General features: G+C 37.7%; 1 protein-coding gene and 2 pseudogenes across 4 annotated transcripts; all 3 read left to right on the top strand.

Moving 5' to 3' along the window:
• The first annotated feature begins 66,105 nt into the window (after window positions 1-66,105).
• SLC24A2 (solute carrier family 24 member 2) lies at window positions 66,106-285,529 on the top strand. 4 transcript variants are annotated; one of them, XM_016160425.2, is made up of 11 exons: window positions 66,109-66,418; window positions 68,195-69,282; window positions 195,778-195,816; window positions 198,440-198,548; window positions 224,331-224,381; window positions 243,329-243,427; window positions 246,867-246,985; window positions 263,675-263,818; window positions 270,360-270,449; window positions 271,979-272,145; window positions 276,416-285,529. In XM_016160425.2, the coding sequence occupies exons 2-11, from the start codon at window positions 68,350-68,352 to the stop codon at window positions 276,663-276,665; spliced, it is 2,001 nt and encodes a 666-aa protein (XP_016015911.2). In that variant the 5' UTR covers window positions 66,109-66,418; window positions 68,195-68,349; the 3' UTR covers window positions 276,666-285,529. The 4 variants fall into 4 exon arrangements, with proteins under 4 accessions (XP_016015912.2, XP_016015911.2, XP_016015913.2 ...); XM_036238610.1 differs by lacking the exon at window positions 66,109-66,418 and adding an exon at window positions 66,733-67,075; XM_016160426.2 differs by lacking the exon at window positions 195,778-195,816 and having other exon boundaries at window positions 66,106-66,418.
• Window positions 248,026-248,144, top strand: LOC118601534 (annotated as a pseudogene).
• A 2,695-nt stretch (window positions 285,530-288,224) lies between the features above and the next one.
• Window positions 288,225-288,344, top strand: LOC118600654 (annotated as a pseudogene).
• The last annotated feature ends 14 nt before the right edge of the window (window positions 288,345-288,358 follow it).

Raw genomic sequence — 288,358 nt, 5'->3', positions numbered from 1 at the left:
GCCCTTGTGCAATCTCCTCCCCTTGATCATGAACTGGATTTACTCACTTGCTTCTAAAAGAATACAACAGAAATGATTCAATGTCACTCTGAGATTGAGTTAGAAAAAGACTGTGGCTTCCATCTTGCTATCTCTCTCTCTCCAGCATTTGGCTCGCATGCTGACATAGTGGAAATAAATAGTTAGATTTAAATTGGGTTGAGATTTTTCAAGGCAATTATGAAAGAAAAAGAGGGGGATGTAGGACTTAAAGGGGTTTATAATGGAGTAGTCATACTGATGGTCCCTAGACTCTAAGCTGAGTAAGAAGAGAAATGAAGACATGATATGTATGAGGGAAAGAGAAAAACTAATAGAATAAAAGATTAGAAACTCAATGAGTTGAAGAGTTGGGGGAATACCGGAATAACTGAAGGGAAGAATAGACATAATGGGTAGAGAGAGAATGCTTCAAATAGAGATTTCAAAACTTGTATTGGTGAATGTAATATCTACAGTACAACCTCAAGAGTAAGTGGCTACAACAGAGTGGAAGAAAATATAAAAAGGAACTAAAGGTGTAGAATGAATCATTGAAGTAGGTGTAGAAATCTTCCAAGATTTAGAAAGACATATGGTAAAGTGACAGTAAGATAGATGCCAGTATTATCAATATATAATTAGATGTGACCAGCAAGTTGGTAGAGGTCGAATGAAGGGGCCGTAAGTCAATAACATACATTAAGAAGCTGAGGTTGAAGGAAGGAGGAGGAAAAATGGTTTGGAAGCAGCAGTGGGACCCTATCTTTAACTCCAGAAAGGGATGTAGGGGAAGGAGTGTCCTCAAGGGTAGCCTTGGTGATTGATAAGCATGAATGGAGGCAATAGACGTTGTGGAACTACTAAGGAACAGAGTTGTATTTTCTGTCAAGAGATGACTGAATGTTGAAGTAAATCAATCTTAATGTGCTGCATTGGTATAATAACACTGATGATTATTTATGGAACATCAACTAAATTGCAGGGACTGTGTCAGGGACTTGACTTTAAAACAAATATTTTAATTCTTATAATAACCTTGAATTATAGGTGAGGAAACTGAAACTCAGATGGATTAAGTGACATTCCAAGTGTAGTGGCTTTATACCATATCAATTCAGCTAAATTGAAAACTATATTTCCCATAATTCTCTAACTTGTATGAATCCAGGTTAGGGTTGTTCATAAGATAAGTTTGTACAGGACTCGGAAGGCAGATGTGAACTGGCAACCACTGTGCTCTGAAGGTTGGTGCAGCGTACCAAGCACCAGCTTATTCACAATGTCCCTGCTCTGCTGGCTCACCCTGATGGCCTGGGGCTACCGCTGGTCTTGCAGCATCTCCAGCCATCCCTGAATCCCCTCCTTCAGCTTCCCTGCGCCAGGGTGTGTGAAACTCCTGTGGGTCTTCCACAGAAGGCCATCAGAGTTTTTGGCAGAGCACTTGTATCACAGGATTAGATACGATGAGAAAAATATCAGGTTCCAACTGTGTTTGTGCATTCCAGATTGTGCTAATGGGTTCCAGTTGTCTTTGCTTCTCTGTTCAACCTCTTTCACATCAAGCTTTTCTTCCCAACTGTCCTGTTAGATAACATACAGGAACTTCAGGCCACCACCAGATACAGAGGTGTCAGGCTCTGAACCAGAGTCTCTTATTCCATATCGTGCATGGTGAATCTGCTTCCCCAACACCCAAATGAGAACCCTAGGCTGTCTAAATACAAATCTTTCTTATTTCTACTCTTCCAGGCACACAAATAAATGATATTTTTAATGAAGCACCACTGGTGTCAGGTGTTTAAATCAAAATTTAAAAGCTCACAGATAATATTGGTGGTGCCAAGATTTAATCACTCTAGACAGAAACAGTCACACTAAAAACTTGAGGCTAGAGGTATTGAACAAAAGAAAAGAAAAATTGAGCTGGTTGATGCGTGCTGCTCAGTCACTTTAGGTTTTGTCAATGCAGCAAGAAAGATCAGGAAATTAGGAGAATGTAGAAGGAAAAATAGCAAATGTTGGCAAAGGGAATGAAAAGAAGCCTATGAGTAACTCTTTTAAGTTATTTGCATTTGCAAATGAATAAACCTAAAAGAAGCACTGTTATAGTTTATAAATATTTTTTCAGGAATATTAAATTATAATGGAGCCACATTTGTTTATAGAGTGACAATGTAAAAAGCTCACTTAAAGTTTGGAAAGATACTTCTTAATTACCTTAAATTTTAATTAAATACTTAGTTACCACTACAGAACATGCTTGCTATAGAATTCTGAGCTTGTTTCCTCACCTGTAAAATTAGGATAATAGTCAAATTTCATAGAGTTTTTGTGAGCACCAACAGACATGGTGTATATGAAAGTGTTTTGGTAGTTGTAATGTCCTCTATACATAAAAAGTCTTCATCATCATCCACATGAAATAGGCATGATCATCATGTGAACATCCATTGTTTCTGTCTACCTAGACCCCTGCCCACCATCTTTTAGTAATAGTATAGCTCCCCTTCCCTTGAAGAAAAGTTTTTTTTTCTACTGTAGAGGGAGCACCCCCTCCCCCCCCCCCCCGCCCATATCCCTACCACCATCCTAAGCAATCCAGCATATCCCAAGCACCTGGCCACAGTGAAGGTCAGGAACGAGCATGTCATTTAAGCCAGTTCAATTAGATTTGTCTTGGGGGTCTTTTTTCTTTTCTTTTCCAAGAGTGATGAGGATATGTCCTCAGAGACACTGCTGGCCATATTCCTTGCCATATGGAGGCACTCATAAGGATAAAGCTGACATGCAGAAAGAAGGAAAACTGAAAAACAGAATCCCGAAAGAATTTCCATCATCCTATATGGCCAGCCCCAACTCTGTCTATTTCATCATTTTCTTATGTGAACTTTATATGTATATTTACATGTATGTGTGTGTGTGGGTATATATATACACATGTATGTAAGCATTTGAGTTGCATTTTAGTTTCTTCCATCCAAGAGTCTGATTAATAAAATTTCACAATGAAAATATTTCAAATCTTAAAATATAAACAGAGGAGAACTTGCTCACTGCTTCCTTTCCAAACCATAGAATAGTGGCCAGAATAGTGAAAATGCAGAATCCAGGTATAGTCCAGGATGGTGTACACAGAATGAGAAGCCATCTATCCTCCAATCATCATCAAGTAGCAATAATATTAATTAGCAGGCATTTGTAGAATGTGGTGGAGGAAATAAAACTCTTTAGGAACGTTGTTCATAAACATTGAATTCCTTAAAAGAAAATTCACAGTTTTGGTCCAGCTACTCTGAACTAACACATATTGTTGTTGCCATAAAGTCTTAAGTAAAAAAAAAAAAAAAAAAAAAGACCATTATAGATGAATTTCTAGACTGTGTGTATTGACACTCCTGACTTTTCCCAGCATGAGTAGTGCCCTTTACAGCATGATTTTAACAAAAGCAGTTTCTGTCAATGGGTGCTACATACTTTGAAGTTCTAGAGTGAGAGTAGCCTTAGATATAACATCTAAAACGAGGAAAAATACATCATTTTGCAGATGAGGGAACTGAGGCCCCAAAATGTGAAGTAACTTAAACGAGTTCACACAGTTTGAAGGTAAATTAGTTGAAGATTCTTTGCTTATAAAATGACTTTTGCTTTACAAATTAATGTGCTGTATTGTTCATTTTAATTGATGCTTACAATGTAAATTTCCTAACCTGTGAAAATGTTAAAAAAAACTATTAAATTTGTAAAACTTTGATTTATAACTATTCAGGAAAGCATTTATTGCACCTGTATATAAAACCAGTTTGGGAATTTGGAGAAACATAGCAGGGTAAGAGATGTCCCCAGATCTCTCCCCTTAAAACAACAATAAACTGAACACCTGAAACTCAACAAAAAACACTGAAACTGCACGCCAGCACATTGGAGCATGGGATTTGCTCAAAGAGCTACCTATCACAAGCCCAATCCGGGTGTCCAGTGGTAGACTGGGAGAAATAAAGAAGCTGCCTCTCGCAGGCACTGAAGCTACCTGTAGAAGGAGGAGGAGGGGGAAAGGTGTGGTGAGCTCCCTGAACAGCCCTGCTTGAGAGTGCTTTGAGCTCCATGTGGCGGGCGGCAGGGCCAAATCATCAGAGCAGAAAGCAGAGAAGCGGAATGGCAGAGAAACAAGTTGATTTTTACCAGCCACAATTGCAAAACCGAGGCTGAGCTGCAGACCCCATCCCCCAACACCGAGGGACACTCCCCTCATAACCTTCAAGACCTATCACAGCATAGCCCCAGAGGAATCTGAGCAAATATTACCTAAACTATCACTAACACTGACAGGAACTGAGACTGAGAGTAGTGAGTGTGATTAAATTTCTACAAGAAATTTTTTTTAGAAAAAACATTTTTAGGCTTTATATAAAGCAGAGTTCCAAGAGGCTTAGATGCCGCTTACTGGAAACCAAAAGAAAAGTGCCTGCTTTGTAGCAGGCTAAAGAGATGATTATTTAATCTTCTTTCCAGGAAAAAAAGGCAGAATAGACTTCTATTAATTCCCAAGTGGAGAAATAGTGCACTAAATACCATGAACAACCAAGGTGACAAGGCATCTCAGAAAGAAAGAGAAAAATCTCCAGAAAACAAGCTTACAAACATAGAAATATGCAACTTAAATGACAGAGAATTCAGGATGGTACTTCTGAAAAAAGTAAGTTATGAAATGAGTCATATTAACAATTTTAGGAATTGAAAAAACAACTAGATGAACAGAGCAAGGAGATTGAAACCCTCAAAAAGAACAGAATAGATTTTCGGGAGATAAAAAACACACTGCAAGAGTTAAAAAATGAAATAGCAAGCTTGGGAAATAGAGTCAACCAAAAGGAGAAAAGGATCAGTGATATCAAAGACAGAAATCTAGAAATAAATCAGAAGAAAGAGAGAAACCAAAGAATAAAAAATAATGAAAGAGGAATTCAAGAACTAGCTGATACCATCAGGAGAGGAAACATTAGAATAATGGACATTCTCGAAGGCAAGGAAAAGGAGCAGGGACTAGAAAGCATTTTCAGACAAATAGTGGACGAGGATTTCTCAAATTTAAGGAATGAGCTGGAGTTTGGAATTCAGGATGTCCACAGAACACCCAATTATTGCAACCCTAAAAGGCCTTCACCAAGACACATTGTATTAAAATTGCCAAAAATCAACAACAAAGACAGAATTCTCAGGGCAGCCAGGGAGAAGAAAATGGTAACTGATAAAGGAAAATCCATTAGATTATCATTGGACTTCTCGGTGTAAACCTTACGAGCCAGAAAAAATGTAATCAAATATTTAAACTACAAATGAAAAGAACTACCAGCCTAGAATAATGTATCCAGCCAAGCTCTCATTTAGATATAAAGGAGAAATTAAGCCCTTTCCAGACATACAAAAATTGAGAGAATTCTCCACTATGAGGCCTGCATTACAGGAAATACTGAAGGAGTCAGCTCAACTAAAACAAAATGACAAAAAAAATTACATAATTAGGAGTAGGATGACTATCAGACAAATAGAAGCAGAGGAGTGCAAACTTTATTAAGAACAGGGCATTATAAGATTAAACAATAAGAAGAGAATTGCTATATAACAAGATAGTAATGAATGTTCAGCTTACATAGGGATGAACTGAGACAAAAATGACTGAAAGGGGAAGATTCAAAGACTCAAATTTGCAAAGGGAAATGGAGAAAAGACACGCACAGAAGAAAATGGATGATGGTACATATATAACTATTCTTTTCATATTCATAATGACATCCATACACTGAACATTCAGAACTGAAGTATATAACATAAAACAAGAAGGACCAGAGGGGAAAACCACAAAAGCCAACCAAAATAAACACAACAGAAACATAAGGACAAGGAAGCAGTGGAAACACCAGACTACCAGAAAGCAAAAGATAAAATGGCTATAAGATGAACTCATATTTCAATAATCACCCTAAATGTAAATGGACTGAACTCACTGATAAAGAGGCATAGAGTTGCAGAATGGATCAGAAAACAAAACACAACCTTACGCCACCTCCAGGAGACACATCTCAGCTGCAAAGACAAATATAAACTCAAAGTGAAAGGGTAGAAAATGATATTTCAAGCAAATGGCATTCAGAGAAAAACGAGAATGGTTGTACTAATATCAGATGAAATAGACTCCAAAATAAAAAAAGTAAAGGAAGATCCTGAGGAACACTTCATAAGGATAAAGGGAATCATGCACCTAGAAAATAGAACACTTATTAATATCTATGCTCCCAATTAAGGAGCCCTGAAATATGTAAAGCAATTACTAACACAACTAAAGAGAGAAGCAGACCAAAACACTATCATACTAGGGGACCTAAATTCGCTACTGTTGTATATGGACAGATCATCCAAACAGAAAAATCAATAAGGAAATAACATCCTTAAATGGCACATTAGATCGACTGGACACAATTGACGTATACAGAGCCTTTCATCCCAAAACAGCTGCTTATACATTCTTCTCTAGTGCACATAGTACACTCGTAAGGATTGACCACACATACTGGACACAGAGATAGCCTCAACAAATATAAGAAGGTTGAAATCATACCAACCATATTCTCTGATCATAATGCTTTGAAACTAGAGATTAACTGCAGAGAAAAACCAGGAAGAACCACAAATACATGGAGATTAAACAACATGCTACTGAAGAATAACTGGGTCACAGAAGAAATAAAAAGAGAGATCAAGAGATACAAAGGAACAAATGATAATGATAGTACAACATATCAAAACCTTTAGGGCACAGAAAAGGCAGTAATAAGAGGAAAGTTCATATCATTACAGGCCTATCTCCAAAAACAAGAACAAGCCCAAATAAACAACCCAACGCTTTAATTAAAAACAACAACAACAAAAAACTAGCAAAAGGAAGATCAAATGAAGTCTAAAGTCAGCAGAAGGAAAGAAATAATCAAAATTAAAGCAGAAATAAATGAAACTGAAAACAAATAAAAATGATAAAAAAAAGTAAATACGACAAAGAGCTGGTTATTTGAGAAGGTTAATAAAATTGACATACCCCTGGCCAGATTCAATAAAGAAAAAAGAGAAAGGGCAAAAATAAAAATAAACAAAATAATGAATAAAAGAGGGGAAATTATGACTGATATCACAGAAATACAAAGGATCATACAAGAATACTGTGAAAAAGTATGCAACGCCAAATTTAATAACCTAGAAGAAATGGACCAGTATTTAGGAAAATACTACTTTCCTTGACTGAATCAAGAAGAACAGGAAAATTTAAATTGACCAATCAGCAGTATGGAAATTGAAACAATCATCAAAAACCTACCGAAATGTAAAAGTCCAGGACCAGATGGCTTCACCAGAGAATTCTACCAAACATTCAAAGATTTAATACCTATCCTCCTCAAACTCTTTCAAAAAACCAAAGAGGAGGCAATACTTCCCAACTCATTTTATGAGGCCAATATTACCCTGATACCAAAACCTGGTAAAGATAACACAAAAAAGGAAACTACAGACCAATATCTCTCATGAACACAGATACAAAAATCCTAAATAAGATACTAGCGAACCGAATACAGCAACATATTAAAAAGCTTATACACTATGATCAAGTGGGCTTCATCCCACAGGCACAGGGATGGTTCAACATACGCAAATCAATTAATGTGATACACGACATAAATAAATTAAAAAATAAAAATCATATGATCATATCGATAGATGCAGAAAAAGCCTACAACGAGATATGGCATCCATTTATGATTAAAACACTTAACAAAACTGGTATAGAAGAAAAATACCTTAACATAATAAAGGCCATCTATGACAAACCCTCAGCCAACATTATTCTTAATGGGGAAAAACTAAAAACCTTCCCTCTAAGATCAGGAACAATGCAAGGCTGTCCGCTATCACCGCTGTTATTCAATATAACATTGGAGGGCCTAGTGAGTGCAATCAGGCAAGAGAAAGATATAAAAGGCATCCAAATAGGAAACGAGGAAGTCAAACTGTCACTATTTGTGGATGACACGATTCTCTATATAGAAAACCCTAAAGACTCTGCAAGAACACTACTAGAAATAATAAGCAAATACAGTAAAGTCTCCGGATATAAAATCAAGGTTCAAAAATCCATAGCATTCCTATACTCAAATAATGAAGCATCAGAAAAAGAAGTGGAAGAAATAATTCCCTTTACAATTGCAACCAAAAGAATAAAATATCTAGGAATAAATCTACCAAAACATGTAAAGGACCTATACAATGAAAACTGTAAGATTCTATTAAAAGAAATCAAAGAAGATAAAAAGAAATGGACAGATATTTTGTGTTCTTGGGTTGGAAGAATCAACGTAGTTAAAATGAACATATTACTTAAAGCATTATACAAATTTAAAGCAATCCCCATCAAAATCCCATTGGTATTTAAAAAAATAAAATAAAACAAGAAATCATCAGATTTGTACAGAAAGAAAAAGATCTTGAATTGCCAAAACCATCCTGAGAGAAAAGAATGAGGCTGGAGGCATCACTCCGCCCGACTTCAAATTATAGTACAAAGCGACAGTAATCAAAATGACATGGTATTGGCAGTAAAACAGACACATGGACCAGTGGAACATAATTGAGAGTCCAGAAGGAAACCCATATTTATATGGGTAAATAATTTTCTACAAAAAAGCCAAAACATACAGTGGAGAAAGAAAAGCCTTTTCAATAAATGGTGCTGGGAAAACAGGAAAGCCACCTGCAAAAGAATGCTATTAAACTATTGTCTATCATCACACACCACAATTAACTCAAAATGGATTAAGGACCTAAACAATAAAATGCATAGAAGAAAACATAGGAACTAAACTCAGGAACCTTGGACTTAAACAGGATTTTATGAATTTGACCTGAAAGGCAAGGGAAGTAAAAGCAAAAATAAACGAATGGGACCACATCAAACTAAAAAGTTGCTCATCAAAAGAAATTATCAACAAGGTAAAGAGAAAATCCATCTGAATGGGAAAAGATATCTGCAAACAATTCCTCCAATAAAGGACTAATATCCAAAATATAAAAAGAACTTATATAACTCAAAACAACAACAACAACAAAAGATCCAATCAAAAAATGGGCAGAGGATCTGAACAGACAGACACTTCTCAGAGGACATACAAATGGCCAACAAATACTTGAAAAGATGCTCAACATCGCTAGCTATTAGGGAAATGCAAATCAAAACCACAGTGAGATACCATCTCGCACCTGTTAGAATAGCTATAATCAAGAGGACAAGTAATAAAAACTGTTGGAGAGGATGTGGAGAAATAGGAACCCTCATACGGCGTCGGTGGAACTGCGGATTGGTACAGCCACTATGGAAAACAGTATGGAGGTTATTCAAAAAACTAAGAATTGAGCTGCCATATGACCCAGCAATCCCTTTACTGGGTATTTGCCCCGAAGACTTGAAAACCCATATCCAAAAAGATATTTTCATACCGATATTCATAGCAGCATTATTCACATTGACCAAGACATGGAAGCAAAAGAAGTGTCTTACGATAGATGATTGGCCAAGGAAGCTGTGGTGCATATATGTAGTGGAATATTACTCAGCCATAAGAAGAGATGAATTATTGCCATTTGCGACGACATGGATGGACCGCGAGAAAATCATGCTAAGTGAAATAAGCCAGACAGAAAAAATTGAAAATCCCATAATATAATTTATCTGTGTGATATGCACCTAAAAGCAACAAATGAATAGGACAAACAAACAGAGACTCGTGGACATGGACTAGTGGTTACCAGAGGACTATAGATTAGTGGTTGCTAGTGGGGTAGGGGAGGAGCGGGGAGGTAGATGGGGTAAAGGGTGTCAAATATAAGGTTTAGGGGGATGGTCAAGTAGGTAAAGGGAATCAAATATATTGTAGCTGAAAGAAACTGGACTTTGGGTGCTAAACACACAATAGAATATACAAATGTCAAATGATAATGTACACCTGAAATTTATGTAATTGTAGTAACCAATGTTACCCCAATAAACTTAATTAAAAATTTAAAAAATAATAAAAAATAAATAAAAATAAAAATAAAAATGTGTGTGTATGTGCACGCAAGTTCATAGAACTCTTAGAAGCTCTCTATAAGAGCTATGAACTTCAGGTCAAGAGCCTCTGGTTCAATTTTTTTTTAAAAAAAATACACCTCTGGATTAAGTCAGATCAACAGCAGTCTAATGCTCTTGATTCTCTTTAAATTGGCTCTCCACAGAATTGCTTCTAATGAATGATGACACCCTGAACTGAGAGTAAGAAACAGCCTCATAAAGCTTATTGTTATGTTAACTATGGACATTACGAAAGATGTTTTCATCACATTACACAGCGCTCTCTCTCTCTCTCTCTCTCTCTCTCTCTCTCTCTCTCTCTCTCTCTCTCTCATAGCCACAGAGAAAGTTTATTTTTATCTTATGGACACTTGAAACACAAAGTGAATCATATTTCTCTCTACAGAGGTTTTGAGAAGATTTAGAACTATATTTGTGGCCCACCAAAAATATTGAGTCAATATTTTTGAAATCTTGATGGCTCTGTCAGTTCAAGTTGCTATTTTAATGCTGCCAGCTGTTTTCTGGTTCACTTTCGAGAAGGGCTATTTTCTACGTTGGGAAAAATATTTATCTTTGGCAAAGGTAAAGCCAAAAATTTTATTTCAGAGTGGAGTTTAGGCAATATGGGAGCTAAATTTCTCTGAATACTAATGTGAAATTGCCTTTCTTTAGGGTTCTTATATCTGGCCAGATTATTATGCTATTTCCTAGAGGAAGGACCTAGATTGAGGATGAGGAAAAAATGATTGCTACTATCAGATCACAGTGAAGATTGGGGTCCTGGATTTTCCACAGGGAAATCAGAGTAATAAATCCCTGTGTGTGAAGTAAACATGGAGCTTGCCACTAGACTCTAGCCATGTAAAAAGAGAGAGAGCTGGTAATGGAGGAACTGTACTGGGTTTCATCTGTGGATTCTAGAGGCAGTAATTGTTTTAATACCCAATTTAAAAATTTCTTTTTGTGTATAGAAATTCACTTGTGGTATTTCCTTTACTTTTAGTAAAGTCTTACATATTCTAGAAATTGACTTCAGGTATTGAATCACCCAATGTTTGGAGTGAAGAAGCATGGGGAAAGCAGTAGAGGTCAAGATGAGGCTGGTTCTGTCATGTTTGCTTGAAGGATTCAAGCATTTGTATAAATGACTGAATTTTTAAAATAATAGTAGTAAGTAAAGAATAATTTGCTTCATTATTACCTCGATCTCCTCTTTTTTTGAATATGAAAATGCCCTCTTCACAATCCCTCTTATATCCTGTTCTTAATCCCCCCCTTTATTATTAAAACAAGATATCATCTGAAAAGTAGAGTAAAAAAACAAACAAAAACCCATATGAAGAGTGTCTGTAATAAAACACTAATTACGTTTTGATGTATTTTCTCTCACTTTTTTCCTGCGCATCTTACCACGAACATTTTAATGGACCCTCTGCAGTACATTTGTCTTGTGCTCTAATTTCTCCACGGCGTTAAATCGTGAGCATTTCTCTGTTATTAAAATTTTCAGAAACATCATTTTTAATAAGTATTTAATAATTCAACCTGTGACTGTTCCATAATTCATTTAACTATTCTTCTTTTGCGTATTGACAGTGTTTATAATTTTTAATTTTTATGAACAACACCAATATAATCTGTCATACATTAATCTTTGCCCTTATCTTCACTCCCTTGGGGACGGTCTCAAAAGTAGGATAAAGTGTAATATTTTAAAGACTCTTGATGTGTGCTGTTAAATAGTTTTTCAGAAATATTAAACTGATATGAGATAACTCCAACAGAAATAGAGTGCCCATCTCACCACACTCTGGTCAGTGTTAAACATACAAGTATAAGTCATTGCTGTTTTTATTAGTGAACAAAGATATCTCTCACTGCTGTTTTAATTTTCAGTCCAAAGGTCAACATTCAGTTTTTCTTCTGAGACTTTTATGTTCCTGTTCTTTTCTACTCTTCTGATTTTTAGTATGGGGGAAAGGCACTCTGGGTTGGGGGATGGGGTCTGCGGCTCAGCCTTGGTTTTGCAATTGCAGCTGGTTAAAATCAGCTGTTGTTCCTCTGTGGGCCCGTCCCACTTCTCTGCTTTCTGCCGGCTGCGTGGAGCTCACAGCACTGCCAGGTAAGGCTGTTCAGGGAGCTCACCGCACCTTCTCCCCTCCACTTCCTCCTGCAGGGAGCCCCAGAGGCTGAGAGAGGTAGCTTCAGTCTGCAGCATTTTCTCAGATTCCCCTGGGACTCCGCGGTGTTCAGTCTCACAAGATATGGGAGAGGGGCCTTCTGGGTTGGGGATTGGGGGCTGCAGTTCGGCCTCATTTTTGCAACTGGGTCTGGTAAAAATCAACTGTTATTTCTCTGTGGACACATCTGGCTTCTTTGCTTTCTGCGCTAATGACTAGCCCCTGCTGCTGGTTGCGTAGAAGTCCCAGCACTTCCAGGCAGAGTAGTTCAGAGAAGTGGCTGCATCTTCACCCCATCCCTCCTCCTGCAAGGAGCTCAGGCGGCTGCAAGAGGCAGCTTCTTTATTTTTCCCATTCCACCACCTCACGCTCAGGTTTCTGACTTGTGGTAATTCTTATGCACAGATTCCACGCTCAGACATGCTGGTGTGCAGTTTGGGTGTTTTTTGTTCAGTTTTAGATATTCAGCTTCTTGTTGTTTTAAGGGGATTGATCTGAGGACATCTCTCACTCCGCCATGTTTCAGTGGATCTAGCTGTGCTGGATTTTGATATTCATTAGTTCATTAGATTTTCACCATGACACTGTGAGATAGATATTAGTAGCTGCATTTTACAAACCAGGAAGCTGACTCTTAGAAAAAGTTAAATAACTTGTCTCAAATCACACAGCTAAGAATTGGGCCCATAATCATCCGTTTGAAAACTCAACCCCCAACTATATTAGGACCTCTCAGAATGGAATGAAATGAACTAGCCCTCCCAGGAGTTTACTGTTTGGGGGACTATTGCGGCCCCACAAGAGTCATCTGAGCAGCTCTGCACTGCGATGGTGATCAAGACCCATTGGACTTTAGACTCCTTCCCTTCCCTAACTGGACAATACAAGGACCCTGGAGATTTGGGTATTGACCTATGAGCCAAAAAGCCAAGTAGAAGACATTGAATGGTTGGCGTATGCCTAACTGTATGAATTCTGGTCACAAGCTACATCAAGTACATTTATATATTTTGGTCTGGTTGCGCAAGAAGAGGACCATTTAAGGACCCCTTGTCATAGCTCTCACTGAGAAGTCTGAGTGAAAAATCAAATCCATTGATTTTTATGCCTCTTTTAAAATTCCTCTACCACTCACTCACTGTTTCTTCCATCCGAACTACTTCCTCTCTGCTAGACCATAAAACAGAGGCACTTATAAGCTATGTTGAAACTTGAAGAAAAACACAGCATGCATTTTTAAAGCATGTCCCCAAATGAATTTGAAATCAAATCACTCTGAACAATTGTAGTGCTACAAATGTCATTGGATTCTCAATTGCTTTTGATTCGTAAGCTTTTTATTTCCCCAACTGAATTCTAAAAATGATTTTTAATTAGAAAGATACAATGTCTTAAAATTTATTCAGTGATTTATAAAACTAAGAAAAAAAAGAGACAAATACTTCTGGTAGTGAGAAAAAAATCTCAAACTATCAACATGCCAAATATTTATTTTTCTTCTGAAACAATGTTATTGATTTTTAAATAAAGAAACCATTTAGGGCCAAGTTAGGCCATTCAAATTATTATTGCTCTTCCTTGCTAAACTCAGAATAGAAGAATGTATGCATTACAAGTGTTAGCAATTCTAGAAGCAAATGCTTTGCCAATGATACACATCAAATTAAAAATACTCTAGCATAATGGAAAAGGCAGCATTGCTAATTCTGTATCAGTTGCATATTTGGTTATTGTTTGTTTCTTTGTGTTGACCCTTTTTTTAAAAAAATGATGAGATAGATTTAGATCATACTTATCCCCGTCTGCACTGTCTTACTCATCAGTCCCACAGCTTGCTGATGAAATGTGCAAGCAGGGTCAGGGATACTGGTTTCAGAACAGGCAGAATCCAGTTGGGACAGAAAGAGAGGAAATTTCACATTTTGGTTTCACGAACAGAGTATTCTACCTGTAACCCAAAACATCTGTGTCACTTAAATGTTAAAGAGGGAGCCTGTGACCTATGTCTTCAGAATTATTTGGCTCAGGTTAAACTATAAACTATCCCAATTTATATTAGAGGAAAGTAATCATTCAAGATACAAACTTTTTTAAACCTTGTTATAAGCTAGCTATGAGTTAAAGAAGGATTTAATAACTATTCTGTCAAGATGATTGACCAAGTCATGTTGTATAGACTAGAAATTTCCAAAATGAGTTCAGAACAACACAAATTCATTACAATGTTAAAAGATGATACTTAAAAAAATGAGATCTGTGACTCTCTAACTTTGAGAAATGCAGTGTTAAATTCAAGTAAATGAGGTTTTTAGTTAGGATGTCTACACTGGTACAGATATAGACTAAGTAATGACCAAGCCTGTATCTAATCAATCTTTCCTTCATGTTTGAAAGAAAAATTTGTGAGAGCCTCTGTTCAGATACCATTATTGTCTTATGCCAAAAATATAGTATAAACAGGTATAGATTTATTACTAATTTCAAGGGTCTGATCTGTTTGCTCTATTATCAGTTACCTGAGGTCCATTTTAATTTTCCATCTCCTTTTCACTATTTCTGTTTTGTTTTGTTTTGTTTTTAGCAACTTGACATAGTCTATTGTGTAGTGGATTGATCATGCAATTCAAGAGAGAGGAACAGTGAATCACAATTGTTTTTAAAAAGGGTCAAAGTCTAGAGCGATGGAAACTGATGGAGAAGGACCAGGCAACTTAGGAACTTACTACAGTTGGTGAATGTTCTTTCATTAGGCTCTAAAACACTGCTGAATTCCAGTAGTAATTCCGACAAATTATAGTATGTCATTTTCAAATAACATAAAATTATAGGAACTTAAAGTAGTATTAAAGGTGTGTAGAGAGGCTAACTGGAGTCATCTAGACTCTTATAAGAGTCCTCATCCATACAGCATTTTCTATAAAAGTGATGGAGGGATACTTTACCATTTTTGTCACTCATTTACAATCTTATAACTGTGACTCTTCTAAAATCAAACAGGTACCCAGTCTCGAATTGCAGCAGCCGTCATGAGAAACAACAGGATTGGAAGAGCCATACTAAAAAAAGAAAGAGTAACTCTAGGTCTCTTAGTTTTTAATGATTCGAGGAAACTTAGTTAGACTTCCCATCTCCCTGTTTGGCTACAAATGAGTTTAACCTGATTCCTCAGGCACTTTCTCTTTTGTGACTTGACTTCTGGAGAATGAACTCAAATCTTGCCTTCCATAAAGTCAAAACTTATGTTTTTGCTTTAGTCTTTTTGATGAATGAGTAAGTCATGAATCTTTGTCCTGTTTTAATGAACAGATAGATTATCAACAAATGGTGATTTCAGATTGTTTTTTGTGCCTTTATTTTGAATCGAAATTATAACTGACATGTCATTGAGGTAAAATTTATATAGGATGAAATGTACTCATTTTAAGTGTATTATTTGATGAGTTTTGATAAGTGTATCTTCCTGTATAACCTTTGCCCTGGTTGAGATATAGAACATTTCTATACCCCAGAAAGTATCTTTGTACTCTTTCCCCTTCTCCCCTGGCAGATACTATTCTTATTTCTATTATCGTAGATTAGTTTTACCAGTTGTACTTTCATATAGTATGTACATTTTGCAACTTACTTCTTTTGCTCAATATGTTTTTGAGTTATAGATGTTGTTGTATCAGTAGTTAATTCATTTTTTATTGATGAGTAATATTCCATTGTAAGAATATACAGCAATTCTCTTGTTGATAGAAAGGTAGATGGTTTACAGTTTTTTTCCTATTATGAATAAAACATACTTATACAAGTCTTTTCATGGGTGTATGTTTTAATTTTTTGATCCATATTTTAAAATTATTCTTGACTTAATTATATACAATTTAAAAAACATTAAAAAATTTTAAAGTCTTATTTATCACTCTGAGACAGGCACTGTTTTAAGTGCTAAGGATGTAACAGTGAACAAAACAAACTGAATTCTGTTCTTGTGGGGGTCTTTTTCTAGAGAGGAGACTAAAACCAAGCAAGATAAATAAGTAATATATATATAGTCAGTAAGTGTCGTACAGTAAAATAAGGCATAGGGTTAGGGCTTTGGGGGAGCTGGGGACACCATCACGGAGAGGATGGCATTTGAACAAAGACCTGAAAAGAAACAAGAGACAGGCATCCAGATACTGGAGGGAAGAGCATTTCAGGTAGAAAAGAGCGAAGCAAAGCTTTTGAGGTAGGAGTGTACCTGGTGTGTTCAATGTGCATAGGCAAAAGGGGAGGGCTTATATGTAGGATGATATGTCAGTTATCAATTTATTGCCTCTTAGCTCTGAATTCATCCTTTTTGCCAGCTTCGTGAAATTGGATCTGCATCCTTTAAATTTTTTTCCCTTAACAGCTCATACTGAAGCTTTATCAACAGAGGGCACTGAACAGGATTGGAATACTGGTGACAGAGAAATCTGGGGACGAGACATGTGGTTGCAGTTAGCAGTCTGCAGCAAATAGGAGGGGAAAAAGGGATTATGGAGCCCAGTTTTTGAAAAGTAAATATATTGAAGTTCGAGGACTGGTCTTTATTTTGAAGTTATGCCCTTCGTACTTTCTTTGTATCTATGTGCTCCTTTTTTTTTTTTTTTTGAAATTACAGTAATAATAGATAGTAGGGTTTTATAAATCTCTTTTTGGTAAAATTGAAAAATCAGAAGGTATATTTATCTCCCCAAAAGTGAGAGATTATAATCCTCTATAAACCCCAAAGTCTAAAAAATAATGCACACTGTGGCCATTAGTGAAATGCCTTTTGGAGAACTGTAGTTTAAGATGTATTCATTAATTTTGGACTTCACTAATCACTGAGTCCTTGTCCTTGAAGAGTTGATAAAATCCTAAATTCTCCTTGTTCAGAACTTTCCAATTGTATTAAATATTGGAACAGAAGTGCAAATCTGGCTTGGGTTTGTTCATATGATTTGGAGATAATTCAGTAGGAAGAAAAATATCTTTCCTAATTATTCGACATAATATTAGATAATTTGGGGAGGGTGGGAGTGAATGCTACACAGTTGCAAATAAATATGTGAGAAAATAGAGAATGATTCAGAAGGTAAGAAACAGCGTAAGTTTTTGGATCTTTTACAAAACTGCTATTCATCTGTTGATTTAATATTGTTTATTACTTATATATCCTTAGAAGAAGGTTCTCTTAGGATATAACGTTAGGAAAATTTTTACATGTTCCAAAGAACAAACGGCATTCTTTTATCAGATAAAGTGAACTACATAATTTATAATGTTTCTCTTTTAGCCTTAGTTGCCAAGAAGTTCAGTGCTACATGTAACTCTCTGTTGCATTAAATTATCTTCTCAGTGGTTGCTAATAGAAATCTCTCCCTCCTTTTTCTGGTTCTTTGTCTCTCCTTCAGATTTTTAAAAATCGACCTTACATATATGTGTTCTTAAGGTAACCTGTCTCAGTTACTCATAGAGAGTAGGCAAGGTGAAATTATAAACACATCACCGATATATTGAATAGTCCACGTTGTTCATGAAACTCGGTGTTTACACTAAAGGCAAGCACAACACATATTTTGGTACTCCGTGTCAGCATTTGCACACCATCTTAATCCCCATGAGTTTATTTTGAGTAATTCCTTTTTTCTTCACACCAGTAAACAAGTGGCTTAATTTGCTCAGAACAAATAGGTGGTGAGTTCATTGGGTCTCTACTAATCATGTTATGTTTGGATGGAAGAAGCTGGCAACCTGGATGACTGCAGAGTTTGATCCTGGTTTTCAGTGCAATTGTCAGAGGACTTTTCTTTTTCAATGGGAAGCTGTGGTTCAAATTTTACAACTATCAGCAACTCCCTTGCGACTGTGATTCTTGTGTGGGATCAGACTGTTATATTTCCTGCTTTGTTATTTAAATTATTCGGAACAAATGGATTTTTCTGAATTTAGATGTAATATAACTTGATAACATTAAACTTTTTGGGCGTACCAAAGAAAATTTGCTGAAAATTTTGTGGTAAAACTCAGGGGAGAAAACAAGCAGGTTAAAATTTTGACTATCATGTTCTATGTTAAATGACTTGTGCAAGTTATTTAATCTCTCCCTGCTTCTGTTTCCTCATCTATAAAATGGCAAAATAAGAATATTTGTGTGGAGAATAAATGATATATAGTAGTGTAGATAAAGTATTATATGTAAATGACATATATATTCAGTACTCTTCCCCATCCGTGGTCTCATTTTCTGTGTTTTATTTATATATGATCAACTGTGTTCTGAAAATATTAAGTGGAAAACTTCAGAAATAAACAATTTATAAGTTTTAAATTGCACACTATTTTGAGTAGCGTAATGAAATCTCCTGCCACCTTGCTCCATCCTACCCACGGATACATCACCCTTTTGGCATATCCATGCTGTATATGCTCCCTGCCCATTAGTCACTGTCTCGATGATTAGGTAAGTTACCAGAGAGAGAAAGAGAGGTAGAAAGAGAGAGAGAAAGAGAGAGACCATATTCACATAATTTTTTATTAGAGTATATTGTTATAATTTTTCTACTTTATTATTAGTTATTGTTGTTAAATGCTTACTGTGCCTAATTTACAAATTAAACTTTATCATAGGCATGTATAGGAAAAAACAAAGTGTGTGATGTATAGATATGTATAGCTATGTATGGTTTGGTACTACGTCCAGTTTCAGGCATCCACTGGGTCTTGGAATGTATCCTTCATGGACAAGAGGAGACTACTGTGTGTGTGTGTGTGTACACACACACACACACACACACACACACACACATATATAAAGAATATATATACAAATATATGAAAGATAGTAACATATGTAAAATATGATGTATAAAAGATGTATAATATTGTATGTAAAGCACTTATGATGGTCTCTTGAAAGAGTTAGCTATTATTAATATTTTAGAACTATAGAAGCAGAATTATATAAATTATATATAAAAAGCATTATAAACAGATATTTCAAAAAATTACTTTCCAAATATGTTACACACAATTTCATTTAAAGGGCAGTAGTTATGATTTAAAAAAGGTGTAAAAATCTTCTAATCACAAATGATTACTTCTTATTATTTAAATTGTGACACACTTCAAGTTCCTTGCAGTCAGTTGAAGTGGAGTCTTGGGGTGGCCTGGGCCTTTTGCTGAGCTGCCCCAGGCCTGGTGCTGGTGGCAGCTGGTCTTGGTATGCAACATGACCTCTCCCACGTGCTTTCATGTTCAGTATAGACAGCAACCAACCACAGATAGTTTTGTAGCTCCTACCAGTTAGTCCTGGACCTGTCACAGGTAGTAGCTGACCTTCACTTGCATGGGAGCTCCAGAACCAACATACCCAGTGGCTGGCATTAGACCTCAACAGAGCACCACATAATTAACCCCACTAGTGGTACACCAAAAAGATGGTCTCAACAGGCACATGAGCTCACTGCATATAATCTCACCTCCATGGGTTCAGCCCCCACAGAGCAGCTCCTATGCTATGGGCATGGCCAATCCTCACAGCCAGTCAGCCTAGGAATCAATCCCACCTGCTGATGTGCCAACAGCAATCAAGGCTCAACTATAACAAAAAGATGCACATAACCCCCACAGGGGACACTCCTGGAACACCTGGCAATGGTGATCAGGGAGATTGCATCACTGAGCTACATAGGGTACCTTCTATATAAGACTGGAAGACATAGCAGATCTACTTAATACATAGAAATGAACACAGACAGGCAGCTAAAATGAGAAAATGAAAAATGTGTCCCAAATGAGAGAACAGGAGAAAACTTCAGAAAAAGAACTAAATGAAGTGGAGGCAAGCATCCTATAAGATAGAGTTCAAAACACTGGTTATAAGGATGTTTGATGAACTTAGGGGAAGAATAGATGATTTCAGCGAGGACTTCAACAAAGAATAAGAATAACAAAAGCATAGAAACCATAAAAACAGAACTATTTAGAAATAAAGAATATGAAAACTGAAATAAAGAATACACTAGAAGGAATCGATAAAATATTAGATAAAGCAGAAGATCGAATTAACAATTTGGAAGACAAGGTAGCAGAATATACTCAATCAAAAAAGCAAAAAGAAAAGAAAAAAATGAGAATAGTCTAAGGGACCTCGGAGAGAACATCAAGCATAACAATATTTGCATCATATGGGTACCAGAAGGATAACAGAAAAAGCAAGGGATTGAGAACCTCTTTGAGGAAATAATGATCCAAAACTTCCCTAACCTGGTGAAGGAAATAGACACACAAGTCCAGGAAGTGCAGAGATTCCCAAATAAACTGAATCCAAACATACCTACACCAAGACACATCATAATTAAAATGGCAAAGGTTAGAGACAAAGGGAGAGTTCTAAAAGCAGCAAGAGAAAGTCAGCTAGTTGGTTATAAGGGTACTCCCATAATAATGTTAGCTGATTTCTCAACAGAAGCTTTGCAGGCCAGAAGGGATTGGCACAAAATATTCAAAGTAATAAAATATTCAAAGCAAGGACCTACAACCAAGACTACTCTACCCAGAAAGGCTATCAATTAAAATTGAAGATGAAATAAAGAGCTTCCCAGACAGGAAAAAGCTAAAGGAAGTCACCATCACCAAGCCAGTATTACAAGAAATGTTGAAGAGACTTCTTTAAGAAGAAGAAAGGGGAGAAAAAAAACACGTAAATATGAATAATAAAATGACTATAACTCTGTACCTATCAATAATCACTTTACATGTAAATGAATTAAATACTCCAATCAAAAGACATAAGGCAGCCTAATGGATCAGAAAACGAGACCCATACGTATGCTCTCTACAAGAGACCCACTTCAGATTGAAAGACACACACAGACTGAAAGTAAAAAGATAGAAAAAGATATTTTATGTAAATGGAATGAAAAAAAAAAGCGAGGGTAGCAATACTTACATCAGACAAAATAAACTTAAAACAAAAGCTATAATAAGAGAATAGAAAAAATTACATAGAAATAAAGAGATCAATCCAACAAAAGGACATAACCCTAGTTAATATTCATGCACCAAACATAAAAGCAACTAAATATGTAAAGGAAATATCGACCATCATAAAGGAAGAGAACAACGGTAATACAGTAATAAAGTAGTAGGAGAGTTTAACACTCACTGACACCAATGGGCAGATCTTCCAAAAAGAAAATCAAAAAGGAAATAGTGGTCTTAAATAGCACAATAGACCAGATAGACTTAATTGATGTTTTTGAGCATATCACCCCAGCAGAATATACATTCTTTTCAAGTGCACATAGAACATTTTCCAAGATAGACCACATGTTAGTCCACAAAACAAGTCAAAGTAAATTTAAGAATATAGAAATCATATCAAATGTCTTCTCCAATCACAATAATATGAAACTAGAACTCAGCAGAGGGAACATAATAAAAGCCATATCTGACAAACCCACAGCTAACATCATACTCAGTGAAGAAAAGCTAAAAGCCTTTTCCTTAAGATCAGGAACAAGACAAGGATATCCACTTTTGCCACTTTTCAACATAGTATTGGAAGTCTTAGGAACAGAAATCAGATAAGAAAAAGAAATAAAAGTCATCCAAATTTTTTAAAAAAGAAGTAAAATTGTCCTTATTTGCAGATGACATATACTATATGTAGATGACATAATACTAGATTCCACCAAAGAACTGTTAGAACTAATAAATAAATTCAGTAAAGTAGCAGGATACACAATTAATATTCAGAAATTGGTGCATTCTTATAGACCAAAAATGAACTATCAAAAAGAAAAGAAAAGAAAAGCCTATTTATAATTACATCAATAACAATAAAATACCTAGGAATAAATGCGATCAAGGAAGTAAAAAACCTGTATTCAGAATTTTGTAAGTTGTTGAAGATAGAAATTGAAGAACATACAAATAAATGGAAGCATATACCATACTCATGAGTAGGAAGAATTAACATTATTCAAATGTCCATACTACACAAAGCAATCTACAGATTGAACGCAATTTCTATCAAAACACCAATGTCATTTTTCACAGAACTAGAACAAATAATCCTGAAATTTATATGGAACCATGAAAAACCATGATTAGCCACAGCAATCTCGAGAAAGAAGAACAAAGTTGGAGGAATCACACTACTAATTCAAATTATACTACAAGTCTATAGTAATCAAAACAGCATGGTGCTGGCATAAAAACAGAGACATAGATCAATGGAACAGAATAGAGAGCTCAGAAATAAACCTAAACTTATATGGTCATTTAATCTATGACAAAGGGTGCAAGAATATACAATGGGGTGAAGACAGCTTATTTAATGAGTGGTATTGGGAAACTGTACAGATACATGCAAAAAAAAATGATACTGGACACCTTCTTATACCATATACAAGAATAAACTCAAAATAGATTAAAGATTGAAACTTAAGATCCAAAACCATAAAACTTTTAGAAAAAAACATAGGCTGTAAACTCTCTGACATTGTTCTTAGTAATATTTTTTTCCTGTTATATTTTCTTGGGCAAGGAAAACAAAAGAAAAAATAAACAAATGGGATATATCAAACTAAAATGCTTTTGCACAGCAAAGGAAACTATCAACAAAATGGAAAGACTTACCTACTGAATTGGACAAGATACTTGCCAATGATACATCAGATAAGGGGGTTAATATCCAAAATTTATAAAGAACTCATACACGTTAATACCAAAAAAATAAACAATCCAATTAAAAAATGGGCTAAGGACCTGAACAGGCATCTCTCCAAAGAGTACATACAGGTGGCCGATTGACATATGAAAAGTTGTCAAGGTAAGTAATGATCAGAGAAATGCAAATTAAAACCACAATGAGATGTCACCTCATTGTGGCTATCATCAATAAATCAAAAAACAACAAGTGTTTGTAAGAATGTGAAGAAGAGGAAATCCTCATGTGCAATTGGTGTGATTGCATATTGGTGCAGCCACTATGGAATGCAGTCTGGACATTCCTCCAAAAATTAAAAATAGAACTACCTTATGACCCAGCAATTGCATTTCTGGGTATTTACCCAAAGAAAACCAAAACATTAATTCAAAAATATATATGCATCCCTGTGTTCACTGCAGCACTTATTTACATTTACAATAGCCAAGATATGGAAGCAACTGATGTGCCCATCAATAAATGATTGGATAAAGAAGGGGTGATACATATATACAATGGACTACTAGCCTGTCATAAAATAATGAAATCTTAACATTTGCAATGACATAGATGAACCTAGAGTATTATGTTAAGTGAAATAAGCCAGAGAGAGACAAATACCATATGATTTCACTTATATGTGGAATCTAAGGAACAAAATAAATGAACAAACAAAATGAAAACAGACTCATAGATACAGAGAACACACTGGTGATTGCTGGATGGGAGAAAAGTTTGGGTGGCTGGGTAAAAATGGTAAAGCCATTAAGAAGCACAATTAGTAGTTACAAAGTAGTCAAAGAGATGCAAAGTAGGGAATATAGCCAATAATATTGTGATAACTATGTAGAGTGCCAGATGGGTACTAGATTAATTGGGGTAACCACTTTGAAAATTATATAAATGTCTAACCATTATGCTGTACACCTGAAACCAGTGTACAATAATATTGAATGTCAACTTTAATTGCAAAATAATAAATAAATAAATAAATAAATAAATAGAAGTGCATTCATTCATTTTTGTGTTCTCTACTTGACTGGAGCATTTATTGAACATCAGATGTTCAGTAAATTATGACCCCAAATAACCTGAATTCTTACTAGCTGCTATTCAAAGGCTATATTTACTAAGTACCATGATGTTCCAGGCACTGGGAATACAAAGATAAATAAAACATGGATTCTGCATGAAAAAGAAGCACACCCTATTCAAGGAGGCAGACATGTAAAGACACAACAGCATCCTCAGGGAGGTAGTTTGTGTGAGAAATGTGCAGGGGCCTGGGAGCACCTAGCGGGCACTGAGACAACTGGGGAAGGGGTATCAGAGGTTGTTTTCCTGGTAGTGTGATCTTGCATCTGCACCTTCCCTTTGCTCTGTGTTTTAGATTTATGATCTAAAGTCATTGAACGAGGCAAGGAAAAAACCAAGTATTTGTAGGGCCAAATTATTCTTTAAAAATCTCTTATTTGTCCATTAAGTCTATGCAGAATAAATCCTATACAGATACACATCTGTGCACATGTAAAATATCTTTGGTAATGTACGGCATATTATAATTAGTACATAAGTAATATTTTACAGTATTTTTGTTTTAAAATTAGTATTATTGCTGAGATTATATCATTTAATTCAGGTAACCTACATGTACAAACGATGAGACTCTGCTGATATTGGCTAATGAAAGATATTGTCCTGTCATGACATTTGTGACCCTAGTTTGAGAATGTTTCAATAAATAAAGCAACAATGGGAAAAATATACTTATTCTTAAAAATGGAAGGCATTTTCATAAAATAGTGTGAATATGAGAGACAATAAAATTCACTCACCAATGTGTGGGCTATAGCATAGATAAGTGTCTATTTTTATGTGATAGATTTTCTGTCAAGTAACCAAGATACATCATTATCTTTCTATGTCTGTGATATTATGAGTCTAAGAAGACATAAATATAGCAGGCACATATCTAAGCTGTGAACACCAAAACACTGAGATGATATTTCATCAACAATAAAGAATATTTAAAATGAATGTTTCTATAGTGGATTTAGAAAGTTCTTAAAGTGTTGTCATGAGAAAAAAGAAAGAGCTAATATATGTGAAAAAATTCAAAAGTTAACACCTTCCCAGCAGGTTATTTTTCCAGAGAGGAGGCCCAAAGTCTAAATTGTAAGAATAAAACCTGCTTTTCTTATACGATCAATGTTATAATATAGAACTATGATTCTGAGTAAGGGCCTGGTTCTCAATTGTTTATAAAAATGCTCCCCCAAGATTATACAAATGCCTGTACAAATCAATAATTTTAAGCCATTTATAAAATTGTCCAGCTATCACAAAAATTCAGTTTTAGAGCATAGCCATCATCCTTCCCCCAATTCCTTCAAGCTATTTTCAGTATATTCTAGGATCTTTGAATTTCCATGTAAATTCAGCTCACCAGTTTCTAAAATGTTATCTTGGGATTTTGTAACATCTAGAAATCAATTAGGGAAGAATTGCCATTTTAACAATAATATTTTCCCTTTGCTCCTGTAGCACATCACTGCGAACTTAGTGGTTTAAAACAACACAAACATATTACCTGATAGTTCTGGGACTGAGCAGTCCAAAGTCAGTTTTACTGGGCTAATGTCAAGGTGGTGGCGGATGTGGTCCCCTGGGAGTCAGGCCTAGTTGTAGAACCTGGTGGCTTGGAAAATGTGGTCACCAAGGACACTAGAGAGCTGCATTATTTGGTAACAGGAAGGCAAATCATAACCCTGGGAATATAAGAAGAGCAACAATTTGAGGAGCCAAGCAGGTACAGCTTTGGAAACATGTGGAACTTCACTCCATAGCCTGCTGTACAGAGGGAGAAGATCCCTCTGAGGAATGACTCAGAGGTCTAAAAGAAATGAGGGATTTGTAGTAGCAAGCATAATCATTAAAAACCAAATTATTTGAAATCAGAAAGCCTCAAGAAGTAGTATGGCCTTAGTGGGAAAGGTTTGGGGGTGGAATCAGATAGCTGTGGGTTTATTCATTAAAAAGTGTGTGCTAATGAAATAATATAGCTTTCAGCACCAAGTAGGTCACATAAGCCCTATACTTTATTATTTTTCCATTTGCACCATCAGGCTCATCTAGCACCTGGATATTATGCAAAGTGAACCTGAGTTCACTGTAGAAAAGTCAACCCTTCCCTGAATTTCACTTTCCTTCCTTTGAAATTGACCACAGTTCTACTTCCCAGGGTTAAATCTTCCAAGTGTTAACTTTCAACGTAAACAAACTCAACATGCCATAGAGAACTGACTTTTTCTCCAATTCCGAAGTTCCCAAACTTTCTGATTCAGTATCTGTGATATGAGAGAGATTTACTCTTTTTTTTAAAAAAAAAAAAAAAAAAAAAAAAGGAAAATCACAAAAATTTTTTTCCAGGTGACATTATCCCATTCTATGATGCGGAACTTTGGGGCTGGCTTCAAGTATCCATTTGTCTTGGCAGTTAGCTAATCCAAATTACATTGAGAAGAAAATCTTCACTTGATAGGAAGAGAGATCATCTTCTATTAAGTACAAATTCTTAGAGGCAATTCAGTTCTATTATGAGGATTTTAATTCTACTCTACTAATGCAGAGGGGTAAAACATATGGCACAGCACTCTAACTATGAAATGATCTGACTGTACTACTCCATGTATTTGCCTAATACCCCAAATCACTACCTCCTAATATTCATCAAAGTCCCACAGACAATAAGTAGTGTAATTGTTTCTCTAGGTCAGCAGTTCTAAAACTTTCTGGAGTCATGGACTGTTTCAAACTTTTGCCTAAAGCTACAGATTTCTACACCAGGAAAAATTTCTATAAACTAGTATATATAATATTTTTCAATCAATATAAGTTGTTACACTAGAATTTGATTTCCTTCACATGGACAGAATAGAAAAATTTTGCCCAGAAAGAATTAAATCTCTCATTCTCATGTTTCATATAGATATCATTGAATATTTGTTGAAAAGTGTCCAAAAATACAAACAAAATTAGAAGTAGAATTTAATTCTGAAGGTTTATGTTAGAATCAATGAGGTTGTTAATTGACCTGTATTGAGAAGTTGAAAATGGTAGAATGGTCTTGAATATATATGACTTTGACCCAAAAACTTTGCAATTTTTCATTTTAAAAGCTGAACATTTTTAGAAATGTATATGGCATCAAGAGTTCCCTTTGCTAGACAAGAACAAACTTATGTTGGGCCCTTGATTTCCCTCATGGTTCTTCCAGTTGAACTCACAGTACATCATTTTCTTTGTCTTGAGTCACTGAGGTCAGCTTTGTTTGTGTCTGCATTATTGAAGTTGTCTATCTCATCAAGGAAAGGATATCTTCTGAATCTGTATTTTAAAATTTTAAGAAAATCTGAGCAGAAGTATTTTTCTGTGGTGTTTGATAGTGTCTTCAGATTTCTGCCTATACCTAACTCTCTAAGGCTTTATCTAAATCTCTCTGTTTACAGAAGTACCTCCTCTAGCTTTAAAAAGTTAGCTTAGTCTTCAATGTCTAATTTTATCTTCCAGAGTGGCAAAAAATAATAATAGCTTAATAATAACAAACAGTTTTGTTTTCTTCATTTGTTTTTACCAGCATCCATAAGGGGAACTGTAAAGTCTCAGGTGGAAAGATTTCACTCTTGCCTATGGCCAAAAATATTGCTAAGAAAATAAAATCATGAATGAATCATGAATGAATACTTTCCTGTCAGATTATACTAAGCAGGCTTTCGTTTTCTCTTGCAAGAGGCTAAAATTTCCCTCTGATGCTTCAATCAACCCTTTCAAGACTTGCCCTAGAGAAAACCAGTGAACTTCTGTCTAGTAGAAAGTATTTCTCTTTTGCTCTTATTTCTTAACAAAATCATTTTGAAAATGAGGTGAACAAAGGCCCTGGGTTTGATGAAACTGAGCACTTACTTTAGGTAGATGATGACAGAACTTTCAGGTTCATTGGCAGAGTCTCTGAGAGAAATGTAGACTGATGAGGACAGCGATGAGTCATGATGACATATGGAGTCTCTTTGTTCATCAAAGCAGCAAACCAGATGTGTTACCAAGTCCTGCAAGGGCTCCATCTGTGCCCAGAATATCAAGAATATTCTCATGGGGAAGTTTTTTGGCAAGAAACGTCATCATTTTGAAGACAGTGAGGACCTTTGAAGTTTCAAAACAAGGCTCAGGAAGGGATAATTCCTCTTTGAAGTATAGGCAGCATCTAGAGGCTAAAAATAAATTGTGGAATGCAGTGGTTTCACCAGTTGCATGTTGAAAGGAAAGAATGAATAGTTGCCAATTCTTCTATGATGCACTTAAAAATATGAGAAGAATTTGGAGGTAGATGATGTCACTTGAATTGCATACTGCTTCAGTTTTCTTTCTCTGTTACAAGTCACACAGCAAGCACAACTGTTTCCAAGGCACATGGATTAACCAAGGCTCCTCCAGTTGTGCTTGGTAATGTGATAAGCAACTGTATTCAATACTTCAAAACAGATTTTGTGATGCTTCAAAGCAAGGTTTTGTGTTTGGAAAACTTTCAAGATTTATTATATTCCTAAGCCTTTTTCTTAAAAAAAAAAAAAAATCCTCACCGTTGGGCTAATAAACGTTCTCCTTTGGCATTGTTAGCTACAGCAAATTTGGTTGTGAACACCAAATCAGATCATATTGGTATTATCGTAACTCCTTTTCTTGAATCTTTTCCAATTTAATCCAGAGCTCACATAAACATAGAAAGGTGTCCATAACCATAGATATCAGGGCATGTGCAATAGAAATCATGAGAAATCATTACATGCTTTAAGATTCTGAGCATATACAATAATAGCCCATGCCAACTCACATTTATTTAGAATGAAACAATACATCAAGTAATAAACCAACATTAAAATGTACATTTTGAACAAAGATCATTGTAAAATAGTAATACATTGAAATGAAAAAAAAATGTGTTAATGGCAACAACACACTAAACATTCAGAACCATTGTATATAACATAAACCAAAAAGAACCAGAGGGAAAACCCACAAAAGCCAACTGAAATAAAGAAAACAGAAGTACAAGGCTAAGGAAGCAATGGAAACACTGAGCTACGAGAAAGCAAAATATAAAGTAGCTATAAAAAGACTCAGATTTCAATAATCTCCCTAAATGTAAATGGATTGAACTCACCAATAAAAAGGCATGGAGTTTCAGAATGAATCAAAAACCAAAAACCAACCATATGCCACCTCCAGGAGACACATCTCAGCTGCAAAGACAAATATAGACTCAAAGTGAAAGGGTGGAAAATGATATTTCAAGCAAATGGCATTCAGAAAAAAGCAGGAGTGGTGGTACTAATATCAGACGAAATAGACTTCAAAATAAAAAAAAAATAAAGGAAGATACTGAGGGACACTTCATAAGGATAAAGGGAATCATGCACCTAGAAAATAGAACACTTATTAATATCTATGCTCCCAATTAAGGAGCCCTGAAATATGTAAAGCAATTACTAACACAACTAAAGAGAGAAACAGACCAAAACACTATCATACTAGGAGACCTAAATATGCCACTGTTGGATATGGACAGATCATCCAAACAGAAAATTAATAAGGAAATAACATACTTAAATGGCACATTAGACCAACTGGACATAATTGACATATATAGAGCCTTTCATCCCAAAACATCTGCTTATACATTCTTCTCTAGTGCACATGGAACACTGGTAAGGATTGACCACATACTAGGACACAGATAGCCTCAACAAATATAAGAATGTTGAAATCATACCGACCATATTCTCTGATCATAATGCTTTGAAACTAGAGATCGACTGCAGAGAGAAACCAGGAAGAACCACAAATACATGGAGATTAAACAGCATGTTACTGAAAAATAACTGGGTCACAGAAAAAATAAAAAGAGAGATTGAGAGATACAAAGAAATGAATGATAATGTTAGTACAACATATCAAAACCTTTGGAACACAGCAAAGGCAGTAATAAGAGGAAAGTTCATATCATTACAGGCCTATCTCCGAAAGCAAGAACAAGCCCAAATAAACAACCTAATTCTTTATTTAAAAAAAAAAAAAACTAGAAAAGGAAGAACGAATGAGGCCTAACGTCAGCAAAAGAAAAGAAACCATTAAAATTAGAGCAGAAATCAATGAAATTGAAAACAAAACAAAATAAGTAAATAAATACAACAAAGAGCTGGTTCTTTGAGAAGGTTAATAAAATTGACAAACCCCTAGCCAGACTCAGTAAAGAAAAAAGACAAAGGACACAACTAAACAAAATCAGGGATGAAAGAGGGGAAATTACGACTGATGTCGCAGAAATACAAAGGATCATGCAAGAATACTATGAAAAAGTATACAATACCAAATTTAATAACCTAGAAGAAAAATACAACCTTCCTAGACTGAATCAAGAAGAACAGGAAAATCTAAATTGACCAATCAGCAGTATGGAAATTGAAACAATCATCAAAACCTACCAAAATGTAAAAGTCCAGGACCAAATGGTTTCACCAAAGAATTCTACCAAACATTCCAAGAAGATTTAATACCTATTCTCCTCAACTCTTCCAAAAAATCAAAGAGGAGGCAATACTTCCCAACTCATTTTATGAGACCAATATTACTCTGATACAAAAATCTGGTAAAGATAACACAAAAAAGGAAAACTACAGACCAATATCTCTCATGAATACAGATGTGAAAATCCTAAATAAGATACTAGTGAACCAAATACAGCAACATATTAAAAAGATTATACACCACATTAAAAAGATTATACACCATGATTAAGTAGATTTCATCCTGGAGGCACAGGGATGGTTCAACATATGCAAATCAATTAATGTGATACACCACATAAACAAATTAAAAAATAAAAATCATATGATCATATCGATAGATGCAGAAAAAGCCTACAACGAGATATGGCATCCATTTATGATTAAAACTCTTAACAAAATTGGTATAGAAGAAAAGTACCTTAACATAATAAAGGCCGTCTATGACAAATCCTCAGCCAACATTATTCTTAATGGGGAAAACCTAAAAACCTTCCCTCTAAGATCAGGAACAATGCAAGGCTGTCCACTATCACCACTGTTATTCAATATAACATTGGAGGGCCTAGTGAGTGCAATCAGGCAAGAGAAAGATATAAAAGGCATCCAAATAGGAAACGAGGAAGTCAAACTGTCACTATTTGTGGATGACATGATTCTCTATACAGAAAATCCTAAAGACAATAATCAAATACAGTAAAGTCTCTGGATATAAAATCAAGGTTCAAAAATCCATAGCGTTCCTATACTCTAATAGTGAAACATCAGAAAAAGAAGTGGAAAAAATAATTCCTTTTGCAGTTACAACCAAAAGAACAAAATACCTAGGAATAAATCTATCAAAATATGTGAAGGAGCTATATAATGAAAACTACAAGACCCGATTAAAAAAAAGAAAGAAAGAAGATACAAAGAAATGGAAAGATATTGCATGTTCTTAGATTGGAAGAATCAACATAGTTAAAATGAACATATTACCTAAAGTATTATACAGATTTAATGTAATCCCAATCGAAATCCCATCAACATTTTTTAAAGAAATTGAACAAAAAATCATCAGATTTGTATGGAAGCACAGAAGACCCCAAATTGTCAAAGCTATTCTGAGAGGAAAGAATGAGGCTGGAGGCATCACTCTGCCCGACTTCAAATTATAGTACAAAGCGACAGTAATCGAAATGACACGGTATTGCCTGCAAAACAGACACATTAACCAGTGGAACAGAATTGAGAGTCCAGAAGTAAACCCATATTTATATGGGTAAATAATTTTCTACAAAAAAGCCAAAACATACAGTGGAGAAAGAAAAGCCTTTTCAATAAATGGTGCTGGGAAAACAGGAAAGCCACCTGCAAAAGAATGAAATTAGACTGTTGTCTATCATCACATACCACAATTAACTCAAAATGGATTAAGGACATAAACAATAAAATGCATAGAAGAAAACATAGGAACGAAACTCAAGAACCTTGGACTTAAATAGGATTTTATGAATTTGACCTCAAAGACAAAGGAAGTAAAAGCAAAAATAAATGAGTGGGACTACATCAAACCAAAAATCTTCTGCTCAGCAAAAGAAACCATGAACAAGGTAAAGAAACAACCATCCGATTGGGAAAATATATTTGTAAGCAACATCTCCAATAAGGGAATAATATCCAAAATATACAAAGAACTCATATGACTTAATAACAACAACAACAACAACAAAAACCAAACAGACACTTCTCCCTAGAGAACATACAAAGAGCCAACAAATATTCGAAAAGATGTTCAACATCGCCATTAGGGAAATGCAAATCAAAACCACAATGAGATACTATCTCACACCTGTTAGAATAGCTATAATCAACAAGACAAATAATAACAAATGTTGAAGAAGATGTGGAGAAAAAGGAACCCTCATACGCAGTTTGTGAGACTACACATTGGTACAGGCACCATGGAAAACAGTATAAAGCTTCCTCAAGAAACTAGGAATTGATCTACCATATGATCCAGCAATCCCTCTACTGGGTATTTACCCCAAAGACTTGAAAACCCATATCTGAAAAGATTTTTGCAACAGAAGTATCCTATGATAGATGATTGACTAAAGAACTATGGTACATATATACAATAGAATATTACTCAGCCATAAGAAGAGATGAAATATTTCCATTTGCAACAACATGGATGGACCTCGAGTTAATCATGCTAAGTGAAATAAGCCAGATAGAAAAAGTTGAAAATCATAATATCACTTATCTGTGTGATATAAACCTAACAGCAACAAATGAACAAGACAAACAGAGACTCAGGGACATGGACAATGGACTAGTGGTTACCTGAGGGGGGCAGGCAGAGAGGGAGAGGTAGACAGGGTAAAAGGAGTCTAATATAGGGTATAGGGGGAGGGTGAAGTGGGTAAAGGGGATCAAATATATGTTGGCTGAAGGAAACTGGACTTTGGGTGGTAATCACACAATAGAATATATAGATGTCAAATTATAATGTACACCTGAAAATTATATAATTGTATTAACCAATGTTACCCCAATAAACAATAAAAAAAAAATTTAAGTTAAAAATCCAGCACAATGCCTCATGACAAGTAAACACATAAAAAGTGTTATTGTAAAAAAGTTTATTAATTAATTTAGACCTCAGATTCCTGAGGGAGTCTCAAAAAGAACTTACTTTTTTTCTAGAGCAAAGATGTCTTGGCTCCTGAGGCAAATTACAGTGACTAGCAGATTTATTTTAGCCATAAAACCCAATATCTAAGATAGATCATATTACTGGGTTCTGCTGACAGCAGCCTCGAGGCCTCCACAGCAGTCTTAGAGTGGTGAGTTGGCGCTCTGTTGGAAAAATGGGACAGACTCCATCATAGACCCACTTCTTTATCACCCATCTGCTCTGTCCCCTGGATCGCCAAGGAAGCCAATTAGGCCAATATTATCCTGAGTTGTGTTTATTTTCTCTCCTTAGATCAAATTAACATATAATGTATTGAGGCTATGGAAAATCCAGATACAATAGAACTCCAAACTTTAAGTAATAAAAGTCAAAGGAAAAGAATAGTTATACCAGAAAAAAATAAAGTAATAAATAAGTAATAATAATTTTAGGAGAGAGGGGAAGAAAGGAGGGCAGGAGGACAAGAAGACAAATCCTAAGTTTTCTAACAGCCAAGGCAATGTGGGGAAAAGTGAAGGTTTAAGTTCCATTCTCTGTTTAAAAGACATTGACCAAATCATCAGAGGAGACAAACATTTTTCTGGACTCATGCTCCGAGATTCATTTATCAGGTAAATGTCAAAACAAGAAATATTGTACAATATATGGGTCTTTAATAGCAAGTTTGGAGTTATTTTTTCAATCAAATAATATTCTATATTGTATAGCTGGCTCTTCTTTGTCCCTACTGAGTTTTAATTAAAAGCGAAAGACGTCATAACTGTTACTCTATAAATCTTAGTGTTGTGGAGAGGTGGTTCAGGTTCACATGAAGATAGTCAAAGAAAGAGCTGGAATTCACGGTCTTGTAGGGGATGAAGCTGTTCAAGATGAAGGGATTAAAATAGAGGATAATAAAGAATTGCAAAGCCAAAAAATTGGAAGCGTCATCATTTTAGAAGTTGAAATACCTTGCCAATTCATAAGCCAGATAATAAAAGCATCTAATTCTAAAAGATTTTCTAGGAATTGTGCATATGATAGAATCAAGGATAGGAATGGGAGAGAGGAGTAAGAGAACACAAACTGAAGAAATATAATGAGTGCTTGTGACAGGCGAGGCCTTCTGCTGGATGCTTTTCAACAGTGAATTATTTAAGCTTCACAACCGTCCAGCATAGTCTTATAGTCTCTGAGCAGTGGAGCCCAGTGTCAAACACGTTTGTGCTCCAACCCGGGCTCTCTGCACTTCTTCAAGTGAAAGTGACTCTACAGGCTGCCCAGGAGGTGAGTCATGAGAGAAAGAGGGTAGAGCTAGAAAGAAAGTGGTATAGAGGGAAAAGAACGCTATAAACCCTTATATCCTGTAAGTTTCAGGTACACAAAGAATGCGTGGTCTCTAACATGAGAGTTTTACGGGGAAAGTCAGATTTCAGTTTCTGCATAGAAACCAAAAAAAGTGGGAAAAGAATGGAAGATGAAAAGAGAGGGTAAATAAAAGAGAAGAGTAGACAGTGTGGGGATTAGCTGACAGGAGGAGAGCACTGGAGGTCCAATAGTGATTCAGAAGGAAAATCATTGAATGTGTTAAAATAACCCCGCCCAGACTGCCAATAGAATGTTGTTGTAGCGCCAAGGCTTCTCGAGTCTAGAGTTTCTTGCGAGTCTCTGGAGTCCTAGTCCCTGGCCGCAGATCCTCTCCTCTGTTTAATCTTTTCCTGCCCCACCGACCTTCAGCAAAGCAGTGGTTCTGGGTTAGCTGCCAGCATCCCCTTCCTTCCATACACTCAGTCCCTCAGGCAATGTGGTTATTTCATGACACATGCTCACTTTTTAAAAATTTTTTGCATCTGTCCAATCTGTACACTTCAACTAGATTTTATCCAGTTTTTAAAATTTGTGAGGCAAAACTGAAGGCAGGGATAAGATATGATTTGCCCAACTTTCATGTAAATCTAGATACGAGCCCCTCTCATTCATTAATTCACATTTAGAATTCTAGGAAAACAACCCAATTTCCTGTTTTTTAAAAGCTTAATTCATATTCTGCTTTTAGGGGATAAGTAAAGCCATTTACCAAAGTGCCTCTATTTCTACTTGTAATTGAATCATCCTAGGACCATTTGTGCATTAAAAAAATAATAATGATCATTATAAAGCAGGCTGGGGTTGTTAAAAATTAATCCCTTGCTGCTTTCTGTCATGAAAGACATTGAGGAGACTTGTATAGAAAAAGGACATGCACATGTAGGAATTGTTCAGATGAAACTTGGTTTGTAGAGGAAAGGGCGTAGGCCGACAGAAATAGTCTAAACATAGGTGATTCCAGGGTTCATAGAGTCTTCTGGAGAAGGGTGCTTAACTTTCGATAGAAAATTCTAAGTATGTAACTTCTCACCTAACTAATGAGCAAAAGAGGTATCTTAGGGGACAAGAGTGAGGAACTAGAAAATATTCCATTCTCTTAATCATAAGACAGAGATTTAAGAGCTTTTTGAAGTTTGTTTGATTTGGGGAAGAGGGAGGAGGAAAGTAGAAGGGTAAGAAAACAAAATGATTCCACATTAAATGTGTATGCTGAATGTAAACCATACTCCCATTTCAGAAATGTCAAGACATGAATATCTGTATCTTAGAATCAAGGAAATATCTTAGAATGAAAGTAATAAAGCTAATCATCTTTTTAAAAATAGTACTGGTAGGTATTTGCTCTTCCTTCATGGTCATTTGAATGTTTTGAATGTCTCTAACTATATATAACTTTTCAGAGCAACGTTAGTTTGGCATTCTCAGGAAGAAAGCACTCCTGTGGACTCAGAGAATTTCCAACATGTTCATCCAAGTTATCTTAGATCTAGAACAGTGACACACTTGAGGTGGAGTCAAACAGCTAATTTGACTAAAATATTGGACCTGATTAGAGCCACATATATTAACCTTGCCAAGGTGCATTGTTGAGATTAGGCAGAGAACCATTCCTCAGATGACCTGTAGGACCCATTTACTGCAGTAGTACATGAGTGTCCCTCATGTTGGTGGTTTGGTGACAACTTAGAAATAAGAAAAAGTTTGTCCTTGTACTTTAACAAAGTGGAATAGAGTTGAGTTTGTGGGAAGTGAGAGCAGAGGGAAGTCTTTGTCCAACTTGGCAAAGTTGAATAGGTCTCTTGATCCCAAGAGAAAAGAGCTTGTAAAAGAGGTGTACAGGGAAGAGGGGAACCTGAGAGGTGGGGCAAGGTGGGGGGACTGCCCTCAGAACTCATACATGGAAAACTTCATGGGGCCCATGCTCCAAATTGCTCCACAATCGGTCCCAAATTATGTCCTCATTCTACTTCTCACTATTCTCCCATGAGTGCTTCAAGGCCCAGATCCTGCCAAGTGGAGGTCCCCACTCAGGTACACTTAAGTACCCGATTCTCTCTAATGCTTTGCTGTTTCTATTCCTTAACTATGCTGATACACCCCTATAGAATGTAAGTCCCCAGCTAGGACTAGAAAACTTCTTTCCTTCTTTTAAAGACCATGTTAAATGCTACCTTTCCCATGAAAGCTTTCTTGAGCCTACCATCTTGCAACCCATCTTTCTTCTTAAACCACTTTTCTCATATTTTGTGTTATGGTCATTCGTATCATTGTCTTATTTTTTTCCCTGGTATAAGTTCATTCGGGGCAGAGATTTTTTCTTAATTTTCCATCTTTTGAGCACATAGAACAGTCATTCAAAGTCACATTATATGAGTATTTAATAGAAACTATTTTAATAAAGAGAATGAGAGAGAAATGATTTTTTAAATGATGGTAATTCAGAGCTCAGTGGGCATCTTCCTAAAGGAATCTTGAGTCACTACATCCACCAGAACCACCTTCAGGGGGTTTCTGTTTTTCCATGTGCCTCTCACAGGTGAGCCTTATACCAAGATAAGTTTAATTCTAGTATTTAAAAATACTTTTTTTCTGACAACATGGTCACTATAAACAAAATATTTTATCTGCTGCTTAATCAGAGAGATGATCTATTCGAATGCAGAAGACAAAATCCAGCTGCTCTGGATTTATTATAAGGCAGACTGTGAGACTGCAGCTGGGAAATTTCCCCTTCTGTTCTGCATTTAGACCCTATATCTCATATTAGATAAGTCCCCACTGAATCTCTCCACATACCGCACTATGAACCTCACTCATATCCTAGTTACTGGTGTATCTAGAGTTTCTTAGACATAGAGACCCCTTACCCAACTGAGTCTTGTCAGTTCCAGCCTGGCCCTTAGTAGGCACTTAGTAGTTATTCATAAAATTATATTTCAGGCAAAGCAAAAGGGAAGACTCTAAAGCCTGACCTATGATCTTCTACTTCTATGAAAGATATTATTGAGACAATGAGCAAGATCTATTAGATAAAATAATCCTGTTATCTAATAAAATCGAATCAATGTTAATTTTCTAATTGAAAATTATACTCTATATAAGAAAATTCTTTATTTTTAGGAAAAACACACTGAAGTGTTTCAGGGTAAAGAAACATCACGGCTGCAATTTTATCTTAAAAGGATTCAGGTGGGAAAATGTGGGTGTGTGTGTTTTACACACACATACAAATATGACTGTGTGTGTAAAACACACAAATGTTAACATTTGGAGAATCTGGATGAAGGTATTCAGACATTCTTTGTACTATTCTTGAAACTTTTATGTAAGTCCGAAGTTAAGTAAAAAGAAAAAAATGGTATGGAAGAGAAGATTTTTTTTGGACTGGCAGAGAAGTCTCTGAAGTGCCTAGCCCACCCTTGCCTTAGCCTCAGTAGGTCTAAGAGGTTTTCAATGGCTCCTACCCAAGTACAAAGGGCACAAAAGCCCAACAGCAAGGGAAATGCCACTACAGGCAGCTACACCAAACTTCGATTATGATCAACCTGGGATTCTATAAGATTTCTTTTCCAACTATTTTGGGTATTTAGGGCTCCTTCAAGTAAAGACAACCCTCGACTTTCTCAGCTTCTTCCTAAGCAGAGAATTCCAGAAAGCACTGATGGATGGTAATAAAAATAATGACAATTATTATTCATTGAAAACTTGCCATGTGCTGGGCCCTGTACTTAAAATTTTTCATCCACTCTCAAAATTCCTCCTCAGAGAAACCCTAGGACTTAAAAACTATTATTTTACCTATGTTACTACTAGGATAGCCCACACTTAAAAGGATTAATCCAAGCTAATAAGTGGTATGTTAATTCAGATCTTCCAAGAAGCAGATGCCAAGAGGAGATAAAATGTGGAAAAGAGATTAATGGAGGAATAGAATATTTATTCTTTCCCATAAAAGATAAAGGGAAAAGGAGCAGGAGTGGTCAGACAGCAATACTGAGGTCTAACTCCTAAAAAGCAAAGATAGGAAACAGGCCTCCCCATGTAAGGCTCCTTAGGCCCTCTTTTCCCCTCATTCTTGGATTAAGGCTTTGAGGTTTTTGCATGAATCGAAGTAAGCTTATCATTTTAATGTGTTAGGAAACTAGAATATGTTGGTACCTTTCCTTTGGCTGGTGAGCATTTTATTCTATTTGCAATGTAATTCTTATAAATTTCAGTCTCACTTATATATTCCGAGTTTGTGTACTTATTTTCCATAAGCATATGCAATTATATAATTTCAGAGATACTGCAAAGTTGTATAGTTCAGCAGATTATTTAATTAATGAATCAGGCTTAATATCTTTCCTAGCCAATTCTTTGGTGCTCTATAACACCAATCTTTAAAAACAGCCTCATGGAGAAGAGTGTCATTTAAGCAATGAAAAAGCTTTAGAAACACGGAATTACCAGAGATAACACTGGCATCAGAAGAAGATCAGGCATCGTGGTGAGGTGGAGGAAGTCCAGCTTTTGGCATGAACCCTAAAACAAACAAATTTTATCCTGAAAGAAATAAATTCTTGGGCCTTTGTCAAGAATGAAATTTCATAAAAACTCAAAAAGATATCCATCATCAATTGTATATTTGTATTCCAAGCCAGTATTATCTGGTCTGGTCTTATGGCCCTTGAAGCATCTACAAGTTTATATGAAGGCCAAGCATCAGTGGTATAAATAACATGTCTCTCATACACAGGTCTTATATTTTACAAGAGCATGCTGATGTTATGATGCTTAATCACATGGAAATATATCTTAAAGTATTGTTAAGCTGAAGAATAGGTTATTATCATTAGGTTATTTCTCAGTTCATAGGTACTAAAAGTACAACTTCCAGCATACAACAGTTTGTGATGTTTCTCTGAGCTTCAAAAGAAGCTTATTTCAAAAATATTGGGAATCACTGCTGTAGAAATGATTCCCTATACCATTAAATATATTGGATACTATATAAAGTCCCCCAGTGTCCTTGGGCTGAGCCTTCCTTAAAAGCAATATCACATTCTCGACAGATTCTTTTGGGAATTTCCAAATCCACTTTAAAAAGGCAAAAAATAAATCCACTTATAATCTATAAGATAAATAGCAATATGGAATATCATTACCAGTATGTTAATTAATGAAACAAAATGGAAGAAATGTGTATTTGTTTGTGTATCCTAGAAGCAGAATCTAGATTACAAACTCTATGAGAGCGGATTTCATTTGGGGGATCAAATTTTATTTAGTACCAGTTCATTATACCTGTTTATGAATCCTCACAATGCAGTACACATTGGGAGCACTCTAAGGGATACAGAAGTGTGGACAGTTAAATTGGTCTTTTTTGCACATATACTTAAGCTCATCTATATAGCAATCATTCAGAAACCATCCAGTATCAAAAAAAAATATTTTCAAAATAAGCCAAATCTTATTCAGAGAGCATTGAAAATTTTAAAATAACTAAAAGTACTTTCCCCAAAATATAACATCTTAGAAAAATTATTTTTGGTTATTCAGTAGAGGCTTCTTTATATATTCAGGAGACTGGGATCTAAAATGTACCCACATATACACCATAATGAATCTGCTATTTCTCCAAACTTTTTACGCCAGATGTGAAATTGTTATATTGCTTCACTTCGCAAACTACTTCGAACAATTGTATTCATTCTACAAGTATTTGTTGAGTGCCTACTATAGGTTTGTCATTATACTAAATGCCAGTGGTACACTGTGATGTGGCAGAGATAGGTAGATGTCACCAAAAATTCATGCCCCTCATCCAGTGTTGAGGTGTGCTTAGGATGTGGCTGCCAGCTAGGCATTACACTTGCCAAACTATGTGAGTAGTTCTTATCATCAGAATATGTTTGCAAGTGATGTATATCACTTCTGGATCAAGATGATTATAAGTATGTATCTTCTCTATCCTCTTTTTTCCCCTATAAGAAGCAGAGGACTTTGAGATCCTAGAGGACAGCAGAGCCATAAGATGGAAAAAAGCTTGGATCCCTGAAGAACCATGTGGAGAGCAGCAACTCACTCTTTATGTTTTTATCCAGTATATTTTTATCCCATATGATCTTATGAACTTGAGATGTCAGAATGTAAAATGATCAAAAGTAAAAATACGAAAGAGCTTGATTATTTACAAAATGTTCAAAATCTAACAAATATATATTAGAAAAAAATTTAAATGTGTTACAGCTCCTTTAATTTAGAAGTTATAAAATTGGTCCTAATCTAAAATTAGGTATAAAATAATGGGCTCCAAGGAATCTATAAATCTCCTGAAATTGCAGACAAGTCTGTGGATTTGTGCATAGATGCATTTCTCTAAGGATAGATTCCACAGCAAAAATCTGATTCTACAAGATTAAGAACTAAATGGATTAGTGTCTAAAAATTCAAAAGTGGGAGAAAAAAAGGAAAAATAGGATCAAACACTCCAAATAATGCAAAAATAATCAACCATTAATAAAATGGTAACTTTTAAGTGAGCCAGTAATTAGGCAAGAATAGTTTTTAGGGAAATCAGCCCAGAGACCATCCAATGAATTCAGGAATCTTCCAGTTATTACTTCATTAGTACAAACAATATAATCTCAGAGGGAAGATTTTATTTTCCATAACAGATTAGAAAAGAAAGAAATCATTTAGAATTCATAGGAAAATCCCAATGACTTCTCTGGTTACTTTTTTTCTCTTAATTGTCTGATTATTCCCATGAAATTGAAATGGCTGCCAAGAGAGCTCTTATTCTCAGAATTTATATCCTTTCCATGTATTAGAGCCCGATATTTGCAGTGATTAACTTAGTAGGGAAGTTCTTCTGCACTAGCCAAAATCTACATCCTACTCTACATTGAAAAGGAACAAACATTCTTTATAACCCCCAAATTACAGACCAATCAGTTTGAAGGATAAATGTTTTAGAATTCTCTGTGATATCCTTTTCACCAAACTTCAGGACCACATTTTCCAATTGCATATCAGACATAAGCAGAAAATAGTTTTCAGACATGACCTTTCCAGTGTTCATCACTGTTATATTTCATCTCTTTATTGGGAACTTACGTGTCATTTGCAAGATCTTTGTAAACAGAAGATTCATATTTTTTTCCACACACAGGAATCTCCTGCTAAATTTAGAAATGTTTACGGTACTTAATCAAATTTTCTGTTAGGTCAAGAAACTAGATTTTGTCATTTTATCCAAGGCAAAGTGGGCTCAAGAAGACTGGTTCATCATTCAGGTCATGGCATTGTCTTTTTATTATTTACCTTGAGAAATATAACTGCCAAGTGATTAGCAGAAAGCCAAATCACTACCTCTAGGTCCTTTGGTGAGCACGGATCCAAACATAGGGAGCCGAATGATTTTGATACTGGTGTCAATGAAGTTCTCTGGTTATTTTATGAGCTTACCTAAATTCACAGGTGTTTTGGCAACCCACAGCCCTGGTTTATGGGGAGGTCATTTCTCATCTCACTCTGGAACTATAACTGGCTTCCACCTCCCACTTTGTAAGAGTTTTAATTCCTTACTCCAACACTCATTCTTCCCATTCTCCTAGAAACAGAATCCTAACTTTTAGTTGGGCATGTTGTCAGTCAGAATTTTTAAAATTACCTTTCATTGTGTGTGATGTGACCATCTGACTAACTCTGAATAATGAGATATTGATAGGTATGTCGAAATGGCCTAGAGAAGACCAATATTCCCATTGAGAATAATTAGCAAAGCCGAGTAAAAATACAAAATAAGCAAACAACGAGTATGTTTAAAGCCATTAAAGGGTTGCAAAGCAACTGAAATTAGAGGGACCAAGATTTTGGGGAGTGAGAAACAATGGACAGGTGAGTTGATCATTTACAACTGCTTTTTCTCTATGCATATTTGTCCATTCTGAGTTGGGGCAAGAGGCTGAGTGCCCAGGCTTTGTACACACAGAGGGTTGCTGAAGGCTGACACAGCAACCAAAAGAAATTTTGGTGGTTTCAAGGGACCAGACAATCAAAATTAGAGACATGATAGGCCAAGGCAGAGCGGGGTAGGGAAACTAACCATTCTCCAAATTCTGAAACTACACAAACTGCAGGTTGAAATCTCTATGACAACCTCTGAAAAAATGATGTAAAAATGTAAAAATAAAAGTTGATAGAGGGGAAAATGGAATGATAAAAATTGTTCAATTAATCCAAAAGAAGTCAAGAAAAGATAGAAAAAGATAAATAGGTACGTCAAATAGAACCCTGATATATATTAAAACCAAATATGACAGTAATCATAGCATATGTAAATGAATCCATGGCAAATTTAAGTCCAATAATGTAAATGAAATAAATAATTCAAATATTTGGAAAGATACACAGCAAACTGCTAACTCTGACGCCTCTGGGGAGTGAAAAGTCTTTGGGTGAAAATAAAGAGAAGGATTCTATTTTCCAAAATTTTGGTCATTAGAAATGTTCCCAATATTCCACTTTTGAATTTAAAAGAAGTAAAAGATGACACAGGATTTTATATACCCATTTATCCAGCCAAACTTTCTACAAGTTTTATCCATTTCTTCTTATGTACCCCACACATTTCCTGTTAAGTTTATAATATGGTTTTAAAAATTATTATTGTGATAAGATTTCATTGTCCATTTTTTTTTCTAACAGGTTACTGTTTGTATGCAACAGAGCTATCAATTTTGTCCTGATTTTTTTTATATGCATAACTAGCTACTTCACTGAACTCATTAACTGAATTAGTACTCCTCTTTCAGACATTAGGATACTTCATTGTCTTGGGTACAACGGTGCTCCCTCTTTCTACTTGTTTATGAATGTGTGTAATCCTGATGAACTGTTGGAACCCGTTTCCACCTGTGACTGTTAGAACTGATCAGTTCTTCATGTTCTTGATACAGTTCCTATTTTTTCTGGGACTGCATGGCTTAATCATAGTTCCCTGTGTTCTTTTCTTTTTACACAGATTTTTTTTAAATCTAGTCTTTATAATATAAATAGACAGCTTATTAATATGTTAAGTAAAATGCCCACATATACAAACTTCATCTGCTCTACATCCTGCTCTGGATATCCTAACTCCCTGTGGTTGGTACCTGCTCTTTTAACACTGTTCTTTGCCTGGCTACAAGGACTCCTGGATGAGATGCTGGTTGGGGGTGGCCTTGACAACTTCACCTAGTACCTGGAACCGCCTCTCCCCATTCAGGCCCTCATTAGGATGTGTCACTCACTCAAGGGTAAATTTCTCCTTGCTGCTTCCTAGGGTTCCAGCCAACAATCTGGTTTCCATGCCCCAGGAACTAGATCAGAGTTTCCCAAAGTAAAAAATATTCTGGAGACTCTCGATTGGTGTACTGAGAAAATAACCTTCTGTCAAGTACTTAAGTTGTTAAAATACTTACACATTTAAAGTTTTTATTTATTTTTATTCTATTTCATCTCAGATCATTTAATCTGTTTCTGTGTGATACAGGAAAATCCAGTGGGGTTTGGTGTTTTTTAAAAAATACATTGTCGATTGATTTTTAAAAACATATATAGATAGGTTTAAAGAAGGGAACTGAAAACTAGCCTAGCATTCATTTTAACCCCACATAATTCCTTTGGACACTTTTTAAAATTAAAGTAATATGTGTACATAATTAGAAAGTAAATTATATAACAAAACAAAAGGTGAAGTTATATTCACCTTTATTTGCAAATATGTAACTAGTGGTGACTAGACCAGAAGTAAAACCCTGATGCTGTAGTCTTTCGCAGTTGGAATCCCTCCTCAGTAAGTTCTCACCGTGGTTCGGATGTATCAGAAAACTCTTATTCTTAGACCTGTTAATCATTATTCTGAAGACAAAGAGTTCTATGATCAAATACTCTTTATGCAAATGTCATCCATTTCTTTTATGGGATATAAAGTGAGCTCCAATTTCATTAGTTACATGCCTTTTAAAAAACAAAATGCATTTATGTCCTTTAAACTTAGCAGAGATGAGAAAGAATACTGCCTTAGATACAAGAACATCTGTGTAATCTGGTGATGCTGACACTGTCACGGTGGTTTTATTTCAAGCACCTTCCAGCATAATCTATATTTAACTGCAAGGAATGGTGGCTATTTCTTTTAGGAGCCTGAAACGAGATCTGGAAAGAACCTAAAAAGATTAATCAGTATAACTCCCCATCTATAGAGAGCCCTTGGGGAGCAGAACCCAAATTTATCTACCTGAGTTTCCCCCACAGTGCCTTGCATTTAGAATTTGCTCTATATTGTTCTCTGAATTGACTGAAAGCCATACGTATTCAGAAAGGATGACTTATACCGTAAAGATTTTTCAGGTGGATCATCATGTTCTTCATCACAAAAAAAAGGGTCCTGAGGCTCTAACTCAACAAATGAAGAATCAGAGTCACAATGTTGGAACTGGTGTAAAGTAACGCTTCCACAAGGGAACTCAAAGCATTTTGCAATGTCATAGGGCAATAGTTTTGTTTAAAGGAGATTCTATTCAAAAGCCATAAACAGGCTTCTGGATAGAATCCTCTAAGAGGAGGCGGGAAGAATGTCTGAAGTTTGAAATGGCAGATATCCTCCAATGGCAATGAGCATTTAAAAGACTTCTACATCCATTTTTACTCAAATATACAACCTTTGCAGTCATAGTAACTTTTATATTTAGATTTAGTTGCAGCTACAATTCTACTTGAGCCATTCATTTTATTCTCCCACTCAAATGTACCAAGTTTCTTTCCCCTTTGTTCTTTCTAATAGAATCTACTGTTACACTTTTTTTTTCTTCTAACATATTGGTGCCCCCTACAGGATGTTAGAAAAACTAAATAAAATATATGAACAACAAAATTAAGAAAGGCAAGGTGATGCTGCTACAGTTCACATATATGGCAAGCATCAAGTTCTTACATAAATTTTAAACTTATTGCCTTCCTTTTGTTCCTTGTTACTATAAAGATATATCACTTTACTGACTTAAATCCCTGGAATGGTCCCATTTGAGTTATAAAATTCAAGAATTGGGCCAGCAAGATTGTTTCCAAAAGAAAACAGAATCCAAATGCTGATGAGACTTGAAGTCCTTTTTCTTTTTTCTTTTTTTATAAACGAAAATCTCAAATAAGATATAAGGCATTATGTAAAATTAGCATTTTCCCTTATATTTTCTCTTTTAAGATCTGTTTTGACATGATTTTGTGATTACAGAAATGGATTTTTAAATTTGTTCTATTTAAAAATAGGCATCAAAATTCAGAGCAGAAAGAAACCTCAGAGTTTGTGCAGTCCAGAGCCTATGTTTTGCAGGTGAGAAACTAAGGCTGCAAAAAAATGAGGCGCCTACTGAAGGTGGCACAACTAGTTAATAGTTCAAGTCAAGCCCCCTGATTTTGCCCAATCTTCATACTATGCTGATTCCACTAAATTTCTTAAAACCTTAAACCTCAGGATTTGCATTTTTGTTATGATTTTTCCAGACAATTCAATTTGAGAAATTAAATTAAATAATATTCTTTAGTCTGAATTATCCTAATACTAGACAAATAGCACATCCTTTCTAATTTCATCTGGTTCAGCATCCAAAGCCAGAGTGAAATAAAAAAATAAAGTTTAATTTAATTTTTAGGAGGAATTCTTCGTTCATTCATTAGACTAGCATCAATTTATAGTTACATTTTAGAAAAGACACTTTACTGAGAAGCTAATAAAGCTAAAGCCTCTGGGAACCACAGTTGACAAGGTCCCTTCCAAGGCCCTATAACTAAGGTGGTTTTTGGTGGGAGGGGCGGGAGCTAAGTCCATGAAAATGAGCTTCTGGCCATACAAAACTTGGATCTAACAAGGGGAAAATATTGTTGAGGTTATAATTTAAAAGCATTTGAAGGCATGGGTTCTCTTAAAGCTAATCATGGTAACCTAATTTTTTTTTTTTTTTTGGTTGCTTGCTAAGTTAGTACACCAAGAGGCTGAATTCATTCATTCATGTTAAGAGCCTTCTATGTGTCAGGCACAGTTCAGGGGTTTGGGAATAACACAATAACACTGTCCCTGTCCTTACAGAGCATAACACAATGGTATTCACTATGTATATATCTTCATTTAGAGTAAAGGTGTATTTTGAAAAATATAAAGTGACATGCTCTCCCTGATAGCATTGTTGAGTGGATTTCTTGTTAGAGGAATGGCTGAACATTAAATTATTCTTTAATGGATTCATGTAAACTTGACTGCAGTCTTCAGAAGAATGGCACAGGGAATGTCAGTCTATGGCATTGTTTTCTTCAATTCTTTTACTAACAACCTGAATGTAAAACACAGGCATCCTTATTAAATGTATAGATGAGAAAGGTAAGTCAATATTATGAAGGACAAAGTAAAGACTTGTCAATATTTCCATGAAACAGAGGTGGGCTTTCATGCAAGACTATTCCATTATTAACACCACTATACCCCTTTGTCATATTGTGTTGACAGGTATCAAGAATAATATGATAGTATGTGTTCAATCACTGTGATAGTTTATCAAATTAATATGTTGGCTTTAATAATTAAAGCACTTCTTTCTTATAAAGTTCTAACATCTCTGTTAGAATATCCTTTGTTAAAATCAAATATCCAAACATCTGGAAATCATTATTGTAATATGCCATAGCAATAGAAAAAAAGAACAAAAACCACATGATCATTTTAATATATGCAGAAAAAGCATTTGACAAAATCCAACACCTCTTCATGATAAAAACACTCAATAAACTAGGAATAGAAGGGAACTTGATCAACCTTCTAAGGGCCATCTATGAAAAACCCAAAGCCAGCATCACACTTAATAATGAAAGATTGAATGCTTTCCCCTTGAGATCAGGAACACAACAGTTCTTGCCACTTATATTCAACATAATACAGTATTGAAGATTCTAACCAGGGCTATTAGGGGTAAAAATGAAATAAAAGATGTCCTGATTGGAAAAGGAGGAAGTAAATCTCTCTACTTAGAAGTGACATGATTTTGTATATACAATAGTCTAAGGAATCCACTAACAAACTATTAGAATTAATATGCCCAGCAAGTTTGCAGGCTATATGATAATATACAAAACTTAATTGTATATTATATATACACTAGCAATGGACAACCCCAAAATGAAATTTAAAAAATAATTCCATTTACAATAGCTTTGAAAAAATAAAGTACTCAGGATTAAATTTAACAAAGGAGTTATAAAACACATACTCTGAAAAGCTATAAAACAAAACGTTATTGAAAGAAATGAAAAAAGATCTAAATAAATAAAGAATTCCCATGTTCACATATCACAAGACTTAATATTGTTAAGATAGCATTACTCTACACATTTAACACAATTCCAATCAAAATCCCAGAGGCCTTCCTTGCAGAAATCTACAAGTGGTCCTACAATTCCCATGAAAGTGGCAAGGGACCCAGAGTAATCAATACAATACTGAAAAAGAACAACATTCTAAGACTCATACTTCTCTATTATTCCATATTAGAAGATATTCCGAATCATGGTCCATTGTTAATATCATTTCTTAGTCACTAAATATTACTTTTCTTCATTAAAAACAATTGAACTGTACATTTATTAAAAATTAGCTTAATGGTATATGAATTATATATCTCAATAAAGATTTTTTCAAAACCTCAATTCTCCAATTTATTTCAAAAATGAAATTTTAAAAAACTTTCTCAAGTATTTAACTACCCCCTTTCACAATTTCTAATAATGGCATAATTTCCAATCTACTTTCAGCTCCAGCACTATAAACTGCCAATGGAGGTGCAAATATTTTTCTAATTTTCATTATTTCATTTCCTATCACTTCCAAAATATTGTGAATGTGTGTGTAAAACATAAATAGTAGTAAATATAAAATTACCAAGAAAACCTAAATAGTAGTAAATATAAAGTCATCAAGAAAACAGTTATTTTATATCTTTAAATGCATCATTCTGAAATGATTAAATGTAGTAGCTTAGTATCAAATTAAAATATCCAGAAATTTTTTTTAATTATCATTAAAATTCCTGCCTTTTCCCCAAACATTACACTGGCACATCTGTATAAAGTCCAGTAAAGTTTTTGTCAATATATTTTACTGAAATCATTTTCTCTGGTACTACCAACATAAATTTTTATAGCATTTCAGATCTTATTTATGTCAGCTCCCCAATATTAAGAAAAATGTTTTCAACTCTCTTCAGAGTATTGAATTTTTCATTTAAAGGAAAGTATGGCACTATACTTAAATAAAGTTTTATTAATAATGATTGAAATTTTACTGTCCTGATTTATGTTTTCCAAAAAGTGTTCTCATTCCAGGAGATATTTGTTTTTTTTTTTTAACAAGCCAGGACTATAAATATGGATTACAATTATGTATCTACTTTAATATTATTCTTTTTTTGAAGTCCTATTAAATATTTATGACTAAAAATGTCCATTATTGTTAAGAATTTTCAAGTAACTTCATTTAGTTTTCCAAGAATTTGATGTTTTGAATTTTTTTCTTCAATGATGATTATAAATTTCCTTTGTTTAAATCATTAGATTTGGCAGAACAGGATTCCTAATCTAATAAAATATTTGTGTTTAACATTTTTACCTTTAATAAAATAATTTTTACATCATTTCTACTTTATACTCCCATGGATCAAATTACTCCTGTTAATTATATTGAACAGAAATTTTGAAAAACATACAAACTTTGTTGTCCCTTCATTCTAGGTGTTTGCATCCAATCTTTTGTTATAAATCCTTACATTTCAAAACATTGAAATGTACATTTACACAAGAAATACAATGCAGTAACTGTAAAAGAAAAGAAAAAAACTATTTAGATAGCAATAGCAACTATAATTCCAGGATGAAAATAAACTGATGATCCTCCCAAAGCATGGCATGTTTTACAAAAAATACACAATCTCTCTGCACTGTTTACTGGACATTGGCCAACTGGCTGTAGAGCTACTACTATTTTTCAAATGCTGTTGTGACAGGAGGCCATTTATCAAAGGTTATTGAGATATCCTACAATATTTTACTAGAACTTGTGAATTTATATTATAGATTATGTTATAAATCAACTTTACTGCTTATCACTATTACTATAACAAAGTAGAGGAGAGGATACAGAGACACACAGAGAGGAAGGCTATGTGAATAAAGAGGTAGAGGGTGGAGTGATGCAGCTATGAACCAAGGAATGCCAGGTGTTGCTGGGATCCAACAGAAGCTAAAAAAGGATAAGAATGTACCCTCCCCTGCAGTCCTCAGAGGGAGCATGACCCTGCCAACACCATGATTTTAGACTTCTAGCCTCCAGAACTATGTGAAAATAAATTTCTGTTGTTATAAGCTACCAAGTTTGTGATAATTTGTTTTGGCAAATGGAGGAAACTAATATACCACATAAATTAACTGGAGTGTGATAAAGGAGAAAGGGGGGAGTATTCAGCAGATTTGCAGTGCTGATCAAAGTGGACTGAAAAAATATAAATACCAAATGATTAAACACAAAATTTTACCCTTCGTTATGAGCCTCTACAAGAGATTGAACCCTGCCCCCAGTTGACAGCCAGAAAGGAAACAGACACCTGTCCTATAACCACATGGAACTGAATTCTTCCAACACCGGAATGGGCAGGAAATGGATTCTCCCCTGGAGCCTTCAGAAAAGGAGCCTTGCTGACACTTTGATTTTAGCCGGGTAAGACTATATTGGACTTCTGACCTATAGAACTGTAGACAATAAATATATGTTGTTTTAAGATACTAAGTTTGTACTGATGTGTTATAGCAGCAATAGAAAACTAATAGAGCAGGAGTATAAGATGGGTCTGAAAACAGGAGATTTGGTTGAAAGTCTTAAAGAAGTAATTAGATCTCCAAACATCCGTACTCATCCTGTGTTGCCAGGAGATGGTAGAAGACTGGAGGTTGACCCTTTGAAGAAGTTTAACCAGAGTTGCCTGGACATTGGGTAAAGCTGTGTTCAAGTGTGAGCAACCTTAAATTCTACAAACTGAATAATGAAACTCCACTAACCTCTTTCCTTGCTCAATCCCCATAATATTGGCAGCCAGTAATAAATATCTCTGACAGGAGCTTGGATAACTCCCTCATAGGGAAACTGATCAGCCCAAGAGAAGTATAGAGATACTGGCACTTGTGTTTCCTGCAATGGAATGGTTGATTCTCCACTTGATTACCTTAAAGTTCTCTTCTTGAAAAATCCCACGCAAGCAGGAGCTTTGAATTAGCACTTTAGCGCTTCACTCTTAATTATTAATAAAAACCCAAGTACACTAGACATTTTAGAAAGGCTCTGAGATATGAAAACTAGGCTAAAACAAACAGCAAAATTAACTTGTAGGAAACCAAAACTTTAGAGAGAAGAAAATGTGCAATAAGCTATAAATAATACTCTCATTAATTCAAAGATATTTATTGAATGTCTAATATACTAGGCACTCATTGTTCTAAAAAGTAATAAAGTAATAAAGAAAGCAGAAAAAGTCCTTGGTCTCATGAAGCTCACATTATCTCAGAGGGAAAAGAGAAGCTACTAGACCTAAGTTATAAAAAACAGAAAACTCTATATGAACACAATATGTGAAGAACAAGATAGAGCTTCTTAAATTAAAAATATGATAAACTGAAATTTAACACGAGAAGCATTAAATGATAAAGTTGAAAATCTTCCAAGAGATGGAAAATAGAGAAAAAAAGTCTTAATTAGAGTATCAGGCATTGAAGGTAAAAAACCAAAACAATGAGATTCCAGAAAATATGGAGGTAATGAACAGAAGAAAACTATTTTTTGAATATACACAAAAATAATCTTCCCAGATGTATATGAGTTCCTAGAGCAAAAAATAATTAAGGAGAAAAGATCCACTTTAAAGCACATTATCCTTAAGTTTTAGAGCACTATAAGGGACATTTCTAAAATCTTCTCAAAACGTAAACCAGATCCCATCGGAAAGGGCCAGGAATGGCATTAGGCTTCTCTACAGCAACAATCGAACAGCAAAGATAGGAAAGAGATGCCTTAAAAATTCTCAGGGAAGACAATTTCTAACCTAGAAATGTACACAGTGCCAAACTTTGAACAGAGTGCGGGAATAGGTTAAAGAAACTATGAACACACAAGCATTCAAAAATTCTCCTCCCACTCCCCCTTCTGAGGAAGGTACTAGAGGCTGTGCCCCAATAAATAAGGGAGTAAATAAAAAAGAAAATTTAGGAAATGGGACTTTAAGCAAAAAGCAAGAGGCAAAAGGAATCCCTAAGATGCCAACCATGGCAAGCCTAGAAAGCTGTCAGTCCATATGACAGCAGGAGGGCACCAGGCTTCAGGACTGATGTCTCCTGAGGAGGAAAACATGAAACTGATAGATCAACTGATATGTTTGAAAATGCTGAGAGAAAATATACAGTTTTATCAGAGAGTTTAGGGTGATTTAGTATACTATGTGGCTCAACTGATGATTATATTTGCATAACTAAAAGGACATATTAATTATAAGATGTTAATAGTAATTTATTAAAAATGGTGAAATGACTATATGGTGAGGGTTTTGTTGAGATGAAGACTTCAGGGAGTGAATGAGTAGGGGAACATTGTAAGAGGAAGAAACTCTTTTCTTCCATGACAGAAATTTAACAGCTACATCCAAATCAGAAAAATCAGGAAATAACAAAATGAGCTCACTACTTCAAAAGATAGTGATAAGCACTAGAATAAAAAAATTGCTAAAACCTTTTAAAATGATTGCTTCTGGGGACCAGGAAGCAGGAATTGTAGAGAGAAAAAATTGGTTTTTCAAAGTAAGCCTTGTACCAATATTTGGAGTACTTGAGGGGCTCAAAATATATCACCTATCTTCCATCTTGATTCCAAACAAATTGAGAAGTAAAGAAAAACGTGTGGCAGATAGAAGAGAAACCATCACTATTATTATCAATAAAAGCTAATTTGAGGAGATGGTGAGCACGAGCACCCAAACAGACTTGCTGACTGAACTCCAATGTTGGGCCAGGGGACGCCAGTTGCTGTGGTACTAAGAAAGACCCCACCACCACCACTACATATGTATATATCGTTGGAGGGGGAGGGAGTATTACTGAACTAAACGGCTTGAGACCTCTGAGCAGGAAAAATGACTAGTGATGCATTCATTTCACTTTTATGAGTTGAAGAGAAATAATTGATTCTAGCGCTCGAAACCAAAGATGCTGTAGCACATTCCTATAAACTTATCCCACAGTTGAGGTTCAAGGCACACATACCTTCTTTCTCAATATTTTAAATTTTATTTATATTGAAATTCTGACCCAGAGATAGGTAAGAGAAAATGTAGTTTAGGAAGGAAAGCAGAGGAGCACAATTTTTTGAGCTGCTAGAAAGCGGTGTTCTTGCTTGCCCTCCAAAAGGGCTATTCAGATTCTATGCCTTTTCCCAGCCTGTCTCCTTTACCAGTATTATTTAATCTTTATTTCCTTGCTGATGTGGCTCTGGGAGACAGAGGGGCAACCTGGAGGTCACTCAAGAAGTCTCTGAAGAATCAGGAAAATAGCCAGGGTTTTAGACTCCAGGTCCCTTGATGAAATCGATAAATTGAGCTACCTCCCCCCCTCCTCCAGCCCTGCCTCAGCACTGCGCCTACCTTGGTACTCAGAAGCTCTGAGCTGGTGTTACAAAGATAAACTCAATTTTTGTGCTTCCTGAGCATTTATGCCCGGAAAAATTCCTATCCGTAATGTAAAAATCACAGGCATTCATCATTTCTCATCTCCTAAATAGATAAAAAGAAGAAGAAGAAGAAGAAGAAGAAGAGCAATAATCTGGGTGTGTTGCTTAAATGCTGCTGCAGAAACCACTATCAAAAGCAAAGAAGTCTGTACTTGCGACCCTCAATGCCACAGATTTTTATTCCTGCTTTTATTTCTCATTGAACTGGAATGGGAATCCTTCCCCCCCCCCTCAAAAAACATGAGCTAAATGCAAAGTAAAACAGAGTCAACCCAGGGTTTGGGACCTGAGAAGAACATTTTTTAGCAAACACCAGGATTTTAATTTGATATTTACACCTGTGATTTTTAAATAAGCCAAGAAACAAATGATCCTCTTTGGAAGTACATAATTATCTTAGATTATAGGCCAGCTGGTGGTAGAAAAAGCCCACAGGAATCACCTAAGCATGTAATCCCGACAGGAAAAAAATACAGCTAATTCTTAGTTAGGCAAGGACTAAAAATTTCAGTTATATGCAATGAGGATCAGTAGGAAGAACTATGGAGCCAATAGTGGGTCCAAATGAGAGCTGCTTGATACTGAGCAACCTACTTGACCTAACTGAGCTTCAGTTTATTCATGTGTAAAATAGGAATAATAAAAGTGATAAAAGTCACGAGATTGAAGAAGTAAGAATAAAACGTATAGTTCATGGTAGGTACATAACATGTTAGTTCCTTTTTTTTTGCTCCTATGGTCCATTGTGGTAGTCATTATTACTGGCTACAAAACTTTTCATTCTTACCCTAAACACACAGTGCCAATTGTACTTTCTTGCTCTTTGAAGATAAATATGGCTGCACGATTTGCTTTAAGCAAGTGAAACTTGAGCAGTAGTAATGCATCACTTCCAACCTGAAGCTTTAAAAGCAAAGACAAGATTTTCCATACCTCTTTTCTCTTTAGACAGCAACTGGCAATGTTCCTGACAGTGACAAGCTTGGGGTCGAAGTGAGGATGACATAGCAAAATTCACAAATAAGAGGTAGTATGAGTGAGAAACAAAAATCCTTGTTGTTTTAAGCCATTGTGATTTTTGAGTTCTTTGTTACTGCAGCATAACCTGTTCCCTTCTATTGACTCACTATCCTTTAAGTAACTGCATTTGCCAGCGACTCATTAATTTTATTCCACAGATATTTGTTGAACAAATCCCAAGCACTGTGCTAGATGCTGGGCAATACATGATACTGATTCTTTCCCTTAAGGAGCCCATGGTAAGAGAAAAAGAAGAGGATCATTGTCAGGAATCTTTAAAAATATCTTCCATTGATTCTATTATTTAATGAGAGTCAGGGTTGGGAACTACAGGTTTTGTGTACATTGAATCCTTCATATCTGTCCTGATTGCCAGCAGAAATTGATAACAGAGAAGCTAGAAGCTGTAATAAAAAAAAAAGTAAAAAACAGGTAGTGTGTGTCAGGGGGGAATAAAAAACAAAGTGGTTAAACAGATAAAGTAAAAACTGAATACTTCATCTTGGCCCATGGTTGTCTATAATGTCCTGGCTCAGCTGTCTTTCTTCTACTTTTCCCTCATGAAAATTTACTAGAATTTTGGTTTCCTTTACATTGAAAGTCAAATAGAAAACAATGTAGAGCTTCTGGTCAAGATGGCAGAGTAGGTAAATGCTGTTGCTCTCCTCTTCTCACAACCATCAAAATTACAATGCAACTATAGAACAGCCATCATTGGAAGTCACCTGAAGTCTAACTGAACAGAAGTCCTACAACTGGGGACAAATAGAAGAGGCCACCTCGAGATAGGTAGGATGGGTGAATATGTGAAACAGACTGGTCCCACACATGCATGTGGTGATTGAGAACTGGTAGAAATATCTTGGCTGCAGAGGTCCCCTTGGAAGAGTGGTGGTCCTGGCTCTACATTGGGCTCCCCAGCCCAGGATTATAGTGCTGGGACGAGAAGTCTCTACAACTTCTGGCTATGAAAACCAGCAAAGAGTGTGGCAGAGTGAGACAGTGGGCTGAGAGAGTCGCAGATGTTTCTCTTAAGGGGCCCACACAAGAATTTACAACCCGCTCACTCACTCTGAGCTCCAGCTCTGGGGCAGCAGCTTAAAAGGTGCCAGGGACATATGGGGAGAAACAGTTATCTGGCTTCATGGCAAGGGGTAGAGGGACAGGTTTCTCCCAGACAGAAGTTCTGGCAGAGGGCATTGTTTCTTTGTTCGGCCTTCCCCCATCTGGCTTGCAGACACAGGCGGGTGCCATATCTGAGTCTCCATCAACATAGCTAACACAGGTTACCTCACCCAGGTGATTTCCCTGAGACCCTGCCCATCCAACTTATGGGCTTATTTAAGCCACTTCCAGTGGGCTTTCCATATAAATGTCATGTCTTGGCTCATGCTATGGACTTTCTGAAAATCTCTCAAAGTTTCACAAAATCTAAACAACCAGCGTCTGACCTCAGCATGCCCTGTACCTCTTGCTGAGCAGCAGGCCTTGGTTTGAAGCTTGGCCTCTCAAGGCACTTCCAAGCCCAGTGTGTGTGGCAGCCATCTGTGGATTGCTTGGTGGCTCATGCCAGGTGGCCTTGGAGAGGGTACAAGTTACAGCTGAACTTGGCCTGTGGCAGGGCCCCTCCCAGAAGGCTGTGGTCTGTCACCTGGTGACTGGCTTCAGTTTGAGCCAGAGTACCACCCAAGGTCACAGCTGATGATGACACACTCAAAGGGCAGACAGAGCAGGCACCAGAGCCCTGCAAAAGTGAATCTATTGTGTAGGCTACACAACACCTCCTCCACTGGTCACAGACACTCAGTGTCACAACCATTCAATCCACAGGTCAGTCCCTCCCACTGATGAGCAAACAGCAACCAAGGCTCATCTACAACAGGCAGGCACATACTACCCATACAAGGGACATACCTGTAATACATAGAAACAAATGCAAGTAGGCAGTCAAAAGGGGAAAACAAAGAAACTTGTCCCAAATAAAAGAACAAAACAAAGCTCCAGGAAAATAACTAAACAAATGAAGATAAGCAATCTACCAGGTGCAGAGTTCAAAACAATTGTTATAAGGATGCTCCATGAACTTAAGGGAAGAGTAGATAAACTCAGCGAGAACTTTAAGAAAGAGATAGAAAACATAAAAGTGGAGATAGAAAAAAAAAGAACCAATCAGAAATTAAGAATACAATAACTTAAATAAAGAATACCTTAGGAGGAATTAATAGTAGATTGGATGAAGCAGAGGATTGAATCAGCAATTTAGAAGATAGGGTAGCAGAAAACACCCATCAGAACAAGAAACACCCAGCAACAAGGAAAAAGAACAATGAGGATAGTTTAAGGGGCCTCTGGGACAACATCAAATGTACCAACATTCATATCATAGGGATGCTGGAAGGAGAAGAGAGAAAGCAAGGAATTAAAAACTTGTTTCAAAACAAAGACTCATAAACATGGACAATAGACTAGTGGTTACTAAAGGGGTAAAGGGAAAGGGAAAGGGGTAAGGGGGAGGGGGGAAGTAGATGGGGTAAAAAAGTAGATGGGGTCAAATATATGGTGACAGAAAGAAATCTAACTATGGGAGGTGAACACACAGTGTGTGTGTGTGTGTGTGTGTGTGTGTGTGTGTATATATATGCGCCTTACTGTTAAAATGTACAACTGAAATTTATCAGATTTTGTTAACCAATGTCACCATAAAAAAATAGATAGATAGATAGATAGATAACTTATTTCAAGAAATAATGACTGAAAACTTCCCTAACTTGGTGAAGGAAATAGACTTATAAGCCTAGGAAGTGCAGAGAGTCCCAAACAAGAGGAACCCAAAGAGGCCCACACAAAGATATATCATAATTAAAATACCAAAGGTTAAAGACAAAAAGAATCTTAAAAGCAATAAGATAAAAGCAGTTAGTTACCTACAAGGGAGCTCCCATAAGACCATCAGTTGATTTCTCAAGAGAAACTGCAAGCCAGAAGGGATTGGCATGAAATATTCGAAGTGATGGAAAGCAAGGGCCTACAACCAAGGTTACTCTACCCAGCAAAGATATCCTTTAGAATCAAAGGACAAATAAAGAGCTTCCCAGACAAGAAAAAGCTAAAGGAGTTCATCATCACCAAGCCAGTATTATAGGAAATGTTAGAGGAACTTCTTTAAGACAAAGAAGAATAAAGAAAAAAATTAAAATATGAATAATAAAATGGCAATAACTACATATCTAGCAACAATTACTTTAAATGTAAATGGATTAAATGCTCCAATCAAAAGATAGGGTGGCTGAATAAATTAAAAAACAAAACTGTTATACATGCTGCCTGCAAGAGACTCACTTTCGATCAGAAGACTAAAAGTAAAAGGATAAAAAAAAGATGTTTTGTGAAATGGAAACAAAATAAAAGCTGGGGTAGCAATACTTATACCAGACAAATCAGACTTTAAAACAAAGGCTATAACAAGAGACAAAGAAGAACCTAGTTATCCTACTTCTCGGTATTTATCTGAAGAAACCCAAAACACTACTTTGAAGGGACATGTGAATCTGTATGTTCAGTGCAGTATTATTTACAGTAGCCAAGATATGGAGGCATTCTGGGATGTTCATCAATGGATGAATGGATAGAGAGGTGGTATGTGTGTATACACACACACGAATACATACATGCACACACACACACACAATGGAATATTACTCAGTCATAAAAAAAAGAATGAAATCTTGCCATCTGCAACAACATGGATGGACAAAGGGTACTGTGCTCAGTGGAATAAGTCAGACAGAGAAAGACAAATGTTATATGTGGAATCTAGAGAACAGGATAAACAAGCACATAACAGAAACAAGCTCATAGATACAGAGAGCATTTTGATGGTTGTCAGATCGAGGGGTGAGGAGATGGGTGAAGGGGGAAGGGAATTAAGAGGTACAAATCGGTAGTCACAAAATAGTCATGGAAATATAGAATATAGCATGAGTACTATAGTGAATAGAATTGTAATAATTATGTATGGTGTCAGATGGACACTGAATTTATTGGGATGATTACATCATAAGTTAGATAAATGTCTAATCACTGCATTATACACCTGAAACTAATATAATGTATGTCAACTATAATTGAAAAAAGTAAAAATATAAAAATAGATTTAAAAAACATTAGTTTGCACAGGTGATGTATCCTACAGATACATCACTAGATGCAGAACTTAATCGTCATGTCAAAGAGTATGTGCATTTGTAACTTTGATTTAAAAAACAAATTCCTTATTACTATCAAAACTCTAGAGCCATTTACTTTTTTAAAAAGCCCTAATATGTAAAATAAAAGCCAAAGCAATAGATGTCTAATAGTGGAATTATAAGACAGTACCAACTGAGGGTGTCATTTTGGATGAGGGCAAGAGAAACTTCCTAACCCTACCTTAATCATATGTTTCTATGTGAAAATGATAATGGATGCTTAGTAAATTATTAACTAGTATCTCTTTGTTTTTTATTAGGATTTTTTTTCCCTGAGGTTAAATTTTATGTTTATTTATTTTGATTAATTATTATTATTATTTTGGTTTGAGACATATTTCTTTGTTTCTTCATTTTCCTTTACTCTCTGTGTTGGTTTCAATGCAGCCACCTCTCTTAGTCTCGAAGGTGTGGCCTCACGTAGGAGATGAATCTTATCATTTAACCCTGCTCTAGCTCTTGGCTGTCTCTCAAATCTTTGAGATTGTCTAAACAGCCTATTTTATTGTTAATGGCTCCTAATTGTTGAGGATGTACCATGTTGGTGTCCCAAAAAAGAGGATCTCAGCCAGCACCTGGATTCAGGCTAACTGGAAGCCAGACCCTCAGGCAGCAGCATTTAAGGTATGCAAATATATACTGTCTTAGGGGACTGCAAATATTAGCCCTATTTGGCCATAGGGCCACTCAATCTAGTGGACAGCAGTCCCCAAAATCAAGGCTCCAGAGGAGTGTATAAACTCCTGTCTGAGAGATACTGAGGAGCTGCAACGGGGCACAGGGAGAGCACACAGATGGTATACACTGGCCAGTGTTCCCTGAGAACACATCCTCCAACTTTTGACCCCTAGATGTGTGCCAAACCTGAAGCCTGTTCCTCAGGCCCAAGCTCCAGGACAAGTAAATAGGCGTCTACCACAAAAAGCCTGGGGTGTGCAGTGCCCTCTGGGGTGGCAGCCTGCCAAGAACTATCTTTCTGATCGTTTAAGTGCCATGGGTCTTAAGAATGCAAGACCCTGGCCACCAGAGCCAGGCCATCAAGGGGCATCCCCCAAGCAGCAGCTGAAAAGAATAGGGCACAAGAGGCATGTAAAAGTTCCCCTATAAGAAATATTGGTGCTCTAGAGTGTGAAGAAGGAGAGCAGAAAGATGGTGCCCACCAGCTGGAGCAAGGTAGAGGGGAAGCATAGAGATGGTGCCTGCCAGAAAGATAAAAAAAAAAAAAAAAAAGAAAAGAAAAAATAGATAAGGAAGGGAACTGGGCAAAATGGCATAGATAATAGAAGCTTCGTTTATTCCCTTTTGTGACTACATTGAGGTTGAGATGGAGGTGTGAAGCAGGGAGTGAGCAAGCAGAGTCACCTGGGGGTCTGGATGAGCAGAGACCCTGTGGCTGGGGAGAGAGATAGACGATCACCCTGCAGTAGTTGGAGGTAAGAGGGGGCAAAGACATGAGGCTGCCCGGTCCCCAGTGGCTGGGTGGGACAAAGGCTGCAGTGACTGTGGATACCTTTTAGGGGGCCGTGTTAAGACCAGACTTTTGCAGTGTCGGATTGCTCTGAGCACCCAGTGCCCAGTAGGCTGCAGGTAGGGGGAAGGGTCCGGGCAGTAGGGACTTACTCCAGGATGCTGAGTTGTTGGATCGAGGGCTACAGGTGGAGCTTTCTACCAGGAAGAGGTGCCGGTGGTATCCATCATTCTTCTGCTGAGCCCTGCCCCCTCCTGGTTGCTGACCCAGCGCTGCCATTGCTGAGTCATCATCAAACTGGATAAGAGAGGTGGCTGTGCCCAGAGGATTCCCTGGCATTCCTACTCCCCCAACACACAGCTCTCCCTGCCCCCCAAGCTACATTCAGCAAGTCCTGTGCCACTTGCTGAGCAGTGCCAACACTCACACTAGTAGCAGCTGATCTCTGTTTCCGGCATGGCCTCTTCGGGCAACTATAAGCACAGCATTTGTGGTGTTTGCTGAATCTGAACAGGTGGCCCTGGAGGTACATACGCTGGAGCTAAACTTGACCTGTTGCTGAACCCCTCTCAGGACTGTGCCGCTGGACACCCACTATACAAAGCCACACTAATAAGACCAGGAGACTTAGAAGCTTTGATTAATACATAGAAACAGTCACAGAAAGGCAGACAAAATGGGAAGACAAAGAAGCAAAAACTATATGAGAGAACAGAACATAGATCAATGAAAAACGGAGGCAAGCAATCTCACAGATTCAGAGTTCAAAACACTGGTTATAAAGAAGCTCAATGAAATTAAGGAAAATGTAGATGAACTCAGTGTAGATGAACTCAGTGAGAATTTTAACAAAGAGATAAAAAAACAAAAATTGAAATGGAAATTATAAAATGGAACCAGTCAGAAATGAAGAATACATTATCTGAGATGAAGAGTATGTAAGAGGCAATCAACAGAAGAGGATTGAAACACCGATATAGAGGATGGGGAAGCCAAGGACACCAATCAGAATAGCAAGAAAAAAGTAACCAAGATATAATAATAATTTAAGGAGCCTATGGGACAAAATTAAGGGTAACAACATCTGTGTCATAGGGGTACCTGAAGAGGGAGAACAAGAAGCTGAAGAGCTATTCGAAGAAATAATGATAGAAAACATCCCTTCCCTGGTGAAGGAAATAGACATACAATCCCAGGAAGCTCACAGAGTCCCAAGAAAGAAGAACCCAAAGAGGTCCACACCAAGACATATCATAATTAAAATGCCAAAGGTTAAATACAAAGAGAGAATCTTAAAAGCAGCAAGAAAAAACAATTATTTATCAACAAACGAGTTCCCATAAGACTGGCAGCCAATCTCTCAAAAGAAACTTTGCAGGACAGAAGGGCTTGGCACAAAATATTCAAAGTGTTGAAAACCCAGGATCTACAACCAACAATACTTCATACAGCAAAGCTATCATTTAGAGTCGAAGGACAGATAAAGAGCTTCCCAGACAAAAATAAGCTAAAGGAATTTATCACCACCAAGCCAGTATTTCAGGGATTGTTGGAGGGACTTCTTTAAGAAAAAAAAAAACATGTATCACAAACACGAATAAAGAATGGTAACAACTACATATTTATCAACAAGTACCTCAAATGTAAAAGAATTAAATGCTTCAACCAAAAGAGAGGAAAGCCGAATAGATAAGAAAACAAGACACCTACATATACTGACTATAGGAGACTCACTTCAGATTAAAAGACACACACAGACTAAAAGGAAGAGGTGGAAAATGATATTTCCTTGATAGACCTAGAGGGTATTGTGCTGAATGAAATCAGATAGGGAAAGACAAATATCACATGATCTCATATACATGTGGAATCTAAAGAACAAAATAAACAACAAAAACAAAAACAAACTCATAGATACAGAGACTATTTTGAGAGTTACTAGATAAGAGATGGTTCAGGGGGACGGTGAAAAAGGGCAAAGGGATTAAGAAGTACAAATGGATAATTAAAAAATAGTAATGGAGTTATAAAGTATAGCATAAGGAAAATAGTCAATAATGTTGTAAAAAATATGTGAGGAGGAAAAAGGGTACATGATTTAGTGGGGAAACCACTTTGTAAGTTATATAGATCTCTAATCACTATGTTGTACAATTGAAACTAATATATTATTGTATGCTAACTACAAATGAAAAAAACTCATTGATTTTTTCAATGTAAATATGAGAAGCCAATTGTTTATTATACTTCAATAAAGTTGGGGGGGAAAGAGTAAAAAAATACTGAAAGAAAATAATATATATACAGGAGCTCTCAAAAAAAGAAGGAAAAAAAGAAAGAGAACATTAAAAATCCTAGTATTAAAAAAAAAAAAAGGATGGCACCCATAGGCTAGAGCACGGCAGAGAGAGAGCCCAACATGGCACCCACCAGTCTCTGTCCCTGGCAGTATCCCAACAGGCCCCCAAAACTGTGTTAATCAGATGCCTGGCCCTCGGGGCAAAACTCTAAGACAAGCAAATGAGTTTTTCCCACACAAACTCCAAAAGCGTCTCTATTTGTCACTTCTGCTCTGGGCCCTGAGAGGGGTGAGTCTGAGAGCAATCCCTTTAAGAGCTGTTTCTCAGATCGTTACAGCTGTGGGTCTCATGGATACAGGCCCTGCTCATTTTCAGAGCTAAGTGTTTTGGGGGCTTCTCTCTCAGGTATAGGTCTTTAAAGTTAGAGGCGCCCAATGTGGGGTTCAAACCCTTAGCTTCTCAGGGAGAAGCTTTGGGTTTTTAGTTACCTGGTGACTATGGGTCACTGGACCAAAGGTAGGGCTTAGGCAAGATATTGTCGCAGCCTCTTCTACCTAACCTAGGTGCTGCTCAGCCAGTGTTTTCATGTTTTTCAGAGGAAGTTGTTTCCTCTACAGCTGTAAATGCAGTATTTTCTTGGAACAGGTAAGTTCAGATTTCTTACCTCACCATCTTAAATGGGAACCTGGTTCATTTTTCCCTTTGTTTTATATTCAAAATCTTTCTTAGCTTGAGTATGACCCCATACTTTTTAAAATTCATTATTATTTTTAAACGTTAGTTTTTTAAATGCTCCTCTCCAAAATTACAAAAAGAGCCTGACAATCTTAATCAGTAATTATCAACAACTCCTATAAACTCTATGTTCAAATGAATTATCCAGTTACTAGAAGGGTAAATGTGATTTTAACTACTTTTTATACATATGCAGGTATCTGAAAATAAATAAATACGTAGTTGGCTCTTTACTAATAATTTATACAGAAAAACCCATTGATTACTTAAATGTCTTAGCAAAGTCTACTATTTGATAACTTATCATTTAGTGATAGTAAATTTTCTCAGGAAGCTCCCTTTGTCTTCATGACCAGGCAGTAAACACTGTGAATCTAGGAGACCTACAGGCGATGTTCAACTCTATTGCTTTCATGTTGTGTCACTTAGACAAATGATAGGCCATGTTTTTCTTCATTACTATGATGATGGTATTTTTAGCCTTCTCAACTGTCATGGCCATTGAGTGCCAAGTTCAGCTGCCAAGACTTCAGTGTAATGTGCATCTTATTGAGATGGTATAGAACTGCGTGTCAAATACTATTAGTTACACTTCTAACACTTGTCTCCCCTTCTACGTCACCAAGAGAACCCTGATTTTCTAAATGGTGATAAATAGCACAGTTAAAATATTCTTTATACTCCCTTGCAGCTAAGTTTGACTATGTAACCAAGTTGCGGCCAATGAAATGTAAAGGAAGTTTTGACAGTGTCCCTTCTTAAATAAAAATGCAAAGCCTAGCAAGGAGCCCTTCTTCCTTTCATCCTTCATTCTTTCCCTTCTTTCTGACTGGAAGAGAGACGTGATGCCTGAAAGAGGCAACCATTTTCTGGCTATGAGAATAACCATATATTCAGGAAGACAGATCAAAGGATCTGGGTTCCTTGATGACATCATGGAGCTACTGCACAAAACCTGGACAGTCTGCATTCAGACTTCTTTTTACATGAGAAAAATAAACTCTTACTTGGTTAAATCATCAAGGATGAGTTTCTATTATATGCAACCAAGTACAAACCCCAACGAATACAAACTGCAGACTGATAAGGTCTTCATCTGGGCCTCATTCCCCTTTCCATCAAGTAGAGACTCCAGGTAATCTCTGGGTTTTAGGGGAAGTTAGCTAGATAGCATTTATAAAGATCTTAGGAGAAGTGTGACATAGCTATACAAATATATATTTTTTAAATATGTTACAATCTTCTTCTTTTCAGTAGAACCTTGTATACAAGATCTTCTCCCCCCATTTAGCTAAAGACATCTATTGCATCAGGGAAGATTAGGATGGTTAGACCAGAAAAGCAAAGGGAAACGCAAGGTAAAACTAAGCCTAATTGGTTACCCTGAAGTCCAGTTTGTATAGAAAAGGCACAATAGTGCATGATTGTTTTGTTTTGTTAAAAAGTTTCAAAATAAGCTCATTCCCTCTTACGCACCTACAGCGGCCAATCAGGTTGCTTTAGAATCATTAAGAACTTGTGGATATAATCACATTTATGTGTTTGAAACAATTGCAATGATCAATTTTTGATGCTAAAATTAACCAATTCTTGTCTAGTGGGAGCCTATTTGAATTGGTTGTTTAGTCTTTTTGACACAAGCCTCATCGTGGTTGATATCTTCCTTGCTTTCTGTTAATACTTAAAGATAAAATGATGTGATGTCTGGGAATTGGTTTAAAATGATGGCCCAGGAAAACGGGGTATTAAATGAAACACAATTGGCTATGAGTTTATAATTGTTCAAGCTGGTGATGACCCCATAGAGATTCATTATACTTTTCTCTTACATTTGTATATGTCTGAAATTTTACACAAGTAAAGATAAAGATTTAAAAAAAAAAGTTCAGCCTATGATTCCAAAAGAGGACCCTGAAATTTGTAGCAAGACAATAGTCTTAAATGGCTGGCTCTGATGGGAGGAAAAGAAATTTCCACGTTCCCAGGGCTTCTCTTGACACATCAAGAGTAAGTGTAGAGTTCTGAATACAGAGGTTTACCCAAAGTCAAAGGTAATGAGCTTCCCAAATATGATCTACGTTCCCCCAAGTCCCAGGAAGGCATGAAAAAAACCCTCTAAATGGAAAACGGGAAAAGGGTGGAGGGTCAGGAGAGTGGAAAACCTATACTCAAAGTCCCAAAGGGTTCTCAGGGTGGATACCTCTTGGAAGTTTTGGTGGTGGTTGCACAAAGCTGGCCAAAAGGGGCTTCGTTCAAGAATCAGTTTGTCTTGTCTTCTCCCACTCTTTGGCCAAATTTCTTGTTTCTAATCCCCAATAAGCCTGACTCACTTTCCGTGGTCAAGAGCCCTTTCTCTGAAGAAAGGGTAGGACACAGCACTGGGCTGGGAGTCCGGAAGCCATCATATGAACTCCGTTTGTGACTCAAAATGAAACTCTCTTGGGTCTCATTTTCATCACTCATGAAATGAAAGGTTAGCCTGCGAGACTAAAGATCCTTCGGTGTCCCAAACATCCAACTTGAGACTCTGGGAAGAGACAGTCCTGCAGGCCTTCATGTCTCTTCACTGATCATCTTCTCCACCTTTAAACATTACATCACCTCCTACAGAAATATGTGACTGTTGTCACTTTTGCAGATAATTGGAGAGGAGGTGCCCAGCATAGATGAAAACCTAAATTGGCAGCGCCCTCAGGCGCGTCACCGACCTGTACGATTTCTCCTCTCTGTCCTTGCTCGCCTGCAAATCCTGACCCCGGTCCCCACTGCGGAGAAATCTCCTAAGAGACGACTGCCAGCGTCGCCCCTGCGCCCAAGAGGCGTGGAGCAGAGGGAGCGGGAGCTGAGCGCGCTGTGGCCACGCTCCCGGCGCAGAGTCGAGAGGGAGGGGCCGGGCAGTACGAGAGGCGGCGCGCGGAGCTCGCCGCGGCTCAGTCTCCTCCGGAACCCAGCCCTGGCGGGCGAGAGCCGCGGCGAGCGCGAGCCGGAGCCGGAGCCGGAGTCCGGGCCTCGGAGCGGGGAGGCGGAGGGCCAGAGAAGGCTGTGGACCGAAGCGCGTACCGCGCTCGGACCCCCGCCGTGTCCGTGTCCTCCAGGCGGATTCCAGTAAGTACTGGCGGCCGAGGCTCTGCCAGCCGCCAGGCTTGGTGGCTGCATTGGTCGTTGTCTCCAGATCCTGGTTGCGCGCATCCCGCTGCTCCGTCGCAGGCTCACAGGTGGCTCCGTGGTGGACGTGGGTGCCCCAGGCCCCGCCAGGAGTTAGCCAACTCCGATCCTGGGCGCGGTTTCTGAGCCCCAGCTTCTCCCTCCCCAGCTGCCCTTGCTTCCGGCTTTGGGTGGAGGGCGCGCAGAGGGGTTTCCAACCCACCCACAAAGGATTCGGGGAAATGCGGGCCAGGAGCCTCCCCAAGCTACACCCCACACCCTGGCTCACTAATGGGATGTCTGTCCTTTAGTTTTATTTTCCTATTAACCCACCAGCGAAAGTTTGGGACTGTACAAAGCAAAGTTGGGGCGCAGCTGGGGGTACACTTCCCCAGCGGAGGCGGCGCTCACGGAGAGGAGTGATGGGTTCATAGGTTGAGCCCGGCTCGGGCTGGAGCTGACAGTGCACCCTGAGAGTTGAGTTCGTTTCTCTCGTTTGCCCCGGCCCAGCACTGTGAAAATCCCCGGAGAGCTGTGAGTCGCGTAATCGTTCGTGCTCAGTGTAGACAAATGCCAGCCATCCTGGAATCTCTTTGACGGGTTCAGTTTACCTCGGGAGTAAGCACCATCTCAACCTGCTTTGACTTATGCTCTTGCTCTGCAAACCTGAGCTCCAGCTAATCTCAGTGTTTAACCGGCGTGTATTTAATTCGCTTATTTTACACCTGAGGTGATCTCAGCGAATGTCTCTAAAATGAAATCATTAATATAGAAAAAAAAAAGTGTTTTTAAAGAAAGTTAAAAAAGAAGATCCTTCATAATATTAGCTATGGTGTCTATGTATTTTACTTATCTCCTCTGTGGAATAAAAAATGAAAACTGCTTGGCTATCTAACCTACTATAGAGTAAGTGTTGGGGCTATTTTGGGCAGAGTTTGTGGACAGAGGTATTGCTGCAATTTGCCTATTGTTTATGAAGTATGCATTTGGTCTCTTGAAATAGCCTATTTGTTAAGAGTTGTTTGATTTACTAAATTTACTACTTTAAATGACTAAAAGTTGTTTCGTAAAAGTGAGCTTTAGCTGAAAACAATATTCAGATGTTCAGGGAAGACAATTTGTTCATGTCACTACGACGTTCTTTTGTAAACTTAAATTTTTCAAGGGCTACTCTATAGGAGAAGCTTTGCATGAAAAATAAGATCCTGAGATCTTTAAGTGTTCAGGAAAAGAGTGCTACTTCCTCCAACCTTCAACTCTTTCCAAATGATAAGATTAAATCGGAAAAGTGTGCCTGCATTTGGAATTACCTAATTGGACTAAAAGAAAACATAGTGAATAATTGTTGGTTGTCAAGTACATTCTAAAAGAAGTGGCATCTTTTTAACATTGGGAGATTATCTGTTACATGATTTAAGGTGGAATAAACTCATAGACTTTCATCTGTAAAATCTTAATACTTATACACATCTAACCTAGTATTGGATTTATCAAAATGTTTGCGTTTGTACGTTTGTATAATAGTAAGTGCCTGTGATGCGCCATATTCCACTCTTAGAGCTTCATGTGTTTTAACTCATCCTCAAAGCGTTCCTTGCTATAAATGCAGAGGAGTTAAGTAATTTACCTAAAGTCACACAGGTACAGGATAGGACTTAATCATAGCTACAAAGTTCTTTTTGTGAAAAAGACATATGATTTTATGATTTACTTACCCTTGTTTTTATTTTTTTTAAGCATAAATGTTGAAAATATTTCCTGTGAAGTATAAGAATCCTTGATTGTCGAAGTGCCTCACAAGCATCATTAACCATCAAGCAAGGCAAAGTATGAAAGAACCATCTGGTTGAATTTACAATTAGAAGACCACTACATCCACCAGAAGACCCAGGATGGATCTGCACCAAGGCAGCACCATCACTTTCCTTGAGAAATGGTGTTCAGATAAGTCACCATCTGGCTGCAGAAGACATTATAATGTCAGGAAAAAACTGAAGTTAATTAGAATCTTAGGCCTTTTCATGGGCCTGGTAGCCATTAGCACTGTTCCATTTTCAATCAGTGCCTTTTCTGAGACAGAGGCATCGAGCACAGGGGAGGCCAGTGGTGCAAGCGACTCTAGGGTAGCACATGGTCACCTTCAGAGGACTCTCCTAGATTTAAATGACAAGGTTTGGGATTACACTCCACAGCCACCTCTTCCTCAGGAAGACAAATCTGAGAATAGTACAGATCAACGAGCCCATGGAGACTACCCAAAAGACATTTTTTCCCTAGAGGAGCGAAGAAAAGGCGCCATCATTCTCCATGTCATTGGAATGATCTACATGTTCATAGCCTTAGCCATTGTCTGTGATGAATTCTTTGTTCCTTCTTTGACTGTCATCACTGAAAAACTGGGCATTTCTGATGATGTGGCTGGAGCCACCTTTATGGCTGCGGGGGGCTCGGCCCCAGAACTTTTCACATCTCTCATAGGAGTATTTATTGCTCACAGCAACGTTGGCATAGGCACAATTGTGGGCTCAGCAGTGTTCAATATCCTTTTTGTTATTGGCATGTGTGCTCTGTTTTCTAGAGAAATCTTGAACTTGACATGGTGGCCGCTCTTTCGGGATGTGTCCTTCTACATTGTTGACTTGATCATGCTGATTATATTTTTCCTGGATAATGTCATCATGTGGTGGGAAAGCTTGCTTCTCTTAACAGCTTATTTTGCCTATGTGGTTTTCATGAAATTCAACGTCCAAGTAGAAAGATGGGTGAAGCAAATGATAAATCGCAATAAAGTCGTCAAGGTGACAGCACCAGAAGCCCAAGCAAAGGTTGGTGGTGATAGTTGTTTATTTAATGTTCTTCTTGACCATAGTTTTAAATTATTATGTTTTTGAGATATGCCATTTCTTTAATGTGATGGTGGTTGGGGTTGTAGTGAATAGCAGGTTGCTTTCTTGTATAATTCTCTTATAGTCAGGCTAACATGAAAAATAATTTGGGAATATTCTTGTGAATGTCTTCTATGTTCTCAAGCTATTTGCTTCAGACTAAAATGTTTATAAATATAGGTTACATAAGCATCCCAGAGCAGACTCAGCAAGCAAAATAATTTGTCTCTTATTTTCTGAAAGTAGGCATGATGATTTTGTGAGCGATTTAATTTTCATGGGAAAGTGTGTGCCTAGCAGGTTGTTTTTTCTTTTTAAACGGGCACATGACAATTATAGTGAACTGTTTCTTTAAAGATGTTAAGGGAAGAAAGTTTGTGTGTATCATCAAACTATGCCTTTAAGTCAGCAGCCTAAGGCCTAGCAGGACCGGTCATTAGAATGGGTCATGGCTATTCTTCTTGATCCATTCAGTAGTGCTCCGGAGCACTCAGCCAGGAACTGATGGGGACCCAATAAAGACAGTCACTGGCAAGCTTTTCTTTCTGCTTCTGTAGCTCGATGGCTCATTTTGCATGCTGTGATAAACCCGACTCAAAATATTTTTACAGTAGCACTTGAGGGAATTTTAATGACAACACTGGCCATCCTGCCACTTAGATGGTGGTGAGCAAATTGGTAAAGAGCTTAGAAGAAATTGATCTGCAAAAATGTAAATTTTTTTTGAATATTGGATAAGCAACATCAATAATTTTATCTTTAGTATAGTGATGCAGTTCTGATTTATATCCTAACATTGAAATGTTATCTCTGCATGTGATTTTAAACAGAAAACCAAAATACATATGCAAACTTCATACTAGCACCTGGGAAAATTCTTGTGTATGCAAAAAACAGATGTTGAATGAAAGGTGAATTATTTTGTCCAGAACGAAAAGAAAAAAATTATATTAATTTAGTATAATTTCTTTATGGTCAAGTTTGATGACCAGCCATCATTTTTATAGTAGCCATGAAATGGAAGCAAAGTGCAAAAAAAAAAAAAAAAAAAGCCCACCAGCAGCATTTCTATTTATGACATGCAAAAGAGAACTATTTTGTTTTGTATTTTTCTAACATTTCACTCAGCACATGGTTGTTAGAAATTATAATACAAAAAAAAAAATCACTTAGTAATATACATGCAAATAGGTATTCAGATGTGAAAACTGACTATATATTCTTGAAAATGACAAGGTCATCACTGAAGCCCTGCCTAATTTTATAGTTAAAAGGATGACTCTTCAAGCTCTCTCCTCAAGCTTGACTGCTAGTTTGAGTGGTTTGCATTAATAGTCTATGTGTTTATTCCAATTAGAGTACTGAACAATTGCCAATGGAAAGGCATATTTTTAGAGGCAAGGAAATGATTTGGTGTCTTACAAATATCCTGGGCATATCAAGGATAAAAGTTCTTTTTGAGAACTCAGCACTTTTGCTTTGTTACCCCACAGCAAAACTTTATTCACGTAGACACAGAGTCAGCTAAAGGTTATATTGGCAACGTTTATGAAAAAGGAATTCTCAGAGCAATCCAATGGTGTATTTAAGATTGCAGGGGGATTTTGTATTCTGATTTGGGGTAGAGGGTCCAGGGAGCTGGTTTTATGCATTTGGGGATAACTTTTTAAATACAATTTACAGACAGTATTTAATCGATCATAAGCCATTCATTAAAGTAGCTCTAGCAGGATTTTTACATACTATATTAAGTGATTGTCATGTCATTTTTATGATAAATTAAAAGTCAGCAACTTAGGCTGACATTCCTTAATAGTTGTTATTTAAACCCATAATTTTGTGCTATACTTAATACTGTACATGTTTTAATTTGAAAATTCTAGATTTACTTAATTAAAAAGGGAAGATTATATTCATGACTATTTCTCCTATTTCTGATTTTTCCCCAAAATGTATTTATTATTTATTTTCCTTTTAGCACCAAATAGGTTTAATTTATCCCTTTTAATTATTATTATTTTTTGGTATTCAATAACTAGATTGAACTATAAATATCATGAGAATAGAATTTTTAATATAGTTATGTCTTGTTTGGTATTCCTCAAAAATGCTAGAACACAGTTATACATTTTTAGGTGAAAATGATGTGTGCTGCATAATGATGTGGTTTCCTTCAGGAAATTTCACCTTGTCAATTGTACTTTTGAATTATTGCTGCAAAAAATTCCAACACTTAGTCTTTATCATATGCCTAATTTCAGAATCCTATGGAAGTTTTGCTCCCCAAGCACTGAACCAAAGAGGGATGAGTACTTGAGTGCGGCCATCTAATTCTCTGATTTGAAAAGTTGATTTCTGCCTGTGTGCCCCACCTTTCTTATAGAAGTCAGTGCTTCTGACATCTTCAGAATATGCAGAAAAAAAAAAGACCCTAAGCCAAAACACAGCCTTCAGCAAAGTCTTCATAGAGGGGAATGTGCTATTCATAAATTTAGGAAGCGAAATACTAAGTATGTTTTCTTACCGGCTTAATGCAAAGCCTTCTCATTGTCTTATTTGCACAATTATGGGGCATAGGAGTTTGGGAAAGTGGAGGGAAAATATTGTAGATATTCTACAAATCATCAGAGGTTCTTGTGAAAAAAAAATCATCAACTCTGGTGGACTCTATGCAATAAAATGTCTTTGAAACTACTTGCTTCATAGACAAGTTGAAAATCTTAATTTGGTTCTGTTATTGATGATGTTTGTTGTGGGGCAACTACAAAGCATGTAAAAATGTGAACTGGGATTTTTTTTACCTTTAGTTAAAGTAATAGTTTTCTCATCTCATTTCATTGCTCCACCTCGTGTGTATTTTTTATTTATTATTATTATTATTTTTATTCTTTTTAAAAAGTTGTGTAGTGTCGTGACATGGTAAATGTCTTGGGCTTTGACTCAGTGAAAATAGGGTATTATCGTCAAGTGAGTAATAAGCCCTATGACCTCAGAGAAGTCACATAAAACCTCTGAGCCTGTTTCCTAATGAGTAATAGTAGTATCTACTTCATAAAGTTTGGAAAATTATTAAAGAAGTGAATGTTAAACAGCTAACATAGTCCTTGACAAATGTGGGTTGCTTAATAAATGTTAGTCTTTTTTTTTTCTGTTCTTAAATGAAAAGAGAGTAAGAATAAATTTGAGAGTTTCAAAACATTTCTTAAAGACTGGGATTCATCCTAGCAAATCATTGAGTAAAGCAGGCCATTTTCTCCCTTAGAGGCATATAATATTTGCCATATTATAATATTTATAAGCCCTGGTTCACATACAGTGAATATATGGAGGCCAGATATTATCGTAAACTCCAAGGAAACCTCCAAGTGCCTTTGTTGTTCTAAAATTTTACTGTGTAGAATTTTGCTTGAAATAAGTAGGCCATTAACTGAGGTTTAGAAAGATCTATGCTATGCAGAGATTTTTGTTTTTTAAAGTATTTTTATTTATAAACGATTAGGATTCTCATCTAAAAACATCTCCAAAGCTTGTTAGGAATAAATTTTTATCCCGCAGGATGTGAAGCAGTGGAGTTTCAGGGCATCCACACATTTTGCTATGTGCCTGGCTGACTGAGGTCTGTGGATCTCTTATGGTGCTAGGCTGTCATTGGCCTAGAAAGCAGCTGTCCATGGTATTTAACTTCTTCTTAGACTTGGCACTGTAATCTGACAGCAAGTCAGCCTAGTTCTAATGAAGGGAATGGTCTAAATAAAGATGCTTAAAGCTGGATAGTTGAAGAAGAGCAGGCTACTTAGTAATTCAGGCATGCCTTGCTTTATTTAGTTTGTGTGTTCCTGAAAAGTTGTTTGTGAACAGAATGTTTTTCAATTCCAATTGTTATTAATGTTCATGAGAAAATCAGAATTGAAATAATATTATAAACATTCTTCATATGGCGAAGTATTTCTTATGAGGTACTAAACTACAAATAATTTTGTTAACACTAATGTACAGTCCCAAGTATACTTAAGTCACAGAATATAAAACCGAACTTTTGTTCCCCCTCCAAACCTAGAAAATAAATTAGTAAAATAATTGTACAAACTTCAAGGAAGGTACAGTAAAATCATCCTTGTAATAAATAAAAGGAAATTAATAAAAGGATAGTATTATTTAATAGACTTGAAAATTCTCTGTCCTTCTCAAAAGAAAATTTAGGCATTAAAATTCTTAACAAACTAGATACCTGTGAATGTCGTGTGTTTATTTATTTAGGGATACAACACGGCACTATTTTTCTTGTTTTGTTTCCCTCTTATATTAAAAACAAACCTTCAGTTACTTATTGTATGTGATTCAGAGAGTGAACAAGGTGTTTTGAGGGACCCAGAAAGCCTACTGGATTTTAACATACAGAGTTCAGATTCCCTTGCATGTTCCCTTGTTACTCTGGTTTCTCCAGCAAGAGATGACCTAAATGATGTGAATCTTTCTGACAATGTTGAGAGGAGAGGTTACCCCTATATACTTTCCTTCTTCCTCTTTTCCTCTGTCCTTTTTCCCCCTCCCCTCCCTTTATTTAATGGTAAAACCAGATAATTTATATTTTAACTTTAACAATAAATGAGATTGTTATGTTAAGCTGCTCTCTGGCCATTGAGGAGACAAGTAATCTACAGTGTGAATTTGACTAGATTAATTTTTACATACTTTGACTTTCAACCTTTTCTTGTTTTACGAAAGTCTCTGGTAAACAGAATACAGTGGCATTTTCTTTAATTCAGTTTGACAGTCATTATTTTTAACTGGAAAGTTTAGTTTATTTACATTGATTGTGATTACTGTTACATTTGGATTCTTTTCTTTCATGCTATTTTATACTTTGTTTCTTCTGATCTTTCTGTTTCTTTTTATAATTTTTCCTTGCCTTTTTTTGGATTGACTTTTTACTAAATCTGTTATTGCCATTAATAGCTTGGAATTTATATAACCAAGTTCTATACTTTTAGTGTTTACCCTAAAAATTTAATGTGTATATTTAACTCAACATAGTATAAAGTTAATATCTTTACACTCCTGCTAAACAACCTAAGACATTAGGACATTTTAATTCAATCACCTCTCCCCAATTATATAAGATTTGAAGTCCATGATTTCAGTTCTACCTTCATATTTTATAACAGCTTTATTGAAGTATGATCTTTACTTTTTAATCCTACAAACTAGACATTGTCATTATGCCATCAATTTTTTAGATTTAGCCACATTTTTAATCACTTTTTTCCTTCTCATTCCTTTCCTAATATCAGACTTGTTTTACTATGTTTTTTTTTTCTTTGCTAATTTACATTCTTTATAAGTTCCTTTAGCAAGAATCCATTAATGGTAAATACTCCTGATTTTTATTTGCTTAGAGATGTATTTTACTTTTGTTCTTGGAAGATAGTTTTGGTGGGTAAAAAATTATTTTTTATCCCTCTCTGAAAATAATACTTTACTGTCTCTGACTTCTGTTTTTGCACTTGAAAAGACCACTATCAGTGTAAATGTTGCTTCCTTGTAAGAAATCTGCCTTTTCTCTTTGACTGCTTTTAAAGTTTTTCCTTTGTTTTTCCTTATGCTAGGTCAAGTGTGGTTTTCTCACTTATTTATCCCCTATTTGTGATTTATTAGGCTTTCTGAATTTGGGCATTAGTATTTCCCACCAATTTTGCCTCTACCTCACTCTTCCTATAATCTTCTAGAGTTTTGATTAGATATATGTTGTACCATCTCAACCTATTCTTCATGTCTTTTAAATACTCATCTTTTTTGTGTGTGTTCCTCATTGTGGTCATTTCTTTATAACTGCCTTTTAGTTTCTAATTTTCTCTCCAATTTTTGTCTAATCTTCTAAAACTCATTGTTTAGTTTCTAATTTTAATTATTATATTTTTCATTTCTAAAAGTCTTTGTAACTCACATCTTTCTGGTTGATTTTTATTATTTCTTATTCCTTTATCATTTAATGTCTTTTATTTCTCTAAACATGTTAAATGTATTTATACTTTATAATTGGTATTTCTAATGTCATTATCTAGTTGCAGGTCTAGTTTTGTTCTTTTATTGATACTCAAATGTGTAAGGCTACTTCCTCATTTAGTTATTTTTTTAAAACTTTGAACTCATATTCCTTAGAACTTTACCTGTGAGAAGTCATTGAAGCCTGGGTTTTAAGTGTATTCTTCCAGAGAGGACTATGTTTTTCTTTCATCAAGTGCCTGGGAGCACAACAAACCTGGGACCATTCTAACCTAAATGTTTGACTTTTTTCTACCCAGATAGAGTGAATTCAGACTCTAAACCCCTATATTAGTGAGTCTGTGGTTAGATATTGTTAAGGAAGACTTTTTTTCTTTCCTTTTTTTTCCTTCCTTTTCTTTTCTTTTCTTTTCTTTTCTTTTCTTTTCTTTTCCTTTTCTTTTCTTCTCTTCTCTTCTCTTCTCTTCTCTTTCTTTATTTATTTGTTTTTGCAGTGCCACTCAAAAACAAGAACAAGCTAGGCATATCTTTTTCTCCTTATTCATCCTTTAAGACTGTCAATCCTTTAGGATTTTCAGCTTATTGGAAAGGAAGGTCCTGGAACTGTCTCCTTTGTATCAGGCCTTATGTTTGTGGCTTCTAAAACCCTAGTCTCTGGGCAATTGAAAAAATGGCAGATACCCTAAAGGTAAAGCAATATTTGTGCTTAGTTGGTGTTCCGGGTTCTAAGAAGTTTTTAATTTTTCATTAACATAGTTGAGTAATTTTAAAATAAATTTAAAAATATAATAATATCCAACATGTTCAGGTATAATATATTGAGAAATGTTTCTCTGAATGTTTAATCCCTTCATATTACCAAAATATGTTTCAGATTATAGATTTATGAAAAGGTAATGCATATAACAAGGACAAGGAACATTTAAAATAGTCTATAATAGTTCCATTGTACCATCTAAAAATAACTATACATATTTTTCTTCTTGTATTCTTCCAGACTTCTTTTTCTTCTCCTCCTCCTTCTCTTCTCCCACCTGCCTCTGCTTGCTCACTAGTGTACGAACACAATTTTTACATACATAGATACATACATATTCACATATATACCTATATATCTAAATAAATTGTGACGATATTAGATATATACAACTTTAAACTTATATTGAGTGTATATATCATTTTAATCATTTTTTAATTGGCTGCTTATGAGCAATTCCTCATGTCATTAAACATTCTTCTAAAACGTTATTCATTGTTTAGCATTATCATAGAATAGAGTCATTTTTATATTATAAATTACTGCAATATATCACTACTATAAAAATGTTACAACAAATAGCCTTACATGTAAATTACTGATTTTATGGAAGCAAAAATTCTGGATCAGAGTTTATGAGTTTTTAAAATTTTCTGCTACATTGTAACATAGTTAGTAGTGTTGACTACTATAATTTTTAATATTTTCCAATTTTATACACAGAACATCAGTTCATTCTTTTAATTTGCATTTCCTTGATTAATTGGGAAGTTGAGTACTGAAAAATATGTTTTTTGAGAATTAAATTTTTCTTTTATAGATTGAAACTTTCCTGTTTCCTTTGTGTCACTTAAAAAGTTTGCTGTGATGTCTCTAAGGTCTCTCGCAAATATATACTGAGAATCACTAACTTTAGTTCTCATCCCTCCCCACATTTCCATACATAGCTAAAGCCAGGAGGATTTTGAAGTTTTTGTTTTAAAGGATGAATTATTCTGAAGGAAGAGGCCTTGTGACCCAGGAGTTGGGAAATGAGGTTCCAGGGATGGAGATGTTCCCTGACCATATGACCTTGGAAGATCCTCTACCTACTAGGACACCTATTTCCTCATCCAGAAAATGTGAGATTTGACCTACATGGCCTGAAAGATTGCTTTCAGCTTGTCATTTCTATTCTGAGAAGCTCTAATACTTACTATGGAGAGTACTCTAACCATGTCCAAGTAATAACCTAATACATTTACTTAAAACAGAAAACCAGGTTCTAACCATACTCATATCACCACACTCTTTTCCTAAACTAGCTTCCATGTAGTATTTTCATGCAAATGATTTATTGCTTGGCTAAGCAATAATTCCCACTTAAGCATGCTGTGGGAGGTAGCTCTTCCAGATAGACAGGAGAACAACTTGCATGGGAGGAAGTCATTTAAAATTTACTGCAGGACTCTAGGCCTCCTTAGCATTTGTGGCTTTTGGCAGTGAAAACCCTACTTAGTAGCTGCATATACACCCCTGGACTGCTGATCTTCCCAGAGTTGAGAAAAGAGAGAGACCTGAACTGGGCATGTGCTTATTACCAGGTCCTTACTACACCAACACTCTGAAATAGGAATCATCTTCACCTGCAGATCAGGAATCTGAGTGTCAGAAAACAATTGCCTAAGATCCAAATTTAGCAGTATTAAACTCCATTTGAACTTGGGTCCGTCTGACTCCTAAATGCATGCTAGTTCTCTTAGTGCTTCTCCCTGAACAATTGGGAATAAAGACAAAATAAACCTTCAAATTAGACTAGCATTTCATATTAGTAACTTTCAAATAATTTTTACCATGACCCCCACTAAGAAATATATTTTACATCCCAACGCAGTATAGTACGCATGCACATTCATACACATACATACATATATGTACATGTTTACATATACATATAAAAATACTATCTGACTCTGTGGCACTTCCATAAGCCTTATATTTTTTATTCTATTAAGAATACTCGTTTTGACCTTCTAAAATAGGTTCATGATCCACCAGTGGGCTGTAACCTGAGTTTTTTAAATATCACATTGAGATTTTTTTTTCTCTTCTTAGCATAGCTGCCCTGCAAAGCTGTGCTAGTTTACTGCACCAGAGCATCTGTCCGATCAATGTGATGAATAGGGTGAGAAATCTAGATCCCATTCTGCTGGACAAGCCATGTGCTTTGGTGTGGGATTGTGACTGCCCAGAGGAAGGGGTGCCCTTTCTTCATTCAACAAAGAAGCCCTTTGGGCTGGAGATAGCCTGGCTTCTTATCCTTGAACTTCTTTTTTTATTGACTATTTAGACCAGAGATCCCCAACCCCTAGGCCGTAGGCCCGTGGCCTGTTAGGAACCTGGCCACATAGTAGGAAGTGAGCAGCAGGTGAGCAAATGAAGCTTCATCTGTATTTGCAGCCACTCCTCAGCCCAAGCATCATTACCTCAGCTCCATTTCTGATCATTATTCACTAGATTCTCATAGGAGCACTGGTTCCTGGTGCCAAAAACATTGGGGACTGCTGATTTAGACTTTAAATGCCATTTATCCATAGAGATCATTTAAGTATACATAAATCCATGCTAATTTTCATGGTTGGGGCTAATTTAGCCACATAGAGCTCAATCCACGAGTTGTCGCAGCTTTCTCTGAAAATGCACACTGTCTATGTCCAGTTGGGTAGTTTTGGCCCTCAGGCCAGTGAGATTTCTGTGGAGTCCAGAGGTGCCAGCACCTACCAAGCAGTGTCTTGCACTCTAGCTATGACACAGATTGATTGCAGGGTAAGGAAGATGCAGATTGACGCATGATGTGTTCCTGAGCCTTGACTCATCCTTGGTTTCCAGCTTGTCATCAGGTGGAAAAGAAATGTAGATGAAACAGTGAGGTATGAAATCAGAAGCAGAACCTTGACAAGAAGACCGTAGCTGCATTTCAATTAGATTGGTTTCCTTTTTATGATGGATTGAATTTGTAAACCAAATAATGCAGAGACAGTTCTTGTGCTAGAAAAGCTGGTGGGTTTGGAAAAGGTCTGAGCACCAGCCATGTTAATGCCATGTTTACAACTTTGAAGGACATGCTTTAATACTGAATCCTGTATTGGCAGGGACCAAGTCTGGAGAGATAGAGTCCCTTTCATCCCACACACTGGCTGCCTAATGCTGGACCAGGCCCTTTGCCCCAAGTGTCCTCTCTTTGAAAATGAAGGGGCTGGTTTATCTCTTGGGTCCCTGCCAGATCTGATAACTCTGTGCTTATCTGTAATGGGAAAGAAACAAGTATATGCCTATAATTTTGGACTGGGAAAAAGAAGAGGTGGTCAAGTAACGAAGCCCTGAACATGCCACCTTCATAGTTCTTTTCCAATTAAGAAACCCAATTAGAGGGGACTAGTTTTCTTGGAGAGGTTATGAGGGCTTCTTCACCCATCTGTAGGACCTTCTTACAAAGGACCAAGTGAGCTTCTGGTGCTTTATAAGTGACTTTCTCTTTGACTATTTAATGGACATGAGCTGGACAAGCAGGTTGCAGGTAGAAATACAAGTTTTACCCTGAGCAACCCTATTCCTCCCACTTAAATCTGTCATCTGTTGGCCTAACCACTCAAGTAGGCTGAGTCAGTTTCATTTTTTCTTGCTACCTGGTAGAAATCAAATATATATTGAACCATTTCTGTTATTTTAGGCCTGTGGTAGGCACTGAGCATTGGTGCGTTCCAAGAACCTGTGACTTAGTTTTCTGAGAGGGTGTTTGATGGTTAAGGTTTAACACAATGAAATTATTATTTAAGCCTAGGATAGAGAGTGACCCTCCTAGCTGTGTGATCTTAAGCAGGTTACCTTACCTCTCTGGGCTTACATTTGCTTTTCTATAAATTAAACAAATAATGGAAATTCCCTCAGAGAGAGGCTGTGAACTCTGATTAAATGGCACAGGAAAAGTGCTCAGCAGAATATAGCCCCACCCACCCACCTAAAGATACTACCTCTGGCCTCTGGTCCACTAGGTCTCTTCTTCCCTGTGCTACTAGCCTGCACTCCCTGAGTCCTGTGTCTCCCCCAGTGTGTTCTCCTTCTGCCTCACTTCCTGGGCCCTCTTCTCTGTGCCTCCCAGGCAGGCTTATGAAGGTGCAGTTCCCCCACTAATCTCTAACTAACAGTCAAATCCTCGGTGTTCTGACTTGAACTTGCTCTCCTGCTGTTCTTGCACAGGATTAAGAGAGAAGCAGTTTCTCTCTCCGTGAAACTGAATCTCACTCAACCATGAAATTCTCTTGAGCCTTCCTGTCACTGCCCCATAATTGTACTTACTCTTTTCTTACATAAATCATCAATATTTAATCTTAGCTTGTCACACTTCCATTCAATCGTGGCTATACCTTATGTTGGTTTGCCAGCATGTGTTTTCCAACTTGGATTGAATCGTTCCCCTTGACTCAGGGACTAACCAATTCCATTTGCAGTGTTTGGTGCCTGGCTCATGGGTAAAAAGACAAAGGACCTTCAAGATGTTGATAATAGTGGTGATGAATGGTTTATGTATTAAAGTGGCAAACAACAAATTCTGATTTAAGAAATAGGAGTCATTAGAAATTCTCTAATTTCCTCAGGTTGTAAGTGTGGGTGTTAGGGTAGGTAAGGGCTCTTAATTGTAAAAATCAGATCACTCTAGCTATGGCTTCTAAATAGTTCTCCTTGTTTTCTAGCATTATATAGTGTTTTTCTACTGACTTTTTAATACCAGTCTTTTTGAGATTTAATTCACTTACCATAGAATTCCCCCTAAGTGTACAATTCAGTGGTTATAGTATAGTTACAGAGTTTTAAAATCATCACCACTGTCTAATTTTAGAACATTTTCATCATCCCAGACAGAAACCCTATACCTGTTACTTGCCACTCCCCTTTCCTCTCTCCCCCTAGTCCCCGATAACCCCTATCTACTTTCTATTGCTTTAGAGTTGCCTTTTCTGGACATTTTATATAAATGGAATCATATAATGTGGCCTTTTGTGTCTGACTTCTTTCACTTAGCATGATGTTTTCAAGGTTCATCGACGTTGTAGCCCTTTTATGGCCAAATATTCCATCACATGGATATACCATATTTTGGTTATTCATGCATTAATTTAAGGACATTTGGGTTATTTGTACTTTGGGGCTATTATGAATAATGCTACTATGGATATTTGCTTACAAGTTTTCATGTGGATATATGTTTTTAATTCTCTTGAGTATAACTGAAGAATGGAATTGCTGGTTCGTATGCTTACTCTATATTTAATATTTTTGGAAACTGCTAAACTGTTTTCCAAAATGACTGAACCATTTTGCATCCCTATCAGCTGCATTTTCTCTGTCTTTGCCAACATTTTAATGATATGCCTTTTTGATTATACCCATCCTAGTGGATGTAAAGTAGTATCTCCTTGTGATTTTGATTCATATATCCTTGAAGATGATGATATAGAACATCTTTTCAGGAGCTTATTGACCATTGGTATATCTTTAAAGAAATGTCTATTCAGATTCTTTGCCCCTTTTAAAATTGGGTTATGTGCCTTACTATTGAGTTTAAGAGTTCTTTGTATATTCTGGATACAAGTCCCTTGCCATATATATGATTCGCACATATTTTCTGTTATTCTGTGGATTTGTTAAGTAATGTGCTCCATAGAAGGGACAACTCCTGGACTGGCAACCCCTGCATTCCCGAGCGACTCCATATTGTTCTCTAGGCACACTTACATCTAGGATGATTTGGGACCCGTGGATCAACCCTAAAGCTGCCTCTTCCCTTGAGTTGATTTTCAGAAAAACTTGATCTTTTTGAAGCTAAGGACTAGAAGAAGATCTAGGGTTTGTTTGGGGTCCAGGACTTCCTAATTATGGAGACCTAGAGAACATGAATCTACTTGAAAATTGGGCCCAGGATGTTTGTCATCTGGTTGCTGTATCACCCTTCTTTACCTACTCCTGACTCTTCTCTGTATTAAATTAGAGAGTTTCTCGTCATCAGATCCCTTTCCTGTGTCTTACCCAGAAGTCCTGTCAGGAAAGCAGTTGGGCCACAGTCCTTCACTTCCAGATATGAACTTTGCCCATTTTGCTGTCTGGACCTTGGCACTTAGCTTTATACACCTTGATTGTGGGCCAGTCCTGCTCTTGCACCCCCTTTCCTTCAATATAGCCTCTTCAACTCCAGGGCCCCAAAACACTTGCATCCATTTTGAACAAAGCTTCATGTTTGGAGCTACATACTGTAAATAATAATACCAGTAATAATCTACTTCATCATTGTCTAGCATGAACAGTAATCACACAAACCTGGTTAACGAGCACACTCTGAGGATAAAGAGAACTTATCTAAGCAGTCATGCTTTGTACAAAGATGCACAATTGGTTCAGAGCCCCCCCTGGTTTCCAAGGTGCTCAGGAACCATTCTGTCTCTCGCTTCTAGCTCACTTCAGCTGCATGGCAACTGGTAACATGGTGGAGGCAGTTTTGTGGCCCTGAACAAAAGGCTGATTTATTTAAATAGGTTCAGATGTGCCAGGCTGCTCTTTTGATGCTCACTTTGAAGGGCCATGACAAATCTGCTGTTTTCTGCTGCCTTTTATTTTAAGACCAATTAAGTGGATAGCCACAAATAGCTCTGACCTTGAAAGTCTAAAGCGAAGGTGAAATGTGAGAACAGACGTAGGAAACATATGTTTTGGCATGTTAATACTCTGCAAGTCACACACACTTAAGGAAAACAAATAGAACAGGACAAGATAGTGTTGTGCGTTAGGAGGGGGAATTCGAATGCCCTGGAAAATAGCTCCACGTGTTTCACTGGTGGATAATCATAAACTGTGGAAAAATTAATCCAACTCTCTCACTTCACTGTGGCTCTCTGAAAGACCAGTCCCAAATGAGTGGTATTGCTAGTGACATTCAGTGCATAATCACTCCAGATCAGCATCTCTGCTGCATGCCACTACTAAGCAATGCTTCCTTCCTCTCAGCAGCCCCAATACATGCTTTTAGTTATTTATTTTTAGCAAAACAGTGCTTAGAGTACCATACCATGATTTCAGTTCCATTTCTTGAAAATGTGGATCACAGGAAGAACTTTCTGTAGTTGAATAGCTTGTTTTAAAAATATTAACAGCATGGGAATTCTTAAAAGCCTTAAAGTTGAGTTACAGGGGTTTAAAGAGTTTTTTAAAACCATTTAAAAAAATATTAAGTATTTTGTGATGTCCTATAAGTAAGTTGCTCTTTTTAACCTTAACCTAACCAGTCCAGAGGAGGAAAATGCTTGTCCAAGAATCTTATCGAGTCTCTGAATCATCATTATTGTTTTAGTTTTTATATACCTATTTTAAAACATTCTTATGCTCCTACTAGATCATTAAATGCTCCAATATCTCATGAGTTCTATATGTGTTTATCTGTCCCCAATTTTTTCCATCAAGAAATGGGAACAGATGGCTTTTCCCTCGTCTCGTGGGATAGTGTGATAATTAATGAGGTGATAGGAATGGATCACTATCTGAGCCCACGTTCGAATGAAACTGCAGACACAAAGAGTGGCAAATGCTGAATGAGAATATTAGGAAATAGGATTAAAATGATTTCAAACACAAAATTATTTCAAACACAATTTATTTGTAGGGTTCAAATAAATCGATTTTATAGAAAGGATTGCTCTAATATAAATATCTTAAAATATATTCATATAATCATCTTGAGAGATTAATAAAGCAGTTTTCAACAATCTGTATTTGTGTATGATTGTAATCCTCTAAACTTACATTTATCTGGAAGCCCTATGTTCAGATGTCTAGAAAAGAATCAAAATTCAAAGCCAAGAGGACTTTTGAGAAGCCAAATAGATACCAGAAGATTAGTGCTCCGAATTTCAGGCATTTACTAATACAACAACTTTTTAAGACTCTGTTTACTTTTATCGTATACATAATTCAAATAAGTTGGATTGCCTGGTTTCTCAGCCCATAAAGAAATTAGAAGCAGCCAACATAGTCCCTATGGGGCGGGGAGATGGGTGTAGTTCTGAGTCAGGGCAGACTTCTCTGTGCACACTGTTAGCCAGGCCCGCATCTGGCCTATTCACTGCCTTTAAGCAGATTTTAAAAGGCTCTCTGTTCTAAGCAAACCAATTAGAAGAGGCACACATACCCAAAGTATAGACCGCCCTATGGGTGCAGGACGTGATAAGCAGAAGACATCTTTGTACAAAAAGAAATGTGCCATCTCTTCTTGGTAGGCAAATAGAGTGCCCACCAGGACTCATGGCTTGGCATGGAACACAGGCTCTACTCACCCCTAAGTCATACATCTTTGGGCAGTGCAGACATGCTGCTGTCCTGTAGATTACATCAGTAAGACAGCAGAAGGCAATGAGAATCAGAAGAACTATAAAACCACTCAAAAATATATCTGGGATAACTGTGGGTTCAAAACAGAGTATTTTACCTTCTCATGACACCTGTGAGCATCAAAGTGGTAAAGTAATGAATGTTGATGTTACCCACAGAAACATTGAAAGAGTCCGAATTATGTTTAGTGTGCCTTATGCTAGAGCCAATGAAACTGTTGAGATAAGCTATAGAATGGAGCAGGAGTGACCTACATGTCCACGTAACTGGTGCCATGATCCAAGTGGGTGATGGTGGTGGCTTGGCCAGGATGGCAACAATAGAGGCAGTAAGAAACCACCAAATTCTAGACATATGTTAAAAGTAGAGCTAAAAGCATTTACTGATGCATTAGATGCAGGCTGCAATAAAAATAAATCAAGGATGGTACCAAGATTTTTGACTTGAGTAACTGAAAGAGTGGAATTGCTAATTGAGATGGGGAAGACTTCAGGAGGAGCAGGTTTCAAGTGGCAGGAGTTCAATTTTGGACTTCAGTTTGAGATCTAAAGGGCTACAAACATCTAAATGCGGATGTTGAGTAAGCAGTTGGAGATGAGTCTGGAATTCAGACTACAAATCACGGGATTTGGAAATCATAAGACTCTAGTTAGTATGTAAAGCCGTGGGACTGAATAAAATCACCCAAGAGCAAGAATACATAGAGAAGAGGTTGAAAGCCTTAGTCTAAAGGTTTATAGCATTGAAACCTCAGGAAAATAAGGAGGAGCCTGCAGAAGAGTCTGAGAAGTGACCGCTACTGAGGAAACAAAGAAACCTGGAGAACGAGGAAGACAGGTGAAGAAAGTATCTAAAGAAAAGAGAGTGATTGTGTCAAGTGGTGCCCAAGTAGGATGAGGACAAAGAATTGGACATCAGATATATCGAGGAGGTCATTGGTGATTTGACAAGACCAGTTGTCGCAGAGTGGGTGGGGTAAAAATCTGGGTTAAGTGGGTTCAGGAAATGGGAGAATGGGAATTAGAGATATATGTAAAGGAACAAACAAAGGGATGCAAGCCAACAGGAAATATAGAATCAAGAGATCTGTACTAAGTGGAGAAAATCATAGCACATTTGTACAGTAATGAGAATGACACAGCAAAGTTGGAAGATTCGATGATGCAAATAGGGGAGAATTGTCCTTGAGTAAATGGGTAACATAAGGGAGATCTTGGCACAAATGGAAGGGTTGGCTTGAATGAGTGCCACTTAGTAAAGGGTGAAACTGGTAACCACACGGCTGCAGGTAATGGGTGGATTATTGGAGGAACTTTTGGAAATTCTCTTTTTGTTTTTGTTTTCTCAGTAAAATAGGAAGCAACAGATTTCCAAAATTCGACTGAAAAATTCTTTGATGAGTAATAAAATCATCTATCGATCACACCAACATTCAAAGAAATAAAGTTATGTGGCTCAGATTGAATTCCAAAAATCTGTAGTGCTTGGAAAGCCAAAAAGCTGAGTAATAAACATTAGCCCATGTTATTTTAAAAGATCACAGTATTTTTTTTGACATCAGCATGTAACAGGGCATTTACCTGCAGGTCAGTGAGTCTAAAAGTTGGCTTTCTCACTCCTTGAGGATCCCCAGTTATACCACTTCGTAATTTATGGTAGAAACATATAAGTCCATGAAATATAAGCTTCAGTAGGGCAGGAATTTATTTTGTTCACACATGAATCTCTGATTCTTAGAAGAATGCCTGGCAAATAATAGGTGCTCAGTAAACAATTATCAAATGAAAAATTGATGCCAAACCAAGGGCAACCAGAGTATTTTTCACTGAAAAGTATAGTTACCTATTATTTTAGTGATTTGTTTCTATATCCTCAATTTTCATCATTCAGGTGAAAGTGTCCATATGGCTACATCACTGATTTTTTTTCCTCTAAACACTTTATTTTTCAAACCTAACTGAAGAATATTGCTTATAACTCCATTTTTATGGGATAATTTCAGAGACTCTTAATCCATAAAGTCAGTTCTCACTTTGAAAAGCCGACAGAATCTCTGTACAGAATGAAAATCTGTTCCCTGATCTTATCTGGTCCAATCTCATTATTAAATGGTTATGGAGATTATAGAGTTTAATGGGTAAAATGTTGGGCACCATCTGTTGGTGAGTTGGACACTTACGCTGAGAAACCAGATATGGTGGGATTTCAAAACAAGGTCCTCTGGTATTGAAGTTATGCCAATTTACTACCATATGGTAGGCATAGGAAGAATCAGAAGCTAAAGAGAAGTGTTATGCTTTGTATCCTAGGTCCAGGTACCTATTTGTAGTTGTCTTTTGTTTGATCTTTGTAAACAGTAGGATCTTGAGGTAAGATCATTGTTCTTTATTTCCCTTTGCTTGGCAAGATGAGTATCTTCACAAAAATCAATAAGCTACATACTGATTGCTGTGCAGTCTTGACACAAAATAGCTGTGCAAGCAGTCTATCCCAGCAACCTCAAAGGAAAGGTGCACTGCAGTATGGGGTCAAGGAGATCCCAAGCTATTGAGTCAAGGAGAATAGATCACTTTACCTTAGTAGAGCAAGAGGATGTTTTTTAGCTCTGACTTGTCTGGTTAGCAGGAATTATTGATGGACACTAGTGATTAGTAGAGTTTAAAATAACTTTCTTGAGATATTGAAATGTCACACCTTTAAGGAGAATTGTCTTATTTTTTAAGAACAAACCACACCTGTCTTTTTCTCAAACTGTTTTTAATTATCAAAGGGATATTTCTGTTTCGTACCTCTTTGCTAACCAAGAGAAAAAAATAGCCTTCTAGAATTTTAGGTGACCATTATGTAGAGCAAGAAGAAGAGGAGAAAGAGGAGGAGGAAGAGAAGTTGCATTAGATTTTTTTCATTATTCTTTGCAACTAACTTTATGAATCAGTAAAATTTCCTAAGTATTTTTTAATGCAGCCATGTGTTTTGCTACCATGTTTAGTTTCATCAGAAACTCTCAGGACAATTTACAATAGCCAAGATATGGGAACAACCTAAATGCCCATCAACAGATGATTGGATAAAGAAATTAAGGTTCATAGATACAATGGAATATTACTCACCCTTAAAAAAATGGAATCCTACCACTTGCAACAATATGGATGGACCTAGAGGTTATTATGCTGAGTGAAATAAGTCAGACAGAGATAGATACCATATGATTTCACTTATATGCAGTATCTAAGGAACAAAAAGAACAAACTAATCAAAAACAGACTCACAAATATAGTGGACAATTTGGTGATGGACAGAAGGGAGGAGCTTCGGGAGGCTGGGAGAATGGGGTGAAGGGTTAAAGAAGTACAAATTAGTAGTTGATAATTGGGGACAGCGAGCATGGAAGAAGGAATGTAGTTAGCATTAATATGATGGCTAAGTGGAGGGCCAGGGGAGGAAGGGAGCAATTGGGAGGATCATTTTATGAACGTGATAGATGTCTAACCAATGTACTGTATACTTGAAACTAATTTAAATAAATAAATTTATTTTTTAAAATACTCTCAGGTTTATCGAACATGCAGTGTTGCTACATGTGGGACAGACCCCATGCTTGTCTCTTGGGGTACAGAGATAAACGAGACAGATCCTTGCCTTGAAGGAATTTATAATCTATCATCATTTGGCCAGTCAGTTGTTTCAGTCTTGAGTTGGAAAATTGAACAGGTTGAATTCAGAATTTCAAGGTTAGCATTTCTGTTTTAAAGAGGCTTCAGTAGAAGCCTGGGGTATAGATTTCAAGCTTTATATTTCTGATACTATCTCTCACTCCCCTCAAAGTCTTCTAGAAGCATCAGTATTTGCTAGAAGGGTTACAGAAAATGGTCTTTTTCTGAGTGAAATAAACAGACATAAGACCCCTTTCAAAGAGCCTAGTCTGAAATGGAGCCAGATCAAATTTGGTTTTCTAGTTCCAGAATATTCTGGAACTCTACTATAATCTTCAGTGTCTCCCACAGGAGAATTAGATGTCACATCATAACACGATTGTCCAAGCAGAAACCCCCACTGAGCCACGCTGTTCCCAGCCTTCTGACGTACAGACACTTTGGGATTATAGATGTTGTTTTAAGACTCAGAGTTTGTGGTAATTTGGTAGACATCAATAGATGCATACCTGTGATAGGAAAAGTATATAAAAACATTGGAATATCAGTAGCATTTTCAAAGAACCACTATAGAATATTTAATCCCATGATTCTCCTCTTCTTTGAGTCCCTTTGAAATTGTTTTCTTTTTCTCTTTATTTATATAGTTTAAAAAACCTGCAGAAGGACATATATGTTTATTTATGGATTCATAATCAAATATTTATTGCTTATCAACTATGTATATGCCTGGCACTCAGTTGGATATATGGAGGAAAAATCTGACGAAGGCCTGGTCCTTGCACACCAGGAACTCTGAGACATGAAAGCAGATTATGTTGTACAGTTTGGATGCTCAGGTCTGAAAGTTATAGCTGGTTACACAGGGCACTGGAAGCAAGTAGCATTTACCTTGGTGAATTTGCCCCGGTCAGGAGCCTGGCTCTCACAGCCCAGTGGGCTCATTAACCTGATTGGGATGGCCCATTGCAAAAGGATTGTCTCTCAGAGGTGGACTTGAACTGCACAAGCTCATTATTCCTGCTGTCTATTAATACAAATTCAATTAGAGCCTACAAAATTACAATGAGAGCTACATCTCTAAAACCGAATGGAAAGCTCAAATCAACAAATCAGTGACTTATTATCCCCTAGTAGGCAAGTACATGGAAAAGAAAATGATAATAATCAGGGTGACAATCTATTAATTTACAATGAGGAATTAAACTGTCAAGTTGACTGGTCTTAGCAGCACATTGGCTCTGTATAGATAACAAAATGGGAAGCCAGATATGGCATCATGATGGACTTAGAAGTGTTGCTTTATCCAAATGCTTGACAGACTTTCACCACAGTAAGGATGACCTCACACTTGCTTAGGCAAGGTTTCCTCTACCCTTAGAGCTTTTGAACAGACCTGGCCAGCTCTATCTCAGTACTTCTTGCTCTTTGCTATACTTCCACATTTGATCACCTGTTCACACTGCATCTCTGTAACGGAGTACAATATAGACAATTGTTTCCAATCAATTATAATCGCTTTAATTCTCCTTCTTTAAGGTTACTACCGAGTCACTTTGATTAGAATTCAGGATATTCCTATACTATTTATTCCCACACTAAAGACAATCCTCTGGTTTGTGTTCACAGAGGGCTAATCAATACAATATGATAAGTGCTATAACGGAAGTTTACAGAGGGTCCTTTGGGAACCTGGGGCAAAAAGCAACTAACATTTATTGAATTTCTACTAGGGACCCCATCGTACGTGAACTGTAGATTAAGAAACTTTCCCATAATTACAGACTAAGAGGCAGGACCAAAGTTTAAGCCCAGGCCATCTGAGCCCAAGGCTTATGCTCTTAACTGCTGTGTTCAGCTGCCTTCCCTTTAGTCTTTTAGTCCTCTCACCCACTCTGAAGGTTGGAGAGGTATATTGGTCTGAGCTCAGATGCAGAAAATAGAAGCCACTCTATTATTTTAAAGAGAGAGAGGTTTTAATGTAGGAACTAGGTGCTTATAAAATCATTGGGGTTGGAGGGCTGGGGATAATGACTCCCAGAACTACACAGTAAGACTGGCCTGCCCGAAGAGATGCTGCTTCTGCCTCAGTCTGGAAGGTGAGGAATCAAGAAACTGCCATTGGAACTGTTGTATTCTGGAACAGGCGACCAGTGTTCTGCCTCTTTGCACTATGATCCTTGTTACTAAACTCTACAGGATAATAATAATGATAGTAACAATTAATAATGTTAAAAATAATAATATCCTCCTGTGATTGCCAAGAGAAAGAGTAGAAGTAGCAGAAACATAGCCCCTACCTCACTTTCATCTTCTAAATCTAGTTTCAAAGTCTCTGATTGGCTAAACCTAAATGACACCCTATACCATACCTGCAAGGGAGGTTGAAAAATGTCACTGTTAGATTTTCCAACCTGTGCAGTTGAGGAAGGCATGCTGGAAAGAAAGTAGAACAGATACTGAGCACCAGTTCCTCTGTCAGTGGCAAGGACTCCCAAGCTCAGAGGCTGATGAGGTCACACAATGGGAGAGAGGCTGGCCAGGCTCTACTGAATTTGCTAGTCTAAGCTATATGTTTGTGGTCCTCTCCATCACCTACCACCACTGAATTTAGCCTCGTTGGGAAAGGAGTTTTATAGGGATGGCTTCATGGAGAAACTAGATCTTGAAGGAGGAGTGTGCTGTAGTCCTGGGAAGGCAGTAAGTGAGCAGGGCTTGTTGTGGTGGCAGGTGGATCCTTTCTCTTACTCTGTCACTGAGATCATGACCCTTTTTTCAGATTCTCTCAGGAATTAATGAAGTGGCTTATCTTAGTGAAAGCTGTGTAGTGAGCTTTCTCACCTCCATAATGTAGTTTAAATTATTAATGTGGAAAAGGGTAGGTCCAGTTTTTCCCTTATTTAGTTTTTTTAAGTGTGTCTTTCTTGCATGCATGTTCAAATACATGATCTAATTAATTGTTTAAATATCTTTGCTGCTAGAAAATATTGCTTGCTTCTCTCAAAAAAGCTATGGATGGTTGTTGGTGGTAAATACTGGCAGACACTGATTGTTGGAGTCAGAAGAGGCTCATGGGAAGCATCTCCTGTCCCTTCAGTGACAGAGAGAGAGATCTAGGGAGACAGATTCACTCTTCCCATGTAATCTACATTCAGATGCCTTAGGATGCCCATCCTGTCCTCAGCTTGTTTTTTTTCACCACTACCTTTGGTGGAACATGAGTTTTGAAGTAATATCTCATTCTAAAGAAGTGACTGAGTAGGCAAATACTGTGTTTAGTGGGGGAAAAAATAAGAAAATACTAAAGCAAGGAAGTATAAAAAAATACTTGAAACATGGAGGTTCAGATATCACTGTTCACAGATATCTAATTTAATTCATTCTTATCAATGTAAAAAATGTCCAAACCTGTAGAGAATTCTTATGAGTTTATTTGATTGCTTCGTTCTTACTTTGGGCGTTTGCAGATATGGTTCATGTGTATCTTCATCCTTCCTTGCCCAAAGGTTGAGGCTGCTTTTATTATTTGTGACCACTTGTTCATGAGTTTATTTCTCTCCACCAGACTAAAAAAAAAAATGTTTATTTGAGCCAAACTGATGACATATGTCAGGGAGCAAGATCTCAAATGCTCCAGAGAATAACAGTTTTTCAGCTTTTTAAAATACATTTGAAATTAAGGAGGAAACCTCAGGAAAATTGGAGAAAGTAAGGCTAGGATTGTATTTCAGGGTAGTTAACAAGATTATGTGCACTTTTGAGGGTTAATACCCCTTTCAAGGGTAATAATATCTAGTATCTCAAATGTATGTTAACCTAGATGTACAGGAATGATAGATGGGGCAGACTTAAAATCAGTCACCAAAGAAGTTGTAGGCCTGGGGCATGACTACCCACCATGACCTGCCCAGAAAGTAACCTTGTGAGGTTACTTTCCATGGAATCCCTTTTTGTTCATCCACATTCCTTAAAAAATAGTTGCGAACACAACATTATAGGAAGACAGTAGTTTAAAAATAAAGATTGGTTTTCTGCCAATCTGATTGAAACATTCAATTGTATAGGAAATGGACAAACTATTTGGGGATGTTAATAGTTTAGGCACATTTTTTTTTAACGTTTTAAGCTTAGAAACTCTTCAGAATAAAATCTTCCTCTATTTTTAAAAGCTTTATTGTCAACCCAGATAAAATCAAGAGTTTCAAAAATGCTGGGACTTGGGAATCTAAGAAATCAAGTGAGATGCCCTTGGAGTGGAAGGCACCAGTTGAGTTGAGAGACATGGTTAGATGAGAAATGATGGACCTGTATGTTCCTGTCCTCTCTGCCTGCTGAGTCAAGGAGCTGCTGGGGGTCTGGGAATGCCAACATTGGCCTTTTGTGTCTTCATACAGGCTCTTCTCCATCAAGCCAGAGTGTGCAAAGAAAAGGAAGAGATATGATAAAAACTGAGTCTAGGTCAAATCCTACTCCTGGCACCTAATGGATCAGGATACTCCTCCTTTGAATCCTGATATTTTCATTTGTCTTGCATTTGATGTTTGTCTTCATTTGTCTTCTAAACCATCTGGAGACTTTTGAGCTTTGTATAGAAGATTAGAACTTAGACTCTGGTGTCAGATTGCCTTGGTTCAAAATCTGGCTTGGCCATTTATTACCTGTATGACCTTGAGGAAGTCACTTAATTTCTCTGCTCTTCAGTTTTCTCATCTATAAAATGGACATGATAATAGTATGTACTTCTGAAGTCATGAGGATTAAATAAATAGATTACTTACACACATGCACATACCTTCTGTAAGTGTTAGCTTTTATTTTTAATGTGGGTTCTTCATTTATTTCTCTCCACAACCATATGAGGTTGGTCTTTATTAAGACAGTTTTACACATGAGGAAACTAAGGATCTGTGCATTTAAGGACTTTGCCCAGATTGATAGGGCTCATAAAAGACAGAGCCAGGGTCCAACTACCCAAGATTGAATGACTGCACAGCCTGTGCTAAACGGCATCTTCATTCACCATGCTGACCACTTTGACAGGTGTAACCTTCAAGACAAGCATGTTCTTTACACAGCCATAGGGAATCCTTGTCTTTTCTCATTGGAATCTATTGGTAACCCCTCAGTTTCTGGTTCAGATTTGATCTTTCCAACACTTTATGAACTCCCATCATTGTCCCACGTTTAATTCCTGCTGATACTTACAGAATAACTTACCTTTCCAGGTTTTTATATCTGCCAAGAATATTTCCCTGTTTATTCCTATCTTGGATCAAGTCCTCATTCTTTTTGCATGTAATTTTTCTAGTTTCTGTTCTTTATATTCTTTCCCTGGCGAGCAGCTAACACTAATGTCATATAACCAAGTACTTGTCAGGCATTCATCAAATGAACATTTTTAAGGTTGAATTCTGCCTTTTGAGAACATTTTAACTACATAGAAAGTGGTTAGTGCCTTACACATTCTCATTTTGGCAAGGGGATGATTTCTTTGCAGAGAAGCAGCTGGTACACACAGGAACAGGGACAGTTCTGTCCTTGGAGAAGATTAGGTAGAATCACAGGGTATGTGCTCAAAAGTATCTAATTCAGTCAGAGATTCCCTCTTATTGCCTCATAAAGTGCATTCTTAGGTTGGTAAGGAGCTATTTCCACCACCCTTCCTACTCCTAATCTCAGGCCACACATGTGCAAAGGAAATAACTGTGGTCCTATCTGCAATGTTTGTGAAGATGAGCTTGGCACTTTGTTCACCTACATGAGACTAATGCTTGATAGGAAGTATAGGTGCATGGCTGCAGAGTTATGGAACTGTCAGCTGCCAATTTTTCTTCCCAAAATTCTCTGGCTCCTCTCCAGTTCCCTCAACATTGGTTGAAGTTTCTTAGGATAAAGCAAGTAGACAGTGATTCTCAAAGCTGTATGCACAGTAAAATCACCTGGGATATTTTAATAAGATCTTTCGGGTCCCAGTCCTGGTTCTTGAGTGGACCTGAGACTCAGTATTTTTTGAAAGTTTCTCAAATGCATCTACTTTGCAGCTGAATTGAAACCATTAGTATATTAACCATGGTGTTTTGGCCAGCCCTTCAAATCTTTGCTTCAGTTTCTTCTTCTGTCAAATGGAGATAATAATAGTACTGGTCTCATAGGGTTGTTGTCAGGATTAAAATGTTTAAATAAATAAAGCACCTAGAAAATTGACCAGCACTTAAGCATTTGGCCAGTGTTAGCCATAATTGTTACTTCTATAATTATTATAGGCATTGCATGTGCAAAGTCCCTTGATTCAAAAGTACTAAACCAAGTCCCTACTCCCAAGCTTATAATCCTCTGGATAAGACAGACATGCCACAGCTACACTCAGTACAAAGTGGTACATCCCGTAGTGAAGGCAGGTAGAGCATCATATGGGTTAACAGACTAGGGAGCAGCTAAATCTGCAATGGAGAAGGCAGCAGCTTACTAGAAGCAAGCCGACCACTTGAGCAAGGTCTAGAAGAACAAATTTTCCAGATAGAAGCCAAATGTTCCAGGTAAAGAAACAGTCTGTGCAAAGTCATTTTGATGGGAAAGAACATCAGACTGCACCATCTGTTGTTAGGGAAAGTGATAGTTGCTTGAGAGGCTGCAAACAATGACCAATGCCAAACCTTGAAGGACCTGTGTCCCTGCTCAGGGGCAATTTGGATTTTATCCACTAGGTGTGGAAAGCTGCTTAGATTATCAAGAAATGGAAACATGTCCTCAAAATTACATTTTAGAAAGATATCATATAATAATGAGAAAAGACAAAAAGAGGAAATGGCTGGTAGTAGGGGGTAACTCAGTTAAGACCCTCTTCCTGATGTTGAGGTGAGAGATGATGATGACTTGAACTGAGGGAGAGGCAGGGAGTGAGACTTGAGGGGCAGCCTGACAAGGAGGTGGCATATGACTGACTGAGATGTGAGGAAAAAGTGGTTTGAGGATGATGAGAGGCTGCCAGGTTGGGGCTGTTGGAGCCTTTGTGTGCTATCTATAGTTGAGGCAGGATTTATGGGAGGACAAGCAGGTTTAGAGAAGAGAATGCATTAAGTGTGGAGCATGTTCCATGTGAGAGCCTTCTGGGTGTCCAGGTGGTAGATGTTTATGTGGAAGTGTTTGTTAGGCAGCTGGAAAGGAAGAGAGTGGTTATTGTGACCCTAGGCAAGGGGTCCCAATCCTTAGGCCACAGACTGGTACCAATTGATGGTCTGTTAGGGACTGGGCCACACAGCAGGAGGTGAGCAGTGGGTCAGCGAGCAAAGCTTCATCTGTATTTGTGGCCACTCCCCAGTGCTAGCATCACCACCTCAGCTCCACCTCAGATCATCAGGCTTTAGATTATCATCGGAGCACTGGTCCCTGGTGCCAAAAAGGTGGGTACCACTACCCTCAGCCTTTCCTGTCCTCCCAGTCAATCTCTCTGTATTCTGGACGTCTGTGAAAACATTATCCTCCAACCAGCTTCACAAGCTAGAAATCAGAGTCATCTTCATCAGAGTTGTCTTCAAAGACTTGCTTTCCTTGAACCATGCTCTCAACATCTGTCTACACCAGCAACATCCAACAATAGATTCTCCTTGTCCAAGAGGCACTGGTAACTATGATTCCTTATTCTTGGTTTGAGTTCCTAGGTGGTCTAACAGTTGTGCGCATTGCTCCCCAATTTGGTATTTTACACTTGACTTGATCACGAAGGAAGATCCCACATGGACGAATTTGGTTCATGGTGCCTGCAGCAGAATGCACTGCAGTGTAACATTGACTTTACACTGTTATAAAAAGTTTTCCTAAGTCCCAAGTTTGGGCATGTGAACTAATTATTGTTGCATGGCTCCGAACCCTGCAGAGCCTCACTTAATGAAGATTGCTAGATAAAATATAGAATGACTGGTTAAGTTTGAATTTTAGGTAAACAATGAATCATTATTTACTACAAGTATGTTCCAAATGTTGCATGGGACAAAACATACTAAAAAATGATTCCTTGTTATTTGCAATATAAATGTAACTTGGCATCTTAAATTTTTATTTCCTAAATCTATCTACCCTAAACCCAGTCTACCTTGGACATTTCTTGTAATATGTAGAATCCCCCCTAATAACGAATGGCCCCTTTTGCCTTTAGCACAGAGAGACCAGCTGAACTCAATTCTTGAGTGACCTGACTCTGGTTCTCCCTCATTCCACACACAGTAAAATCAGCTTTTTCCCCCTTGTTTTGTTTTTTAATCTCTGGTGATCTTTGTTTTAGTTTATGAACATACCCACCTTAAAAAAATAGACACCCAACCAAACATGAAAATACAGGCAAAAAATATATATATATTCTTGTTGGTTTTATAGAATTCAAACAGAAGACAAGCCAAACAAAAAAAAAAAAAGGAAATATGTGTTCTCTATCTCCCTTAAGCACAGAATACCTGAGTTTTGTTGAGGATTCTGGATTGTGTGACCTTCTGTAATTTATTTTAACCTTTCTCACCTAAGTCACCTAAGCTGAGGGCAAGAAAGACAGGTGACTTGGGTCAGTATTGGTCTTGCTGATTCATGAGACTCTTAGGGGCTCATTGATGGTATCTAAAAATAATTCTGGAGGCTGGTTGTGCTGAGCAGATGTGTCTCATCCTGCACTGTAGGGTCGTTAGAGAGAGGAAGATGTACAGTCTGGTGCAGCAACCTGTTTGAGATAGGAGGAGGTTCTTGTTTCCAATTTAACATTAATCCACTTCCTCTTGCACTCTCACCATTTGAAATGGAAAAGGGTGCTTATAATCCTCCCTGCAATTGGAGGTAATCTTGTGATTTTTCCTTCCTTCTGCACCTATGTGTGCTTTATTCCTTCTGGTTAGGCCAGTGCTATCAGGAAGCTAAGATGTTTTGAGTTGTGTTGTTAAAATAAATTAAAAAAAACAGTCGGGCCTAGCCTACCTAGATAAAGGGCTGATCAATATTGCTGAAAACTTAGGTTAAATTACAAAGATCATACTCCATGAATATTAATCCTATTAGATACATATTAAAACCAGTAAATATTTCATACAACACTGAGAGAAATATATTCACAATAAAAAACTTACAAAGATCATAATTTTGACACTAACCAACCACATCTGTCATCCATCCTGCAAAATCCTTACTGCTCAGCCATGACTATATGGAAGTTTAATTAAACATGCTCACAAAGGTGCCTCAACTTTTTCTACCACTTACCCCACTACATCAACAGAATGCCAGTCTTAAAAATTCCTCTGTCATTTTTTAGTATAACTTCTGAGGGAAGAGAATAATGTTTTGTTGTTTCGTCAGGCATAAAGAAACCAGTGTCTCATGGTAAACAGGGAAATGCGCTTGTTTGTGAGTACTGGTGGGAGCCAGGGCACCGAAACCTTGGATCTGCTCTCTTGCACAACGTATTAATATCTGCTTCTGCTGAGCTCAGTGTGAGCTGCTATCAAATGCTAATGACTGTGGATATTTTTTTAAGTAAATAATTCAAGAAATATGTTGGTATGCACACATGATGCTCCTTGTTGCATATCTCTTTTTTGAACGTGTAGCTTTTGCAAAAGAAAATAGAGAAATCTATATAGGCTAAAATAGAGAACTATATATAGGAACCCCAACCCTAGGGCTGCAGACCAGTACTGGTCTGTGGCCTGGTAGGAACTGGGCTGCACATCAGGAGGTGAGTGGTGGGAGAGGGAAGCTTCATCTATGTTTGCAGCTGCTCCCCAGAGCTAGCATCACTACCTCAGCTCCACCTCAGATCATTAGGCATTAGATTGTCATAAGAGCACCAGTCCCTGGTGCCAAAAGGATTGGAGACCTCTGAGCTAAGAGGTCAAGAAGCAGCTGGAGGTCAGCCTTGAGGACCAGGTGGGGAGCAAGACCACTGCAATTAGCATCCCACTGTGGCACCATTCCCTAGCTTTGTGAACTCTGGCAATTTATTAACCTCTTTGTGCCTAAGTTTCCTCACTTAGTAAATGCCTGGAGTATTTGTGGGTGAAATGTATTAATATAGAGCAGCTACAGTTGGTTTCTGGTACATAGTTAGCCTTTGTGCATATGGCATGTGTCATCATAAGTGTGTTCAAGAGCTCTATGATGCTACAGTCATTTGAGCTGTACTTGGTTCATGTGAAGCAGGTAGAAATATGTGAGTTAATGTAAGACATTCATAGTAAAAGTTAATTTTCAGATAATGTCAGAAGAATTTGCTTTAACTAATCTCATAAAATGCAGAATGGTGTGTCAGGTAATAATTTTTGTAATTAACTTCCATCAAATGCCTATTACATGCTGGCCACTGTGCTAATTAAGCACTCTATCAGAATCAATTAGTCCTCTTGTAGGTATAGTTATTATCCCTGTTTAGCAGATGAGGAAAATGAGACTTAAAGAGGTTAAGTATATGTGTATCAACTTGAATAATATAACACAGGGCAAAAAAGCAAGTTGCATATGTATATTATGAAATCTTTTATAGAAATGTTTTAGAGAGCTATACATGTGTATATATGTAAAATGGAAGAGAAAGTAAAGGTATAAAAAGTGCATGGGAATGGTAAAGAGCAAATCAGGGAGTGAGGAAAGGGAGAGAGGAATGGGATAGGGAAGGAATCCAGAGGGGCTTCAACTTTATCAGTAATATTTTCTTTCAAACAAGTGTCAATATGGGAAAATGTTAAATCTGAATGTCAGGCAGTGGATTCACAGGCAATTATTATATTCTCTGTACCTTTCTGAATGTTTTAAATACCTCATCATTTCAGAAAGAGTTTATATAGTGATCTGGAGAGTGCCAGCATAGTACTGGCACACAGCAGACAATCAACAAATGGGATTGTTCTTGTCAGTAGGCTTTTCCGCCCTATAAACACTGATATGAAATAAAATGGTTGATTTTGTTGTTGGAATTACATTATAAAGTGAAGATCCAGTGGGTTAGGAACTCTCACAAGAAACCCCAAAAGGAACTCAAAACACTTTTGCAAATATTCTTGCTAGTGGTCACATAAACCAACAAGATAAACAAATGTGACTAAAAATAATGTCTACAAGTATACTAAAAAATGTTCTTTGACAGAAATAGCACTTAGTTTGGCCTTGCCATGAATCTCCTTTAGGCTTTTTAGTCTTCACTTTTTAAAAAAGGGAAGAAGGAAATGCTGGATTTTAGAGTAATGCAAGAATCGGAAAAATAATTTTTTGGGTCAATAAAAAATTGAAAGCTTTTCATTGCATGCCTTTGGATTTATTTTATAATTTTTGGCTTATTGCAGAAGTAGTATCAATTTTATTGACACACTAGACTGTTATGGTAATGGAGATTTTGTATTATTGAATTCTGTTACAGTTAGAGTGAGCCTACACACGCTATCTACAGTTGCAGTTGCCTCAGGCACTCCTAATAGCATAAAGATATTGAATATTTTCATATCATAATTAGCAATTTCCCTGTTATGGCTACTAGAAAAATTAGCAATGCTGATTTTATTTCATTTAGGTTTTACATCTCCTTTCAGAGTTACTTATAACTTTGATGGACAAAAAAATAAGTATTGGAAATTTTCATCGATGGTCACTGGAAAGTTGCCAAAGGCTCTGAAAACAAGGGGACTATTTATCTCCAGACAATACTGTGCAATTGAAAAGAGGGTTGCACTTGCACATGTGTGTACTCATGCATTGAAAAAAAAGAGAGAGAGAAAAGACAAAGACAATGCACAATAATGGATGGTGGAATTCTGGCTGCCTTTTACTTTTATAGCCTTTTCTGTACTTTCCAGCTTTTCTGAAACTAATATGGTTGACTCTTACAAGTAGGAAAAAAATGCTATTTCTAAAACACAGAAAGAAAGAAAGAAAGAAAGAAAGAAAGAAAGAAAGAAAGAAAGAAAGAAAGAAAGAAAGAGAGAGAGAGGGGAAGGAAGGAAGGAAGGAAGGAAGGAAGGAAGGAAGGAAGGAAGGAAGAAGGAAGTTCTTCGTTCCTTCCTTCCTTCTCTCCCTGCCTGCCTCCCCCTCCCCCTCCCCTCCCTCCCTCCATAATCCGCTCCCTCCCTCCCTCTCATCCCTCCCTCCCCCCTCCCTCCCTCCTCCCTCCCCTCCCTCCTCCTAATCCTCCCTCCTAAACACAAGTAAATCCAAGAAGAAAAAGGGCTGCAATTTATGTTAGGAAACCAGATTAATATCCTAAACTCTGACGCTTTACTAACCACAATTTTAGGAAAGTCACTTAACTACCAATTGCTAGTTTTCACATAAGATGGCTGGATGGAGATAATAAGCTTGTTTGGCTTGCTTTGCCTAATGTGTAGGATTATTATATAGAGAAATTATGTAAAATGTAAAAACTGTCTAATAAAAAAGTGCTACGTAGATCAAAGGCTTTCCTTGTCATGTAGAAAAGAGAGGTTAAAGTTGTAGGGTAAGATACAGCGAGGTAAATTAATTCCCCTCAGGCAGAATTCCTCCCCCTCATGGACTCATAGGTAGATACATTCTAGGGCAGTGATGTTCAAACTTGCAGGCATCACAATCACCCAGAGTTTCTGATTTGGTAGATGTTGGTGGGAGCGGCGGGGCATGAGAGTCTGCATTTCTAGAAGGTTCCCAGGTGTTTCTGATATTCCTTCTCCTGGGATCACTTTGAGAACCACCATTTAAGGGTATATAATGCTATATACATGCACACAAATATTCTAGGCTGTTTGGTGACTAGAAGCTTCCTGGTGACCTTCAGAATTAAATTATATTGAAGTTGGCTGAGGAAAGAGCCATGGGTATGGAAGAGAAGCCAACAGTTACAGACTAGATGTTTGGGAATTTCGAGAGTGACATAACATTTGAATGGGAAGCAGAATCAAATGAATATTTAAATGAGAGGTGAAATTTATGGTTGGGGCCCATGAAGTATTTGATTGACCAACTCACAGTGTTGATCAATGTTTTAAATTTGTGGCCAACATTGAAAAGTTATCAGATTTCAGAGGAAAATCCAGATTCCTGCTTAGTCTTCAAAAATCAGATGTGGCAACTTGGAGTCTGCATTCCTACATGATAATAGGTGGCTGGAGCCAAGTGATAGCTTTTCCTTTTACATGAGACATATGCAGTTAGATAATTTAGCTAGCAAGTATTTTAGAACATTTTTATATTCTACAACCAAGAACAGGTATTGAATGCAAAATCCCTCTATCTTTGTTGGAAAGAACACAAATTATGCTTCTCAGCAACTGCTTTGGGCTACGTGCCTCTGCCCAGCTCCTACCCACATCCACCCTGTCCTCTGCTCTGGGATAATAGCAAAGTCTTAGAAATACCACTGAAGGAAAATACTTCCTTCTTCCAAATTAAGCTTAATGGTAATATAGTAAGTAACCATTGTTTTAAAAATGTAGAAAATCAATGTCTCCCGTATTTCAAATAAGGTTTTCCTAAAAAGCAGTTGTTTAAAATTCTGTATAATTTATCAGGTGAATCATAAATTAATATATAACCAACTTCCCATGAACAGAAGTGATAAACTGATTGACCCTATGATGCAACCTCGGACTTTATTATTCAACTCAGCTATAACTGCTTTCTTAACCCAATACTTTGAGTTTTTAATTTTTATATGCTGTTATTTTACGAGAGATGTTAAACACAGAATTTCTCTGTTTCTCAAAATAACAGGTTTTTCTCAGACTTTTGAAAAAACTTAGAAACATTTAAATTTTTTAAATTCTTTCATTGACACACTAAAGATTTTAAACTGAAATTCCCATGTCCCATTGGAATTTCCATCTGTTGATAAAGGGTCTCAGTAGTTTCCCTTCCTCCAAATGCAACAAAATGGTTTTACAAAACTGTCATCCATTCCAAAGGTAGTGCTGCTTTCTCACTATTAGAAGTACATTTGTGGCCCATAGAAACCAGCTGACTCAATGTCCTGTGAGGAGACTTTCTTGAGGACTGTATGTGTGTATTAAAGGGGGGTTGGGATTAAGTTCATTGATTCCTTTAAGAGGTCCCTCCTTAGTTTGCCATGTTCTTGAAAGGAGAAACATCTAATGCTAGAGTGGCTTTATGAAAGGGGGACCAGACTGTGAATTAGAAGTCCAGGGTCTAGTCCCTCCATTAGCCACTTGGCAATACTTGAACCAAGGAAAGCTTCCAACATCTTTTATTTAAAAAAAAAAAAAAAATCAGAGAATGTGTCTAGGGGAGGGAGCACAGAGAGAAGTAGTAATAATACCAACTCTATTCTGTAAGACTAATATGAGAATTCAAGGAGTTCGTACTAGTGAAAATGCTTTTGGAGGAGGGATCTTTTACATACAAACAGAATACTAAAGAGGGCTGTATTTAGGGTTATCTCAGAAAATTATTCAGAGATTTTTTACACAAAAATATTGATTGGATATGGCTACCGATGTTCTAACGAAAATAGAAAAAAATTTTAAATTGCTAAATAATTTAGAAAAATATCGATCTGTTGATTTAAGAAGGCTCTGAGGTAATTTCTATACTATTGAGAACTTTATTTCCTGTATTCACACCTTCTGAAAAGAGAAGCAAATAAAAAGCAGACACTAACATGAAGTAGATGAGCTGCCAGTTTTTTGTCCTTTAGTCATAGTTAGTCTAGTCCAGGTGAATTCATTAACATTTACTGGATCTTTTTTTTTTCCTTAGTATAATTCCTGTCTGTCTTTCCACAGCACATTTTGACTAAATTCCCAATAAGTTGCTCTCTGTTTTTGGCAATATCCATTTATATAATATGCAACTTTCTTCTCATCTGCTTTTAAATTAAGCACCTTCCTTATAGCTTTCATATGCTTATAACATCAACACTTTGATAGCAATTGCTTCTGAGATGGAATTTGGCTTTTTTGCCTCTAAATTTCAATATTACCATATCAATTTCATTCATAATAGGAGACTGAGAAATAATGTAAACAAGTAAGAAGCATGTGGCTTATAGCTCAGATATATTTTGTTGAAAATTTTCCTATTATACATTATACTAATCACAGTATTATTAAGAGAAAACTCAATTATTTTAATTTTTCAGTAGTCATTTTTTTTAAATGATAATCGAGATAGCCAAATATTCAAATAGTTGAAATTGCTGTTCTGCTTACCTAGGATGGGAGTAGGATGGAGAAGAGGTTGTTGATATTTTTTTTTTCAAACAAATGCATGCTCAGTGATAGAAAATAATCAGTACTTTTATGTCAAGCACAGAGTCAGCAAGGACAGAGTATAACTCTTGAAGATTGTATCAATTAGGACTTAGTCAGAAGGCAGAAAGCTTACCTGTTATTTGAACAGAACAAGCTTAATATAAAGAATGGTTAACTAGGTAGACAGTTGTGAATTACCTAAAATGTAAGAGAACTTTAAAGTACCAGGCAGGTAGAACTGCAGAAAGCTCCTGCCATTCCTAGGACTGAGGAAACAGGAAAAAGCCTAGAACAATTAAAACTTAAAAACTTGGAAGAGGGGTATTCTCAGTTGATACATCCATCTCTGATCGGAGGGCCATGAGCCTGGTTATGCAAGAAATGGCTTGCTGGATTCAGCTGCTGCAAAGGGAAAGGACTGCCGCCTTTGGCCTGAAACTCAAAGAATCAGGAAACAGACAGGAAGTGCACAAGAAGTGAAAAGGAAAGAACAGGTTCTTTCTTCCTCCTTATTCCTACAGGTTTCCATTCTCTCCCTAGTGCCCCTTTTTGGCAGAACCCAGCTTCGGCTGGCAAACCCAAAACCTAGTTTGGCGAACAAACAAACAGAAACAAATTCATAGATACAAGAAAAAATTGATGGTCGCCACATGGGAGGGAGTTGGGGACATGGGTGAAAAAAGTGAAAGGGATTAAGTACAAATTGCCAGTTAAAAAGTAGTTATGGGGATGTAAAATAAAGCATAGGGATTATAGTCAATAATTTTGTGATAACTGTGTATGGTTTTAGGTACTAGACTTAGTGGGGTGATCATAAGGTATATAAATGTCTTATCGCTATATTGTACACCTGAAACTAATATAATGGATGTCAACTGTAATTGAAAAGAAAGAAAGAAACCTAGTTTGCAGAGCCCCATTCCCAGTTTCAGACAGCCACAATATAGAGCGGGGGCTTGTAGCTGAGACATAATACCTTAATCACTGGAACAAAAGTTTTCAGACAAGGTTAGCTGATGTCAGCAGTAGAAACTGAACCTGTGAGGTCTTATAAAGAGTGAGGCAGCATTCTAGATGCCAAGAAAGGCATACAAAATATACCTCATCTTAATTACTGTCCTTAAATAACATTTAACTTTAACAGTGTTTATTTACCTTCAAATAAATCCATTAAAACTGGGATTCAGTCAGAAAGGGCAATACATCGTAATGAGGATGTCATAGGTCTCTGTAAATAGTTCTTTTTTTATGGGGCCCTTTGTACAATGGAAATTTTAAAATGTCCCTAAAGTAGAAAAAATAGTATAATGAACCCCCATGTACCCATCACCCAACTATAACAATCATAAGCATTTGTTTATTCATGTTCTGTTTCTCCCCCCGCACCTCCCCTCTATTTTCCCAGCTTCATATTAAACTATATAATTTCATTTCTAAACAATTCAGCATGTTTAATTGCAGCTCAGTGAATTTCCACAAATCGAACATGCTCATGTAAATCCTACCCGGATCAGGAAAAAGAATATTACAAACATCCAGAGCCTTTTGTAGTTGTTTCCCAGGTCTCTCCCCAAAGAAGGCCAATAGACCTATGAAAAGATACTCAGCTTCACTAATCATCAGGGAAATGCGAATAAAAACCACAATGAGATATCACCTCACGCCTATCAGAATGTATGTCATCAATAAATCAGCAAACAACAAGTGCTGGTGAGGCTGTGGAGAAAAGGGAACCCTCGTGCACTATTGGTGAGATTGCAAATTGGTACAGCCACTACGGAAAACAGTGGAGGTTCTTTAAAAAATTGAAAATAGAACTGCCTTATGACCCAACAATTCCACTTCTGGAAATTTATCTGAAGAAATCCAAAGCACTAATTCAAAAAGATATATGCACATATGTGTGTGTGTGTGTGTGTGTACACATACACATACATGTTGCAGCATTATTTACAATAGCCAAGATACGGAAGCAACCTAAGTGCCCATCAATAGATGGTTGGATAAAGAAGAGGTGGTGTATGTATATACAGTGGAATATTACTCGGCCATAAAAAAGAAGGAAATCTTACCATTTGTGACAACATGGATTGACCTATAAGATATTTTGCTAAGTGAAATAAGTCAGACATAAAAGGACAATATATGATTTCATTTATCTGTGAAATTTAAAAAACAAATGAACAAACAAAAAGCAGAAACAGACTATAGATGCAGGAAACAGGCTAATGGTTGCCTGATGGGAGGGGAGCTGGGTGACCAGGTAAAAAAGGTGAAGGAATTAAGAAGTACAAATTGGTGGTTATGAAATAGTCATGGAAATGTAAAGTAAAGCATAAGGAATATAGTCAATAATATGGTAATAACTATGGATAGTGCCAAATGGGTAGTGAACTAGCAAGGGAGATCACTTCATAAATTATATAAATGTCTAACCACTATATTGTACACCTGAAATTAATATAAAGTAATATTGACTGTCAACCGTAATTGAAAATTTTTAAAAAGAGGGAAAGGTAAAGTGGACCAAGAAGTTCAAATTTCCAGGTATAAAACAAATAAGACATGGGGATGTAAAGTATACAGCATAGGGAATATAGTCAATAATATTGTGATAGCATCGTATGGTGTCAGATGGTTGCTGGACTTATCATGGTGATCACTTCTTTAGGTATATAAATGTTGAATAACCGTGGTGAACACCTGAAACAAATATAATACTGTATGTTAGCTATATTTTAATAAAAATCTCTTAAAAATTTCTATACCTGGAATGCAATCACATTCTATTTTTTAATCCTTTAAATCATTACTATCGATAGTACCAATTATATAAAATCTTGACTAAAAGATGATAAATTTGCTAAAATATAGGTATAAAAATAATTTTATGGAATAAATATATAATAATTAATAGCTTATTCATGCCTTTGCTTTATGACTTATTCAAACATGGCCAGCTGATCAATAGAACACCTGTACATATATCATAATAATTAAATTTAATCATCATTGATATTTTGCCAATTTTAAGTCATATATAAATATTAATTTTACTTTTTTATTTTGTCATTATAAAGGTGTATTTATCTAAGTAGGAAGATAGAGCATATTTTGACAGTTTCTTAACTTGATTAATGGCCTCCATTTATCTTCTTACCCTTGTCGCTACAATGAGCCCAGGGGAGCCTGAGATGCAGTGCCCTACAGAGGAAAAGAAAATAGTTATTTTTGTTTATCACATTCTGTTCATCACATTTTGTTATCAAATATCACATTTTGTTTATCAAATATTATGTTCAATACCGATTTTTTATCTGTTTTATTAATTGCAGGAAGAAGTACATTAAAAATCTCCCATTAAAAATCTCCCACTATGTTTGTAGATTTATCTATTTCTGTGTTCTGTTAATTTTCACTTTGTATATTTTGAAGCTGTGTTATTAAACAGATTATAAATCAAGAATTGTTATATCATTATGCTAAGATAAACTTTTCATTCTTGATTTCTACTAACTCTTCTGGCTTGAAAGTCTACTTTGTCTTTTTTTAATATTGCTATACAAAGCTCCTTTTGATTAATTTTTGTCTATAATTTTCCACCTTTTACTTTCAATCCTTTCATGCCCTTATACTTAAAATGTGTCTCCTGTAAGCTGCATGTGACTGGCTTTTGTCTGCTATTGTTTGTTTACAATCTTTATGTCTTAATTCAAGTATTTAGTCCATTTACATTTGATGTAATTAGGGATATATGTGTTTTAATCCATCATCATATTTATTTTCCATATGTCTTACCAATTCCTTCCTTTTTCTTTTTCTTTTTTTTCTGTGTTTAAGTGTTACTACATTTTGCTTCTTCCTTCTAATTTATTCTTCTACTAAAACTATAGAGACTACATTATACATCCCTAACTTACTGAAGTCCAATAAAAATGAGTACCTTTACCACTTTCTGGACATAATATGGTAATAAACTTAGAATGTTTTTTTAATTATTAGTTTCAAGTATACAGTACATTGGTTAGAGATTTATATAGTTTATGAAATTATCACCCTGATTGCTCTTTCTCTCCTCCAGCTCTCCACTTAGCCATTACATTAATGCTAACTGCATTCCCTATGCCGTGCTCCCCATTCCTGTGAATATCAATTAATAATTTGTACTTCTTCAACCCTTCGCCCCTTTCTCCCCGTCCCCCAACCATCACCAGATTGTCCTCTATACTTGTGAGTCTGTTTTTGATTAATTTGTTCTTTTTGTTCTTTAGATTCTACATATAAGTGAAATCATGTGGTATTTATCTTTTTCTGTCTGACTTATTTCACTCAGCATAATAACCTCTAGGTCCATCAATGTTCATTGCAAATGGTAGGATTTCATTTTTTTAATGACTGGTATTCCATTGTATAAAATAACCATAACTTATTTATATAATCATCTGTCAACGGGCATTTATGTTGCTTCTATATCTTGGCTACTGTAAATTGTGCTACCATGAACATAGGGGTACATAGATCTTTACAGATTATTGTTTTTGTTTTCTTTGGATAAATACCCAGAAGTGCAAAAGTTGGGTCAAAAGGTATATTCATTTTTAATTTTTTGAGAAACCTCTAGACTGTTTTTCATAGTAGCTGCACCAATTTGCAATCCCACTGACAATCTATGAGGATTCCCTTTTCTCCACATCCTGGCCAACACTTGTTGTTCTCTGATTTATTGATGATAGCCATTCTGACAGGTGTGAGGTGATATCTCATTGTGGTTTTAATCTCCATTTCTCTGATGATTAGTGACCTTGAGCATCTTTTCATGTGTCTATCAGCCATCTGTAGTTCTTCTTTGAAGACATATCTGTTCAGATCTTCTGCCCATTTTTTAATTGGATTGTTTGTTTTTTTGTTTTTAAGTTGTATGAGATCTTTATATATTTTGGATATTACCCTCGTATCAGATGTATTATAAGCAAATATCTTCTCCTATTCAGTCGGTTGTCTTTTTGTTTTGTCGATGGTTTCCTTTGCTGTGCAAAGCTTTTTAGTTTGATGTAGTCCCATTTGTTAATTTTTTCTTTTGTTCTCCTTGCCCGAGGAGAGAGATCTGAAAATAAATTCCTATTGGTAATATCAGAGAGTTTTTGTTTTCTTCTAGAAGTTTTATGGTTTCGGGTCTTACATTTAAGTCTATAATCCATTTTGAGTCTATTCTTGTATACAGTGTAAGAAGATGGTCCAGCTTCTTTTTTCTTTTTCTTTTTCTTTTTTTTTTGCATGTACCTATCCAATTTTCCCAGTACCATTTATTGAAGAGACAGTTTTTACCCCATTGTATATTCTTTCCTCCTTTGTCATATATTAAGTGAGCATATAGGTGTGGATTTATTTATGAGCTCTCTATTCTGTTCCATTGATCAAGGCATCTGTTTGTATGCCAGTAACATGCTGTTTGATTACTATAGCCTTGTAGTATAGTTTGATATCAGGTAGTGTGATACCTCCAACTTTGTTCTTTCTCAAGATTGCCATGACTATTCGGGGTCTTTCATAGTTCTATATAAATTTTAGGATTATTTGTTCTAGCTCTTTGAAAAATGTCATTGGTATTTTGATAGGGATTGCATTGAATCTATAGATTGCTTTGGGTAGTATGGCCATTTTAATGATGTTGATTCTTCCTACCCATGAGCACAGTATATGCTTCTATTTATTTATATCTTCTTCAATTTCTTTTTTCAATGACATAATTTTCTGAGAACAGGTCTTTTACCTGCTTGATTAATTTAATTCCCAGGTATTTTATTGTTTTTGATACAATTGTAAATGACATTATTTTCTTAATTTCTCCAAAAGTTCATTATTGGTGTATAAAAATACCACTGATTTCCGAATATTAATTTTGTATCCTGCTACTTTGCTGAATTCATTGATCCATTCTAACAGTTTTTTGGTGGAATCTTTGGGGTTCTCTATATATAGTATCATGTCATCTGCACATAACAAGAGTTATACTTCTTTTTTTTTTTGGATACATTTCATTTCCCTTTTTTGTCTTATTGCTATGGCTAAGACTTCCAATACAATGTTGAACAGGAGTGGTGAAAGTGGGCATCCTTGTCTTATTCCTAATCTTAGGGAAAATGCTTTTAGCCTTTCCCCATTGAGTATGTTAGCTATAGGTTTGTCATATTTGGCCTTTATTATGTTGAGCTATGTTCCCTCTATTCCCACTTTGCTGAGAGTTTTTACCATGACTGGATGCTGGGTTTTGTTGAATGCTTTTTCTGCAGCAATTTATATGATCGTATCTTTCGATTTGTTAATGTGGTATATCATGTTGATTTGTAGATACTGTACCAACTTTGAATCCCAGAAATAAATCCAACTTGATTATGGTGTATGATATTTTTAATGTATTGCTGAATTCAGTTTGCTAAAATTTTGTTGAGGATTTTTGCATCGATGTTAATAAAAGATATCAGCCTATAGTTTTCTTTTTTTGTAATGTCTGTCTGGTTTTGGAATCAAGGTAACAGTCACCTCATATAAGGATTTAGAGAGCCTACCCTCTTCTTGAATTTTTTGGAATAGTTTAAGAATAGGTATTAATTCTTTGAATGTTTGGTAAAATTCTCCTATGAAGCCATCTGGTCCAGGGCTTTTGCTTTGGGGGAGGTTTTTGATTACTGACTTGATTTTGTTGGTGGTAATTGGTAGGTTCTGATTTTCTGTTTCTTCTTGACTCAGTCTTGGGAGAGTATATGTTTCTAGGAATGTATCGATTTCTTCTAGATTGTCCAATTTGTTGGTGTATAATTGTTCGTTGTATTTTCTTATGATCCTTTGTATTTCTGTGGAGTCCATAATAATTTCTCCTCTTTCATTTCTGATTTTATTTATTTGAGTCCTCTTTCTTTTTTCCTTGATGAATCTTAAGTTTAGAATATTTTAATTTACTTTAACCTCTTCCCACTTTTTATGTTACTGTTGTCATGTATTTTAATTCTAAAGACATCTTTGCATGGCTCAAACTCTTCTGTCCGGTCTGCTCACTTCCTCAGAGAACTTTGATTCTTTAATCCTATTTAAAATAATGTCACCCCACCCCTTTCTTTTCTATTTCTTATTTTCTTTTGTTTTTCTTCATGGATCTTATCACCTGAAATGAGATATTTGTTTTTTTCTGTCTCATTAGAATTTAAGCTTCATAAAAGCAAGAGTTGTCTACCTTCTTCTCTAGGAGTTGGCACAATAATAAATGTAGGTCAGAGTTGCCCAATAGAGACCATAGCCACTAATCTCAGGAATGAGGAAAGAGGGGCCCATACAGCACTGGAGAACTGCTGCAAAGCATGAGTCAGGATTTTTATATCAGGATAACTTGGAAGAGATATTGGGATCACTCCAGAAATAATTAAGTGGGCAGACTTTCTGTAGTCATGTTTTTGTTCATTCAACATTTCCTGAACACCTGTTCTAATCTGGTGGCCAATCTACGTGCTGAGTTCTGTGCTAGACTCCATGTGTGTGTGGTAAGCAGCATTCTCCATAAAATTTTTTCTTAAATCATTATTGGAAACAGGACCTGCCTAAAAGATGTAAGGGAGTGATGGACTAGATGACTGAAGAAAAGGCTGTAACAAAAAGGAATGAGATTGTCTTAGTGAGGCATTCCTGGGCTGAAGAAAATCAAGATCTTTGATTCTTATACCTTTATGTCAGCAATGTTAATACATGATGCAAAAGGACATTCGCACATAAAGGTACTGAGAAAACTGGTCCAAGAAAATTCTAAATCCAGAGCCCCTGGAGTTACAGTGCCATATTTTCCTCATTGCTGAGACTCAAGAACCAAAGGCCACCAGTCCTGGAAACTTAGACTAGGATACCATTCAGAGAGCAGCTCAGATGCCCAGTGTTTGCTTGGAGCCATGTTATTCTTTTTATTTTTATTTTTTAAACATGAATTACATTTTAAGACTTCTAAAATGTTCCATCCTTATGTGAATTCACTGTCAGTATTTTCTTCCCTTGTAGCAGTTGGGCCTGATGTGGTGTAAAGGATACTTCCCTCTGTCTTTTGCCCTTTTCTGAAATTTAAAAAACAGAAAGGTCACAGGTTAATTCCTAGGTTTTACTCACAGAATGGCAACTGAAAAAACATATCAGGGTTTTTTTTTTTATAGTTGGGGCTGTATTATTTTCACATTTTCAGCTCTTGACCTTTTTTCCAGCCTGACAGGCAGATGGGAGGGCAACTGGGCCTGCAATAAAAAACGACCTTAGCAGCCAGTCTTTCTATTTCATGGTCAGCGTGAAATGGAACAGACCTGGGTTCTGCATATGAAAAGCAATTGGCATTTGCAGACAGAGTAACTACAGGGGAAGAACAAGCACGGGTGTGGGGAAGAAGCAGATCTCAGGTTATGACGTTAGGATTACATTCTAATGCATGCCTGACATTGCCGAAGCCTTTCGTTGGAGACTGCCAGCCTTGAAGGAGGTGCGTGGATGGATGTGCTCGTACCCTTTAACAGACAATGTTTCTAGTATTTCTGCAGGTGCTGGTCTCAAGACACCTTCTTGGTTCAAGCCACTAATCAGAGTTTTTTCTGAAAGCTAATTGGACTGTATGGAGACTAACCCCACAACCTCTGCCTCATCAATGCTAGCCAGTGGAGCTAAGCCACATGAAATGTTTGTTTGGACAGTAGACATAACTGAGTGTCCACTGGGGGTCAAGCATTGGGCTGAGTATAACTAAATAAGTATCTTGTACCTGTCCTTTTTTGAGCATATCTAAACATTCATCAGGAAAAGTTCTTTTTTTCTGAAAAGGTTTTGTATTGGGCATCCATATAACATGAGGTAATGGGTATCATTTTCGAGCATCTGTGATGTGCCGACATTATCTCAATGCTTTTCCTCTATGTTCTCAAATCCTCACAACACTGTAAAGTAGATATTTTATGCCCATTTCACAGATCAGTAAGATAATGCTCAAGTGGTAAAGAAATTACTAGCAATGAGTGGTAAAGAAATTACTAGCAATGAACTAGGGTTCATAGCTAGATCAATTTGATAATACTGTATGTGTTTAGAAACTGTATCTGTGACAATTTACATCACGATTTAGTTCCCGTAACTATTAATTTTTGGGTGTTTGAACGTTTCCTCTTTCTCTCCATAAGCAGTTGTACTATCAGGGCTTCCACCTCTAGTTCAGCAACCTGCATAAAGGGATCACACCCCAGTCGGAATTTTATCTTCTTTGTGAGTTATCACTCAGCAATGTTGAGTTGCAGTCAGTTTTCTTCTCTATAATATTCCTCTTCTCTTCAAGGCAAGAAATATAAAATGCTAAGATAATTCAACTAAAAAGTGAATTTTTCACTCCTTTAGTTCCTCACTTTGAATATGCACACGGGCCAGGGATTGTGATATCCACTTATATCAAAGCCAAAAGTGGTTTTATTTGAATGGACTGATAACAACAATCTGCATCTTTTTTTGATGCTTTGTTGTCATTATCATCACCAATTGTCTGATAACAATTTTATTGTTACTAAGACTATGTATTTTATAAATATATTTTAAATATAAATATATGTAATTGCAATAAATGATTACCGTAATAAATATATTAATTATAACTATACAGGCAGCTCTTACTTTTTACATTCCTGGGGTAGCTGCCATACAAAGTGAGGACATGGTTCCAGTATACACGAAGTTCCACTAACAGGTTGCTGTACAAAGCGAGAACTACCAGTAGTCACCATTTATTCAGTGTCAGCTATGCGCTTGGTACTGTACTTGATGTTTTACACATGCTATGCGTATTAGTCAGCTCTAGGTGCTATAACGAAATACAACAGACTGCCTGGCTTAAACAACAGAAATTTATGTTCTCGCAGTTCTGGAGGCTAGAAGTCTAAGATCAAGAATTTCAGCCCGTTCAATTTCTGGTAATGGTTCTTTCCTGGCTTACAGACTACAGCCTTCTTGCTGTGTGCTCACATGGCAGAGAGAGAAAGCGGGCTCTTTGGTGTCTCCTCTATAAGGACACCAATCCTATAAGATCAGAGCCCTGCCTCTATTACTTCATTTAACCTTAATAACTTCCTTAGAGTCCCTATCTCCACATACAACGAATCCTCAAATAACTTTATTTCATTCAGTGTTGTTTTGTTATAACACTGATGAAATGCCCTAAGAACTTAATTTTTGTTTATATCAATTATCTTATGGTAAACTCGGTTGTTATATATGTTGTTTCACTTAAAAGTTGCAGAACCTATTGATGATGATAAGTGAGGACTTATTGGGAGTCACATTTGGAGTTAGGGCTTCAACATATGATGGGGACACAAACATTCAGTCTATAACACCAGAAACACATTTTACACGTGGAGAAACTGAAGCACAGAGAAAGTTAAGTCATACTGGCAGCTCATGGTAGAGACAGTATTCAAATTAAGACCTGATTCTAAAATTCATACATTTTCCACCAGCTGGACCACTTCTTAAACTTTATTTAGTAGCTCAATATTGAGACAATGTATAAATAAGAAGAATAACTACACTTGACTTACTGGTTCCCTTATATACTATGCTAGTTTTGTGCTGCCTTCTTTTAAAAGATGTGCTGCAAGACAAACCAATATCATTTTAGCATTTAAACATATAGATTATTTTTTTAATTTTATTTTATTATTATTAGTTTCAAGTATATACTACATTGGTTCAACATTTATATAGTTTATAAAATGATCCCCCAGTTGCTCTTTCCCTCCTCTGGCCCTCCACCTAGCCATTACATTAATGCTAACTGCATTCCCTATACTGTACTCCCCAGCAAAATGAACTAGAAAGTGTGGCAGATTTTAATTATGGTCAAGTGTTTTGGAAAATGAGTATTTTTTTCCACATTGCCAGAAACTTTTATTACTAAGGGTAAAAATCTACAAGCTATAGGATTTAAATATACAAAAGAGTAGGAGTGATGGTTTAAAACATTATTAAATATGAATTTAAATGCAGTTATATATGGTTAGAAAATGTGGGCACAAAATAATTTTTTAATGTGTATAAAACTTTTATGCAAAATTAATATATCTGTGTTTTAAGCAATTCAAGCAATAGAAAATGTATAAAAACCCACATAAATATCTATATGTGTATTTTAAACAAAAATGACTCACACCAGATATTGCATTATGTAACTTACTTTTTTCATTTAATATATAAGTTGGATATGTTTTCATATTGCTATAGATAAGTTTACTTCATGGTATGAAACAGTAGCCTAGCATGCCATAGTAAGGTTGCAAAATCATTTGTTAAACTATTCCCCTATTGGTGGACATTTGGTTGCTTGCTATAATCATGAATATATAACATTGAACATCTTTGTACTTCTATTTTTATACACATGGGCAGATAAATCAGATAATTTCTCTATAGGATTAATGTAATAACTACGTTAAAAGCATGTACATTCAAGGTATTGCTAGAAATTGCCAAATTATCTTCAAGATAAATTTTCACATTTAACATTTTCCAAAGACTGATTCTATATTTAGTGTGATGAAACATTGTTAGAGTTCTCACTGCATTGTGTATCTCCCTTTTGGTGACATTCGATTGGAGGCTTGAAGGAAGTGAGGAAGACAGCTGTGCCGCTATGAAAGATGCTAGCAAAAACAATAGTCCACTAAGTTTACCTGTGAACTCATGTGAAGTGAACCAACATTTATCGATTGAAATGGTACTTCCTTTCTCCTTCTCATTTTTCCAGTTCATTCAGCCAACGTTTATTGAGTGCCTACTGTGTGGAAGGCAAAATGATGGACACTAAGGCTGTTCTAGAAAATAGTAAGACATATATGGCCAACCCCAGACTCATGTGTTTTATAGTTTTCTTTTCTTTTCTTTTTTTCTTTTTTCTTTGTCTTTTTCTTTTCTTTTTTTTTCTTTTTTTTTTTTTGGCGAGCAATTATTTTATTTTTTTAATTTACATACAAGGAAATTCATTTTTTCGTTTTGTTTTTAATCCAAGCTTCAACTCAAATAAAAGCAACAAATGTTTGCTATTGAATATGCCCTTTGCTATGGTTTGAATGTTTGTGTCTCCTTAAAATTCATATGTTGAAAACTGGGCTAATGCCACAAGGGTGAAGCCCTTATGAATGAGTTTAGTGCTCTTATAAAAGCAACTACACAGAGCTCTCTGGTCCCTTCAGCCATGTGAAGATTCAAGGAGGAATGTGTCACCTGGGAGAGCGTCCTCACCTAACCATGCTGGCACCCTGAGCTCAGACCTCTAGAACTGTGAAAAACCAATTTCTGTTGTTTATAAGCCACCCAGTCCATGGCATTTTGTTAGAGAGCCTCAAATGGACTAAGTAAAACACCCTTTATCCTATTCGTGAATAAAAGTAGCTAGCTTAGAGTTCTCTGGGCCTCTGTACAAAAAATTGAGAAGCCTTCCAATATCTGAAGGTTCTTAAATCAACGGTCTGTGCAGTTAAAGTTATTTTCTAATGTAAAATGTTGATTGCAGTGGTTTCTGTTTTACTTTGGTTTGATTTTGAGTTAAGCAATATGTGGCCTTTGAAAATTGTGCCTGCCTTTTCTGAGTCTTTCTCCCCCTGGAGTTGAGAACCTTCCATAATCATTACATATGACAACCTAAGATTTTTCATTATAACAAAGCGGAATGAATAAAAGAGTTCTATGAAAGGCATAGTCTTCTAAGCTGACACTACATTGCCAACTTGAAGCCCTGGAAAACGGTAATATCCAGTCTATTAAAAGGACAGCCAGCTTAGCCCTCTTAATGCCCATTTGCCTGAATTTATGAGATAGCATTCTTTTCGGTTTGGCATTTCTTAAATTATCCAGCTGGGAATGAGTCAAAAATTTTTTTCTGTTGCTAATTCATTAAAAATGTCAGTCGTACAAAACAACTCAAGTGAGACCATCTGCCTTTCAGAAAACCGTAAATACCCAAAGAAGAAGAAGGTCTTTGGACCTGAGCTGGCACTGATGCCCTTATAGAGGGCACAGCTTCCAAGCCCAGCACACCTGACCCCACTCCAACTCCCCACATTTTTACCCAAGAAGCACCTGAACCTATCTGAGTGTCTGCTATTTCACTTGCAAAGGGCTGATGACATTCACTTCTCAGGGCTGTTTAGGCCCTTAGGGTTAACCTACTTTCTTTTCCTTTTTATGAACTCTAGAGGTGTGCCATAAAGAATGGAAGCAGCCCTTTGACCCACTGACAAAGAACTGGGTAATCAGTTTATGGTTTCTGATTTTTAATAGTAAATGACCATGTTTTCAAATAAAGGTAAAACTGATCTGATCTTTTCTTAGAGGGATAGAGTGTAAATTATAATAGGCTAGTTTTTCAGATAGAGTCTTCTTTTCAATACTCAGGATAAGTGAATTTTTTAAAATTATTTTTTCTAGAAAATGGTTTATATACCAAAATGACTTGAAATTTTAAAATTTTAATAGTTGGAGAAAGAGTGAAAGAGATAGAATTCATTCATCTGACAAATAGGTCCAAGTATCTACTATATGCTAGTCATTGTTCTAAGTGCTTAGGCTTCTGCAGGTGATGAAACTGGCCCAAATCCCTGCCCTCTTGGGTAAAAAATAAATAAATGATGCAGTGTGTGGGAGGATGCAAAGTACAATAAAGATAAATAAATTAGGGAAGAAGTTATAAAGTAAAACTCTAATTTAAAAAAAGTGCTGATTATAAACTAAGCATGTAATGCAAGTCATATAAGGCCACTTTTCAAAATCTGGACTGTATCTGAAGCATTCTTTTTTTCTGTTTCCTGAGAGGATGACAAAAATATCATTCTATAAAGATCTCCCCTTCTTTGAATCTATCCACATAAAAATGTCTAGTATTTATGCCACCGTAAACCAGGACTAGATAGCATTAAATCTCAGCAGATTTACTTGATAAGAAGAACAATTTAGGAGTGGTAAAGCCTGCAGATACAGAATTGCTATTTTTACTTCCCATATAAATAAGGTGGCACAATCTTTGTTTCCTTACTAGTGAAAGAGTTTTACCCCAAAATTATTTAGCTGCCTGAATGAAATGGGAACAAGTAATAAATCTGAGATTGACTTCACAGAGGCATTCAGCAGAATGATTATCTGCCATATACTACCAAGCAATAAATATTATATGATCTTTCAGACATGAAAAAAAAATCACAATGTACCCCGAGCATTCAGTATAACTTTAAAGCTAATTGGAAAAACTTTCCTTGGTTTAAAAGAAAGATTTTATAGATCAGATTGAATTTGCCTTGGTATAAACAGATCAATTATAGAGGATGCAAAAATATTCCATAGAACAGTTGGTAAACTGCAGACAAATTGAACTAAGTTAACCATATGTGAATGACTCTACCCTGTAATGATTTTAAGTGAGTCATCTGCATGACAACCAGAAGATATTTAGTGCTAAAATGGTCACATTCACCAGCAGGTATTTGGTAAACATTGTGAAGAGAGCACAATCACAGTTCACACTCTTTTCAGTTTGGAGAAGGTCTCTCAGGTCTCTCTTTTTGTTTTAAGGGGAGTGCTGTGCCTTCTGATTGATGTTTGGAAGCTGTAACCACACTGCAATTTTATTTGCTTTCATACTAAAACAAACAAAATGAACAAACAAAAGAGAATAATATGGGCTCACACTAAAACACAAAGGAAATGGTCCTATTGTTTATGGAACCAGATTTTGCCTTCTCTTTTCACTTTTTTGGTCGAATTTAAGGTATTCTTGAAGTTGTATTTTCTTCCAGGCAATTGGAATATTGTTATTGCCACAAGGAGACTGCATGTTAAGAGGAAGTATAGTCAGTCCTATGCCATGTTTACTGTGAAATGCCTGTCTGCATAATGAAAGATCTTTCCAAGAGGTGACTCAAGAGAGACTGATTTTTGAGGTGTTATAAGGCTGAAAAAGAAATCTTGATCAAGACACATAGGCCTTGGCTCTGCTTGCTTTCCTCGATTAGAATGTGGACTCCCTAGTATTGAGTTTGCTTCAAGAATCAAAAGATCACAGTGTTTGTAACTATTCCTTGTTAAGCAGAAACTCATATACTGGGAAAATAAGTTTTTTCTTTTTTTTTCCCCTGGTACCATATAAGTCTGAATATAAAAGGGCCAGGGCACAGCAGGAATTAGACTTTTCTTTCAAGCCTGATATATCTCTACCCCTGAGAAGAATATGTGAGTAGCTGCTGTAACTGAGAGTAAGGGAAAACTGCCCTGAGATATGCTACATTTAACTCTCATCTGTGAACCCACATCCATTCAGTTCCGCATCTGTAGCAACAGGGAGGAGTACGTGTAAGCTATTTTCTTCAAACTCTCACACCCTGAAACACCGCAATAGCAGTGGCCTTCATGTGTGTTTTTAATACTGTAATCAATCTGTTCATATATCATCCCATCACATTCTTGTGTATATTTAAATTGGCAAAAAAAATAAATGCACGCAAAAAATAAAATGCTGTGGTGTGTATAAATGAAGCCCTAAGAAAATAGCTTATTTTGTAGACAGTTTACCCCTCCAGATCTGAGAGCTTTTATCAAAACATTCAACAAAGTTTATACACATTTCATCCTAAGCCAAAATAGAATAAAAATAAAATGTTGAGCCAAATTCTCTTACCTAAACTATTTATTTAATCTGAAAATGACATGTTTAGATTGTCATTAGCTCCTTAACTACTGAAGAAACTGATCGAATTGTACGTAATTACAATGTGCAATATGAAATTAACCACTTATCAGTTGTACATCATGCAAGGTATACCCAAGGGTTTTCAGCCTGGGCACTGTTGACATTTTGGGATGGATACTGCTTAGTTGTGGGGTACCGTCCTGGGCACTGTGGGATATTTAGCAGCATCCCTGGTCTCTGCCCACTAGATGCAATAGCCCCTGACCCTCCAGTTGGGACAACCAGATATATCTCCAGATACTGCATTTCCTTTTTCAAATTAAGACTGAGTTCTTTCTGAACTTAATAATGTGGAGCATCTGGAAGTAATTGGATTGGGCATAAACTCACTATTATCCATTTATATATAAATGCCACACCAAAAAAAAACACTTGGCATCATTTTACTGAAATGGAAGTACTATATCAGACCTTATATTAATAATGTTACCTTTGGCAGAACCTCCTTCCAACTAACTCCCCTCTCCCAAAAAAAGCAAAGCGCATGTCAAGTCATTTAGAAATTTTATCCTATCCCTAACTCATCTTTTACAGATTAGAATTGTGCACAATTGTTTCAAATATTTGTTGCATCTTCAAAGTTGTTTTAACTTTGAAAGCATCACCTTTCTCAAAGGAAATGACTTGCTCAAATCGTGTCATGTTTGAAAAACAGATAATCATACATGCTGCTCTGTCAGAGTGTTTTTCTCTTCCTCATAACATTTCTTATTAAGTCTGACTAAGCAACAACCAGCTATACACTTAACCAAGTATGTGAGATTAATCGTGACTCTGTATTCATCAAACTTTGTGGCTCTGGGTTATCCAAACAAGAAGCCTTCTAGAATACTTGCTCTTAAATTCTTCTTTAAATGAATTACCATTCTCTCCCAGTTATAATAATTGTGTCAGTATCAATACCACTTCATAGCAAATTAAGTTATAAGAATGGCAGAAGTTGTGTTTGGATATTAATCTTACTATAGATGTGCTGCAAATCATATTATACCATAAGTTAGATTACTTCATAAATTAAAGACAGCAAAATCGTTCAATGCTTGCAACCAATGTAAATGTATGATTTGCAAATACTCAATATGACAAAAAGCTCACAATATCAAGGACATATCTTGTGCAGGACACAGTTCCTATTAAGTTTTTAGTAAACGTTTGTTGATAAGCTTTTTATAATCTGTCTTGAAGTATGATGTATAGATAGAAGACTTTTTCAACTGTGAATTTTGCTCTAATGGTTGTTCTCACTTTGCCTCTGGCCCTGGACTTCTGTTATTAATTATTAACAGAAATTCTCTTAAAATTCATTTTCAAGGAGAATTCTATGAATAGGACAATAAATGATCTGTCTCTATCTGATTCGGCTATACTGGGAGGTAAAATAATAGCCCTAATATTTCTTAGGGTCTCTTCTAGTGCTATAATCAATCCTAATGTCCTATGGCAAAAATTACTTATTTCAGAGAGTGTATGTTAAAGTCCCTATAAGATGAAAGATTCAGTTTATGGCTTTAGACACAGAGTTTACAGAGAGAAAACTTTGACAATAAATTAAATGGAAGGTGATAGGATGTTTGGAATAGAAACACTTGTATTAAATATTTTTAAAATGGGGGAAGATTGCCAGATGTTCTGTGGGCTTGTTCTTTTTTAGGTTCATCTTATTTTTTTATTGTTAGCAAAAATAAGGGACAAATTAAAATTCCTTTGCATGTATGCAACCAAAATAGGAGAGAGTAAAAATGACATGCCTGCTAGATAAAGCAACACCTAAAATAATTGCCATAAACTATTTGGAGATTTATTGTGAATTACATTGCAGTAATGTGCATGATAAAAGTGACATCTGCCATTTAAAAACAATTTAATTTATTTAAAAATGGCTACGTGTTCACTGCTTAGATTGACAGGTCTTTAAATTTTGACGATAATTTTATCACAACCATCCCCGAGCCCCAGTATTTTGTGTGCCATTTGCTTTGGGATTTTCTTTGAATTAAAAATTGAGCAATCTTATTGCGGTGCAGAGAGGATTTCATTACTTTCAGAGGTGACCTTCCAGATTCTATTAGGACAAGAAATAGCCTTTAATAATGTCATTCAAAACCTATCTTTCCATACTGACATCACCTCATTCTAGCACCTCCAAATACTCTAGAAACTCGTTCTTTGACATTTCTCCTTCACTCTGCCCTTCCTACCCAGAGTCAGTAATAGATTTATGTTATGGTTGTTTGGGAGCCTTCTGTATGATTTTATTTGTTTGTATGATTCTACCACTTGTGTTTTTGTTGCCTCAGCTCTTTAAGTTAAAAGTTAGTAGCTTGAAGATAGGGATTGACCATCCTATTTTCTCTGTAACTCTGCAGAGGCTAATTCAGATCTTTTACCTACTGGGCATCTGGTAATATTATTAACTGGTTCTTTCTGATAAAATACCCCATGATTCCTTTAAAGACTATCTTGGTTTGTAATGCATTTTTTTAGCTATTTCATAAGAACTACAAATTGAAATTAATCATCTATTTGCAGCTTTCCTTTTGAAGATGAATAGTGCCAAAGGAGGCAGGACTTTAATTAATGTTACCATATATCAAATCATAATATTTTTAAATGATACCAAAATATGTGTCCTATTCAGTATTCTCAGCTCAGCCCAAGTAATCCTATAAGGAGTCATGTTTTCCATTTCTTCAATAGACTTTTTAATCTCATAAACTTTCTCAGGGAACATTCTTGAATAATGATATCTGATTTAATCACTCCAAGATGCCTTAATCCAAATTTTTCTCACCTAAATAAATCTATTTGCACCAATCTCCTACTATACATGAGATACTTAAGAAATGTTCTCTATAATTTTCATTTAAATGTAAACAGGCTCACAAAAATGGCATGTACAAAAAATACAATAGTAATTGGCAGGTTGTTTCTGGAATGCTTTCTCTCAGGAGAGATTGTATAACCAACTGGATGTGAGGAATTTGAAAAGTATCGTGGAAAACATTCTTATATTAGAAAACGAAGAGGAAAAGGTGTACAAAATGAAGATGAAGAAATGAGGCCTATTTATCTGAAAAAGAGCAGCAAACCTCTTTAATTTAGTGATTGTTTTCAGTTGTATGAAGAATTAATGACCAAGTTTCTCCATGAATATGCAGAGATGCTTTTTTTAGAAAAGGAAATAAGCTTTAGATGGCAAAGATTAAGTTTAGATAGGATGAAAATATCCCCAATGAAGGCTGTTATGTGTTAGAATGATTTACTTAGGACCGTGGAATTGTTTCATTAGGAAGTCATAAGAATGAGGAAGACACATGAGTGTCTGAAATTATGGGGACTAAATGACATTTTAAAGAGCCTCCAATTGTAATGGTTTTTAAGATTTCTTTCCATTTATTATTTAATTTCTTTATTAACTTCCCCGATTCTATCAGATTTATCATTATCTCATGATTAAAGATTTTTAAATCTTCATTGTGAAAGAAGGGAGAAGAATTTAATGTTTCATTATTTTATAGGAACATATGTTTTTATCCCCTTTTCTCCAGGTTTTTCTTCATTTACTGTTGTCACTCCAACAAGGCAAATCACCAGCTCCAAAATAAAAAGTAATTCCAGATTTGCACGAAAACTCCTCTAGCCAGTATCAACAGAAGGTTGTTGTTTCAAAATATTTATAATGAAAAAGGTGACTATAACTGAAATTCAGCCAACATTGTTTTGCTCTATTTATGAACATACAGAATTGATGTTTTGATTTCAAAATAAACCAGATGGATTGTATTTTAAAAGTAGATTTTCAGAGTGGAAAAATTTTTTAATTAGATGCTATTTTCCAACCTAACATACATGAGTGTGTGTGCATATATTGTAAAATTTTAAATTCCCATCATGTTGGGACAACAGTAGTTTTTTAAAAATTTACAAAGAGAGTAGTCACCATGGAGAGAAACTTGTAGGAAGAAGAATTAGAAATTGGCATTCCTATATCATAGAACTACACACTCCAGAGCAGAATTACTTAGGCTTAAATGGTCCCTTGTGTTAAGCACTGTACTTTAGAAACTTAAAAACCAAGTCAGGATTTTATTAACATCAGGGAAATATGTGCTGGTAGAAGCTTTCAGAAGTATAACAGACACATACACATGTACATACACACACCACTCTGCTGACATAAATTGTGTCAGAACTACAGAAATCAAGGATACATCAAGGTGATTCGGTTATTTTTAAAAAGTACTTTCAATATAAAATATCCCCACACCACAGACTGAGAAGAGGCAGCAGCTTGATGGAAAATTATAAGCACCGTGGACAGCTGCTGCTTTCTGCGGCAGTTCTGTGGCTTAACACCACTCAGGAACCAGTTAAGAACAGATTCAGGGCTCATAATCCATGCATTTATTGTAAATTTCTGCCCTTGCATTTTCTGACAAGGCTGTCTCAGGTGAGCACTTCCATCTTCAAAAGGGCCCTTCCCACTCCATGTGTGAACAGTTTGTGTACCACCATTCGCAGGTCCTTCTGCAGTATCAGGTAAATTATTGTAGATTCCCAGAAGAAGTCAAATTGATAGTCCAAAAGCCCTAAATCAGCCTCACTCAATTTTCATTGTATCTTACAGAATTGATTTTTTTATTTCAAAATAAACCAGAGGTTTTTAAGATACAGTATAACAAGGCAAGAATTGCTTGTCTTGGTTGGTCATGATACTAGCAACATAGCATCTACAGGTTTATCTCAAGCCTGCTTACTCTATTTGTGTAAACTGTATCATAGAGATCCAATAGAGTGTGGTAGGACTTTAGACTTGTCTCACATAAAGACTAAGACTCTGAAAGATGATGTGGCTTGCTCGAAGTGTACATACGTGAAGTCACATAACATAAACAAGGTTTCTAGGTGTGATCGACTCTATTATATACGCTAATGGAAACCCAGAGAGAACATAATCCAGAAAGGTGAATAATAACATGAGACAAAACATTCTGGTTCACTGAGATAATTATACGAAGTTTGTTTAGGTTTGAAATGCATTTTGCTTAATCAGTGAACTTGCTGATATTCTTACAAATACTCAAGATTTTATCTTAATCAGAACTGAAACTTTTTATAAATCCCTAAACTCAACTCAGACTGACTCCTGTCTTTCTCTATTTCTCATCTTCTGAACTCTTTCTCTTCTGCCATTAGTAGGTGTTTTAGACATGAATTCTCAAGCAGACCTATTCCTCTCATTTGCCAGCCTCAGCTTTTACCCTGTACAACAAAAGTCCAAGAACCAAGATGGTAAAACCATCTTGAGCACATTGAGCATCACCTGAGAGCATTGTAAAAAACTCAGATAAAACAAACAAAAACAATGTGAAATAGTCTAGGTCAAATGTGAAACAGAATAATAGTGCTAAAGAAATTAGTATTAAGTAATGAATCATCTACAAGTTTTTAAGATGTTAGCCACGCTTCCTCTCCCACTAATTTGGTGACAAGAGTATGGCAATAGGTTTCTTGAGGAATAATCAGAATCTTCTGACCCACAGGTCAATGTTGGTAACCAAGGAAAAGAATGTCTTGTGAGCACCAGGATAGCAAACTATACCTCAGAAAATTTCTTCAAAGTCTTAGAAGTACATGCCCAGATGGAACAGTCATCAGGAACCTTGTTGTTTTGGATAGTATATGAAGTGGAGATGGAAGGGAGCTTGTGAGACTCACTTTTCAGAAGATTTGATTGCTTTCTGCCAATATTCCATTTGACAGCTTGTTGCAGATGGGTTCTTCTTTCTTATATAGCTTGAAATGTGTCAAGGGAAATGTGTCCCACTTTCCTCCAACCAGCTCTAAAATTTCATAAGGCAAAACATTGGTATAAATTCAGAGAGAGTCATGAGGGAAATAAGTTGACACCACACTTTAAAGTTCCAGAAGTTGAAGAAGAGTGAAAATGGGTCGTCTTTTAATGAGCTAATAAAAGGCATTTCCACAGTGGGAACTGTTGGTCCAAGTATTTGGACATGCATGAGATACATCTCAGTTCCTGGCATTCAGTGTCTCTGACACGGTGACTGTAAGCCTGGCTGGCAGTAAGGGACACAAGTACAAGTCTAAGTAATACAGTGAGGCTATCACAGCTTTGTCACCCAGTTTTCATTATTGTCTTCGCATATCTCAATCCAATTAGAATTTAACACATGCATGCAATATCTATTTGTAATTTTTTTCATGTAGTTAAATCATTAAAAAACTAATTCTTCTATCCTTTTAGAGAAAGCCTCATCCAGTATAATCAGTGCAAGAGGCTTCAGATAATATTAGTCAGAGAAAAAGAGGAGAATCTGTAGAAAACAACTAAGAAAATAATTTAAAAACTGGGTAAAAAATTCAAAATCTCAAGCATTTTATTGGGCCCATCTCAGGTGGACTGGTATCATATGACTTCATTGTTCATCAATTTAACTTTTAAATTTAGATGACTTTGTTTAGATTTACATTTTTCTAGAATCCTAAAAAATAATAATAATAAATAAATAAGACGGCTTTTTTGTTGCTGTTACAATGTTTTTAATGACCTCTGAGGCAAATATTTTGGAAGCATCTTTTTATTGATAAATTCATTCTATTTTCATTCTTTAAAAGTTAGAAATCCATAAATAGTGCATATGGCAATTCTTGGTTAATCAAAAAATTGAATCAACTTAACCATTTCATTCCGCCAACATTTCCAAATAAACTGGAGTGTACTGGGCTATTTATGGGGCACCTTTCTCCCATGGAATTTTAGTGTAGGTCTCTTTCTGATCTAACATTCCCATTTTCTTTTCTGAAAACTTGAGAACCAGTGAGTCAGAACAATACGTTCAAGGTCGTAGAGAAATATACTGCAAAGCTTAGAGCCCTTTGTCCTGTGCTGTTCATCAGCTCTTACCTTCTGATTCTGCCTCTATATTTTGTCAAGTGATGTGACTGTGCTTGGTGTCTAAGGGGAAGCTCTCACAGTCATTGGCAAAGTGAGCTACAATAGGTCATCTGTTATCCAGAAATCAGATGTCAAAATACAACTTAGGGCACCTGTAATGACACCGAACTAGGTTTGATGGAAGAGAGAGGAGTTGGTTTGATGGAAGAGAGGGGAGTTGTTTGGGACAGATCAATGTGTGTTTTAAAGGATTCTTTGTCCAGACTTTAAACAGACAAAAGTAACAATAATAACTAGGGGCCCTCATCCTGAGACGACTCTTGCTTGTGACAATGTACAGCTTCAACAGCTTCAATCACAAAAGTATTCCTGTTCATAAAGATGACCATAAGTCATTAATATAGACTCTCTCTCTCTCTCTCTCTCTCTCTCTCTCTCTCTCTCCCTTCCTCTCTTTTTCTTTCTTTCTTTCTCTCTCCCCCTTCCTCCCTCCCTCCCTCCCTCCCTCATGTTCTATTATAAAAGAGAGGGAAGAAATGTCTTTTGAAAGATTTCAATCAGTAAAACCTTGCAAAACATAAAAGTAGAATTACTTAATTTTTAAAACTTATACTTAATGTCTTCACGAGTTATTCCCTGGAGATTCTTGGGAGCTGAGGTGTTGTGGACCTTCATCTAATAGCTGGCTAGACTGAAGTTTTATGAGGATGCACTGGCCATTCACAAAGATCTACCAGCCGTCAGGAGGCACCTTTACCCCCTTCTCCAAAATGGTCAATTTTCTTGGCACTTGTAATTTTTCTTGAATACTTACAGTTCTTTTCAGGATAAGATCAACATCTTAGAAATTATTCTAATATGTCTTAAGGAATTCATGAAGAATATAATAAATTTTCAGGGGGAAATTTTAGTCTTACAGCTAAGCAAGGACTTCAGTACGTGAATAAATTGATTGGGGCTGAAGTCGGGTAATACTAACTGAATTGATAGGCCTATACAATGATGCTAATAGAAGCCTCCTAGAAACACATTTTGTTTGTGAAGGACAAATGGAGGTCTTTAATCAAGCACTTTTGTAATTATGAGAATGCTTTTTATTCAATGACAAGGATATATCAAGGTTTATAATGGATGAGAATATTGTTTCCTGATCATATGAAATGACTAATTTTAGATCTCAAAAGTGCATACTAGTCATAAATGTGGCTGACAAATACATATAAATGTTTTATTTCTGCATTCAAAGCATCCTTTAAGAGGTGACAAATAAAAGTGTCCCCATTACTTAAAAATTTCCTAAAATCTTGGCATTATTGTATGGAATAACCAGTATAGATTTTAATAGCTTAATAATGTTGAAATCTTTCTGTGGCATGTCTCTATTCCCCGAAAAGAAGAACTTCCTGTCTCTCTTTTAGGTTTCTAGTGGGTACATTCTTCCTTCTTTTGTTCAACAATCTAACAATTGTCTAGGTACTAGGTGCTAGGTTTATAGCAATGAACAAAACAGGTGAGGACAGAAAAGAAACAAAGAATCATCTGATATAATATTAGCCAGTGGTAATTACTGTGAGGAAAAATAAAACAGGGAAAGGGGACAGAGCAAGATGGGTTGTCTGTTTTAGCCTGGGCTTTAAAAAAGATTCCCTAGAGATGACTTTTGAGTACAGACCTAAATTAAATGAGGGAGTGAATCATGCGAGTATCTAGGGCAGTGAGACTTAACCAGGGGTTGTTTTGCCTCTGAAGGAACATTTGGCACCTGGAGAATGTTACTGACATCTAGTTGATAGAGGCCAGAGATGCTGCTAAACATCCTACAATGCACAGGGTAGTCCCCTGTAACAAAGAATTATCCGGCCCTAAATGCTAATAGGTTAAGAAACACTGATCTAGGGACACAGAATTCCAGGCCAAGAAGGAACTAAATACACAACGGGTTCTGAGATGAGAACTTGCTTGGCACATTGAGGAAGACCCAGGAGGCTTGTGGGACTGGAGCATAGTGACAGAGATACATAATCAGGAAAAGAAATTAAAAGAGAGCTTAGAAACTGGTTGTTTGGGGTGACAGTCAAGATCTCTATTTCTCCAATCTTCACTTCTACCTTCCACCCTACTAAGCCTCTATTCCACAGCTCTCCTAGGAGAATTAGCTGGGTTTGCTAGTACATGTCCAAGGAAGCTAATTCTGAGTTCTATGGGAGAGAAGGATTTTACGTACTTGTTTACCTAAAGAGTGAGATCTCCATACCCATCTTGCCCAGAGATGAGGCAATCTCAGTATTTGCAATTTGAAGATCAGGAAGATCAGTTTACTGAAGTTCTAGAATGGAGCTTTCCAATATGGTCGTCACCAGTCTCATGTAGCTATTTGAATTTAAATTAATGGAAATGAAATAAAATTAAAAATTCAGTTCTTCAGATGTACTCACCACATTTCAGGAGCTCAGTAGCCATATGGCTGCCATATTGGACAGCTTGAATATGGAGCATTTTCTTCATTATTTTATTGAGCAACACTATCCTCAACTAAGTAAATATAATGATATAAGGAAACTTTAAATTTAGAAGTTAATTCCTTTTGGGAGAGATAAGGAAACTACAACCAAGAAAGGTTAACTGATATGCCCAAGGTAACTGTATCAGTTAGTTTTTGCCCCATAAAAAACACCCCAAAACTTAGTAGCTTAAAACAGAAATCATTTATTTAATTTGCAGTTCTGTGGGTCAGCAACTTAGACTGTACTCAGCATGGCAGTTCTTCTGGCTCAGCTGGGTTCACACGTATGACGGTTGGGTCAAGTGCTGAGGGAGACAGGAGCGGTTGACCTAGGATAGCCTCAGCCATGGTGGCACATTATCTGCTCTTCATGTCTGCCATTTCTAGCAGATTACTCTGGGCTAGTTCACAGAGTGGTGGTGGCAGGGATATCAAGGACAAGAGCCAAAACCTGGTTGGTTTAGAACACCCACATCATTGGCTTAAAAAAAAAAAAAAAAAAAAAAGCCATAACACCAGTCCAGATTCAAAAGGCAAAGAAATTGACTCTTGTCAGGAGGAGATGCAAAGAATTGTGACCATTTTAAAATCTATCGCCTCATAGACAATAATTTGAAAATTGGAACTCAAACCCAAGTCTGGTATGTCTAGTGGTTTTACTCTAAATTTATTGGAAATTTTGTCTGTGCTCTTCCTCTGACACCTTCTGAGTTGTGTTGCACTAAATCTCATGTCTTTGATTTCCAGGCCTTTTAGACGTTTTAAAAAACAAACTAAGAACCTTGGATTCTAGCAAATGGTATTGTCGGTTAGTATTCAACTTGTCTTCTGATGTCATCCTAGATAGGAAAATGACATACTTTTAAGTAAATAATTATAAAACAAAGTTTATTTATAAAATATATGGGAAGAATTTTGAGGAAATAATTCAAAACTCTGATGCAGATAGTAGCCCCCTAAATATGATTATCCAAAGCACAACCCACATTGAGGGAAATCAGGCTAAGAAGCTAGAGCACAAGGGAGTCTCAGAGTAGGGACTCAGGTAGAAGATTGTAGAAGACTATAATCCCAGGTGTACAACAACATGGCTGCAGTCAATGCTATTAATCTCTAAAATTGTATTCAAAATTCTACCATGAAAATTTAAACAGACTTTCTTGAAAGGAGATTGGCAGAATGCATTAAGGAACTTAAAAATGTTGCTACAGTTTTCTCAGAATTCCATTTCAAGTTTATCTAAAAAATGCTCAGATATACAGTCAACAAGGAATGTCCATGAATGTTAATTGCAATGATGGTTATTAATGTAAAATATTGGTAATAATCTAATTGGTCAACAATAAAGCAAGCAGTAAATCAATTATGCTAATCATTAACTATTTTATAAACAGCAAAATCTTTAGGCTACAAGGTTAGTGGGATAAAATAATCAAATCTGCATACATATCCTTATTCTAATTTTTAAATAACAATTTTTTATATTTTCTTTATTTTCTACAATGAAACATGAATTATTTTTACAATCAGAAAAAAATATTTTAAAAATTTATTTTCTATAATTTATTTCCTATTACTTTTAGACAGAAGGTCAAAAATTTACAGAGGAATAAAAAGATCCAAAATAATCCATGAATTTATCTAAATCCTTCCTGACATAGCTCAGGGATGGTAAGGAGATAAGATGTTTTGTTTACTAAATAGAGTGCTTTTTAACCTTTTTTAAAAGCAAAAAAATATTGAATCAACCTTTTTTTTTTTTTCAATTCAACTGTAAGTTTATTAGAAAGGCCGTGGACAGATGAACCCTATCGATAAGCTGAGGAAGAAATGAAAAAAAGCCCTGCCCCTCCTAGCCTGCCCCACAGGCCTCCTGTGAGCTCTGTCCTGTGGCAATCTCTGACAGAAGTCAGCCAAAAAGTGCTTTCCCATCCTCCTCAAGGGGGCGGCCCCACCTGACTGCAGGGGATCCACTGGCAGGGCTCAACCTTTTTTAGAAATTTCAGGGACAGGTCTCAGTTTTATAAACTAAGACTAGAAGATGCCCACTTTGGGGGTGGTTTCATGTGTTTCAGTCATGAACACTTCTTAGTCTTCTTAGATTTACCCACTGATTCTATATTTTTGCATTTAGATTTTTCATTTTCATTATAATTCTTTCTGATTTGAAAAATTGTACATGGTTGAAAAATTCAAACAGTATAAAAACAGTCACAGTGAAAAATAAGTCTCCCCATCCCAGTGCCCCAATCCTCCAATGACGCTTCCCCCAAGGACACTATTAATTTTACTTCTGATGTAGACATCCATCGATAGTCTGTGATTGTATAAGCATTTTTATATACACAGACTTCTGCCCCTTTTTTTTTCACAAATGAGACCATATTATACATTCTGTTCTCCACATTTTTTTTCCCTACTTTATTTGTTTGGGAGATGATTTCACATTACCACTTAGAGAGCTCTCAATCTTCCCAAGAACCATGTGGAATCCTCGTCTTAAGTCTTAAACTTTAACTGCCCTGAGCCCCCTGGACAGTATGGTGCTCTTACCCTGACCTTCCCCAGGCTCTTCATGGTATAAGACATTCTGTGACCACTTGAAAGGGCAGATTGCCCACTGCTGTTCAGAGGCACAAAAAAGTTTCCTTTTCTGCCCCCCAGGATTTTTTGGATGGTAAGTGACTACTGGGTTAATGCTTGATTAGAGTGTTTTCCTCAGTGTTTTAAAGGAAAGGTCCATAGAGGATCCTAAAGTCCTTTCAGGGATGAAAAGTTGATTTTGAAGCTCTAGGTTCTGAGTCTAGTTTGCTTCTTTTCTCCTCACTGTGTAATTTTCCACTTGCCCACACTGCAGCTTCTATTTTGCTTTTCTGCCCACTCACCAGAGATCTTGTTCTAAGCTATGAGTATTACTCAGTGACTCTGTTTCCTACTTTAAAAACAAGCTTAAAGAACAAAATAGCTTCAGAAACACAGATATAGGTTTCATATTTCTACTTAGTAAACTATCTACTACGTGCTTTGATTTCTTTAGGTAGATGCCATCCTTAAATCCCAGGTATTATCCTTATATTGTACAGGCAATAGCTCTGATGTGAAAGGACAAATTTTCAGATAATGATTAGGCTCTTCATCAGTAGAGTTTACTCTTAGTCATAAATTTGCTGAGCTCTCGGTAGTGGTTGCCTTTAAAATCTTTAAATACTTTTGGCAGTGGCTCTCAAATATTGTGGTCTCTGGTTACTTTTCACTCTTAAAAATTATCAAGAACCCCAAAGAGCTTTTCATTATATGAGTTATATCTTTCTGTATTTACCATATTCAAAATTAAAAGTTAGAAAAAAATTAAAACCCAAGAAAATCCACACACATATAACATTAGCCATCAGACCAGTTGCATTAGTACAAACATTTAATCTCTGAAAAAATCCACTATATGCTTTGAGAGAATGAGAGCAGAAAAGGCAAATACTGTCTTAGTAGTATTGTGAAAGTAATTCTAACCTCACAAACCCCCTAAATGGAAATGCAGTGACCCACAAGGATCCTTAGACTTCACTTTCAGAACTACTAGTCTGTTGTATAAATTTGAAACAATTGCTTTTTAAAGAGAGTCAAAATTTTTGTATCCAGAAAACAGTTTTTCTACTGTCATTCAGTTAATCATCCCTTGAACTGAAGTGGCCTTAGATCTCCATGGAGAGGACAGGAAGGAAATAAACATTTATTAAGTACATTCTCACTGCCTCTGCCATCATCCCCCCACTTCCAGTTAATTACCAGTCTCATTCCTTTTACATTTCCACTGACATTGCTGTATTCGGACTAGATCATCTCTCACCTACATTAATGCAGCAGCCTCCTAACTGGTCTCCAGTCCTCCCATCTAGCCTCCAGTCCTTCCTCCATGTCATAGCCAGAAGGTTCTTCTTAAACCCCAACAGACAACCTCTGGCCCTGATATTCTCATTGCTCTTTGGATGAAGTTGGACTTCCTCCACATGGCTTACAGTGCGCATTCGTTACTGGGCTCTGCTGACCCCTCCGATTCACTTCCCTTCTTTCCACTGCCCCTACCCTCTACCCCAAATTCATATCCTAACCTTTTTAGTTTACAGAGCACCCAAATAGACCTGTTCTTTAAAGTCTCTTAGCCTTTCCTGGCTAAGACCTACTGACACATCAGCTCTCAGTTAAATATCACTTCCTCCAGGAAGGCTTCTTCTTCACCACCAGCACCCCTATGATTAAGTTAGATCCTCCTCTTATTTGTTGCCACCACAGCTGACCCTCTCCCTGTTGTAGCACTTGTTATGCTATAAAGTAATTATGTTTCCTTTGTTATATCCTCTGAGCCTCAAAGCAATCTGAGGTAAGGGTACATATCTGGGCTTGTTTACATTCTCTGCCCTCAGAGCAATTTCTGGCATGTGATGGGCACAGGGTACACAGTCGTTGAATGATGAATGAATGAATCAGTTGGTGAACTTTTTGAGAACTTACTTCCTAATGCTACATAATAAGTACTTTATGTGCATTATTTTATTTAATCCTCTTAAGTAAAGGGGATGCCAATTCCCCCCAATTTTGTGTTAAAGGAATATGGGCCTTTTAGGTCCACTGCGTAAACATCCATACAGCTAGGAAATACTGAAGATGGAATTTTAATCCTTTTTCTACCACAATATGCTGAAATAAAGGGATCACCAAAATGGGGACAACTGACAGAAGTTTCAGGTAAATTTTTCAATAGAGAATTCAGACAGACTCATCCTGACAAAGCAGCTGGGTCCTCTTTCAACTTCCAGTCGACATTTCTGGAATCTTCCCAACCAGAACTCAGATGAAAGCCACTGAAAATACTTGTTGAAGGAAATTGATCTGTTTCTTCATAAAAGTACTTTCCCATTTGGCAGTCTGAAAAATGTCTATGTTCCTATGGCTGCATAACCTTGTTTAGAAAAATTTTTTTTAAGTATCTCAAGAGCTTTAGAGACTACAACGTGAAGGTAACACAAACTTATTTCACACCTAGTGGAAAATTTTTATCTTTGTAAGCCTTTCTCTCTTCTGACAGAGACCTACTACACTGATTAAATCCCCGTTGGTCGTTTGCTTCCAGTTCAGTCTGTTGGTTCATGTTTATTTTTCCAGAAAGAACTCAGTGAAATTCTGAAAACATAAAAGGAACTTAAAATGTAGTTTTATTGCTTTCATTTTTAATGAGTCATGTCCATAGCTGAAAATACAGATAAGCAAACACAGAAGAAAGTTTAAATCTCTTTTCATTCCACCAGTGTTGAGATTTTGGTATATAATCTTATCTGTCTTGCTGTCTGTCTCTCTCTTTTTCTGTATGTCTGTCTCTCTCCCTCTTTCATATATATGAATTTATACATTTTTTTTTCTAAATTTACCAATGTAGAGTCATACAGAACTAATTCTTGTGAAATCATCCCATATAATTGCCATTTAATTGCAGATATCTTTCCATGCCACTAATCATTTACCTCGATGCTTCTCCAACTTTCCTGCACTGTGAATCACTGGGGAAACTTGTTAGAAATGCAGGATCTAGACCTGGCTCTAGACCTATTAAATCAAAAACTGCATTTTAGCAAGTTTCAGGTGAAGGTGATGGTGTTGTTCCAAGGACCACATTTCAGTAGCAAAGGTTGACATACTTTCTGAAGACCGCTGTGTCCCCAGTGTCGCTGCGTCGACGTTTATGTAACTAAGCCCCATGTTGTCAGACAGTGGTGTTATTTCCAGTTTCTCTGTAAGAACAAAGCGCATCCAAATAAATATTAGCACACATCCATCATTATTTCCTTAGGGGGGGGAAAAACTTGTAAATAGTTTGCTGGATCATACATATTTTTAAGAGAAATAATTTATTTCAAAGCAGTCCAAAACAGTAATTAATTCTGCCTGATAGATAGAACATAAGACTAAATATGGCCATGGTATTTCCTGTCATTTTAATTCTACCTCTACTTAAAGAAATGAAATAAGTCTGAGAGAGATTAAGTGATTAGACTGACATCATATGGTTATTTATAGCCAGAATGAAAAACAAAAGATTCTGACTCTGTGGATACCGCATCTTCCTGTTGGTCTAGGAGATTAAATGGTTTGACTCAATGGTTCTAGACTCGGATTGTACAAAAGTGGGATTAAATTAGATGAGACTAAATTAGTAGGATTAAATTACATGGGGTTAAGATGAGACTTGATACAATTGGTTTAAAGAGAGAAAAGAGGAATTAACCTTCGATTTGAAGGGTGCTGACCAATTTACTTCTTAAATTTCTCTTCTCTTTATAATCAAAATCAAAGCAAGGGAATTTGGTGATTAAAATCTAAGGCCCAGGAGTTGAACCAATTTAGTTCCAAATCCTGATTCTACCATTTTGGACAATTACTTAATGTCTCTGATCTTTAATTCAGTTATAAAATGGGAAGAATAATCATTTTTATCTCATATCCTTATAACAAGGATTGAATGTGGTTAAAAAAATGTATTTAGAGCAACGCCTGCCTGTGGTATGGGAAGTACTAACAAGATGAAAAATATTTCTGAAAGGGAAATTGTGAACTAATGTTTTAGACACTTCAGGCCCCTCTGGGGTTTAAGTACTACCTCTGGTGTGGACTTTATCCTCCTTACTTCAAATGATGGTGATTCCCTTTAGATCCCTTGTTTGTTTTATCAACAAATTGTTATCAGAAAAGTTCTAAACACAACCTTTCCCATTATGTCTCAAAGCCTTGCCTCTTAGAAGATATTCTGGTCCTTTAACTAACATTTCCACTTTGTTGTCTTAATGCCACCTCAACCAAAATAGAATTCAACATCATCTCCTCAAACTCAGATCACCTTCTGACTCCTCAATGTTGTCCTCCCATAGTGGCCCAGGCCCTCTTTCTTGACTCCTTCCTCCACCTACCATAGGCTTCTCTCCACTCTGGTAGTTTTACCATATATGGTAACACATTCACAGGTTCTGCGGATTAAGACATGGACAAAGCTTTGAGTTCAAGTAGTTTACTTGAATGGTCCAGAAAACACTGGTGAAAGAGTGGGGAAGTAAGCAGGGAAGGGAAAGCAGGCAAATAAGGGAGAGTTATAAAACTGCCACCACGGGGGGTTGATTAGAGCTTATTCCTTGGGAGAGAATTCTGGGAGATGGTATAAAATATGCATGTGATAGCCCAAATAATGGTCCCCCCAAAGGTGTCCATGTCCTAATCCCCAGAACTTGAGAATGTATTACCATATAGGATAAAAGAGACTTTACAGATATGAGTAAATTAAGGCTCTTGATATGGGAAAATTATCTTGGATTATCCAAGGGGCCCAAAGTAATCCCAAGGGTCCTTGTATGAAGAAGGGAGCAGGGCCAGAGTCAGAGAGGGATCCAAAGGTGCTAGACTGCTGGCTTTGAATAGGGAAGAAGGGGCCAAGAGCCAAGAAATGCAGGCAGCATGTAGAAGATGGAAAGGCAAGGAAGTAGATTCTCTCTTGGGCTCTCCAGAAGTAATACAGCCCTACTGACACCTTGATTTTAGCTCTGACTTCCAGAACTATTAGATAACAAGTCTGTGTTGCTTTAAGCTTCTCGGCTTCTGGTACTCTATTACAGCAGCAATAGGAAAAGAATACAACACACGGCTCAGGGCTCTTCCACCCAAAGGGCAAGGGAGCTGAGGTGTTTATGTGTCGCCTCTTATGAGTCATTGGCTGCAGGCTGCTGGGTGTGGGGGTGGTAACTCCTGAGTGGTCGTGTGTAAAGGGAGGTAGGCGCTGGCAGTTGGAAGTCAGAGCACACTGAAGTGCTGAGACTCCAGGGAAATGGATGGGGCAACAACAGAGTCAGCCGCAATGTGCCCTTCCCTGCCCTTCCTGTTTAATCTGCCTCCACAATCATGTCCCTGCGAATCAGGCCTTCCAGTCTCCCAGAACTTTACAGATTACCCTTCCCAGAACAGAGAGGGCCTTAAGTGGGTCGCTCCCTTCCTCGAACATCTTCAATGCTCCCATAAGGAAAGATACTTACCAAAAGGAAGCCTAGAGGTCAAATAATAAAACTTAGATCCCCTGATACATTAATCTTGGTCCTTGAACTTTTAGATTTGGGTGTGCAGATGTGCTAGGGTATCTATTTGTATACAGGGTTCCAGGCTTGGTATACCAACCTTTGAAGCCTTGAAATGTGGATCCCTTAGGTCTGCATTCCTTAGAATAGCAGTAACACCATGAGGAAGTGAGAAAATTGATTTGAAAATGGAGAAGGTTAATTAAAGGAAACATTTAAGATGTGTGGTTGTCAATTGACACGAGCAAAATCGAGCCTGAAAACTCTGAGTTCTGCACATTTACAGAATGTCATACATATATTTAGATAAACTCAGAATCTAAGGAGACATAGTGGCTGAAATAACTTCAGAACACCAAAGCAAGGACATTCACCCTTCCTGTTCTGCCTGCCCCAGTGGAAGTTTATAAAGCTTTAGAGACTTTATATGGCAGACTTCAGGCTCAAATGACTCCCTTAAAAATTGTCCACAGTCCTCACATTGATTTTCCCAAGCTATGCTGACTTTGTGCTAGCTATTAGCTCAAACCATAAAAGGGTAAAGAAATGAAAAAGAAAGTTTATACATTTTTGACATATCAAAATAAATATGCTTTAAAATGAGAACAGAAAATGCTGATTCTGGAGTTTGGGTGCTTTTTTTTATCCTTGTTTCATAGCAAGTGTGGTGGTGAAAAGCAGGGCCTAAGAAAGGAAAGGAACTAAACGTCATTAAGCACCGCACAAGGTGTTCAGTTCACAATGATCCTCTGAAACAGGTGTTAATATTGCCATTTTACCGAGGATGAGGCTAAGGTTCAAAGAGGTTGCCTAATTTGTCATAAAACTAAAAAGTGGTCATTTGGAATTTGAGCGTGAATCTGATTCTATGTCTGAACTCTATCTTATCTATCTCTCATGTAAGATATAACTTGCATTTATATAGTGCTTTTCTGAGCATTTTTCTTAAGTTCTCTTTAAACTTCATCTGTGAGGCAAATATCAATTGCCATACTTTATTGAATAAAATTACAAAGACTCACTACTGTTTTTCCCAAAGAGACCAAGTCAAGAAGCAGTGAAACAGGTCTAGATCATGCGACTCTGGTCTCATGACCTTTCTAGTCCATCGTGGCTAGACCAGAAGGGGTTGAGTCATGGAGGCCTGAAACTAGTAGGTAGCAGGCATTTCATTTCGGAGAATCAATCTGGTCAGATTTAATGAATCATTAAGACTTGTGGTATTTTTTCTTAATTATTAAATTAATAGAATCGGCTTATAGAAAATTTAGGCAACACAGAAAGGAAGAAAATAAAAATTCCTTGTAATATCATCACAAAAATAATCACAAATAGTATTTTGATACATCTTCTTCAAGTGCATGTAATGCAAATATGTATGTATATTGTATTTTTAGAAAACTAGGATCATGCTATGTATAGTTTAATATCCCAGTTTTTAAATTAACATTAGATAATGAGTATTTCCTAAGTTCATTAAATAATCTTAAGAAACTGCCTTATAAAACAATATTTCATGCATGTAACTTTAATTTATTTAAAAATTTACTTACTGTTGAACATAGATATCATTCCTCGTTGTAAACTACTACACATGATGCTGAAATTTTGGTATCTAAATGTAAAATTTATATTTACAATAACAGCATATGAAGGGCCGATTTCTCCACATCGAGTGCTGTTATTTTAAAACTTCTGCAAAATTGGTAGGTGAAAAAATTTTCTCTTAATTTACATTTTACAGATGACAGCCAAGTTACACTTGCTTCCCCATGTGTACTTTATCAGATGTTCTGTTCCACACATAGTACCAGGTTTGTTTCTGTTCTGCCACAATCCTCAGAGACCCAGCAGTAGGTATCCAGATGATCAAATATTAAAATAATTCTCAGAACTCTTACATCAAGCCAGTGCTAACGCGAAAGCATAAGCACCTCTGGGCAGTAACAGTCTTATTCATCTTTCTTGTCCCCAATTCCTGACTCTGAGCCACAATACCAGCCAGATTCTCAATGCATTGACTGAAAATACTACAATAGAACATGTTCTAATTTTGATCTTCTAACTGACTCTGTGACTTTCAACAAGTTAGGTCACCTCTCTGTGCTTCCATATGTTCAGCTATAAATGAATGGAAACATAATGTGACATGCTGTGTGAACTAATGTTAGAGAGATGTTGCAACATCCACATGAAAGTTGTGTGTGTGTGTGTGTGTATGTGTGTGTACGCACGCGCACGCATGTCACCTAAGCAGAATTCCTTTCCTTCTCTAACAGGTGGTACATTCCATGAATATTAGAGATTCTGGCTTCTAGTTCCTTCCTACCTTTCATGAGGATAGACTGTGACTGGAGCCCATTTCATTTTGTTTCTCTGTCTATTCTCAGAGTATAGCACAGTGCATGGCACATAGGAACTATCTGTAAGGAATGAAGGAAGGAAAGAAGTCAAATGATAATGGGTGAATTGAATATTAGAGCTGGAGGAGATCATTTTAGAGGTTCTTTTCTTGGTTACTGTTTTATTTTTTAAACATCTACTTTGGCATCCTCATAAGCACTTGCTAGAATAAATTTTAACAACTAGCTGGGTAAACTTAATTTGCTAAAAATTTTTCATAGTAAAACATTTTCGTTCCTTCATGCTTTGCTTTGTTCTATTGCCAGTAATATATTTACTAATCAAGAACTATAGAGTTTTCACTTTTAGGAGAAGCACATCAAGTATGAAACAACATATTACAAATTTATTTTTCTCAGATTAATTTTGAAACCAGATAAAAATGAAGTTATCATTTCCATTTCTAAAGCTAATTTGTGTTTTTTACGTTTTATATTTTTTAATATAAGTATAGTTGGTACACAATATTATATTAATTATACTAGTTTCAGATGTGTAACATAGTAATTTGACATTTTTATGCCTTACAATGTAAGAAGTACTCATAAAACCAATGAAAACTGGAAGCGTTTATTATCTTCTTTAAAGATCTCTTTTTTCCTAACCAAAGAATATGTTTATTTTAAAATACTAAATATGCATATTTTTAATGCTTCACTATTTGGTATACAATATTTCTAAATACATAATATTTCTAAAATTCAGGGAAATTTTAATTTACTCACTACTTTTCTTATATCCTTTATTTATGCAATTAAAAATGACAGACTTTTTTATGCTTTTCTCAATTCCCAAATGATTTGTTTAGTAAGAACAAATTAGTACCAAAGAAAAAGGGTATTTGTTATATAATTGAAAAAGTTAATACAATTTTAAAAGCCTTTGATGAACCAGTTATCTGAGGGACTTAATTCATGGATGAGATCTTAAGACATTAATGAATGTGTTTTTTTAATTTCTTGAATTTTCTATTTTAGACCATAACTGCTAGATGCCTAAAATATAATCAGTTTCTTGTCTTCAGCAATTAATAATTTTCCCCAACACTTAGCAAAGACAACATTTAGAATAAAATAGCTGGACATGCCATGTAACCTATTGGGACCTGTCTATAAAACATTGCAAATGGGTGCATGACTTTATTATCTTATAGACTCTGTTATTAGAAAAGAAGAACTCAAATCATTGTAGAATGATGCCATTGAGGTTAAATTTAAATGATGCATTTGAAATTAAATTACGGATATTTTTAAAGAAAGCCTATACATTTTAATTTTATAGTTTAAAGCATGTAATTACTTGACTACACATTAGATTTTCTTAGCACAAATGTATTTTTTAGATTTTAATTCTTACTTCATGAATGAGACCCATTACTTTTTACTGGGTACGATGTTTTCTTTTATCTTTCTAAAGATATTAAAGTAGTTTTATATAACATAATTTAAAACATACCAAAGACGTAAAAGAAAAATATAATAAGCAACCATAAGCCCAAAATGCAGCTCAAGAAATAAAACATTATGAAGTTGAAATTCTCTGTGCGCCCCTCCCAGGCACGGTTCCTTCCCATCCACTGCTAGAAGGAACCTCCATCTTGAATCTGGTAGATACTAGAATGTATTGCTTACAGACATAGCAAACAGGTACAAATCCTTAAAGGATATATAGTAAAGTTTTGCATGTTTCTAAACTTCATGTGAGTAGTACATAAATGAACGGAGTCTTCTGCAATTTGATTTTTAAGTCAGCATTATATTTCTAAGATTCATTTATATTGAAACATATAACTCTGTATCTTTTAAGTGATTTATGGCATTCTATTAGTTGAATAAACTGCAGTTAATCTATCTATTCTCTTTCTGGTGAACAATTAGATTGTGTCCGGGATTTTTGCTAACAAATAATGCTACTATGAGTAATCTGTGCACCTCTCCTAGTGACATGCAGAAATTTCTCTGAGATAAATTCCTACAAGTGGAACTGCTGGGTCACAGTTTGTTCAGTTTTAAGTTTGCCGTATATTGCCAAGTTGCATTTCAGGGCTGGTTATTCAATACAGTGGGGTTTTTTAAATTTTATTTATTTATTTATTTTTGCAATATCTATATTTCCTCCAATCCTTTCTTTTTTATTAGGTTGCTTTTATTATTAGGTTGATGTTTCTTTATTTTGTCTTTGACTTTCACAGTGGGGCTTTTCTCAAACGTGTGGCAAAAGGTCAGCCATTTAACTTCAAAAGAGCCGGTGGAAGTCCTGTATGAGTGACGGTAACAGGTGGCAGGTGTTAACTATGGGCTTCACTTTAAGACAAGGTTTTCTAATAGCAACTACTGGCATTTGGGCTGGGTCATTTATTGTTAAGGGGGCTGTTATGTGCATTGTAGAATGTTTAGTAATTTCCCTGGCCTCTAGCCACTAGATGCCGGTCATACAACTCACCTCTAGTAATAGCGATCAAAAGTGTCACCAAATGACCTTCTAGGGACATACCCCCAAAATTTCCAAGGTTGAGATTCACCTCTCTAATATGAATATTTGTTTGCCCCAAATTAAGTCTCTAGAGGCCTTTTCTCTGGAGTCATTCACTTTTTCCAGAAAGATTTCCTCCAGTTTTCTATCCTTGATGGAGGGGGAGCAGAGAAGTTAACCTAATGAAAGGCCTGGTTCTGCCTTTAACTCAGTCCTTCGTTTTTACCCTGTACTCTATGCCAGCCCTTGGTTGTGTTTGGTGGTTCCTAATTCCAAAGCCTCCTAGATTAAATTTTTTTCAAACCTCAGCTGCCTCTCTCCATAAGGGCAGTCTCATCTACCTGAAGGAGAAACAAGGATGTGCAATATTTTACCTGTATAACCAGCATTGGCATCATTATCCTTGTATATCTTTTCATGTCGCAATTCTTCGTGATAAATTTCTAAAAGTGGTATTAAAAAATATGTGCAGTTTAAATGCTTTTCTCAGTATATGCATTTTCCACCTTCGATACATACTTTGCATAATCATATAATCACAGTTCTTTTCTTTTTTTTGGTCAGCATTCACCTTTAGAAAATCTTTAGCCTGTTAGTTTCCCTGTAGCCTTTTCTTTACCAGAGAACAAAAGTAAAAATAAATTGTAAATCCTAAATTGCACAAGTATTCAAAAAAATACCCACCCCCATAGCAAATCAGTTCTTTACAAAGTTATTAAAATGGAGGGAAATTTTTTCCTGGGTTGGGAGAACACATATTTATGTAAATGTAATCCGTAAGTATCTTCATGTAGCCCTTCCCTCTTATAAAATACCTCTTATCAAAGTGTTTAAACTGAATGGGAAATGATTGAGTCAATTGCTAAGACAATATTCTGTAGGAATATCTTTAACTCATCAATTAAAATTTTATCATCTGTTCTTTTCCTGTAAAAGTAGGAAAGGCCATTATTTACCTAATGTTTTTAAAACATGTTTATTTAGAATGAATGCTATAATGATTCGGGGATTTTTTAGAGCACCTCATTTTAGAACACCTTAACCATGTTTTAATGGGTGACTGTATTATACGTCAACCAGTTCATTTTGCCTTAGTGGTGCCTTAGTAGTGAAAATTCTAATTTGAATAGGATTTAATGTACATTACTCTTATAAGAGTCTGTGACCATAATTTTCCTCCCTCTGACAGATTGGGCGGGGGGGGGAGGAGGTGGATATATATATTATGTGAAGAAGACAACCAAAAATTTAATCTAGCCAATGAACAAAGACATTTAAATAGAAAGGAAGGAAGGAGGTGGAAAAGGGAGGAAAGGAGAGAATGAGAATGAAGGCAGTGAGGCAGGCAGGCAGGAGGCAGTCTGGCTAAAAAACAGGAAAGAAAGAAAGAAAAATACCTCGGAAGTCTTCTTTTCAAAACTCAAACTCCTCCTTTTCCCAACACTGTTTTCTGTATGTGAGAAGCATCTTAAAAACAAAACTGACCTTTTAGGAGAAACAGAAAAGACAACTTTAGTGCTTATCGGTCTTGTCAATGTCCTGTTCTATTTTTGTCCTCTGAATGTACTTCACTGGGGAGAACACCGTGTTTTTAAACCTCTTCATATTGTAGATATATAAAGGGTAAGAGTTAAAGTATTTAAAGGCAAAGCCTTCATCTATTGATCACTTGGTTTTGGATAGGGCTACTAACAAGTAGAAAAGAAATAATTTCATTCTGTAGTAAAATTGATGAAAAAAGAAATAAGCTAATAAACATTTATAGTTCACTTACTGTGGGCCAGATCTTGTGCAAAAGTTATTTTGTTTTATTAGGTTGCACTGAAAATGTAATGAAGTAATAAGTAAAACAACTAGGAAAATAGCTGGTATCAACCAGTACCTAATAATTGTTCTTTCTCTTCCATCTCAATAGAGTTCTTTTATTGTAAATTTATAGTTTTAGTAAATTTACATTGATTTCTTCAAAGAATTTCAAGTCTCAAATTTATGTAAGATTTGAACCAAACTAATGTATGATATTTACTCAGTGGTAGCACTAACAATTTACTGCAGCTGAACCCTATGAAACACTGTAGTCATTCAAATGAACAGACTGAGAAAACTTAAATTCTGGGAGCTCTGAGTATGGCATCAGGGGCATGCAAAATAAGAAAATTTCCTCTGGTTTAGAGAAAGATGTGAATGTTGGGCATAGATAAGGAACCCAGAATCAGTGAAATAATAAAGAGTTTTTACAATATACTCTTAAGTGCATTTCCTTAGTTCACGTTATTCACTGAGAGCACATTATGTTTGTGCCTTTAAAATGAAGATAAAAACAAAACTCATTCTAAGAAAATTTGCTTTCTAGTCAATTTACACTCAACTCTCTTTTAAAACTGGAGGGAAAAAACAAACAAACAAACAAAACTGATTTCCCACAGACCTCACTATTTGCAATCACTTTTAGATTTAGCTTTGATATTCAGATTTAACAAAAATATATCAGCCTCTCAAAGGGTACCCAGCATCTTATTAACATTTTCATGTATTGCTTCATTTTGGTTCTGCCACAATACAACAAGAGGATGTTATTCCCTCATTATGAAGATGAAGAAACAGAGGTTCTGGAGAAGTTATAAAGCCACACAGGCAGTGAATCAGGAAGCTAGAATGATCAGACCCAGGATTTCTCTACTCTAAATCCAGGGCTTTTTTCATAGACTATTAGTAGCATACTCTAAACTAACATGGAGTTTTTTATTCTTCACGTTTAATAGCACCTTTCTTCATCAAGATTTCTACAAGCCGAAGAAATTGATTTGCAAGTTATTTATAGAAATCATTTCACCCATCACTGAAAGCTGCCTGTGCTTTTTAAAAGCACACAAAAATATTGCCTGGTAGTTTATTGAAAAGGAGAAAGACATTATTGGAAACTACAGCATGTTTATGCATAAACACTGGAAGACACACATGAGAGCATAGGGATGGCTCCTTACTGAACTGCAGGGGCTGATTAACGTTTAAGTAGCTCAGGGGGTCAGGGCTCCTGAGTATTTGTCACTCAAATTACGGGGCTTAAAATCAATCCTGTAACTTGGAGTGTTAATCTTAATCAAGACAACTGAAAGTAGTGACTGGTGGGAACCTAGTCAGACTCAAGGAAGGGAGCAAAAGCCAGAGAGTAAGTGCTAACATCACATGAAAGGGGCAAGGGAAAAGCCCAAAAGGGAAGTGAGTCAGGAGATGAAAATCTTGGAAGCTCCCAGACAAATTGAGAAACATAGCCTGGGACATGCTGGAATAGCTGTTTCGGAATGAAGAATGCAACACCATGAAAAAGTCAGAAAGCCCTTTTCTGTTGAACTCACTCCCTGAAGCGTGGGACTGTCCAAATGGGCTCAAGAATTCACTTTACTATTTGCTCCCTAATGGTTTTCACCTTTGAGTCTACCACAGGAATCTCTACAGTTTCATTATGGCTTATAAAATCTAAATTACTTTAGGACTATGTACAAATGGGTACCATCCCATTTTATACATTCTATACTCAAAATACAGTAAATTGGTTAACCTATTCAGGTTACCATGTTAGAGTCAATGTAGAACCAGGTTAGAACTCAGCTTTGCAATGCTGCCGTCTCGTTATCTTCTGGGATGGATTTTTTTTGCCAGGTTCTTATTGTCTACTCTTCTAACACTTTGACTTTGTTGACTCATATTCGACGAATCTAGAAGGAACCCTGGAGCCCCCTTCAAATGTTCAATGGTCGCATCTACCTATCAAATAGACTCAGGGTATCACCCTTCTTAGTTTTTTGGCCCTGTCATACTCACTTGTTTGTGGGTCTGTAAGGGCTACTACCCCCAGCCACCGGTACTGACTGCCTAAGGAAATGTATGTAATCTCCCCTTGACCATCACAAAAACTGGTTTTGATCGTCTTAGCCAAAAGGCACCATCAGGGCTTCCTGAGTGGAGGTTTGCTCTAAGGATGGCACCCTGGTTGTAGAAGGAGACCTCCCTGGAGAAGGGTTCCTCTTCCCTTAGGTGCAGCATCTTGATTTCCATGAAGGGGAGGGGATCTCTGCTTCCTTCAGCACAAACCGCACAGTTGAAAGAAGGTTCTGTCTTTCTCTTTTGCCTGGACTCTGTCTTTTCCCCTAGGAAATTTCATTGAACTGACATAAAAACAGGAAAAAACTTGGAGCTAATTGACCCTGCCAGGAGACTGCCCATCAGTTGCTGCTCCCTGGAATCCCTATGCCTATTGTTTCTAAACTGGATTCTTGATTTTCCTTTGACCCAATGAGTTCCCCCATTTCTTTCCAATAATTTCCCTTTTCCATGTTAACTAGAATGTTTATATCCATAGAATCCTAAGGGCTCCCCTCCAAGGGGAGGTGATGAGGAGCCAGACACAGGAAGGAACTGCCAGAAAGCGGGAGTTAAAAAAAAAGAGAGAGAGAGAGAGATATGAAGCCCATGTGCCCAGGACTGGTGGCCTCCAGCCTGGTGTCCTGGGCATCAGATTACCAACAGCTTTCTTAAATGTATTTCCCAAAAACACTTTTAAATGCTGTCATTTAACCACGGGAAAGCTGCCCCTGCCTGTGTAAGATTTTAATTCTCTTTCCTCTTAGCTAGATTTCCATCACCCAATGTAGTGACCCTTGCTACTTCAGAGGCTCTAATTGAAAGCCTCCAAGTAATAAAAGTGAGAAAATGACCTAGACGTTGTTTAATTAATGAAGTTTGGCCACATCTTTCATGAAAAAGTAAAAAAGATGTTTCTTGGAGATGAAAAAAAATTCAGAGCACAATTTACAGGCAGGATGCCAGCTGCTGAGTGTGTAATGCAGGTCACTTGATCAGAATGGCTGCACATGACCAGGCCAAATGGCTATCACCTTCTCCGGACACTTCTATTTCCAGAAGGACAGTGAACTCCTGCACTCTTCAAAATACAACTCAACATCAATGTCATCTTCTCAAAACCTCCTCAATTCCCTATGCCAAGACAATCGCCCCTTGCCCTTTGCTCCGGTCACACTCTGGGAGGAAAACCTGTACTTCCCACTTTTTGGTTTTGTAATTGTTCACGTCCATTCATCTCTCCCATTTAACTGTAAACTCTGTGCCTGTGGGGGCTTTACTTTGAGTACTTTCATCCCAGCACTTATTGTAATGCCTGGCATATAGTAAACACTCGATAGATTATTTCTTGTTCTTTAAAGTGACTTGTTCTCCTCTTTTTGGCAAATGCCCTGCACTAGAATTCTACATCAGCATTATACTAGGAAGGAGGTTTGTGAAGCTGAATATTCATTGTGGGTCCCTGGCTTTACTGCAACTTGAGTTAATCTGCATTTCTTAACCATAAGCCCTTTTTTTTTTTTTTTGAAAACAGCTGTTTTCATTTTTGTTTTGTTTTCTTTTTATTCCACCTCACTCCAAGACACTATAGCCAATCAATATGTATTAAAATAAAAAGAATGGAAAATGGATGTAAACCATTACTTTTACTGGGGTTTCCCTTTGGGCTCTATCTTCAAAAATCTTCCATTTCTTCTACCATTTGCTTAGAACAAGCACAAATTAGTTTCGACAATTATGTATCTTAAGATCAACTATACACATATCTCTTTGATCCCTATTTTAAGATGCCAGACTAATTCTCACGGTACTTTTGTGTTTACTTATGCTGTGTTTTCTCCTGCTTCCTGCACTACTGCCGTGTCATGCCAGATAATGTGCTGGTTATACTTTGCCATAGAAACAGGCCTTTCCTTTGGGGTTTTCTGCACACCAGGGCCATGGGGATTGAGACTTCCACTTGTGGAGCTTGGTATTGAAGCGTTTTCCCCCTTTGGCATTTTATAGGAAGGGAAAATTTATTTTAAATAAATTTAAAACTTATAGGAGGAGAAATAACAGCTATAAAAGAGAGGATTACTGTTAGAGGAAACCTACATCTGTATTCCACCTTGTATTCATTTGCAATTTAATTTAAGATAATGTTTCCCTCATTTGGGCTTACAGAGTGACCCAGGTTTTGCACTTAGCTACCCAAATTTTGTATGCAGCTATCTACTATGAGTACCAAGAAGAACATTAAATGTAATTTCACATGTGCTGCTTTAGACATTGAGAATCTTACACCAGGCCCAGTGAACATTTCTGGATATTCATCACTACAAGTCAGCATTGTTAAAATTAGAATCTCACCTCTAGTAAATGTTCACATAAAGCACATCTATGATGCAGGATAATGAGTTTCAGAGGCCCCTATCTAGGTCCCAGTTCCAATTAACCTGTAGCCGAGAGAACTGCATAAGAAATGTCAGCAGTAAAACGAAGCTGGTAGATTTGGGCAGAAGAAATGATTATAAATCACCCTGGCGGAACCCATCAATCAGTGCCTATTTCCATTGCGCGAAGAGTTGTTTTTGCAAACTAATATTCGTCACTCTTCTTTCAAATATTCTGCAGACAATAATGTACTATTTCCCAGAAAAGGGTTGGCTGAATGAGTCTCTAGAGAATAATAGTAAATGATCTCTCCCCACTCATTAATCTGTAGATACTCAATATGTGATTGTGATGTTCGTGTTAACTTGAAACAAAGATGACAGCCAAACGTGATATTGTTACATTAGCAGGCTTAATTCTCGCCCAACACTTTCTGTTCTACGGTTGTACTACATAGAGGGTGTCTTTCTTTCAAAACTTTTTCAGCTCAGCAATATGAACCAGGGACAAAGGGAAGTGGAGACACTAAACTCCAATAAAACATAGTTTCTCTTCTGGACCACAAGCAGATCCCTTTCTTCACTGTACCCCAGACTTCAACTGGGTCAAGCTGAGGGATACAATGGTGAAAAAAAAAGAATAATCCCTGCCCTCTTGGAGATTACCTTTTAGAAGAGGAGACCATAAAATAAACAAACAAGTAAATTAGATAGGATATTAGAAGGTGAGAAGGGCTGTAGAAATACATACAGCAGAGAAGAAAGGTAAGGAATGCTGGGGAGCAGGGAGGCTGCAATTTGAAATAAGGTGGTCATGGAAGGCCTCCTTGGAAAAAGTGGCATTTGAATAAAGACTCGAAGGAAATACCTCTGAGTACTCAGAGGGTACTGAGATCTATCAGATAGCTGGGGTGAAAAAAAAAAGCATTCCAGAGAGGAAGATCATCAAGACCCTGAAGTGTGGCTGGAGAAACATGAGCAAGGACAGGTGAGGTCGGCGAGGTAAAGTGAGGGCGGAGGGCCCTTGGAGGGTCTTGGTAAGGGATTTGGCTTCTGCTCTGAGGTAGGGAGCCCTTTGGAAGGTTTTCAGCAGAAGGGAGACATGTTCTGACAACATTTTATACCGGATCACTCTGGGTGCTCTGCTGAGAACAAGCTGAGTGGGGCAGCAGGACAGGACAGGGAGTCCAATAAATGATTCAGAGGCTGTTGCACTTTTCAGGCAAAAAGTGATGGAGCAGGTGGCCATAGTAGAAGCTTCAAGAAGTAGTCTGATTCTGGATGCATTCTAAAACAAACACACACACCCCTGCCATCTATTTAGAGTGTTTTGAGTTGGCCAAAATTTCTGAGTATTTGTTATGTCAGCTCTTGATAGAAAAGAAAAAAATTTGTCACTAGTCGTATTTGTGAGCTTCTCAGCATTATGAAATTGATGAGTTATTGAATGTTTTGAAGCCATGAATCTTTCCCTTAAAATAAGGAAATTTGGGTCATGTGAAATATTGTAGAGGCAAGGGATCGCCAAAGTGAAATTTCTTTTCTCATAATTTTAGCTATGAAAATTATGTACAGAAAACTCTGCATTTTCCATGTTCCCACCTTATTTCTTCCATTCCATCCAGCCCCACCCCACTGTCGTTACACTACTTTTTCATGTTCATAGACTTATGTTCCTGCCTTTTCCTCTAGACCATGAACTGTGGACGGGAACTATCATCTTTGTTTGTAGCCTTGGTGTTATCATCTATTTTATGTTAGATAGTTGTTTTATGTTAGATAGTTGCATCTGCAGAAACCAATTAAGGGTCTTTTCTGTGCTAATAAGAATTATAACCATTTATTATAAACATGCATGTCCCCAATACTGAGCTAGGCACATTATAAACATAACTCATTCAGGCTTCCCGCAACCCTATGAGGAAGGGATTTTATACAGTTGTATAAGTTTCACAACTTTTACTCTTGTGCATTTTGTGACAGAACAGACTAAAATACTTTAATTAACCTCCTAATTCATAACTCTACATTTTACACAATTGATTTTCTTAACCCACTTACCATATTATGAAGTGGCATTTCTGTTTGTTGGTTACTTAGAAGAACTATGAATTAGCAGCAGCACTGGATAGTTGATTCATATCAATTCTGTAAACAGTGAAAAGGTATTTAGAAGAAATCCATTACAATCTCTCTGATAGGCAATCTCCTAAGTTCAAACATTTTTATAAGAGTTTATTTTAGTGCAGGCAAATCTGAGCTACATAGCAGGAATTAGTTGAAAAGACAAAGTATATTTGTTCATTATAAGGAAATCTTAGACGTCTTCCTAACATGCTGTGATGCCTTTGATTTTCTTTGCATACAAAGTAAAATTCAAAAAATGAGGACAAGAAAAAAGAACTTTCAGTGTTTATTAACTAGAAATAAAGTATCACATTAGACAGCCAAGTTAGAGAGAAATCAAAAAGTGAGTGCTTTATTTGGTTCCCTTAATCACTTTGTAGGTTTACCTGGCCAATTTAAGAGTTATCTATAGATGCATGCAAGTGAGGTACACATTCCAATTTGAAAATCCTGCTGGATAAGCAGCCGCAGAACAGGGTGCATAACTTTCTACTAGAGATATATATACAAGAGGGAACTGTGAACCACATAAACTCAAGCCCTGGGTGGTGTGGTGGAAAGAGCACAGAATTGAGAGTCAAAATAACAAACGGAAGCAGCAGCAGTAGTAGTTTCCCATTATTGGGTGCTGACTCCTTGCTAGGCCTGCCACCCACTTCATCTCCTTTAATCTTCATAACGACCTTAGGAGTTAGTGTTATTACTCCAAGGAAAGAGACTCGAAGAGGTTGAGTCATTTGCCTAAGGTTACAAAGCAAGTGTGAGGGAGATAAGACGTGAGACCAGAACTACCTGCTTAACACCCCAGGTTCTTTCTATGGCACTCTCCTGGGGCCTGGCTCTGTCTTCACTGTTCGTTGGTTGTTTTGATTGCTTGTGTATGTGTGTGTTTATATTTCATGTTTATATTTTTCATCCTTGCTTACATACATTTGTATATTATATGTATATTTTTATTTCAAACTGGCAAAAACAAATTATTTCATAAACAAAGTCAATGACACTTGAACTAGACCTAAAATGGGGAGTAGGACTTCCACAGGTGGAAGAGAGGAGGGAAAGGCCTTTTCAGGGGAGAGCAAAGAATGAATATGGACGTGGAGGTGTGGAAATGTTTTTATGCTTTAAAGGAATTGCTCCCAATCTACTGCTTATATTCTGGGAAGGCAGCAGAGAGTAGTACTAGGACGTCTGTGCTATGTGATCCCACACAGTTCTGGGATCAAATCCTAACAGTTAATTATTAGCAATGTAATATAAGGAATGACTTGCATGCTCTGAGCCTCACTTTCCTCGTGTATAAAATGAAGATACGAATCTGCTAAGATTGGAAAATAAAATAGTCTGGGAGGATGTAGAATAGCAGATGATGTTGTAAAGGAATCAGGTAGAATGTTGGCAATGAATAACTGAGATCATATTTCACTTCAGTGGTTGACTGGATATCCAGTGTGTACAGGTATTACATTACATTGTGTCCAGTCAAAAATGAATTGAGACAGTATTCACATCCAAGTATCTGCCACTGTGGCCAGAGAGATATATACGTAAATTAAAACATTATAAATATAGGGTGAAATGTACAAGAATAGAATTAGGGTAAAAGTTTCAATGGGGTACTAAGGTGGCATTGAGTGAGAAAGAAAGGTCCCAGAAAGGACCTCTCTAGAGGAGGTACTATGAGAACTAGTGGTGAGTTTAAAGATACTAGTGTTGCAAGGTGGAGAAAAACATTTCCAGACAAAGGGAGCAGCATAATATGGTTGGTAGACCAGGCAGCACGGAACAGCTGGAATATCAAGTGCAGGTCGGGCAGAGAGGCTCCACAGGAGGAAGATTTAGTTCTGGCAGGCTTTTCACATTATACCAAAGAGCTGTCACTCCAGTCCGTAGGCCTCTGGGCCAGCGAAGGGCTCCACCTAGGAAAAGAGAGAGAGCACTTTAGAAAGCTCCCTTAGACTGCAGTGGAGCTTCAAGACTAGAGGCAAGAAAACCCTTTAAAAGGCTGTTGTGGAACTCAAAGAACACTTGGTCCAAGAGACAAACTTGGGGGTAGAGAGAGGGAAAGAGGTGAAGCAATAATACAGAAGATGGAATCACCAAGATACTGTGACTTTCGTGAGCAGTAAACATGAAAGCTTAGGATGGCTCCAGGCCTCTGGCTGGATGATGGAACCAGTAACCAAGAAAGAAAATGTGGGAGAAAGATGGGTCTGGGTGGGAGAGTAGAAAGGATAAATCACAGTGCGTTCACTTTTAAATATTTTTATTTTGAGACACCTGAGGAAAATACAGAGGGAAATTACCAGGTTGGAGAAGAAATAGCTTTGGCAAGAGCTCTGTCCTTGTTATTTTAGCAACTTCTTCCTTTCATTATGAGTCCTAAAATTTTATTTTCTCTTTTTATACGATAACTCATTTAGATTGCTTTTAAATAGCAGGGAAATCGAGTTACTTCTCACTATTAGAGGCATCTAGATTTACCAATATCTCAGCTGAAAAAACAGATTCCAGTATACAAATATAAAGGTGCCCGATCTCCATTAATTTGTACTGTTTTATTTTATATATTTTTAAGAAAAGCATGAAAATTATTGTGTAGCTCTGAGAATGTGCACATAAATAGTACTTGTGATGGTGGACACGCTGTGCTTTATAATAGATAAAATGTCCTGGACTAAGAACAGAGCCCCTCTTAGGGAGCAGTTTACTGTCTGAAACCATGAAAGGCACCAAGTAATGTAACCTCAGGGGAGAGGACAAGATGTCCTGTATTGAACAAAACCTAATGGTTTTAGTAACCCGTTAGAGGAAAAAAAAAACTGTTAGGGAAGAAAAAGTGCTATTTTATTTCTGGCACTGCTGGGCTTTAATTCACTTATGTCCCCTTTTTAATCAAAAATTTTAAATCTCTGCATTAAAAATGGTATTTTGTAGTTTCATGGACAGAGCTAGAAAATAATTTTTATTTTTATTTTTATTTATTTATTTATTTTTGAGAAATTAGAGAGAGCTCGCACTGGGCTTTAACCACTGCATGCCACACAGTTTCTTCACATTTTTTTATACGTTTAATTGAGGAAATAAAACAAGATCCCCTCTACCTCACTTGGAAATAATGAGAATTAATAAGATGTGTCACTGAAGGGTTCCAGGAAGAAACTATTCTATTAATTATAAAATATTTTGTAAAAGCTTCCCATTTATCATTTGCTTAGCATTGCTCCTTACATATATTGTCATATCATTATCTTGACTTTTTACAGATGAAGATACCGAAACCCAGTGAAGTTAAATGATTTGCCCAATATCTCATAGCTAGTGTGTTACCATACTAAGACTCATACCTGTTTTGCCTGATGACTCTACAACCAATTTATTTCAATTTGAGTCTGTCAAGTCTAGATTAATCACAGTAAACCGTCTCCTTCTTCTATGACACCACCGTCCACCAAGGCCAGAAACCTGGGCTTCACAGATGACAGTTCCTCATGCTTACCCCAAAGCCAGTGTGTTGGCAGTCCTATGGTTCTACCTTCCCAACACCTCTCAGTACCATCAATTGCTTCTCATTCCTACTGACACCACATGAGTCCAACCTACCTGCATTTCTCCTTGGACAATAGTAGCACTTCTAGAAAGTCTCCCCTGTATGTGTCCTTGCACCACTTTGATCCCTTTACCCACAGCTGTGTTTAGAAAGCTCACCTCCGATAGACTGTGTCATTCCCTCACCTAATGCCCCTCAATGACTTTTCTCAGGAGCAGGTGGATCAGATATTGACAAGAGTGAGAGCCTGCAATATCAATAACCACACTTTAGGCAGCCCTGATGTTGTGAGAGGAGGATGGTGTATCTTTAGAATCAGAGAACTTGGTGTTTGACTCCCAGGGCTCCTGTAACAAGTGCCACAAACTGGGTGGCTTAAAACAACAGAAATTTATTCTCTCACTCAGACAGGCAAGCAAGGCATCAGCAGAACCATGCTCTAGGGAAGAACCCTTCTTTGCCTCTTCCTAGCTCCTCATGGATGTCAGTGGCCGTGGGCGTTCTTGGCTTGCAGCTGCATCACTCCAATCTCTGCTCTGTCTTCATCTGGCTTTATCTTCTGTGTGTGTGTGTGTGTGTGTGTGTGTGTGTGTGTGTGTGTGTGTGTGTGTCCTCTGCATCCAAATCTCTCTCTTTTTATAAGAACATCTGTGTTTAGATTTAGGGCCCACCCTACTTCAATATGACCTCATTGACATCTGCAAAGACCCTATTCCAAAAAAGATCACACTCACAGGTACCAGCAATTGGAACTTCAGCATAGCTTTTGGGGGCACAATTCAACTCACTATATAGCAGGTCTGCTCCATGACTTCACACTTCTTTGAACTTTGGATTTCTCATTTATACAACAGGAATACCAATATCTAATTTTTGGGGTTGCTATGAACAGTCATTGTGATAACACATATAAAGTATGTATTATATGTATTATAGGTATGATTTATTGTCAGACTTTTTCCTTTAAAAAATTATCTGTGAGCTAATCTCTATTCTCAGTGCACCAAGGAAACTTGCCATTTAAAGAAACCCTATATTAGATCCCTTGCAAAACAAAGCAAATAATTGTCCCTAATTTATGTTTTCATTCTGACTTCTGTACGTTGAGTACATTTATGCTAGGATACATGAACTGTCAATGCAATAAACCAAAATCCAAACTCAGAAGGTTGGTTTACCCAAAGGTGCTAATTTATGTATGGTGTGCATTCAGACTAAGCCTGCAGGGGAAATGATTGAGGAAACCCATCCATCCTCCCTATGGGGTTGTGACTCTTCAAGGGGAGAAGCCACCACACTCAGGGGGCGCAGATGCTTCTAGGAGCAGCCCTGTCAATCTCTTTTGCTTCTAGCTGTCCAGCTGCTTATTAAATGGAGAGACAGGAGATTGGAGGAGAAATCAGTCTCTGTTTGCAAATTCAGATCTGCACCCCAGAGCTCTCTGCCCACCACCAGGTTTATTGTTAGCAGCTCTCATGTCTTGAGGTTAGTCTCAGCAGCCCTGGATTGCCTGTGACAGCACTGAGCATGATGCCAAACATACATGTGCAATTGGGTGATGTTTAGGCAGACTCCAGTACAGAGGAGGGCAGAAATGTTTAATGAGAAAGAAAACTAGAGTCTTTTTGAAGAAACAGGATGGGTACAGTAAAGCTGTTTTTCACACTCAAAAGCTGGAGTTGAACCTTGCCCTCTGACAGCCTGGCTGCCTGTGGGATATAGACCCAGGGTCTTTCTAGCTATTCTATTCCATCCCTGTGTCACCAGAAGCCTATTCTGTTGCCAAGTCAGGAAGCATCTTCTGTTACTACTCTTTATGTTTGACAAGGTAGTGAAGGGGACAGATTATCCTGGTGGGGGAACAGAGATAGAAGAGATGCCTAGCTGTGTATTGTGCTTTCCTCCACCATCTGTAAAAAGAGTACAGCTGAGCCAGGGTGTGTTTGAAAGCATCAGAAGGCTACTGCTCTAGAACTTTGTTGTGACTGAGGCTCCAGCACAGATACGAGCATCAGAGACCTGGACTCATATCTCTGCTCAGACACTCACTAGCTGTGTGGCCTTAGGCAAGTCTCTTGACATCTCTGAGCCTCTACTCCCTTCTCTGTGAAATAAATGTAATGAGATTTCCCTTGCAGTGTTGTCATGAGAATTAAATGAAATGACATAAGTAAGTAAAAAGTGCCTAGTGAATGTTGTATTTCATCTTTCCCATTTCCTTTTCCTTTCCAGGGAATAGATCGGTATAGTGAACACTTAGTCATTGAGCTACTTTTCAGGTGGTAAATTCAGAGTATATCTTAAATCAGAAGCTTTAAAAATTATAAGGATAAATTAACATTTTATTTAGTATGTAATATGTACTGTTCCTGCATTAATTTTATAGGCATGGTGTTTGATATTGGTGATCTAAAACCAGTAAGACATGAAATACACTCACATGTACACACATACACACATACAGACATACACACAAAACAACTCAAAGGGCCAGTAAATGAGACCAATGAGAATTAATTGTGAGAGTGCAACATAAATTCTGATAAAAGATGTTCAGAAAATCAAATTGAGAAGTGGCAGGAGACAGGGTGCTTTTTGAGAACAGGTGTTTCTTTTTAAAGAAGTGGAAGGAACATTCTGGCAAAAGTAATAACATGTATCATGACCAAGAGATGTGGAATGGAACTCTAGGGTTAGGAACTACTGGTAGCTCAGCATGTTCTGTGGGGAATCAAAGTATAGTCCTTGGTCTCTACTGAGAGCTTGTAAATTAGCTGAGAGGTTGTGTACATGCCTTGGAGGGTTACTACAAGAGTATGGTGATTATTGCAAATTGAGCTGAACAGACATGAGTGTGTAACTCAAGGAGAGAGAACATTAAGCAACAAGCTTTTGATTCCTACTATATGCCAGGCAGTAAGCTTGTCCTCAAGAATCATACAGTCTGTCCAGTACATGTCACTTCTGAGCCCTTGAAATGTGGCTAGTCCAAATGAGATATGGGGCTGTAAGTGTAAAATATTCTGTAGTGTTCAAAGGTTTGATACAAAAAAAAAGTATCTTATATCATTACTACTTTTATATTAGTTATACGTTGAGATTATACCAATGTAGATTTATTAGGTTATGTAAGACATGATTAAAACTAATTTTATGTTTATTGTTATTTTAGTTTTCTAAGTATCTTATATTTTATTTATATATCTTAATAAAAACGTGTATGACAGATTATTTGATATATACACATAGTGAAATAATTACTATTGTCAAGCTAACATATCATCTCACATAGTTGACTTTTCTTCAATTACAGTTGACATTCAATACTATATTAGTTTCAGGGGTAGAGTATAATTGTTAGACATCTATATAACTTATGAAGTGATCTCCCCATAAGTCTAGTACCCCCGGACACCATACATAGTTTTTACAATAATATTGTAGTTACCCTTTTTTTAATGTGATGAGTGTACCTGAAATCTGCTCTCTTAGCATATTTTCAGTTTAATACAGTATTACTAAGTATAATCAGCATGCCTGTTCTTGTTACTTTTTTAAAGTGGCTACTAGAAACTTTACAATTTTGTGTGTGGCTCATATTTCTGTTAGACAGTTCTGGTCTTCAGATTAGAAGGTTTTGGCCTAGGATGGCAGGGAAGGGCCTGGAGCTTTAACCCTGTTACAGAGAATGAGCAGGGGTCAGGTGTACATAAAGAAAGAGAAAGATTTTCCAGAAGAACGGTGAGTATGTAAGCACCGATGTGGAATGTGTAAGGTGTATTTAAGGAATTATGAATGGACCACCTAAGTGAAACAAATTAAAGAGTTAGTGGTGTTTCAATAAAATTACATATGTTGGACATTCACACTCAGATATGTCGATAGGCTGGCTTCATGTGAATGATAAACAGGAAGAAGACTCGATCATTGGCAGTAATGATGGGAAATTATAAAAAGAGTCTCCCTGATTTTTCACTTTGGATGGTTTTGTAGTCAAGTGTTTCCCCAGAGAACATTAAAACGTTATCTCATAATTAAAGTTTTGAAAAAAATAAAAGGATTGATTATTATCATCATGCCCTTTATTTGAACTCAACCTAGTGACTTCTTGGAGCTATAAATATGAATGTGTTCAAGGAAGATGTGGATGAAAGTGCAGGTGATAGACCCCTACATGAGGTTCTTAAAAGGAAAATTAAGATGTGTCTAATATTTCATAATGATGTCCTGTGAAACAACTACTAGATATGCCCCCCATGGGCCCTCTGTGACAAGAAATATTGAGCTGAAATGATCCAACACAGATTTTTTTTTTTATTCTTGTATTCAAAATACTCAGAGAAAAGATATCCCTGGATATGATTTGATAATAATTGTTGACTTTTTCTTAATCATTCAAAGGATAATAAAGCAAGATCTTGCCTTGATACTGTATTAAGCATTTTATCTGGTAGTTTACATGGAAGTTTCCATGGTATTTAGAGATTTATACTCTACAACAGGCAATGTGGTAGGGACTGGTTATTTGGGAGAAGTTAGTTGAATAGTAAATACACAAAAATACATGAAATTGAAAATATGTAATTCATGGGTAAGTTACTTTATTGTATTAGTTGAGGAGAAATTACAAAAAAGGTTAACGTGCTTGTAATGGCAAGATTTTTATCCCGTTTCTCTTATTCAGCAAACCTACAGAATCACATAGGTGGAGTTTCTCACAGCAGAGGGAGGCAATTAATTCCATATGGGAAGTTCTGCCAAAATGTTCAAAAACTGGCTCTTGGCCAGGATCATTGACCAATAGGCTCTTGTGTGCAAGACACATCCCAGTGAGCCAGAATCATGGCACATCTCAGCTCAGACAGACCTGAGTTACACATCTGGCTTTGCCATTTCTTAGTATGTTACCTTTAAGAAATCACAAAACCTCTCTAAGCCTCAGCTTCCTTATCTGTAAAATGGGAGAGTAACACAACCTGGCTTGTAGGAGTGTCATAAGGACTATACGAGATAGTCTCCGTAAAGTGCCCGGTGCCCAGGGTTTCTAAGCTCGGTGGTGGCAGTAGTGTTGGTTGGTGCTGGGGGTTCCAGTGTAAGCTTTCCTTTTATGAGAGGAATTAGAAAGTGATCTTTACAGAATGAAGTGCTTTTGTTCCAAGGTTTCTAAATTTTCCAGGTCCTAATAGTGTTTTTCCTGCTACTCGGTTAGTAAAGCCTACGACATTCTAAAGTAGAATCTCTTCGATCTTTCTTTCCACAAGATTTGAAGCCACTTCTTCTTTCTTGCCTTTAGTCCTAACTGTAGAGATTTCTGAGAACTCTCTCATTTCTGGGTGGAGACCACTTTAAATTATTTCGAGAGGGAATTTATATGTTTTTATTGGTGCCTCGAATCACAATTGGTTTCTGTTGATCATGAAAAGAAGGGATAAAGTTTAAGGGATAAATATAAATACACTGAGACATAAGAGTTAAGTCATCACTAAGAACTTACCCCCCCCCCAAACCAGTGTACCTACTTATATGAATGAGTCACTTCTACTAAAAAGAGTGACATGCTTAAGAAATGGTAGAGAAGTAATTACTCAGACAGCAGCTTCTTCCCCCTGCTTCTCTGGGCCTGGAATTGGAATGCGTAAAGACAGAGGCTCTGAGATTATTCAGAAGATAAAACAACCAGAGGGATCTTCTGTGACAAAGAAAAACTTTCAGATCTATACCTTTCATCTGTTTGCTTTTTATTTCTTTTTAATCCCGGAAGAATTGCAGCTTGCCAAGTAGCCAGCTTAATTGCATTTAAAAGGGACTGGGTCCCCTCACAATCCCTGCCTGTTCACCTTACAAGTGAAGATGCTGCTCTGTAGTTCTAGGCTTTGATGGTAATGAAGGTCAGGACCCCAGCCTTTGCCTGGCTGTTCTCTGATGGTATTCACGAGAAGCTCGTGAACATATTTAAAAATCCCTACCCCAATAAACACTGGCTTCCAGTTATACCATCCTGGGTATATTTTTGCCTCTTCAGGAAATCAGCATTGTTAAGAGTTTACTCTTCATCACAACTCTGCCAGTTAACACAGATCCAATAGCAAAAAAATAGGCATTTCACCAACGCTGAAAATACAGTCTATAGTACTATATTCAGACCAAATGTCATTACAGGAGTTAGTATATGCACTATATACATTTTACCCACAATGTTATTAGTATTAGTATAGAAGCTAAGCACCTGAGTTTTGTCATCAAAACCTTGAATCTAGTTCTTAGCTTTTTCACCTTAGGAAGGTCAGGGACCCAGCAGAAAACATGTTTTGCACTCAAACTTGGTAATTAAAGAGGACTTAATGAAGGGTTCGTTTCCAAAGCCATAGGTAGATGTCTTAGTTTCCTAGGGCTGCTGTAACAAAGTGCCACAAACTGAATAGCTTAAAACAACGGAGATCTATTTTCCTACAGTCTTGGACACTAGAAGTCTGAAATCAAGGTCTTGGCGGGGCTATGCTCCCTATGAAACCTGGGGAATTCTTCCATGCCTCTTCTTAGCTTCTGGCTAGCAATCTTTGACATTCTTTGGCTGCAGCTATGTAAATCTAATCTCTGCCTTTATTCTCCCTGTGTCTCACTGTCTTCACATGGCCATCTTCTTATAAGGACACCAGTCATGTTAGATTAGGGACTGCTCTACTCCTTATCTTAATTACATCTGCAATAACCTGACTTCCAAATAAGATCACATTTAGAGGTATTAGGGATTAGGGTCGCAACATTTTGAGCGGGACACAATTCAATCCATAAGAGTAACATTCAAGAAAGCCAGCAATGGTCTATGAAGCACCTGCATCCATTTCTTGCCTGAAAGTTCAAGGGGCAGAGCGTCACTGAAACCCCCTGATACCTGTAGCTATAGGGAAAAACTACCTGACAAAAGTTGTGGCACTGGGGAAAGAATCACAGCCACTGGCAACAGATAGCCAGGCAAGACGGAAGCTAGGAAAATAAACATTTGGACCTCACTTTCCTCTCAACCTCTGATCTCCTTGATCTCCTGCTGGTATCTCCCATTGATTGAGCTTAACAGGAAACCCAAGGACTGGAGACCGTTGATGCAATCCCTAAAGGTTGGCCTCCTGGAGCATGGAGTGCAGAGTAAAGAGAGTGAAGACTGGATATGGAGGAGCAAACAGAATAATTAACATAGCCTTATAACTTCGCCAAGCCTTAGTTCACCTGTTTGTAAATCAAGAATAATAACAGCACCTCCTTCGTAGAGTTGTTAGGTTGGTGCCCAGCACATGATAATCACAAATGTTAGCTATTGCTTTATTTATGAGTTCTGATCATATTGAAATGATCTAGCTTCCATGCTACCAATTTATGAACCTGGTAAATATGAGCAGTGTGGGTGTTATGTGTGCAAAAGGACACAAATATGCACACAGGCCTTTTGACCAACAATGTCCTATGATTTTTTTGAGTCATAAACCCAAACGAATGTTCTTCAACACCTGGGACCAGTACTGGCCAGAGGGTAACTTGGGCAAAGACTTTGGTAATTCTGTAGGTAGGATAAATCCAGCGTCTGATGTACATTGTTTTGGAGAACAATGTGGTCAGTGCTATCTGGAGCTCACTGTCTGGCAAGACACAAATAACCCTCACTATAAGTAGAAATCAGTGAGGATTTAAGACTGATAAGCAGACTAATAGTTTTCCAATAAGACATCTGAGAGGATTTTGTGGAAAGGTTAGTATTTGGGCTTGACCTTGAAAAAGTAGGATGTGGACACATAGAAATTGGGGGTCAGGGAAAGCAACAGCCTAAGCAAAGTCAAAGCGGAACTGCACGAAGACTACATATGACCTAAATAGATCTGGTGACATAAATGAGAGTATAGAAGAAAAGGTACAAGACAACAAAGAGGGCTTAAGGAGAAATGGAATGAAAAATGATAATCATAGTGAAGGCTCTAGAAAGCCTGGCTCAATTTCCACCAAAAGCACAGCATTCAATACATGACAGGTATTACAGTTCTCTAGGTCACAGCAGTATATGTTCTGAATGACCCGCTTCCCTCCTTGGGATGTCCCTGTTTAAACATATGTAGTTGTTTCAAAGTCTTTCTGAGATTGAGTTGAGACTATAAAGTTGAGGGGCAACTCTTAGTAAAAGACTGGCTTCAGCCACTGCAAAGGGAGGAAACCCCAAGTCACCAGCTAACGCACACAGCTAAAAGGCCTGCATGCATATTTGTGTCCCTTTGCACATGACACCCACACTGCTCACATTTACCAGGTTCATAAGTTGGTGGCATGGAAGCTAGAACTGTACACACAGAGTTCAGGTACCTAAAAGTTTAAGGAGGGCCAGCAGGAGAGTCACCATGATGGAAGAAAGAAGCCCCCACAGACTGATGTGGGGGAGATCCTTGAGGAGATGGGAAGAGATGGATGGTAGACATCAGGAAAGGGATTTAACTTCTCCTGGTGAGTGAGAGGTCCCAGTGAACAGCACCCAAGAAGTTGAGGAGAGGGAGCAAGTGAAAAAAGAGAAATGTAGGGATTTCAACTACCACAGTCTCAAAGAAAAGAGAAAAGAGGGCGGGAGGTACAGACACCCAGCTGTACATCAGATTTGAAAAGAGGCAAAGGAACTGGAAAGAAAATGCAGAGAGATAAGAACAAGGAACATAGGGGCAATGTGAGTCTGGTTGGTGGGCTCCAAATGTGAAAATAAAATATGGGAATTTTCCAAATAGGAAAAGTGAGAATCTGGGAAAGAGATTGAAGACAAATCAATACATGAGGAGTGGTAGGAAAGGGATTTCAGAGAGAGTACTTGGAATCAAGTAGTAATAAGGGAGTTAAATGAAAAAAGAGAGACTAGAGATGGAAAATGAGACTAGAATAAAGATTTTTAGCTTGGTCAAAAACAAGAGAAGATCATCCTAAGGTTCTGAAGACCAAAATAAATAAGATAGGTTGTGGTTGCCACACATAGGAGCTAAGTTCAACAGAATTAAACCACACAGAGCAATCCAGTCTTCTCAGGTATAAAGTTTCAGTATTTCTAGTGTCCTTTTTTTATATTGGTTGTAGTTGTGGCAACCACAAAGACTTTGTATTCTGTTCATTGTGGTATCTTACACAGCAATTTTACTTAAATGGACTCTCTCTCTACGGAAATGATCCATTCCCCAGGATTCAGAGAGAAACACAATCCAGTTCACAGCATTGAAGCTGACAGTCTGAGGTCTTGCACAAACAATTCTGAAAGGGCCCACTTGTCATAATTGCAGGCCAAGCTTCCGATATCCAGCAAGAGAAAGTGATTCAGGCTCGCAGGTGCAGTTAGAATTTGTGGTCACCATGATCTTATTTCATAATCAAGTATGGCTCCTTCAGAGTCTATGTTAAATATGTGGTTTTCAAGCCACTGTGCCCCGTTCCCATGCCCATGGAAGACAATCTCAGCAGCCTCCCCCAGTGAGTTCAGCCAGATATGAACTCAAAATGATTCTCAGCATAGCACTCCAGGTCACCTCCACCTACCAATCGTAATTGGTAGGGAAGTCGAGATCCATTTGCCAAAAGCCTTTTAAGAGTCTCTCCTGAGCTTTCTAGAAGTTATATAACTGGTATTTGTATCACTGGGGAACTCTATAAGTCTGTAGTAAAGAAAGTCCCTCACTAATTAATGCCGTATTTATATATAAATAAATTTTATCCAGCCTCATCACTGAACAAGAATTATGAACAAGTGTATTTTCCAGACAACTGAAACCTATTCACTTCAAGTGCCATTCTAATGGAAACCTTTCTAAGGAACCCTCATTACACACTTTCTTGCTTGGGAAACAGAGTACCTTAGACACAATTTAACCTTTTCATTTTTTGAACATATTTTAAAATATTTTGTGCTCTTCTACACTGTCTCAGAAGACAGCTTCCTCTCTTCTTGTTAGCTTCTATATATTTAGAATGCCACGGGGTCTGCTTCTGGTGGTCTCATTGCCTTGCACTTTCCTGACTGAGGCTACTTAGACAGTATGAAAGGTTATCAAAGACCCCAGGTAACTAAGACTGTTAAATCATTAACCCATTCTCCACACACTACCACAGTAAGGTGGATGGGCTTTATGAGGAATTTTGCCCCCTGCAGCAACAGATAATTTTTTACATACTTCTGACTCTGAGGCTGTGTTACAGATGTGTGAGGCCTGGAATTTTAATTTTAAGATTAGTGGACTATTTGGACATTACCTGAGAATTGTCTTGTTTTGTCTACATTACTTGTTTTGCCTAAAACAAACTAATATAAATACTGATTATAACTGAGTTACGGACCATATGCAACGAATTTCCATAATGAGAGTGGCTTTTCTATACTTGAGCCTGAGAAAATGAGGGAACTATCATTCACGTTTGTGTTGTAGAAAGGGATCGTAAGATCCCTTTCATAGTCTCTACAGAGAACAGTCATCCTCACTGTACAATGATGAGCACGAGAATTCTCAGAACGGCCAGACAAATATTTTTAGAATAACATTTTATATCATATTTGCAATGCCCCCTATCTTCACTTGGAATGAAATTTAAGAAAGGGAGATGAAAGATGGAAGAAGGCAGAGAAGGTGGGAGGGGGCCGCATTAACCAAGTGAGGAGATGGGCAGGTTCTCCATGTAGCTGGAAATCGTGGTTTGTCATGCAGGAAAGAAGGCCATGATTTAGGAACCCTAAGCTTCCTTGGAGCACACAGGGGCTGGAGGGCAAGAGAACCAGGACAAATGTCAGGAATACACCAAAGCCAAAGGCCCAGGCAAGACAGAAGATAAACTCATGCATATGGATGCATGTCCCAGAATGGATGAATATCAAAAACATGTGAAGGAGCCAGATATAAAAGAATACATCCTGTATGATTCCATTTATATGAAAGTCGAAAAAAGGCAGCTCTATAATAACTGAAAGCAGATCAGTAGTTGCTTAGAATAGAGGTTTGGAGAAAAGATTGATTGTGAAAAGGGATGAAGAAACTTTTTTTTAATTGATTTATTTTGTATTTATTTTATTTTTAAATTTTAATTAGTTTCGAATATATAGTACATTGGTTAGACATCTATATAGTTCATAAAATGATCTCCCCATTTGCTTCTTCCCTCCCCGGACCTTCCACCTATCCAATGTATTAATGCTAATTGTGTTCCCTATGCCGTGCTCCCCATCCCCATGACCATCCATCAGCTATTAATTTGTACTTCTTTAACCCTTTACCACATTAACCCAGCTCTGCCAAAGCCCCCTCCCCTCTGTCTGTCACCAAATTGTCCACTATATCTATGAATCTGTTTTTGATTAGTTTGTTCTTTTTATTCCTTCAGTTCTGCATATAAGTGAAATCATATAGTGTTTCTCTCTCTGTCTGACTTAAATACCTTCAAGGTCCATCAAAGCAATATCTTTTTCCATCCCCTTCCTTTTGATATATAGGGGTCTTGTTTTCTTATCCATTCAGCCACTCTAACTTTTGGTTGGATCACTTAACTCTTTTCCATTTAAGGTACTTATTGAAAGGAATGTAGTTGTTACCATTCTTTATTCCTATTTTTGAGACATGTTTTTCTTCTTAAAGAAATCCCTCTAACATTTCCTATAATACTGGCTTGGTGGTGATAAATTTCTTTAGCTTATTTTCGTCTGAGAAGCTCTTTATCTGTCCTTTAATTCTAAATGATAGCTTTGCTGGATAAATTATTCTTGGTTGTAGATCCTGGGTCTTCATCCTGTCGAATATTTTGTGCCAAGCCCATCTGTTCTGCATAGTTTCTTTTGAGAAATCAGCTGCCAGTCTTATGGGTGTTCCCTTTCAAGTTATTATTTCTTTTTCTCTTGCTGCTTTTACTTTTTTTTTTTTTTGTATTTAACCTTTGGCATTTTAATTATGATGTGTCTTGGTGTGGGCCTCTTTGGATCCCTGAATTTTGGAATTCTCTGAGCTTGCTCGGGTTTTATGTTCCTTTCCCTCACCAGGTTAAGGGAGTTTTCCATCATTATTTCTTCAAACAGCTGTTCGACATCTTGATTTTCTTCTGTTATGCTGATCCGACGAGTATTTGGAGCCTTAATAGTGTCCCATATCCTCCTTAAATTATTTATATAGTCTTGGTATCTTTTGTTTGCCATTCTGATTGAGTGTCTTCATCTTTCCCTTCCTCTAAATAGGGCATTTGATCCTCTTCTTTATCACTTCGTTTATTCCTTTGTTTATTCCATTTAATATACTTCTCATCTCAGATAATGTGTTCTCCATTTCAGACTGGTTCCCTTTTATAATTTCCATTTTCCATTTTTATGATTTTTATCTCTTTATTGGAGTTCTCTACACTTCCCAAAAGTTCATTGAGCATCTTTATAACCAGTGTTTTGAACTCTGCATCTGCTAGATTACGTGACTCTATTATATCTGGATCTCTGTTCTGTTCTCTCATATGATTTCTGCTTCTTTGTCTTCCCATTTTGGCTGCTTTTTCATGTATGTTTCTATATACTAAGCACAGCTCCTAAGCCTTCCGGTCTTATTAGTGTGGATTTATGAAGGCACGGTCCTGAGAGGGGTTCAGCTGCAGGCCAAATGTAGCTCAAGCCTCTTCTCCTCTGGGGCCACCCGTTAAGATTCCGCAAGCAATCCTCTTATAGTTGCCTCAAAAGGCCACACCAGAAACCAAAGCCAGCTGCCTTCACGTGTAAGTCTGAGCAAGGAGAACCTGACTCGCTGAGGATGCACCCGGATGTGGCTTGGGTGAAGCCCAAGTCGGGGTAAGTGGGGTTTCAGGGAATCCTCTGGGTGGCGTGACCTCTGTTATCCAGTTTGATGACCTTTCGGCTATGACAGCGCTGTGTCTGGTGCACCGTTAGTGGGGAGGGCTCAATAGGGAACAACAGATGCTGCTGGCACTTCTGTACCAGGCGAGTCTCACCTAAGCCCTCACTCCGACAATGTCTCCTTGTAAGTCCCTGGTGACCCTGCACACAGCCTAATTGGCACTGGTGCTCAGAGCGAGCAGGTCCGTCACTGCGAAAATCCGCCCAGAGACATGGCCCCTTTAAAAGGCGTCTGCCTCTGCCGCAGCCTCGGTCTCACACAGCCGCTGGAGACTGGGTAGCCCCGTCCCACCTTCTGCCGTTGCCGGGTGATTTCTTAGATTTCTCCCTAGTCGCATGGCTTGTTCATCCCAGGCAATTTTTCCTTGCTCCTTGTTTCTGTCACAACTTTGATTTGGTCGCCAGAGGGATGAACAGGCCATTTTTTTTCATGATTTTTTTTTTAAAGTCTAACATTACAAAATAGTGATGGTTTACTTGCTAACTCTCATAAAGTAACACTGAGGGATAGGAAGGGGGTGGAGGAAGGAGACAGAAGCCTGAAGATGAGGGTAGAGTATTTCCCATTGAGAAACGTGTACGTTTCTTAGTGCCTGATGTCATCTCTTATCCTTCCCAGGAGCGCTCAGCAGTTCCCATGGGGAGCGATGTTAAGATCATGGCTTCTGAGTTTGATTTCCTGGATCCATATCCTGATTCCACTCAGGTTCCCTCTGACAGGTTCCCTCCTACTTCATATCTTTTGTCTACAAAGTAGAAATAATAATAGCACCTTTGCCAGCTGGGTTGTTGTGAGAATTAAACTGGGAAATATATGTAAGGCATTTCAAACAGTAAGTAGCACCTAGTAAGTACTGTTGTCAGTATTGGCATCATTATTATTAGATGTCATTATTGCTAACATGGCTCCTAGTTAGGGTGTTGTAGCTTTACCAAGAAAGTTTATTTTACACCATATTGTAAAAGCAAATGAAGTAATCAGGGCTTCAGATTGGTTCTGCCTAGTACTGTTAGATCTACATCTGAGCTTGTTTCTGTAGAGGTACTCATTTTTTAGTTTTCAAATTTTAGAAGGCAGCACATTATTTATATTTGAGTCATAGCAGACATCCTATCAATGCAACAGTTGACCACTTAGCTAAGACATCTCTTCATATGTAAATTATTGCATATCATTTTCCAGTTTAGAAATATTTCAACCCTGTAAACAGAATTGACTATTAATGCTTGTACCAGAAAAAAACAGAAGCTGATTCTGTAAAAATACCTGTGAATTAATTTCTGTTTTAGTTGTAAGTCTCGAATCTTGTTTGTTTTTGTGTTTTCATTTGTATGTGCTCACATGCCATATTTTGTTTTGTCTGCAGATGGCTTGGCTGTCTGTGAAAACTGACCTATTCAAGGACATTAGTCATTGTTTGTAATAAGACCAAGGTCACGGTTTCAATTCCCATTTGGCCAGTTAGCTTTGCTCTCTGCTTCCTTTCATAGCCACAGGCTGCTCCCTCATCATCACATCCAAGCTGTCTCCCATGGGATGGGAGGATGAGGGAAAAGGCAGATTATCAGGGCTGGTCCACAACCACGCATCAAGTTTACAGTAAGCCAGAGGTTTTCAGAAATGTTAGCTATGGTCACTCATCAGGTTGTTCTTCTTTGTCTTTATTTTTCCCTGGGGTGGGTCCATGCAGGAATCTATTTTAAGGGCCTGTTTCTCTTAAGCAGTAGACTAGATGATTTCAGCATCCATCCTCTTTACTGCCAGAGTAGGCTCCTGGGACCCAATTAATACCATTATTTTTTGTCTTCTGAAGGTATTACATCTTTGGTTCCTTACATTTTCAGCTCTTGAGTCTGTTGATAAATAGTAACAGCTAATATTTATTGTCAAGACCTACACGAATTCGCTCCTTTAATCCTAAAAATAGTCTACTAGTTAGAGCATAATGTTCCTTTTGTCCAATGAGGACTGAGGTTGAGAGCAACTATGTTGCCAATTGTACAGAGTTAGAATTCAAACTCCTACAGTCTTCTTCCTGAGCCTGCGTTCTGTAGCCACTGTGCTATGACACTTCCCTGTAAATGTGACACTCTGGGTAGAAAAAATAGCAACTGGGTAACTACTGCAGATTGTTTGGGTGGATCCCATTATATTGTGTTGCCCTTTTGGAAGCTATATCCAAGATGGCTACCTGGAAAACTGCTGATTGGACAAGTTCTTTCTGTGCCATAAGTTAAATCTTATACCTATGCAGTGTCCATATTTCTTAGTTGAATCACATGCCACTGTGGGTAAGGGGACTATCATCTGGATCTCAGAGATGTTATCTCATTATACGGAGATGTTTGAAGCTTCAACTTCATCTGTTAAATGGAGATAATGAGGATACAGCCCTCAGGAAGCTGTGAGAAATGAACAAGCTAATCAATGTAACGTACTTGTCCCAATGCCTAGTGCAGCATAAGTGTTCCTTAAATATGAGCTACTATACTCTTCTTTGTATAAGTGTCTCTGCACCCAACACTCCAGTAAGGACCTCGAGTGTTCCTTGGCTGCTTCTAAAAATAGAACTATGTAGTGTCAGAGGTGAAAGGCCCAAGACTGGAAGCCTGACCCTCAGTGCAGTGCTCTTTGCAGGTGACCCTGTGAATAATAATTCAAGCCATAGTTCAGAAATGCCAAGGGTGAGGCACTTTCACAGATCATTCTTTCCTTTACCTCCTTTTTTAAATGATCTTTCTTTGACAGAATCAGCAAAGGTAGCAGAAAATAAGGCCTAGTTTTTGTGACCAAATGAAATCTGTATTTGAGAAAGGCTCTGATCCAGATGTACTCTCTCCAAGTGTCAGTATGTACTAGACCATAATTTTAGAAGTGATTTTCAAATGCTAAAGGAAATCCCACATTGAAGTCCAAACATCATTTTCTGACTACGCCCCTGACCCTTAAATGAAGATATGATTCTAGTGGTTTAAGGAGCTGAATGGTATAACATCAGTGTACTTTTTTTAGTGCACTTTTTAAAATGCACTTGTATTTCAGATCTTCCTGTAGATTTTGAAATACTCAACATAGTTTTGCATCAGACAATTCAAGCTGCAGATCAACAAGTATTACCTTAAAAAAAAAAAAAAAAACCCTAAAGAATAGCTTAATACTTCTCAATGCTTATCATAAAAGTAAGTACAAAATGCCTACCGTCCCATCTCAGGAAACAAAGTTTATATGCCTTGATTCTCAAAATTGTTAGTTGTATCTCCAAACCTCTAAATACTTATAGTGTCTACAAGTTGGGTAATAATTGGCACTGATTCCTTTCTAGTATTTGAATGGATCTGACTGATCCCTGATCTTGAACTTTTGTAAATGATTTCTTAATTTCCCATCATTCACATCTTCTGAAGAATTGCTGGGGTGAGGCAGGGAGTGGGTGTGGGGGTAGGGGACTGTTTGTTTTTAATCAACAGTGGTCATTTTCACTAAGCCCTCTTATTTTGGAATGAATATCTTTAGGCCTAGACAACTTGAGTAAGACCAGTTTTATTAAATAACTTTGAGTCATTTCCTTCCCTAGTCTAACTTTCCCAATCTGCCAGCACACGTGGGTGGTACAGAGTCTGTGAAACTGAATACAGATTGATCCTTCTTGTAGATTGTTAATAAATATAAAACCCAATAACCAACCCTAGCCCCATAATCTTAAAAGTGTCCTTTTTTATTATATGTCCCTTCTTGTCATTGAATCAGTACCTACCCAGTACTCCTCTGCCCAAAAGAATTAAATAATGCTTTCCCTATTACAGGCAATGCCCTTTAAAATTGTCTCTTATTTTGTACTTTCTTCCTACAGGTGAATTTTATTTTTTTCACTTCTTCCATGATCTGGCTTGATTTCCTTGTTTTGTAACATTCTGTTATGTTGGTGCATGTTCTAGTTTCAGCCAATTTGATTACTTTTGCTTTCTCCATTTTTTCTCGTGTTCTGAAATTCTTTCCATAAATCCGACACTTTGGGTGCTTGGTTTTTTGTTTTTTTTGTTTTTGTTTTTTCAATTTCCACATTTCATCTTTTGCTATTTCTCTGAATTCATTCAATCTAACATTTTTGAAATGCATTATCTTTATTTGCCAGATTCTCCTTCTTTATTAGAATCGGACAGATGTAGCAATGCCACTTACTAATTAGATGGCCCTAAAACAAATGGTTTAACCTCACTGCCCATTTGGAGAATGAAGATAATATCTACCTTACAGGGTTGTTGTGTCTGTTACATGAACTGATGACTGCCCACTACCTAATATGGTTTATGACACTCGAGTTAAGGTAAGCATCATTTTTATAAGAATGAGTTAATAGGGACATCTCAGCAAGTGGCTTTTCATCTTTTATTTTTCTTTTTTGCCTTCCATAAATACCCTTTACCACTACCACCAATAGGAGAAAGAAGGAGTTTCAAACTCTGGATTTTCAGTTCTTATGTGAATATCCACTGTAAAAGAGATGTTGTCTAACTTAAGTAAGGCTATAACCTTGTTTATCACAGGCCTTTTCTTTGTGCTGCTTGTTAAATCAAGCATTTTTCCATCTGCTGGTAGGAGCTAATGATTCTTATAAAGCTAAGAATCTACATTCGCTTAAAGAACTTGGGTTAATAATAGAGATATAAATGATACCCAACTGATTAATTTTGAAAGGATTCTTTCCTGATGATAATAAATCTTGTTTATTTCCTTCTTTCATCTTAACCCAGAAATGTTTTTCTTTTGTAAACGTTCATGTTCTTCCCATCTTTAAATTACCTTTAATGCCCCCATTTCCCTGTTTCTCCCATAGTGTTCCAGGATTAGGGTGCTGTTCTGAGCAGTGCTTGCTGCCCCACTTCCTCTCAGGGGCATCTGTCACATGCAAACATAGCCATGAGCATCCACATCTTTGTCATCCTCCCCACTGCTTCCTACTTCTCTCATTTTAGAGACCCATTTGTGTCTCATTTTATTTTCCCACATTTTTAATAAAAGAAATTTAGGAAATGCCAACACAGACCATCTGTAAGTTCACTGAGATAAAAAGGATAATTTCAAAGAGTTCTGATAGCTAAATGTTCCTGTTAATACCTTCACTAAATTCTTAGTTCCTATGGGAGGGATACAAATGACTGTGACTTACTTTTTGTCAGGAAGAGTTCGTAATATTGGAGGGAAAAAAGAAGAACAAACTGCTAAATCAAGGCAAGCTGTGAATACTACTGTAGTAGAGGAATCCTCATGATGAGAAGGAAAAGGACATTTATTTTATCTGGGAAAATTTTGGAAGGCTTCTTGGAGGAGGTGGGAGTTAAAAGATGGAGAGAAATTCAACAAACATCTACAGGAGAATGGGCCAAGGGTAGTATTCCAGACAAGCAATACAACTAAAAAATTAGCAACTCCTTTCCCTTGGGGGATGTGTGTGTGTGTGTGTGTGTGCGCGTGCGCGCGCGCGCGCGCGCATATGTGTACATATATATGTGTTTGAGAATGAGGGAAGGAATTGTCTTGGAAAATACATGCCTTGGAAGATTGTTTGTAGCCATATTTTTAAGGTTATAAAAGCCACAAAAGCTTATTTTCACTCCAAACATGCCCAAAGAGATAATATCAGGGAGGGAAAGAGGGAGAGAATGGGGAAATAGTGTCTTTATATCTCGTTCCTGTCTGATTAGCACACCCTTAAAAAAAGGAAAGCGTGTTATTATCTAGCAAAACCTATCTGGTGGAACTGTGTGTCTGTCAATCTTATCCCACCTGATTTGAGGCCCCGCACACAGATCCATTCCTCACAGCAGTGACCTTTCTTTAAAAGGCAACCCTGCCCTGACATCACTGATATTTTGAATTCAGCGTTCAGCACTTTAGAGGAATTTCTTTCTGAAGGAAAGAAAATGTGTCAGTCCTAAAGTGACAGACCCCCTGCTTGCTGCCAGGAAGGACACAGGTTTTTGTGATAATCACTGGCAAGGACAATTTCAAAGAAGAGAAATGATCTGTTGGGTGAAAGCACAATTTTTCCTCAAATCTTCAAGGGGAGTCTGAGAACAAGCAAGAAACTCAGATGGTTCTATTTTACTTTGTAAGGAAAAGAAACATATAAGAAGACGTATGTGCACCAGAACACATCTGTTTGACTCTTAATTATGCAAAATGCTTGAATTCCTTGCATTCTGGCTAAAGCTCAGATCCTGCTGAACTGTGAGCTGAAAATGAGTACTTGATAGCAATGATTGTATTGCTTTACATGATTTCCAAAGCAATTTCATTTACGTCATCCCATTTCCTCTTCCTAGCACTAGGAGGAAGGGTTCTCATAATGTTATAGCTGGGGAGGGTGCAGCCGGAGAGGCTTATAGCTTTCCCAAGATCACACAAGTGGAAAGACCAGGAATAAGACTCCAGATCAGTCCTCTGACCCAGGGCCAGCGCCCTGGGCCTTTCAAACACAGCCGCTTCTCTAGGGGTCAGTGTCTTCTAGAAAAGGACAATTCCCTCAGAGGTCCTTACAGACGTGAAAGTTTCTGTTTGTGACTCATAGTGAAAAATTAGTGCAAAGTCTTCCTTCTCACAAAACCAATGTAAGGAACCCAAAAGCGAAGTGTGGAGTGGGCCAGAGCCCCTGAGTGCTGGGCTACTGAAGGTGCCCCTCATGGTTGCCCATCCCTGTGCTGCTCTTGACCTCAGACCCACTGTCATTGGGACCCACCTAGAAAATGCTCATCCTCTACACCTTCTATCTTGAGTCCCACCTCTTCCACACCCTTCTTTGCCATCTTGTTTTAAAAACACATTTATTTTTGACCACCATGTTTGAAAAACACACCATATTTATTTTGTTATATATAGAGAATTTACTCTAGAGTATAAAATGTATCCCTGTTTTTCTCTTATAACCATAAGCTTACCAACTAAAATATGCTAAGTCATAGTTCTGAATAATTAATTGTAACAATGCAACATACTCTGTGAGGATAAAAATTTTTTAAGCTTAAAAAAATGTCAATTTCACAGTCAACCACCAATGCAAGTTATTCCTAAAATGGTAGAACTTCCAGAAATTTTGATCTTTACAAATGAATGTGAATAAAAATTATATTAATACAGTAGCTAATGTAATTTCTATGAGTTGGATATATTTTAACATCCTGGCAAAGTATTTTTTTACATCCTTGGTAACTTGCCCCCCTCTTTCATTACAGATATAGCTTGAATACCAAAATTATTCTCTTCATTGGTAGGGGTGAGGAGGCTTTAAAGAAACCATACAAATAAAATGTAATAGAATAAGATGTTTTCTCTCACCTTTATGTACTATATGTATTTTATTCTCCTTGTTTAGTTTGATACCTGTTAAAGTTTTTCTGAAAATTTTAATTCACAGTTCGTGCATGAAAAAGACTCTATTTAGGTAAATGTATCTTTTGATTTAGAGATCACAGAATGAGAACACTAATGGAATGATTCACCTTCAAAATTTTCAGTGCAGACAACTAACATTAATGATGACAAATATTCCTTATGAAGAATCTTATTTTCAGATATTTATAAGTATTCTTTAATCAAAACAGGAAAAATGTCATGGTTAGTTTTTCTTAAAACATAAACATGAACTTTTTAGGTTTCAAGCATATTGCTTGCGAAAAATATAGAGAAAATATATGTAAGCTAAGGGCAAGTGAGGAAAACAAAACTTTAATTTCAAAATTTAAAAAAGCTAGAATTGGAGATAAAGGGTAACACGGCGATTTGAGAGCACAGACCTAGGGTGTCGACCATCTGGATTCAGATCCAGCTCTTTCACTTAGTATAGTACACTTTCAGCAAGCGATTTAATCTTCCGCTTCCTCAGTTTCCTCAGTTTTCCCATTCTGTAACGTCGGGATGAAAATAGAACTTATGAGCTGTTACAAGGTTTCAGCGAGTAAATCTGTGTGAAATACATAGACCCTTCCTGGCGTAGTAAGCACATAAGGTCACCTTAAAAAATTACAAGCATTACAGTTTAGTCTGAATGCCCTTATATCTCAGAAGCAAATCTTCCACCTATATTCATTTGAATCTGACTGTTCTAACACCTCTATTTATTTCCAGAAAAAGAGCATAAATCGACAAGTAAAGTACCATCTCTCCCCAGCACCAATAATGCCAATACTTCCACCATCGACATTTCCAACACTGCACCTTATTCTCACTCTACGAAAATCTTCGATCTTTAGATAAGAGATGTCATTCCTCATTAAGCACCAAGTGCACAACTATAGTGTTGAGATGGACTAGTGTGTCTTCAGGTGTGAAGTGTGTCATAGGCAGTTTATTCACAATGACTGAAGTACCCGTGTTCGTAAATTTACTTTTACCAATTAGAGTAGTTTCAAGGTTATCTCAATAACCTCAGCCTATCTTGAGTTTCAATAAGCTTCCACAAGTAGGAGGGGGGCAAAGACATAAAATTCTGTTGCATCTTACACTCTGGACTAAAATCACTGGTCCATAGCTGTGCGAGTGTCACAAGTGTTATCCTAACGTGTTTCAGAAAAAAATCAAGTTGAGAACTGCTGTCCTAAGCAACACGTTGATAAAAACATACTGCAGGTGCTTTGCAAACTAGAAAGGCACAAACAGATGTTCATAATTATTTTTGGTAGATATATGTTACAGAGAGAAGGTTCAGACATGACAGGTCTGCCCATTCCAAAGGATTGAAGAGTGTTTGGGCAATTGTGTCTATGGCAACAAGCCCATCTCCATCCTCTGGAGCATAGCTGGGTTAGATTCACTTGCTAGTCCCGTAGTAGCAAACACCCCACATACACAGAAATATACCCCAAAGGTTCTATGCTCAATTTCCTATCATTTTAAAAATATTCCCACCAGTTATTCAAATTTAATGATTGTGGCAAAGTGTGGAATAGCAGGAACATGTCAAAAAATTAGCTAGAGATATTGCCCTACAAGCAAGATTAATGAAAAACCTAACATCTGCTCTGAATAATGGGTCCTTTGATCTCTACAAACAGTTCAGTAGGAAAGAGATATTAAGTCTAATATTTTTATACTATAGAGTCCACTGAATTTTGTAAAATGATAATATAAATAAAGCAAGTATTTATAATTTTCAAATATTTAGTATTAAGATAAAAATTCTTTATCTTAACAGGGTCAGGACAGCTTACATTTGATATGCAAATAGCATTCAAAGTCAGTAATCACTAAATCAAATCTATAAGTGAGCAGATGATTGATGAATTCCTTCAAATCTATAAAAAAAAAAAAAAAGAAATTAATACCATCTCTAGAAGCAGGATCTCGCAATCACGAAACATGAAGAATCATAGCATCACAAGCCCATATAATGTGCTCCCCTCAAAGCCAAATCGAATACCAAAGCAAGCAAACAAATTCCATTCAGTCTATTTGAGCAGGACTTATAGACATAACTATTCAGTAAGTGGCCTCCCCATTAGCAAGCTTGGCTCCTAGTATCTTAATAACTTGGAAAACTGACCCTGTGATTTCAGTACACTGCCACCTGGTGTCAACCATATGCCATGCCATGGCTTCTAAACCATACATGTTGAACTCTGCTCAGGCCACCTCCCAGATGATGACCGGACACACTATCACTAGAATCACCCTGCCCCCTCCAAAATCAAACAGCTGTATCTCCCAGGGCCTGCTGGAGTATTCCTCCCTCTGATCCGAGATCCAGATATGTGGACCCAGCACAGTATATGAGTGTGTATGGCCAGCCTAAAGCTGGGACACCTTCTAGCCTCTGTTCCACCTGGGGAGGCCCAGGCACATAAGGAACTAGTTTTTCCAGCCTGCATCTTCCACTTCCGAAAGCCAAGCCAGTCTCCCTCCCTACAGCCTATCTGGGAATTTAACACTCCTATTCACACATCTTCCCACTCCCACCACCACTGCAGCTCCTTCCATCTGGGGCAGATCCTACTCTAGATATGTGGGAGCTATGTCTACAGATGTTTGTGCCGATTTTATTGAAAGAAAAATGGAGACACATTTTGGCGATAGAATTGATGGAATTTCCTGGTAGATTGGATATAGGAGAAAAGGGAAAGAAGAGAACTTGGGCTAGGCTCCTAATTGTCTTGATCAGTTGGATAGATGATAGTGCCACCCTCTACTAAAAGGTCGATGGAAGATTGAAAGGTTTGGGGACTAAAAATAAATATTTCCAGTGAACATGTGTTACTTTTATAGTCCAAACACATACACGTTATTTTAAGTGTTAAAAAATATTTAAACAACCTAAAATAAACCAAAGAAATATGAAGATGTTTTGTAACATCTAAGTTTGAAGTTGGGCTGATCCCAACTTCTATGAATGTAGACTTCGGCCTTGTAAAATCTGTTTTGCCCACTAGACAGAGAATGGAGATGGCAAATTGACAGGTAGTTGTGCAGGTTTAAAGGGGACAGGTTCAGGACTAGAGATGTCCGTTGATGATATTTAAGGCCAGGGGATTATTTGAGAACAGAAGAGGGCAGAGTCCTTGAGACTGAGGAGAAGAAGTCAGTGAGATAGAAGAAAACCATGAGAAAATGACAGGAGCAAAGCAAATGCTGAGATATCTAGTGAGACACGGGGACAGGGAAGTGGCCATTGTCTTTATATCGCAGTGGTCTTTGGGAACTCAGACTAGTGCATCAGCCTCCTGTAAGGTCCCCCAGGTTCCACATTTGACCCTCCTCCCATCTACATAGCAGCGAAAGCCATCTTTTTAAAACAAATCTTATCAGCCACTTGTTTGAAAACCTTCTTTGGCTTACTTACCATTTGAACTCAGAATAAAATCCAAATTCCCAGGGCTAGACCAAGGGTGAGGTGAGTGAGACACAAAACTTAAGGAGGAACCCAAAATCTCAGTCATCAAGAATAATAATATTTTTAATACGATTTTTTAAAAAAATAAAATTGGCCAACTACAGCCCAGGGGGCAGCCACTTGTTTTGTAAATAAAGTTTTATTAGAACTGGAGCCAGGATCAGGGTGATATGAATGAGAAAGGGTCACACAAGTGTGAGGTTGAAGCCTGCCTTTATTTAAAATCTTGATCTTTAGGTTCATCATGGAATTTTTGCATTAATTTTGATTTTCGATATATTGCATTTACATCATTTATATTACTGAGTTTATTAATCCCTCTCTCCCCACCTAAATTTTGTGCATGATGAAAGTGAGACATTTACCTCACTTCCCTCCTGGTCCTGCAAACCCCATATCAAGACCTATACTTTCTAATAAACATGAATTGTTTTCATGGTCAAAAATGAATATTGGTTTAATTTTTTATAATGTTTAAGCAATCTGAAATAAATACGAAACACATGAGGATATTTTGTCTGACAATGCAGAGAGACACCCAACTTTAAAATCTAAAAAGGTGAAAATTAAACTTCTTATTTTCCAAATGGCTCTGGTCTTATGCGGTGAGCACCCAGCAAGGCCTGTGGATTAATAACAGCAGGAGTGCCGTTTTTAGATAAAACTGAGGATGCTTTCATGGAAAGGTTCCAAGCAGATTCAAGTTGTATAAAACATAATGCTTTTTGACTGCTTAAATATGTTATGAGAATAATTTTATATTGTGACTTCTTCAACAGAGGGAAAAGGTTTTTATTATTTACCACATTACCAACCGAAAGAACCAGACAGCTTTAATTTCTTTATTCATCTAATAAATTCATGTTACTATACTGAAGCATGGAAGGATCTTAGAAATCTATTAACAAACATTTTTTAAGCATGCGCATGGTTTGAGGTTAGATTAATAGAATAAATATTTGTAGGTTTTCCAATTTAATAAGAAATATTTTCTTTCTCTTAGCCTCTCTCACTATGCCTTATGTTTTAAAGGCTGGTTTGCTTCCTCTGTGAATAACTGGACAAATGGATACAGCAAGGGCTAAAAGCTATTGACTTTCATCTTTGTTAAGCTCTTATATTACAGGAGATGTGTCTATCTCAGTTTTCCTATTTGAGATTTGAGAATCCCCTAATGCAAAATGCTGTCATCAGTACAACTGGAAATTGGTTATCCAGATATTGCCAATATGACATACATGTCCAAACAAGATTATTGGTGAGAAAGATGTGGGTATGGCTTATGCACATAAATATCCCCAAAGTATTTGCTTCACTGCTCAGTTGTAATTTCTGTCATCTGGCTAGATGATGATTGGCATGACAAGGGGCAATTAGCAGGCTGTCCCCTGTCATGGAGTCTGGGCAGACTTCTGAGGAAACATCTAGGTGCCTGTGAGGCCTCTTGAGGCCAAGGCTGTGAACTTGTATGCTATCACTTCTACTATATTCTGCTGGCCAAAACAAGTCATAGGATTAGTCCAGTTAGATCGAGGGTAATATAAATAAACCACCTCTTGACAGGGAGCTACAAAGTCACTGTTGCAAAGGTACATGGATATGAGGAGGAGAATAATTGCAGCCAATTGCAAACAAATGTCCATAATTAATAACGTTGGGAAACCCACTAAGTTACCTATTACATAGTAGTTTTACCTGGTGACTTTTTCACAAGGTTATATGGGGAAGGGATGAAGAGCTATGGAAGAGAATCTTTTTTAAATTAAAAATTATTGAGGTGTCATTGATTAATAGAGTCAAATAAGTTTCAGTTATATAATTCAACAATATGCCATACATATATTGCATTGTGTGTTCACCACCCAAAGTTAGATTTCCTTCCGTCACCAAATATTTGACCCCTTTTACCCCAATCTACCTCACCCCTTCCATCCTTCTTTCTAGTAATCACTAATTCATTGTTCATGTCCATGTTCTCTGTCATGTTTTTTGTTGCTTTAAGTTTTATATCCCACATATGAGTGAAATCATATGCAGCATTATTCACAATGGCCAGGACATGGAAGCAAACAAAGTGTCTTATGATAGATGATTGGATAATGGGAGAGAATCTTTGTATTGGTAAAACAACTTGCAAATCCAATTGTTTTATGAGAAAATGGAGACACCGAACATTACATTCTCATCTATCTGGGGCGATAATGACTGACTCTTGCAATTCTCTGTGGTTATATGAAGTTGAAATTCTTGTCCAAAGTTTCTGAGAGATTCAGGATTTTTCCAGGTTAAGAATGTCAACCTGGCTATCTGCCATCTCTGAGTTTAGGCATCTAATTCTTTTAGTTATAGATTCTTGTAATTCTTTATTACATATGTTTATTAAGTGCTTGTACAGATTCAGAAATTTTACATATGCCATTATATTTCATTTGTTAACTAAACAACCATCTGCGATAGCTGTCATCTACACATTACACATGTAGGAACTGAGGTTTAGGGAGCCCTCCAACAACTAGCTGGAGGCCACCAAACTAGTAGTGAGCAGAGCCAGGGCTCTTTAAGACAATCTCCATTCAGTAGTATCATTACATGGCTTTATCCTCTTTTTTAAATAGTGTTAGAAATAAATGTCAAAATCTCACTCATTGGGAAATAATTATTCCAGCACCAAAACAAACAAAATAGAGATTGCTTTAGATATCCTAGGATGTTGAAATGCTTATTTGTGGATCCCCAATCAACAAGAGAAACAGGTGAAAAGAAAGTATTAGAACCATCTGCCAAATGAATAGCCAAAGGCAATAAATTGAATTTGCTAAAACCTGATTTGTTACAAAACTTCTCAAGGATGTATGTATTGGATGGAAGGAGGGGTCTCCTTTGGAGAAAATAATATTTCCTCATTTAACTAAGTGCTCTCTAATGGCCTAAAAATCTGTGCCCTCCCAGGTTTTAACACACTTCCTGATCCCACCTACTCCATAGCCTCAAGCCTGCAAAGAACAGGGCCAGAGTGTTCCAAGCATGAACACCAACTTTATCCAGTACTACGTCTGTGGTCTTGGGCTATTTACTTGGCCTCACAGAGGCTCGCTTTTTCAAGCAGTAAAATGGGATAAATAATGCTTATGAAGCTATAAATATTAAATGAGATAATGCATTTAAATCAAGTTATTTGAATGGTAAGTACTATTGAGTGATTTGTCCCTCACCTGCGTTGCTTAACAGAAGCTAGCACAAAACAAAGCACAGCAAACAAGACCTCATAGTATAGCAGACTCCACAGTCATTTATTGTTCTTTTACATTTGTTTATTCTACGTCTGTCCTCCCATGCCGAAGGTTTATAAAAGATGTAATGGGAAATGGCATTCAACAGACAACAAGTTCTAACCCTAGCCCCTGCTCACTGAGTAAGTGGCTGTTCTTACCTCATCCAGTAGTTTCATCCCTTTGAGCTTCACTTCCTCATAGCTTCAAAACAAAGGTGCTTAAGACAAATACCATCTGATCTCACTTATATGTAGACTCTAAAGAACAACAACAAAAAAATAGAAACAGACTCATAGATACAGTAAACCAGCTGATGGTTGCCAGAGGGGAAGAGGATTGGAGAACTGGGTGAAAAGGGTGAAGTGATTAAGAAGTACAAACTTTTAGTTACAAAATAGTCATGGAGATGTAAAGTACAGCATAGAGAATATAATCAATAACATAGTAATAATTATGTACAGTGTCAGGTATGTACTAAACTAATGGGAGGATCACTTCCTAAGTTATATAAATGTCTAACCACTATGCTATATGACTGAAACTAATATAAAATAATATTAAATGTCAACTGTAATTGAAAAATATAAGATAAAGTGTTGAAAGAAAAAAGCCACCAATTTCAAATTGTACAGTTGATCCTTGGACAACACGGGTTTGAAATGTGGGGGTCCATTTAAATGCAGACCTTTTTTCAATAAATGCTGTAAATGTAATTTAAAAAAAAAAGAAAGAGAGGTGCAAAAAAGATGTTCGTAATTCTGTTAATGCTATGAAACAGCCATGTCAGAACAGTCAGCACAGTGCCTGGCACTGCTTTTACACCCTCATTTTATTCTCTTTGGCATTTACGAGGAAGTGCACACGTTTCCAAAATGTCCTGGAAGGTAAAAAAGGAGACTTTCTCCCTTTTTCTCATTTACTTAATTTGGGGTTTTTGCGCTTCCCTCTTCTGTGTTTCTTCAAGGTGAGTGCAATCACAGTTGTACACCCCCCAAAAGAGGGGCAACATTTGGAATAAACACAATCAGGTGCGATGAGTGCCTGGTCTCCGGAGTGGACCTTTGGCTCTCTGCCCAGCCTCTGCCCACTGAATAGAACTAGGCCATCTGCAGTGACATTCAGATCTTTTTCCTAAAGAGATTGAACTAATTGAGAATGTGTCTGTGTGTTTAACAGGCTTTGTGCTGCCTTCTGCTCTAACCGGCCTCTGCCAGAACCTACTTCAGTGGTATTGGGGTTTCAATTGGACAGACTGGATGGGTCTCTGGAATTCCTCCTTTCTGTCAGTTAGCAGTTGACAATTTGTGTCCTTTGTAATAATATCTTTCCACTTCCAAATGGTATTTTGAAAGCATTAGATCAGTGATTCTTAACCTTTTTAGGGTCATAGACACTTTTGAGGATGTGATGAAAGCAATGAATACTCTTCTGAAAAATTATAGACATACAAAATTTTACATAGTTTCAGAAATTTCACAAACTCTCCCTGCTACTCCAATCCTGACTGTGGACGCCAAATTTCAGCCTGAAATAGTATTTGTATTTGGAAATGTCTGCGTGGTCCGTTTGTCCACCAATAAGCTAATACCAAACAATAGTCTGGAAGCAAGTACTTGTGTCTAGAGCAACTTTTTTTTTTAATGAACCAAATGACTTTTGTTGACCTGCGATCCTGGGTTGATGGGTTAGTTAGGGAAGGGAGTAGGTCTTAGCAAATAAAACCGATACTTTGTTTTACATATATTAACCCATTTCCCTTTTGCTCCGGGGATACTAGCCAGTAGTACTTGAGGCTTTATGCTGAGATAACTCACTGATTACAGTTCTAACCTCACCTCAAATTTTGCCAGGAAATATCTCATTTTTATCATCACATTTTTATTATTATTACTCACTTCAGTATATCAATAGTCTTTGGAAACAAATGACATCATTCCATTTAGAGTATTCTATTTTTAGTAGTAGTATCTCCATTTACAAAATACGGTAATTCTCAATCAGTGAAAATGTCAAATTCTAGAAAAGATAGCATTCCTATATGTGATGTTAACATTATTCTCAAACAGTTGTTAGCCAAAGCATCATTTGATGAATTCGATTTATGAATACATTTCTGTTACATCAGAATTAGAAGTTCTATTTGGAGGTAACTCCAAGAACAGTTTATATATTTGATTTTCATATTGAAAACCAGTACGATTTGCTTCAGCCTCAAAGATTGTGTTTATATAAGATTAAATTAACCCTGGCAGCGAGCTGCGCTTTTTTTTTTTTTTTTTTTTTTTTTTTGGTCTAAACAGGAAATGGGTTAATAACTGGCCTAGGGACAAAATTATAAACACAAACAAAGTTGACTGAGTCAAAAAAAAAAATGTCATTAGGAGGTATTAACCTATTGAGGAAGCATGTTACCTGTTACATACATTTGAAATACACACACACAGTATTATGATTATATAGGAGAATGCTCATATCCTTAAGGACAACATGGGAAATGTTTAGGGATGAAGATAGCATAACATCTGCAGTTTACTTAAAAGTGATTCAGAAAAATTATAAATATATACATATATTGATAGAGCAAGTATAGAAAATACTAACAATAATTGAATCTAAGTGGTAGGAGTATGGCAATTCATTGTACTACTCTTTGAACTTTTCCTATGTTTAAAATTTTTCATTATGAAATCTTAGAGAATGAATACACACATTATTTTGAGAGAAATATTAGCATAAGCACAATCTTTTACTTTTGGACTGGATCTTCTTCAATCAACTAGCTAGTATCATTTTCCCATAGGTTCAGTGTAGTTTTTGTTATATTAGAACCCTGTCCAAAGGTGTCCAATTTTACTATAATTTAGTAAATAGTAAACTTTCAGTGATGATATTATGCAATTTTATATTATTTTCTGTGTTATGGTCTTCTCTGGACAGTCAGCTTGTGCAGTGAGACCTGTGACAAAATGAAAGGTCTAAAACTATCTTGAGAAGTTTTCAGATGGCTAAAGCCAAGGCTTCTGAGCCAGCAGTAATTAGAAAGAAAGCTTTTCTTATGTCATTGTCCCCCAATTCTGCAACAGATTTTTAATTCCAACACCAAATATAGTGCTGACTATATTTGACTATTGGGCTAAGAAGATGGTGCTGGCTCCATTGGACAGTAATGAAGTTAGGATTCCCAGAGCATATCTTTTCCATTTCTGTTACTACAAGGCTACATCCGTTTTTAGTAGTACACAATTTCCATTATGCTATTGACAGATAACAGATAAGATATGCCCTAGCAGACCACAGCCACTATCGGGAACTAGAAATTTATTTTAAGGTCCAAACCTCCAACCAGTTCATTACTACTTCATCAGCAAAAAGAGAACAGTATCTTTTCATAATAGTAGATCTCAATTTCATCTCTATTTTTCTGGTTTACACTGTGTCTTTATACAATTATAAGGATGTATGACTGGAAATTATAGTGTATTTTTTAAATAAATAAAATCACGTACTTCTTGTTCAAAGCAAAGATAATAATTAAAGCTCTAGCTATCCTTAAGTGGTTCTATAAAGATTAGATGGCTTTCATTTTCCTTTTTTTTCATTCTTTTCTCTTTACTGAAATGTAATAGACGATTAGTTGCTTGTATTTACATTGTACAATTCAATGAGTTTTTTTTCCCACTTAAAGTTGGCATACAATGATATACCAGTTTTAGTTGTACAGCATAGTGATCAGAGATCCACATAGCTCACAAAGTGATGACCCCACTAAATCTAGTACCCTCCTTCCCCCTTACATATTTATTACAACATTATTAACCCTCTTCCCCATACAACTCTACATCTCTATTTCTATGCTCTAACTATCCATTTGCACCTCTTAATCCTTTTGCCTTTTTTTTTTTTTTTTTGCCATTTCCCAGTTCTCTTCCCATCTAGTAGCCCTCTAAATGTTCTCTGTATCTATGAGTTTATTTCCACTTTTGTTGTTGTTGTTGTTGTTGTTGTTGATTTTGTTCTTTAGATTCCGCATGTATGTGAAATCATGCGATATTTGTCTTTTTCTGTCTGCCCCATTTCATTCAGTGCAATACCTTCTAGGTCCATCAAAACAATATCTTTTTCTATCCCCTTCCTTTTAGTCTGTGTGTGTCTTTTAATCTGAAGGGAGTCTCTTGTAGGCAACATATGCAGGGGTCTTGTTTTCTTATCCATTCAGCCAGTCTTTTAGTTGTAGCACTTAATTCTTTTCCATTTAAGGTACTTATTGATAGGAATGTAGCTATTACCATTCTTTATTCATGGTTTTGATACATGTTTTTTCTTCTTAAAGAAGTTCCTCCAACATTCCCTGTAATACTGGCTTGGTGGTGATAAATTCCTTTAGCTTATTTTTGTTTGGGAAGCTTTTTATCTGTCCTTTAACTCTAAATGATAGCTGTGCTGGATTCTTGGTTGTAGATCCTGGATCTTCATCACATTGAATATCTTGTGCCCAGCCCTTCTGCCCTGCATAGTTTCTTTTGAGAAATCAGCTGCCAGTCTTATGGGTGCTCCCTTGTAGGTAACTATCTGCTTTTCTCTTGCTGCTTTTAAGATTCTCTCTTCGTATTTAAGCTTTGGCATTTTAATTATGATGTGCCTTGGCATGAGCTTCTTTGGATTCCAGATTTGGGGGACTCTCTGAGCTTCCTGGGATTGTATGTCTATTTTCTTCACCAGATTAGAAAAGTTTTCCATCATTATTTCTTCAAACAGCTGTTCAACATCTTGTTTTCCTTCAGGTGCTCTAATGAGACAGATATTTTTACCTTTAATAGTGTACCATAGGCTTCTTAAATTATTATTATAGTCTTGGCTTCTTTTTTCTTGCCATTCTGATTGAGTGTCCTTGGCTTTCCCTTCCTCTAGATAGGTCACTGATCCTCTTCTTTATTCACTTTGTTTATTTTTTTTGTTTATTCCATTTAATAAACTCCTTAACTCAGATAATGTGTTCTTCATTTCAGACTGGTTCCTTTTTATAATTTCTATTTACATTTTTATGTTTATCTCTTTGTTGAAGTTCTCACTGAATTTATCTACACTTCCTATAAGTTCATTGAGCATCTTTATAACCAGTGTTTTGAACTCTGCATCTGTTAGATTACTTAACTCCATTATATCTAGATCTCTGTTCTGTTCTCATATGGTTTCTGCTTCTTTGTCTTCCCATTTTGGCTGCCTTTCTGTGTCTGTTTCTATGTGCTAAGCAAAGCTGGTAAGTCTCTGGGTCTTATTAGTGTGAATTTGTATAGTAGGTGTCCAGTGGCATAGTCCTGAGATGGGTTCAGCTGCAGGCCAAATTTAGCCCAAGACTAATATCTGCCCCTCCAGGGCCACCTGTTAAGATTCAGCAAGCAATCCACCGATGCTGTGCTTACAGTTGCCTCAAAAGGCCACACCGGAAACCAAGGCCAACTGCATCCAGTGTGAGTCTAGGCACTGCTCAGCAAGGAGCTCCCGACTCGCTTAGGATACACCTGGATGTGGTTTGGGTGGGACCCCGAGTTGGGGGAGGCAGGCTATGGCAGCACCGTGTCCTATGCACTGGGAGAGGGGAGGGCTCAACAGAGGAACAATGGATACTATTGGCACTTCTGTGCAGAGTTAGTTTCGCCTCTGCCCTCACTCCAACAACTCAGTGTCTTCCTGTAAGTCCCTGGTGCCCCCTGCGTGCAGCCGAACTGGCGCTGGTGCTCAGAGCAAACAGGTCCTTCACCCCGAATGTCCGCGGGCATGGCTACTTTAAGAGCCGTCTGCAGCTGCCACTACCGTAGCTCCCGTCCCACTCAGCCGCTAGGGACCAAGCAGCCCTGCTGCCCCGTCCCTCCTTCTGGCATCGCAGAGTGATATCTTAGATTTCTCCTTAGTGTATGGCTTGCTCATCTAGATCCCAAGTGATTTTTCCTTGCTGTTTGTTCCTTATTTCTGTCACAACTTTGATTTGGTCACCAGAGGGATGAACAGAGGCTCTATTATCCAGTGTTCATTTTCTAAATAAAGTTTATTTTGTCCTACATAGAAGGTGAATTCAGAGTGTTTTATGTTAACCTGGAGAATACAGAGGTCGATGCCTTGGACTCATAGCATTAGAAACATTTGGTTTCAAGTTAGACTTCCTGCATGTCAGTCCCAATGCCTCCAGTTACTACCTGTATGACTTTGGACAAGTCAGGTAACCTCACTAAGGCTTCCTCTCCTGTTCTTTAAAATGGGTATAATAGCAATTGGACATCCATAAGCTAAAAAAAAAAAAAAGGTTCATACCCAAATCTCATATTTTATACAAAAACTAACTCAAAATGGATCATAGGCTTAAGTACAAAATATAAAACTAAAAACGTCTAGGAATAAAAATAGGATAAAACCTTCGGGACCTAGGACTAGACAAAGAATTCTTAGATGTGCTACCAAAAACCAATGCATCAAAGAAAAAATCGAAAATTAAAAACTTTTGCTCTGTGAAAGACTATTAAAAGACCATTAAGAGGATGAAAGGACAAATTATAGATGCAGAGAAAACATTTGCAAACCACATATCTGGCAAAGGAGTTGTATCTGATTTTACTTATTATTGAATATGCATTTACTGAGCATCTAGGAACACAATATTAGATACTGTGGAATGATATAAAATGAAAAAAAAAAACATTCTCTGCTTTTGGAAAGGTGCTCAGTAGAGGAAAGAGATAAATAATACAAAAAATAAATGAATTAGGAAGAAAATGGAAGACACACAGAGCATGAATGGAATATGGAAATAACCAAGCAGTGTTTGAAGTAAACGCCGTAATGTCCCATTTTTAAAACCTATCTCCATGACACGAATGATCTTAGTTCCCTCCTAGCCTCTCTAGGGAACAGGAAAGCGAGTGAAGGAATGGGACTGATTTGGGTTATCAATATATTAGATAAATCATTTGAGATATTTATTTGGTATGTCAGTACATTTGTTATATACTTGATATTTGTGCCTTTCATTGTTTTCCCCAAAGTTTAATTACATTTTCATTTATTAAATATTTAAATTGCGTTTACGTGATATCCATTTGCTTCCTGAGAATTCCAAACCTAAGTTCAGTAAATCTGGCATCTCTATTTTTGTGCACGTATAGAAATTGTGTCAGAGTCCTATAGAAATCAGGACTGGTATATGCCAATGAAATTTCTAGGATCACATTTTAAAATGTGGTCATAAATTAATATGTTAATGAAGTTACACTGTATCTCAGAAACCATGAAATTAAAAAGACACATAAATAAAAATCACAAAGTTATATTATATTCTTATAGGCTTTTGTTTTCCTTGAAGTTCAGGTTTCTTTTTTTTCCTTCTCATCTTAAATCTGTGAAAGTTAAAGTTTTAAAACATTAGCAAGAAACTTTGTTGCCAATAATGTCAAAAATTAAATTGTATCTTCAATTTTATCAGTTTCAAGGTGTACTTTAAATATCTAATCGTCTTTGCTATATGATGTTTATAATTTTATATACATAGTCATGTTCTTTATATTCTTTATGGCCTTTGCTAGTTTCTCTTCAAACCCGAATGCATGCTAAATCAAGGATTAATAAATTAATGACAAAGTATGATTAGAACACTGATGGTTAGGCCACAGTTAAATTACTTAAGTATATCCCTAAATATAACACTTAATTTTAAGTGATCTAACTACTACTAATTCTTTCTGTATAGTTAATTTCGTGATAATAATATATTCTGGAATGTAAATCCATGAAAATAAATTTTTGTCAGTTTTGGTCACATCTGTATTCCTAGAACCTAGAAAATGCCTTGTATATAGTAAGCATCCAATAAATATAGCAAATAAATATTGTTCAGTCACTGAATAAATTTTCTTTATTCAAAACTTGCTATTCAGAGTCTCTTGTTGATGCTTCAGACACTGAATGTGATTATTTCATGTTTCGAGTTGTTCTTTTTTTGAAACAAAGAAACACCGGTCCTTCAAATGTCAGAAATAAATTGAAGACTGGGCACATGTGCTTCCCAATAAACTAAATATAGACTAGTATCCCAGGGCCACAGCAATAAATGGGACCACTAGAGGGTCCCACTTTTCCCACCTACTGCTGAGCTACAAACTCCTGAATACAACTCAGTTTAATACATGGATAAACTAGCTTGCAGTGTTACTCGAACCTATGCTGTTGTGAAGGTCATAAAAAGTGCCTCCATGACCTTCAAGAGACAGAAATAATAATGAAAATTCATGACAATTGTAGGTGAGTCTTAATAATAATGCTGGAGGAGAAAGCAGACAAGAAAATAACCTCTATACTTTTTCTCGGGCACCAACTTTTTGTGCAAATGAACACAAATAAAATCTGTCATTCTGTTTTCACAACCATCACTTAGCAACAATCTTCTGGCCTCCATTGAAAGTCAGAGCTCATAAATAGTCCTTAATATACATAAACTATTTTTACTGTATTTCCATTCTAGTGTCTCCAGTCTCCTTCACACAATTCACTACAAGGAAAATTCCACTTCTTGTTTCTCCAACACTTAAAGAGGCGCTGGAGCCCAGCTGTCTGAGTTTATATCCCAGCTAGGCCACTTACTGGCTATGAGGCCTTGAAAAATTTTCCAACCTTCCTCAGCCTCAGAGTCCTCATGTATTAAAGGGTGCAGAAGTGCTTATAATGCCTATTATCGTGAAGATTCAATGGGATCTTATATAGAAGCACTTGTACATATTGACTTTCAATAAATATTATCCATTATTAAGGGAATTGGCTTAATTTGGGGCAAATTATTCTGTGATGTGTTCAGCACTAGTATTATTATTTTTTTTGTTTTGTTCTCTTTAAAATTCAGATTATCTTAGATACTCTTTATTTAAAAACAAAAAGAGTAAGGCAGTCTTAATTTACCATATGAGTGCCTTTGAGGTTCTTTACTGGTCAAAAGAAAGTGGGTGACTAATGTCAGAACATCACTAACAGATTGTGTTTGATTGGCATATCAAAATGGTCATTAGCAATTGTGAGAATTGCTCAAACAATACAACAAAGTATATTAGCAACATCTGGATTTTTCAGGGAGAGGCAAGAGATGACAGTGGTAATTGGGTCGTTAATTCCTAAATTAAGTGAATTAACCCAGGTGCTTAGTATCCTAAGTACGGAAACAGCCTGAGGCATTCTTTCCATAAAATGGGGATTAGTGTCTTCTGTGTACCTATTTAATAAGAAAGATTAAAATAGGGTCTGTAAGGGATGGATCTAAATAATCATCATTAATTTAGCCAGTGGAACAAGTTATTGGAAGAGCTTTGGTTACTGACACAGGATTACGCAGTCCACATTCTGCCTGAGTGGCCTCTTCCACAACACCTGGTTGCATTTTAAGTAGCCACATTAGGGATCGTGAAGGTAAATCCTGTCCTCAAGGATCTTGCAACTTCCACTATTGGGGAGGCTGGCTAGGAGAATTGGATGCAGTATGCACACAATACAGCTTACCAATTCTGTAAGAAGCATTTAAAAATTCTTTTTTATTTTTTCCCAACTTCACTGAGATATATAATTGACATATATTATGTTGCAAGTTTAAGGTGTATGATGTGTTGCTTTGATACATTTCTGTGTTGCAAAATGGTTACCACCATAGGGTTAGCTAACACCTTTATCATGTTAATAATTACCATTTCTTTTTTGAGTAAGAACATTTAAGATCTATTGTCTTGGCAACTTTTACATAATATAGTATTATTAATTATAATCACCATGCTATCTATTAGATCCCCAGAATTTATTCTTCTTATAGCTGGTAGTTTGTACTCTTGACCAACCTCTCCCCATTTTCCCACCCCCACTCCAGGCCCCTTATAAATACCAATCAGTAAAACCTCCTTTTTAAAGATCTGTGCTAATGCTCCAGTTGAGTGCACTAGACAATTATTTGGGATGTAAGAAGAAAATATTAGGACTTCTTGTGTTTATTTTTATGTTTCAAAAAAAGAAAGAATCCATGTTTACTTAATGGTTAAGTGTAGCACATAAACTAGATGATAGATAGATGATAGATAATAAACATTCACATTACATATATGTTATTTGCACAGAATGTTTTTGATAATGGTATATGATCAATAAATTTTAGAAAAGCTGATTATATTCAGTTGTGTAGATTTCAACTTATCAGCGATAGTCCAGTTTTGCATTTTGAAGTTACCCTAGCCTCCTTGCCTTACTGAGTATTCCCAAATAATATTTCCTAACAATTTGGAGAGGATCACACAGATGCTTTATCTCATCTGTTATGAGTAGCTGCCCTCTCATGGAGTAAGCTTTTTCCCAAGTTTTGAGTGTACCTTATTTCCTTCTTTATCCAAATCATGACTTTCAACAGACACCCAGCACACCCAGGTATGCACATCAGATATGTTCACAGACCATCCCTGCACAGCCTGGTTTCCTGGATTTGGAGAATGTCCAGTCCAGAATGCCACCCAGCAGATGCCGAACTCAAGACTAAGTCTATGGCCTTTTCTGATCCAGATATTTCTATTTTTCTGCTCACAAGCAACATCCTGCCAAGCGAAATTTGTTGACCAGAAACCTCTAGAATTTGGGGAGAGGTGAGATCCTTTTGATTTAGGCGTGGGTTCTACCTTCTCTGAATCTAACAACTTTCAGAGCTTCTTGATCAAAACCAAACCCATTAAGGTATATGAGATATGAAATGCTGACCTGGCCTTGCCAACCCTATATCCTTCAGACAGTGCTGCTCCATAGGACAGTGATATAGTCAGAAACTTAGTCAAGGACACGTAATCTGTTGTATATCTCTCCTCTCTCAGCTGCCAACCTAAGACATGCCTAGTTTACCATCGTCTAGTGCCCTACACAAATCACCTCTCAATGGAATATTCCTACTTCCCAGAGAAACCACCCTGTTCTCTAATCCAGTTCAAAACCCTGAACCTCCTTTTGTCATATAATTTGTCATTATTCTCCCTTGTGTTTCCCAATATTAATAGTAATGATAGTAGAGCTAATGTATAGTACTTACTACGTACCAAACGTTGATCTAAGCACTTTACATGTATTCACTTATTTAATCCTCAAAGCAACCTCTAAAAGTAGTTATTATTATCCCCATTTTAAATGAGAAAACTAAAACAAAGAGAGATTAAATAACTTGTCCAAGGTCACACAACTAGTAAGTGACAAAAATGAGAAAATTAACCTGAGTAGTCTAGGCCTAAATTCCATATTCTTAATAACTATATGATACCACTTCTCATCCTACATTATTTCTACTCAGTACAACCTTTTAAAAGGCAAAATGTTTCTTAACTATCTCTAAGCAATTTTACTCCCACTCTCTCCATTTTGGGACATATCTATTCTTCTGAAATTTCTTGCTCTATCTCAAATATTTCATAATCATGGGAATTATTCAAATAAATCATCAAAATGTTTTGCTTCCAAAATATGAGTTTCCATTTCTACGCTTACTTAATTTCTACCCTTTGTGTTCATCCCAATGTATTTCTTTAAACCAGAGCTGTGAAGTAGGTATTCCTGCATCTTGGGATGCCACTCTCCATACTTCATTAATTTCTGAGATTCTTACTTTCCTAAAAGACAGTGATTGTGGGATAATTACCCAGCAACCAGTGGTAAGATTAATTTAAATTTAAATCTCTTAGTATTTCTTACTTTAGGAATTTATTTAATCCAGGAGTATGTTAGGACACAGAAAAGGGAGAGAGGAGATGATTTTGCACGTGATTATGAGGTGGTAGGATTTTTTCACTTTTAAATTTCAGATTTGAGGGTTTTGTACCTTTTAGTTAGTCTTCCCATAAGCTTTGAGGCATATTCTTCTTCAACCAGGAGAGAGATGTTGAATGTTTTTGCTGGTTACAGGAAAATGTATTAAAAGAAAAAGAGACATCATTTTATACTTCCTTGTTAATCTTTAAAAAGGAAATCAGTCATTCAAATTGTCCTTCACCCAACCTTTCTAAATTCTAAGACATTAAAATTAATGCAATTACATATTGGATTAATATTCAAATTATTAGCATATTTGTTTTGTATCACATTTATGACAAAGTAATTCTACTTTTAAATTTGCTTTATATAGACTTTATAACTTTATAGTGCTTCTGGGTCCTTGGCACAAGGAATTTAGGCACATTCACAGGACTAGGTGAGACATTATGGTGGTGGACATTTATGGTTGCTTCTTGACTTTTGGAAAAATTTTTTGTCTTTCTGTACTTGTTGCCAAGCCACCGGCTAGAAATTCCACCCTTTATTTTATGTACTTGTTTTCTGGCACATGTTCCCAGCGACCCATCTGATTATGTGATTTGCAGGTGGGCAGTTACCAGTCAGAGCAAACCAGGGGTTTTGTGGCCGTGGTGCAGTATTTGCCCAGTGTTCCGCGTGAGGTGGAAGTGGAGGCAGTACATAGGTTAAGGCTCTGTACAAAGTCACCTAAAAATTATACTTAGTAGTCACGGAAATCATTTCTCAAGGGTCAAAGGAAGAGAGACGATTTAAGGATATGTGAATGATTTTATAGCATTAAAAATGCTTTCTAAATGAGCTAAATGTTTTATTATTTGGAGATGGGAGAATGAGGCACTTGCAAAACACCTATCAAGTAGGTAGCAAAATTCTCATATAAAATTGGAATTTCCGCCAGAGAGAACAATAGATATTAATGGCAACATCCAAGTTGCTCAATTACTCAATTACTTACAGTAATTAGGGAGCCGGCCTGTTTGAATTAAACAAAGGGCTGAATCAGAATATTTTAAGCAAAAGATGTGTTTCTTACATCCTTGCCTAGTGGTTGTTCTGCTTTCATAAATGAAGAGCAGAGTCTGTGTTGGCACACCAGAGCCCCAACTTGAGACTGTGTGGGATGCATTTTACAAATACTTTCAAATATTCCTCAGGAATTACTGTGTATACTATGGATCTGGCTTAACGGATCTTTTCTATAGCTGGCATAGCCTTTGAACTGACACCCAGGAATTGGGCTTTCAAATTAGTGGAGACCAAATATATGATGTTTTGGTATATTTAAAAATAATGAGATTAAAAAGCAAAATGTATAATAAGAATGCCAAGATTAATCTTTAATGTCAGGTTAACCTTCTTTTGCAGAAGTTTTCTTGTGTATCATCCAATGGGTTAGAATAAACCTGCCAGATGTTCAATGACTCTGAAAATAAATTCACGACACCAAGGCCACCCCAAAACCCAGATAGTTAGCTAAATAATCCAGTAGTTAGAAACACACTATGGGCCATACATATTTAAATTATTTCTTGTCACCTTCACTGGTTAATTCCAATGTAATTAAAACCCCTTTAAAATTGAATTCCTAACATAATCAGCAGCACATTGCCAGGACTGTGAGGTTGCTTCAAGGTACAATTAGAGTGAGGATAAGTCAAGTGTGTATCAGGAATTACCAGTAGATGTGAGTGAGCCCCTGAAAATGAGCAATTACTATTATCTCTTTTGCAATAGGGCTACATAAAAGGAAAGTGGAGGGGTGTTTTAATGGCCTTGGTTGCCATTTGTGTGTGTACCTAAATTTACATGTTCTAGCCTGATGTGTATTCATGTCTGCAAATTACACTCAAAAAAAAACTAACAATGTCAACTTCTGCTGACATTAAACAGTGGGAGATTTTGCAAAGGATTCCTGACTTTTCTCTGCACTCAGATTTTCCTTTGTAAAATTTATGTACAAGGCATTTCTTTTCATTTATTGTGTCTCATGATCCTCCTTGCTCTTGAGAGAAAAAAGAAGTCAATGGGGTAGATATATATTTTTTTCCTTTCAGACAAAAAGACAGGCTTGGATTTTTTTTAATCTTTCCTCATATACATTCTTTAAATATATATATATATATTTTTAAACCAAGGTCTCAGCTGGTGATATTTTTGTGCTTATAAAGACCACCCTTTTCTTTCCTCAGTTTCATCCTGTTTTTTCATGTTCTGTGGTATCACTGTGGTATCAATCCCAGCTCATAATTATTGTCTCTCATTTAGCCACAAGGTGTAAATTTGCTAACTGAAAAGGCGTGCTCTGACAGTTAATCTCAATGTATGTCCAAAGGCTGAGCTTGCTGCACTGGATAATTTCCCTGGGGGATTGTTCCGTATAATGTGGGGCCATTTGTTGCACTGTCTGATGTGGAAGAAGAGAAAATGAAAGGACCTGCCAGAGAGAAATGAGATCATACAGTGCTTTTTAGAGCAAAAAGTGAAATCAAAGGACAATTTCAGGTCCTCTCCAGTTCCCCAAGCATGTGCCTGGGAACTAGGGAATCAGAGGTTTTTCCTATTACTGTTTTTGGAGAAGTCACTGAGAGACAGCCCCAATCAGGGGGTTATGGCAAATTTAGTAATGCCCCTGGGCTGTGCTCAGAAATTACCACCAACACAGAACATTTATGTATGTACCTGGAGTTACAAATTTTTCAAGGGTCTACGGAAATGTTAGGAACCAGAAGAAAAAATATATGTTGACTCTGAACTTCAAATAGGTATTTACAACATTATTAAAATTTTAATTGAATATCTAAAAAATATTTAATATCAACTTCGTTAAGTATAAGTTTAGTGTTCTTAAAAATTACATGTGAAAACAAATTATAGGTTCGATTTCCCCACTTTCCAAGGTTTCAAGCATGCCAATCCTAAACTAAATGACTTGCGTGTAGCCAATAATTTGAAATGCAAAATTATAACAATCCTTTCCTATTTTTTACAAAGAAATGTATATTTTAGGTGGGATGTGGGGACATCTTAATGTTCTTTATAGGACGTGTATGGTACAACTAAAAAAGAGCCTAGGTCCACTGAGTGTTTTAAAACAGCTCTGCACCTGTCTGCTCTTCTCCAAGTGTGTGATTATTCTCAAAGATGTAGGTCAGCAAAGACTATAATGGGGAGAACCGGAAGGCAAGACAGAGGAAAAGATTCCAATTTTTTCTTGCTGTATGCATCCATGCTTGAAGGACTTGGAAATCAGGGATTTTTATTATTTTTATTATTATTAACTAGAAATATATGCTCTTGGCCACCTGTCTCAGTGTAATCCTTCCAGGATCAGAAAGAACCAAATATATTCCTATACTGATGCTTGTTATTAAACGTAAAACCTGTACGTGATTCGTTATTTATTTATTTGTTTGTCTTTTGTTTTTGCCTTTTTCTCTCATGCAGTCATCTACAGCCAGGGACAAGGATGAACAGGCTCTACCGGTAGGAAGCAGTGGCCCTGTTTGTACCTGTACCTGTGCCTGTGGAGAACGGGGGGAAGGGGTGGGAGGATGCTCAACAAATCATCCTCTCCCTTGGAATACTTAAATGGTTTAATCTGCCGGTGTCCACGTATACTCTGGCCTATAATTAGTGACACCTGAATTCTGACAATTTCTGACAAATTATCTCTGAAACTAGGTTTCACAAGTTTGAGTTCTCTCTTTCATTCGGCATGAACTTTCATAGGAGTTGAAAGACTGAGATATTCCCAAATTGCATTCCAAGGGATGCTGAGCTGACATTTGGGGATAGTGGGGGATCTAATGCTTGATATCTGTTTCCTTCGTGTATCTGCATGCACCTAATTTTGGGTTGGAAATTTCTTTTGGGTCCATCAAAAGAAATGCTGCACGAGACCTATGTATTCAATGTATATATGATACCCAAAAGAATGCTTTAAGTTCTTCTATAGATATAATCCTTTGCAAATGCAGATTTCCACAGCAGAATTTTTCCCATTTCTCAAGAAAAGAACCGCAGTAATAGTGTTTATGACCAATTATTAGCAAGAAGCACATTGTTCAGTTCCTATCCAATTAACACATCGCATTTTGTATTGTGCAGCATGACAAGGAAATGACCTTCAGAGTTTTTGTGTTCAGCCATCAGTGATTACATTTCAATTCTATTCAAGTCTCTTAACCTTACCCCGAAAATATTTTGAACTTTAACCATCCAAATCAAATAACACAATGCATTAAAAAACATTACAGATTTTTAAGGCAGGAGAGACTAGGAATGAAGATATATATGATCTCATCCTTCCTCTTCTAGTGCTCAAAGCAAAAATTTATGACATTCATTGAGGGTCCATAGGATATGCCAGATCCTGTATTAGTCTTTTTCCTAGAGGAGCTCATGGTCTTCCTCAGCATTGAGACACTAGTAATTCCCTCTGATTCTCCTCCAAATCCTGTAGAGCTAGGAACATAATTTCTAATAGAATACCAATTATCATAAATTCACACTAAAAAGTTCAGATCTTTTTCAAGTACCTCATACTGATATTTTACCCATACTTCAAGCTTTCTATAGATTCCATGTTTGTCTCTAAACATACAGACTATGATTGTTAATAAGTACTCTTTAAAGTAAGGGACTCGTGGGCAATAGTTGAGAAACACTGCCTAACTTAACCAATTTGACCTGATTTCTTTAAAACTTAGCGGTCTAATGTGTATCTTAAAACTTAAAAGGGGTTTTGGCCTAGGAGGTAGAACTTGCCAAATATATTTGATCATGGAGCCTCTTATGGGACTTTTCTTGGGAAGCCCCTGTGGGTCTGGAGTATGATGGAATATTTCGGAAAACCCTGCATCATAGGGAGTTGGAAGATGGTGGGAAATAGTATCTTATTTTTTAACTGACCTTAGAAAAATCTCATGTTAAGATTTTGGACCAAAAGTCCGATAAGAAATTAATTTCCTCACATTACATTATCCTCTCTTAAATCTGCCTGTCTACAAAGCTCTGCCTCTGGAGTGTCTTCCCCTGCAACAACCAACACGAAATCAACCAAAGGCGAAGAAAACAGTTCTCCTTCAGGATAAAAATCTGTCACAATCCAGAGGATTGGGCTTTTTTTTTTTTTTTTAGATTGTTTGCTTTTGAAGATAAAAGAAAAAGAGTTTGTTGGTAACCTCACCTCTAGAGGTTCATTCTTCCTCTTTTACCTATCAGTTTTATTTATTTGGACAGAGAATCAAAGTAGGAGTTTTTGCAAAAGAAGTTCCCCTCTGAAATTGGGCAGTTTCTCTGTGGAATCATAATAAGTGGTTCTCTCTCTTTAAATCTCACTTAACACAAACTGTTGGACTTTGTGGATTAGACCTGTAGCAAGGGTAGAGATGAGAAATCCCAAGAGATCTGCAAGGCATTCCTTTGGGGGCAAGGAGAAAATATTCATACCTCTATCATTTACTGCCTAAGTTATTCTTCACAATTTCTACTTTTGCAAATATTTTATACTATGTGTACTCATATTTCAGTATGTGGATATAACTATAGATAGATGAGAGAGAAAGAGAAAGAGAGAGAGAGAGAGGAATGCATATATATACACATAAACATTTTACTGATAGGATGAACAATCCTAACATTTTAAATACCACCATTGGTTTAAATAACAAATTTTGACCGAAGCAAACCTGAGATTCATTCCTCTCCCCTCCATTTTTTGTCTGTGTGACTTGGACATCTCATTTCACTTCTCTGAGACAAAGTTTCCTCATGTGTCTAAAGGAAATAATAACAGCATCTAGTTCATTGCATTCATTTTGAGAATAAGATAAACTAATGGAGGTGAAGCATATAGCACATGGACTAGATTTACTAAGCTCTTAAAAAATGATAATGATTAATTCATTTAGAAGGAAAGGATGTGAGGAAGCCATTCCTTTGGGGAATTTGAAATGTACTTGGAAAATCTTTGGTTCACATGGTTCAATAGTGTGTGATCACGTGACAGAGATGAGTGGCCATCAGACAAGGTGGAGGATCTTATCTGTAATGCACTTGCCTTTAGTTTCTGAGAACTAACAGCACCTTTGCTTTCTCTGCTCAGGCTAAGCCACGTCTCCAACGAGGTGGAAGCTCTGCATCGCTCCACAACAGTCTCATGAGGAATAGCATCTTCCAGCTCATGATACACACCCTTGACCCACTTGCTGAAGGTAAACATCAAGCTTTAGTGTGGGAGCTTTTTGAGGGGAAAGAGGATGTCGAAAGGTTTCTTTCTCTGCATAAAACATGTTTACACTTCAGTCGTACAAGCCTGCCAATGTCCTCTTTTTTAGCATCTGCTGGAGGAAGCCCTGGCCCTCTGGTGTGCTTTATCTGCAACGGCTCAGTTCACAATTGGAGATTTTTGTACCAGGAGAAGAATCTGAGGTCCATATGTCTTTTGATTCTGTCTTTTGATGCCTCTGGCATAAATACAGTTTGTTATGAGCCAGAGAAGACAAAAAGATTTCTCTCCCTTCCAGCTAGAGTGACAGTTCTCTTTCATCATCCTTCCTAAGTTCCAAAATGAAGTTATATGTGAAGATAAATTGTACATCTTTAAAAAAAAAAGAGAGAGAGAGAGAGAGAAGAGAACTTCACGGCGTGGGAGAGTAGTTTTGGGAACAACGTTCCCTGCAGAACCTTAAATTGTACTGATTCTTTGGCAATTGGAGGGTGGAAATTGAGATTCTAAGCATCCAAAGAGCCCTCTCGAAGGCAACTGCTTAGGATCAGTCATTAGAGACCCAAAAGGCCTGGTTTGGCATGTAGGGAAATCATATGAAGCCTCCCAAAGAACCCAGTATTGAATTCTTGCAGTCTTACTTGTTCACAGTGAAGGTAGATGCATCGAGTTTCTTAAATTGCATAAATATCCTAAAAAATTAATTTTTCCAGTAGGTAGATATCTGATGTCAAATAAATGTCAGAGTTAGGCCACTAGCAAGGGGGTCAAATGTAACCAAGTCTGTTCTCCCTTTATCCCTGGACCTTATAATCAGGCCTGATGTTACACATGGGCTAATAACCTGGGGAAAAGGTCTCTGCCACTGAGTAAACACATGGAATGAGACCGTCAAATCACGTCCCATAAAACAGAGCTCTCATCCAATATTAAGCTTTGCTAAATAATGTCAAGGGTACAGGCAATTGAGAGATTCAGATAAAGTAAACGCTGGGGCCTCGAGAGTGACCCCCAGGTCCTATCTCCCCTCACTGACACATACTTCTCCCCCAGAATAATAGGGAATGACAAGAGGATCACCTCTCACTGCATAGCATTTCAATTCTGAAAAATCTCTCTTTCGCACCCCAGAGAGCTGTATAGCTAATGTGATGTTCTCCAAGGAGCCCTGATTCATAGAACCTGAGTTCCATTTACTAGGGCTAATCCTTAGCTAGAGACATCTAAACATGCTTACTCTCTTTACCGAGAGGCCCACTTGACAGGGAATTCGACCTGGTGACTTGCCTTTTTTCCCTTCCCGTGGGGCACAGTCCCGGAGAAGGGAGGGAAAGGATCACAGGCCAACTTCCGCCCAGCCGCTAAGCAGTTATGTGACTTTGGGCAAGTGTGTACTTGGCATCTTCATCTGCAGTAATAGTCAGTTACTTCTGTTAGTGCTTTGTAGTTGACAAAACATTTTTACACCTATAAATGCATACTTAAAATAACACATTATTATTATTATTATTCTAATTTTATAAAATATTGTATACCTACCACCAAAACCGATTTTAAATTTATCTACCACTCTCTGCCAGCATTTTATTTTGAGCCATCTTCATTGCTCACCTGGGTTCCTGCAGCAGTTTTCTAGCTGGTCTTCCACTTCCTTCATTGCCTTCTCCTTTCTGTATTTTCCACCCAGCAGCCCAAGCAATCTTCTTAAAAAGTAAATCCAATTATGTCACCCCTCCTTATAACCTGAAATGGCTTCCGGTGGCTCTTAGGAAAATTGTGAAATACATGATCTGCCTCTTTTTCTAAACTCAGTTTGATTCACTTTGCTTTAGCCACAGAGTCCTTTCTGTCCTCAAATAGGTACTCTTTTCTTGCCTCAGGTCTTTGCGTAGACTGCTGTCTTCGCCCAGAATACTTTTCTTTCCCTCACCTCTTCTATTTTCCTTGCTTTAACCATGCCCATTCTTCAGCATCTGTCCAAATGACTCTTCCTTACCATCCGGTATAAATCAGGGCCCCCAAACCTCATCTCTCAATGCACCCTTTAGTTTTTCTTTATCACTCACATTATAATTTGTGTGATTATTTGTTTATTGCCTATCTCACCAGGATCCAGTAAGTTTCTCAAGAGCTATTTTTTCCACTAGTTGTCCCCAAGGTCTACCAGAGTAGCTGCCACATAGTAGCTGCAAAGTCTCAGAGAGATTAAGCAATTTAACCAAAGCGATGCTTTTGACCTGATAGTAACAATTTCAAAGCCCTCTAAAGCCCCGCAGGTTTAAGATTGTATCTCGAACCACCATCTTCTTCACCCCAACACTCCAGAGGGCCATGTGAGAGAAGGAAAGAGTTATTTTATCTGCTCCAACTCAACTCTGAGCAGGCAACTGAGTATATTTATTTTTAGCAAGGCAGTATTAGGTAGTAATTAAAAGGACGGACTCTAAAGCAGACTCTCTGGGTCCAGATCTCAGCTCTGCATTTACTAGTTGTGTGACCTTAAACAAGTTACTTAACCTCTCTGTACCTCAGTTTCCTCATCTGTAAAATCAATAGGATATATAACGATGTCCATATCACAAGGTTGTTTTAAGTATTAAAGGAGTAACTATATATAAAGCATTTAACACACTTCGTAGCAGACCATTAGCACCATATGCATGTTTGAAATTATTCTGTTTCATTATTTGGAAAAATAATACAACATATGATTTTTTTTAAGTTAAAAATATTTAAAAGGCTATGGTGAAAAAATAAGTCTTCCTCCTCCATCAATTTCTCAATTTTCACCAGTCCCCTAATTCTTCCCAGAGGAAACCACAGCTATTAAATTCTTGGGGCTCCTTCCAGAGGTGTTCTGTGCATATACAATTCTGTGTGTGTGTGTGCATGTGTGTGTGTGTGTGTGTGTGTGTGTGTGTGTGTTTGCCCCGAGGTCTCAACAATCTAAATATCACTATTTTCTGTTTGGCGGGGTTCAGTTTCTAGTAGGGTCTGGTTTTGTTTTTGTTTTGTTTCTCTGTTTGGTGACAGAGGTTATATTTTGTTTCTGTGAGATAAGAGAAAGTGAATCTGTATTGACTCAGAGTTAGGCCAACAATGATTTTCCGGAACACCTGGCCCTTGTAGGGCTGCGCCGCAGTTAAAGTGTTTGTTCCTGCTGTATCAATATGTGCCTTCTGAATCTGGGGCCTACTTTCAAGGTGAAACCTCTTTCTGAAAGATATGGAACGCTCCAGTGATGTGAATCCAAGAGAATTCTGAGAGCCATAATCAGTTCTGGACTTAAGTGATTAGAAAATATGGAAAGCACTTGAATGCTTTAAAATTGCTCCACAGCGTGCAGCCAAGAAAAGATTGCTCTGCTACTTTTCCCCCCAAATTCACAATCATTTTCCATTCTGAGAACAGCCAAAAAATTAACCCACAGCTCTCAGAAATAGTCATCTCTCTTTTAGTTTGCATGTAACCATTTGAATTCACATGTCCTGTGCCAAATTGTCACCTTTAACGATGTAGAGCATGCTGATTACGTCACCAAGTTGATGGCATGAACACTGCAATACCTTCCCTGTTACACCAAATGACAGTTCACACCAGTTCCTGGCACCCCCCTCCCTGCCGAGGAGTACTTTGCTACCACAAGGCAATGTACTGTCATTGTTCAGTGTTCACAAAGGGAAGTTTTCAACTTCATTTGAAAACATCAACTAGGATAGATGGGAAGAAATTTCCCTTTGTCTCATCTCTGCCACTCAGGTGTTTTTGTCTTCCAAACTCTAGTGATTAAATCCTTGCTTAAAGCTTTAATTGGTGGTTGGTTTGGCCTGTGAGCCTAGGTCACAAGATCTAGGAGTGTTTGTGTTTCGGTTCTCCATTGACATGTAACAAAGTACCTAAGACTTAGTGGCTTAAAAATGCCACCATATTGTTTATGGCTCATGATTCATGGATCAGAAATGTGGGCAGGGATCAGCAAGATAATACTTCTGTTCCATGTGGTATCAGTGGAGCTCATTTGGTATTTTTCAGCAAGTACACAGGCAGGTTAGATGGTACAAAAGGGCCTCACCCACGTGGCTGGCATCTTTGTAGGCACAGCTAGAAGACTGAGGTCAGCTGCACCCCTCTGACTCTCCATGCTGTCTTAGCACCTTTCCACATGGTTGGACTTTTGATATGGCAGCTAAAGGTTCCAAGAGCAAACCTTCTAAGAGGCTCAGGCAGAAGCTGTAAGGCTGCCAATGACCTAGCCCTGCAATGCCAAAATGCCACTTCTACAACTTTTTGTCAGTCAGTCATGAAGGCCAGTCCAGGCCGAAGGAGAAGAGAAGATTCCACTTCTCAATGGGAAGATACCAAACAATTTGGAATCACCTTCAATCTAACCTAGTCTCTCTCAGGGACACACACTACTGATCAGATCATTTGTTCACTATTCATTGGTGTGCACTGGGCAGACCACATTGTGTGGAAGGAGCAAAGCCATGGTCAGCTTGCCTTGAGTAAAAGTTTAGTTCAAACAAGGCTTTTCAGGGCCACAAAATTCTGAACAAGACATTGTTCATGAAAAGAAAGAATCTGCTTAAGGCTCATGTAAATGGTTGAAAGATTTTGTTTCTTCTATTGGAAATCCCTGGAGAACTAAAATTATTAGACTTTGAGATCACAACATATCTGTCTGAATAGATCTGTCTAATCAATTTAGTGTCGCATATTGATTTTAACATTTTCTCTAAATAGGCCATTATACTTACCTAGGTATACATCCTTATGAGCCTAAAACAAAGATCCTGGATGTTCTCACTTTCGAGGTGAGAAGTAGCTTCTACTATCAATTTGTCCAATAATAATACCACCAACTAACATTTGAAAAATGCTTATCATAGCCCAGGCACTATACTGAGCACTCTACATAAACCATCTCATTTTATTCTCACACTAGCCTTATTCCATCATTCAGAGAGGGACACTAACATATAAAGAGGATATATCTCACTTCACTAAGTGATACATGAAATAAATGGCAGAGTTAGAATTTGAACCTATATCTGTCTGACTCGAAGTCTGGGTTTATAGTACTTATGCCGCCCTGACTCCCTATTTATCCTCACGTTCAACTCGGTGTTCCTTGCTTTCATTAGTCAGCTTTTGCTCAAGCACATGAAATTGCTGTTGACCTACCTGTCCAGGATGACATGAGTAGTAATTGACACAGGAAAAGGCACCCGATAGCCAACTCTGCAGTTATGGCATTGCTCAATGATTGGGTGATGACAGTGGGGAGACTGATGTGGGTACAGGACAAGTGGAATGGCATTGAGTTTGGCCATGTAGCATACATGAGCAGCATGTGGTCCAAGAGTCAAACCACCTAGGTTCAAATCCTTGCTCAGCCTCTTGCTCTGAGACCTTGAGCAAGTTTCTCAACCTCATCGGGCCTCAGTATTTTCACTTATAAAATGGGATAATGATAGCACCATCAGTGTAAGTTTATGATTACTATTACCCAGCCTCTTTGAGCCTTGGTTCCTTTATCTGCAAAAGGGGATAATGATAGTTCCACTATCAGAAGCCTGTCAGAATCTTATGGTGAGTATTCAAAAGAATAATACTCACAAAGTATAGAATCACTGGTTGGTGCCTGTTGGTAATGATTTTTGAGTTAATATTGTATTCAGTGTCATATAATAGACTCCAACTTAATAGGTTTAAGTGGTAGCTTAACTCAATAGTTTTTTTTAGGACTTTATTTTTTTTAGAACATTTTTAGAGCACAATAAAAGGAAGTACAGAGATTTCCCATATACCCTCACCCCCACACATGCATATCCTCCCCCATTATAAACATCACTCACCAGAATGGTACAATTTTTTTTTATCAAGGATGAACCTACATTGGCACATCATAATCACCCAAAGTCCATAGTTTACCTTAAGGTTCACTCTTGGCATTGTACATTCTAAGGGTTTGGAAAAACATGTAATGACATATATCTGCCGTTGTAATATCATACAGAGTATTTTCATTGCCCTAGAAATCTCCCAGGCTCTTCCTATTCATTTATTCTCCGAAAGTTCCCAAGCCACTCATTTTTTGACTGTCTCCATAGTTTTGACTTTTCCATAATGTTGTATATTTGGAATCATACAGTATATCACCTTTTCACATTGGCCTTGATAGTTTTTTAGGGTTTTATTTTTCATTTTCAACAAGAAGTCGAATAGTAAACAGTCCAAGACTGATAACACAGTTTTACCCTGCCATTAGAGACCCAGTCTCCTGTTTTGTTTTGTTTTTTTCATTCTTTCATCCAGAGTGTGTTTCTTTCATTTCCTTTCCCATAGGATGCCAGCTGCTCCTCCTAACATACCTATATTCTGGGAAGAAAACAGTGCAGCTATCTTATTTATTAGGAAAACCTTAGTGTTCTCAGAGGCAGACTTCCCATTATTCACATTGGCCAGAATAGGGCTGTATAACTACTTTGACTTTCAAAGGTGTCAGCACTGGGCACTCTGCTTCTCCAGACATTAACTCTATGGTCGACCCCAGTGAAGGTCAAATGTGTTCCCCTTCTTCTTCCCATCCTTAGTAACCTACATCCTGTCTTCTCAAATTCTTGATTACAGAGAAGAGATGTGACATGACCCTTCTTCCTCTCTTTTAAGGGGCTCTCCGCTGGCCCATGAGTCCAGCTTTTGTACCATGGTCTTGAATCTTCTCCCAGAAAAAAAACATGTCCTAAAACTTGTCATTTAAGAGTCCTGATTCCCCTAAAACATGAGTGAAATTATATCCCACCTCTCCTCAAAACCATCTCACCAGTAGTAAAAGTCTTAGTCTTTACAGTGGCCCTACAGCTTCCTGTGAACTTCCTCTCTGTCTCTTCCTTCTTCCCTACCTCTCTGCTTTACTCTGCTCTCCTCCCCTCTTCCCCTCTCCTTACTCAGCCCTACTCTTCCACTTCTCATGTGTCATTCCCTTTGCTTCATTTCTCTAACTGCCTAGGAGCCCCTTCTCATAAACTCCAAGCACAGTCTTGCCTCAGGGCCTTTGTACATGTTCCTTTTTTCCTCAGACATCCAAACGGTTCGTACCTTCCCTTCCTTCAACTCAGCCTTCAAATGTCACCCAATCAAAGGGACCTTACTCCATCAACCTTTGTAAAATAACAAAATCAAAACAATGATAATAAAACAGAGCTCTGGATCTTCCTTGCTCTGTTCTGCATTTCTTCATAACATTTATCACCATCAACATATTTATTTATTGTTTGCTGCCCTTATAGCTCTACCCTTATATCTCCAACATGGCAGGATATGGGGCAGACTCTTCTCCATCTCCAGAGCCCAGCACACATGGGTCCCAGTAAGTATTTGTCAAATAGATTGAATGAGTGCTGGTTTTATCATTTTTTTGCTAGAGAACTGTATGTCTCTAGCCATGTAAATTGTTTTAATCCATGTCCCATTAAAGGTTCTTTGGTTGTGACCAACAAAGTCCTACTCAGTAGATGGTTGTCTGTGCAGTAGAGAATAGCAGTCAAGTCTACTGTGGCCACCACTATTTCCCTAGTTTCTAGAATGGCGCTGACATTAATTAGGTAGATGCTCAGTCAATATTTGCTGGATGATTAGATAAATCTCCTTTTACTTCTGGAATTGCTGCTGCAGTGAGAAATGTTTGCTCTCTCCCTCTTGCCTTCTTAATGAATTCTGTTCACTTCTTCCTCTTTTCTTTCCAAACTCTTTGTTCTTCTCTTATTTCCTTCGCTTTTTTCCCTTCAATACACTGTTGGATCAGTTTATTGCATTCCATGGGCCTAATTTTATTTCAAAGAAGTATAAAGTTCTAAGAAGTTTATTGTTTTCATCATTCATTTATTTTACAAATTCATACACCTGTAAAATAGCATCTGCCACATAATTTGTTTTATGTTGTGTTTGAGAAGGAAACTACAAAAGAGGAAGCTCTTTATTAAATTTCTATGGATTCTTGGATTCTCTTCTACAATTCTAGTAATTTCTCCTTCCTTATGGAATTTCAAGATTTATATCTTTTTCATTATAACAACAATTTTATTAGTAGTAGCAACATTTAACATATAAGTAAACTTGATACCTTAAACACAAAAGTAAGAACAATACTTGCCTAGTGGGCCTGTAATTGAACTAAAGGATTATTTAACTGCAGGGTTTGGGACAGCTTAGAACAGCAGATGCCCACACCTGATAAGTAACTCCTTTGAGGCTGTTTTTTCATGATAAAACTTTCAGAATCCTATAATAAGACATCTAAAAATGACACCATACTCATAATGTGATACCTGGCTAAATTGCTATTAGAAAGACAGGAAAATTTACCCATAGTAAAGTCACTTTTGCTGTTTTCACTTTATAGTCAGCATATTTATGTTATATTCATTCAGACTGGTTGGAGCTTATCTTGGGTGCATTTCTCCTGCCTTTCTGAAAAACAGTTTTCCTTCCTCATTTCCCTCTTCAGTAGCTATTGTGACATCCTGATGCCATCTCTCCTTTTTCTTTATCAGTCTGGCTCAGGCAGTGGGAGGTGAACAGGTAGCTTCAGTGACCTGAATTCCAGGACATTTTTATTGTAAAAGCCTCACAAATGAGTAGCAATATCTATTTTTTCCACCATCTTTCCTGTACCATAAATCATGGGTTTAAAAAAAATTTTTTTTATTAACAGCAAAACCCTACTAATAAAGGAATTCCCACTGGGAAGGGTAAATAATTTGTTTAAGCTGTTAAAACTATTAAGAGTTCACTCATGTCAGATCCTTTATCAATGTACCCAATTCAATTGTCTTTCTCTAGACCAGTAAAAAAAATAAAGACCCCACTCACAAATATGACAAAACTAAAAGGTGCCAAGGATTAATCCAAAGGAAATGTTTAAGAACTTTATAGCAAAACAATAAATAATCATTTCTGAAGAACAAAGAAGATCTAAATAAGTGTCGATTTATTATAAAGATATCAGTTCTCCCCAAATTAAACTCTAAATGCAACTCAATTCTAATTGAAATTCCAAAAATGTATTCATGGGACTTTATAACTTGATTTGTAAATTTATATAGAATAAGCAAGCAGAGCAAAGATACTTTTCACAAAGAAGAACAAAAAGGGAAAATATGCACACCAGAGATTGAGATGTTTAAAAGAGCAGCTTTTATTATTTTTGGGGGGGTGCAACTTCGATTTTATTTTTATTTATTTTTATTTATTTTATTTTTTATTTTTTAATTATATTTATTGAGGTAACATTGGTTAATACAATTATATAATTTTCAGGTGTACATTATAATTTTATGTCTGTATATTCTATTGTGTGTTTACCACCCAAAGCCCAATCTCCTTCAGCTACCATATATTTGATCCCCTTTACCAACTTCACCCTCCCCCTAAACCCTATATTTGATCCCCTTTACCACGTCTACCTCCCCACTCTTCCCCCACCCCCTACCCTCTGGTAACCACTAGTCTATAGTCCATGTCCATGAGTCTCTATTTGTCCTGTTCCTTATATGTTGGATTATATCCCACATTTAAGTGATATCATGTGATTTTTCAACTTTTTCTGTCTGGTTTATTTCGCTTAGCATGATTATCTTGAGGTCCATCCTTGTTGTCACAAATGACAGTATTTCATCTCTTTTTATGGTTGAGTAATATTCATTGTATACATGTACCACAGCTTCTTTACCCAATCATCTATCAAAGGACACTTCGGTTGCTTCCATGTCCTGGTTACTGTGAATAATGCTGCTATGAATATCAGTGTGCAAATATCTTTACAGATATGAGTTTTCAAGTCTTTGGGGTAAATACCCAGTAGAGGGATTGCTGGATCATATGGCAGATCAATTCTTAATCTTTTGAGGAACCTTCATACTGTTTTCCATAGTGGCTGTGCCAATTTGCAGTCCTACCAGCAGTATATGAGAGTTCCTATTTCTCCGTATCCTCTCCAACGTTTGTTATTACTTTCCTGTTGATTATAGGTATTCTAACAGGTGTGAGGTGTGAAATGTGTCTCATTGTGGTTTTGATTTGCATTTCCCTAATAGCTAGTGATGTAGAGTATTTTTTCATATATATATTGGCCATTTGTATGTCCTCTAGGGAGAAGTGTCTGTTCAAATCCTCTGCTCATTTTTTGATTGGATCATTTGGGGGGTTGTTGTTGTTGTTGTTGTTGTTGTTGTTGTTGTTGTTGTTGTTATTGAGTCATATGAGTTCTTTGTATATTTTGGATATTAGACCCTTTTCAGAGACATTGCTTGCCACTATGATTTTCCCATTCAGATAGTTTTCTCACCTTGTCGACAGTTTCTTTCGCTGCACAGAAGCTTTTTAGTTTGATGTAGTCCCATTCATTTATTTTTGCTTTTACTTCCCTTGCCTTTGAGGTCAAATTCATAAAATCCTCTTTCTCAAGTCCAAGGTCCTTGAGTTTAGTTCCTATGTTTTCTTCTATGCATTTTATTGTTTCAGGTAAAAGAGCAACTTTTAGATGCTCTGGTCAAAGTGTTTAGAAGGAAAAAGAAGAAGCTGGACCAGAGGCAGCTGGGACCTCCACAAAGGTGGCTCCTAAAGGACAGGAATAAAATGTGAGCACTTCCGTCCCACAGAATCTGTTAACTACTCCTGGTGAAGCACTCTGTGGGGAAGGAGAGGGACTTCTTGGAGCACTGGCATTACATATTTAAAGGAACAAGTTCCTCATTCCTAAAGGAGCGAAAGTACACATTTGTGAATGCAACTTCACATCATGACAGGTGTAGATTAATAAACTAAATCGGGAAACCAGGCTGGTGCTCATACAGTGCTGAGCATGGTGACAGGCATAGAGTAAGCTCTCAATGCTAGTGAACTCTGCTCACAGTTCTTGAAGAAAGTCATCTTTAGTGTGATGCTGAGGGAGGGTCATCTGGGAAGTATTCCTAGAGAAAGTGAGCTTTGAAAGTGGTTCTTGAAAGAACTGAGGAGCGTGGGCAGGCAGAGAAGAAGGTGTGGGAATTCAAGGCATTGGAACTGGTGGGCTCAGGGAGATGCAAAACTACTACTATTTTTATTCCCAACCAAAACTCTTTTGAGATGAGCAGGCATGTGGCTGTTTGCCTGTCGAACTAACTTTCTTGCAATCTCTTTTGCACTAGGTTAGAGTGTGTTTGTGTGTGTGTGTGTGTGTGTGTGTGTGTGTGCCTAGCATACCTATATGTGTGTGATTTAAGTGTAGGAAATCAGAGAGCTTCAAGAGATGGTGAAGAGGAAAAACAAGAGAGTAAAATTTTTTTAAGTTCTACTCTGTGCTCCATGCCAGACAGTCATCTCGTAATTTTCTCACCGGTAGCTGTGGGAATTACTGTGTGTTTTACCTCTGAGGAAACTGAGGTCCAGAGAGTAGCATTACTTCTCATAGTCAACTAGTTTCTTAGCTCGCCTTCAGAGCGTGAGTGCTTTCCACACACACAGGACTCCCATCTATAACCACACATATCCATCTTCTTTGCATAGCCATACATGTCTCCAATTTGTAAAATCATTCCAGTTCTTTAACATACACATTTAGTGTAAACTTGAAGGTGATACTAAGATTAAACTTTCACTTCCTTGCTGGGTTTCTTTTTTTTCCTCACCAACCAGCAGAACTTGTTATTTCCCCAGCTTCTATTTTTAAAAACAGCTTCAATATAAGCTTTTATAAATTATCATTTGATCCCAGAAGAAAGTCATTTTCATGCCTATTTTATTCAAAATGAGTAGACGTTGTCTCTGAACGGCAGTACTGTAACCTTTCTTTCTATTCCAAATCATAGATCAATTTAAATTAGGGAGAAAGATGTTGCATGTAGCCTCAGCTGGTGAGTGAATAGGCAACAGGAGTGAAAATCTTTACTGGAGAATAATAAAATCCAATCCACTGGCTGTGTTTTTAGTAAGATGACAGTAGTATAAATGCCTGGATAGAGGAAGGAAGGCTATTAATGCCTCTCATAGAGCAAATGCAGGGACAAGTTAAATAGCTCCTCTCTTTGGAGAATACTAAAGCATTACTCTCAGATTTGAACATCAAAGATGATCGAAATTGAATCTCTCTTTGTGTTGTACACATTATAAATAAATTTCACTTGGGGCATAAAGGGACTGTGAATGCTTTGACTGAAATAAATGCTTTTGAGTATGAGAATGGGTTTCTCTTCTCTCTCGCTCTCTCACTCTCTCGCTCTTTCTCTCTCTTTCTCTCTCTCTCTCTCTCTCTCTCTCTCTCAGATTTACTTTAAAACAAAGGCCACAAAAACATGTAGCCAAAAAATTGATTTTGATGATATATGAGTATAAACATAGCACAAAAGAGGGGGGAAAAAGGAGCATCCATAAAGTTACAGCTCCATCCTTGTTCTCTTGAACTTATCACATGCTCAAAAGATGCAGTTTCAACCCCTTCATAGGGGAGGACTGAGATCCCAAAGATAGAAAGCAGTTGTCACAGGTACCAAAGGATGGGGGCAATTATTGAAGGTGAAAAAGCATTTTTATTTTACCAGCAACTGCCCATTCAAATGTATGTTGATATATAAATATCATCTGTAAGACGAGAGCATTCAAAGGTGTTTCTCCCAAATGAAACCCTAAAGACACACTTGTTTATTAAATAAATAAGAAGGATCTCTCTTAACAGAGTTCAGGTTGAACAATTCACATTCAGTTATGAGACAGTTTCTCCTGAGAGTAGCCAAAGCCCTTCCTAATTTGACTCTTGCATCTGGGATTTGCACCTATGGATGTCGACCATGTTGTAAACACAAACTCCCAAGCAGCTGTCAAGGTCCATTTCTCTCCCGACCTTACAATATCAGATCCACCAAATCTGACCTTTTCACCTCAGCCATTAAAAAGAATTCCCTCACTCATGCCAAAGTGTCCTTTGCAGGTTGTCTTAGGGCTCAGATGACACTGTGATACATACACACACATGCATACACACACTCACACATGCACACTCACACACATTTATACACACTTGTAAAAAGTTGAGCAGCATTGTTGTTTATATAAAGCCTATGGATCTACTTAAGATTGGGTTCTTATTGTTCATGGATCATATATTCATTCATTCACAAAATACATTCCTACTGCAAGCTGATGTGAATAGTCAGCACACTGGGAACCCTATCATACATAAGTCTCTCGGGGATAATCAGCCAGTGCTTGCCCCAGCATAGTTAACTTCTTGAAAACCAGGTTAAATGCTGTCATTGAATCTGAGTTTCAGAAATGCAGTTGCAGTAACCTATGTGGCTACTACTGTAGTGGTGATTTCTCTCTGATGCCCAAGAACTGAATCCAGGGGGCAAGAACTGAATCCCAAATAACCAATAGTAAATGCAGCTTTGCTTCAACTCTAACACCTTAAGGCCAGAACAGCCAGCACTGGCAGTACTTAAACAACATAGTCAATCTCATTCCAGAAAACTATGATGAAAATTCACCTCTGCCATTTCTGAAAAAAAAAAAAAAACTTTATTCAGTTATTTTTTTTCCATGCATCACATTTCCATTCATAACACAATAGATCATGCAGAGTTTCCTATCTAGAAAAAGTTACACTTTTCTTGACCTCAGGACTGTTCCCCACCTTTTTCATGCTAGTGAGATTAGAAGGTGAGGCACCAAGCCTTGGAGCTTAAAGGGAGCATTATGCAAAATGCCTATTTAGATAGGCTCACTTCCCTGCTGGGTGTATTCATGGTGGCTTCTTCCCACTAAACTCATGGGAGGAGGAAAAAGGTGTAGTTAATAGTCAGATACACTGTGAAGTTGGCCATCTTGATTCAGATCTTGGCTCTGCCACCTAATGGCTGTGTGGCCTTGGTCAGTTAGCTTCTCTCTAACCCAGCTTCCCCTTTCATAAAACAGGAAAGAAGATACAGCATGTATCTCTTAGAGCTGTTAAGTGTATTCTGTGGAGTGCTATTAATAGAGCACATAGAACAGTCCTGGCACATGCATATAGGTATTTGCCAAATAAATTGCTTTCAGTTATTTTTTTCTTGTAACCATGATATTTTTAGGCAGTTTTCAGTGGTTCAGTAGTAAGTCATTGAAATATCTTGTCTATATTTTCTCTTAAAAAGAAGCCTGTTAGCCACGTGCTAAATTTTTAGAACCTGCTATACCTGTCTATAAGATAACATGGGAACTAGTCTTTTTGGCAATCTGGCTTTCAATTGAGGAAAAGTTATCCTGAAACTATATAATTATAGTTTCTGTATTTACAAAGTTCTCCTGTCCTTTGTGCAATGAAAAGAAAATCAATGTGACATGGTACTTAACTCATTTCCTGCCAAAAGTCTCAACCTCGTTGGGCATCCGTAGTTGTAAGATGTTGGGCAGACTTAAAAAAATATTCTCTTCCCACATATTTATAAAAAATTAGAAAAGCATTTACTGTACCAATATTTTGATCCTGCCAAAATATTCTTTGGCCACTGTTTCTATACTTGGAGGTTATAAGGTCCTGCCTTCTCCCTACAGCATCAGTTCACTGGCAGGTATTTGTTATTTAATCCAAGGTACACAATGGACTATTTGTGAAACATTTTAATCTTCTAGCCTATCTTCGCATCCTGGATTTTAAACTCACTTGTATAGTCCTCCTTTATACAATATGGTATTTAAGTGGGAATAATGGTAAGTGGATTTCCACTTAAAACAAATGTAATTTAGAGGATTGCATGAACATTTGTTCTACTTTAAATCTGATCCTGTAAGTACTTCACAGTTTTCAGTGATTGTTTCTATTGTGGTAGGGATCCATGTAGTCAGTAAAATGACATTCCAGACAATTATTAAGAATAATACATAATTATAAAAATAGTTTTTACTTTGAATCACTTTCACATCAATGGCATTAATTTCCTTTCTGTCTTCCAGTTTTTTTCCCCAATTGCATTCTGTTCTCACATTCTGCTTTCTCACACTTCTCTCTTTATCCCTTGCCCTTCCCCCGCCCCCACCCTTGGATGACTAGAGTTTTTTTTTCTTTTTTTTCTCTGTCTTTTTTTTCATTTTATTGTTTTCCCTCTCCTCCCCTAGGATACTTTCCCTGTATACTTTTCTGATATTATTTGATGCTCAGTGCATTGGAGGGTGAAATTCGGCTGTGCCAACCCAGTGGCTGAATATAATTTAGCAGTGATTCTGTCGGCCTGGCAGAAGCCACTAAATCCAGCAAGGCCGCAAGATGGGATTTAGGAGAACATCCAAGTTGTTCTATAGCCAGCATGCAGCATCCTTTCTGTGTGCCAGTGTTTTTTTTCCTCTCCACTTCTAAGATATTGCCGCCATTTTGTCTTCTGTGTGCTGAAGACTCTCCTGATGGTGCTTTTGCGTGATGTAAATTCTCCTGCTTTACAGAAGCAACGAAAGTGATTCCAAGAGTTACGGTCACGTACATTTTCCCTTCACATGCTCTCTCCCCACAGGAACACTGAAGACAGAATATATGAAACTGCAGAGTTAGAACACTAAAATGGAAGGAATCATAGGCATCATCAGTACCAAAGGCAACTAGGCTAAGAAGATTAACACGGCACTATTAAATAGAGATTTAATTCAATTCAGCAGCGTTTAATCACCTGCAGAGTGGCAAGAACTCTGCTGGGTGCTGGAATTAACAAAATGAGTACTTGATCCCTTGCCCTAAAGGGCAGAAAGCAAATAGGTGAAGGTACATTTAATGAGCACACAACAGAAGTGTGTACTTGGAACAGACACACAGGAGGAAGTGACTTACACTAGCGATGGGAGATATTCAGGAATGCTGCCTACAGGAGGGAACCTCAAAACTGGCTTCCAAGTGATTAAATAAATTAGGATACCTGATAAAATTCAAGCACAAAAAGGCAATATGTATGGTATTTAGAGGTGTATTTTCAGTTTGCATTTTGCATGGCTTACCCTGGTGACGATATAAAAGATAGGTAACAGGTGCTGGGAGTAGACAGTAGGTGATAAGAAAGATTAGGAAACGAGTTCAAATGTGACTATTGCAGTAGCGAGGGCAAGGCCTGTAAGTAAGGCCTGGGCAGTGGGAATGGAACAGAAAAGACAGAATTGAGTATATTTCGGTGCGGAATTGATAGGGCTTCATGACTAGTTGGGTTGTGAGTGTGGCTTATAGAAGCAACAGCATCACTTTAGGCCCCACCCTGTGGATCTTATGTCACATGTACTATAACTAAGCTCACATATCTATGAAATAAGACAGTAGGCCTTTCTGTATGCACCACCTCGTAAGTTCTTCGAAAAAAGGGGGCAGGGGAAAAGGATAAAATATTTTACCACTTTTAAGACTAAGTAATAAATGTGCTTGTATTTCCCACCCCAAAATGGTAAGACTTAATCAGAAAGCACCTTCTGCTTGATTTTGTAGACATGATCTTTCAATTTATAGAGACACGAAAATATGCCTAAGATGTTAGAAGATGTCATTAGTGAAAATGCTAGCTTCCTAACCTCCTACCCCCACAAAATAACTATTAAGAACATTTTTTAGAAACTTTAGAAGGACTCAAACAGATTTTCTGAAATAAGAAATAAATTCCTAATGTTGCATGGATAGTATCTGACCTTCTATGTTCTTTGCTTATTCAAACCATATTCCTCCACCGTATGTGACAATATCATTTTCTCCCTTGAAACTCCAGCTGAAAAAGAAGAGACCAGGAAAAAATATTCAGTATCCATCCACAATTCTCAATTAATGCCCATGGAGGCAATAATAATGACAACTGGAATAACTAACATTTACTGAATATTTACTATGTGCCAGAAGCCATCTAAACATTTTATATAGATTAGCTCATTCAATTTTTATATCAATTTTATGATTTTATTATATTATAATCTTATTATATTATAACCTCTTCTATTATGACCATTTTACAGATAAGAACACTGAAAGTGAGAATAGTTAAACAGTTTGTCCAAGGACATATGGGAGTAATTGACAGAATCAGGTTCAAATTCAGATTTCTTGGACCCCAGAACTCACTCTCTTAACCACTGGACAATACCACTTACCCAAACAGCTGGAGTCCCTTTTGAACGTTCCTTTTAAAAGTCAATAGGCTCCATGTACCTGATGTCAGATAGTACAAAAGAATATGACATTCATAGACTTCCTTCAACATGATGTAATTAGTCATTATTTTTGTCATTCTCCTCCTTTAACCTGTATCTCCTCCAATATAAACTTGTTAAGAGAATGTCAGAAGAAGGTTCTAATCCTAAGTCATTGTTGTGATTTATTATGTCAGCCTGGCCACTCATCACTGACTGGGCTTTGGCCCAGTCATAGAATGATGTCTGATGTATACTGAACACTTCTAGTGTTCTAGGCATTACATAAAGCCCCTTACAACAACACAGTAAAGGTGTACTAGAATTAGCCCCATTTTACAGATGAAGAAACTAAGGTTTTGAAAGGCTGAATATCTTACTACAAAGTCACACAGCTTATAATTAAAATCTGGATTAGAACCGACATCTGGCTCCCAAACTTAGGCTGTGCTACAAAATCTCCTTATTCATTATCATGGTGATAAGGTCTCCTGATACCAGGTTCGTGCCAACTTTGTGAAGATCAGAAGAATTAAATCTATGGGAGCTTTCTGATTTTCTTGAAGGAAATCCAGTAGATACTTTAAAGCCATTAATAATACCTACCATATATTTATGTGCCAATTATGTATAAGTACTTATAATTCTCACCATAATCTTATAAAACAAACTATTATTGTTCCCATTTTTCATAAGCATGGAAACTGTAAGAGAGAATAGGTAATTGCTGAAGGTCTCATGACTAGTAAGTGGTGGTCTCAGTTGTCAAGTTAAGGTCTATAGGACTCTACTACAGATGCTAGAGCTGTCATGCCATATTGTCACTTTCTTTCCTCCACTGAGAGAAAGAGCACTTCGACAATGTATTGGTATTTAAAGTTATCTTAAGATTGTTATTGAGCTTTTTCATCACACAATTAAAAGGATACATGTAAAAGCCCAGGAAATCTTTTTTAAACCACACTGTTTTGGTTGATTCTCCTGACTAGGTTGCTCATTGTTTTTCTTTTAAAATCCTTTCCAGAAACCTGCTTGCTCTATCCTGAATTCCCCCAACCCCTCACCCCAATCCACCTCAAAAGGAAAACAACAGAACAGCTCACTCATGTCCCATTTCTTCTGCTTGATCATCCAGAGCATGTAAATTACAGTGAAATATGGCCTGACTCAGCTCCTCACAGGACAGAAATCAGTAACCATTGATATTGCTAAGCAACACCACAGAGGAGCAAGGATGAAAATTAGGTGACAAGTTTGTATGAAGCCACAGTGTCTGGGGACTCACTTGGGCATTTCATTATGAACCATCTGGATGATCCACAGTAATAACCACACATTACTGTTCACTGTTCAAGGGTGATAATTCCCATATAATTATATGGCACCTCCCTCTGTGATCCTAACATACATTACAGAACTTTGCACTGTATTTTACATAATCCAGATATTTCCCTGTGAGATAATTGGGAACAGTTTCACCTAATGGGCAACTTCCATTCCTCCCCAAAATAAGACTTAAACATATAAAGTCACTCTATTAGCTTGTGCAATGGCACAGCTAGCTGGGCAAAAAACGTGCATAACGGACAGACTTAATCACGGAATCATAGCAATTCCATCAGCCTGACATGGGCTCTACCTTCATAATCCTAGAGGAGCCCGAGATAATGAAACTCAGTCCTTTCTGAAGGCAGGGATGAGCAGACTGTAGTACCTACACCAGATGATGTGTGTAAGGAGACAAGAAAGTGAGCCAGAGTCCCTGACCATCTGAGGAAAGGTTATCTAGCAAGGACCCATCTCAGTTCCAACAACCTAGCTGGTCTCATTGGTTCATTCATTCAACTAATATTTAAAGAAAATCAGACTAAGCAACCTGATTTTAAACCAAAGGTTGGGTGGCTCCATAGTGTAGTGGTTAGTACATCTGCTTTACACGCAGAAGGTCCTGGGTTCCTGCCCCAGGTGGAACCATGGAGCATACCCTAGGTATACCAGGCCCCAGGAGTGGTACCTTCCAGGAGTGGTGCCTTCCGGTGCATGCTGCCAGTGTGTGGGAGGAGATGCCCCACCTTAAGAGATCCAGTTCTGAAGGAGAAAATGACATCCATAGATCAGGGGTGGAAGTGGGGGGTGTAATTAAAGAGGGAGAAAAATAATAATAAATAAACCAAATTTACAAATTGTTTAGCCAAATATGACCCAGAGTGATTTGTTTTGTTTTATTTTTTAATTTGGAATTAGTTGCCAACATTTAAAAAATCAGAAGTTTTCACACAAAAATCCAAGTATCTGGCTTCTTTTGAATAATCAGATCTATCAATACTGCTTCTGTAGCCCCTCATGGAGCTGGAGTTGAGCGACTGCTGCCCTTTTTAAGCAGCACTGTCCCGTTTTCCATAATTACCACCACTCTCTATTATTGTCTCCAGCCTGGTTTCCTCACTTGCATACCTGGCCCCTGTGGTTCACTGGTACTTTGTCGGAATGCCTACCATGTTCCAGGCTCTGAGCCAAACAGATCCAAGAGGATTTTTCTGACTCCTGATTTGACCTCTGATGTAGCATCAGTATTTCCTGGGAGCTAGGGCCTCAGAATGATATCAGCAGATAGATATAAACAAGGAAATACGTGTGGAGAGTGGAGACAAAAATAGCAGCAATAACAAATCAGTGTGTCTGAGTTTGCAAGAAGCTTAAAAAGGGAGAGTGACTGTTTCACAAAGAGGCTAGATTTGGAGGGCATGAAAATCAGGTGATAAATTTCTAAGAGGTAGCCGTGTGTGTATGTTCATAAATCCTACTTGAAACTCAATAGCTGATGGATTACTCACAAATTCAGCCTTTTATTTTCATTTGCAAAGTTTTCACCTTGCTTCCTAAAGCCTAAGTGAGAGATTTTAATCTCATAGAAGAAAAAGAAGTACTCATAAGTATAGATTTGGAAGAGTTGGATGTGAAAAGAACTCCATAGGACAAAATCATCTCTGGTAACACCTTGTGTCTGACATACTTGTGTTACCACATGTTGAGTACAGCTGTCCCTGGGCAAACACGTACATACTTAGGAGCCTCTTAGGGAAGTTTAACACACTAGCATCAATCCCCCACAGATTGTTAAGCAGAGCTTCTGCGATGAGTCAGTACTTCAAAATCTTTTTTTTGAGTGAGATTTTGAATTTGAAGGTTAATATATTCCTTTCCTTCTGACTTGAGTAAAAAGTGAGAATTTGTGGTTGTTCCCTCATTTATCTTCAATCTCTTAAAGTTTTTTTAAGTTAAAAAATTACTTGCCTTGGCATAAACATTTGATATTTAAAAAAAAAATGACCGAAGAAAGTCTTTTAAGAGAAAGCAGTTAATTTTGATAGTCCATGCATTTTGGCATGAAATCAAACAAAGAGCTTGAAATTGGGCTGTTTTAGAAAATATCTAACTCATAATTCATGTTTACTTTGTTGGAAATTTTTTGCATGAGAAAACGAGAGAAAAATGATTAATCCAGACACTCTGCAAGAAATTTAAAAGTTGTATAGATCCACAAATATAAATGCCATGTTTGTAGGAATTGGAGTGAGAAGTTACAAACGCTCACCTCTCATACTACCCATTTATAAAACTTTAAAACAAACATTTTTACCCAATAATTAAGAACAAAAACAAAAATGACTTCTCGCTAAAATGTTAATGCTGCAACACAAGGTTCCGGAAGTTAGCTAGGGCAACTTTCCACTAGACTGAAATTTTTTCTTTTGACAGTCTTCCTCGTGTTTAAGGGAAGAAGTCTAGGGGGTGTGTTGACTTGCACATGCCAAGAATAGACATTGACACTGGTGCCTACCCATTAACTGCCTTGTGCTAGGCTAAGTTAGATGATGGGCCTATAGCAGAAAATGAAGAGGGGTAGCCATTATTAAGGATGTGTGTGCCACCCCTATGGAAAGTGCTCCATAGACATGCTCTTATCTGATCCTCCGAAAACACTCCTGAGGATAGATATGTATTGCTCTTCTCCCCATTTGAAAGACAAAGACCTGAGTCTCAGAGATCACCCAGCCTAGAAGTAGTAAAGCCAAACTGTGAATTAACTGCCTTGTCTGTCTCACTGACAAGCACTCTTGACCTTGATAGTGATGTCATGATGTCAACAGTTGAGAGGCCTTACGCATCAGTGTCTGTCTTCCTGACTTCATCAAGTCTAGGAAAGTACAACAAACCAAAGCTTCCTAAACCTCACTGTCATTTGGGAGCTATGCATGTGTATACTTTACTAAGAAATATGAGGAAAGCACATAATATGAGGAAGGTACTATTTTAGGTTCTGTTGGGAGGGGTCTAGAAAGAAATAGGTCTCTACCTTCAACATATGGACAGCATAGTTGGAGAGACAGGCTTGTGTGCAAATATTAGAAGGGAAGGTACCTAGGTCCTGTTCAGATGATTGAAGGGTTCACTTTTCATATTCTGCTTTCATGGTTGTGGTCTATGTTTTGACATGCCATAGAAGAGCAGGACTAATGAAGAAATTTTTTCTAAATACTCTTCCTGACATGGAAGAATATCTTTCGTTGCTGAATAGCAAATATCTATATGAAATCTTTACAAGTAGTGTCGAATTTGTTTTAACAAACTGTGTTAAAATACCAAGTTCTCTAAAAGCTCTGTTCCATGTCCCATGGGTTCTCCTTTACTCTTTTTGGTGGTACTTACAATAATGAAGCTGCCCGCTATTGATTGCTGACTGGGTGCCATTATCTCATCTAATCTTTACCACAACTTTCTGTGAGAGATTCAATTATGCCCCTTATAACTGAAGGCACAGAGGCTCAGAAAGCTGAAACAACTTGCTCAAAGTCACACAGCTCATGAGTAGCAGATTTAGGGTTCAAACCTACACCTTGGCTTCAAAGTCCATGTTTTTAACTTCCATTCACTATTGAAAATAATTCTTCCACAAATGTGATGTAATTTAGTATCTTTATAAATCTTTTTGATAAGTATTAAATAACTTTACCAAGAAACTACTATCTGTATTGAGAAAGCCTTAATTTTTAGGTATTCATATGCAGTTCAAACCAATATAAAAAATAAAGAAGCCGATTAAAAAATAAATAAACAAGTTAATCATATTTTTCCATTACTCACTTAAGTAATAAATGCTTATTCTCATTTATTTTGCTACCTCTACTTTTCATTCTAATGAAATGGTCTCAGCATAGATGCTTCTATTGACTTTCTGCTTCATTTGTCAGAATTTTGAGGCCCGAATGTGAGAAGTCATTTGTCTGCTGCTCTTGTCTGGGGAAATTTGGTGAAAAAAGGGTTGAGAATACAACTGGCCTCAAAATTGGAGCTGAGAAAGTCAATGTTGGAAGAAAAAAATCTGTGTCCACGTCCTTCTTCAGAAAAAAAAAAAATTAGGAGCCCAAAATACTAGTTCTTACTCACAGATTCTTTGGGACTGAAGACAAGACACTTCCCTTGATTTGTCAGTTATAAAGTATTAACAAGAACTCAGAGGTACCTTAAAGCCAGATAGTAATGTTGCTGACAAGACCTGAAAAGAAGTGGACTGAGGAATAACAAAAGGTTCCACCCATCCTAGAGTTCTGAGGGTTTGGAAGCCTGTGGCCCTAGCTGTCCAAAAGGCAGGAAAGTAAGTGTGGTCACCAAGACAGGCAGGAGTTACAATCAGCTTACAGGCTCATCTCAAACCACTGGGCTCTGGAAATTTTTTCTTAGGCTATGTGGGTTTCTTAGAGAAATATTATAGAGAAGAGGCACCAAGGGTACCCAGGATGATTTTCATTAGTGATTCATTCCCTCTTCTGATCCTGGCTGATTCTTACTCAGTTGATAGAATGGATATTACTAGGTAGTATTCAACGGCACTTTCTCGAACTCCCTCACTTCCTACCTCCTAGCCCAAGGAAACTTAGCTTGATTTAGGACCAGTTTGAACCTTCACCCAATGATGCTAAAGCTGCCTTCGTTGTTCTCCATGTGGAGTATGTGACTGGAGGCCATGGCTCCATGGAGGTGAATTTTCACTCACACTTCTCAGACCACAGTGACTGAGGCTACTTTCCATGAGGCATCCATAGGCTGTAGGACATAGGGTGCAAGGTGTGCTCTGATTCACATGTGCCTGTTGTGTTCGTCGTAGTTGCATGTCACAGCCCTCTTCCTGCACCCTCCTAAAGCCCTCGAAGCTACTACCCTTGACCACTTGAAAGCACTGTGGTGCTGAGCTCACCATCTTACCACCCATTGTTGTTGGTGGTAAAGTCCACGTTCTAGAAGGCTAGATTTCTTCCCATTCTTCTCTGCCTTCTCTTCAGTAAGCAACAAACACAGTTTCCTTCAGTTGGGCAGATATTGTTCCCTTGCCCTCCTTCCTCACTGTGCTTCGTATCACTATGCCACCCATTGTTATTCAGCCTTTTACTCCTTTATTCCTTTTCTTCTACCATCTTTAGCCTCATTCTCCATATGTTCCATCCAGTTCTTGTCCCGCTGTTCCATTCACCGTCCAAGGAAAAAACTAAGAAACAACCTAGACATTGTCACAGCAGTAAGAACGTCTGAGCTTTGCCAGACATTGACAGTTCCAATTTTGACTATGTAAAAATAAAATAATTAAAGAATATGATTTTATTTATTTATACCTGGCTCCACAAGAGACAAAGCAAAGTGTAATCACATCTGCCACAATCATATGTTTAACAATTTGAGATTAATAAATGAAAACGGGTGTGTGCATACAGAAAGGTTACACCTAAAAAGATTCATAAAAATGCAATGGTGCACCTTCACTGTGTAGAATATGGTTTACACCAACTTTGCAAACGCAGAGCCATCCACATTGTTTCCTGAGCAAATAATAGAGGATAAGCCAGCCGCTTATTCTATTGCTTTACCTCAGGGAAGGAGTAAAGATTATGAAAATATTAGTTGGCTGATATAATTCATCATCTTATTGCAAGACTACACACACACACACACACTCACACACACACACACACACACACACACACACGCATGCATACACGATGTGTAAAGCCGCCATGAACATGTGTTTAATATTTATGAAAGTATATCATTTAAGAATTCCAAATTTGTGCAACGTCATATATATAATAGACCGCTGTTCTTAAAATATCAGAAAAACTTATATTCCCCTGAAGGCAATCCCCAGAAGTCATTTAAAAAATCTTTCTTGTTATTTACATAAAATTCAATTTCTTGTTGAAGCACTCGCAGCTATGTCATGCATCTAACAAAATTGAGAGTAGGCAGGTTTTTGCAGAAACATAAAGATGAGATGATTTTTTCCCCAAGGTATAATTGTGTATTGGTATATTAAAATAGCTTTAGGTCAATATTTAAGCACATGGAAAAAGCATATATATAGAATGTATAATATAAATATTAAATAGAAGAATATTTTTATTGTGTTTTAGAACCTCCATCTTGCACATGAAACTCACCAGTTACTAGTTGATTCATATGTGAATTTTCCGTGACCACCCAAGTTAATGAGCCATGGAAGCATTCTGCAAAACCACAGGAACATCTCTTGTGTTTAATTAATTTCTTGAAGTTTATTGGGAGAGTATTGTTACTATAAAAAAAATAATTTTGACCTGCTCACAATGTTGCTTAAAACAATCTGGAATTTTCAGATGAACAAGAATAAAGTGTCTATTTTAGAATTGAAGTAAAAAAAAAAAAAAAAGACAGAAATGGTGCGTCCCCACCTCCTCTCTCCCCCACCCAAGCTGCGGCTCCCACCAGCTTGACTCAGAACAGCTTGCTTTCTGCCAGTGGTTTCCTTTACAGCCAAGTCCTTTGGTGATCAGCACACAGGAGGGGCTGCTGGTCACCTCCTGCCTCCTGCAGTCTCCAAGCAGCAGGCGATGCCTTGGTCTGGGAGTTGTGGCTGCTCTCACCTGTCTCGGCCAGGTGATCCTCCCTGGGAACATGCCTCCTTTCTTCCAGAGCGCTCTGAACCTTTCACAGCTCCTCACACTATGCCGCACCCATAGTATTCAGTGTTTTCTGTCAAAACTGGGATGAAAATTTAAAGGGAAGTTTAGAACCTGGTTTTTCATTTTGAGTTTTCCCAGGTAGCTTTCCTTAATCATCTCTAGGAGGTGATTCTGTTGCAGAAGAGCTGTGAAATGAACTTCCAGCCTACTGTCCATGGCAAAGAATCCAGTGTCTGCAAGCTTCATTGGGCCTGGACATTGTCCTCATTCAGCCCTTTCTCTTGGAGTGTCATCTCTATAAAAATTATAGGGCTAGGCTAGACCTGGTGTGAAGCTGTCTTTGCCAAGTATTCTGTTTCATCAGATGTTAAAATCACTGTATCCTGTTCTGTAATGCAGGGCACATCTTACCCCCTGTGGAATAATATATTTTAGTGATTTCTGAAAATGGGCCGCGAAAGCTGTCTGCCACATGGCCCATGTTTGCACATCTCTGTACAGTTACGATTGCGGAATTTGACAGTATAACTCTGAATCTGATTAATTAAGAATGTGTAAAAACAAAGTTCTTGCATTACAGCTCGTTCCTTATCTTTGTGTCTTTTACTGTGATGTTGTAGAACTTGGATCATATGGAAAACTAAAATATTATGACACAATGACTGAAGAAGGTAAGAATGATTTTAGAATTGTATGCATTGGCTTTTTTTCATTTACGGTGTCTGTTGCTTGCCCATTTTTTAAAAAATTTTTCTTTTTCTTCTTTGCATGACTTCAGTGACATTGTGTGATTTTTTATTTTTTCCGCATTTTTGTCTAGTTTTTGCCAACGTGTTTATTTGGAATTGGAGACGTGCAATACCATGGGTAATCATGTTATTCCATTCAAATGATCCAAACCATGTCAATTGTGTAACACACCCAGGGAAATGGTGTCAGCAATGTAAATACAAGAAAGAACACACCCACTGTGTCAGCATTATTTCTTCCACACACTCACAACATATAGAAACATATCCAACCAATACTCTTCTTATAACATGCCCTTACTTTCAGAGGTGGGTGATGTATGTTCTGGTGATATGCTGATTTATGCAAAGGAATGAGCAATCAAAAGTAACTCTTAAACTCCAAACCTGCTAGAGTCCTGTTTCTACTGCAGGGCTGTAGGCTCATGTCCTCAGCTCCCACAATCCCTATCGACTCATCTTAAGATTCATCTTACTCTGAGAGGCGGAGTCACCATTCCAGCCAATAAAATTGTATATATTGGGGTTCACACTCAGTGCTATTGGATATATCATTTTAACCACTTCCCCCTGAGTAAATGAAATCCGAAAGAGATTTATTTTAAAATATATTTACTAATGAATCTCAGGCACTATCCCAGAGCACAACCTTGCCTCAGTCAGAATCATTTTTCTGAAATAAGTTCATCATGGAACAGCAATTCGAAACTTTTGCATTCTTATAAAGGGAGTTGTCCTATTGCCTTATCACCCTCTCTCACCCAATTTGGGGTTTTTACATGATTTTTATACTGATATTGACAAGAAATCAAAAGGAACCATGAAAGGGGAATTAGTTAATTTTACCCTTCGACATGAGCAATACTCCCAGCTTCTTCAGCTTCTAGTATTTCTAAGTTGCCTTAGCTTGCCAAAGATCTCCTAGTTGCTTTGCATGCAAGAGGCAGAACATCTGACAGCCTTTGGTAAGAGGAAGCCCCCTCTTGGCCCCTCCCCACTCCGGCTTCTACACAGCACCCAGACCCTTCTCTGCTGCTATTCCTGTGCTGTTAATTAACCTCAGTGTTGTTTCCTAAAACAGCAGTCTTTAGGATTAGGATGTCAGACTGGCCCTGCTGTATGTAGCCCAAGGTCCTCCCAACAATTCAGGGAAATTCAACGAGACCCTCAAGGGCAGAAAGCTACCTCATACTACCGAGAGGCTAGAAAGAGCAACCCATACTTCAGAGGAGGCCTCTGCCCTAGCTGTTATTTTTATTCCATGTCTTCAGACTACTTTGATTTTTGCGAGTGATTGGTTTAAGAAGCCAAAGCTTGGGACTCAATGACTTTACAATTTAGTAGCTCCTCCCAGCATCTCCCCAGCCCCTAGCCTTGATTTCAAATTCAGCTCCAGTGGCAGGTGGGTTTGTTAGCTGGCCTATCGCCATCCTTCACTTTCTCTCCTCCATCCTGTCCTTTCCCTTCCACCCTTAGCTTCCCATTTACAGTGCAGCTTCTGCCTCCCTTTTGCCTCGGTTGCCCCATTTCTCCTGTACTGTCTTTCTTCCCTCTTTCCACGTCCACTTAGCAAATGTTGCCACCCAAACACTCTCTTTCTCTTCCTCCCTACACCAGGAAATTCAAGATCACATGAAGATGCAAAAATGCTACTTCCAATTTGATGATTACGCTTGATAATGGTTGGCCCTTAGCAAAACTGTGAAATTGTGTTTGGGGGCAACGGGGCCTCATTGGTCAGCTTAAACAATTTTTATCCTTCTCTTGACTTTCCTATGCATTTTTATGCATAACCTTTTGTGTCCTGTTCTTAGGTGAACATTTATCCCCATTACGGTGATAACTAATAGTAATTAAGGCAGTATTTTAAAGGGATGTTCTTTGAAATACTAATTTCATACGATGTCACTAGGAATTTTGTAACAACCAAGAAAAAAAGAGAACACAAGATTGATTTTCTAGTTAAATAAGTGGGAGAGCTTCTAAATTAAGTTAAATAGGTTTCTTTACTATGTAACTTGTTGGAGCCTTCAATATTCTACTGTATGCTATAATATATAGTAAATCATAAAAACAGATGGAGTGTGCAATATTTCTCAGACTTCTTCGGTCAAAGAACCCATCCTTCCATGGAGCCTCTGTGGGGCTGTGCTGTAAATGCTAATTGAGGTATTATCTTTCGCCTGAAACAGAAACCTCCCAAAGATTAGTCTTCTGAACACATAGCAGTCCCTCTCAGGTACCCATAAAAAGTGTATTTTGGAACACGATGTCTCCATCTAGCGACACCAAACCACACTCTTTGGCATTTGCCTCCATGAAAAGTCAGGCCTGGCTTAAATCTAATTCTGGGATTCCATCCAAAAGACTCAACCTAGTTCAGTAACCTCGGACCCAGCGACAGCCATGTATGACCTTCAAACTCACAAGGGCCTCCTCCTCCAATTGAAAATAATAATAATAACTGTGGTTTATGTCACTTCCATGTTGTACAATTTAAGTACAATTATAAGAAGTATAATAAGATGAAGATATTTTGGACAGTAGTAAACTAGCTAGCCTTTGGAAAATACCTCTTCCATTTAAGCATTTCTCTTCAAAATTTTAGAAATGTGACTAGCCCTTGAACAGAGCTTTGTTGTAATTACCCATGTGACTAGTCGTTATCTGTAACTATTGACAGGGAAGTCTTTGGATTTTGTATGACGTCAGCTACTTGCAATGAGCCCTATTTTTTTCTCCTAAAGTGGATAAAATGAAAAGATGAATTATATACGCCATCCTCATCCTTAGAGAAATTGAGCGATGATTTCCTAAACATAGAAAATTGTCCTGGACATATTTGATTTGTTATTTTGGCACCTACTATATTGCAAGTTATTCTGCTTTGGGGAAGGAAACATGAAGCTAAAAGGTGCACAGTTTGCTCCTATGGAACTTATAGATGGGGGAGAAACAAAACACAGCAATCATGGAACCACCAGGAAGAAAGTGATAGGAGTATTCAGAATAAGATAACAGACTACAGGAGAAGGAACGATTGCTTTCAATTGACAGAGTGGGGGGGGCGGGGCGGGGGTGGATTTGTGGAGAAAGTGATCTTTGAACTGGGCCCCAAAGGTCAGCAAACATGGGGTAAATTAGGGAAGGAGAAGTGGTAAGTTCCAACCCACCAGGCCAAGGGAGTGATGAAAGGTAGGGGCACATTGACCTTTATCAGGTGTCTCCCACCTGCCAGGTACAGTGCTGTAGGCTTTATATATTTTATGTCATTCAATCCTGTAGTGATCCCACAAGGTAGATTTTATTGAAGATGAGAAAACCAAGTCTCAAAGAAGTATTTTATTAAGATGAGGAAACTAAGGCTCAGAAAAGCACAGTAATTTGCTCTGGGACTCAGGGCTAGCAAGTTGTGATATAGGACCTGAACTCAGGACTGTGGCATGGCCAAGCCCTGCCCTCTGAGCTTCAACTGTGGTTTGATGTACAAGGTGGTATGAGGAACTGGACAGTTCATATTTGCTACGGTACAGGGAATGGGAAGAAAGGCATGATGGAGACCAAATCATGGGAAAAGTTGGGACCACAGACTAAGAATAAGGACATCATAGACTGAATAACAATGAGCTACTGAATAAAACATGAACCCCTACTTGAGCACTTTACCATAAAAAGTTTATTTTAATAAAATAATATACGCACCCTTGGACACTGAAAAAACCATGACATTTTTACAAAATTTGTTCTTGCTCTTAAGGCCCTGTCCCTCCCTCTCTCGTCTTCAGGTGCCCCAGAACCTAAACTAGAGCAGCTTCCTGGGCCACACCCACCTCCTCTCCCACCTCAAGCCACTCAGAATTTTATCCACTCATTCCTTCATTCCCTAAGCAAAGTTAGTGCTGTCAGTGTCCAACAACACTTGGTATGTACCAGGTGCTAGACTGGGGGCAGGAGGTTAAAGACAGGCCTCCTCCTAAAGAACTCACGATCTAGTAAAGTACACAGGTGAAGAAGTGAGTAGTGGGATGGGCAGACCCGAAGTGCTCGGGGAGCCCAGTGGAAGGCATTTTGTTCAGCTTTGGGAAGTGAGGACACATTTGTCAGAGAAGCAATGTCTCTGATAAATTCCTGCTTCACGAGATGACAACAACTATCTTACCGGCCACCTGATACTAATGTGTTCACTTAATAGTCACTGAGCACATGCTCTGTATGAGACATTTTAGTAGACTTGATAGATAAGTGGGCTTTGCTCCTACCAAGGACTATTTTTCTTCTGCCACAAGATGTATCCAGAGATTCAAACAAATTACTCTAGAAGTAGTCTTTTGGTGACCTCAAATCACCCTACATAAGGAGCCATCTTTTCATATGCTGATGGGATGATACTGCCTATTCTTGGAAGAGCAATCTCAAATTTTGCTTAAAGTTAGTAACCCATAGTTTATTTCTCATCTGTAGATACCAAATTCCATACCATTTCACTCTGGAAAATTCTTAACAAATCAAAGCTGGATTTCTTACCTAAATTACTTTAAATGAAAATGTGAAAAGCTAGTTCAAAAGAAAACAAACTTATGCAATAGAACAGAAATAACTACTTATAGAAACATATAGGTAGGTAGACAAAAAGCCTGACTAATATCTTGCAAAGTGATGTATTGGAAATGCTGTCTAGAATGCATTGTCCTAAACTCATTGCCACTTAGAAACCATTTCAGAAAAATAATTTCATTATTTAAAAAGTCAAATTTTGTTCATTTGTATAAGAAAACAATATAGAAAAAGTTGTAATATCAAGGGCAAAAATTATAATGATTTTTACCCTTAATGAAATTAAGGTGACTGCTTCATGGCAACCAACAGCCCCTTTGCCAAGCTGATAATGTCTTACATGAATGAATCATAGGATCCTAAATTAAGCATGCGACTGAGATTTTGAAAATCCCCATTATCTCAAAGAAACAAAAGCACCTTCAGGTCACATCGTCAAGCCAGTTATTTGATGTTCTTAATTGCAGTGAAATAGTCCAGTACTTTTTCAAAGAGAAATTGAATTTTGGAATACCATTTAACAGTGTTTCCTGTTGCTCAAGATGTATTCTCTGAAAATGTAGTCCTAAACAGATCCTTGATTTTATCTGTGGTCTTCGCAATTTATTTTAATCCTTACTCAAATGGATAAGACAGTGTTATAAACAGCGATATATCAGGCAGAATAGGTTCAGCTGTCCGAAGCAGGAAATCCAGATTAACAGTAGATTAAGTTAGATGGAAGTTTATTTTTCTCATGTAAAAGAGCTCCAGAGAAAAGCTATATATGGCCAGTATGGAAGCTCCACAATAACCCCAAAACCAGGCTCCTTTCACCATTCTGCTCCACCATCACAGTATATGACTTAAACCTCAAGGGCACCTCATGGCCCAATATGGCTGCTGCTACAGCAACCTTCTTTTCAGATCCTCCCAGTGAAACCACCCCAAACTCAACCACCTGGCTATATTTAATTTTAAGGAAGCTTGGAAATGTAGTTTGTTAAACTGGATGATTTTCTTTTCCTAAATAATTTAGGCATTATGTCATTAGGAAATGAAAAAGGAATAGCTATTAGGCAACATGCAATGTCTCCGTAAAAAAAGAAATATCACTTTTGTATAAATATGCTAATAGGAAAACTGAGAACAGAGCAAGCTATGTGAGGGATATTGAGAGCTCATGTGAAGTTTGAGATACCTATGAGATATCCAAATGGAGATATGGAAAAAGCAATGGATAGAGTCTAGAGTTTGAGTGAGAGGTCAGGGCTACAGATATAAATTTTGGAGTCCTACAATATAGGTGTTATTTAGAGCTATAGGCTGGATAAGAATACCTAGCTAATGAATAGAGAAGAGGAGGCCAAGGATTGACCCTGGGGCCCCCAAAGTTTAGAGTCAGGGGAAAAGGGAAATCCCAGGAAAGAAGACTGAGGTAGGCAGAGAACCAGAAGAGAATGGCATCCCAGAAGCCAAGACAAGAATTATTCCAAAGGAGGGCAGTAAAAAGGTGATAGCATCAATGAATTGATCAATAAGATCAAAGAATTATTGTAGTAAACAGATAAAGAGTGGTGGTCAGAAAGGGAGATGCTTCGAATCAGGAGTTTAGGAATGATGTAGTTATTGCTAATGAAGAGGAGATCTAGGATCTGACTGCAGGAGTAGTAGGATAAAGTAAGCTGGAGGAAAGGGTAGCTGGAACTGAGTAGGTTATGATAAGGAGGAGCCAAATGTTTCAGGGCTCACCCATGTGGAGTTACCAAGGATGATGACAGGAGAAATGGTGGAAAGGAAAATGGAGAACTGGGTTCCGATATCTTCAGGAATGCAGGAAGGGTGGCAAGGAAGTCAGAGTAGTTAGAGATGGAAGATGTTATTGGCTTGTGCTTCCAAGGAGGGAGGAAATTGGCCTAGATGTAGTGAGGGGGCGGGGATAGGATGTGGGGCATTTGGAAAGATAGGCAGCTGTCACAGGACCATGAGAGAAAAGGGGCCTTAGGGAAACAGCCAAGTTTCAGTTGGAACAAAAGGCAAAGGGAATATCTAGAGAAAAGGTTAAGGGCATAGAGATAGATTTACTGATGGCAGTGGTGGAGGATTAAGTCAAGTCAGGGATTTTCAAGGCCACATGGAAACATGGTTCTGGATCATAATGGATGACCCAGAGGCTCTGCTGAAGTGGACAAGGATGTAGCATGGAATGGGAACAACCTAACAATGTTTTAGTAGCTCTTACCTGAGATTAGCTACATAGACAATTTGTAGTGGTAAAATAGAGTTTGCCTTTCCAAGAAAGAGGAGCTCTTGGACGCCCCCATAAGTCCAGCCTGGGGTAAAGAAGAATGGGGAAGGAAATCAGCTTTCTTCCATTTGGGGAGAGAGAGTTCAGGCCAGCATAGGGGGACCTTACTTGCAAACATGGCCAAAGATGCAATGTCCTGCCTCAGAAGGAAGTGAGTGCCTCTTATCAGGAGAACCCACGAAAGCCTCCATCAGAAGAGTGTTCAGATGATGGATATCTTGATGCCCCTTCTAGTCCCATGTCCAAGATGCTGTCCTAGTGCCATTTTTTAAATGTGATGGCAGACATTGGTTTGCAGTCTACTTTTAAAACTTCTAAACTACCTTCTAAAAACATGAGCATATTGCATATTGGTTAAGCTACCACCAAGATCGTGGTGGGTAGGTTCCTGAGCTACAGTTTCTGAAATAAAAGATTTGTGTATTATTTGATCCAGTTTATAAACAAACTCTTTGTTAATATGGTTATATATAGTAAATAATCCATTAGATAGTTTTCTAATAGTTTCTATTAGGTAGATAGACCTTTAAAAGAAAAAAAACTATGTTCCTTTTTAGTTACAAATCCAAACTTTTAGCACAGTAGAAATGTTAAATCACGAATTGATTTTAACTATTCATTTTTATTGTAAAAACATTACATACATACAGAGGTAAAAAGCAAATACTACATAAGGAGAGACAGTAAAAGTGAGTCTCTCTTTTAGCCCAAATTCTATTCATTCCTTAGAGTTAACCACTTTTATCAGTTATTTTTGGCATACTCTCTTTTTTTCTGTACAGTATTCTATACCTGGTTTTTGTTTATTGGTGCTATTCCACGTCAGCACTGTTTGACTTTCCTCATTCCTTTTAGCAGCTGTGTAGTATTCCACTGCATGGTTCTTCCATGGTGGGCTCAATAAGTTCCCTGTGGAGGACCATTTAGGATATTTCCATTTTTGTTTGTCTAATTGATACAACAATACTACATAAGCATCTTCTTTACCCAAATAGATATACATATATATAACAAATTCCTAGAAATAGAAATATCAGATTAAAAGATACATATATTTCAAATTTTAAAAGATAGTATGAAATTGCCCTTCAAAGGAATTGCACTTACACGCCCACTAACAATAAATGAAAGAGCCTCAAACAAATTTAATTAGGTCCTTGGAACAGAGATTCAAACTGACTTCATTACAAAGCAAATAAACCTTTGTGGTGTAACTATCTTCTAATTTACTTGTTTCAGAAACCTGAATTTTTACCAAAGTTGAGTTAAAGCCAGAGTGCAGTTAGGATCGAAGTCTTTGTCCTCTCTAAATTAAACAACAAGGCTGTTCCTCCTACACAGAATATCCAATTTCCACCACAGCACGTGTCCTTCTTACTTCAAGACCATTGATGTCCCTGCAAAGTCTGAGAAGTGCACCTCAAATGAACTTTCTACTTTCCGGTTACCAAAGCGAAGCCCTGTTGTGCACAGACACCATTTCCAAGACCATGTTATGTTTCATTCATTCCAGGTCTTATACTTTAACTCATTCAGTCCATCTTTCCATAACCAGAGGATTTTCTGGGCTCTTGGGTACAGATGCTCTTTGTAAGGCTGGACCTTATCAAAAAAATAATAAATTAAATATATAAATATATATATCATATATATATATTTATATGATATATATATTTAACTCACCAGTTATTAACTACATTACATTTTTAGAGATGTATTCTTAAAAGTATCTCCCTCGGGCTGGATCTTAGGAAGACAGCAGCCTAGTGAATGTACATAACTAGACTAACCAGCTAATAACCAGGATGAGATGTCAGAAAGACCAAACCAGCTGTGTGGGTAAATCCACAGTCTTCCTGAAAACCAGGACCAAGGAAGTCTTCTAATTAGAATACATCCAGCTTTTCAAACTTCATTGCATCTTATTTTCATGATCTAAACTGTCAGCAGTAAAAGCAGAAAGATTGGACCTGGCAAGTGAAGGCAGATTTTGCCACATTGCATATGTAGAAAGTGTTAAGTGGCAACAGAAGGCAAAATGTGGATGCTTCTTTTTGTCTATCTCTGACATCCCTACAGCTGAAAATGTTAAGTTGCCTTCATCAGTCATACTTGAATACTGTTATTATAAATTAATAATATACTTTCCCACCCCCATAAAGCATTCTCTCTTTAAAAAAGAAAAAAAAAGTGGGAATCTGTTTTACCAGGAGACTGGCATGTTCAATTAAGCATGGTAAGTTTCTATTTTGATTAAATCTGAAATGAATTGAATCATCTCATTTCAGTCATGGGCCACTGAGCCTTCAGTCACATTTAGTTAAGAACTCTCAGCATGTGTTGGCACTTCTGTTGCAAACCCACGTTTCAAATGAGATATACAGGCGTCAGTTTACAGTGTAAAGCTGAAAATTCAAAAAAAAAAAAAGAAAGAAAATGGAAATTTAAATTAACTGACAATTCACAGATACATGAAGTCCGGGTGACAGGAGATAATATATGAAATACACATGAAATAATGGCTGCAACTGAACAAAAGTTAGCCGAATCTAAAATCTTTCACTTTGTATCACGATAAATAATTGAGTAGTAAACAGACTCATCATAAGAAAACTATTTTGTTAAGTTCTGCTTTTATGTATAAGAATAACCCTTCAACACATATTTATTGAGCACCTACTATTTGTTAGATCCCATGAACAAATCAAAACTCTGCCAAAATGAATAGATTAATGCCACAACTCATTTGCAGAGAGATATGCCCAAGACATAGGCTTCGACAAACTGACTCTGAAGAGCTTTTTTCCACCCACTTGGTGGTAATGGGGTTAGATGTTGGTGAGTCTTAGGATCGGAGTCCTACCTTAGTAAAGTGATTCTTTATTCCATTCTTTCTTAGATCTCCACAGGGTGTAAGGGATGAGAACAAGAGGAAGACATTTATTCAAACTTTTTATCTGGCAGCCCTACCTGGCTCAGAACTCCAAAGCTGAGATCAGACAAGTCCCTTTGAGAATTTCTGTGTGTGAGCCATTTGTATCTGTGTATATGAGATAGGATTGTTCAGAAAATTAAGTTCTTAAAATAATAAAGCAGGTGACCTAAAATGATAAAGAACATTACCTCTCAAGCAGTGTCGGCCTTAGCTAAGAGGAGTAAATTGACCCTTTTGCTACCATTTGATACTTGCTGAAAGTTTTTCGTTTGTAAAATTCCAATTTTGCCTGACCTTGATGAAATTGTCTCTTTTTTGAGAAAAATAGAGTCTCAAAATAGACAAATACTATTTAACTTTGGAAACTTAATCATAGCATTAACCATGAGGAGTGGTGAGTTTCCTGCAGTGTGCTTCTGGCCTTCCTTCTTTCCCCACAAAAAGAAAGTAAACTCTGAATAGATTTTCATGCTGCAAGCACTCCAAGTACCACACACACACACACACACACACACACACACACACACACACACTTCTTTGTGGTAGTGTTGTTATGTTCCTAAACACTTATTGAGGACCAGCCTAAGAAGTAAGCACTGGGTTGGGATGGGGGGAGAGGAGTGAATGAAAAACAGTAACTCTGTCCATGAGGGACCCACAGGCTAGTTGGGGAGCAGGTCAGTAAAACATCTCTGAGGCTCTGTGATAACTGATATGAGAGGATAGGGATCGGGGCGCTGTGATAGAGAAAAGTGCCAAGGTGCCTTGCCAGCCCAGGAAAGGGGCTGAGGGAAAGCTTCTTGAAAGATAAGATACCTAAAACTGAGTCTTAAAGAGGAGTAAGAAGAGTAGAACAGTCAAAGTCCTGTGAAGGGTAAGTTGGAGGGATGCCAGCCATGCAGTTAAACCTGGGAGATCACCTAAGAGGCTGTAACCAACATCCAGGCTGGGAAGGCTGGATCTAAGGTGTTTGAAGGTAGAGTCCAAAAGGCAATGGCGACTAACTGGATTATGGGGAGAGGGGAATCTCTAAGATGGTTGGAAAATACTGGGCACATGGAAATCACCAAAAGAAAATCCAAGCAGAAGAGCAGATTCCTAGGAAGGAAGGTGACATGTGGGATTTGAGGCATGTCGAGTTTAACTGCCAGAGGAGCTTCCAAGTGTAGATTTTCAGAAGGCCATTGGAGAAGAGGATTTGGACCAGGAATCTGAATTTGGGAATAATTGACATGCAGGTAGCAGCCCACTAAGTCCTTTGGGAGAATGTGAGGAGTGAGGAAGAGGGAGCGAGGAGGGAGCCCTGAGGAATAGTGACATTTAAGGCACCTTCTCTGGACTCCTTAAAAATCAAAGAGGATTTCAAGGAGAGAGGTGAGGGATATTAGATACCACTGAGAGATCCAGTCACATGGAGGCGAAAGAGGCCAAGGGTAGGTTCAGTGGAATAATGTTGACAAATGCCAGATGCAGACTCAAATAGTGAACAAAGGAGCCATGGGACGTAGAGCCACTAGCATAAAACTGATCTTACCAGAGGCTTGGCTGTGAAGGGAAGGCGAGAGGGACCAGTACCAGTAAGAAACCTTTAGTCAAGAGAAAGTTTCCCAAATTGAGAGAGACTTGACCATGATTATATGCTGAGGTGAAAAGGAAGGATTGAAAATTGAAGATGACAGATTAGGCAAAGTCACTGGAGAGGAAAGAAATTGGGAGGAAAGACAAAAATATTGATCTTTCAGATATAAACTTTTGAAAAACATTGGAAATCTTATGAAATATTTATTAAAACACTCTAATATTTCCAGCGATAAGCCAACCCTGGCAGGGGAGATGATAGAACCAATTCACATGCTGACAGATCCAGTCTTTACCAGTGACCCTAAGGTTATTCTTATGGAAAAAATGTTTAAGTCTTAATAAGGAAATCTGGCTGCCTCATTTCATTATGTGATGTGCTCGGCCACCACTTGAGATACAATTATGTATACATTCTCATTAATTACAGAAACTAGTCCCTTGATTACGTCTATAAATATGACTACAATTAAATTATGTTAATCATTTTTATTATGTGGCTCATTCACAAAACATTTACAAAGGCAATTTACAAAATACTTCATTACAATACTAGTTTAATTTCCTTTAATGTCATTGTAGTCTTACAATTAATGGTTTTATGTGTTGCTTCCCAAATATGAGAAAAAAAAATTTAGAGGTTGTACTTCAAAAATACATTTAAGCATAAATAAACTCTATGTTCTTGGACTTTTTTGTTTAAGGTGAAATTATTATTTGTAATCTTTTGCTTTTGGGAATAAAAATCAGGCCAGATGCTATTAGGTGACTAAGATGCCCTATGAGGACAGATGGTGGAATGGAAGAGGAGTTTATTCCTTCAAGCTGCTAGGTAGTGTCTCAATTCTGGAACTTTCACTATTCTCCAAGTTTCCGTACCATCTGAGAAGTCTCCATCATCAGAGAATGAATCTTAAGTCCTTGTTTCTTGTCTGGCTCTGGCTCTAGGCTATGACCTCTACAAGGGCACCCGCCTGGATCTATCTTATTCACCAAACACTGTCTGGTACACAGCACAGGTTTGGTTAATATTTGTGCAGTGGAAGGTTGTTTGTGCCTTGTACTGACTTGAAAGGAAAGCTCAGACTTCCCAGGGGAGTTGATTTAGGGAGAGCATCACTGCAGTCCAGTGAGTGCATATGAGGTGCCTGGCATTATTCCAAGATACGTCTTGAGTGAATCAAAGATGGCAGAGAGAAGGTCCCTTTCCAAAGAAGCCTGCCCTCTGGTGGGGAGATCAGACATGTGAGCTGTAGTCTGCAACATGGGTACAATCAAAGTGCCATGAGAATGATGGATTTCCACTTACAAAGGAGAGGCGTGGATAGCATTAGAGAAAGCTATAGGTGGAGCCTTTAGCTAGGCCTTGACAGTTGAGGAGCATCTTAATAAAGGAGGAGCCAAGGCCAGCTTTCCCTGCTCCACTCTCTGCTGTGCTCACAGTATCTCCTCTTCTACCACAAAGGCTCCTTTCGGTGCTCACCCTGTCAGCCTTGGCAACCAGCAAGAGGGAGGACGAATGACATGCCCCTCTGTCTCCCACCTTTGAAGTGTGAACACCTAGTCCACCCACTTCCTCTTATTTACCTCCAGAAAGTTCCTAGGGCCATGTGGATTTTCAGTCCCTCTGGGCCCATGGGCTGGGATAGACCCAAAAATATTTACTTTGGGTCATTAGCCAACGAGAAACACGTTAAAGAGTTATAACCTCATATTTACACAGAAATCACAAACAGAATTTATTGAACCCTCTTGGGTTTGGGGGATACAGTAGTGAACAAAATTGATGGTAATCCCTTACCCTCATGGAACTTGGCTCCTGATGGAAAGCAACAGATAATCAAGAGTAAACATAATGTAGTATATGAGACAGTGGAAAATGCTTTAGAGAAAATAAACTGGTGATAGAATATGCTGAAAGTGAAGCTGCAAATTTTCATAGGCTGCTCAGAGAAGCCTCGATGAAGTGATATTTGAACAAATACTTGAAGGAGTTGAGTAAGCCCAGTGGATCTCTGAAGGAAGAACATTCCAGGTACAGGGACCGGCAAATGCCATGGCCCTGAGGTGGGACGGTGCACAGTGTTTTCCAGAAACAGCAAAGAGAGAGTGAGGCAAGGGGGTGAGGCAAGGTGATCTAGCTGAGCCTCATTGGATAAAATCTTACAATTCACTGTGAAGACTTTGACTTTGACTTTGACCTAGGGACCCACTGCAGGATTTTGCACAAATGAGTGACATGATCTGATAGACTGATTATTAAGAATGAGACCATCCTGAAGTAAAGGTGGAAGGAGAAACTAGTTAGGAGCCAGCAGAATTTTTCCTGCCAGACCTGATGCTGGTTGAGGTATATGTGGGATGGCGGAGGTGGGGGAGACAGAGGTGTCAGATTCTGAAATATTTCGAAAGTGTAGACAACAGATTGACTAATGGATAGGATGTGGGGTGTGAGAGAGGAGCCCAGGATGACTCCAAGAACAGCATTTGCTTATTGTCACCTCAGTTCCATTATTGCATGTCTTCTCAGAATGACAAGTCTCTGCTTCCAGAAGAAAAGGCAAGGAAAAAAAGAGAGGGAAAGTTCAGGTGCACTTTTGCTTTTTAAGCTACCTGCCAAGCCATGAACTATAAAGAGAAAGACAGGAAAGGCAGAATTGAAAACACAAAAATAGATTCGAGAACACTATTTTCAAGTTTTCCCTTCTGTTTCATTCTTTTTCTTTCTCCTAAATCAAGGTTATTCACCGAGGTGTGTGTGGGCGCCGCCTTTGCATCTATATATCTCCTTGTCCCATCTCTTCTGTGTTGCCCGTGCTCAGGTGGTTCCGTGGCAGCCAGGGGCTAATCTGACCACCAATCCAAAAGCTCCCTTTGTAACACTGCTTATTACAGGCTTGTGGGAAAGATGTGAAGGAATTTCCAGGGGCCATTTTCATTAATAACAGCAGAACAGAAACAAAATTCATTTCCTTTGAGTGAACAGACCCTTCAAAGATTATTTTTGCTACACAGCGTGGGACTTCTGTTTTATGCCAGAATGATTGAGTCAAGGATTTTGGCTCCTGGTTGTTTTTAAAAATTCGTTCTTATTCACATTAGGCCCTTACGCTTTGATCTGTTCCTTCCACGCTTTCCTACCACCCTTCCGATACACACTCCCCTCGGGACACTCAGCTGGTATTCTTTTGCAAATTTCAAACCAAACTAAACTATATTAAAATTGTGCACTAGATTTTGACGTAAGTGCCTCACGATTTGAGCGGAGTTTGCTATTTTGAGATTTTAAGTATACAAATATCTGCCGCTAGATAAAAATACAACACTCTAAGGATTTACACTGTAACAGGGTATATTTTTTAAGGTTGCCTTAAAAGATGTTAAATAATCACTCCTTTGCTCACTTTGAAAAGTACTCGAAAATGTCTCAATTCTTTATCCTCAGGAACAAAGCTACAGTTGTTTCTTAGATCTCTACCTCAGGGTCAACCTTTATGCCAACGCAGAATCTAAGCCTAAAATAGTTTATTGAAGCAATCTCTTTACCACCTAGGTCTTCTGCACCTGAGGCTGCTAAGCATCAATTCTATTTTGAATATCAATTTTTTTTTTATTTTTGGTGATTTATGGGAAGAATATCCTGTCATTCACTTCCATAATAATAACCCTTTCTGAGAAACAATTCCTGAGCATTTACTGTATGTCAGAGGCCATCTGAACAGCTGATGTGTATTAACTTATTGAGGCCTCCAACAACTATATGAGATGAGCATTGTTATGATCCCCATTTTAAAATTCAGAGCCTGCAACATAGAGGCGTTTAAAAACTCAGGAAAAAATCGGGAAGTTCTTTTGAGCCTCTCCAAATCTGTTGTGCAGCAACAGTAGTTGCTTGCCTGTGCGCTGCCCTCACAGGGAATGGGAGAAAGCTGATCACCATCTTTCCTTTTTAAGATTGCCAAGGTCTCAGTGTTTAAAACACAGAAGGCCAACTCCATCACCTTGACCTTCTCCATTTTGGGAAGATAGAAAGTGATCTTTTTCCTAATCAGTTTTAAAAACTGACATTGAAGAACTCCCTTAAGCATGAACCCCAATCCAACAAATTCTCCAGGATGCTTAAGCTGTCAGGTCAGGATGTAGCTAATTCCCCAAACCCTCAAGTGTGTATTGAGAGAAGGAAAGGTGTCAATGATTCTGCTAAAGCAGCTCAGGTTCATGTCACCCTTGCCCCTGAGCTTTTTGTTAGTTTACTTTTCTTTTTTCCTCTTATTTACAGACTTCTTCCAATGATAAGCCCCTTACACATTTTCTCACTTGAGCCTTGCATTCGATTCATGAGCCAATGGCACTGGAATCCCTATTTAACAGGAAAGCTAAAACTCAGAAATATTCACAAACATAACAAAACTCACCCTGCAGAGCAAGTGAAAGAGGCAGAGCTTAAACTCTGATCTACCTGCCTGTAACTCATATCCATTTAACCACTCTACTATGCTGTCTCCAACATATACCCCCTGCTTGGTGTTCTCCCCAGCTTGTGGCTTTAGGCTGAACAGGTCCTGAAGGTGCCATGACTTTCTACTCTAAGGGTCACTTTGAGAATCACAGGTTCTGTGATGGCTTCTGCCTCATATACCTCGTGTTCACTCTTATCCTGTTAACCTCCTCCTCTTCAGAGCTTTTCTCAAAAGGTGCCCTGTGGTGACCCCAGAGGTATCCAGTTGGACTGTAATGGACATGTCTTGCTTTTTCAGGCTCTGCTCCACCTAAGGAATGCACCTATATACTAAATTCTGAAAGTGGCCATTCACCTACTGCTTTTCTAGAAACTAATCTTTAAGAGAAAATCTTTTTAGCCTATTGAGCAGCCATTGTCAGCACTCAGAATGCAGAATGCCAATCGGGTCGTGTTAACTGAGACAGAGGTTGAATTAAAGAAATTGAAGAAGTGGGTGGAGAAGACAGTTCTCCAACCAGCCTCTGCAGCATTGGCTTGTGGCAGGCCCCTAGGGCTAAACCCCAAAAGAGAACCAAAAAGATTTATTCCTCCCACCTTTCAATCGCATAGAACATCCAAGGTGCAGCTGCACTAGGAAAAGTGGTGACACACGGTCTAGAAAACCCTTGCTGATGTGTTAAAATGTTTGTGAACCTATGAAATCCCAATTTTAGAATCATTTCCTACCCTATTCTTCCAGGCCTCTTTTAGAGAATTTGGGGAAACCAGCCCAGGAGTGAATGTTAGGTATTTCCTGGCAGAGGGAGTGGTTGAACTCTCCCATACTTTGGGTCCCTTCTGTAATCATTTTTCTCAGGTATACATCAAAGCTCTGAAAAGGTTCTTGTAACCACAAGCAATATGCAATTAGCTGGTTTTAATCAAATATTTTCTCTGCCATGATTCACGACTTGCGGGCATTACTCGGATGGGGTTATTTCAGGTTTTATTTCCACAGGCTATTCATTTCCTCTTCTGAATGCTTTCTTGCTTTATTATTATTTTATATATGATTTGAAAATAGCAATTATTGATCACTTTTATTTCATAGAGGTGCTGGATGTTCCAAGTTCAAAGAATGACCCTGAGACCATAGGACGGTTTTGTTAGCAGAAGCGTCATTTCCAATAAAGTTTCAGAACCTCCTTTTTCCTCTTCTGGGCTTTTCAGCAGATGATTTGAAGACTTGTTGGAGTTGTTTTCAACAAGAAGTACTCCTCTTTGACTTAAGACTACAGAGTCCTGAGAACCATGTTTCATTATCTTGTCCCCAAACGAGACTAGGTTTGGCAGCCAGGAAAGTGTCTCTCATCTGTGCTGCCCAGGCAACCTCCAAACAGTAATAGCCCCCTCCTTCCTTGAATTTCTTTCTTTTCTTGCCTTTTTTTTTCCTTTTTTGATCCCTCATACCTCCTCTTTTTCCTAGCCCACAGACTTTCTTTCCTTTTTCTTTTTCTTCCCATAGTTTTCCTTCTAGATTAAATACAAACAGATAAATTTAGAATACTTTTCAGCACAATGAACATGATGTTGACCTTCAACATCCCTCAAGGACGGATATCATGCCTATTACCTCATCCTTCTTTCTCATTCCTCATGAAGCCCAAGCCACATGCTGACCTACTTTCTCCACGTAATGTTGTCCTACTGCCTTTGAAAATGTGCCCTCTGGTATTTACATCCTAGAGGTTTCCTTTGTGGCAGCAAGGCATCTAGGATTATGACTAGGGAGCTTGTGAGCAGAAACGGCTCTGTCCTATGTCACCTTCACCATTGGAAGCAACCGATCCCACTCTTATTTACAGTTTCTGTCCCTCCTAACCATTCACACAAGCCATCACTGTGACCATACCTCATGCTTTCCACCCCTGAGAAAGGGAGGGGAGTGGCTACCAAACTGCCATGCCCCATCCTAGAAGAGACTCTTCAAGAGAAACATTTTGGGTTTAGTTTCGTTTTGGTCTAACTAGAAAAGTAAAATGAGATCTCCTGTTAATATCCTGCTGGAGAACCAACCAACGACTAATATGTAGTGGGAAAATTGATAAAGTTGTGGTATTTTGGGGGAAAATATCATATCTGAACCTAGGCAATAAACAGTCAGTTTAAAATGAGCCTCCTTTGTACCTTGAATGTTCCCAGGGTTGGGGAGAATCGAGGATTAAAGAAGAAAGAAAAATGTGCTATTGTTCACTAATCTCGACACTTTTGCATGCTTTTTTTTTTCTGTGCTTGTTGCATGCACTTACCATTAATTATATCAATAATAGAAAAGAAATAAAGCATCATACTTGTGGTACAGCTGTTTAAAATGTTTATTCTGTGAATAGCGTTTTCCCAGCATCTTTCCCTAAGCATTTCATCAGCAACAGACATTACTTACTGTACTCAGTTGATCACTCTTTGCCTTAAATTCCCAAAAGGAATCAGTTACCTCCTTGATGCCTTAATTGCAACTGACTCAGCTACTTTGGAAAGTTTTGATATATGCTCCTGACTTGTTTAGAAACTGCAATGTTAATTATGATAAATGTTTGAAAACTGAAGTCAAATCGAAGGATCCCTGGCCTTGGCTTTCCATTGTCAAAAGCCAGTTGTGGGATGAGTAGTTAATTTCAGAGATATGGCTATGCTTTCAATGCAGTTATGTCTCTTAGGACTTGTTTTGGATCTCAGAAATAGGGGGAGTTTCAATGATGATCGGTGCTTTCATTTATTCTGTAAGCAATTAGGAAGGAAGGAAGAGGTCCAAGTCAAACCTTTCATCTGTGGTCTGGCAACTTAAGATTCTCAAATAGAGAATTGATCCAAAGAATCCACAAAGGTAAGAAGGTGCTCTTCATGCAGGCCATAAGGCATTTGGTTTAGACGGAAAAGAGTGGTTGCTGTTATAATGCAGGATAACTACGGAAGCCAAGTACCTGCTCTGCTAATGCTTCCCCATTTGCCATACGCCTCGCTTTTTTATCTTCCTCTTCATCCTGTTTCCTTTCCACCACTTTCTCTTCCTTCAGGGAGGTTCAGAGAAAAGGCTTCAATTCTCCACAAGATTGCCAAGAAGAAATGCCAGGTGGATGAGAATGAGAGGCAGAATGGGGCTGCCAATCATGTAGGTGAGTACAGGGAGACCTCCATCCCATGCCTTTCCTAGAGTGTGTGGAGGGTCGTAAAGAGCAAGACCCAGCATGGGCACCCTTGACTCAGTGCAGACACAGAACCCTGCAGCTCAGCCCTTTACTGAGTGTCAGAAGGACTCCACTTCCCCTGGGTATAGGGCATGGATAGACACAGTGTGTCACCTACTCTAAGGGAACTCCAAGACGAGTAAATGAACCTATTAGGACCTTGAAATACAACCAGCTTCTAACCAGGTTTCTCCCTTGAAGAGTAGAAAATCACTTTATTTTAGGGATTCCATATGAAGAAGACACACACACATATAGATATCTGTCATTTAATATTTAACAAAAGGAAGGACAGTACCCCTTCTGAAATTCTTGTCTGGTAACCAAATTTTATACCTATGACATTGCACAGGTATGAACCTGACTTACCAGATGGTTCACTTGGTCAGTCCTAAACCGAATGGCAGAATCCCTGCAAGATGATACTGCCTCCCCTTTCTTACGAATTCAGCAATACTGGCCCAGGTCTCTTCTGGCTGGCTTTTTCTGAGCTGTGTGACCAGATAGGGACATTCAGGCATCTTATTTTAACATGGAACATGATGTTCCTTCTCTCCTGTCTATAACCGTAATATAGCTCTCTAATTCTAAATTCAAACTAAATTTAACCTAATCTGAATCTATGCTATAAATGATGCTATTGCCCAAGAAACTAAAATTATCCGCAGGCAAAATTCAACAGTGGTGTACTCAAAATACATGATACTCCTTAGAAAAGTTTCTGCCTCTCCTATTATTCTGACTTCTAGCTCAGGGAAAATCATTGACTGAGAAAACAGCCAAGATTCTATTGGGTATGAAAAAAAAAAAAAAACTGGAAGGACATAAGCTAAAGTGTTAACAATAGTTACTTCTTGGAGTTGGGTTTATGAATTATATATTTTTTTCACTACTTCTTTATGCTTCTGTGAGCTTGGACTAATTTTTTTTTAAATGAGCATATTTTGCTTTGTATTACAAAAATGCAAAGCCATACCACAAAGTCTAATTGCATAAGCTAAGTTATACTTGTGATTTTTAAGCTCAATTACACAACCTATATTTTTGTACTACTTCTTGATTTCTCTCTTGCACAAGGAAGAAGCTTGGAGCACAGGACTTAGAGGCCTGGGTTCAGTCCCAGTCTTCCTCCTAACGATTGGCTGACCTTAGACTTGGATGTAACCTTCCATGAGGAGATAAGATTCATAACTCCAAGGATCCTTCCAGGGCTCACAGGGTCTCTGAACAACTTTCTAACTAAAAAATAGTGTGTATCCAAAACCCTTGCTTTTTAAAGGAAGTTCAGATATATTTTCACATTGTGTTTGGTGATGAGACCTCAGGCCGGCATGTAAAAGCACTTCATAAGTTAAGTCGTGCATATTAGGTTAGACATCATGCCTGAAAAGTTGTTTCTTCTCATCTGTTCACATCTTCTCTTGGACATCTTAATTCCACTTTGGTACCCAGTATCCTGTGTTGTTAGAGTCAAGTTTGGCTGTTGCAGGCTAATCCTAAAGTTGTATTACTTCAGCCAATAGCTCCTCCAAATAGAGTTTTTATATTACCCCAGGTACTTAGCATTTTTTAAGTTTAAATAACTGAACCAAGCATGCTAGGATAAATTGGCATTGCCACACACAAGAGAACATCACATACATATCATTGTCACTACTGAAAACATGAAAAGATAAAATAAATTTGAGTTTCTATGGCTTTCCAAATATAAATATGTTTATGTCTCTATATTCCACAACAAAATACATAAATATACTTAAATACTTTCCTATGATTTTTGAAATTTGGTCATTTTAAGCACAACAATTTTTATGTAACTCTCAAATTATTTTCCAGTGAATTTTACCAGTGACAGAAATTTTAGTTCTTCTGAAGTTGCTAGAGGGAAAAAGCATATTTTGAGACTCTGCGAGTGGCCTGTTACTGCTCCTATCTCATACTGATGAGCATGCTGGTACTCCTGGTGACCCTGACACTGAACTACACAGCTTCATTGTCTCCTGAAAGTCAAGACTTGGCCCAGCTGGGCCAGAGGGCCTAGGAGCCTTTTAACTTCCCTCCCCCTGAAGTCATGGCAGATTGTGCTGGTGCTTGAACACTGATCACCTGGAGATGTTCCTATGAGCCCTAAAAAAAAAAAAAAACAAATCTAGTTCAAGGCAGGTACCATTATGAGGATCACAATAGCTTATGTTTCTTGCTTGCTTGCTCTGTACCAGGCACTGTGCTAAGTGCTTTGTATGCATTTTATTATTTAATCTTTACAGACAGACCCTTTGATTGTGTTATTGTTATGTTGTTTTTGTTAGTAATTATAATAGTAGCAGTAGTAGCAATAGCAGTAGTAGCAGTGGTACTATTGTCATTATCACCCCAATTTTATAGATGAGGAAACAGAATCTTGGAGACGTTAAGTCACTTGCTAAGGGTCATACCGCATAAGTTGTAGAGCCAAAGTATGAACCCAATCTGTCCAGAATGCCTAGTGTCAAAGAGCTCCAGTACTTCACCATTACCCTAGACTCACTTCTCAATGTCCATAAGAAAACTTGCATCTGCAGTTGCTGACCCATAACATCACCTCCTTCAGGAATGATACAGCCTTTGTCTCCATTACTTGTTCATCTCCCCCTTGCCTTGCCTGTATAAGATGCCCAGGTGTGGAATGTTCTGAGTAGCATTCTCCAGGCATTTTGTTTCCCAAGCCTGCCCTCCCCATGGCCACTGAGGCGCTGGCAGAGCCTGAGATAATTAGAGCTGGAAGCAATAGGCCTTGGAGGTCAACCAGTTGAATCCCCCTCATCTGACAGATAAGGATCCTGAAATCCAAAGGAAGGAGGGGACTTGCCTAAGGTGACAGCCCGATATGGTAGAGCAGAGCCTAGGACCCATGTCTCCTAATGCCCAATATCCTTTCTAGAATGTAGTACAAAAGAAATGATCCAGCTACAAATATAAGAGAGAGAGACAGAGAGAGACAGAGAGAGAGCGAGATCCTGGGTGTAAATGATAGTGTGTAGACTGGATATGATGTTGCTAATAAACATCTGTGTTCATGTTCTTGAATGGCTAGATGGTAAATTTGCCTAGTCTAGAAAACACTTACCAGGGGAGCTGATAGGGCACTCAAGTTAGGACATCAGGCCAGAGTAAGAAGTCAGAGAGGAGGGCTGAGTGTGCCAAAAAAAGCATGGGGAAAATGGTAAAAATCCTTTGCCATTTATTAAAACCCCAGCCTTGGGCCTTATCACCCCTCAGAGACCACTATCTTCTTCCTTGGCCCAACATTTTAGGATGTTCTTTCCAATAGGCTCTAACTCCATTAACTCCATCTGCTTTCTTTGTGTGTGTCCAAATTATGTTACAGAAAAAATCGAGCTCCCAAACAGCACTAGCACGGAAGTCGAAATGACGCCATCCAGCAATGCTTCAGAACCTGTACAAAATGGAAATCTCTCCCACGGCATTGAAGCTGCAGAATCCCAGGTATGGCTTTTTTCATTGCCCTTCTTGGCTGCTGTTTTTTGATATCCTAACAGAGCAGTACAGACTCTACATTCTCCTTGGAAGCCCCAGCTGTCAGCCAGGGCAGACACAGGCAGAGTCTTATTCATCCTTGTGCGCATTTCCCAGTACCAGCCCAGGACCCCACGTGCATCGAGCTCTAAGTTTATTGGATAAATACACATATTTTCCAAATCGCTATTCCTCAGGGTGAGGTTGGAAGACTCATGCATCAAATCTCCCATGGATAAAACTGCAGATCTGGCCATACCCCAGACCTGATGAAACAGAATCTCTTGGAAGCAGCACCCAGGAATCAGCATTTTTAATTAGCTTCCCAGGTGGTTCTTGATGCATGGTAAAGTTTGATAGCTGCTGTAGTCTAATCCTTTCTTTGTGTCTGGAAGGTCAGGGTTAAGTAACAGAGACACCACAGCCATCACACCTTAGCGAGCTTGGTTTGGCCTTTCCAGTCCCTGCAGTTGAAATTAATTAATACTGTCCAGCCCTAGCCAACCTTCAATGGTGCAACCAATGGATAGCTGTTTGACCTAATAGTTATAATACTTAACATTTACATGTACTATGTGACACAGATTAGGTACCAGGCATTTTACATATGCTATTGCCTTTAAAACTGATAGCCAAAGGTATCATCATTTAGTATCCCCATTTTATAGGTGAGAAAGCTGAAGTTTAGCAAGATGAAGTAGTTCATCAGGATTACCTAACTTGTAGTTAGTAGAGTTGAGATTTGATTTCAGGTCAGTCTAAATATAGCACCTGTACTGTTTACACCACACATCTCTACCTCTGCACCACAGTTACTCCAAAAAGTAGGCAGGAAGAAAACGTAGGTGGTACTTGTTAGACTTCTGGATCTCATCCTGATCAAGTAAACCAGAATTTCTAAAGCATAGCACCCCAAACTTGCACTTTAATCAGGTACCGTAGGTCAGTTTTTCTCAAACTCTAATGTGCGTATGAATTTCCTCAAAGGTCATGTTAACATTCAAATTCCAGTCTACGGCCATGCCACCCTGAACAAGACTGATCCCGTCTGATCTCGGAAGCTAAACAGGGTCGGGCCTGGTTAGTGCTTGGATGGAAGACCACCTAGGAAAATCAGGTGCTATAGGTGTAAAAAATAAAAAATAATTGTAAACCGACAAGGTCCTTGCACTCTATGAAGTCAATCAAGGGTTGCCTTGCCTAAAAACAAAAACAAAAAAAATCAAATTCTGATTTGTCAGGTGTGGAGTGGGGCCCAGACCCTGTAATTCTAACAAGCATGCAGGTGATCCAGTGCTGCTGGTCCAAGGACCACACTTTGCATACCACTCCCCTAATGTCTGAGATCCACTTCGCTAAATAGAATTTTCCCAATAAGCTGAAAAGTTGCACAGTTCTCTAATCTATCCAGACAACAGTGAGTCTATCCGAGCATTGTCTTCTCCTTTACACCAGAATACACGTTGCAGCAGAGGGTGTCTGCTCTTCTTAGAAAAAACATGCTAATTGTTGCCTGTTGCCATTATTCTCTGAAGGAATATGCAAGGAAAGTTTCTTCATATAAAGCAAAGAATAAAGATGTTGAGCACTTTTTCACTGGACTTGTGTATGTCTCTTATAAAAAGCTATCTATTCAAGTCCTTTGTGCATTTTTTAATCAGGTGCTTGTTTTCCGGGAGTTTTTTGCTAGTGAGTTGTATGAGTTTCTTATATATTTTGGGTATTAACCCCTTCTCAAATATATGGCTTGCAAATATTTTCTCCAGTTCCATAGATTGCCTTTTCATTTTGTTGATTGTTTCTTTTTCTGTGCTTTTCACAGTGTATACGTATAACAAGTCATCATACCTTAAATATATAGGATTTTTTATTTGTCAATTATACCTCACTAAAGCTGGAAAAAATTAAAAAACTAAAGGAAAGGGTAAAGAAATGGTTGCATTTGCTGCCCTGTCTTCTCTGCCATCTGGGCTCTTGCCCTCCTGCCCAGAGCCTCGTGTCCCCTTTCGAGGGTGAGCTGGCAGAGCAGTTTATGTCCACATGGATAAGCAGCATGTGGCAGCAGGAGGCAGACCCCAAGGACATCTGGTTGCCCTTGGGGATGGCATAGTCACAGGTGTGCAGAGGGCAGCCTAGTCTCTGTGCCTCTCCACCTGGCAGGCAAGGGATGTCTGTGCCTCGCACAAGGGAGCACCTTGCTTTAGGGGAGTAAGAGAGTCCCAACTGATCCCTCTCTGAGCAGAGCAGTGCCCCCAGGGAACTGCCAGAGGAAGAATTTGACCCTAGCAAGGGAAAGTATAAAAGCTTCATAGAAAACATAACATTTGAGCTGGGTATTGACAGGTGAGTAGGATTTTGTATCTCAGAGAAGATGACTGAGATGACAACATGTGCAAAGATGTAAAGCCTGAAGAGGGTAATTCACGTTTAGTGATTGGTAAGAAGGCCAGTCGGACTGGAAACTAAACTATAATGTGAGGAGTGAGGACAGAGCTACCAGAAAAGGTAAATTGGGCTGAAATTCTTCAACTGTTTAATCAGAAAAATTCTAGCGTTCATCTGACATGTGTCAGGTGATGTGCTGGGCATTGGGTCTGCCCACAGCATCTAACAGAGCAGAATGACTGCAACTACAAACCAAGACATAATTCTAGATGGCCATAAGCACCATACAGAAAGTAAAGCATAATGGTGCGAAGGAGGACAAGTGGAGAGGCTCCTTTAGGTTGGCAGATGAGGGAAGGCTACACTAAGGAAGTAGCATTTGGACTAAAGGTGAACTTCCAGGAGCCAGCCAAGGGAACAGCACCCACAGAGGCAGAAACGAGGAACAGGAAAGTCAGTGTGGCTGGAGAGTGGGGAGAGGAGGAACAGAGGATGGTGGCAATGAGGTCAGACAGGATGGCCGAGCAGACCTGGCCCACGTTATCGACTATGATAAGGAAGTTGACTTCTTTCTAGGGTAACAACAAGCTGTTGGAGGTTCCCAGATGTGATCTGCACTTGTAAAAGTTCCTTGGGCTGCAGTGTGGAGATTGGATTGGGGGCAAGAGGCTGTATAGCAAGAGTAGGGCAAAGAAGTCGCCCGCAAGAGTTGAGCTGATGGTGGCACAGACTGGTGCAATGGAAGTGGGGTAAGGAGAAGTATGTGGATCGTGAAGGGCACGATAGGTATCACCAGGCGGTCCGAATTTCCCTCCAGTGGGAGAAGGGAGCCACAGAGGGTTTAAAGGGAGCAGTGACAGGGGTAGATTTGTGTAATAGGAAGAAAGCTCTTTCAGAAAGTTCCAGAAGGGACCACATTGGAAGAAGACTGGATACAGGGCGGCGAGGTAAGAGCTTGTTGGTTCAAGGATCGGCAAACTAGATCCGTGGCCAAATCTGGCTTGCAGCCTGTTCCTGTACAACCCATGGGACAAGAATGTTTTTACATCTTTAAAGGTTTTTTTTTTTTTTTGGTTTTTTTTAAGCAGCAGCATATGTGACAGAGACCATATGGATCACAAAGCCTAAAATATTTACTATCTGGCCCTTTACAGAAAAAGTATGCCCACTCCTAGTTTAGACCATCTGCATTCTTTCAAAAAAAAAAAAAAAGAAAGAAAGAAAGAAAGGAAGAAAAAAGGATAAGGAAACTCTTCCTGTACTGATATGGAATTATCTTCAGTATAAGCTGTTAAGTGAAAAAGGCAATATGCCAAATTACATCCAGTATACTATATTTGCATGGGAGAGGGTGAGGAGGAAAATAACATATAAGCCTTTGCTTGACATGCTGCTTACCTGCAGAATATGGGCCTGGGTAATGAGAACTGTTTGGGGAGGGAGGTTTTCAGTATGCAGTCTTCTGTAGCTTTTGAATTTCGAACAAGTCCACTATATTACTTTTTCAGAAAAAAATGCAACAACAACAAAAATAATAGTGGGTTAAATTAAAACTGAAGCAGTATGCTTTAGTGATTTAAGAGCAGAGACAGTGGAGACAGACCCCATGAATTCAATTCCAAGATCTACTACTTACAAACTGTGTGACTTCAGATAAGTTACTTAGCCTCTCTGTTCTCCATTTTCCTTCTCTGTGAAAAGGATAATAACAGTACCTATCTCATAGCATTGTGGAAAGTAAGCATTTCATAGGTGTTTGCTATTGTTAGCAATATTTAGTAAAACTTTCTTAAAAATGGCTATCAAGACCCAGATGACAAGGCCTTAGACCAAGTTTTGGCTGTGGTATGGATGGCTGTGGCTGGATTTAGAGCTGTTTCTAAATTGAAAAGATTTGGTAATAAATTGGTCATAGAGGACAAACAAGAAAAGAAAATTGTAGATAATGTGAGGTATCCAGGCTGGGAAGACTGGGTGACAGCGTAAATTAGGACTATGATTCCAGAGTTAGAAAAAGATGTGACGTTAGAATGCTCACGCCACCCAAAGCACAGTTTCACAGAAATGAGTCAATGCCTTTTTATTGTGTTAGCTTTATTTCTTCCCCAGTTATATTTTTATCAAGCTATGTACAGAAAGAGGTGTGCATTTTGACTTTCTTAAATGTTGAGCACCATGCTAGTATTCTCCTGAGAGTTTAGCCTGTTTTATGTAATTAACCTGCTGGTTTAAAACCCCTATTTATAAGTGAACTAATTTTATATTGACACTTTATCTCTGAGCACTTTCTTCAGTACAGTCTTTACACTGGCAATGAAGAGGATTTAAAAATATTCTCTTACAGAAGAAGCCCCTTTTCAGGAAGCCTTTGCATCATCTGTATAGTCTGTGGAACCTAGAAAATATTTGACTTTTTAAAGGGCTCAGTGCTAATTATCTTCTTCCAATAACACAATATTGTCGATTCTAACACAGAGGGAGCTGATCTGAGCTGTCACTGAGAATTTACCAGCCTTTCAAATTTTCAATGTCGAAGATTTATCCAGGTTTGAAAGACAATTCAAAGAAGTATTCTCTCCCAGATCCAGCATTTTCTTATGCTTTAATTCTGCCAGTCTAGGCAATAGCCAGGTGATTGCACATGGCTGGCTTGCTCCATGAAGCTGTCTGTCTTGCTGCATCACCATTCTCAAAGCCACATCTTGGTCCCCAATGCAGGACATATCAAAACCCTCACAGTGAGAAGGTAGAAGGGGAAATGCCTTGCAAATGTCTTGGATTCTGAAATCTGAAAATCTAACTTTTTTTAAGTTAGTTGTGTCCTACATTTTTAGGTATTGGGAGATGGCTTTTTATATGTTGCAGCTTTTATTTTATTCCATCTCCAAAATTTCTCTCTGCCTTTAGGGAGATCAGAATTGTCCTGGCTTTGGTTAAGAGTGGCCTAGATGCACCAGAAGCAAACAGATTTCTATAAGAAAAAGAGAGAAATGCGTATATACAAACATAGATAGATGATAGACAGATAATAGATGATAGGTAGATGATAGAGGATAGATAGATGATAGATGATGATTAGATAGATAGACAGAGAGAGAGAGAGACAGATGTGTGTAAAATGTGTAAAATGCAGGCTTTTTTTGTTTTCTCACTTTGAACTTAAATATCACCTTACCATGTTAAAGCCCTCCTATTTTCCTTTGGGACTTCATCCCTGGCTTATTTCTCCCCAGTCTAGCATTGGTCTTTACCTAAACTCAGTAGGGTTTTTAAGATCTGCTTTCATAAAGCCTCATAGGTGCTAATAAAACTTTGAGTATTATATGACTAAGTAACAGATGAGTAGGGAAAGATGATGGAAGTGATTGTGATTTTAGACATCTCTAAAAAAATAAAATGCATACAGATATCTCTCTTCTATTAAATTTGGATCTCTGAGAGTAGCAAAAGAGTATCCATATCAAGGACAGCAGTTTGTTATGGGTTATTGTTGTTTAAAATTAGAGCTATGATTTTAGAGCTCCTTAGAGAGACTTCATAATAAACGCTAGTCAAAAACGTTAGCTCTGATAGGGGTTTCGAGATTTTCTAAGCAGATGGTACCTAGAATCCATACGATTCTTTCTTCCTAAATTATTACCCTTAGTTAGGAAAAGTTTACATTCTTCACTGTGGTGAGGTTTAACAGAGGGTTCGTGACCCTCAAACCCTCCTATTATGTAAAAAGCAAGTATCTTTTTCTAAATGATTAAGGTTTAATCACAAGGTCCACCATTTCAAAAGCTTAAAAACAGCCAAGGATCACATATGCCCCTATTAATGAGACCATTCAATCTCTTGGAACATCAGTGAAACATAATAGGATGCTGGCGCCCAAGAAATAGAGGCTTTGCTGGAAAGTGGGGATGCGTCTCTATGTCTGACACTGCCAGGGCACAGAGACAGTGCAGAGGAGACAGGCCGAGGCCTAATGGTGAAAGAAGAGAATATCCAAAGATTCTCCATCCCACCTAAGTGTTCAAGACCTAAGCCATGTTAGATCTATGACTCATTAACATCAGAGAAAACCCACTATAAACTATAAAACAAAAACAAACGAGCACAAAATATAAAACTATAAACATATAAAAAATAATCAAAAAAATTATAAACTATAAAAATATAAAAAATATTTTAAAAACTACAAAACAAGATACCACCAAAGTTATGGTATCTTACCAATCAAACCTTAGCACATGGTTTCATTTCTGGAGGAGATAACATTTTTTCCTTTCAATCAATGCCTCTATTTTTTAAGGAAAAGTTAAGGTTCCGTTTCTATATCTGACAATCTGAACAGAATTTAGCAACTGCTTTAAATGCACTCAAAGGCCTTGTGAACAAATATAAAAATAAAATAAATATAGATCTGACTCAAGTTTCTGCCTAAATTTGAATATTGACAAAAAATTATATATTTGTGAAGAATCTTACTGTTAATAATACCATTTGTCATTGTGCTTTCTGAAAGATTTTGAAAAATGTCTTTTAATCATTCGCATAAGATACATAAAGGGCTAACTATGAATGAAAAGGAAAAAACTCCATTACCACCCTGAAAAAAAACACTGACATTAGTATTACTATTCTTGTGAGTAATTCTAATCCAATAAAGTGAAATGAGAATATTTTTATTTTTATTTTTCATGGTTCTCCATTTGCCTTTATGTTAGTGACTCTTTTATGATTTGTATCAACAGGATTTACAAAGCCCGTGAAAACTACACAAAACCAATTTACAATAGCAATACAGAAAGAAATCCATCTTGTCAGTGTTGCACGTCAGCATTATTTGGGCAAAATGCAAAGTGAAGGAAAGCAATTGCATTTCACCAGACTCTCCAAATGCCATTTTATATTATAATAAATGATTTCTTGGCTTCTTGGAAAACTTAGGTCCAGACAGCTTCATCACTCACAGCAAAATATTTTGAGACCTTGGTTTCAATTCAAAATCATGTCAAAGCAAATTAAGTTTTCAGATTGCCATTGCTTAGTGAAACCATTATCATTTTGTTTTTAATATGCTACATTCTTGGTGCAAGGTATTTTCTTCCATCTATATGTGGGGAAAAAAAATCATATGATAGTAATATACGGGGAGTGAATTATTTCCTACCAGTAGGCGAGCAAAGATTTATCACCTTTTCAAAACTCTGTTTGCTACTTCAATGTTAGCTCTGTTAGTTCAGCTTGTCCACACAGAAGGCAAGACAAATGGTGCTCCCTCCAAATGAGATGCTTTTTAACTTACCTCTTTTGGACTAATCTCTCAAGTGACAGAAACATAGAAGGTAAGAACAGGGTGGAGAGAGTGAGGGATATTAGCAAAAAAATACAAATGTAAAGATGTGGAGAAACTAAGAACAAAATAAAGAGATTTTTCTGAGACTCAATAAAGAATGAGCAAAAAAAAAAAAAGGCATTTTAAAAACAAATTAAGCAAGTGAACCCAATGATTTATTTTCAAAGCCCCCAAAAATCTATTCTAAATGAGGTCTTTAAAAAAAATAAATATGGTATTTTGTTATGGCAGCCTGAGAAGACTAATATGCTGACCATATGGATATTTATCTTTTTATCTTATTTCTTTTGTACCAAAGCACGCTGTGACTGAAGCTTACAAGATGGAAAGCACTGTGTGGTATGTTTCTTGGGAGACACCTTCCACTTGCCAAACAGTTGTTGATTTCAGAGCCTTTCACTCTATTAAATTGTGACTGCATTTTGGGGACTTTACCTTTGAGAGTTCTAACTCTACTATTGTTTTTAGCTCTGCGCAAAACACAGAATCACGGTGTCACAATATTATGAGTCTCGCCGTCTGTTTGGAAGTTTTGTTTCTGATAGAAAGTCTACTCACAGCTTACTTACTGAAGTAAAATAGCACTTTCTCTTTAGGGCTGTGGAATTTCCCTTTCATGTTATTTACAAGGGCCTTCTATTTAGTCATCTTACCTAAGAGGAAAATAAATTAGATTGTAGGCATGACTACAGTCAATGAATGCTCAATTAATATTAGATGAATGGATAGATGGAGGAACAAAATTATCACAGTTTCCACTTTCACATTAAATAATTGAATTATAAAATTTTATTGCTGGGAGTATCATAATTCACCTAGTCAAACTCCTTTCTCACAGATGTCTTTGAAAATATTGTTTCCCTAAACACTTACTAAAAAACAATAATCATAACTAACATTGAGTGTTTACTATGTGCCAAACACTGTTCTGTGGGCTTTTTATGGATTATCTATAAAAGGACATTCCAGAGCAGAAGTGGGTCTTTATCTATGATTCCCTTCTTCAATACTCCCTTCATTAAGTTAGGCACTTTCAAGATTTCTTTTCTGCCTGGGAGCCTCCCACACATGCACTGTACAGGCATACTCACCTTTTCACCAGTTCCCAAGGAAACCTAATTGCAAAAGTAAAACATGGCATCACTGTCAAAGAGAGTATTTTTAATGCTTCAATAATAAAAGAGAACAGAGGTAAGAGAGCAGATAGTCCTGTTTAAAGACGATTCCGTGTTGTTGTGCATATTCTTCCAGTGAGGTTCTATTTGCCTTTGAACACTGAATGCTGGAGTCTGGAAATAGCACACCTCCTATTTCCTTCCCTGCTAAAGTTAGCCTCAGGAAAGTTTATTATTGTAAAGGTCTGAATCCATCTCCTACAATGTCCCCTTGATATTCATTTTAGTGGTAGCCAGTGCAGGATTATCCATGGTTATGGGAATCAAGGGTGACATTAAGCAATGAAATACACAAAAAATCTCAAGGCTTCATTTCGGCCATTGGTTTACTTGGTTGCCACCTCCTCCTACATCAAGCCCAGGATAAATTTCTGTACTTTTTCCTTAGACAGAGATGCTAAAGAACAAGTCTTTCTTCTTCCTCTCTGTATTTGAAGTCCTGACATTCTTTGATATCAGCACTCACATTTCCTTTTTAAATTTGTACTTGGCACTTTGGAAATATCACCGAAGGAGGTAGAGGAGAGAAGAGGATATCACAATGGCTCCTTCTATCCACACCCACTCAAATTTTCCCTTTGTTTCCCCTTCAAAGATGCCCTGGATGTTACAACAAAAATGCCATAGACTACAGAGCTTATAAACACCAGGAATTTATTTCTCATAGTTGTGAAGGCTGAGAGGTCCAAGATCAAGTGTCAGGTGACAGCCTGCTTCCTGGTTCATAGATGCAAGTTTTTCCATTGGGTCCTCACATGGCAGAAGGGACAACTAAGAATCAGATGTTTCTGGTCAGCTTTTTCTAGAACTATGGACCATCTAAACCACTAAAATTAGTTCTAGGCTCAATAAAATCTAGCAAAATGATGTCAATTAAATGCTTAGTATTTGCTATAACTAGCATTTTTTTGGTTGAATAGGTCAAATTTATTACAAAATAAAGCCAGGAAGCCTGGTGTAATTGGGCATAAAGCACATTCATACCTATTTTTTAGGAGCAAGGAAGGGGGCAGTGTGGAATGGGGAAAGAGCCCTGAGCTGGGAGTGAGTGGGGGTTCTCTCATGAGAGTCTTCGCACTGTGACCTTGCTTCAGTATGTCACTTCATCTCAGGGCCTCATCTGTCAAATAAAGGGGGTGATCTCAATGAATCAGGACTTTTCAACTCCAAAAATCTGGGGCTCCTTCTCTTGGTGCCTAAAGCTTCTATTCTAAATGATTGCAGAGGTCTATGGTTACAATTTGTCTTTCCTGATCTATCGGTGTCTATACCAGGAATTGAATGGCAAGTTCTTGGGTAGGAAGGGAGTCTCACATTAAAGCATCCCATGGGACAGAGTTCTGCCTCACAATGACATGGTTTTTAAGGACTACTGGGGCCTAACAGGCGCTGAGATACACCGGGACCAGATGCCTCACAGATTGCATGTAGTATATGTTCTTTGGCTATTTCAGCATTTCCATTGATTTGCCTAAGGTCACACAGCTAGAAGGTCACAAGATGAGATTGATAGGGAAGAGAATTAACATTTATTGATCTCCTGGTCTCTAACAGGCACTGTGCACATCCTACAATTGCTTGTGCTGCTATCCCCAGTCTATAGATGAATGCCTCTCACGTACCTAGACATTTCACGTGTTTTATTAGTGCCTTTGTAAAAATTTTGTTGAGTATGACATTTTTAATATTCTTGATTCACCTACCTGACTTCATTTATTAAGCTCAGCAAACCTGTATGGATCTCTAGTCCCACTCTTAGCCCCTCTGGCCCTGTTGGTGATTCTTAGCATGCACCATACTCCGGGAGCTTTTCTCCATTTGGTCATTCCATGTGGGTATCTATGTGGCTGAACAACATGGAGATATAAACTGGTTTCTTTCTACAGATATAAATTATAGAAGCAGCAACAACAACAAATATGTTAAAGACCATTCTCTTTAAGTAGAAATACAAATTGCTTAAAATCTTGACTTTCACCCAACTTGACCATGGCCCAGTGTTTCAGAGGAAATGAATTATATTTTTACATGCATATTTAAGTGCTGGAATTTTATTTTATCCAACATCCTGCCACATTGAAGGGGGTCCCCCAATGAAAAGAGGTGGCACCCCTGAATGCTGAAGTGTGTGGTCCTTCTGTAGGAGAATAGAGAAGCGAGAATTTTACTTCCAGCCTGAATCAAACCCCAGCTGAACTGAGATCTAGGCAGATCCAGATCATCCTCTGAGATTGCTCCTTGTGAACTGGAGTTGAGATGTTATTACCAATCAATAATGCTGAACTTGAAGATGGCCTATTTTCAGATGCCTCTGGGTTTTCATTTTAATTCTCTGATAGAAGAGATTTCATTAAAGTGGGCTCACCTTCACACTGAAATCTTGCACGGTGCCCTTCACAGACAAGAATAAGTTATTGGGTTGCTTCCAAGAAATAATTGTCTGGCTTTAGACGTAACCTCTGGACTGGTGAGTCTGGCTCAGGCCCCTCCACTGCAGATCTAATGTTTATTGTGGGGCAAACCATCCATACCAGGCACAAGTAGAAACAGTGTAAAATGCACATACAAAGAAGCTGAGCAGATTTTCCTTATCATAGGCTGCAAACAGACAGGCTTCTGCTACTCCTCCATTCACTAGGTAAATAAAAATCAGAAGTTGATTGCTCCAGAGACCTCCTGATAGATGCTAACTGACCTCTAGAACTGTCCTCTTCTATCTGTAGATGTTGTGAGAGCCAGACCTCCAGATACCCATCTTCAGTATTGGAAAATGAATCCTAGAAGGTGGTTGTTCATTTTTCACAAGTGGCCACTTAGAATAGCATCTCCTCCTGCCCCTCCTCTTTGCTAAAGTTATCCTCAAAATTCTGTTAGACCACTGAAAGGTTTTAGTTTTAGGTCTGCCCCTTTTTTTCAAAAAGATTCGAGGTCACTTGCAAAAATACACTTGATGAAAAAGGATAAAATAAATAGTTTTGAGAGAATTCAGCAGAGGATGGAAAGGAAAGGAAAAGAATAAGACTGGAGTGAGGTGAGCACAGATTCCAGCCCCTGATTGCTGGACGGGGGTTACAAATATAGCTCTGAAATCCCCAGTGCAAAGCAAAGGAAAAAATAGTATCATTTACCTGATTCATGGTATTTCTAAGATTTTTCGAAGTTTCTCAAAAGAAGCATGACTTCCTAGTGCTGAGACTGAAAGATATTTCTCCCTAGACTCCTCATAAAGAGGGCACTGAATCAGGCAGGGTAAGGTTCCACCGTGAGCAACTGAAAACCCAGAGTAACTATGGCTCGAATAAGATGGAATTTTAGTATAGGCAGTGCAGGCAGCCCGGGGCTAAAATGGCTCTCAGTGGGTGTCAGGAACTCAGATTCTTTTATATTGTTTCTCCACTTCGTGGTCCAAGGTAGTTGTTCAAGCCCTAACTAAAATGTCCCCATTCCAGCCAGTAGAAAGGGGGAAGGATTGGTGAAAGTCATACCTCCACTCTTTATAGAGAAATCCCAGAAGTTGCAGAGGATTTTTCTAATTACATTCCATTGGTCAGAACTTAATTATATGGCCCGACCTAGTTGCAAAAGAGGCTGAAAATGGAGTTTTTATTCAAGGTCTAAGTAATGTGGGCTTTCATTCACTAAAGCGGGTGAGCAGTATATTAGTTTGCCAGGGCTGCTATAACAAAACATCTCAGACTGGGTGCTTAAACAGCAGAAATTTATCTCCTCACAGTTCTGAAGGCTGGGAGTCTTAAGATCAAGGAGCTGTCAGGGTGGTTTTTTCCTCTGAGGCCTCTCCTCTTGACTTACAGATGGCTTCCTTCTTGCTGTGTCCTGACATGGCCTTTTCTCTATGTGTGCAAATCCTTGATATATCTCTTTGTGTACCAATCTCCTCTTCTTATAAGGACACCAGTCATATTGTGTTAGGACCCACCCTAATGACCCCATGTTAACTTAATGACCTCTTTAAGGGCCCTATCCAAATGCAGTCACATTCTGAGGTACTAGAGAGTAGGGCTTCAGCATAAGAATTTTGGGAGGACACAATTTAGTCCATAACAGGCAGAATAGATATTGGAGAACAAATAATAGCTCTTGCCACATATTCTGCCAGCATCCCTGCAACTGGGTAAATAAGTTTTTTGGAGCCATTTGTTCTGCCTCCGCTTTTCAATCCAAGTCTCCTTGAAACTAAGAGTCCTAGAACCTAATGTACTCACTCAGTGAGTACCTGCGTGTGATGGTGGCTAGTGCCCAAGGGATCACAGCTGGAGCAAAGACTGGAAGCCAGGATTCCTGATTCTGTCATCTACTCTTCCCACTATGCAACACTGATTCCTTCAAGGTCTGACAGCTAGCACACCACTATGTGTTTCAGTCTCAGGTTTTCCACATTAGAGATTACAAAGCCCTAGAGCAGTAATTACTGGCCCTGGTTCAGCACGATTCTGGGGCTGAATCTCACCAGGTATCAAGTTATTTTAAACTCTTATATCAAAAGTACTTTGGAGTTTTTCTGAGCCACTTTGCATTGTTTTTGTTTTCTATGGACACTCCTCAGAAATTTTAGGATGTGAGGATAGGTTGTTGCAAGGTCAAAGCTAGGATGCCACAACTCCAGGAAAAGTTTGAAAAACAGTGCTCTAAACTCTGCAGCCTCTCCCGGGGCTAAGACTAATGAAAATGCCAGCAACCTCAGCTTGGGCAAAGGCAAACAGACCCCAGACCTGGAACAGTATTATTTTTTCCACTTTTCTAACCAGTTTGCAAGCTGTCACCCGTCGAACCAGAGTGAGATTGGCGAGAAAACAAAGAGAATTTCCCCTAAAATATGCTGACGGCCTTGCTCCCAGGACACTTCTCAAATCCACCCCAGGGTTCTGGGCTCTTGTACTTCTCTATGGCAGAACTCGTCCCCCAAGAGGCTATGAAGTCCCCATAGGGAGCACAGTTTATATTGCCTAAGACACATTGTCTTCTCCTCATCCATTTCTGCCCTAGCAACAGCCACCTCAAATGCCGTTTTTGGAAGCTGTACAATATAGCTAATTGTTTGCATTGGACAGTAGCGTGTTTAGAGCTTATGCATCTAAACAGACAATTATTTTCTGCTATTTGCTAGTGGCACTGCCTGCCTGGTGACATTGGCAGATGGAGAAAGGAGTTAATCCGTAGGTTATAAGCAGAAGGGTTATTGATGAAATGTCACCATCTGTTGGTGTCATTAAAATGATATGAGTCATAAAGAGTTGCTGTTATTTTTTTTCTCTCTCTCACAAAAAGGTTAGCTTAGCGTTTAGAAGAAGTTGCTATACTGCAAATGGTAGTGGGAGACTGGATGGGGTAGCGATGGAGGAGACTGTCAACCCTGCAAGGGGAAGGAGACTCGATGAATTCAGCAGATCAGCTTGATGAGTCTTCAGGGAAGTGCTGGAATCCTCTGACTGAATAAAACCACTTACCGCATATGAGATGGGTATTTATTCAGAAAGATGCAATGCTTCAACTCTCCCATTGCCCTCCCCATTTCTGAGACATCTACTGGTCTAGGAGGGAAAATTCTTTAATTTGGGTTAAAAAGAAACAATCATGTCCAGAAAAAAAAAAAAAAAACAGTTAAAATGCACTTGTCTCCTTAATCCTCATTGGCCCCATTACACAGATTATTCATGAAGCCGGCTGACACCTTGGGAAGCTATCTATCCTAATAGGGAAGGATATTCTCTACATCTGCTGCATCTTTTATGGGGAGATTGTGGCGGCTCAGAGGGGGGACCAGGGACAGCATGCCCACACTTCCATCAAGGATGGGAGCCCTCCGGATGGATCACATTGAATTGCATAGCAAAGGAGCCAGCTTTTGGTTTCGTTGACATTATTAGTTTTCTGGTTTCAATTTTATTGATTTCTGCTCTAATTTTTTATGTGTGTTTTTCTTCTGCTTACTTTGGCTTTAATTTGCTCTCTTTATTTCTAGTTTCCTAAGGTAGAAACTTATATTATCTACTTTAGATCTTTCTTCTTTTCCAACATATTGCACAGCAAAGGGATGAGGAATGCGAGGAGTATTTAATGAGGATCTAGATGACCAAAATAACCTGCACCAATTTCCTAATTCTTCCTTATTACCTAATCCTATTAATTCTCTCATGTTTGCTGTTTACAAACTATTTACCCACTGCCCAAAGAGAGAGAAACTGTTATTACTAACCTTTTTCGGTATGGCTTAAGATTCCTTTTTAAGTATTGTTATTATTTTTAATTTTAACTCCTGGAGAGAGAGTGTGGGTGATTGTGTAAACCACTACAAATCCTTCTGAAAGTACTAGGATTTAAATTATAAATAAATGAACATATCACTTCAATGAGTTGGGCCTCTGGCTGAGTCCTTTTCCCCTATCCTGGTCCAAGCCTGTCCCACCTGCCAACTCCTTACGGAGAGAGGTGCCGATGGGAGTCAGTGCTGCTGCCTGAAATAGTGCATGGTGCTGGAAGCAAGAGCCACGGCGGGCGGGAGCTTTATGAAGCCTATGTGGGTTATTTATATGGTCTCAAAAGGAAGAATCCTGCAAAAGTTCTTGTTGATATTTTTAGATCTGATGCTTGGTCCTGCTGCTGCACTTTCATTTTTAAACAAGCAGGGACAAGAGTGATAGATGCTGTCTGCAGGACTGTTTTGGAGGCTCGGAGGGCCCATCTGACAGACTAATGGTCATCCTGCCAGGGCCCAGATCCCCCTTCTGTTTCTTCTAGCTCTGGGGCTTCAGAAGCTGCTGACTTCAGCAGGTGATGAATAAAACCTTGCCTGCTTGCTGCCAAGTCAGAACTATGACATTTACCCCCTGGCTCTGAGGCCCTGTGCAGTTGACACCCACAGGTTCAGCGTCTTGCTCTACTTCCCCGCTCCGTTTTTCTGAGATGGGACATATGTTTGCATAATAAGCCTTCGGCTGGAAGTGAAATGGTTTAGAATTTAATGAGGTGATTAAACTGGTTAAAAAACTCACAGCCACACAGTAATCCTTGAGCTTAATTATTCCAGAGCCAGTGAAGGGAATTGAGTGTTGTTGCAGAATTGTTGGCTATGGTTGCTTTCATTTGCACGCTCAAAATCAGTGCTCTAAGAAAATTAATAAATAAATAATTTTTTTAATTTTAATTTTTAAAAAATATCCCTTCCAAGGATTTCTGTGATGAATCCTGTGGCTTTGTCCTCAGGAGAAGGAAGAAGGAGAAGGTGGGCATCAGGGTGTTTTGCTCTGCAGATGTGATTTCTCATAAAAAGTTCATGGATCATAGCTATAGCCCACTCCAGTCGAATCATCGGTTCATTTGAGAAACTGAAGAGTGTACAGGGAGGAAAAAGAAAGTTCTTAAGTCTTCATGGCTGGACAATATGCTGTTTGTCCCTAGGACTCAGACTGCGGTAGATCAAGTTCTCTCATGACAAACCTAAAAAAATACATAGACGAAACTGCTAGGACAACCCAAGAAAAGTCCCGCTGAGGCCTGCAGCTCCCCTCCCCTGCTTTGTGCTCTTGTGACCTATGGACATCGTCATCATTTTTGTTTATTTTTTTTATCTCTAATTTATATATATATGTATATATTTTGTGATGGTAGTTAACAAAATCCAATAAGTTTCAGGCGTACAAATTAACAATAAGGTGTATATATATATATATATATATATATATACTGCGTTTTGTGTTCCTCTTCCATAGTTAGATTTCTTTCTGTCTCTTTCTACAGCAGACCACAGAAATGGGTGAGGACGAAGAGAGTCAGCCTCTCAGCCTGGCCTGGCCTTCCAACCCACGAAAGCAAGTCACATTCCTAATTGTCCTCCCCATAGTGCTTCCTCTCTGGGTTACCCTACCTGATGTCCGCAAACCTGTAAGTAAAGCGTTTTTGAATTGATTTCATGATATAACACTATGCATCGTCTGCTTCTATTTGTCTAAAAAAGAAAGGGGGGTAACACATATACACATGTGTATGCTTACACATGCCTGAAATTTCTCTGGACACATCAGATTACTGAATCTACATGACAAACCACTCCAGAACTTAACGGTGTGAAACAACCACCATTTTATGCTGCTTGTGGATCCTGTGGACCAGGAATTTGAATAAGGCACATTGGGGATGGCTTATCTCTGCTCCGCCAGACCTGGGACCTCAGCTGGGAAGACTTCAATTGGTGGGAGTGACTCAGATGGCTAGGGGCTGGAATCTGGAGGCAAAGATGATTCAAAGGCTAGACTCAGCTATAATCGTCTACTGGGAAGACTAAAGGTGGCCTCACCATGTGTTGTTAAACTAGGTGCTAAGGCCATTGCCCCACAGGATAAAGGACCTAAAGAGAGATAAGGAGAAACAACTTTGTTTTTTATTATAGACCTACACATATACTCATTTGACAAAAGTGTGTACCTACTGTGCATCAGACTCTGCCCAGGTATTTTCAATATACCATTTTGTGGAATCTCAGGAAACAGCTAGTGTAAGAAGAAAATGATGATAGATAGATGATTGATAGATAGATAGATAGATAGATAGATAGATAGATAGATGATAGATAGATAGATAGATAGATAGATAGATAGATAGATAAGCATAAGTAGAAAGAAACTTAGGCACAAAGAAGTTAACTAACTCATGCCTGGTCACTTCCTAGGGGATGGAGCTGAGATCCAGACCCAAGTCCATGTGACCACACAGCTTGGGCTTCTCATATTTCATGATGCCAGAAGGTAGAAATCTGAAAACATCATTTCTAAAAGAATTTGGAATAGAATACTGGCACAATTTAACATAAGTCTTAAGAGTCCCGTGATGATCCCACTTTCCTCACTTGAAAAAAGACAGAAGAAAAACTCTGTCCCATGAGCCTGGCCTATAAATAATCCAGCCTGGTGGGGAGCCATGTCTTGCCAAGATCAGGCCCGGTCAGGACTCCTGGCATTAGAGGTTTCCTATTAAAGCATGCATGTGACAGATGTAGCTCACTTAAAGCAATGTTTAGGTTTCTTTATTCAAGCCACAATAACAGAACATCTGCTCTATGCAAAGGTCTGGCCTCCCAGAAACCTACAGCTAAATAACTGAAATGTGTTCAGTTTCTTCTTGACTCACATCACATGACATTTCTGAGATGTGCATGTTCACATGCGCTTGTTCACTTACTCGTGCTCTCTCTTTCTCTTTCTCTTTCTCTTTCTCTTTCCATTGCTCTGTTGAGCTCTATGCTTTTGCTCAGCCCCAGGAAGGAAAATCAAAAAGACAGGCACAATTTTCTATATCCCAAAAGCAGACCTAGTGTGGTACAGCCCAGAGTAGAGACTAATTGAGAGGATGCCAGCACACAACCACTGAAACAATCAAGAAAATGTATAGGAATGGGAGGAACATGCGAAAAACTCAAGGCCCTGGGCTCTCAGGGTTGGGTGGGGGACTCCTAGATAAAGGGCTGACAAAGTGCTCATCCTCTCCAAGATCTTAGCTGGAAAGACAAGAAATCTGTTCAAAATCAAAAGTTCTTAACTAGCAATTCCTGGACAATAAGCAAGACTCCACCGTGGCAGTAGTTAACCTGGATCATGAGAACTGTACTGGCTAAGGCTACAATTCCCAGGGGTACAAAGCAAGAGTATGCAGCTGTGCATGACAGTCTTCTCTATGATACCTTTGACTGGTCATTCACTGTGCAGCATACCTTGAGAGCTAGCCCATGTAGCCTGGGCTAGGTTAGCCAGTGGGGCTTTCACTCACTGCATTCCCAAGTGCCATCCCTGGGATGGATTGGATTTTTTCTGTCTCTTTCTGGATATACTATATGTTGTCTCAAGCAGAAATGAAACTCTCAGGTGGAACATTTGGTTGTTTTAGATTTCCTCGGCAAATATTTACTGAGTACCTATTATATGCCAAGTATCAAGCTTGTGCCTTAAAAGAGATATAAAGACACAAGAATCAGTTTCCATCTGTAAGGAGCTCTAAACTTAGTAGAGGAAACAGAGCATACCCACGTATAACTACAGAGCAAGACTGCACAGCTATATCAGTGAGAGGAGCTGGACTTGAACCTGAGTCTCCTGATTCCAGAGCATTCTCATTTTACCACGTTGATTGTGGTGGTTTTTGCCACGCAACTCACGAGCAGTACAACCTTCAGAAATTCACTTCTCAACTCAGGACCTCGTATTTTCTCCTCTGTGAAATACAGGGTGGAAGATCTCTAGATTCCCCAGCAGCCATGACATTCTGTGATTAAGGAAAACAAAGAGATAGCCATCAATACAATATTGCAAATGTAAGGTGACTATATAACCCAGTTTGCCCAGGATAGTCCCAATCTACTCTGAAAGCATACTGGTTTAAATGAATTACATGGTTTCCTTTAGATATATGAAATGCCAAATAAAAGAAAGCATGCCAATTGATACAAAAGCCAATAAATAGCTTCTTGATCATGATTGTTAGCACAGAAGGGTTTTATTAGATTTGTATCAATTATTTTGTACTGTGTAACACACCACCTCTAAACTTAGTGGCTTAAAACAATAAGTAATTTTTTTAAGCCCATAATTCTATGAACTGGCGATCTGGGCTAGGCTCAGCTAGACAGTTCTGCTGCTCACTTATATGGCTGGGGACTGATTGGTGTAAAGGAACAGCTTGTCTCTGCTCTACATGGTCTCTTATCCTTACACAGGGTAGCCTGAGCTTACTCATGTGATGGCCAAGCTCCAAGAGCAGCAAGGACAAAAGCCACAAAGTCCTCCCAGGGTATACTTTGGAATCTGCACACCGTCACTTCCAGCCACAATTCAGAGGGTGGAGAAATAGATCTCAGCACTTGATGGGAGAAAATGTTGTGGCCATTGAAAGGGCCCCTTGAAAAATTATCCAGGAAGAGGCTAGAACAAGGGACAAATACATTAATTAATAGACATTTGCTACTCCTCAGGGCCTGGCAGTCCTGCCTCCTCTGAACATCCCAAGCCTTGACAATAATTACAAAGAAAACGTGATTTTTTTAAAAAAAATATACATATAGTTTCAGAGTAAATAGTACTCCCACTTATTTTTATTTCCACTTCATTTATATGCAAATTATATGACAGTGTTTGTTGAAGTACACACACTTCCAGCTCAGATAATTAGCATAGGCTTCACTTTTATAGTTTTCTTAAATTAATGGCTTTGTTTTGAAAGTAAAATAAAACTAAAATGTAATGAGGAACATGTCTTTGATGAAAATGGAAAATAATAAAACAAAGACCCCAAAAGTTATATTCTCTCATGCCTTGGGATGGATGTTTTTACAAATCAGGAATACATCTAATGAGATGTCAAAACATGACCTATCAAAACTAGGAAGGAACATGAGAACTGAGCTAGGATTTTGCAATTTCTGTTACACACCGATTCATTCACTAAGTACATTTATTATGTCGACTATGTACCGAGCACAGTTCTAGCAAAGGTGAAGTAATTGGTGAACTCAGAGAAGTTTAGTGACTTGCCCAAGCACACTTAGACAAGCAAGAGGCAAAGCATCTTAGCTAGTAAGAGGCAAAGCCAAGGCATTAGGCAGAGTTTCAGTGTCCTCATCTCTTAAAAACCAAAATGAGAATATCATCGAATAACAATTGCCATTGTTACCTGAGTTCTTATTGTAGGCCAGGCACTTTGCTAGACACTTTATGTGCATAAAACTCTCAGAATAACTAGATATTACTATTCCCCCCATTTTACAGATGAAGAAATTGAGGCTTAGAGAGGTTAAATAATTTGTCTCAGGGCATATCACTAGCAATTGGTGAATAGGAATTTCAATACTGTCCTATTAATCCAGAGGCCACAGTCTTAATCTTTAATAGAATTGTTTTGGAGAACTTTGCTAAATATTTATGTCCCAGAATCTTGCAGAGAGTAGATGCTCAGTGAATATTTGTTGAGTTTAAGTCAGTAAAGATATAGCCAATTCGTGCAAACAGCTAATGTCCAGCATCATTTTGCAAGCCAAGAAAATATCATTCTGATGTACTAAAAGCTTCTAATGAGAACATTAGCTGTCAATTATGCAAGTAAACCATTACATTGGGAACAAAGTGGTAGGCACATGGACACAATTTGCTTTTTGCTAATTAGTATGAGGCCCATCCCAGCAGATGTCAGGATGAGCCACTATTACTAACCATAAATTAACATGTCAGACCTTGGCTTCAGGGGCTATTTTCTTCCTTCCATTGAGACTGGTAACTGAACAACTGCACAGGTGCTACTGGGCAGTGATGTCTGGAATGAGACTATAGAGACAAATAAGGGGAATAGTTCATAAAATGTGAACGAAGAGGAATTACGTGGGCTGTGAAGCTGGAAATGATAAGGTACTTTGACAGTTGGGAAACACTTAACCAAACTGCTGATGCATGAGGGGTTGATGGTTCCAAAACAGAACCAACAGGAGAGGTTGGGTGAGACAGATGGCCATACAGCTGGAATGCTAGTCTATATTTCCCTGATGCCCTTTATATTTTCTGGCATTCAGATCATAGTCTAGTCTTACGGTGATGATGATAATCATTGTATGTCTGTAGCTGGGTATATTTTGAGTATTATTGGCCCTGTTTTTCTTCTGGAAAGAATCGGTATAACCTAGATATTAGAATACCTGCTATATAGTCAGGTAGACCTAGGTTTAAATTTTATGTGTAGTCCAAGATCTGGGTACAGAGTTGGTGCCAGCCTTTACCTATGCTTAGTTATTGATAAAGGCCTGAAAGGTTACAAAGAAAAATTATTTTTAACCTTTTTTTTAATGAGTCCCTAATACAACACTAGACCAAGATACATTTATAAGTCTGTTCACTACTGATTGGATTCCTGATTAAGAATCATAAGCACCAAATTTTGAATTCAAGAGGTTTTTGCTAATACTGAAAAGGTAGCGGTGGGAGAAGCATTTGAGAATAAGGTTGTGACTACTCCCTATGATCTGCTGCCTCCCTCAATTTAATCAAGCCCACTGATCTTCCAGATACCCCAGCTAATGAATGGCTAAAAAAAATTGCAGCGATCATTAAAATAGAGAAATGATTATTGTAAAATTTAACAGAACTGTGTGAATGATAATAAAAAAAATATATTGAGATGTTGAAATTAGTAAAGAGAACGTAAGCCTGGTTTGGAGCGATAGAGACTGTGTTCCTCTTAATGATATTCAAAAGATTTCCATGTACAAGTTTATCTTGTCTTTTTAATGAAGTTCTCAGAAGCCATGGCAAAAAGTGTTCTACATGACTGCTCAAGGTCAGCCCTTTAGACAACTGAGATAGCTTTCATCCCAGTCAACTCCGGGATTTGTTTCTCTGGACGAAATTGGATGACATTATCAAAGCAAAAAATAAAATTGTTTCTCAAAGTGGAAAGCTTTGAAGTAAAAACTGTTTGGCAATAATAGGTGAGAGGCTGTCTGAGAACATTATGCTATCTGAGCATGTTTAAAAGACCCGAGTTTTGCAAAAAAGGTCCCAAGAGAACACCACCAATGGTAGTGCAAACCTGGATTTTCCTATAGTGGGGTCACGTAAGAAACTCTGCATTTTGAGTGTCTTATTCCGGCTGATGTTTGGAGGAAATTTTAAAAGTACTCATACTGTAAGCCTGAGATTGCACGAAGTCCAGTGATAGAGGTAGAATTGGACATAATATAGTTAGGTCTGCAGAACAGGACAGAAAACACCCCCAAGAGGTTCTACCCTGCCACCCCATAGAGAGCAACACAGTTCTATTCTCTACCCAGTTCTATTCCCATCAAATGTGTGGTTCAAATGTTCTGGACCGGCCATTATCAGGGATTTATAGAAACTGTGGTGATGGCTTCTTCTGTGTGGCTTTTCTTGATAATTCATAAGACCATAAGAAGAACCAATCTATTTTTGAACCTACCGATTCTTCCTGTTTCTTGTAAAATGTAATTAACGCCATAGGTTTTATGACATGTGGATTATTATGAAACACAGGTTGAAGCAATAGGAACTGATTCTGATGAACTTGAGCCGAAGAAAGGAAAGGGAATAGGAAAAGGAGGGAAGATACAGGGTAGTTAATAGATTGAAGGGAAGGCTGAGAAAGCAGGCCTTGGAAAGGGTGAGATCAAAGGGTTTCTGAGCATCCACCAGCAGGAGTAGACATTCTCATCAGGAGATTTCCATGTCAGGCACTAGCTTTGCAATGATTTGGCTCCAACTAATTTCACATTCCTAAGAGACATTCCTACTGTCCCAGATTGACTAGGAATGGATAGGGCCTTTTGATTGCCAGTCCTACCAAGACGGCATGCTGCATTGGTGGTTTTAGCTTCGGACTATCAGACCACCTCAGTTGATAGCACTGATCCTTTCACCTCTTCTTGGTTCTCTTCCAGTCCTCAAAGAAGTTTTTTCCCATCACGTTCTTTGGCTCCATAACCTGGATCGCAATATTCTCCTACTTGATGGTCTGGTGGGCACACCAGGTAAGACCTTGATAGTGACACCATTTGCCTAGTTTTTCTTCCTGTTGCCAAGTGGTTAATCAATGTGTTTTCTTTCTGAGACTGTCACACAGGATCATGTCTGATAAATTAAATATACTAGGATTAAAGAAATTTACTCCACTTAACTTACCCTTGTCTCCAGGCCTTTCCCTGTAGCATGGGGTCCAGTCTGCATAGCCCTGGACAGGCATGCAAGAAGGAAGGCAAGCCTAACTGCTGTCTGCCCTCTGAAGGCTGAAACCAGGCCAACCCAGGCTTAGGAGGAACATCAAGTTTTTGCCTGACTCAGTGGCACTTACTCTCTCTTGGGCAGCCACTCACCTCAGCAGCCTTTCAAATTGGCTCTTAGGAAAGGGGACGAAGACAAAATAATCTCTTCCTTGAGCTTCAGTTTACAAAAATGATGATATATTTGACTTTTACCACTTTTGACTCAATACCTGTCATTCATGAGAATAAACTCTCAGCAGTTTATTGTAACACATGAATGAGAGAACGAAGTGCGAAGGTTGTACATTCTCAGAGATGATAGTGGTAACTATTATTGACTGAACGTGTACTGCTGCCAGGCAATTTGCATCCCTTATTTTCGAATCATATATATATCTGATAAGAAGACAAACAGGTTAACCAAGAGAATGAAGGAGCTTCCATCTGAGGCATGACCGCTGTCTGTGATAGAATTCATCCGTCTTAAAAAACAAAAACCAAAAGGAAATATAATAACAGCCCTCCCCTTGCTTTTCGGTAATGATATACTCTTTATTAAGGGCTTCTCCACAAATTATCACTTAGTCCTCACAATTCCTTGAAGGTATGATCATCCCCACTTCATAGGTAAGAAAGTGAGGATCAGATACACTGTAAAATTGGTTCAGTTAGTAATAGGTCAAGTATGTAATAAGTGCCAGAGCCAGACCTTGCACACAGGTCCTCTGATTTTTCTAACCGATCATTTCTTCACAGCTACCTTGCTGGTTTACATTCTGTATTATACCCAAAACCACCCAAAATCAAGTTTCCTATGGAAATGGTAGTTTTAAGTGTTTAAGAGTAGATTATCGACACTAGGAGATGTTAAGGGAAAACAGGGATACTGAGTGTAACTCTTTAACCATCAATGGTAAATCCAAGGGCAAATCTGCCACAGGATTTGATGTACTGGCCCCCGAAACCACTAACCAATTGACTTTAATGACTAATATTCTGCTTCCTCTACCCAGTTTTAGTCAATACCATATAGAGGCTGCCCTCTAGCCCTCTGTAGTTCTTTTTTGAGATTATCTATTTAATCCTTATGTGAACATTCCCAAACTCTTGGGTCCAAATATCATTAAAGCATAAACTCCTCTATGACAATGATTGTGGCTTATTCCTCTTTATCATCTCAATACTCAGCACAGTGCAGAGTAGAAATTCATTAAAAGGGTGTTGCCTTGAAACATTTGTGGTTTTGATGGTTTCGTGACTAAAAACACTCATCAATTTGTCCCTGTCATCACTTTTAGGTTGGAGAGACAATTGGCATTAGTGAGGAGATTATGGGTTTGACCATCCTGGCTGCTGGGACCTCCATCCCTGATCTTATCACCAGTGTCATAGTGGCCCGGAAGGGCCTTGGGGACATGGCTGTATCCAGCTCTGTTGGAAGCAACATTTTTGACATCACTGTAGGGTGAGTAAAGTTAGTTCTATAAAGGTGCACACCAGCTCCATCTCTGTCTTTGTTTTCTTAGAAGGTGTAAAGACATGACCAGGGTCTTTGAGTCCAAAACTAACCAATATTAATAGAAAGTAAAGACTGGTAGTATCACTCAATTTCGCCAACTCCATTTTTCATTTTCTGGGAACTTAGTGAAGAATAAGTCATCCCTAGACAAGCAGAAACACACACCTGCCTGCAGGACAGATGTTGTAGGACATACTTTTTGCTTATACAATGTCGTTGGCTATGTGTTATAAATATTCAATATTCAAGCATGACAGAAATACTCTGGTAGTTGCTCTATACTTTTTTTTCATATTCTAATTCTAATTAAATTTCCTACCCACCTGAGGAAATTTGGATTGTAAAGTAAATTGGACCAAACACAGGCCCAGCAAAAATATCTTATCTCTGTCCTTGGAAAAACTGACAGATTTGCATTATCATTTGCTTATCTTTGCTGGTAAAGGTATTCTAGGTTTTTTGAAAGTCAAAAGATGAGATCTGTTCTTAAAGTTAAGCAAACTGGAGTTCTCAATATGGATAATCTCTAAAGTGGTTCAGATTGGGGAGGAATGTCATTAATTTCTATCATTTCATTTAACTCATCAAAAGTAAAATTAGTCTGAAAAATAACTTGAATGGCAGCTACCTGAGAAGTAAAGCATGGGATATTAACCTATATTCCTGGAAGAGCTGACTTCTTAACGCTTGAATTTGGAAACTCCCTAAAATGCATCTACTCTCTCATTGAACTTCTCAAATATTCTTATACTTTCCCATTACCTAATAGACATAATATTTTTTTCATTCAGTATTTATGAGCATTGTATGTACATTTTTATCCACTTAAACTATACAAAGACCCATGAGGTATTTTATCATCCCTATTTTTCAGATAAGGAAACAGAAGGGCACAGAGTTCATACAACTAGTAAATGAGATTTGAACAGAGTCTATGCTCTCAACTATAGCACTATCTGTGCACAAAACCCTACTCTAATCATCCACTGTCTGAACTACCTTTAAGTTCCAAAGGTGCCGTCTCCTACTATACTTCCTTTCTTTATTGGCCCCTGTCACTCAAGAGCCCTTTCCACCTGAAACTCCAACTTATCCTTGCAATGTCAACAGGCTTGTCTGATTCTCTTGAGCCTGACCTGGGAGATTTTGCTCCTGTATACTTTCTGCATATGTCATGGTCATGTACACCAGTCTGCCTGCTAGATTGTGAACTCCCCAAGAGCAATTATTCACCAAAACCGAATACCTTACCTAATGCATGGTAGTGGCTTGACAAATGTTTGTAGGATGGATGGATGGATGGATGGATGGATGCCTTAAAAGGTATATGTTTTAAAGAAAGGATATCTGTAATATAAACAACGTTTCTCAGTTCCACTGCCTATACATTTCAAGTAGTTATCTTGGCCAATCTCTTGTGAAAGAAAGAGAGAGAGAGAGAGAGAGAGAGAGAGAGAGAGAGAGAGAGAGAGAGAGAGAGAAGGAAGAAAGAAAGAAAGAAATGTTCCGTAGTTCAAAAGAGAAAATCCTACAAATTGGGAAAAATTACAAGTGTTCTAAGCCATATTTGTCATGCTTTTGAAAGATAAATATTCTAGGAAATTGCAAGATGCTTTTTATTCATTATTCTTAAATTGTATATTTAGTAAAAAACAAAAGTTTAAAGAAAAATCACCCTGAATTCTACTACCCAAGAAAAACATTTAGCTTCTGTATGTTTTTTTTTTTTTCAAATATTTCACAGTTTTCTTAGGCAATATTCAGTTTTGTCCTCATGGATGGCTTTTATTTTTCCATTTTAAAGGCATGTATGCCTGTCACTGAGTAGGCATCTATTAGAAATTAGTAAATCAGCTATTTTTCTAAGCTTATTCATAACTCATAATTAATATTTTATAGTTTCAAAATATTCCATCTTTTTGCTTTTCAGTTTAACCATTATCCTTTTATAAGACCTTTTTATTTTTTTTCCAATTTTCTGCTATCATGAGTGTTTCTATGAACACTTTTATGCAGAAAAACCTCCTCTTTAATTATTTTAATTAGGATAAATTCCTTCAAGAAATATTAATGAATTAAAGATGGTAAGCATTTTAATGGCCATTAATGTATATTTTTCCAAAACGTCTTCCCCAAGAGTTTATAGCAATTCATGTTGAGTGTAAAGTTTCTTCATAGTCTTGCCCGTATACTTTTTTTTTTTTTCTTGCTTATGAGATTAGTACATACTCATGGTAAAAGATTTAGACAATACATGGAAAGCATAATCCACCACCTTTTTTTAATTCTTATATTTTTTCATTATTGAAATTGCATTGCTATTTTTACATGTATCTTCATTTTAAATATAGAATTATGTGATTATTTGCCTGTATCTTCATAAGCTTATTATTTTTAATAGCTACTTAATATCATATCGACTTAATAGCTCGCTATTTAACACAAATTCCCTATTATTAGAGGTTAAGGTATCCCTAGTTTTCACTACTCAAAGTATCACTGAAATAATTATTTTTCTGAATAAACTTATATCTGCATTTCAAATTATTCATTATGCTTGATCCCTGCCAATAGAATTGATAGGTCAAAAAGTATGAAGATGTCACTTTTCCCCCAAAGGGTTTTTATCTATTTGTAGTACCATTAACCACAATTTCACCAGAATTGTGGTGTGGTGTGGTGTGGTGTGGTGTGGTGTGGTGTGGTGTGTGTGTGTGTGTATGTGTGTGTGTGTGTCTTAATAAGAGATGGGAAGTGTGGAAGAAGAGTTCTGGTGGACAAGTCCCTAGCAGAAGTTTTTATTTTCGTATCATCACCACCACGCACTCCTCAGCCCTTCTCTGACTTCCCGTTGCTGACCTCAGAATGCCAGGACTGCCTCCTCCTGCGGAAGTCTGATTTTATACCTCGTTCTCTGAGCTGGCCCTGTGGAACCCGCCCCTCTCAACGTATCCACTGACATATGCACCTCCCAGCCAGGCTCCAGTAGGTGATCTGTACTGATGATCACCATGAGGCTGTCACATCAATCACTTCAGCTTGGCTCAGGACTTACCTGCAGCAGACCCTGGGATTTCAAAAATGCATAACATGTAGGCTCTACCCTCACATGCACTCTCTCCAGCAGAGGAGACAGGTGTGTAAACTCATTGTCCCTTTCACCTCATTGTTTCTCTCATGCTACATGCTTCTCCTTTGGAGAACTTTGTGTTTTGAAGGGGTGCCTCCTCTTCAACACCCCTGAACTAGACCCAAACTGAATCTCCCTTAGCCATTTGCTGTGGAGAAGACTCAGCCAGCTGGGTGGCTGGGTGGGTCCATGTTTCACTAAACACCATTCTATTGTTAAGCTCAATGGGTGGAACTCGGCTGTACCCAAACACTTGGGAATGCACACACCACTGAATCGGGCATCTCGGCTCTTTTGCTCTTCTACAGAGTCCTAACCTACTCTCACGGTACACCTGGAAGTCAGCTTTTTAAATGTCTTTTAGCGTCACCACTGTGATAGGAAACAAAAGATATTATCATACTTTAAAAGTCAAATGCAAAAGAGGAGAACAGGTATAAAATATACAATAAAGTTTTTAAAAATCACATCACAAATGTAACATATAGTCTTTGCCAAATCTTTCAGAAAGACCTTTTTTACTAAAAGATTATCCCCTCTTTTCCAAAATAAACTTCAGACAACTATATTGTACCGTGGCCCCCGCCATCATCACTTATTTTCATTTGCTTTTAGGTTGTTAAATCATCGCTATACTCTCTCTCTCCATTTAAAAAAATAATTTTGCTATTTTCACTGCTGATTTCCATACCTTTTCATTTGTCTTTTCCTCTTCTAACCCAAGTCCTCCAGTTCACCTCTTTAGGGCTGAAAGCAACATTTCAATCTCAACTAGAAAAGAAACAAAAAATTATTTCAAATCCAATTCAGAAACCACCTGCTGCAGTCACGTCTTCGATCTTATTCAATGGTAGAACAAATTCTTTCCATTCTCCCTAACTTGACCAGGACATAAATTAAGGTTTTTAAAGTTCACCTGCTTCCCTTATGTGATTTCCTGGGCCAGCCATGCCCGAGTCATAGCAAGCCTAACAAGACTATGAGTCATTTCTGATTATAGATTCCAAGAAGCTAATATTATGTTGTAGGCCTTCTTCGACGTGTCTACCTGCTCCTCCTGCCTACCCCTGCTTCTCTCCCTCACAGGCTCCCACTGCCCTGGCTCCTGTACACCATCATTCACAGATTCCACCCAGTGGCCGTCAGCAGCAATGGCCTCTTCTGCGCCATTGTCCTTCTCTTCATCATGCTGCTCTTTGTCATCCTTTCCATCGCCCTCTGCAAGTGGCGGATGAACAAAGTGCTGGGCTTCATCATGTTCGGCCTCTACTTTGTGTTCCTGGTGATCAGCGTCCTCCTTGAAGACAGAATTCTGGTATGCCCAGTCTCCATCTAGCAGGAAAAGCCATATCTCAAACCGACAGCCTGGATGGTCCCTCCCCATTCTGAGTTCTAGGTTCCTTGACCTCTGGAGAAGAGGCAGTGTCCCTCATTGGTGGACATGAGGAAGGATGGACTCGCACTGGACGGGCTTGCTTCACAGGCTGCTTCCGCCCTTGCCTACTGAACTGGCTTCATGCAAGAGACAAAGAGAACTGTCCATTTGAGGCTTCTCTCCACTCACCACTGACAGGTACTCTTCGCTGGTCGGCGGTACGTTCGTTGTAATGATGCAAACAATGATGGAGGCTGTGTATATACATATAAAATATACATTTTATAAATAGATGCACATGAATGCACCCTGCCTGTTCCTGTAGTATACCTCTCCTTCTATGCCTAGAGAATAATGCATACCTGTATACAAACACAAAGAAACATTATATATATATATATAAAAAATTATATATAAATAAATACAAATGCATCTTTTCAGGGATAGCTATAGTATATTTATAGTACCTATTTGAAAAGGGGCATCAACCTTTGGTCTGAGCTTTATCTCTTAAGCACAAGAGCTGAACTAAGGGAATCATTGCTGTGACCTTCAGCCTACCTTGGATTTACTGGGATCTTGCCTGGTGAGGTGGATGTTTTCAGGAAATAGGTTGCAGGAGTAAAGGCTGGGTGGAGAGGGTCTGTAGAGACCCTGAGGTGAGCCCTCCAAAACATTCCCACAAGCCAAACAGCAAAGACTGTCTGTCAACTGCCACTAGAGTACACTGACCAAACCCCATAGGGTTACTTGGGACAGACAGAGGTAAAACCCAGACTGGGTGGGTACTGGTCTGCGGGCAGAGGGAAGGTGACCAGGGTTGGGTTTTTCTGGATTTTTTTAATACATATACATATTTCCCCAGCATGCAAGTAGAAACTATGACTACAAACCAAATTAATACTCTTCTAGGTAGGACAGCAAGACTATACAAACTGAACCTCTATTGTTCAAATGCATGTCCCTGTAATCATCAAAAGAAGAGAGGCAAGTTTAGCTGTGATTGTCATTTAGATGTATTTTGATGCAAAGGGCTCACATATAATCAAAATGCTGCCAAAGGAGCCTGGATACGTAATAAGAAATACCATCCAGTAGAGGCGCTTAGTGAGACTTGCCACCTAATGGGAATGAAAGGGCGCGCTTCTTTAAAGCAGCTTCCTGTGTGGTCATAAAGGGCTTCAGTATCTGAAGAAGTCATTATTCCTTAAATAAAACTAAATCAACTCTGATCAATACTGCCTGGGTTGAGATATCTAGAGAGGTTTGGAAAGGCATTTGTCTGCACACTAGGATGGTTTCTGAGTCCTATGTCTAGTGGTGTCAGGACCAGGATTTGTTTAAAGCCAATGCAACATCTATGTCTCTCCTGCCATCAGGACCCTGTCTGGGACTCCTTCTAGCTTCCAGAGAACACCGAAGACTGTACTTAAAGGCTTCATTACACTGGCTTCAAGCCAATTACTCTAAGGTTTTGATTTCCTCATTTTGCTCAGCATTCATGGGGTAATTTCATGTCATTCGTTCAGTGCCCCCAGGTTCTGTTTGACAGGTTCTGTTTGACACCTTATATGACTTCTCAGGTCTATGTCAGTAGAAAATAAAATCAGCAGGGAAAAAAACAGGCAAACGAAATAGATGAAAAAATACGCGCTTTTTCATTTTCCCAAGATAAGCTTTTCCTAAATCAGTGGGAAAAGTCAATAGAGGATGGCTCATTGTTCTGGCTCATCCTACATCTAACTTGGAACATACCGCATATGGAGAACTGTACCATATGTGTTCTTGTCTCCAGTCCATTGTGTCACTGATTTTGTTGTGAGCACATGCCTCCTAACATAGGAAGACAGGACGCAGAACTCACAGCTGAAAAAAGAAGGGACCTGACAGCCCCAGATCAACCTCATTAGTCCCTAACACAAAACCTGGGCGCGCTTGACAGAGCATGGAGATAGATCGGCAGTGCCCATCACTGCTCTTTACCCCCAAGCAAAAAGCACTTCTAAGTGGAGGCCCATTAGGAAAACAAGAAATCAGGATGGCTGCCGCCCAGGAAGCTAGCTTTCAGGTCTCTCCAACTTTGCAAAGTCTAGTTTTCAGTTGTGTGAGAGAAACCTGCATCTTGTTCATCAAGGGCAGGATTTTGTGTGGAGGCAAGAATTTGTGCTACTTCCATCTAGCGAAAGGGAATGAGTAAGCGAACTTTGAGTTAAAAATTGGTTGTTTTCCCTGGGCATGACTTGAAGGGGAGCAAAGTTGGTTATTGTGTGAATTATCGACTAGTTTGTTATTGGAAAGAAGGTTTGAATAGATGACTTTGACTCAACTACAGATGTGTTAAACTGGAAAGGATGAGGGAAGGCTGGTGCAGCCCCGTTTCTGTTCCAGCACTTCCTGATGCCCCGCCTGCCCCCTCACTTCTTCCCCACAATTAGCTGAGCAAAGACTCATCCAAGTAGCAGTGGAGCTCTTACCTGCCCTTGAGCTCCATTTCACAGGGAGTGCTGAAGTCATTAATGAAAATTTGCATTTGAGAAGACAATATCGCAAAGCCAAGTTGCCACCTCGCTGATTTGCACTGAGCACAAAGCATACAATTGCAGTGTTCCCTCGCTGGCCGGTATACTGGCACCTTCTCCCTGCCACTGCTTGCCCTTGCTTTCCCCTCATCATGTATCTGTAAGGTTATGTGTAGGTTAGGGGACATCCAAAGAGAAGTGTATGGGATGCAACTGTAGATCTTTAAAAGCATTAAAATCATTAACATAAGAAAGAACTCTCCATATTACAGTTTCCTGAGGAAGTCATCTCTAATGCCTTTTCTGCATGACTGTGTATATACATATACATATACATATATAAATATAAATATATACATGTATCTTTATACCAGATATATATGTACATACGCAATATCCCTTATATCACCACCAGTCATGTTCAGGATTCAAAAGAAGGAAGCATGAAGTTTGCCACCAAAAAAAAGGAGAGTCATACTCACCAACAACCTAAGGGAACATTTCTTCCTGATCTCATAAGGTTTGTTCTGTGCACATGCTCATACGAACATACACATTTGTACCCACTCCATATATTTTCCCACCCTGAGAATATAGATTTACGGCCTTACAGAAATGGCCAGCCATATCCCCACTGCTGATGTAGAGGCAAAATATATATATATACAACAGAAAACAACATGGGGGGAAAAAATTAGACTGCAGACATTCTCTTTGCTTCCCCGGAGCAGGGTATAAAATAATATAAAAAAATTCAAGAGCCAATTTCTTACTGCTCGATCTAAAATAAATGAGCTGAAACCCAAATAGTTCCTTTTATTCACAGCAAACTAAGCAGGTCTTGCTTGCTGTCATCTACCCTGTCTCCCTAAGCAGCCTCAGGACAGGAGAGCAACTTGGCTCAAACTGAGAGTGCTCAAAAGAACCTTCTAAATTGTATCTGGGAACATCCCTGATGAGTCCAGCTGCCCTCTGAATTTGACTAGCTCTTGAAGAACGGAACTGGAGATTAGATGGTATTTCTGAAATCTCCCAGGCCATAAGCTGAGGCAGTGACAGATCAGAAAAGCACAGTACATGTGCAGGGACTAAGGGGTAAGGTTGTTTATCAGTTTGGCAGATACTGCAGAATATCGTAAAGCCTTTTCAGGAGATCATAAAAAGAGGCAAGGACTATTTCATATTTGGGGAAAATGCTTTGTAAGGCAGCTAACAGGTATCCCTTGACAAGGGCCATTATAATTTACTTTCTAGGGAAGACATGAATTAGGTGGTTTGGAGCCTTTTCTGCAAAATACAGCTGCCTCGCTGATGAGACATTTGATAATATTAATGTACATCCATTCCTGGGCAGGAAGAGAGTTGACAAACTCCCCACAGTTGCTCACAGCTCATAAACTGCCTCCTCTGTAACAGGGAGATAGGAAATGAGCTATGAAGAGAATCCCCCCTCCCACACCACCTTAACAAAAGGCTGGCCAAGGAAATGACAACAGACAGAGCTGCTGGCCATAGACAGTTGGAGAAGATGGGACTTCTGTTAAATGCTCTGCTAAAATAAAATTACTGGGTTGGAATATCTGACATGGGTCTGATGATGTACCTGAATACAAATGTTTCAGAAAACTTCAGTATGCTTTCTTCCCTACATCTACCAACACACACACACACATGATTATGAGGATGTAAAGTTTCCTTGCACCTGAACAGATCGTTACACCATTCATTAAGGGCCATATTATAAGAGGCAGTTCTGTTCCAAAAGAATAAAAGAGAAAATGTTCTCTTCTGGAGAAATCAACTGTCTCCTGAAAGTTTGTTATAGAAGCTAATGCTCATTCTTGCTAAGCCAGATCTTACATAACCACCTGGCCTAATATTTTTAAAAGACATCATCAGCTCCTATAGCTCTCTCAGCAATATTGTCTTCAATTAGTAAGTAAGAGGTTGTCATTAAGAGAGAATTCATGGGGGAAGGGATGGCTGGAATAAGGAAAGGAAAGGAGAAATTAATTAATTTAATTTATATTCACTGGGATTCCCAAGAAAGCAAGTGTCACATTGATTATATATATATATATATATATATATATATATATATATATTCCTATGTAATTTAAAATAACTACAAATTTAGGGTTTTTTTAAACAAGTACAAGAGCCTATATAGAGTCCCAGATTTTTTTTAAAACCCCTTCTCAAGGAGGTCTTGGGAAAGATAGGTAACGTACCCCTGGTCCATAACCTATTTAACTTTAGCTCTTTGCCTTTATATCTGTGTGTTTCTTTTATAATCTCACAGCTTCGTATTCTTTGAAATGTACGGCAGACAAGAAAAGCAATAAGGGGCACACTCACAGCCAGCCAAACTCCATTACTTATTAAACCATCACAATATTTTTTTCACTTCCCCGGGAGCTTTAAACCTGCATGGGCTGTGGCATGGAGAATTAGGGTGTTTGTCTAATACATAGGCACACTCATGTTTGCTGTGGAAGTAACACATGATTTCCACCTCGACCATCCCCAAAAAAATATTGCCTGCATTATCATTTTACATACCTTCCTACACACAGGGGATTGGCCTTGCTCATAACTACCTGAATTCCACAGTGATCTTTACTCTGACTAGTGACAACTTTGTTTTAAAAAGAGTGAGAAAGAGCTACACAGAACAAACCAGTCCCCAAGTCAGCCAGTTTTTTAGAGACAAAAATGACCTTGTAATTATGACTAGAGAGACAATTATGTTCAAATATGTGAGAGACTGTGTGCAACAGCAAATTTTCTAAACCAAAGCACTTTCACTAAGTGATTGATGGACAGACTGGAAAACCATAAATAATTTTTTTAAAACTGATAAATACCTAAATCTAAAAGAGGGTCACAGAATTTGTTAAAGGCTTAATTCCATTAAGAGAGTGTGTCCAACCTGTCACCCTAATCTAAAGGACAACCCTTTTGTGGGAAAGCGGTCTTGGCATAGATGTTCCTGGTACAACCCAGTTCCATCAACTAATAATGTTAACAACCATCAGCATCATAAAAGTCTCCATCCAGATGAACCCAAGCCCCTCAAGTTGATGACTTCACCTATTTTTTTTCTTTTTGGCGGAAAAGAACTGCATCTGGGCACTCTTCACTATTTACCCCTGACAGAGTTGAGAGTCACCATTATGTGACCTTTTATCTGTTTTCATCGAAAGTATCTTTAGATTTTTATTTCTGCTTCATTTTACCTAACCTTAATAATTTTTACAGTTTATCTCCACTAAGCCTTTTAAAATGCTTTATGTTGCTCTTAAATTATAGAAAAACATATGTATAAGGTCTGAACATGGCTGAATTACAGCCTGGAACTTAAAACTTTGTTCTCTTTTTATGTACCCCTCGGCTACCTTTACCTTTTAGGGAATAACACTTTGTTGCTAATTCACCTTAATCTTGTGTTTCCTATGACACCTGTATCTGTCTTCCAAGACATTTGAACAAAGTACATTTCTCAGTTTGCCCCAGAGCATTTGAATAGGTGTCTTACCTACTATGAGCCACTCTCCACTTGGCCTTATGTAGTTCCAGTCTGTTTGCTTCGAACCCCACATCCAGCCTCCAAGTCCCATTTAGACCCAGTTCTTACTCCTCTTCAAAGTTCTCACCAAGAACCTCCCAGTTTACTTGCACTTGGCCAATTTAGTGAGCATTTCTCCATCTCCTATCCCCAACAACTTACATGTTGTGTAATTGGCACTTCTTGGGGAGAAATCTTTCCTAATTGCTACTAAAGTGTGCACAGGATTCACAACCACAGAAGAGAAGAGTTGCGGAAATACCCTAAGTGCACCGACAGGCATTTATTCTCCAGTGAGAAGTATGAACCCTAGGGCAGCATTATCTTATCATGAAGCTAGTGAGGTCAAGCTCATGAGCTTCATTTTAAGGTCATAATCTCACACTCACAAAGAACTCAGAATATAGGAGGCACCACTGGAGATCATTCAGAAACTCTGGACCTGTGCTTACCTGCATTGATTTACCAAAAGGAATTTATAGTTTCGCTTTAAATAGGAAACAGGAAATGGTTGGACCTCCTCTTATCACCGAGTGTTGCCTTTACTTCCTTGGTGTAGTAGGTTGGATAGGAATTGTAAGGTTGTTGATTGGGTTCCTGGCCCAGGAAAATGGGCCACATTTCACTAAAAGGGAGGGAATTTGCTCCTGTATTTTCATATACCGAGTTGCATATTCCTTTATAATGGATCCGTAAGTAACTAAGACTTTGGGACTGACAGTTTTCTAGAACACTCAACTAGCCAAAAGAGAATATTTTTTAAATCCTGTTACACACAGAAAAAGAATGAAGTCTGAATCCCTGAATAAAATTATTTTAAGGATGAAATTACATGCATGAATTAAGGATACATAATTCTTTGCCATATAATTAAATGAATCTTTAATTCTCATCAGAATAAAACTGAAGGACAATGGATGCCTTTTGGGCTTTTTAATTTTTTAATATTGCACTTTATAGTACTTCATAAGAGACAGTTGTCTTAATTAAAGCCATAAAATACCAATAATACATATATTCAGGGCTTCTGAATATAGTCAGTTGATAAGCAGTCCATGAGTCATTCCTGTTTTGTATTGTTTGTTGTAAATTGGAGTTTATCTGTTCTATTTTTTACTGCATACAATTATTATCCTAGACAATCCTAATCTAATCATAAATTTTAGATGTGTACTTTAACAAACTTTGAAAATCAAAGAAATTATTCATTTCACAAAAGCATTCTTCATTTTCAAAATCGCTTGTTACACAGATAATTTAAATAGCAAATTCGGATACTATATTGAAAATAATTCCTTTTTTAAAGTCACAAATTTACTACTTTTTAGGAATCCATTTGTTATGTAAAGCAAGGTTCACCCCCATGGAGAGTGAAATGGATAATTAGCAAATATATACCTGGGAAATTTAAGGTTTGTTTGAGTTTTTACATAAATATAGAATGGGTCTAAGAAGTTCCCTTATAAAAATGGCAAAGAGAGATATACAATTTATCAATAAGTTCTTATGCCTAAATTATAAACCTTCCATGGGAGGACCTATAACACAGCAGACTTCATGATGCATTTGTGGTTTTTTTCCCTTTCTGCCAAAATATATAATTTCTGCCCTACTATGATAAACTTACACACATATATACATAGATGTCCACACAACTGAAAGCTTTAATATTTCATTTCATCACAACAGTTTATATGTAATTTGAGTGAAAGCTAAAAGAATAACTAAAAGCCACTTAATAGCCTAGAAATAGCCACTATAACTGAGTACCTAAGTTACTGATATAGAATAAACATGTATATTAAATTGGACGACCCCAATTTTACACTTAAATGGCCTTTTGCCCTAAAGAGTACCTGAATCCAGAGCCAATGTTGTTCCTGTTAGGGCTATTTTGTGGTCTGAAAAGTTTCTCCAAAGGGCAAAGACTTTCCATCCAGAAGAGGGATCCTTGGTAGGCATAGTGCCCTGGGAACCTTTCGTACAAGTCCGCATCTGTGCCCTGCAGCTAGCCTGGATGCTTCTAGCTCGAGTTTGAAAAAACTCCAGAAGCAACAGCTTCCATCTCCCAGCAATCTGCAATCTCAAAGAGCCATCAAAAATAAGAAAGCAAAAGCTACCTTCCTGGTGTCATGAAGTTGCTGCTAACACTAAAAGAAAGATAAATCATCCATTTGTTCTTTGTGTTTTATTAAAGCAGAGAACATGTCATCATTGACCCCAACACAGACATTTGCTTTAGAACACCTAAACTGTGTTTTGGACAGGTTACATTAAAAATATCGGAATGCCATTTTTGTAAAGGACCTTTTTAGGGATAGGTGTCATCTTATGCTTCCTTTGTTTGTCTACATTTTCAAGAAGCATTTTAGCCCCTAACTGTACCCCTACGAGAATCCAGATGATGCATTTCCAAATTATTTTTTGTCATTTTTGTGTGCATTTTATTTATGAGCAGTTTTCACTGAGTGACAAGATGTATGGAGATTTTGCGTCAGTTTATTCTCTGTGAATGTGTCTGTACATAGACTGAAAGCTATATTTATTTGTACAAAGGCTATTAGGAATAACATGTTTCTGTCACATGGACTTTACTCTGATAAAGGGCGTTTCTTCACTGTGTTCACGTTACACTTTCCAAACCTTTGTGCTTCTACTACCAGTAATCAAAGAATATCACTTTATGTAACTAAGTCTCTGTGTGAAAAATAATAGTAATAAAGTTGACTCAAAGAAAATGTTTTGTTTTTGGAATAGTCTTTACCTTCAGGACCTCAAGAAACCGACACACAGTCATGGAAGCTTCACTGCGAGTATTCGAAGGAACAAAAGGACAAGCAGAAGTTACTGTTCATTGCAACTACCACTTATTGCAAGTTTACTCATGCCATTTGAGCTCTTAAATGTGAGGGGACCTTGTGCCCTGGAAAGACTACGCTAACGATTGGATTTTAATTAATTGAATATGTTGAAATTGTAAATTCAAAAGCCTAGTGTTCCTTAAGCCTCTAAGTTCATTATAGAAGTCATGTTCTAATTCTAATACTTTCGTGCAAAAAAATAAGAATTCACAGCCACTTTCTTCTTTGATGTACTCAATTAATTGATAAGTTTCAAAGATTAAATTCTAAATAATTAACCCAATTGAAATGAAGTTCCCCAGGCACTTTTTAAATTTTATACATTTAATATACCTAATTCTCTCAAATACTACAAAAGCCTGACAGACTTACAAACCTAAAAAACAAAATCTTCCCATGCACTTAAGCAATTTCTGTTAATCTGTCACATATAAAATGTGGTAAACCAATTTATCTTAAACATTTAAATATCATTTACAAGCTTAATAAAAGTCTGCTACACCTTTAAATTAATATCATGAGTCTAATATAAATTACACATTTCAAACTATAATCAGATTATCTAATGTGCCAGATTTATTTTAAACACCTTAAAAGACAAATACATATAAAATTTCCCAATGATTATAAAACTCATTTCTAAACCACACCAAAGTATTAATACTATGAATTTGATTTACTTCATTCTCTCTGTACTTCTATAATGTCTTTCCAGGCTTTGAAAAAGCCACTCAACTGATAAGCAGAACTACTATATCTGGCAAGATAAAATAATTGAGCCTGAGTAACAATAAAATCATTTATCATTTAGAGACTCAACCCTAGAATGTGATATGAGGCTCCTGCAAACTACCACGAGGATTCTACTGGAGCCAACAGGAATCATGTAGCACTCATGCTTTGAGTCAAATCTGTCTCATGTCTAGAGAGGGTCTCTTTCTCACCAAGCTCATGCCTTTCAGCTGGAGTTTTTTGCATTCCAATGGGCATCATTACCATTACTGTTTTTATTTTTGTTGAAATCTCTTTCAAAGTTTTGTCTCTCCATTTGAGTAGGTGAATTTCGTAGCCCCACCTTGGCGACAGCCAGTTGTTCTATACCACTGGATTGTTTTTAACTAATGCCTTCATTGCTTGATCAGAGCCTTCATTCAGTTCATAATTTTCTTATCTGTTCTGACCACAATTCTAAATATTTTATTAACAGCTATGGGTCTACACTAACACTAAATGCTTTGCATGTATCCTTTCATTTAATCTGCACAAAATCTCATTGGATTAGATACCATTATTAGTCCCCATATGATAGAGAGAAATATGAGGCCCAAAGTGGCTAAGTAACATGGTCAAGATCACAGTGTTAGAATTTAAGTTGAACCTGAGTCCTTCTATTATCTAAATTTGAGGGCACACAGCTAAGTTTAAGAAAAGTTTGAAGTCCATGCTCCTCTCATCTCCCTTCCAAAATGAATCCCACTCCTCAGAGAAAAGGATTTATGAGTTACTTTATATTTAGGAAAAAGGTCCAAGACATTTTGACCCTGCATTCAACTCCATGATGATTAACAACTCTGGGGTTTGCCTGTCATGGTATTTTCAATGTTTAAGAATGTCAACATTTTATCAGAATATTAATGCTGATTTCATCAATACTGATGTCAGGCAATATTCATTAGGTTGATTAAAATTCTTGATTAATTATCTATACAAAACAATATTTTTTCCTTTTTATTAAAATTTTCATAGAGACATTGCTTTCTGTGTAAATATTAAAATAGAAATTCGATTCATCAACTAAGTTTGGTTTTGGGGATAACTATTGGGAATCTTCTCCATTATTTCTGCTGAGCCCATTTTTTACTAGCACAATTTTATAGACCTAAATTTCACCCCAAAAAATCTTTAAGTTTTCCATCAATTTTTCATCTACAACTCCATAACAGATTTCACTCTTTGGAGATTACATTGCTAAAGAAAAAGCTATAGTATACCATGGAATTGCTGAATTTTTCCAGATGCCTCCATCTTTTCGAGAGGACTGGTTTTTCAGCTTGGCCATAGTGAAGATTTATGGCAGTGAAAAGACCTGATTTTCTACAGTATAGCAACCACTCTGCTTGGGGTTTTGTTTTGTTTTGTTTTGTTTTGTTTTGTTTTGTTTTGCTACTCTTTCCAATCTTGTAGAAGGTCATTTTCTAAGTTTATTTCTGAGCATAGTCTCAGCTCAAAGTTGTATATTATTAAAATTATGAGAACTCTCTATTTAAATAACAACCAAAAAACTCTACTGTGGTATCCAACTGATTGACTTATAAAACATTAAAGGAAAATATTTCACATGAGTAATTTTTATTAAATTTCATTATGATAAAATTTGTAAAACTAAAAATAAATTACAAAAGAAAAAAAATTCTCCTCTCAACTATTTGTTAGCAATTGGCCTACAAACATCTGTATAAATGGCTTGAAAAAAAACACTCCCTAGTTGTCACAAACACCAAGATACTATAGTCCAAAATCATTGACAGTTTCTAAACATACGGAAGTCTTGATCTAAAGTGTGTTGTTATCAGCCAATGGCCATGTCACCCTGAACAAGCCCAATCCCATCTGATCTCGGAAGCTAACCAGGGTCGGGGCCTAGTTAGTACTTGGATGGGAGACCACCTAGGAAGACCAGGTAGTGTAGGCATAAAAATATAAAAT

This window comes from Rousettus aegyptiacus, unplaced genomic scaffold (assembly GCF_014176215.1).
Source record: "Rousettus aegyptiacus isolate mRouAeg1 unplaced genomic scaffold, mRouAeg1.p scaffold_m13_p_3, whole genome shotgun sequence".
NCBI classification, from domain to species: Eukaryota; Metazoa; Chordata; class Mammalia; order Chiroptera; family Pteropodidae; genus Rousettus; species Rousettus aegyptiacus.
This window is presented reverse-complemented; position numbering and strand designations above follow the sequence as displayed.

Bases quoted from the DNA above. Each gene is read 5' to 3' on its own strand.
- SLC24A2 (XM_016160425.2), top strand. From the start codon at position 68,350: ATGGATCTGCACCAAGGCAGCACCATCACTTTCCTTGAGAAATGGTGT. The intron at 69,283-195,777 runs GTTGGTGGTGAT...TCTCTCATGCAG, and splicing joins CACCAGAAGCCCAAGCAAAG to TCATCTACAGCCAGGGACAA. The intron at 270,450-271,978 runs GTAAGACCTTGA...CATCACTTTTAG, and splicing joins TGGTCTGGTGGGCACACCAG to GTTGGAGAGACAATTGGCAT.